The 288,358-nt window shown below is 41.1% G+C and overlaps 1 protein-coding gene and 1 non-coding gene across 2 annotated transcripts; one reads left to right on the top strand and one right to left on the bottom strand.

Moving 5' to 3' along the window:
• Nucleotides 1–28,503: 28,503 nt before the first annotated feature.
• LOC114116265 (U6 spliceosomal RNA) lies at nucleotides 28,504–28,611 on the top strand. Its single transcript, XR_003590253.1, has one exon. It is a non-coding gene; the product is annotated as a U6 spliceosomal RNA (small nuclear RNA).
• Nucleotides 28,612–122,133: 93,522 nt separating this feature from the next.
• Nucleotides 122,134–261,933, bottom strand: CD109 (CD109 molecule). The gene is made up of 33 exons (XM_012182386.4): nucleotides 261,816–261,933; nucleotides 260,337–260,509; nucleotides 239,817–239,845; nucleotides 231,531–231,761; nucleotides 225,505–225,630; nucleotides 203,790–203,829; nucleotides 200,737–200,821; nucleotides 191,112–191,208; nucleotides 190,702–190,843; nucleotides 189,920–190,029; nucleotides 187,006–187,230; nucleotides 186,105–186,206; nucleotides 185,955–186,017; nucleotides 183,835–184,011; nucleotides 179,406–179,558; nucleotides 174,446–174,520; nucleotides 173,861–173,921; nucleotides 169,442–169,583; nucleotides 168,270–168,387; nucleotides 166,306–166,419; nucleotides 164,266–164,484; nucleotides 163,098–163,242; nucleotides 159,287–159,463; nucleotides 149,147–149,228; nucleotides 146,934–147,162; nucleotides 145,529–145,694; nucleotides 143,505–143,695; nucleotides 142,150–142,305; nucleotides 139,101–139,166; nucleotides 136,710–136,852; nucleotides 131,577–131,724; nucleotides 129,505–129,607; nucleotides 122,134–127,120 (listed from the first exon to the last, which is right to left on the bottom strand). The coding sequence occupies exons 1-33, from the start codon at nucleotides 261,887–261,889 to the stop codon at nucleotides 126,942–126,944; spliced, it is 4,341 nt and encodes a 1,446-aa protein (XP_012037776.3). The 5' UTR covers nucleotides 261,890–261,933; the 3' UTR covers nucleotides 122,134–126,941.
• Nucleotides 261,934–288,358: the final 26,425 nt, after the last annotated feature.

The raw sequence follows: 288,358 nt of genomic DNA, 5'->3' as shown, positions 1-288,358 counted from the left end.
TGTAAGACAAATGCTAAGAAGTATGAAAGGGGAAATTAACAATAACACAATAATAGTGGGAGACTTTAATACCCCACTCACACCTATGGATAGATCAACTAAACAGAAAACTAACAAAGAAACACAAACTTTACATGATACAATAGACCAGTTAGATCTAATTGATATCTATAGGACATTTCACCCCAAAACAATGAATTTCACCTTTTTCTCAAGTGCACATGGAACCTTCTCCAGGATAGATCACACCCTGGGCCATAAATCTAGCCTTGGTAAATTCAAAAAATTGAAATCATTCCAAGAAACTTTTCAGACCATAATGCAGTAAGATTAGATCTCAATTACAGAAGAAATACTATTAAAAATCCCAACATATGGAGGCTAAACAACAGACTTCTGAATAACCAACAAATCACAGAAGAAATCAAAAAAGAAATCAAAATATGCATAGAAACTAATGAAAATGAAAACACAACAACCCAAAACCTGTGGGACACTGTAAAAGCAGTGCTTAGGGGAAAGTTCATAGCAATACAGGCATACCTCAAGTAACCAGAAAACAGTCAAATAAATTACCTAACTCTACACCTAAAGCAACTAGAAAAGGAAGAGTTGGAGAACCCCAGAGTTAGTAGAAGGAAAGAAATCTTAAAAATTAGGGCAGAAATAAATGCAAAAGAAACAAAAGAGACCATAGCAAAAATCAACAAAGCCAAAAGCTGGTTCTTTGAAAGGATAAATAAAATTGACAAACCATTAGCCAGACTCATCAGGAAACACAGGGAGAAAAATCAAATCAATAAAATTAGAAATGAAAATGGAGAGATCACAAGAGACAACACAGAAATACAGAGGATCATAAGAGACTAGTATCAGCAATTATATGCCAGTAAAATGGACAACGTGGAAGAAATGGACAAATTCTTAGAAAAGTACAACTTTCTAAAACTGAACCAGGAAGAAACAGAAAATCATAACAGACCCATCACAAGCACGGAAATTGAAACTGTAATTAGAAACCTTCCAGCAAACAAAAGCCCAGGTCCAGATGGCTTCACAGCTGAATTCTACCAAAAATTTAGAGAAGAGCTAACACCTATCCCACTCAAACTCTTCCAGAAATTGCAGAGGAAGGTAAACTTCCAAACTCATTCTATGAGGCCACCATCACCCTAATACCAAAACCTGACAATGATGCCACAATGAAAGAAAACTACAGGCCAATATCACTGATGAACATAGATGCAAAAATCCTTAACAAAATTCTAGCACCCAGAATCCAACAACACATTAAAAAGATCATACACCATGACCAAGTGGGCTTTATCCCAGGGATGCAAGGATTCTTCAATATCCACAAATCAATCAATGTAATACAACACATTAACAAATTGAAAACTAAAAGCCATATGATTATCTCAATAGACACAGAGAAAGCCTTTGACAAAATTCAACATCCATTTATGATAAAAACTCTCCAGAAAGCAGGAATAGAAGGAATATACCTCAACATAATAAAAGCTATATATGACAAACCCACAGCAAACGTTATCCTCAATGGTGAAAAATTGAAAGCATTTTCCCTAAAGTCAGGAACAAAACAAGGGTGCCAACTTTCACCACTACTATTCAACATAGTTCTGGAAGCTTTGGCCACAGCAATCAGAGCAGAAAAAGAAGTAAAAGGAATCCAAAATGAAAAAGAAGAAGTAAAACTCTCACTGTTTGCAGATGACATGATCCTCTACATAGAAAACCCTAAAGACTCCACCAGAAAATTACTAGACCTAATCAATGAATATAGTAAAGTTTCAGGATATAAAATCAACACACAGAAATCTCTTGCATTCCTATACACTAATAATGAGAAAATAGAGAGAGAAATTCAGGAAACAATTCCATTCACCATTGCAATGAAAAGAACAAAATACTTAGGAATATAACAACCTAAAGAAACTAAAGACCTATATATAGAAAACTATAAAACACTAATGAAAGAAATCAAAGAGGACACTAATAGATGGAGAAATATACCATGTTCATGGATCGGAAGAATCAATATAGTGAAAATGAGTATACTACCCAAAGCAATCTATAGATTTAACGCAATCCCTATCAGGCTACCAGTGGTATTTTTCACAGAGCTAGAACAAATAATTTCACACTTTGTATGGAAATACAAAAAACCTCAAGTAGTCAAAGCAATCTTGAGGAAAAAGAATGGAACTGAAGGAATCAACCTACCTGACTTCAGGCTCTACTACAAAGCCATAGTCATCAAGACAGTATGGTACTGGCACAAAGACAGAAATATAGATCAATGGAACAAAATAGAAAGCCCAGAAATAAATCCACACACCTATGGACACCTTCGGAGAAGGCAATGGCACCCCACTCCAGTACTCTTGCCTGGAAAATCCCATGGACAGAGGAGCCTGGTGGGCTGCAGTCCATCGGGTCAGTAAGTGTCAGACACGACTGAACGACTTCACCTTCACTTTTCACTTTCATACTTTGGATAAGGAAATGGCAACCCACTCCAGTGTTCTTGCCTAGAGAATCCCAGGGATGAGGGAGCCTGCTGGGCTGCCATCTATGGGGTCACATAGAGTCGGACACGACTGAAGTGACTTAGCAGCAGCAGTATGGATACCTTATCTTTGACAAAGGAGGCAAGAATATACAATGGAGTAAAGACAATCTCTTTAACAAGTGGTGCTGGGAAAATTGGTCAACCACTTGTAAAAGAATGAAACTAGATCACTTTCTAACACCATACACAAAAATAAACTCAAAATGGATTAAAGATCTAAATGTAAGACCAGAAACTACAAAACTCCTAGAGGAGAACATAGGCAAAACACTCTCCGACATAAATCACAGCAGGATCCTCTATGACCCACCTCCCAGAATACTGGAAATAAAAGCAAAAATAAACAAATGGGATCTAATTAAAATTAAAAGCTTCTGCACAACAAAGGAAACTATAAGCAAGGTGAAAAGACAGCCTTCAGAATGGGAGAAAATAATAGCAAATGAAGCAATTGACAAAGAATTAACCTCAAAAATATATAAGCAACTCCTACAGCTCAATTCTAGAAAAATGTACGACCCAATCAAAACATGGGCCAAAGAACTAAACTGACATTTCTCCAAAGAAGACATACAGATGGCTAACAGACACATGAAAAGATGCTCAACATCACTTATTATCAGAGAAATGCAAATCAAGACCACAATGAGGTACCATTTCATGCCAGTCAGAATGGCTGCTATCCAAAAGTCTACAAGCAATAAATGCTGGAGACGGTGTGGAGAAAAGGGAACCCTCTTATACTGTTGGTGGGAATGCAAACTAGTACAACCACTATGGAGAACAGTGTGGAGATCCCTTAAAAAATTGCAAATAGAACTGCCTTATGACCCAGCACTCCCACTGCTGGGCATACTCACCGAGGAAACCAGAATTGAAAGAGACACGTGTACCCCAATATTCATCACAGCACTGTTTATAATAGCCAGGACATGGAAGCAACCTAGATGTCCATCAGCAGATGAATGGATAAGAAAGCTGTAGTACATATACACAATGGAGTATTACTCAGCCATTAAAAAGAATACATTTGAATCAGTTCTAATGAGGTGGATGAAACTGGAGCCTATTATCCAGAGTGAAGTAAGCCAGAAAGAAAAACACCAATACAGTATACTAACACATATATATGGAATTTAGAAAGATGGTAATGATAACCCTGTATATAAGACAGCAAAAGAGACACAGATGTATACAACAGTTTTTTGGATTCTGTGGGAGAGAGAGAAGGGGGGATGATTTGGGAGAATGGCATTGAAACATGTATAATATCATATAAGAAATGAATCGCCAGTCTAAATTCGATGCAGGATACAGGATGCTTGGGGCTGGTGCACTGGGATGACCTGGAGGGATGCGGGGCGGGGGGGAGGTGGGAGGGGGTTCAGGATTGGGAACATATGTACACCCGTGGTGGATTCATGTTGATGTGTGGCAAAACCAATACAACAGTATAAAGTAAAAAATTAATAATATTTAAAAAAAAAAGAAAAAGAAAGTCATGAGAAACTTTATAAAGAAGGGGGCAAGGGGCTTCCCTGGTGGCACAGTGGTAAAGAATCCACCTGCCAGTGTGGAAGTCATGAGTTTGGACCCTAATCCAGGAAGATCCCACAGGTGGCAGAGCAACTAAGCCCCTGTGCCACATCTATTGAGTCTGTGCTCTAGAGCCTGGGAGCCCCAACCACTGAGCACATGTGCCTCAACTACTGAAGCCCACGTGCCCTAGATCCCATGTGCCCCAGAGCCCGTGCTCTGCAACAAGAGAAGTCCCTGCAAAAAGAAGCTGGTTCACCACCTTCACTCATCACCACTGGAGAAAGCCTGTGCAGCAACAAAGACCCAGCACAGCCAAAAATAAATAAATAAAATAACTTTAAGAAAAGAAGAAAGGAAGAAGAAACATGCCTCATTTTGTTTGGTTTATCATTTCCTAAATGAATTTGACCTCAGAAGTCTTTCTACCTTTTCATGGTCCACGCAACAGACATTGAGAAACATTGCTCAACACATTAGCAAATATGTTGGTGGTAGAAAATTATTCTCAAAAGAGTGGAACTGTTAGAATTTGGAAGGAGATAGACATTTCTAGATAAATAAATGGAAAATAAATGTAAATAAATGGGGAAAGATCTAGCATTCTGTGACCTGAAGTCAGTGCTAATCAACTCAAAGGATCCCCAGTGGATACTTTGATGAACTATTAAACTGTTAACTGGGATTACATACAACTGAAACTGGAAGGACTGACTGGGAGGGGAAGGACAGTTCCAGCAGATAACTTGGCCACCTTCCACTCTGCAGTTAACAGCTAGCCAAGCTCTGTGGTGACTGACCTCCTGCACATAATACTTTCAGAGCATATGCAAGTGAGTCAGACTTTCTAAACTCAGTAAAAGCCTTAGCAGATATTAGTTTCCTAGGGTTACTGCAACAAAATGCCACAAACTGGGTGAATTAAAACAACAGAAATTTATTGTCATAATTTTGCATGCTAGAAATCTAAAGTCAAGGTGTCGGTAGGGCCATGCTCCCTCTGAAACCAGAGTGTGCATGCAAGGGTGCTCAGTTGCTCAGTCATGTCTGACTCTTCACAACCCCGTGGACTGTAGATCACCAGGCTCCTCTGTTTGTGTAATTTTCCAGGCAAGAATACCGGAGTGGGTTGCCATTTCCTACTCCAGGGGATCTTCCCAATGCAGGGATCAAACGCACAACACTTGCGTCTCCTGCATTAGCAAGCAGATTCTTTACCTTAAATTCCTCTCCCTAGCTTCTGGTGGTTTGACCACAACCTCTGAGGTTTTCTGGCTTGTGGTTCTATCACTCCATCTTCACATGGTGCTCTCTGTGTGCCTCTCCCTTCACGTGGCTATAATACAACATTCAGATTGAATTAGGGACCCATCCTGCTCCCATATGACCTCATCTTTGTATTTACAACAATTCTATTTCCAAATGGGTTCACATTCTAAGATCTAGGAGTTAGAACTTCAACATATCTTTTGGGGAGAACACAATTCAATATATAAGAAGACTCTAGAATTTGCTAGATCTATGATCTTTAAGAAGATCATAAAGATCTTCTTACAGAAGGCTTTCTCAAGATTTCTAGTCTTCTTGTGGTATTTATTGACTTCTCAGCCTATTTATATATAATTATTTTGCAGGTTATTGACTTTAAACTCTCATCTAGAGTGTGATATATCTTAAATTTAACTGATTGTGAGAGCAACTAAGTATATCACCTTTTTGTTCACTAAACATAAAGCACCTTGGATTTTCTATATTGACTTTCTCCATCAAGAAATCATGAAGAGGCATGAAGGGAATAACAAGAAAGAGTGTTGAATGTTTTTGCTCTTGCTGTGCTTCTAAATAATCATCTTTTAATTCTATTAAACTGGAAACATTCAGGTGAGGGGTTAAGTATGTACTGCAAAACCTCATTAAGGAAACTAAGAAAAGAGAGAACTCCAAAAAGCCTTCTAAATCTGTGATGCTTAGTCACAGAATGTAGACATCTAGCCTACAATAGCCAACATTACCGAAATGAACCATGTGAACACAGAGCATCAAGATACCATTGTTTTTCTTTAGTCACTAAGTTGTATCTGACTCTTTGCAACTCCATGGACTATAGCCCGTGGAATTTCCCAGGCAAGAATACTGGAGTGGATTGCTATTTCCTTCTCCAGGGCATCTTCCTCACCCAGAGATCGAATTTACATCTTGCGTCTCCTGCATTGGCAGATGGATTCTTTACCAGGGAAGCCCACAGGTACAATCACCACAGATCAAATGCAGAACTGTCATCATCTTCTTTCTCTGAATGCCCTTTTCCCATTTGCATTTGCTTTCTCTTTCTGCATAACAAATCATAACAAATTTATCAGCTAAAAGCAACACGAATGTCTCATCTCACAGTTTCTGTTGGTCACGAATCCAGGAATGGCATATAGCTGTATTCTTTGCTCAGGGTCTCACTAGGGTGAAATCACAGTGTCAACCAGGGCTTCAGTTCTCACCTACAGAACAGGATCCTCTTCTAGACTCATTAGTTGTTGACAGAATTCATTTCCTTAAGGTTGTAGGACTGAGGTCCCTCATTTCCTGATCGCTGTTAGCTAGGGACCATTCCCAACTCCTCGTGAGGCCACCCCTGTTCCTCACCACGTGACCACCATTGGCACTTCACAACATAGATGCTTACTTTCTTCAAAGCCATTCACAGCATTTCTCTCTGACTCCTTACTCTTTATTTATTTATTTATTTTTTGGACTTAATCAAGGTTTTCATTAGAGCCTATTTTTAATGAAATGCAGCTTATTCCAGGACTAGAACACACTATAAACTAAAAATATGCCTACTCTTTAGCCAAAGAAAACACTCTGCTTTCACTAGGGGCACATGATTAGGTCAGGCTCATTCAGGATAGTCTTCCTTTTGCCATATAACATGACATAATCACAAGTGTGATATCCTATAACACAGGTTCTACCCACATTCAGAGGGGAGGGGGCTATCCAGGCATGTTTCTTTTAATTGTATTTTGTTTCTCAGATACTTTTTTTTTTTTCAACAAATTGAAGATTTGTGGCCATCCTGAGTTGACCAAGTCTATGGGCACCATTTTTCCAACAGCATTTGCTCACTTTTGTCTCTGTCACATTCTGGTAATTCTCACAGTATTTCAAACCATTGCATTATTATTTTATTTGCTATGGTATCTGTGGTCAGTGATCTCCAATTTTATTATCATCATAGTTTGGGGGCACCGCGAACCACACTCATTTAATATGGCAAACTTAATTGATAAATGTATGTTCTGATGGCTTCACTGACTGGATATTCCTTCATCTCTCTCCCTCTCCTCAGGCCTGTCTCTTCCCAAAGACACAGTAAAATTGAAATGAAGTTAATAAATGACACTGCAATAGCCTCTATGTGCTCAAGTAAAAAAAAAAAAAAAAAGTCCCACATCTTCAGTTCAGTTCAGTTCAGTTCAGTCGCTCAGTCGTGTCTAATTCTTTGTGACTCCATGAATCGCAGCACACCAGGCCTCCCTGTCCATCACCAACTCCCAGAGTTCACCCAAACTCACGTGCATTGAGTCGATGATGTCATGCAGCCATCTCATCCTCTGTCGTCCCCTTCTCCTCCAACCCCCAATCCCTCCCAGCATCAGGGTCTTTTCCAATGAGTCAACTCTTCACATGAGGTGGCCAAAGTATTGGAGTTTCAGCCTCAGCGTTCAGTCCTTCCAATGAACACCCAGGACTGGTCTCCTTTAGGATGGACTGGTTGGATCTCCTTACAGTCCAAAGGACTCACATCTTTTACTTTAAATCAAAAGCTAGTTCCTCAACATAACAGTGCCCTTTTAATGGAGGTGGAATTTGGAGGTGGTGTGGAGCTTCTGTTCCAGGGTATGAAGAAACATCAAGTCACCTAGCCTGGACAGGAGGAACCCTGGAACATCCAGAACCTCTTTATCTGGGTCAAGAAGAATTTGCTAAAAGAGAGGCCAGAGTTGTTCATTGCAGGAGACAGCCTGCAGCCAGGAATTCTAGTGGCTGATTAACAATATCAACTGGGAACCGCTGGGTGAACTGGACTACCAGCTTCAGGATCAAGACAGCGCCCTCTTCAAAACAAAGTGGGGAGCAGGTGCCCCTCAGCTTGTCAGGAGTGTCTGTCTGTGCGGCCAGATGACCCAGCAGCTTTCCACTCTTTATGTCTCAGTCTAGATACTGAGTGCTGACAAGGCACTCCTGCTCCCAAGGCACTCCTGCTGCTCCCAGACCACACTGTCTTTCTAGGGAAGATGAATAAACTTCGATAGCTGATGGCAGGCTCCTCCCTTATGAAAGGTAGGAGGTATCTCCACCTCAGTTTCCCCAGCAGAGGACTCTTCCATCTCCCCAGTGATATCATTATGGAACCTCAGTTGGGGTTCCCTATTCAGTGCTGGCATGCACCTCCCAACACACACACACATAGGAGCTACTCTTCCAACCACACCCCTCCTTCTGTTTCCCCATCCAAGCCCTTGACCTGACCTGCCTCTCCTCACACAGGCCACCAGATGGACTCCTGAGACCCTCCCCACCTCCAGCAAAAGGGTGCCTACACGCAGTTCATTCTGCTGGGATAGAGGGAAGGAGGGTATAGGCTAGACGTTGGTCTGGCAGAGACCTGAGTGCTGGTGAGGCGTCACTATACCTCAGTTTCCTCTGCAACAACTAACTTTTAAAATTTTATTAATTTTAACTGGAGGATAATTATTTACAACATTGTGGTGGTTTTGCCATACATCAACATGAATCAGCCACAGGTGCACATGTGTCCCCCCATTCTGAACCCCCTCCCACCTCCTTCCCCATCCCAGCCCTCTGGGTTCTCCCAAGTTCTGGATTTGAGTGCCCTGCTTCATGCATTGAACTTGCACTGGTCATCTATTTCACACATGGCACTATATCAGCTTCAATGCTATTGTCCCAAATCATCCCATCCTCTCATTCTCCCACAGAATCCTTTATATCTGTGTTCCTTTTTCTGCCTTGCATATAGGATCATTGTTACCATTTTTCTAAATTCCATCAGTTCAGTTCAGTTCAGTCACTCACTCATGTCCAACTCTTCCTGACCCCATGAACCACATCACACCAGGCCTCCCTGTCCATCACCAGTTTCCGCAGTCCACACAAACCCATGTCCATTGAGTCAGTGATGCCATCCACCATCTCATCCTCTGTCGTCCCCTTCTCCTCCTGCTGCCAATCCCTCCCAGCATCAGGGTCTTTTCAAATGAGTCAATTCTTCCCATCAGGTGGCCAAATTATTGGAATTTCAGCTTCAGCATCAGTACTATCAACGAACACCCAGGACTGATCTCCTTTAGGATGGACTGCTTGGATCTCCTTGCAGTCCAAAGGACTCTCAAGAGTCTTCTCCAACACCATAATTCAAAAGCATTAATTCTCCAGTGCTCAGCTTTCTTTAGATTCCAACTCTCACATCCATACATGACTAATGGAAAAACCATAACCTTGACTAGATGGATCTTTGTTGGCAAAGTAATGTCTCTGCTTTTTAATATGCTATCTAGGCTGATCATAACTTTTCTTCCAAAGAGTAAGTATTTTTTAATTTCATGGCTACAATCACCATCTGTGGTGATATTTGGAGCTCCCCCAGAATAGACTCTGTCACTGTTTCCACAGTTTCCCCATCTTTTTGCCATGAATTGATGGGACCAGATGCCATGATCTTAGTTTTCTGAATGTTGAGTTTTAAGCCACCTTTTTCACTCTCCTCTTTCACTTTCATCAAGAGGCTCTTTAGCTCTTCTTCACTTTCTGCCATAAGGGTGGTGTCATCTGCTTATCTGAGGTTATTGATATTTCTCCTGGCAATCTTGATTCCAGCTTGTGCTTCTTCCAGTCCAGCGTTTCTCATGATGTACTCTGCATATAAATTAAAGATGCAGGGTGACAATATACAGCCTTGACGTACTCCTTTTCCTATTGGAACCAGTCTGTTGTTCCATGTCCAACTCTAACTATTGTTTCCTGACGTGCATACAGATTTCTCAGGAGACAGGTAGGTGGTCTGGTAGTGCCATCTCTTTCAGAATTTTCCACAGTTTACTGTGATCTACACAGTCAAAGGCTTTGGCAGAAAGTGATGTTTTTCTGGAACTCTCTTGCTTTTCCATGATCCAGCAGATGTTGGTAATTTGATCTCTGGTTCCTCTGCCTTTTCTAAAACCAGCTTGAACATCTGGAAGTTCACGGTTCACATATTGCTGAAGCCTGGCTTGGAGAATTTTAAGCATTACTTTACTAGCATGTGAGATGAGTGCAATTGTGCAGTAATTTGAGCATTCTTTAGCATTGCCTTTCTTTGGGATTGGAATGAAAACTGACCTTTTCCAGTCCTGTGGCCACTGCTGAGTTTTCTAAACTTGCTGGCATATTGAGTGCAGCACTTTCACAGCATCATCTTTCAGGATTTGAAATAGCTCAACTGGAATCCCATCACCTCCACTAGCTTTGTTCATAGTGATGCTTCCTAAGGCCCCCTTGACTTCACATTCCAAGATGTCTTGCTCTAGGTGAGTGATCACACCATCATGATTATCTGGGTTGCGAAGATCTTTTTTTGTACAGTTCTTCTGTGTATTCTTGCCACCTCTTCTTAATATCTTCTGCTTCCGTTAGGTCCCTACCATTTCTATTCTTCATTGAGCACATCTTTGCATGAAATGTTCCCTTGGTATCTCTAATTTTCTTGAAGAGATCTCTAGTCTTTCCCATTCTGTTGTTTTCCTCTATTTCTTTGCATTGATCATTGAAGAAGGCTTTCTTATGTCTCCTTTCTAGTCTTTGGAACTCTGCATTCAAATGGGTATATCTTTCCTTTTCTCCTTTGCTTTTCACTTCTCTTCTTTTCACAGCTATTTGTAAGGCCTCCTGAGACAGCCATTTTGCTTTTTTGCATTTATTTTTCTTGGGATGGTCTTGATTCCTGTCTCCTGTACAATGTCACGAACCTCCATCCATAGTTCATCAGGCACTCTGTATCTCAGAACTAGTCCCTTAAATCTATTTTTCACTTCCACTGTATATTCATAAGGGAATTGATTTAGGTCATATATGAATGGTCTAGTGGTTTTCTCCACTTTCTTCAATTTAAATCTGAATTAGGCAATAAGGAGTTCATGATCTGAGCCACAGTCAGCTCCTGGTCTTGTTTTTGTTGACTGTATAGAGCTTCTCCATCTTTGGCTGCAAAGAATATAATCAGTATGATTTTGGTGTTGACCATCTGGTGATGTCCATATGTAGAGCCTTCTCTTGTGTTGTTGGAAGAAAGTGTTTGCTATGACCAGTGCATTCTCTTGGCAGAACTCTATTATCCTTTGTCCTGCTTCATTCTGTACTCCAAGCCCAAACTTGCCTGTTACTCCAGGTAGCTCTTGACTTCCTACTTTTGCATTCCAGTCCCCTGTAATGAAAAGGACATCCTTTTGGGGTGTTAGTTCTAGAAGGTCTTGTAGGTCTTCATAGAACCATTCAGCATCAGTTTCTTCAGTGTTACTGGTCAGGGCATAGACTTGGATTACTGTGATATTGAATGGTTTGCCTTGAAACAAACAGAGATCATTCTGTCATTTTTGAGATTACATCCAAGTACTGCATTTTGGACTCTTTTGTTGACTGTGATGGCGACTCCATTCTTCTGAGGGATTCCTGCCCACAGTAGTAGATACAATGGTCATCTGAGTTAAATTCACCCATTCCAGTCCATCTTAGTTCACTGATTCCTAGAATGTCGATGTTCACTCTTGTCATCTCCAATTTGCCTTGATTTATGGACCTAACATTCCAGGTTCCTATGCAGTATTGCTCTTTACAGCATCAACCTTGCTTATATCACCAGTCCCATCCACAACTGGGTGTTGTTTTGCTTTGGCTGAATCCCTTCGTTCTTTCTGTAGTTATTTCTCCACTGATCTCCATTAGCGTATCGGGCACCAACTGACCCGGGGAGTTCATCTTTCAGTGTCCTATCTTTTTGCCTTTTCATACTGTTCATGGGGTTCAAGGCAAGAATACTGAAGTGGTTTTCCATTCCCTTCTTTTTTTTAATTTTTTTTGGGGGTAGTGTCAATGCCTTTATTGGTGACTTTGGGCAATAAATGGGTACACCCACCTACGCACACACCAATACTCACATGCCCTCTCTTGTGCCCTTTCCTTTTTCATATATATACTTTAAATTTTTACTTTTACTTTATTTTACTTTACAACACTGTATTGGTTTTGCCATACATTGACATGAATCCACCACTGGTGTACATGCAATCCCAAACATGAACCCCCCTCCCACCTCCCTCCCCACAACATCCCTCTGGGTCATCCCCGTGCACCAGCCCCAAGCATGCTGTATCCTGCATCAGACATAGACTGGTGATTCGATTCTTACATGATAGTATACATGTTTCAATGCCATTCTCCCAAATCATCCCACCCTCTCCCTCTCCCTCTGAGTCCAAAAGTCCGCTATACACATCTGCGTGTTTTTTGCTGTCTTGCATACAGGGTCGTCATTGCCACCTTTCTAAATTCCATATATATGTGTTAGTATACTGTATTGGTGTTTTTCTTTCTGGCTTACTTCACTCTGGATAATCGGCTCCAGTTTCATCCATCTCAACAGAACGGACTCAAATGTATTCTTTTTAACGGCTGAGTAATACTCCATAGTGTATATGTACCACAGCTTTCTTATCCATTCATCTGCTGATGGACATCTTGGTTATTTCCATGTCCTGGCTATTATAAACAGTGCTGTGATGAACATTGGGGTACATGTATCTCTTTCAATTCTGGTTTCCTTGGTGTGTATGCCCAGCAGTGGGATTGCTGGGTCATATGGCAGTTCTATTTGCAATTTTTTAAGGAATCTCCACACTGTTTTCCATAGTGGTTGTACTAGTTTGCATTCCCACCAACAGTGTAGGAGGGTTCCCTTTTCTCCACACCCTCTCTAGCATTTATTGTTTGCAGATTTTTGAATCTCAGACTTTCTGATTGGTGTGAAGTGGTACCTCATAGTGGTTTTGATTTGCATTTCTCTGATAATGAGTGATGCTGAGCATCTTTTCATGTGTTTGTTAGCCATCTCTATGTCTCCTTTGGAGAAATGTCTATTTAGTTCTTTGGCCCATTTTTTGATTGGGTCGTTTATTTTTCTGGAATTGAGTTGCATAAGTTGCTTGTATATTTTTGAGATTAGTTGTTAGTCAGTTGTTTCATTTGCTATTATTTTCTCCCATTCAGAAGGCTGTCTTTTCACCTTGCTTATAGTTTTCCTTTGTTGTGCAGAAGCTTTTAATTTTCATTAGATCCCATTTGTTTATTTTTGCTTTTGTTTCCAGAATTCTGGGAGGTGGATCATAGAGGATCCTGCTGTGATTTATGTCAGAGAGTGTTTTGCCTATGTTCTCCTCTAGGAGTTTTATAGTTTCTGGTCTTACATTTAGATCTTTAATCCATTTTGAGTTTATTTTTGTGTATGGTGTTAGAAAGTGATCTAGTGTCATTCTTTTACAAGTGGTTGACCAGTTTTCCCAGCACCACTTGTTAAAGAGATTGTCTTTTTTCCATTGTATATTCTTGTCTCCTTTGTCAAAGATAAGCTGTCCATATGTGTGTGGATTTATCTCTGGGCTTTCTATTTTGTTCCATTGATCTATATTTCTGTCTTTGTGCCAGTACCATACTGCCTTGATGACTGCGGCTTTGTAATAGAGCCTGAAGTCAGGCGAGTTGATTCCTCCAGTTCCATTCTTCTTTCTCAAGATTGCTTTGGCTATTCGAGGTTTTTTGTATTTCCATAAGTAAAGTTGCAGGATATAAAATCAACACACAGAAATCCCTTGCATTCCTATACACTAATAGTGAGAAAGTAGAAAAAGAAATTAAGGAAACAATTCCATTCACCATTGCAACGAAAAGAATAAAATACTTAGGAATATATCTACCTAAAGAAACTAAAGACCTATATATAGAAAACTACAAAACACTGATGAAAGAAATCAAAGAGGACACTAATAGATGGAGAAATATACCATGTTCATGGATCGGAAGTATCAATATAGTGAAAATGAGTATACTACCCAAAGCAATTTACAAATTCAATGCAATCCCTATCAAGCTACCAGCGATATTTTTCACAGAACTAGAACAAATAATTTCCATTCCCTTCTCCGGTGAACCACATTCTCTCAGACCTCTCCACCATGACCCGTCCATCTTGGGTGGCCCCGCATGGCATGGCTTAGTTTCACTGAGTTAGAAAAGGCTGTTGTCCATGTGATCAGATTGGCCTGTTGTCTGTGATTTTGGTTTCTGTCTGTTGCCCTCTGATGCCCTCTCTCAGTGCCTACTGTCTTACTGGGGTTTCTCTTACCTTGGACGTGGGGTATCTCTTCACGGCTCCTCCAGCAAAGCAGCCACCGATTCTGACCTTGGACGTGGGGTAGCTCCTCTTGGCCACATTTCTGTGCTGTCTCAGCCACCACACTGAATTCCATATATATGCATTAATATTTTGTATTGGTGTTTCTCTCTCTGGCTTACTTCACTCAGTATAATAGGCTCCAGTTTCATCCACCTCATTAGAACTGACTCAAAAGCATTCATTTTTATAGCTTAGTAATATTCCATTGTGTATATGTACCACAACTTCCTTATCCATTCATCTTCCAATGAACATTTAGGTTGCTTCCATGTCCTGGGTATTGTAAACAGTGCTGCAATAAACATTAGGGTACATGTGTCTCTTTCAGTTCTGTTTTCCTTAGTGTATATGCCCAGTAGTGGGATTTCTGGGTCATATGGCAGTTCTATTTCCAGTTTTTTAAAGAATTTCAACACTGTTCTCCACAGTGGCTTTATCAGTTTGCATTCCCACCAACAGTATAAGAGGGTTCCCTTTTCTCCACATCCTCTCCAGTATTTATTAATAGACATTTTGATGGCAGCCATTCTGACTGGTGTGAGATGATACCTTATTGTGTTTTTGATTTGCATTTCTCTGATAATGGATGATGTTGAGCATCTTTTCATGTTTTTATTAGCCATCTGTATGTCTTCTTTGGAGAAATTTCTGCTTAGTTCTTTGGCCCACTTTTTGATTAGGTTGTTCATTTTTCTAGTATTGAGCTGCATGAGCTTCTCATATATTTTAGAGATTCTTTGTCAATTGTTTCATTTTATGTATGATGTTAGAAAGTGTTCTAGTTTCATTCTTTTACATGTGGTTGACCAGTTTCCCCAGCACCATTTGTTAAAGAGATTGTCTTTTCTCCATTGTATATTTTTGCCTCCCCTGTCAAAGATAAGGTATCCATAGATGCATGGATTTATCTCTAGGGTTTCTATTTTGTTCCAATGATTTCTATTTCTGTCTTTGTGCCAATACCATACTGTCTTGGTGACTATAGCTTTGTAGTATAGTCTGAAGTCAGGAAGGTTGATTGCTCCAGTTCCATTCTTTTTTCTCGAGATTTCTTTGGCTATTCAAGGATTTTTGTGTTTCCATACAAATTGTGAACTTATTTGTTCTAGTTCTGTGAAAAATACCATTGGTAGCATGACAGGGATTGCAATGAATTTATAGATTATTTTAGGTAGTATACTCATTTTTACTATATTTATTTTTCTAATCCACAAACATGGTATATATATCCATCTATTTGTTTGATCTTTGATTTCTTTCAGCAGTGTTTTATAGTTTTCTATACAGAGGTCTTTTCAACAACTAAATTTTTATAGCATCTGAAAACTGGGGAGACTGTTTTTAACAATGGTAAAAGATGTTTATCAATTTTCACAAACAATACTCAGACAAAAAAGATAATTATAATTGCAAGTCATAATGGAAACATTATTAACCTAACAATATATAATAATTACATACAATTTGGGAGGTCAAGCAGAGTAATGTGGTAAGTGGAAGTGCATACATGCATGTTTTCATCCGCCCAGCCAGTTTGTGTTTTGGTTCGTGCATTTAATTCATTTACATTTAAGGTAATTATTGATGTGTATGATCCTACTACCATTTTCTTAATTGTTTTGGGTTTATTTTCTGTAGGTCTTTTCCTTAAAACTGGGGAGATTCTTGATGGCAAAAATGTATACTTTATCTCCTCTCCCACCTGCTGCAGGAAGAAGGTTGAGGGTAGGCAGCACCTGGTAGGCAGGATGGCTTGGCCCTCCTCCCTTCATCCTTTCTGGAAGTCTTGGGCCCCAGTCAAGAGCTGGCCTTGGGAAACTAAAAGACTTGGTTATTTATTGGCAAAAAAAAAAAAAATCAAAAGCTAGAAAAGATTAAGCTTACTGAGGAAAGCATATCAAAAGCTGAGACAGGTGGCAAGCTAGGCTTCTCATGCCAAACAGCCAACTTGTGAAGGCAAAGGAACAGTTAGTTCTTGAAGGAAATTAAAAGTTTTACTCGAGTGAACTCATGAATGATAAGAAAGCAAAATAGCCTTCTGCTAATATGGAAAAAGTTTCAGAAGCCTGGATAGATCAAACCAGACACAACATTCCCTTAAGCTAAAGCTGAAACTAGTTCAAGCTCAAATTCTCTCTCCAGACTGAGAGAGGTTCAGAAATTGCAGAAGAAAACTCTGAAGCAAACAGGTTGATTCATGGGATTTAAGGAAGGAATCTGTCTCCATAACACAAAAGTGCAGGGTGAAGCAGCAAATGCTGATGTAGAAACTGCAGCAAGTTATCCAGATCTAGCTAAGATAATTCATGAAAGTGGCTATACTAAACAACAGATTTTCGATGCAAATGAAATAGCCTTCTATTGGAAGAAGATGCCATCTAGGACTTTCATAGTTAGAGAGGAGAAGTCAATGCTTGACTTCAAAGCTTCAAAAAGACAATCTGACTCCCTGATTAGAGGTTAATGCAGCTCATGACTTTGAGCTGAAGCCAATGCTCATTTACCATTTCAAAAATCCTAGGGCCCTTAACAATTGTGCTAAATCTACTCTGCCTGTGCTCTATAAATGAACAAGACTGGATGACAGCACATCTGTTTACAACATGGTTTACTGAATATTTTAAGCCCACTGTTGAAACCTACTTCTCAGAAAAAAAGAAAAGATTCCTTTAAAAATATTACTGTTCATTGACAATGCACTTGGCCCCAAGAACTCTAATGGAGATATACAGTGAGATTAATGTTGTTGTTAACACAGCACCCATTCTACAGCCCATAAATCAAGAAGTAATTTCCATGTACAAGTCTCATTATTTAAGAAATATATTTCATAAGACTATAGCTGCCAAAGACAGTGATTCCTCTGATGGATCTGAGCCAAGTCAACTGGAAACCTTCTGGAAATATTCACCACTGTAGATGCCATTAAAACAGTCATGATTCATGAGAAAAGGTGAAAATATCAATATCAACTAGGAGTTTGGAAGAAATCGATTTCTCATATACTATTTTGATTCAAGATTTCATTGGAGGAAGTAACTATATGTGGTGAAAATAGCAAGAGAACTGGAATTAGGAGTGACTGAAGATGTGTTCAATCTCAGCATTAAACTTTAGTGGGTGAGGAGTTGCTTCCTTTAGACAAATGAAGGAAGTAGTTTCTTGAGATGAAATCTATTTCTGGTGAAGATGCTATGAAGATTATTGAAATGACAATGAAGGATTTAGACTATGACATAAACTTAGTTTGTTGATAAAGTGGCACAAGGGTTTGAGAGGATTGACTCCAACTTTGAAAGAATCTCTTCTATGGGTAAAATGCTTATTAAATAGCACTGCATGCTACAGAGAAGTCATTCATGAAAGAAAGGATCAATCAATGCAGAAAATTTCATTGTTTTCTTATTTTAAGATATCATTTTGAATCATTTTGTTGTGTGAGTGAAACTAATATAATATGGTAAATAAACTATACTTCAACTTTATAAAAAACAGAAATTATCACAGCACCCCTCCCAACCTTCAGCTTACCACCACCCTGATCAGTCAGCAACCATTAACACTGAGGCAAGACTCTCCACCAGCAAAAAGATTATAACTCACTGAAGTTTCAGAAGATGGTAGCACTGCTAAGCAATAAAGCATTAATATTTTGTATTAAGGTATGTACATTGCATTTTAAACATAATGCTATTTCACACCTAACAGACCAAAGTATAGGGCTTCCCAGATGGCGCAGTGGTATAGATTCTGCCTGCCAATGCACGAGGCACAGGAGACATGGGTTCAATTCCTGGGTCAGGAAGATCCCCTGGAGTAGGAAATGGCAACCCACTCCGACATTTTTGCCTAGAAAATTCCATGGATGGAGGAGTCAGGCAGGCTACAGTCCATGGAGTCACAAAGAGTCAGACAAGAGTGAGTGACTGAGCATGCATGCATTGCTCTTTCTAGGATCTTTTTTCAAGATGAAAGTATAATATATACATAACCCTTGCACAGAAAAATCAAAAAAATCATGTGACTCACTTTATTGCAGTAGTTACCTTATTATGGTGGTCTGGCTCTGAACCTGCAATACCTCGAGGGTAGACCTGTACCAAAGAAATTATCTTACTGTCAAGAAAGTTCTATTACACACAACAGATTTCCCAACCTGGAGATCTAGGAAAGGGACTAAGAACCCCCAGAGAATTTAACTTTGGAGGGCAGTGGGATTTGATTGCAGAACTTGCACAGGACTGGGGAAACAGACTGTCACAGGGCACAATCAAAACCTTGTGTGCACCAGGACCTAAGAGAAAGGAGCAGTGACCCCACAAGAGACTGACTCGGACTTGCCTATGAGTGTCCAGCAGTCTCCAGTGGAGGCATAGGTCGGTAGTGCTCTGCTGCAGGATCGGGGCACTGAGTGCAGCTGCATGGACAGGAACTTTTGAAGGACATTTCCAATATCTTCATTACCTCCACCATAATTTGGTCTCAGGTCAAATAATAGGGAGGGAACACAGCCCTACCCATCAACAGAAAATTGGATTAAAGATTTACTGAGCATGGCCCTGCCCATCAGAATAAGACCCAGTTTCCCATTCAGTCAGTCTCTCCCATCAGGAATCTTCCATAAGCCTATTATCCTTATCCATCAGAGCGCAAGCAAGCCAGCAATCACTCACTCATGTCAGACTCTTTGTGATCCCGTTGACTGTAGTCTACCAGGCTTCTCTGTCCGTGGAATTTTTCAGGCAAGAGTACTGGAGTGGGTTGCCATTTCCTTCTCCAGAGGATCTTCCTGACCTAGGGATTGAACCCAGGTCTCCTACATTGCAGGCAGATGCTTTAGCCTCTGAGCCACCAGGAAAGCAGATAGGATGAAAACCACAATCACAGAAAACTAACCAAACTGATCACAAGGACCACAGCCTTGTTTGATTCAATGAAACTATTAGCCATGTCATGTAGGGCCACCCAAGATGGATGGGGCATGGTGGAGAGTTCTGACAAAATGTGGTCCACTGGAGAAGGGAATGGCAAACCACTTCAGTATTCTTGCCTTGAGAACCCCATGAACAGTACGAAAAGCCAAAAAGATATGACACTAAAAGATGAATTCCCCAGGTAGGTAGGTGCCCAATATGCTACTGGAAAAAAAGTGGAAAGATAACTCCAGAAAGAATGAAGAGATGGAGCCAAAGCAAAAATAACACCCAGTTGTGGGTGTGACTGGTGATGGAAGTAAAGTCCAATGAGTAAAGAGCAATACTGCGTATGAATCTAGAATGTTAGGTCCATGAATCAAGGCAAATTAGAAGTGGTCAGACAGGAGATGGCAAGAGTGAACGTCAACATTTTAGCAATCAGTGAACTAAAATGGACTGGAATGGGTGAGTTTAGGTCAGATGATCATTATATCTGCTACTGTGGGCAAGAATCCCTTAGAAGAAATGGAGTACCCCTCAGAGTCAACAAAAGAGTCTGAAATGAAGTACTTGGGTGCAATCTCAAAAACAATAGAATGATCTCTGTTGTTTCCAAGGCAAACCATTCAATACCACAGTAATCCAAGTCTATGCCCCAACCAGTAACACTGAAGAAGCTGAAGTTGAATAGTTCTATGAAGACCTACAAGACCTTCTAGAACTAACACCCAAAAAAGATGTCCTTATCATCATAGGGGACTGGAACACAAAAGTCCTGGAATTCAAGAGATATCTGAAAAAACAGGCAAGTTTGGGCTTGGAGTACAGAATGAAGCGGGACAAAGGCTAATGGCGTTCTGCCAAGAGAATGCACTGGTCATAGCAAACACCCTCTCCCAACAACACAAGAGAAGACTCTACACGTGGACATCAGATGGTCAATACCGATATCAGAATGATATATTCTTTGCAGCCAAAGATGGAGAAGCTCTATACAGTCAGCAAAAACAAGACTGGGAGCTGACTGTGGCTCAGATCATAAACTCCTTATTGCCAGATTCAGACTTCAGTTGAAGAAAGTATGGAAAACCACTAGACCATTCATATATGACCTAAATCAAATCCCTTATGATTATACAGTAGAACTGAGAAATAGATTCAAGGGATTAGATCTGATAGACAGAGTGCCTGAAGCACTATGGACAGAAGTTTGTGACACTGTACAGGAGGCAGGATTAAGACCATTGCCAGGAAAAAGAAATGTGAAAAGGCAAAATGGTTATCTGACGAGGACTTATAAATAGCTGTGAAAAGAAGAGACATGAAAGGCAAAAGAGAAAAGGAAAGATAAACCCATTTGAATGCAGAGTTCCAAAGAATAACAACACCTTCCTCAGTGATCAATGCAAAGAAATAGAGGAAAACAATAGAATGGGAAAGACTAGAGATCTCTTCAAGAAAATTAGAGATACCAAGGGAACATTTCATGCAAAGATGGACACAATAAAGGACAGAAATGGTATGGACCTAACAGACGCAGATGTTAAGAAGACCTGGCAAGAATACACAGAACTTTACAAAAACTATCTTCACGACCCAGATAACCACAATAGTGTGATCACTCACCTACAGCCAGACATCCTGGAATGTGAAGTCAAGTGTGCCTTAGGAAGCATGACTATGAACAAAGCTAGTGGAGGTGATGGAATTCCAGTTGAGCTATTTCAAATCCTAAAAGATGATACTGCGAACGTGCTGCACTCAATATGCCAGCAAATTTGGAGAACTCAGCAGTGGCCAGAGGACTGGAAAAAGTCAGTTTTTATTCCAATCCCAAAGAATGGCAATGCCAAAGAATGTTCAAACTCTCCCACAACTGCACTCACCTGACATGCTAGCAAAGCAATGCTAAAAATTCTCCAAGCCAGGCTTCAACATTATGTGAGCTGTGAACTTCCAGATGTTAAAACTGAATTTAGAAAAGTCAGAGGAACCAGAGATCAAATTGCCAACATCCTTTGGAACATAGAAAAGGCAAGAATTCCAAGAAAACTTCTACTTCTGCTTTATTGATTACACCAAAGCTTTTTACTGTATAGATCCCAACAAACTGTGGAAAATTCTCCAAGAGATGGGAATACCAGACCACCTTACCTGTCTGCTGAGAAATCTGCATGCAGGTCAAGAAGCAACAGTTAGAACCAGAATGGAACAACAGACTGGTTCCATATTGGGAAAGGAGTACGTCAAGGTTATATTGTCACCCTAATTATTTAACTTATATGCAGAGTACATCATGCAAAATGCCAAGCGGGATGAAACACAAGCTGAAATCAAGACTCCCAGGAGAAATATCAATAACCTCAGATACACAGATGACACCACCTTAAGGCAGAAAGTGAAGAAGAACTGAAGAGCCTCTTGATGAAAGTGAAAGAGAATGGAAAAGTTGGCTCAAAACTCAACATTCAGAAAACTAAGATCATGGCATCCAGTCCCAGCACTTCATGGCAAACAGATGGGGAAACAGTGGACACAGTGGCTGACTTTATTTTTCTGGGCTCCAAAATCACTGCAGATGGTGACTGTAGCCAGGAAATTAAAAGATACTTGCTCCTTGAAAGAAAAACGATGGCAAACCTAGACAGCATATTAAAAAGCTGAGACATTACTTTGCCTACAAAGGTCTATCTAGTCAAAGCTACGGTTTTTCCAGTAGTCATGTATGGATGTGAGAGTTGGACTATAAAGAAAGCTGAGCACAAAACAATTGATGCTTTTGAACTGTGATATTGGAGAAGACTCTTGAGAGTCCCTTGGATTGCAAGGAGATCTAACCTGTGAATCCTAAAGAAAATCAATCCTGAATATTCACTGGAAGGACTTTTGCTTGAGCTGAAACTCTAATATTTTAGTCACCTGATGCAAAGAACTGACTCATTGGAAAAGACCCTGATGCTGGGAAAGATTGAAGATGGGAGGAGAAGGGGACAACAGAGGATGAGATGGTTGGATGGCATCACAGTTTTGATGGACATGAGTTTGAGGAAGCTCCAGAAGTTGGTGATGAACAGGGAAGCCTGGCGTGCTACAGTCCATGGGATCACAAAGAGTCAGACATGACCAGGCAACTGAATTGAACTGAACTGATGCCTGTACAAGAGTAAGGGGCGTCATGGCGGGGGACAGGGCGGGGTGGTCATCTTAGAATTCTGCTTACCATGTCACTCAGGGCTTCCTGAGTGGAAGCCCTGGTGGCTCAGATGGTAAAAAAAAAAAAAAAAAGTCCACCAACAATGCTGCAGACATGGGTTCAGTCCCTGGGTTGGGAAGATCTCCTGGAGGAGAGCATGGCAACCTAGTCCAGTATTCTTGCCTGGAGAATCCCCATGGACAGAGGAGCCTGGTGGGCTACAGTCCATGGGGTTTCAAAGAGTCAGATAGGACTGAGCAACTAAACACTGCGCATAGTGTGTCACTCAAGGTTTCTTTCTGGTGTATCTTGGACAGTTTTATGGCGTTAGTGGTACTTTATTTTAGATATATAAACAATGAAGAAAAGGTATCAGAAGCCATAAATTCACCAAAGAAGTGTGCAAAATGTTTCTAAAAACTAACATGTTTCAGTTGTTCAAACTTATCTAGAAATCTATCATTAAGCTGGTATTCTGATGGTTTTTGTCTAAAACATAACTTGGAGAGGGAATATTTTCAGAGAAATAAGTTATATTAAGTTACAAAACCCAGGAAAAATAAGAGTATGAGACCAGGGGGAATGTTGTTGTTGTTGTTGTTGTTGTTGTTGAGGAAAAAACCTGAGATATAACTTTTGCATAAATTTAAATAGACGACGAAGTCAATCATCATGAGACTAAGAACATCTAGAGTAACTTAAAAAGAGTTTACTATGACAGGAAACAATCTCTTATGAATTCATACATTATCTATGATAAGTTTCTTATATATGCCAATAAATATTTGTTATTCACAGTGAGTTTCTATACAATCTCTTGATCCATGAAGTCCCACATCAAAGTTCTCAATTAAACAGTCTTTTCCTCCTGCTGGTTCAAAATTCCATCTTCCAGATTCTAGACCTCTTCTTCCCACCCAAGGCCCCAACATACTCAGAATTCAAAAGTAGAGGTTTAGCTGTCTTGGGGTTCAAAACCAATAAGTACAAGCCCTGTAATTTAAATTTTGAAACAAGCATCTTACATCAGAGTGAGAAAAAGTATAAGGTGCTGCAAATGACAAATGTTGGCAAAGATGTGGAGGAAAGGGAACCCTTTGTACACTGTTGGTGGGAATGTAAATTGGCAAAACCACTGAGGAAAATAGTACAGAGGTTTCTTTAAACACTAAAAATAGGACTATTATTGTTGTCATTGTTTGGTCACTAATTCTTTTCTGATCCTTTGTGACCCCACAAACTGTAGCAGTCCAGACTTCCCCATCCTTCACTGTCTCCCGCAGTTTGCTCAAACTCATGTCCATTGAGTCCATGATGCCATACAACCTAGAACTACAATATGACCTAGCAATTCCACTCCTAGGTATTTATCTAGAAAAAAAACCCACTCAAAGTTAATTCCAAAGGGTACATGCACTCCAGCATTCATGGCAGCATGATTATAATACACAAGATACAAAAGCAATCTAGTGGTCCACTGACATGTGAATGAATAAAGAAAATGTGGTATATATAAGAAGAGAATATTACTCAGTCATAAAAAAGATGAAATTTTGCCATTTGCAACAACATGAATGGACTTGGAGGGCATTACACTAAGTGAAATAAGTCATGTAGACAAAGACATACAATGTATGATATCGTTTATATATGAAATCTAAAATATATAACAAACTAGTGAATGTAACAAAAAAGAAACAGACACACAGATATGCTGAAAACAAATTCACCTTTACCAGTGAAGAGAGGAAATGGAGGAGGGTCAAGATGTGGGAGGGAACTAAGAGGTATAAGCAATTATGTATAAAATAAATGAGCTACAAAGATATATAGTGCAACACAGGGAATATATTCAATATTTTTTACCAACTGTTAAAGGAATATAACCTTTAAAACTTCGAATCACTCTATTGTATCCCGGAAAGTTATACAATATTAAAATCAACCAGACCCCAGTGAAGAAAAGCATTAGATGCTTCATACCAACTTCTGAAAACATGTCAGAGGAAAATACAATTCCTCTTATTAATAAAGATAATGATACAAATAAATATGTTTTATGATGTATTTTACCATTTTTTTTAATGTCAGCAATTTCAGTGTGATTAAAATAAGGTTTTGGAACACCATTCTGACTTGCATTGTTCTGAGACAGAAGTTCTAGAATATTGCCCAAAATATTTCCCCACAAAACCAGTCCTGCCTACAGCAAAATGGAGTATCCAAAGGAAAAATGAAAATATCGCGAAAAGGTAAAAGTTCATGTATTTGGACTTGTGATGACCAGCTGACATTTTATTTGTGATAAAACTTACTAAGCATACTAAATCAAGATGGGGATTGAAGGAAACATGCTTTAATTTACTTATTAAATAGACTTGGTTCCATTAGGAATCTATCTGACTGCAGTTAATAGAATACACAGTTGATGGTGTCTTAAACTGTAAGAATGGGTTTGGGTGGACTCCGGGAGTTGGTGATGGACAGGGAGGCCAGGCATGCTGCGATTCATGGGGTCACAGAGTCAGACACAACTGAGTGACTGAACTGAACTGAATCCTACACTTCATTGACTAAAAGTGGATCTCGTCACAACAGAGCTGCTTAACTTTCATCCTTTTTTTTTAATTTTATTTTATTTTTTAATTTTTATTTTTACTTTATTTTACTTTTACAATACTGTATTGGTTTTGCCATACATTGACATGAATCCACCACATATTTCCCAGATGTCTTTTTGGAAAATTTTAAAAGGATGGAGGTTTTCCTACTAAATGCCGCTGTCAAATTGAGGTCCCTGGTCCCTACTAAGAGAATGAACAGGATTTACCAGCTGCCTGAATGATTTGCTTTTCACAGAATGAACACAGATTGGCTTCTTGAATTTGCTCCTAAACATTTGCCTCCTCTCTGAACAGCTTTTAATGGAGGCAGGGCTATGGCAGAAGAAATAGCAAGACAGACCTGGTCCCTGTCAAGAATTAATATAGGACAAGCTGCTGGCTCCATCCTCCAAAATCAGCCCTAGAAAAACTACAGATGCTTGAGGAGAACACAGATTGCATGAATCAATAACATAAAAAAACATAATATAAACTCAGAGTCTGATGTCCACCATAAACAGACTTGAGTGAGAGTTGGGTAGCTGAAGCCCAGGAATGAGAAGTGAGAGAATACATACATTAGTTGCTAAGTCCTGTCCGATTCTTTGCAATCCCATGAAACGTAGCCCAACAGACTTCTCTGCCCATGGAATTCTCCAGTCAGGATAATTTGATTTACTTGATTTACTGGAGTGGGTTGCCATTCCCTTCTCCAGAGGATCTTCCCAACCCAGGGATCAAACCCAGGTCTCCTGCACTGCAGGTGGATTCTTTACCATCTGAGCCACCTGGGATGTATTGAGAATAGGCTGTAGGAAAGCCTTTTAAATTCTGTTTTTGCCTCAGCTCAAGTTGTCTTTAGAGACTCTTTTCTTGACTGTATATCACAGTTATCAGTAGCAATCATTGAGGCCATTTGTGATCACCAAGAGGAAATGTCAGAGCGTGTACGAACCCAGCTAGGGTAGAGAAATTTGGAAAAGAGATAGCACCACCCATCCTCAACTCTTCAAAGCACAGGTCTGTGGATTATAATCCTGGAGGCTGTCTTACAAGGGATTCAAGATAGTGGATAACAGGGTGAAGCATGAACTTCCAGATGTTCAGTCCAGATTTAGAAAAGGCAAAGGAACCAGATCAAATTGTCAACATCCGCTGGATCATAGAAAAAGAAAGAGAGTTCCACAAAAACATCTATTTCCACTTTATCGACTATGCCAAAGCTTTTGACTGTGTGGATCAAAACAAACTGTGGAAAATTCGTAAAGAGATGGGAATACCAGACCACCTGACCTGCCTTCTGAGGAATCTGTATGCAGGTCAAGAACTGGACATGGAAAAAGACTGGTTCCAAATTGGGAATGGAATACGTCAAGATTGTATATTGTCACCCTGCTTACTTCATTTATATGCAGAGTACATCATGAGAAACGCTGGGCTGGAGGAAGCACAAGCTGGAATCAAGATTGTCAGGAGAAATATCAGTAACTTCAGATATGCAGATGACACTACCCTTATGGAGGAAAATGAAGAAGAACTAAAGAGTCTCTTAATGAAAGTGAAAGTAGAAAGTGAAAAAGTTGGCTTAAAACTCAACATTCAGGAAACTGAGATCATGGCATCTGGTCCCATCACTTCATGGCAAATAGATGGGGAAACAATGGAAACAGTGACAGACTTTATTTTGGGGGGCTCCAAAATCACTGCAGATGGTGACTGCAACTATGAAATTAAAAGATGCTTGCTCCTTGAAAAAAAAGCTATGATCAACCTAGACATATTAAAAAACTGAGACATTACTTTGCCAACAGAGGTCCGTCTAATCAAAGCTATGGTTTTTCCAGTAATCATGTATGGATGTGAGAGTTGGCCAATAAAGAAAGCTGAGAACCAAAGAATCAATGCTTTTGAACCGTGGTGTTGTAGAAGACTGTTGAGAATCCCTTGGACTTCAAGGAGATCCAACCAGTCAATCCTAACGGAAATCAGTCCTGAATATTCTTTTGAAGGACTGATGCTGAAGCTGAAACTCCAATACTTTGGCCACCTGCTGGGAAGAACTGACTCAGTTGAAAAGACCCTGATGCTGGGAAAGATTGAAGGCAGGAGGAGAAGGGGATGCCAGAGCATGAGATGGCTGGATGGCATCACTGACTCAACGGACAAGAGTGTGAGTAAGCTCTGGGAGTTGGCGATAGACAGGGAGGCATGGCTTACTGCAGTCCATGTAGTTGCAAAGACTCGGACACGACTGAGCTACTGAACTGAACTGACTGAAACCACCCACCTTGGCCAGGCAAGATAATAACCCCTTGCATAAGATGTTTCAAAACAGAAAGTGTATGGAAGCATCAGTCGCTCAGTGTCCTACTCTTTGTGACCCTGTGGACTGTAGCCCACCAGGCTCCTCTGTCCTTGGATCTCTCCAGGCAAGAATACTAGAGTGGGTTGCCATTCCCTTCTCCGGGGGATCTCCCAGATTTGAACCCAGGTCTCCTGCACTGCAGGCAGATTCTTTACCATCTCAGCCACCAAGGCAGTCCCAGAGGATGGAGCAAACAGAAATTATTGGTAAGGGCTCTATGGTTCCTGGGCTTCTCCCCTTTCCCTTTCCTAGTCTGCTGCTACTGGCACTGACCAGGGACTTGCCTTCATCCCCTCTCCAATGTTCATTACCATAAAGAACAGCTGGTAACCCCAGAGGAGCAAGAACACACAAGCTCAAAGTGATAAACAAGGCATCTGAGGAGTATAACATCTGTGGGGTTTTTTTTTTAAGTGAACAAACTGGAAAACATACACCATTTGAAGAATTATTATTGGAACAACTAAAATATTTTAAATTAGGCATGATAGATATTCTTTAGGAGATAGGGAACAAAATGAAATAAGAACAGAAAAAAATTTTAAATAACCCAATGGAAATATTAGACATGAAGATAAAGCAGTGAAAATAAAAAATATGTTGGATCAGGGTAGTAACAGGCAGATACTTTCAAGATGAATTGCAAGAAAACTAAGATAAGGCAATTCCCCAAAAGGCAGCAAAAAGGATAAAATGTGAAAAGCCTAGAGCTATGAAGACTGAAGTAGAATTAGTAATATCCACATAAGGAGTCTTGAAAGGAGAGGTAGGAAAAGCTTTAGACAATAGTCAACACCCAGGGCTGGCTCTGGCAGCACATATAGTAAAATTGAAATGAAACAGAGAAGATTAGCATGGCCCCACGTGCAAGGATGCCATGCACTTTTGTGAAGCATTCCATATTAAAACAAAAAAAATTCAACACCCCTTTATGAAAAAAGCTTTCCAAAAAGTGGGCATAGAGGGAACATACCTCAACATAATAAAGGTCGTATATAACAAACCCACAGCAAACATTATTCTCAGTGGTGAAAACTGAAAACATTTCCTCTAAGATCAGGAACAAGAAAAGGGTGACCATTCTCACCACTATTTGATATACTTTTGAAAGTCCTAGTCATGGAAATGAGAGAAGAAAAAGAAGTAAAAAGAACCTAGATTGGAAAAGAAAAGAAACTTTCACTGTTTGCAGATGACATGATACTATACATTATCATTACTTTGCTAACGTGAGAGATGAGTGCAATTGTGCAATCGTTTGAGCATTCTTTGGCATTGTCTTTCTTTGAAATTGGAATGAAAACTGACCTTTTCCAGTCCTGTGCCCACTGCTGAGTTTTCTAAATTTGCTGGCATATTGAGTGCAGCACTTTCACAGCATCATCTTTTAGGATTTGAAATAGCTCAACTGGAATTCCATCACCTCCACTAGCTTTGTTCATAGTCATGCTTCCTAAGGCCCACTTGACTTCACATTCCAAGATGTCTGGCTCTAGGTGAGTGATCACACCATCATGATTATCTGGGTCATGAAGATCTTTGCACAGTTCTGTGTATTCTTGCCACCGCTTCTTAATATCTTCTGCTTCTGTTAGGTCCATGCCATTTCTGTCCTTTATTGTGCCCATCTTTGCATGAAATGTTCCCTTGGTATCTCTAATTTTCTTGAAGAGATCTCTAGTCTTTCCCATTCTGTTGTTTTCCTCTATTTTTTTTAATTGATCACTGAGGGAAGGCTTTCTTATCTCTTCTTGCTATTCTTTGGAACTCTACATTGAAATGGAAATATCTTTCCTTTTCTCCTTTGCTTTTTGCTTCTCTTCTTTTCACAGCTATTTGTAAGGCCTCCTCAGACAGCCATTTTGTTTTTTCACATTTCTTTTTCTTGGAGATGGTCTTGATCCCTGTCTCTTGTACAATGTCACGAACCTCCATCCATAGTTCATCAGGCACTCTATCAGATCTAGTCCCTCAAATCTATTTCTCACTTCCACTGTATGGAAGAAAGTATGGTACTGCACAAAAACAGAAATATAGATCAATGGAAAAAAATATAAACCCCAGAGATAAATACATGCACCTATAGGCATCTCATCTTTGACAAAGCAGGCAAGAACATACAATAGAGCAAAGACAGCCTCTTCAATAAATGGTACTGGAAAACCAGACAGTGACATGCAAAAAATAAAATAAAATAAAATTACTGCACTTTCTAACACCATACACACAAATAAATTCAAAATGCATTAAAAACCTAAATGTAAGGCCAGGAACAATAAGACTCTTGGAGGGAAACATAGGCAGATTACTCTTTGACATGAATCGAAGCAAGATTCTTTTTGACCCACCTCCTAAAGTAATGGAAATAGAAACAAAAATAAATAAATGGGACCTAATTAAACTTAAAAGCCTTTGCACAGCAAAGGAAACTATAAACAAGATGAAAGACAACCCTCAGAATGGGAGAAAATAATTGTAAATGAAGCACTATATACAAGAAGTCCATGCAGCTCAATATCAGATAAACAAACAACCTGATTAAAAACAATGAGTGGAAAACCTAAACAGACATTTCTCCAAAGAAGACTTACAGATGGCCAACAAACGTATGAAAACATACTCAACATCTCTCACTATTAGAGAAATGCAAATCAAAATTACAATGAGGTATTACCTCACACCAGTCAGAATGGCCATCACTTAAAAATCTACAAACAATAAATACTGGAGGGGATGTGGAGAAAAGGGAACCCTCTGCACTCTTCATAGGGATGGAAACCGAGACAGCCACTACGGAAAACAGTATGGAGATACCTTAAAAAACCAGGAATAGATCTACCATATGACCCAGCAAATCCACTACTGGGCCTATACCCTGAGGAAACCATAATTCAAAAAGGTACATGTACTCCAGTGTTCACTGTAGCACTATTTGCAATGGCCAGAACACAGAAGCAAGCTAGATGTCCACTGACAGATGAATGGATAAAGAAGTTGTAGTATTAATATATACATGCAATGGAATATTAGCCATAACTGATATGAATTTGAGTCAGTTGTAGTGAGGTGGATGAACCTAGAGCCTGTTATACAGAGCAGAGTAAGTCAGAAAGAGAAAAACATATCATATATAGACGAATACATGCATACTAATGAACCTATTTGCAGGGCAGGAATAGAGACACAGACCTAGGGAACAGACTTGTGGGGAACTGATGGGGCTGCACCTCTGCAGAAAAATAACAAATGCTGAGGGCTATGCTCAGCAGTTGGAAGGGGCTGCTGACTCGCTTCTTTCTTCAGGTGGGTGGGAGCATAGAATGGGCTCCACAGCCAGTATGGCTCGTTGTCTGGGAGATAAAAATGGGCACAACTGCTGATCAAGCTCCATGGACAGACAGGGCCACCATCTCAGCTCTACAGATGGACAGAGCCACTGACAGTGAGCGATGCTCAGGCATCACTGCCAGCAGGAATGTAATTAACCACAATTTATAGGCTGATTGCTAGAGGCCCCTCCTTGCTGTTTTTTTTCTTTGTAGGAGTCCAGCCCCACCAGTTCCCCGGTGGTCCCTATGAGGCCAGACCAAAATGGGTTTCCTAGGAAGCACAGGGGAAACTGGATGTCCACTTTAGTATCCTTGTAGCCCCAGAGAAACCATGGGCCCAAGGGGGGCAGGGGGTGGGGCTTCTCCATGTGGAGCTGTGCCATCCTGCAGGAGGAAAATGTGGTCAAGGTGAAAAATGTTTCTACTGCTCTTCTAATGCAGGCCTTTGTTTCTGTGGTCCATCATACTCAAGTCTCATCCCTGGGCTGTGAGATTTTCACAAAAGATTCTTGTCCATAGACTGTTGCTAGTTCATCTTTCTATGAAGGCAACTCAAGTTGAAGATCACCTATTCTACCCTTTTGCTGATGGTCTATGTTTCATTAAGAATATCATAAAATTATTGAAAATACCAACAGCCATTCTTACCTGTAGGCATTCATACAGCTATACTGTTTTAATTTGATGGGTATTTTAATTGCTTTATATAAAAACTAGCTCTTCAACACAGTCAGCAAAAACAAGACCAGGAGCTGACTGTGGCTCAGATTATGAACTCCTTATTGCAAAATAAAGACTTAAATTGAAGAAAGTGGGGAAAACCAGTAGACTATTCAGGTACAACCTAAATCAAATACTTTATGATTTTACAGTGGAACTGAGAAATAGATTCAAAGGACTAGATCTGCTAGACAGAGTGCCTGATGAACTATGGACAAAGGTTCATAACATTATACAGGAGACAGGGAGCAATACCATCTCCAAGAAAAAGAAATGTCAAAAAGCAAAATGGCTGTCTGGGGAGGCCTTACAAATAGCTGTGAAAAGAAGAGAAGCAAAAAACAAAGGAGAAAAGGAGAGATACACCCATTTGAATGCAGAGTTCCAAAGAATAGCAAGGAGAGATAAGAAAGCCTTCCTCAGTAATCAGTGCAAAGAAATAGGGAAAACAATAGAATGGGAAAGACTCGAGATCTCTTCAAGAAAATTAGAGCTACCAAGGGAACATTTCATGCAAAGATGGGCACAATAAAGGACAGAAATGGTAGGGACCTAACAGAAGCAGAAGATATAAGAAGAGGTGGCAGGAATACACAGAGAACTATGCAAAAAAATCTTCATGACCCAGATAATCACAATGGTGTGCTCACTCACCTAGAGCCAGACATCTTGGAATGTGAAGTCAAGTGGGCCTTAGGAAGCATGACTATGAACAAAGCTAGTGGAGGTGATGGAATTCCAGTTGAGCTATTTCAAATCCTAAAAGTTGATGCTGTGATAGTGCTGCACTCAATAGGCCAGCAAATTTAGAAAACTCAGCAGTGGGCACAGGACTGGAAAAGGTCCGTTTTCATTCCAATTCCAAAGAAAGGCAATGCCAAAGAGTGCTCAAACTATCACATAATTGCACTCATCTCTCACATTAGCAAAGTAATGCTCAAAATTCTCCAAGCCAGGCTTCAGCAATATGTGAACCATGAACTTCCAGATGTTCAAACTAGATTTAGAAAAGGCAGAGGAACCAGAGATCAAATTGCCAAAATCTTCTGGAACATCAAAAAAGCAAGAGAGTTCAAGAAAAACATCTATTTTTGTTTTATTGACTTAGACAAAGCCTTTGACTGTGTGGACCACAATAAACTGTGGAAAATTCTGAAAGAGATGGCAATACCAGATCACCTGACCTGCCTCTTGAGAAATCTGTATGCAGGTCAGGAAGCAACAGACTGGACATGGAACAACAGACTGGTTCCAAATAGGAAAATGAGTGTGTCAAGGCTGTATACTGTCACCCTGCTTATTTAACTTATATGCAGAGAACATCATGAGAAACGCTGGGCTGGGTGAAGCACAAGTTGGAATCAAGATTTCCAGGAGAAACATCAATAACCTTAGATACACAGATAACACCACCCTATGGCAGAAAGGGAAGAAGAACTAAAGAGCCTCTTGATGAAGATGAAAGAGGAGAGTGAAAAGCTGGCTTAAAGCTCTACATTCAGAAAACTAAGATCATGGCATCTGGTCCCATCACTTCATGGAAAATAGGGGGGGGAAACAGTGGAAACAATGAGAGACTTTATTTTGGGGGGACTCAAAAATCACTGCAGATGGTGATTGAAGCCATGAAATTAAAAGACACTTACACCTTGGAAGAAAAGTTATGACCAACCTAGATAGCATATTAAAAAGCAGAGACATTCCATCAGCAGATGAATGGATAAGAAAGATGTGGTACATATATACAATGGAGTATTACTCAGCCATTAAAAAGAGTACATTTGAATCAGTGCTAATGATGTGGATGAAACTGGAACCAATTACACAGAGTGAAGTAAGTCAGAAAGAAAAACACTAATACAGTATACTAATGCATATATATATGGAATTTAGAAAGATGGTAACAATAACCCTGTATGTGACACAGCAAAAGAAACACAGATGTAGAGAACAGTCTTTTGGACTCTGTGGAGATGAAGAGGGTGGGATGATTTGGGAGAATGGCATTGAAACATGTATAATATCATACAAGAAATGAATCGCCAGTCTAGGTTCGATGCAGGATACAAGTTGCTTGGGGCTGGTGCACTGGGATGACCCAGAGGGATGGTATGGGGAGGGAAGTGGGAGGGGAGTTCAGGATTGGGAACACGTGTACACTCGTGGCGGATTCATGTTGATGTACAGCAAAACCAATACAATATTGTAAAGCAATTAGCCTCCAATTAAAATAAAAAATTTAAATTAAAAAAAAATTTTTTTTTAAAGCAGAGACATTACTTTGCCAACAAAGGTCCATCTAGTCAAGGCTATGGTTTTGCCATTAGTCATGTATGGATGTGAGAGTTAGACTGTAAAGAAAGCTGAGTGCCGATGAGTGCTTTTGAACTGTGGTGTTGGAGAAGACTCTTGAGAGTCCCTTGGACTGCAAGGAGATCCAACCAGTTAATCCTAAAGGAGATCAGTCTTGGGTGTTCATTGGAAGGACTGATGTTGAAGCTGAAACTCCAATACTTTGGCCACCTGATGGGAAGAACTGACTCATTTGAAAAGACCCTGATGCTGGGAAAGATTGAGGGCAGGAGGAGAAGGAGATGACAGAGGATGAGATTCTTGGATGGTATCACTGACTCAATGAACATTTGTTTGGGTAAACTCCAGAAGTTGGTGATGGACAGGGAGGCCTGGCATGCTAAGTCCATGGATTCACAAAGAGTAGGACACAACTGAGTAACTGAACTGATCTCTTCAACAACTGTGCAATTCTTCTTCAGTCACTCACTCATGTCCAATTCTTTGTGACCCCATGGACCAGGACTGCCACGCTCCCCTATCCTTCACCATCTACCAGAGCTTGCTCAAACTCATATCCATTAAGTCAGCAATGCCATCCAACCACCTCATCCTCTGTTGTCCCTTTCTGTTCCTGCCGTCAACCTTTCCCAGCATCAGGGTCTTTCCCAATGAGTCTGCTGTTTGCATCAGGTGACCAAAGTATTGGAGCTTCAGCATCAGTCCTTCCAATGAATATTCAGGATTGATTTCCTTTAATATTGACTGGTTTCATCTCCTTGCAGTCCAAGGACTCTCAAGAGTTTTCCTCAGCACCACAGTTCAAAATCATCAGTTCTTCAGCACTCAGCCTTCTCTATGGTCCAACCTCTCACATCCATACATGACTACTGGAAAAAACATAGCTTTGACTATACGGACCTTTGTCGGCAAAGTAATGTCTCTGCTTTTTAATATACTGCCTAGGTTTGTCACTGGAGAAGGCAATGGCAACCCACTCCAGTGTTCTTGCCCAGAGAATCATAGGGAGGGGGAGCCTGGTGGGCTGCCATCTATGGGGTCGCACAGAGTCGGACACGACTGAAGCGACACAGCAGCAGGTTTGTCAGAGCTTTTCTTCCAAGGAGCTAGCGTCTTTTAATTTCATGGCTGCAGTCACCATCTGCAGTGATTTTGGAGCCCAAGAAAATAAAGTCTGTCACTGTTTGCATCGTTTCTCCATCTATTTGCCATCTAAGGGATGTGTAATTCCAGGTAAGTGCAATTACTAACTTTAGACATTTTATTATATAGAAGGGTAGCATACAGCTAACATAGATAACTGAAAACATTGGCTTGTTATGCTCATTCTACTTATTCCAACTCCACCTGCTTTCCATAGGGTAAGATCCAAGGACATGAAATATGGAAGGGCAATTGAGAGGTGCAGCCTTTGTTTCCAGGCTGAATGTTATAGAGAGGTCAGCAGTCCTGACTAGGTCCCTGGAGTGACTATCCTGCTCACTCTGCTGTGGACTGACCCTGCTCACATTCCAAAAATATTAATCTACTAAAACGCATTCATCACCTTCTACCAAATTGGCTGTGGGAAGCCAAGAAGTGTATAATGTCTGGATTTTTTTCTTTTTATCCTGGTAATTTGGTTTCTAAGTAAAAGAGAAGGCAGTTTGCTAAGAAGTCATTCTCTAACAAAGAAGCTTTATAAGTCCATTCACTCTACCCAGAAAAAAAGTGGAGCCTGTACTTAGATTAAATATCAGACCACATCCTGTGTCACATGGATGGAGTAATGCTTGATCACTGGCACCAAATGATAACTCTTTGGAAAAGAGTCATTCATTTATCCGTTTAGGGGGAGTAATTAAAAAACCTAATGAAGCTAATTCTTCAAGAAAAAAGGCCCAAACCAATATATCCTGCCAGGCATACAAAGATGAATTCCTGATCCACCCTCTACCCACCCTCTACAGACACACACCCACATACACAAACACATATACACACACACCAGTCCATTAAGAAGGCTGTACCAGAACATGCTCCTGGCACAGTCCCCAAGCCACACATCACAGAGCCCAGAAGGCACCAGGGTTTGGGAATGCCAAACCCCATCCCAGGATTTTCTAGTTTATGCTCGTTTCTTTCTGCCTTTCAGTTGGAGGCCAAAAGAAGAGCACTATTTAGCTGGATGATGTTTCTCACTATCAGTACCTGGACAAATCAACTCTATCCCTCACCTGGGTGAGAAAAAAAATACATTTTTCCCTACAGCTTATAGGGAGTTTGTGCCCCCTTGTAAAAAAGATGAGGCAAAAATTAGGAAATCCTACTGAGTCAATGGCAATCTTAAGAGCAACTTCATTCTTATCTCCTCAAATTTGTTTTACAAAAATCAATACAATTTTAACATAAATCTTAAAACCCATACATTTATTTGGCAGGAAGAAATCCAAATCAGGAAATTTTACAGATAAGAAGTTCCCATTTTGAGGGACATGGCCAGGACTTGAACCCACATGTTCTGACTACCAGTCAAAAATTTTTTCCACTCTACTATGTTGCTTTTCTAATAATGACGCATACAAATATTTTGAAGACAATTTTTAAAGAAAATCTCATTAAAATCATGTTTTAATTCACAACCAAATAATTTTGCTGAGCAATTATTTAATAGAACACATCTGTGTTTCCCTGTAAAACCATCAGTGGTATTTACAGCTTTACTTAAATAAACACTGCAGGAATAAATGAAATTAACTAATCAGAATTTCCTGCCTTGGATTTGTACTGTATAAGTCAATTGTTTCCATGTATTTAGAAAAGAATAGTTTAATGCTTATTAACAATGAGAAGCTAAAAAAGGTGAAAATTTATTTTCTTAAATATTGAAGGTATATGTTATAGAGAAAATAGAAAAGACCTGTTATCTAATAAACATAATTACCTATGTCCAGAGACCCTCCATCTGAATTAGACATCATATCCCATCTTAACTTGTCATGCTGCTATCACAATTCACACTGATGCCACTGTAAATGTTTTGACAGCAACTTTGTTGACTAAGCATTGTCATTGCTCTATTTATTCATTGTAGTGGTTTTATTTATTTTTTTTGAAAGAATAAAACCCTTTATTGTCATGAAATCATGCCTATTATTAATTTTTTGTTTTAATTTTTATTTTTACTTTATTTTACAATACTGTATTGGTTTTGCCATACATTGACATGAATCCACCACGGGTGTACATGTGATCCTAAACATGAACCCCCTCCCACCTCCCTCCCCACAACATCCCTCTGGGTCATCTCCGTGCACCAGCCCCAAGCATGCTGTATCCTGCATCGGACATAGACTGGTGATTCGAATCTTACATGATAGTATACATGTTTCAATGCCATTCTCCCAAATCATCCCACCCTCTCCCTCTCCCTCTGAGTCCAAAAGTCCACTCTACACATCTGTGTCTCTTTTGCTGTCTTGCATACAGGGTCATCATTGCCATCTTTCTAAATTCCATATATATGTGTTAGTATACTGTATTGGTGTTTTTCTTTCTGGCTTACTTCACTCTGTATAATCGGCTCCGGTTTCATCCATCTCATCAGAACTGATTCAAATGTATTCTTTTTAATGGCTGAGTAATACTCCATTGTGTATATGTACCACAGCTTTCTTATCCATTCATCTGCTGATGGACATCTAGGTTGCTTCCATGTCCTGGCTATTATAAACAGTGCTGTGATGAACATTAGGGTACATGTGTCTCTTTCAATTCTGTGGTGGTTTTAAAAAAGAGAAGGAAGGTTAAACTGACCGCATCTGCAAATGAAGCATTAGCCTTCCACTATCTTCTACTGCAAATTCTTCTGTGAGCACACTTACCAAACCTAGTGTCTGTGCCAAGAAAATAAACAGATAAGAAGGAAAACAATGGCCTGCAGCTGGGAAGAAGAGCAGAATCAATGTCTTATTTGACTTAGAAACATGAGTTCTGATTAAAACAAATGATTAAAGAAATCTTCAAGTTTGGCCACAAATTTCCCAGTATGCTTAGATTTGCCAACTTATGTCATCAATGAGGGTCTAAATTGAAGGAAAATTCCTGTTTGACTAGACAGCTGTCTTTTCAATAATGGAGGCTGTTGGAAATTATCTCCTATCTCATATTCCCTGTAAGCTTTTCCTATAAATGACTGAGCCATAATCAGCTCATCAATTGGCATGCTTCACAATGGCTTAAAAGGATGTCCTAATGTCTAAAGAAATGTTTTAACATGTATGTTTACATGCACATACTATATTCTCTCTGTTCTTTCTTGTTTCCTCTTACAAAGAGCTCACAGAATTACATAGGCCCCTTGAGACCATCAGTCATCCAATTATGCCACTTGACTGTTAAGAAAACTGAGATAGAGTCTTACACTTGGTCCATTTTTTGTTTCCCAACATTATATTGCTGTTGCCCATTCTCATTACTAACCACAATAAGTTGTGGTCATCCAGCAGTAATGTAATAGGTACCATAATAAAAACAGCTCAAGTTTCATTACCCTACAAGAAATTATACTTAAGCAGTTCCAGCTCTTAACCAAATGGTCCAGTGCTAAAGAAATATTTAATAACAAAATTTTAACTCAACAAAATATTTGACTGTCTCCTTACAGCTAATTGCGATTGCATGTAATTCATTTGTTTATTTATTCAACTCACCACTTTTTGAGTACCAGGTAGTGTTCTAGGAACTGGAAACCTTACCAGGAACAAGAAAGGAGATCACTGAGATAAGTAAGTTAATAGAGGAATTTGTGTCTTTTCAGCTAATGGCAAAGACCACCTAAGCAACAATGCAACAGAAAGTGGTCGCTTCAGAGATGTGGAGGATGGGACAACTTTAGGTTGAATGGACAGGGAAAGTCTTTCAGAGAAATTACCTTGAGCCTAGGCCTGAATGACAAAATGCAGGCAGGATGAACATTCCAGCAAAGGAAACAAAGTGCAGTGACCTATGAGATGGTACACGTGCCCTTCTTTCTATGTAGCTCTTCTCCAAACAGCTGGATGTGAAGCAAACTCTCTGCCTCCAGGCCTGCTTCTGGGCAAAATTGGATGTAGGCAAAATTTGTCATTGGAGTCTAATGTCCTTCTACCCACCCTTCTGAATTCCTTCTACCTACACTTTATTGCACACTAGCAAAGACGCTTACTCCTTGGAAGGAAAGTTATGACCAACCTAGATAGCATATTCAAAAGTAGAGACATTACTTTGCCAACAAAGGTCTGTCTAGTCAAGGCTATGGTTTTCCAGTAGTCATTTATGGATGTGAGAGTTGGACTGTGAAGAAAGCTGAGCGCCGAAGAATTGATGCTTTTGAACTGTGATATTGGAGAATACTCTTGAGAGCCCCTTGGACTGCAAGGAGATCCAAGCAGTCCATTCTAAAGATCAGTCCTGGGTGTTCTTTGGAAGGAATGATGCTAAAGCTGAAACTGCAATACTTTGGCCACCTCATGCGAAGAGTTAACTCATTGGAAAAGACTCTGATGCTTGGAGGGATTGGGGGCAGGAGGAGAAGGGAACGACCGAGGATGAGATGGCTGGATGGCATCACCGACTCAGTGGACATGAGTCTGAGTGAACTCTGGGAGTTAGTGATGGACAGGGAGGCCTGGTGTGCTGCAATTCATGGGGTCGGACACGACTGAGTGACTGAACTGAACTGAACTGAGATGTAATGCTTAAGTGATGTGATGCCTAAAATTCTCCAAGCCAGGCTTCAGCAATACATGTACCATGAACTTCCAGATGTTCAAGCTGGTTTTAGAAAAGGCAGAGGAACCAGAGATCAAATTGCCAACATCTGCTGGATTATCAAAAAGCAAGAGAGTTCCAAGAAAACATCAATTTGTGCTTTATTGACTATGCCAAAGCCTTTGACTGTGTGGATTACAATAAACTGTGGAAAATTCTGAAAGAGATAGCAATAGCAGACCACCTGACCTGCCTCTTGAGAAACCTGTATGCAGTTCAGGAAGCAACACTTAGAACTGGACATGGTACAATAGACTGGTTCGAAATAGGAAAAGCAGTATGTCAAGACTGTACATTGTCACCCTGCTTATTTAACTTGTATGCAGAGCACATCATGAGAAAAGCTGGGCTGGAGGAACCACAAGCTGGAATCAAGAATGCCGGGAGAAATATCAATAACCTCAGAAATGCAGATGACACCACCCTTATGGCAGAAAGTGAAGAACTAAAGAGCCTCCTGATGAAAGTGAAAGAGGAGGGTGAAAAAGTTGGCTTAAAGCTCAACATTCAGAAAACTAAGATCATGGCATCTGGTCCTATCTCTTCATGGCAAATAGATGGGGAAACAGTGGAAACAGTGTCAGACTTTATTTTTCTGGGCTCCAAAATCACTGCAGATGGTGACTGCAGCCATGAAATTAAAAGACGCTTACTCCTTGGAAGGAAAGTTATGACCAACCTAGACAGCATATTAAAAAGCAAAGCCATTACTTTGCCAACAAAAGTCCATCTAGTCAAGGCTATGGTTTTTCAAGTGGTCATGTATGGATGTGAGAGTTGGACTATAAAGAAAGCCAAGTGCCAAAGAATTGATGCTTTTGAACTGTGGTGTTGGAAAAGACTCTTGAGTGTCCCTTGGACTGCAAGGAGATCCAAGCAGTCCATCCTAAAGGAGATCAGTCCTGGGTGTTCCTTGGAAGGACTGATGTTGAAGCTGAAACACCAATACTTTGGCCACCTCATGCGAAGAGCTGACTCATTGGAAAAGACCCTGATGCTGGGAAAGATTGAGGGCAGGAAGAGAAGGAGATGACAGACGATGAGATGCTTGGATGGCATCACCAACTCAATGGACATGGGTTTGGGTGGACTCCAGGAGTTGGTGATGGACAGGGAGGCCTGGCGTGCTACATTTCATGGGGTCACAGAGAGCCAGACATGACTGAGCAACTGAACTGAACTAAACCCTTTATTGATACCTAAGGCTGTATCCCCAAATCACTCCTCATCACCTTTCTCTTCCCACCAACCAGCAAGTCCTGTAGGTAAAGTTACACTGAAATGCAGGGCTTTTCAAACTCCTCCAGTGAAAACCCCACTGCTGAGTGGCATGAACCCACACACAGGGCTCAGCACATGCCTGGTCTGTGCCATGTCCTTCAAGGCTCTCCAAAAATGTAGAATCTAACCAGAAAGCCTCTATGTACAGACAACCATCAGAGAATCTCAGGATGATATACCTTAACCATGTGATAGTGACCCACACCATGGTTAAGTCACATTAATAGGAGCTCCTTAAAAAGGAAGCATCATCACAGGTAGATAGTGGCTGTATTAACTCAGACATATTATTTTGATCATGTATTTTTAGTTTTGCCTTCCTTCCTCAAAGATTAGAATCACATCTAATATTTCTCTATAATTTTAAACTCCTCTTACCATGTTAAACATCCTGGCAGCTATTTCTTATCTCATTATCATTATATCATTTTTATTAATTTTTAGTTCCCCATAACATCTAATTCATGCTGCATCAGACATAGACTTTTCAGATAATTGTTAGAATGTCAAAAGAACCGTTATACATTGTGTATATGTACCACAGCTTTTCTTATCCATTCATCTGCTGATCATCTAGATGTCCTGGCTATTATAAACAGATGAACATTGACCTCTTTCAATTCAGTATAGGAATTTAGAAGAAATGCAAGACCACAGATGATGGACTTACTAGAGCCAGATACTATGGATTTTTTTCTTGTCTTTGCTTTTTTACTGTGATTAAGCAGGACTGTTTGCAATTTATTTTTCTAGGTATAATATATGCAATGTTGGCATAACATCAGATAACCTTAGAAAACAGTTGTTAAGGGTGAGTAGGGACAAATGCTTTATAAGATATAACAAAGGAGAATTAGAATGAGACTTCAAAGGCAGAGAGTCAGAGCTATGAAGACTGGCAGACAGAATACACAGTTTATAACATAATCTGACGAGGCCGATTTTATGATTTTCCAACTTATTTTCAAGCATCATTGTAATTATCACCCATAAACTGAAAGACTACCAAACATGGCTAAAACAGGTAGTGTAACCACTAGCAAGACACTTAACTACCTCCAAAGCTTCGTTATAGGATGTGTGAGATGGACTGTCTGATCGATTAATTCAATTCTAGCTCCATAACTGTGTGGTCAGTCAGTTTAGCACAACTGAGTGCAACAAAGTTCCATTGAAAAGAAAAGTAGAGGGGCTTCCCTGAGGGTTCTGTGGTAAAGAAACTGCCTGCCAATGCAGGAGACCCTGGTTCGAGCCCAAGTCGGATTACTGGTCCAGGAGGATCCCACATGCAACTGAGCCCACATGCCCAAACTGCTGAGTCCTCACTTTAGAATCCACAAGCCACAACTCCTGAAGCCCGTACACTCTAGACCCTGTGCTCTAGGCCCTGTGCAAGATGGGCCTTGGAAACGAGAAGCCTGCGCAGCAACAAAGACCCAACACAGCCAAAAATAAATAAAAGTATAAGAAAAGAAAGGTCTACAATAAATGGGAACTGTGGTTTTCAAATGCATTAAATGTACCAGAAGTCAATACACCAATAAGTGAGCCATAAATACTTTAGATGCTAGGAGTATGCATGATCTACTTTTCCTTCTCCTTATTCTTTCTCTTCGTAATTTTATTTTCTATGTTTTAATAACAGCCACATTACTTTTATAATACAAACATGTTTTTTAAAAAGAAAGACTTAATTGATGAGAACTTGTGACGATAATAAGATCCCCAAGTTCAGCTGAGACTCATGAAAGCCCAGAATCAAGGGAGGTGCCCTTTTTTACCAGGAAGGCTGTTTGTCTCAAGTCCATGTCCACTCTGGCCTTTAAGACAAGCTATTTGCTCAAAGCTATCCAAGATATTTTGGTAATATATATATACATATATATTGGAAAATGAAACAATTAATAAACTGGTATATGTTTGCTAAGTCACTTCAGTCATGCCCAACTCTTTGCAACCCTTTGGACTGCAGCCCACCAGGCTCCTCTGTCCCTGGGTTCTCCGGGCAAGAACACTGGAGTGACTTGCCATGCCCTCCTCCAGGGGATCTTCCCAACCCAGGGATCGAACTTGAGTCTCTTATGTCTCCTGCGTTGGCAGGCAGGTTCTTTACCACTAGCGCCATCTGGTAAGTCCAATAAACTGGTTATAAACTGTTCACGTGGAGAGCATTAACTGAAACTATTGAATCTGGCTGTTTGGGGAAGAGGCTGAGGAGGAAGAGGCGCTGATGATGTAGCCACTTTCCCTGCAAGAGGTCAAGGACTCTAAACAGCCCAAGGTGAACCATGTGAACCACGCACTCCGAGCAGAGAATTGAAACTTGTTTACAAGTGCCTAGTAAGGAACTGGACTTTGCAAGAGCCTTTGATGAAACTTGGCTTGACTTTCTCAGGTCTGAGAGCATGGCATCTGGGGTTTGTTTACACAGATTGGGATAAGGAGCAATTTACATCTCAAATACATATTTGCTTTCAAAAGAATCAACTTCAGATGGTTTGGAGGTTTTATTTCAAGCCCCTGACAAGGAAGCATCCTCATCCTTCAGTTCTGTCACAAGGCAGTGGTGTTTCCATAGGTGTTCCAGGGTCCTAGTATCCCAGGGTCACACAAGGAGCCAAATATCATGCAGGGGATAGTTGCACACAACCAAGAATTGCTCTGCCCCAAATGCCAATGTCCTGAGTAAAATAAACCAGCCACAAAAAGACAAACACTTATGAGTCCACTTACATGAGATGCCGAGAGTAGTTAAACCCATGGCAACAGAAAGCAGAATGGTGGTTGCCAGGGAATAACAATACAGGAGAATAAGGAGTTAGTAGTGAAAAGTACAGGGTTTCAGTTTTGCAGAATGAAGAGTTCGGGAGGTGGGCAGTGGCGACAGGTGCACCCACCTGTGAGTGTATTTACTGCCACTGAGCTGTAAACTTGTAAACAATTAACAGTAAATTTATGCTACTTATATTTCACTGCAACTAAAAATAATTGTTAAAAATGCAGTGGCATCTCCAGCTAAGACACATTAAATCTCAGCCTACTCCAGAATCTCTCCAATTGAACCTCAGAGCCAAAGAACAGGCTCCATTGTCTCGGTCACTCAGCACTGACCAGGGGTATAGTTCTAGCAGCTCGTCCCATGCAGGGCCCAGGGCCAAAGAGGTTAGCATCTCATGAAATATAAACAATAACAATCTGTTGCAGCTCACATTCTTGTGAGATATATGAAGAGACTTCATTCCTTTTGGCTTAAGAACTCAGAGAACACCTCATTTGGTTCCAAATATGATAGTCTGTATAATCTTTCAAAATTGTAAAACAATATATAAATAAGTTATTGTACTTCTTACTCAATACAGACTCTCCATCCAATTCCTGGCAATTAATACATTCTACCATGACCCTGAGGAGCCACCCCAAGCCCGAGGCCAGGGGCGGCAGCTGGGAGGAGCAACCCGAGGAGCGGTGGCTGCGCAGGCACAGGAGGGCCTAGAGGAGCTATCCCACGTTGAAGGTCAGGAAGGGCAGCAATAAGGAGATACCCCTCATCCAAGGTAAGGAGCAGTGGCTGTGCCTTGCTAGAGCAGCCATGAAGAGATACCCCACGCCCAAGGTAAGAGAAACCCAAGTAAGATAGTAGGTGCAGAAAGAGGGCATCAGAGGGCAGGCACACTAAAACCATACTCACAGAAAACTAGTCAATCTAATCACACTAGGACCACAGCCTTGTCTAACTCAATGAAACCAAGCCATGCCTGTGGGGCCACCCAAGACGGGCGGGTCATGGTGGAGAGGTCTGACAGAATGTGGTCCACTGGAGATGGGAATGGCAAGCCACTTCAGTATTCTTGCCTTGAAAACCCCATGAACAGTATGAGAAGGCAAAATGATAGGATGCCGAAAGAGGAACTCCCCATGTCATTAGGTGCCCAATATGCTACTGGAGATCAGTGGAGAAATAACTCCAGAAAGAATGAAGGGATGGAGCCAAAGCAAAAACAATACCCAGTTGTGGATGTGACTGGTGATAGAAGCAAGATCCAATGCTGTAAAGAGCAATATTGCATAGGAACCTGGAATGTCAGGTCCATGAATCAAGGTAAATTGGAAGTGGTCAAACAAGAGATGGCAAGGGTGAATGTCGACATTCTAGGAATCAGTGAACTAAAATGGATTGGAATGGGTGAATTTAACTCAGATGACCATTATATCTACTGCTGCGGGCAGGAATCCCTCAGAAGAAATGGAGTAGCCATCATGGTCAACAAAAGAGTCCAAAATGCAGTACTTGGATGCAATCTCAAAACGACAGAATGATCTCTGTTCGTCTCAAGGCAAACCATTCAATATCACAGTTATCCAAGTCTATGCCCCAACCAGTAAGGCTGAAGAAACTGATGTTGAATGGTTTTATGAAGACCTACAAGACCTTTTAGAACTAACACCCAAAAAAGATGTCCTTTTCATTATAGGGGACTGGAATGCAAAAGTAGGAAGCCAAGAAACACCTGGAGTAACAGGCAAATTTGGCCTTGGAATGCGGAATGAAGCAGGGAAAAGACTAATAGAGTTTTGCCAAGAAAATGCACTGGTCATAGCAAACACCCTCCTCCAACAACACAAGAGAAGACTCTGCACATGGACATCACTGCCGGGGTCCAGCCCCGGTGGATCCAGGGTGATTCGAAGGTGGGGGGACGGAGTCGGCGTCTTTGGAAAAATACATATTTAATCACAGATATAGAGAGATTAGAAATGGATAGTGTAGTAGGAAGATTAGTGGAGAAAAGGAGGCTGAATAACTTGGATTACGTGGAATAGCATCCATGCTCCAGATGGGAATTCAGCCAGAAAAACGGGAGCAAGAAAGAAGCGACATGGGGGAATCAGTCTTTCCGGAAACTGATCCGATTTCTTTATTTTGGGGTTTGCTTATATACCTTTTGTTACACATAGGGATGAATACAGAGTCACGTGGGGGTCAGCAGTCCTGACCTTTATCAAAATCAGGTGCTTCACATAAATGTATAAAAAAAAAGGTCTTAGGGATATTACATCATCTTCTGGCCATGAGTGAGACCTGCTTACATTTTATGATCCTTTCTTTCTGATAACCAAAAACTTATTTCTTCCAAGGGTGTTTTTTCTTAAACCAGGTACCACCCTCCAAATAAAATTGCATTCCTATAGGGTGAGGGTGTAGTGAGTTACAATCAAGAGAGGAATTTATTTAACCCAAGGTTAACATGATTAGTCTTAAAGGTTAACACTTATTTCTCCTATATGCTTAAAAGTTAATACTTATTTCTCCTATATGTTAGTTATATTCATTATAAGAGTAGGGAATATGGAGATTTAGCAGCAAACATCAGCCCAACAAATGAAAATCCTTTCACCAATGCTCCCCTTAAGATCTATTTAGTCTTAAGATATGATAAAGTTACATTCTTACATAGCAAGGACACAGTGATTTATAACAAAGTACAGTGATCTATTACAAAAGAGAAAATCCATTAACTCAAAAAGTCTAGTATTGCTAACATCAAAAACTACTATATTTCCTTTGCTATATTCCAAATACATTGATTAATATATTCCCAGGTGTCCAAGGATATGGAGGCCTGGCGGCGATCATTGACTCAACAAGAAGAAAAAGTCCTATGCTAATTAAGACTCTCAAAATACTCCAAAACTCTCTGTGCTTTTTATGGTTGAGAGGTAGTAAACAATCATGTGCCTAGTGGCAGCAGTAAGGATAATCCTATCACACAAGCTAGTCTGTCAGCAGAGAGGTTTGACCTGAGACATCCTTGTCCCACCCAGAGCAGGGAATTAGCAGCAATTATTGACACAACAAATGAAGAGACCCTTCACCAATATAATTCCTAACCAACTATACTAATAATTTCTAACTCCCCAAAAGAATTTGCCTTTAGTAAGTCTAAAACATCTCGTGCCTCTCAGGTTGGGAGGCTGTAAGCAATCACATGTGGCCGGACAAACCTATACAGGTGGGCTAGATAACCTTCAGAGGAGTCCGTAAGCTGAAACACTCTTGTCACGCCCAAGAATTTTTATCGCCTTGGAGCTGCACGTTTACTCCTTCTCCGAGAGAAACGGTTATGGAAGAGAGCCCCCCGTAAAGTCAGAGGTGTAGGTGAGAGCATAAAACAGACTCTGGCTTTGGGGTTAGATGCTCGGGAACAGGGGGTTTCCTGAGGCTTGATCACGCCTTTGCGTATGACAAGCCTCGTTCCTCATGACCTTTGCCATGGGCGGAATTCCTCACGCTGGCGCCCGGCACATCACCAGATGATCAACACCGAAATCAGATTGATTATATTCTTTGCAGCCAAAGATGGAGAAGCTCTATACAGTCAACAAAAATGAGACCAGGAGCTGACTGTGGCTCAGATCATGAACTGTTTATTACCAGATTCAGACTCAAATTGAAGAAAATATGGAAAACTGCTAGACCATTCAGGTATTACCTAAATCAAATCCCTTATGATTATACAGTGGAAGTGAGAAATAGATTTAAGGGCCTAGATCTGATAGATAGAATGCCTGATGAACTATGGAATGAGGTTCGTGACATTGTACAGGAGACAGGGATCAAGACCATCCCCATGGAAAAGAAATGCAAAAAAGCAAAATGGCTGTCTCGGGAGGCCTTACAAATAGCTGTGAAAAGAAGAGAGGTGAAAAGCAAAGGAGAAAAGGAAAGATATAAGCATCTGAATGCAGAGTTCCAGAGAATAGCAAGAAGAGATAAGAAAGCCTTCTTCAGTGATCAATGCAAAGAAATAGAGGAAAACAACAGAATGGGAAAGACTAGAGATCTCTTCAAGAAAATTAGAGATACCAAGGGAATATTTCATGCAAAGATGGGCTTGATAAAGGACAGAAATGGTCTGGACCTAAGAGAAGCAGAAGATATTAAGAAGAGGTGGCAAGAATACACGTAAGAACTGTACAAAAAAGATCTGCATGACCCAGATAATCATGATGATGTGATCACTAATCTAGAGCCAGACATCTTGGAATGTGAAGTGGGCCTTAGAAAGCATCACTACAAACAAAGATCATAGAGGTGATGGAATTCCAGGTGAGCTGTTTCAAATCCTGAAAGATGATGCTGTGAAAGTGCTGCACTCAATATGCCAGCAGATTTGGAAAACTCAGCATTGGCCACAGGACTAGAAAAGGTCCGTTTTCATTCCAATCCCAAAGAAAGGCAATGCCAAAGAATGCTCAAACTACCGCACAATTGCACTCATCTCACATGCTAGTAAAGTAATGCTCAAAATTCTCCAAGCCAGGCTCCAGCAATACGTGAACCGTGAACTTCCTGATGTTCAAGCTGGTTTTAGAAAAGGCAGAGGAACCAGAAATCAAATTGCCAACATCCACTGGATCATGGAAAAAGCAAGAGAGTTCCAGAAAAACATCTATTTCTGCTTTATTAACTATGCCAAAGCCTTTGACTGTGTGGATCACAATAAACTGTGGAAAATTCTGAAAGAGGTGGGAATACCAGACCACCTAACCTGCCTCTTGAGAAATCTGTATGCAGGTCAGGAAGCAACAGTTAGAATTGGACATGGAACAATAGACTGGTTCCAAATAGGAAAAGGAGTTCGTCAAGTCTGTATATTGTCGCCCTGCATATTTAACTTATATGCAGAGTACATCATGAGAAACGCTGGGCTGGAAGAAGCACAAGCTGAAATCAAGATTGCCGGGAGAAATATCAATCACCTCAGATATGCAGATGACACCACCCTTATGGCAGAAAGTGAAGAGGAACTAAAAAGCCTCTTGATGAAAGTGAAAGAGGAGAGCGATAAAGTTGGCCTAAAGCTCAACATTCAGAAAACGAAGATCATGGCATCTGTTCCCATCACTTCATGGGAAATAGATGGAGAACCAGTGGAAACAGTGTCAGACTTCATCTTTTGGGGCTCCAAAATCACTGCAGATGGTGACTGCAGCCATGAAATTCAAAGACGCTTACTGCTTGTAAGAAAAGTTATGTCCAACCTAGATAGTATATTCAAAAGCAGAGACGTTACTTTGCCGACTAAGGTCCATCTAATCAAGGCTATGGTTTTTCCTGTGGTCATGTATGGATGTGAGAGTTGGACTGAGAAGAAGGCTGAGCGCCAAATAATTGATGCGTTTGAACTGAGCTGTTGGAGAAGACTCTTGAGAGTCCCTTGGACTGCAAGGAGATCCAACCAGTCCATTCTGAAGGAGATCAACCCTGGGATTCCTTTGGAAGGAATGATGCTAAAGCTGAAGCTCCAGTACTTCGGCCACCTCATGCGAAGAGCCGACTCATTGGAAAAGACTCTGATGCTGGGAGGGATTGGGGGCAGGAGGAGAAGGAGATGACCAAGGATGAGATGGCTGGATGGCATCACGGACTCGATGGACATGAGTCTGAGTGAACTCTGGGTGTTGGTGATGGACAGGGAGGCCTGGCATGCTGCGATTCATGGGGTCGCAAAGAGTCGGACACAGCTGAGCGACTGAACTGAACTGAACCGTGACCAGAATTGGAAGGGCTTTATCTGGCAGGGCCTAATTTTCTAAGGACACAGTAGTTTTTATACATTAAGGAGGAAGACACATTCACTTTGCATGATGGCATGCACTATCAAAAATGTAGACTTTTACACATCATGAGGGAAAATATGATGCCTATAGGAAAATGGGAAGATACTCAAACAGCAATTTCTAAAGAAATACAACTGGGCAGAAAAATGTATGAGAATGTGTTCAACTTCATTAGCAATCCAAAAAATACTAATTAAATAATTAAGATATTTAGGTTCACTGACAAGATTAGAAATGATGTCACTGGATTAGTAGCCCTCTTCTTCCCTTTTGTTGACCAACAAAAGTCTTTGTTGAAACTGTTATCTCACAGATTGCCTTGGTATTTGCAAAGAAAGAAGCAGAAAAGAGCATGTACTTTCCTATTCCTTCATCCCCCTAAAGTATATTGATCTGGAATAAAAATTGAACAGGAATAAAAATAATTCTTTCCTGCACACAAAGACAAAATAGCCTGCGTATTCTAAGACAAAATAATAATAATAATAATAATAACAATAATTTTGTTTTCTTTAGAAGTTTAGACTATCCAATACCCAAGAATTAAAACTTAACCTTGGGAGATTCCTGACTACTTGCTGGATTTCACAGGAGTAATGGGAACAAAAATCAACCCACTGCCTATCCATTACCTATCACAAAGGACATAAAGCTAGAAAAGGGGGCTCCCCACTCACTCTGAGCTGACTGAGAGAGACTCATGCTCCAAAACATCAGGGGAAGAAGACCTTAACTTCTTTCTAACTACCTGCCCTTTAAACTCCAAGAAAATCAGATCGTAAAGAATCCACCTACAATGCAGGAGACCCAGATATCGCTTGGAGAAGGAAATGGCAATCCACTCCAGTATTCTTGCCTAGGGAATTCCATGGACAGAGGAGTCTGGCGAGCTACAGTTCATGGGGTCACAAAGAGTCGGACACAACTGAGCAGCTACACTTTCACTTTCACTAAGTACATTATTCAGTCTCCCCCTTCCTTTGTTTAATTCCCTTTTTCATATTGCCTGGGCCCATTAATAGGTCGCAGAAAGCTAGTTTCATGGGTCTTGGGGAGACTGAGGCACAGGATATACGGAAAGGGTCTCCACTGAAGTCTGAGGGGGTAGGTATGCGGGTAGGCAGCCAGTCGAGGGGATCGCATCCTAAAGTTCCAGCCAATGGCAAGTACCAGCGATTCTACAAATCTCCTTCAAGCATGAACTAGGTCCTATTCATGCCTATATTGTGTTCAGCATTAGACCCAATGCCTTATCTGTAAGCACGGCTCAGATCCACTTTCGTGATAACTATCAAGTGACATTGTCCTTTATTTTTTTTTTAATTTTTATTTTTACTTTATTTTACTTTACAATACTGTATTGGTTTCGACATACATTGACATGAATCCACCACGGGTGTACATGTGATCCCAACATGAACCCCCCTCCCACCTCCTATGTCTGATGCAGGACACTGTCCTTTAAATTATGTAAAAATTGACTCTTGTTTTCCTCCAGATATTCCCCTTCTAATGAGGAACTTAGTAAATCATGATATTAACTAAAATACTCAGTGATGGGTTACAAACGGCCCTGGGGACAGAAGTGGGAAAATCTGAGACAAAAACATCCCATCCCCACTTCTCCTGGAGCGAACTACGCACAGCCCAGTTTTAGTCGAGATACTTCACATCGCTTATGGATTGTAAGGCTGCATTTCATTAAGAGATGGCTTAGAATTTATGTCAATCTGGATTCTGGTCAGGTACTCAAAGCCAAGTGCTGACAGTGGGTGAAACACTTCATGCCCAGCTCTCCTGGAATGAAAGAAAACAGCCTGAGTCTGTAGAAAACAGGTGGACATCATTAACATGAGAGCCAAATATTCATTGGATAAAAAGTAACTTCTCTCCCTTCACAGGAGGCAGAAGATGAGCCTGTCAGGAAATGCCCTTTAAATCAGGGCTTAGAAAGTTGGAGAAGTTGCAAAATTCTCTTCAGTACTATCACCTCCCTGGAGTCCACAAAACCATTTAACAATGACACAGCTAGTGACTTTGGTGCCATTTGGTTTTGAGAAATAAGTGGAATCCCCTGATGTAATATTTTCCTTTATTTAAAACATTAGCTATTTGTCAAGAGTGCTGTCGTAGCACCAGATGTCTAGAACTACCTTCGGGATGGATCAGATCTCAGGCCAGAAGGGCATCTTTCAACTACCGAGAGGGAAAAACAGACATGCATTCCAGTGCTCTGTGTCAGAACAGCTCAGGCATGCTAACAATCTTCCACGAAATCTGCTATAACCACTCCACTGGCACCTAATAAATGTTTGTCCTTTGACCCCACAGGCGACGTGCCCTCTCCCATCAGCAACCATAAAAGAGGAGAGGAGATGAAGAGTATTCCTACGTCTACAATCACAAATTAGAATGGATAGACAGCAGGGTCAGCGGGATGCAAAAATCCCGCAATGCATTTGTGATTGTGTGTGTATGCTAAGTGGCTTCAGTTGTGTCCAACTCTGTGCGACCCTATGGACGATAGCCCACCAGGTTCCTCTGTCCACAGGATTCTCCAGGCCAGAAAACTGGAGTGGATTCCCATCCCCTTCTCCAGGGGATCTTTCCAATGCAGGTATCGAAACTGTGTCTTACCTCTACTGCTCTGTGGGATTTTTGCATGCCACTGACCTTAGCACCTATTAATTTTAATTACTGGAAATGTCTCAAAAACATGTTCTTTGTCCTGCTACCTCCTTGGCCAGGATTATTGGAAGAGCCTCCCAAAAGTTCTATATCCACTCCAAATCAACTCACATACCACTTGTACCTTTATCTATAAAAAGAAAAAAGTTTACACAGTTTACTTCAACACTCTTCAGCTCAATAATAAATAAGGTATTAACTAACTAAATAGACAGCAACAATATAAACACTACCTGTAAAGTCCGAATGCCTCACCACAATGCCCAGTCAAGCCCCACCCTGTCTCCAAATGCCTGCCCACAAGATGCTGTGAATGGCACAGAACTCATCTTGATGCAGCTGAACTCAGACACAGTGGGATTGGGATTGGGTCTTTTTAGGCAAATGGGACTGCCTGGACCACCTGAAGTGGGATTGGGTCTCTTTAGGCATTGATGGGCTATTGCCTCAGCGAAGGTGAGGGTCTTAAGGAAAATGAGAGGCAAATAGGGAGCAGCCTGAGTAAGGCCATGAGCTGTCCAGGCAGGAATGTGGGGCTTCCACTTTGAATTAAAGGATGAATGAGATATAGGGATGGGCTGAGCCAAACAAGAGGCCTCAAGGCACAGAGACAGCCTCAAGGCACAGCTGCAGAGCTGAACCTTAAACGTGCCCATCTGAGGGAAGTTGCAGCGGAAAGAGGCGGTTGGTGCTCCAGCAGAAGCTCCTGAGCCTCCAAGGCAGAATGGGGTGGGGAGTCAGTCGTAGGTTCGAACAGATTCTCACACACTCCTTTAGCCTGCTCTGTCTCAGCCAGGTCTGCAGGGCAGCAGAGTTCTAGAGTGCTGCTGAGAATTCTCAAGTTCTAGATCTAATTCTTTAGTGCCAGAACTAGGTAAGCAGCACGGGACAGGCTGCACAGAAAGTCATTATGCGATTCAAAGAAGGGAGCTAAGGCAAAACCAACCAGTCTGTCAATGTGCCTGCAGTCACCCACTAGCAAGGGCTGGCAGGCGGATTTTAAATGTAATCAATCACACATGAGAGTTTTTCCTGGTGCCTCAGCGGTAAAGGAATCCACCTGCAATGCCGGAGACATGGATTTGATCCCTGGGTTGGGAAGATTCCCTGGAGGAGGGCATGGCAACCCACTCCAGTATTCTTGCCCAGTATTCAACCCACTTCAGTATTCAACCCACTCACATGAAGAGAGCAGCCTAGCAGGCTATAGTCCATAGGGTCGCAAAGAGTCAGACACAACTGAAGCCACTGAGCACACACACACACGGGAGAGAAGCCTTCCCCAGGAGGGGGATTTTACAGGTCTAAGCAATTCCACATGAAGAGGTAGGGAAATAGCCACTGGGGCACAGGACCAAAACGTCTGCACACAAGAGAGAGTGGAAGGGCTGCCATCACTGCAAATTTCTAAACTTTGCAAGAAGACAGAAATATCTCAGGTACCACTTTCTACGAGTAGAAACAAGGTGGATTTTTCCTCCAAACAACATGGGTGAGCAATTTCTACCAGTTGACCTTAAGTTCATTCATTGCTGTTTCTGGACAACTGGTATTAATGGTATCCTGGAGAAACTAAAACCAAGTTTTTGTTACTGTGTTTTGGTTGGTTGGTTAGCTGGTATTGTTTTGTTCCATCTAGTCTCCTTGCGTCAGATACTACTGGGTTTCTTCCATATTAGGAGCAGCGCTATGGGGCTCTATTGACCTGTTGGACTTGTTTCTAAAAGGAGGTTTGTCAGAGAGTTGGCATCAGAGTTTCTGAAGCTTGAACCAATTGTACTCATTCATGTGAGTGACACATAGGTCTAGGTGTCTACACAGGGGCCAAGAACTTCTGAGACGGAGTCAAATGAGAAATGGGAAGGGCTGTAGTTTCTTTATACTTTTAACTCACAAAGCCAGCATAATCTAATTTGGGACCTTAATATCGTGCAATATGGGTCTTTAATTTCAGGGAATTTTATAATTGCATGAAGTTAAATTCAGATTTTGGGCATCTCTATATTGTTATAGAAAGAACAAAATTAAGACCTGCTTTAGAAGCAAAGGATCTCTGCTGGGGTTTATTATTGGATTTATTTAAAAGTCCTATTTAGTTTCTCTGAAACATCAATAGATGATGATGACACACAGCTGGATAAAAGTTAGAATAGGAGTAAGAGAAAATGATTTTCACTCTTGGACACAAAGTTTCTTTTTATTTAGTTAATATATTTTTTAACCAACTTCTGTATCTTCTGGGTCCCATTTCCATATTGCCCACCACTGGTCCCAGAATAAAGCCTTAAAGAGCAGCAGTAGGTTGTAAGGGGTGGCTATGTGAAAGTGGGTTGAGGACTGTCCTGAAAGAGAGCAGATAGTCTCAGTTAAGGGGGATAGCTATGCCCCCAGTGGACCCTGAGCCTAACGGTTACACCTACTGATCAGGGGAACATAAAGAAGAGGAATATTAGAAGGAATATTTCTCCATACTCTTGCTTCCTCCTAAATGAAGGGAGCACCACTGGGCTGGCACTTCTGACCCTCTGCTGCCCCTTCCCTCTCTCCGTAAGGGAGATGCAGTGACCATGCCCACTTCAGTCCTTTCCTCTTCCTAAAAGTTAAGCCACCTGTGGACATCAACCACTGTGCTACTCCTACAGGAATATGTTAGCGGAGCTTTAGGCTCTCACACTGAGACAGAAGCTCGGATCCAGTCATTACTGGAAATGAAGATGATGCTTTGGTTTCTCCTCTGTTACTCCTTTGTTTATTTCCATTTGTTCAGCACTAAGAGGGGGTGGTGGCACTGTTTGCCAAGACCTCACAACTGCTCTAACGTACCCTGTCTGCTAAAGTCAGGCCTGGTGTTGAGTCCCCTCTCATTCTTCAGTTCAAGACTCAGCAACTCCACAGATCCCTTCCTAAACATCCCTACCCCCAGCACCACCCGCCAATGGCCACTCCAGCAGTCCTATTAATGCAGACCTATTTCACGTGGCTTTATTTTATTTTTGCAGGATGTCTAGTTCCTGAGCAACAGAAATCCTGCTTATATTTATTTGTAATTCCTCCATCTTTGTGGCACCCAACATAATGTATGCATGTTGGAAGCACTTGATAAATTATTTTTTGATAGATTATTTTTTGATAGATGAGTACTTTCTCTGCAATTCTCTGACATCTATAAAAGGCTGAGAGGTTTCCTTTCTGTTTTAACAGAATGCAATCATTCCAGAAATCTGAATGTTTGGGCTGCTGCTGCTGCTGCTAAGTCACTTCAGTCGTGTCCAACTCTGTGTAACACCATGGACGGCAGCCCACCAGGCTATGAAAGGCAAAATTGCTTAAGAGTATATTGCTCTTTGTACTAGGTATAAATTGTGTGTGGACAATCCAATTATATATTTCTACAAACTGAACCTCAGGAAAATTTTGGTGTTCATTTAGTACTTGTCAACTGAGCACCTACTAAGTACCTATCCCTGAGTAGAGGGGATACAAAGAAGAAAATTAGAGCCTGGCCCGCTTCTCGGACTTTTGGCTAAGATCAAGTGGTGGCTCAGACGGAAAGCGTCTGTCTACAATGTGGGAGACCTGGGTTCGATCCCTGGGTTGAGAAGTTCTCTGGAGAAGGAAATGGCAACCCACCCCAGTACTCTTGCCTAGAAAATCCCATGGACAGAGGAGCCTGGTGTCCATGGGGTCACAAAGAGTTGGACACGACTGAGTGACTTCACTTATTTTCACTTTCTCAGGGAGATCATCTTTGAGATGAGATCTCACAGTGTAGCCTAAAGGAGTCTCATCAGAATCCTCTGCTGGGACTTCCCTGGTGCCCAGTGCTAAGATTTTGAGCTTCCAAGGCAAGCGAAATGGGTTCAAACCCCTGGTCAGGAAACCAATTCCACATGCAGTAACTAAGAGTTCAAAGTCATAACTAAACCTCCCGCATGTTGCAACTAAGACCCAGCATAGCCAAATAAATAAATTTTTTTTTAATCCCTGTTGTAAAACACTCAGACTCCCAGGTATCAGGCTTTGCTGGATCAGGATTTCCTGGAGTGGGCCCAGTAACCTCTTTCTGAGCTCCCCAGATGTTCTCAGGCACCCTGAGAACCACTGCCAAAGAGCAAGATGGAGATTAGTAAGCCCTGTGATGGGGTTATGAACCCAGGACTGATCTAGACTGCTTTTCAGGAGAAGCAGAGAGTCTTCTGGAGTAAAGTCCTATCTGAGAAGAGGTTGATAATGCCCAGTGAGTTAATTGAATGACAAAAGGGGGAAAGTAGTTCTAGCAATCAATGGACATTTTTTTTCTTTCTATTTTTTAATCTGCAGTGGTTCTTATTTGGAAGAAAAAAAATCACCTAATAGGATGTTGTTGCTGGGGTTGCTGTGGTTGTTTTTAATACCTATTATGAACACATCTTTCCATTTAATTCTCACAACAGCCCCTCAAAACAAGCAGAGCTAACATTTTTATACCTATTTTACAGAGAAAGAAACAGAAGTGAATAGTTGGTCTAGTATCACACATCTGAAAATGCCAAAACTGGGATGAGAACTGAAGTACTGATCCCAATACTTGTGACTTGTATGGCATGCTATCCCTTAAAGAATCTATGCCAACTTCAAAAACCATATTACCATCCAATCTCCTCTTCTCATTAAGGATTCAAAGGGATTTATACATGCTGGATTATCTCTGATGTCCACCCAAGCACTAAAATTCCCCAGATCTGTGAAAAACTTTAACCCTGTTAAAGTAAGAGTTAAGGTCACCAGTAATAGATTCATTCATGAGACACTGCCCTTAGTTTTCAAGCATGTGTTTATTTTCAGGCAAAAGCCATGGTCAAATTAGGAAACACCGGCTGGAAAAAAAAAAAACCATCAAAAATTAATGTTAGATTCGAATAAGAATGCAGAAATAAAAGGAAAAGGCCACCATGACTGAATATTGTGACATGACATGATGTCATATAAATATTATTCAAATACTAGTAAATTTTTAAAAGGAAACTCATAGAATTAGTTCTGGTTTTGAATCATTGGTTGGAGTTAAGACATCTTTTATTATTTTGACCTATTTCAATCTGACAAATGAATACTGTAGAAGACACAACCAGCTTTGTCTTTCAAAGAGCATTGGTATTTGCCTCAGGTGTGAATATTTTAAATTTGTGTTCATTTTTAATTTTTAATAATTTTATTTTTTTCAATAAGGTGGTCTTAAGATTGGGGGGTGGGAGGAAGAAAGCAGGATAAGGCTTTCAATATGTCTTTTGTATCATTCAATGTGCTTTCAACTTAACTAAAAACTTTGGCTTAGTTGATTTAATCAATAAGGAATTTATTATCTCACATAGTAAAAAGTCAAAATACAAAACAGTTCCAGGACTGATTGATTTAGCAGCTCACTGGCACCATAAAGATTCAGGCTCCTTCCCCTTTTTTGTTCAGCTTCCTTCAGCAGATTCACTTCAGCCACAAGCAAATGGAAACCAGTTTCTAGGTGCTATATTTTTATCACAATTGCCAGACTTAGACTAGAAACTGTTTCTTCTCTTTTTATCAATGTGTTAAACTTTTCCCAGAAGCACTTCTGCAGATTCCCTCTCATCTCATTGGCCAGAATTGCATCCGATCCCCTGCCTTCTGCCATCACTAGCAAGAGGAAAGAGGCCACTGGGATTGCACTCAACTGATGGTTGTCACATGAGACTACCAATACCCATCTCGTCATCACACCCTCTTACATATCTCTCCTCCACCCCCTGCTCACAAAGGGCATCTAGAAATATTTGGGAGCATTTTTATTCATCATGGTGATGGGAGGTGATTTAGACAATGAAGATCAGGGATGTTAAATGCCTTGCAATGCATGAAATAGTCCCACAAAATAAAGAATTAACCTACCAAAAATGCCTAATACATCCGCCACCCACCTTTGAAGATCACCAACACTGGACCCTGAGCTGGATATGGGTTCTGCCTTTTTCGACGTGCATAATCCTGTGGTGGATGGATCCTTCAAGGACATCAGTGTTCTGCTGCGTGAGAAGCACCTTTAGTTCCTGCTTTTCAGTGAAAGCAAGTGAGATCATTAAGAGAAGAATACTGGAAGGAAATTCTAGGTATTCTTTCTTGATGGGCTCTTACACATCATGTCTTACAGAGATTTCACATGACTTTATATCAATCAGCACTTCAAACATGATACATGTTAGGAAAATCAATGTTCCAATCACACAAAAGGGTAGAAGGAGAATACTTACGGCATTTTTGGTAGGTTAATAATTTTGTGGCACTTTCATGCGTTCCTGGCCGTTTAACATCCCTGGTCTTCATTGTCTAAAATCCAGAGCATCTCTCATCACCATGACAGCTTGAAAATGCTCCTTCACACTTAGTCCCTCCTGTTTGGTCAAGAATGATAATTTCCAGTGCCCTGCTTAATTGTGAAATGGTATGTTATGCTCATCCCTGAATTGCCACATGGAAAGTATATATTTTATTTATCCCTGAGTGCCAACTTTATCCCATTAAAAGCAACAAAGCACTGTGAGAGGTTAGCTGTGGAATTTGGAATAGATCTGCCCTGGGCTGACTGATGATAGGGGCTGGGCTGCATGGGAGCAGTAGGGTGGGGACTAACCACACCTGGCTGGCACAACCATCACGCCCTGTTCTGACTCACAGCGGGAGAGAACAGATCCTAAATTCTGCCAGTTCCCTTTGTTTTCCTTTTCTACAACTGCTGTGTCCTTTGAGCTAAGCTCTGGGTAACAATGATGAAAGATTCCAGTTGATGGAAATGAAGTCATGTTGTCTTTAAATATTTAAAATCTGGTCATGATTAAAGACATGAATTGGACCAGGATAAAGGTGTGAAAACTATAAGGAGGTCATTTTCTAGCAGTCAAGAGCTTTCTAAAGATGGAAAGATAAGCCTTAAGTAAGGATGAGCACATACGTTTGGCAATCTTTGTAAGACAGAGGTAAAGAATTTGGGGCTAGATGATCTTTAAAGTGCCAGAAGCCTTGTAGCCTAGTGATTAAGTGGCTTAATGGAAAACTTATTGCAGGGAACCAGTTCCCACTCCCCACTACCTGGTCTCATACTTCACAGTGGGTTTCATCAGAGTTCTTCAGTCCAAATCCAAAAGACAATGCTAATTTATACCACCTTAAAAACCAGTACAAATACAGAAATAGACCCACAGACAGAGACCATAACCTCTTATGGTTACCAAAGAAGAAAGGGGAGGATAAATTAGGAGTTTGGGATTAACACATACACACTATTATATATAAAATAGACAATCAATGAGGACTTACTGTATAGCACAGTGAACTGTACTCAATATATCACAATAACCTATAAGAGAAAAGAATCAGAAAAAGAATGTATATATATATATATATAACTGAATCACCATGCTATAACCTCAAACTAACATGACATTATAAATCAGCTATACTTTAATAAAATAAAGAACTTGTACATTGTGGTAGAACTGAAAGTTTTAGCTATATAAAGAGAAAGGGGATGCTTAGAACATCTTGCTCATATTAAACCAGTGTTCAAGCAACTTTCACTATTACGTGATAAATACATAACTGAATAATATGTTAAGAAAACTTTTCACAAATCAAATCCAAATTTGTTCAAACACTGTGCCTAGTGTAGACTTTGGGAATTCATCAAAAAACCTTCTGAATCACATGCACTTCCAAACTGTCTGTCTTTTATAGTCTTCAATAATTTTTGGCATCTCTGGTCAATTATTAAAAGCATCACTTCATATATTTGGAACACTCCCTTAAAAAGTTACATATTTCACACCTCTACATAGCTATGCAGATAAATGTGATGTTTCTTTTAAAATGACTTTTAAAGTGACTTTTTAGAGCTCCAGTTAGAAAAATATGACATGAAAGTCATGCTTATCTGGGATAGTTTTACCAACTACTTACAAATCCATTTATCATTTTCTGTTTTAACAGATAGATTTTAAATAATATTCTCTTTCCTAAGTACTATACATTCATAAGTGTATTTAGGAAAAGTAGATGAGATTCATTAATTACCAAGGCCAAGTATTTATTACTCAGTGAAACTGACAACTATTTTTAGATACCAATTACTTGATCAACACTTCACTATAAAAAATATATCTGAAAGTTTCATCTATTTCTAAATGACATTTGTTTAAAAAGTTTGAACTTTAGTAAAAGTCCATTACATAATGCTTCAAAAAAAACTCATACTGAATTCATGATTTAAAAAGAAATCTAAATTAAAATAAGCCAGTCACTAAAAAAAAAAGATCTTATGATTCCACTTACATGAGGTACAAAGAGCAGTCATATTCACAGAAAAAGACTAGAATGGTGGTTTCCAGGCACTAGATGAACAGAGGAATGGGGAGTCCTTATTTAATGGATACTTGTATTCTCACAAAATGAAAGAGTTCTGGAGATTGCTTGCACAAAAACATGAATATGCTCAATACTTGAAAATAGTTAAAATGATAAATATCATGTGTATTTGACCACAATTAATAATTTATACATAAAAAAAGATAGAAATACATTTCTAACCTTGGCTACTGAAAAGATATAGAAGCAAAGTCACCCCAAAAGCAGTGGGCACACCTGACACCCAGATCTTATTTTCCAAATGCCATTTCTAATTAAAAGGAGAGGCTGATTCCAGGGAAAGTGTAACTTGAATCTGAAAAATGTTATTGTGTCAGCAAGCAAAGTAGGCCTCAAAAACTGATCAGTTAGTCAGCCAGTTCAGTCGCTCAGTCGTGTCCAACTCTTTGCGACCCAATGGACTATAGCACGCCAGGATTCCCTGTCCATCACCAACTCCCAGAGACTGCTCAAGCTCATGTCCATCGAGTCAGCGATGCCACCCAACCATCTCATCCTCTGTTGTCCCCTTCTCCTCCTGTTCTCAATCTTTCCCAGCATCAGGGTCTTTTCAAATGAGTCAGCTCTTCGCATGAGGTAGCCAAAGTATTGGAGTTTCAGCTTCAACATCAGTCCTTCCAATAAATATTAAGGACTAATTTCCTATAGAATGGACTGGTTGGATCTCCTTGCAGTCCAAGGGACTCTCAAGAGTCTTCTGAAACACCAGAGCTCAAAAGCATCAGTTCTTTGGTACTCAGCTTTCTTTATAGTCCAACTCTCACATCCACAGATGACTAATGGAAAAATAATAGCTTTGACTAGATGACCTTTGTTGGCAAAGTAATGTCTCTGCTTTTTAATATGCTGTCTAGGTTGGTCATAGCTTTACTTCCAAGGTGCAAGCGTCTTTTAATTTCATGGCTGCAGTCACCATCTGCAGTGATTTTGGAGCCCCCCCAAAAAAGTCTCTCACTGTTTCCATCTATTTGCCATGAAGTGATGGGACTGGATGCCATGATCTTAGTGACGGGACTGGTCGCCATGATCTTAGTTTTTTAGTTTTGAGCCAACTTTTTCACTCTCCTCTTTCATTTTCATCAAGAGGCTCTTTAGTTCTTCTTCACTTTCTGCCATAAGGGTGGGGTCATCTGCATATCTAAGGTTATTGATATTTCTGCATATCTAAGGTTATTGATATTTCTCCCGGCAATCTTGATTCCAGCTTGTGCTTCCTCCAGCCCAGCGTTTCTCATGATGTACTCTGCATATAAGTTAAATAAGCAGGGTGACAATATACAGCCTTGATGTACTCCTTTCACAATTTGGAACCAGCCTGCTGTTCCACATCTGATTCTAACATTGCTTCTTCATCTGCATACAGATTTCTCAGGAGGCAGGTAAGGTGGTCTGGTATTCTCATTTCTTGAATTTTCCACAGTTTGTTGTGACCTCCACAGTCAAAAGCTTTGGCATAAAAATAAAATTTTTAAAAAAGGCTTTGACGTAGGCAATGAAGCAGAAGTCGATGTTTTTCTGGAACTCTCTTGCTTTATCAATGATCCAGCAGATGTTGGCAATTTGATCTCTGGTTCCTCTGCCTTTTCTAAAACCAGTCTGAACCTCTGGAAGTTCACAGTTCATGTGCTGTTGAAGCCTGGCTTGGAGAATTTTGAGCATTACTTTGCTAGCGTGTGAGATGAGTGCAAGTGTGCAGTAGTTTGAGCATTCTTTGGCATTGCCTTTCTTTGGGACTGGAATGAAAAATGACTTTTTCCAGTCCTGTGGCCACTGCTGAGTTTTCCAAATTTGTGGGAATATTGAGTGCAGCAAAATAGCTCAACTCAAATTCTATCACCTCCACTAACCTTGTCCATAGTGATGCTTTGTCGGATCCACTTTACTTCGGACTCCAGGATGTCTGGCTCTAGGTGAGTGATCACACCATTGTGGTTATCTGAGTCATGAAGAATTTTTTTGTATAGTTCTGTGTATTCTTACCACCTCTTCTTAATATCTCCTGCTTCTGTTAGGTCCATACCATTTCTATCCTTTATTGTGCCCATCTTTGCATAAAATGTTCCCTTGGTATCTCTAATTTTCTTGAAGAGATACCTAGTCTTTCTCAGTATGAAAAGGCAAAAATATATGACACTGAAAGATGAACTCCCCACGTCAGTAGGTGCCCAATATGCTAGTGGAGAAGAAAGAATGAAGAGATGGAGCCAAAGTGAAAACAACAGTCAGTGTGGATGTGACTGGTAAAGTCCAATGCTGTAAAGAACACTATTGCATAGGAATCTAGAGTGTTAGGTGCACGAATCAAGGTAAACTGGAAATGGTCAAATAGGAGATGGCAAGTGTGAACATTGGCATTTTAGGAATCAGTGAACTAAAATGGATGGGAATGGGTGAATTTAATTCAGATGAGTATTATATCTACTACTGTGGGCAAGAATCCGTTAGAAGAAATGGAGTAGCCATCATAGTCAACAAAAGAGTCTGAAATGCTGTACTTGGATGGAATCTCAAAAACAATAGAATGATCTCTGTTCATTTCCAAGGCAAACCATTCAATATCAGAGTAACCCAAGTCTATGCCTCAACCAGTAACACTGAAGAAGCTGAAGTGGAATGGTTCTATGAAGACCTACAAGACCTTCTAGAACTAACACCCGAAAAAGATGTCCTTTTCATTACAGGGGACTGGAGTGCAAAAGTAGGAAGTCAAGAGATACCTGGAAAAACAGGCAAATTTGGCTTTGGAGTGCAAAATGAAGAGCAAAGCCTAAGAGAGTTTTGCCAAGAGAACACACTGGTCATAGCAAACACCCTCTTCTAACAACACAAGAGAAGACTTTACACGTGGATATCACCAGATGGTCAATACCAAAAATCAGACTGATTATATTCTTTGCAGCCAAAGATGGAGAAGCTCTATATAGTCAGCAAAAACAAGAGCAGGAGCTGACTGTGGCTCAGATCATAAACTCCTTATTGCAAAATTCAGACTTAAATTGAAGAAATTAGGGAAAAAAAACTCTAGACCATTCGGGTATGACCTAAATCAAATCCCTTCCAATTGTACAGTGGAAATGACAAATTGATTCAAGGGATTAGATCTGATAGACAGAGTACCTGAAGAACTATGGACAGAGGTTCATGACATTGTATAGGAGGCAGTGATCAAGACCATCCTCAAGAAAAAGAAATGCAAAAACTGATGAGCACTTTTAAAAAGGACACAGCAGCCTACCTACCAGTGCTCCCAGTGCCCAAACTTGTGGTGACTGTAGCACCAACATGAACCTTGAAAACTATAGATTATTGCACAGTGAGTACAAATAATGCATGACCTCATACTTCTACCAATATAAGCAACAAATTAATTAGAAGAAAATGTTCTTTAAAATAGAAAGTCAACTAATAAATGTACAGGGAATTTAGAGCTAGAACGTTACTGTTTTCAATCTTTATACCAACAATTGTTTCAAGCAAGAACCATCACTGGATGCTGGATGCTATTTATTGATTGCAAAAGATGCAATGAAGAAATCTGGAGGAAACCACCCTGGCTTAGTCAAATATCATTAATAATAAAACATGATGGAAAATAATATGAAAAATAAAATATATTTATATATAACTGAATCTCTTTGCTGTATACCAGAAGCTAACACATTTTAAATCAATTATACTTCCAAAAATTAAATTAATTAATTTAATTAGTTCTAAATTTTATTACTTTTAATTAAAATTAATTAATTTTTGAATGATTTAATATGTAAAATAATAATATGACAAGCTGACACTAGGTACTTCCTGTATAATTAAGTGAGGACCCAGTAACACTTATATAGTACTAACGCTGCCAAAGATGTGTAACCTGAACAAAAATGCAGATCAGGCAAATCCATATTGGAGGGTATTCTGCAAAATAACTGGTCTGTGTTCTCCTGAAATGTCAGTCATAAATGACCCCCATAAAACAGAAAATATTCCAGATTAAAGATTTGAGAGATATCAATTCAGTTCAGTTCAGTTGCTCAGTCATGTCCAACTCTATGACCCCATGAATCGCAGCACACCAGGCCTCCCTGTACATCACCAACTGCTGGAGTTCACTCAGACTCACATCCAGTGATGCCATCCAGCCATCTCATCCTCTGTCGTCCCCTTCTCCTGCCACCAATCCCTCCCAGTATCAGAGTCTGTCCAATGAGTCAACTCTTCGCATGAGGTGGCCAAAGTACAGGAGTTTCAGCTTTAGCATCATTCCTTCCAAAGAAATCCCAGGGCTGATCTCCTTCAGAATGGACTGGTTGGATCTCCTTATAGCATGCTATAAATGTTAATGCTGGCATAGCTTTGAATAAGGGCTATATTAGGTAATATGATGATTTTAACTCTTCTCAATTTGATTATACTTATTTTTAGAAACTATTGACTTTAGGAGGAAGTACAGAATAAAGCCTGTAGAGCTTTATGCAAATGATTATATGCAAATATATATTGTGTAATAATTACATTATCAAGATAATTAACATATCCCTCACCTCACACGGTTAGCTTGATTTTCTTTGGTGACAACACTTGAGATATACTATCTCTTAGCAAATTTCAAGTCTATATAATATATTCTGTTTTGAAATTTTTAATTAGAATATTTAACAGAAAAATAAAAACAAGAAAATAACAGAATCAACAAACACTTGTTTTCCTTTCTTCTTTTCTTTATTACTTTTCTTTTAGTCAATCTACGCCATTGGTTCTCATATGGTGACTAAGGTTATGTAAAGAATTCCATGTTCTGGGAATTCTCTGATGGCCCAATAGTGAGGGCTCCAAGTTCCAACTGCCAGCGGCCAGGGATCAATCGCTGGTCAGGAAACTAAGATTCTGTGAGCTGCACGGAGTGACCAAGTATATATATGTATCTTGTTTTTAGGAGCAAAGAAAAGAAGCAAACATAAAACATGTAGATGCATACATACTGAGAGAAGACAGAAAGAAAATGGGTGAAGTGTTACAAAATGATGAATTTAGGTGAACAGTTTGCATGAATTCATTTTTCTACTCTTGCAATTTTTCAGATTTTTTCAAAATAACCTGGCCCCGAACACTGGAATTTGGGGGTAACAGACTGACAGTTTTGTTGTTTGCACAATTATAATCTGCATCGTACACACAAAGGATATGGCTACCTTTTGTTAAATCTCTACTTTCTAAATATAAAAAAAAAAAGGCAGGGTGGAATTAGGGTATAAGTCAATTTTTGTCTAGTCTGTTTGAAACATGTATTCTATTTGCTTAAAATTAGGGCTTTACCCCTTTTTCTGTAAGTCTTTTGTGAGTCTGTGTAGAAACAGTTCTCTTTAAACCCCAGTGAAGTCCATTCTCTGGTACTAACTACAAATTTGGTTTCATATTCTACCTAGCAATTTAAATAAATTGAAATACCTCTAAAACAGAAAAAAAAATGTTTTTATATAAAATCTAACAACAATGTCACAAATCTTAATGCAAGACCAAGCTTCTCATTTCTAAAATATGATTTCAAAACTGGTACATCTTGAGATGGACTTTCTAATAGCGGGATTCATTCATGGCTTAGAAGGTAAAGAGCCTGCCCTCAATGCTGGAGGCCTGAGTTTGATCCCTGGGTCCTGAAGATCCCCTGGAGAAGGAAATGGCAACCCACTCCAGTATTCTTGCCTGGAAAATCCCATGGACTGAGGAGCTTGGGGGCTACATGCAGTCAATAGGATCACAAAGAGTTGGACACGACTGAGCAACTACACTTTCTAACAGCATTTTAAGAATATGATCACCACTTGTTGTTTCTTTTTTATTGAAATATGATTGATTTACAATGTTGTGCCAATCTCAGCTGTACTGCAAAGTGACTCAGTTATACACGTATATACATTCTTTTTAAAATTCTTTTCCGTTATGATTCATCACAGGATGTTCAATATGGTTCCCTGTGTTATACATTAGGACCTTGTTTATCCATTCTAAATGTAATAGTTGGCATCTACCAACCCCAAACTCCTCATCCACCCCTCTCCCTCCCCCAACCTTGGCAGCCACAAGTCTGTTCCCTATGCCTATGAATCTGTTTCCGTTTTGCAGATAGGTTCATTTGTGCTATATTTTAAACTCTATATATAAGTGATATCATACGATATTTGTCTTTCCCTTTCCAACTTACTTCGTAGGATAATCTCTAGTTGCACTCATGTTGATGCAAATGGACTTATTTTATTCTTTGATGGCTGAATAGTATTCCATTATATATTTGAACCAGACCTTCTTTATGCCAATGAACATTTAGGTCATTTCCAAGTTTTGGCAATTGTGAACAGTACTGCTATGAGCATAGGGCTACATTATCATTTTTAATTACAGTTTTATCTGGGTATATTCTCAAGAGTGGGATTGCTGGATCATATGGTAATTCTATTTTTAGTTGTCTGAGGAAACTCCATACTGTTTTCCATAGTGACCCTACCAACTTAAATTCGCACCAAAAACATAGGAGGGTTCCGTTTTCTCCACATCCTCTCCAGCATTTGTTATTTATAGGCTTTTTAATGAAGGCCATTCTGAACAATGTGAGGTGGCCCCTCATTATAGTTTTGATTTGCATTTCTCTAATAATTAGTGATGTTGAGCATCTCTTCATGTGCCTACTGGCTATCTTTATATCTTTTTTCGAAGAAATGTCTATTAAGGTCTTCTGCCCATTTTTCAACTAAGTTATTTGTTGTTGTTGTTGTTGTTGTTTTCTTGAGTTGTATGAATTTTTTGTATATTTTGGAGATTAATCCTTTATCTGTCACATCATTTGCAAATATTTTCTCCCATTCTGTAGGTTTTCTTTTTGCCTTTTTTTAATGGTTTCCTTTGCTATACAAAAGCTTGTGAGTTTTCTTAGGTTCCATTTTTTTTATTTTTGTTTTTATTTCTATTGTCTTGAGATACTGATCTAAAAAAAACTTTGGTGTGATTTATCCTTTGTCTGAAAAGTGATGACTTTGCTTTTGAATATGCTGCCTAGGTCTGTCATAGCTTTCCTTCCAAGGAGCAAGTGTCTTTTAATTTCATGGCTGCAGTCACCATCTACAGTGATTTTCAAGCCCAAGAAAAGAAAAGTTGTCACTGCTTCCACTTTTTCCCTTTCCATTTGCCGTGAAGTAATGGGACCAGATGCCATGATCTTTGTTTTTTGAATGTTGAGTTTTAAGCCAGCTTTTTCACTTTCCTCTTTCACCTTCATCAAGAGGTTCTTTAGTTCCTCTTCACTTTCTGCCATAAGGGTGGTGTCATCTGCATATCTGAGGTTATTGATATTTCTCCCAGCAACATTGATTTCAGCTTGTGATTCATCCAGCCCAGTATTTCACATGATGTACTCTGTATATAAGTTAAATAAGCAGAGTGACAATATACAGCCTTGATGAACTCTTTTCCCAATTTGGAACCAGTGCATTGTTCCACATCCGGTTCTCACTGTTGCTTCTTGACCTGCATATAAATTTCTCAGGAGGCAGGAAAGTGGTCTGGTATTCCCTTCTCTTTAAGAATTTTCCACAGTTTATTGTGATCCACAGAGTTAAAAACTTTGGCATAGTCAGTGAAGCAGAAGTAGATGTTTTTTCTGGAATTTCCTTGCTTTTTCTATGATCCAACAGATGTTGGCTATTTGATCTCTGCTCCCTCTGCCTTATCTCAGTCCATCTTGTACTTCCAAAATCTCTCAGTTCATGTACTGTTGAAGCCTAGCTTGAAGGATTTTGAGCATTCCTTTACTAGCATGTGAAATGGATGCAAGTGTGTGGTAGTTTGAACACTCTTTGACATTGCCTTTCTTTGGGATTGGAATGAAACTGACCTCTCCAGTCTTATGAACACTCCTGAGTTTTCCAAATTTGCTGGCATATTGAATGCAGTACTTTAATAGCATCATCTTTTAGGATTTGAAATAGCTCAGTGGGAATTCCATCACCTCCTCTAGCCTTGTTCATGGTAATGCTTCCTAAGGCTCACTTGGCTTCGGACCCCAAAATGTCAGCCTCTAGGTGAGTGACCACACCATGATGGTTATCTGGGTCATTAAGATATTTTTTGTATAATTCTTCATGTATTCTTGCCACCTCTTTTTAACCTCTTCTGTTTCTGTTAGTTCCTTAACTTTTTGTCCTTTATTGTGCCCATCCTTGCATGATATTATTTCATATAAACTTTTAGATTATTTATTCTAGTTCTGTGAAAAATATCATGGGTAATTTGATAGAGATCACATTAAACCTGTAGATTACTTTCAATAGTATTGCTATTTTAATAATGTTAACTCTTCCAATCCAAGAGTATTTCTTTAATCCTCTTTTATTTATTGATTGATATTTTATTGTTCTCAGCATATAAGTCCTTGGTCAGTTTTATTCCTATTTTGTTTTTCTTGCTATTTTAAAAGGTTTTTTTTTTTTACATTCCTTTTCTGATAATTCATTGCTAGTATAAAGGAATGCAACCAATTTCTGAATATTAACCTTGTATCCTGCTACTTTGCTGAATTCATTTACTAGATCTAGTAGTTTTTGAATGGAGTCCTTAGAGTTTTTCCATATAGTGCCATATCATCTACATATAGTGACAATTTTACCTCTTCCTTTCCAATTTTTATTTCTTTTTCTTGTCTGATTGCTGTGGCTAAAACTTCCAATATTATTTTGAAGTGAAGTGATGAGAGTGGGCATCTTTATACTATTCCAGATTTTAGTGGAAAGGTTTTCAACTTTTCCTTATTGAGTATTATATTGGTTGTGGGTTTGTTGTAAATAGCTTTTTTTATATTGAGATATGTTTCCTCTATTCCCATTTTGGTAAAAGTTTTTATCATGAATGAATGTTGACTTTTTTCAAATGCTTTTTTTGCATCTATTGAGATGATCTTTTTTTTTTTACTTTTCTTGTTGTTAATGTAGTGTATTACATTGATTGATTTGCATATGTTGAACCATCCTTGTGAACTTGGGATGAATCCCATTTGTTTGTGGTATATCATCTTTTTTATGTGTTGTTGGATTTGGTTTGCTAATGTTTCGTTGAGAATTTTTGCATCTATATTCATCAAAAAACTGGCTTGTAATATTCTATGTTGGTGGTATCTTTGTCTGATTTGGTATCAGGGTGAGGTGGGTTCATAGAATTTTTTTGAGAGTGTTCCCGCCTCTTCAGTCTTTTGAATAGTTTGAGAAGAATCTGTGTAAGATCTTTGTATTTTGGGTAGAATTTGTGATGCCATCTGATCCCAGACCTTTGCTTGTATGAAGTTTTTTATTACAGATTCTATTTCACTTCCAGTGATCAGTCTATTCAAATTATCTGTTTTTTCTTGATTTAGTTTTGGTGATCTATATGTTTCTAGAAAGTTGTCCATTTCTGCTAGGTTGGCAAATTTGTTGGCATATAATTGTTCATGGTATTCTCTTATGGCTTTTTGTTGCTGTACTATCAGCTGGGATTTCTCATTTTTCATTTCTTATTTGTATTTATTTGGATCTTCTCTCTTATCTTCCTGGTGAGCCTGGCCAGAGGTTTATCAATTTTGTTTACCTTTCCTCACTCAGTTCAGTTCAGTCGCTCAGTCATATCTGACTCTTTGCAACCCCAGGGACTGCAGCATGCCAGGCTTCCCTATCCATAACCAACTCCCAGAGCTTGCTCAAACTCATGTCCATTGAGTTGGTGATGCCATCCGACCATCTCATCCTCTGTCATCTCCTTCTCCTCCTGACTTCAATCTTTCCCAGCATCAGGGTGTTTTGCAAGGAGTCAGTTCTTTGCATTAGGTTTAAAAGTTTACCTTGAAGAAACACTATTTTATTATAAAATTATAATATAAAAATAATATAAAATATAATATTAAAATATTTAAAATAAAATTATAATATTATTGTTTAGAGCAAATACCATATAATCTTTAGGATTTTCTTCCAAAACTCAAAATTTATAGCTCTGGTTTTGTAGGATCCTGGTTATCCTTGTGATATGAGCTAATTAACAAATGGTTCTCCAGTATACTCAGGAATTATGACAAAAACAAAAGTATATCTAGATAAAGATAAAGACAAAAGGATTTTTAAAAAAGTATATCTAGATAAAGATAAAGACAAAAGGATTTTTTAAAGTATATCTAGATAAAGATAAAGAGATACTTCTGATACCATAATATAATGAAAATTTAACATCAAAGGGAATTCTATATAATAACTTCATGAGATGTTATAGGTGGCAAAAGAAAATTCAAATAATCATTCAAGTCTTTCAAACAGACTGAGGACTGGGAGTCACAAACTTAGTTCATGGATTTGCCCAGGATATACCCTCCACATGTGCACATGAGGGCTTCTCCACCTCAGCACTGTGGATGTTTGGGGCCAGAAAATTCTTTACTATAGAGGACTGTCCGATCTGTTATAGGATGCTTAGCAGCATCCCTGGCCTCTCCCTACTAGATGTCAGTAGCACATCTCTCCACCTTTCCCTAGTCACGACAACCAAAAATGTCTCCAGACACTGTCAAGTGTCCTCTGGAAAGAAAGGCAAAAATCATCCCATTTGAGAACCGATGGTATTAGATTGACTGACAAAAAAGAAAAGAGAGACATGTGTTTGCTAATTCTACAATGTTCATTGTTTTATCTATTAAAGATCCTAATTTTTCATTTCAAAATAAAACATACAATAAAATATTACTCAACCAAAAAAATGGACAAAGTTGGGTCATTTGCAGAGACTTAGAGTCTGGACATACTTACTGCTTCTGAGGTAAGCCAGAAAGAGAAAAACAAATATTGTATATTAACACATATACGTAGAATCTAGAAAAATGATAAAGATGAAGCTATTTGCAGGGTAGGAAAGAGATCAAATTGCCAACATCCACTGGATCATCAAAAAAGCAAGAGCATTCCAGAAAAAATATCTATTTCTGCTTTATTGACTATGCCAAAGCCTTTGACTGTGGAAAATTCTGAAAGAGGTGGCAATACCAGACCACCTGACCTGCCTCTTGAGAAACCTATATGCAGGTCAGGAAGCAACAGTTAGAACCAGACATGGAACAACAGACTGGTTCCAAATAGGAAAAGGAGTACGTCAAGGCTGTATATTGTCACCCTGCTTATTTAACTTATATGCAGAGTACATCATGAGAAACGCTGGGCTGGAAGAAATGCTGGGCTGGAATCAAGATTGCCTGAAGAAATATAAATAACCTCAGATATGCAGATGACACCACCCTTATGGCAGAACGTGAAGAGGAACTAAAAAGCCTCTTGATGAAAGTGAAAGAGGAGAGTGAAACAGTTGGCTTAAAGCTCAACATTCAGAAAACAAAGATCATGGCATCTGGTCCCATCACTTCATGGGAATTAGATGGGGAAACAGTGGAAATAGTGTCCGATTTTGTTTTTTGGGCTCCAAAATCACTGCAGATGGTGATTGCAGCCATGAAATTAATAGATGCTTACTCCTTGGAAGAAAAGTTATGACCAACCTAGATAGCATATTCAAAAGCAGAGACATTACTTTGCCGACTAAGGTCCATCTAGTCAAGGCTATGGTTTTTCCAGTGGTCATGTATGGATGTGAGAGTTGGACTATAAAGAAAGTCGGAAGAATTGATGCTTTGGAACTGTGGTGTTGGAGAAGACTCTTGAGAGTCCCTTGGACTGCAAGGAGGTCCAACCAGTCCATCCTAAAGGAGATCAGTCCTAGGTGTTCATTGGAAGGACTGAGGCTAAAGCTGAAACTCCAATACTTCGGCCACCTCATGCTAAGAGTTGACTCATTTGAGAAGATCCTGATGCTGGGAGGGATTGGGGGCAGGAGGAGAAAGGGACGACAGAGGATGAGATGGCTGGATGGCATCACTGACTCGATGGACATGAGTCTGAGTGAACTCTGGGACTTGGTGATGGACAGGGAAGCCTGGCATGCTGCGATTCATGGGGTCGCAAAGAGTCGGACATGACTGAGCGACTGAACTGAACTGAACTGAACTGAAAGAGATGCGGACACAGAGAGTGGACACATGGACATGGCGGGAGTGGAAGGGAGGGCTGGATGAGTTGGGAGATTGGAATTTACATATATATACTGCCATGTATAATATAAATAACTAGTGGGAACTTGCTGTATAGCACAAGGAGCTCAGCTCAGGGCTCTGTGATGACTTAGATGGGTGAGATAGAGAAATAGGAGGAGACCCAAGAGGGAGGAGATTATATGTATACGTGCAGCTGTATGTATGTTGTACATCAGAAACTAACATGACATTATAAAGCAACTATACCCCCAATTAATAAAAAAATAAAAAATAAATTGTAAAGAGATTTTTAAAAAACCACAATGTAGTGCAGACTTGAAATTTGCCAAGAGAGTATATCTCAAGTGTTCTCACCACAAAAAATAGCTGTGTGAGGTGATAGTATATTAATGAGCTTGACTGTGTAATCATTTTATAATGTATATGCATATCAAAACATCACCTTGAAAATATAGCATTCAGTTCAGTTCAGTTCAGTTCAGTCACTCAGCCGTGTCCGACTCTGCAACCCCATGAATCACAGCACGCCAGGCCTCCCTGCCCATCACCAACTCCCGAAGTTTACCCAAACTTAGTCCATCAAGTTGGTGATGCCATCCAGCCATCTCATCCTCTGTCGTCCCCTTCTCCTCCTGCCCCCAATCCCTCCCAGCATCAGGATCTTCTCAAATGAGTCAACTCTTAGCATGAGGTGGCCAAAGTCTTGGCGTTTCAGCTTCAACATCAGTCCTTCCAATGAACACTCAGGACTGATCCCCTTTAGGATGGACTGGTTGGACCTCCTTGCAGTCCAAGGGACTCTCAAGAGCCTTCTCCAACACCACAGTTCCAAAGCATCAATTCTTCGGCACTCAGCTTTCTTTATAGTCCAACTCTCACATCCATACATGACCACTGGAAAAACCATAGCTTTGACTAGGCAGACCTTTGTTGGCAAAGTAATTTCTCCGCTATCTAGGTTGGTTATAACTTTTCTTTCAAGGAGTAAGCATCCTTTAATTTCATGGCTGCAATCACCATCTGCAGTGATTTTCGAGCCCAAAAACAAAATCTGACACTATTTCCACTGTTTCCCCATCTAATTCCCATGAAGTGATGGGACCAGATGCCATGATCTTCGTTTTCTGAATGTTGAGCTTTAAGCCATTGTACACCTTTTTATCACCTTTTTATACACATTTATCACTTCAAATGTGTATATATATTTATCACAGTTTTTGTTTATCAAGAAGCCCTCAATAAAACTGGGAGAAATTTTTCAGAACAGAAGTGAAATCTCTCCAAATATTTAAAGTAGAATTTGTACACTGAAGCAAATGAAAACAATTTGAAGCTTTAGAATCTTCCTAAAGCACAACCCTCATTCCATACTGCCCATAATTTAAAAAGCAATAGTTTCTAACAAAATAAGTTTAAAATCCTAGCCTTCCATTTGAGGCTCCACACAATATCACACCAACCTATCTTTCTAGGCTTATTCTTAAAAGCACCTGCTTGATCAACTCATCCTAGAAGGGGCACTCAGGTATCATATTCAATTCCAAATCCCCAAAACTTTGCAGCCTAAAGTGGCTCTTATTTCTTCTGGGTTGTGTAGGAAGTGCTGCAATGCCAGCAAGGGATAAAAAAATTACAGAGATGATCAAGAAATTAACCAGTCACATGATATTAATTTGAAGGGGTGGATTAAGTTCTGGTGTTCGTAAGTTTTGCAATCACTGTATTACTTGATGTATATTTCATTTTAAAAGATTCTTTAAAATACCACACATGACCTGATATAACAAGAATGTGAATTTTTTCTATTTTTATTGGAATATAATTGCTTTGCAATGTTGTGCTAGCTTTTGCTGTACAACGTTGTGAATCAGCCTTATGTATACATCTATGCCCTGCTTCCTAAGCCTTCCTCCCACACTCCCATTCCATCCCTCCATGTCATCACAGAGCACCGAACTCCCTGTTAGCTAATTAGCTAATTAGCTCCCTGTGCTAATACATCAGCTTCCTGCTAGCTAGCTATCTTACACATGGTAGTGTATATATGTGGAGAAGGCGATGGCACCCCACTCCAGTACTCTTGCCTGGAAAATCCCATGGACAGAGGAGCCTGGTGGGCTGCAGTCCATCGGGTCGCTAAGAGTCAGACACGACTGAGCAACTTCCCTTTCACTTTTCACTTTCATACATTGGAGAAGGAAATGGCAACCCACTCCAGTGTTCTTGCCTGGAGAAACCCCGGGACAGGGGAGCCTGGTGGGCTTCCATCTATGGGGTCGCACAGAGTCGGACATGACTGAAGCGACTTAGCAGCAGCAGCAGCAGCAGCAGCAGCAGTGTATATGTCAATGCTACTCTCTCAATTTGTCTCCTCCTTTCCTTCCCCCACTGTGTCCACAAGTCCATTCTCAGCATCTGCATCTCATATCTATTCCTGCCCTCCAAATATGTTCACCCACACCATTTTTCTAAATTCCATACCTATGTGTTAATACATGATTTTGTTTTTCTCTTTCTGACTTCACTCCATATAATAGACTTTAGGTGAAATTTTTAAGCTTGCTTTACAATATTTATTAGACATTTATAAACCTACTGCTATAAATTCATATTTATATGATAGATTGTGCTTTTTAAGGGCTTCCTCGGTGGCTCAGAGGGTAAAGCATCTGCCTGCAGTGTGGAAGACCCAGGTTTGATCCCTGGGTCGGGAAGATCCCCTGGACAAGGAAATGGCAACCCACTCCAGTATTCTTTCCTGGAGAATCCCATGGACAGAGGAGCCTGGTAGGCCACAGTCCACAGGGTCTCAAAGAATCAGACACAACTGAGCAACTTCATTCACTCACTCACTCACTATAACATGCATATAAAAGGGAACTTTTACAACTTCAAATTTTTCTGATTACATAATGCTTAACAATACTTAACAATAAATAGATTCATCTTGTTATATTCACTTCTCCTATATGTCACAGTCCAGACTGTCAGTATTAACAGTTAAGTTACAAATGCTTAATGAAAATGCCAGCTTTACCAGAACTGCATCTGGTCAATCTTAAAAGTTAATGGGTGAGGTGGCCCCAAGATGGTGGAGGAATAGGACAGGAAGACCACTTTCTCTCCCACAGATTCATCAAAAGATCATTTGAATGTTGAGCAATTTCCACAAAACAACTTCTGAATGCTGGCAGAGGACACCAGTCACCCAGAAAGGCTTCCCATTCTCCTCAAAAGGAGGTAGGACAAAATATGAGAGATGAAAACAGAGACAAAAGAGTCAGGGGTGGAGACCCATCCTGGGGAGGACGTCTAGAAGGGGGAGGAGTTCCCACACAGTAGGAACCCTCTCACAGGCGGCTCTGTGGGGAGTTTTGGAATCTCAGAGGGCAACATAACCAAGAAAGAAAAAAAAAAAAAACACAGAATACACATCTAACTGCAACTGCCAGTGGAAAAGTAGCCCAGAGGCTAGTGTCCGTCACCAGCAAGCGGGGGCTAGGCAAGGAGGCGTAGGCTGCACCATTGGTCCTTAGGGTAAGGACCAGGCCTGAATGCCCTGAGAAACAATCTGAGGGAACTAACGTGAGACAGCCACCCAAACCGTGGGATCACTAGAGAAACCAAAAAAAAAAAGATCTTTCCCACGAAAGGCTCTAATGTGCAGCCCAGCGTGCTCACAGAACAAAGGATTGAGCAAATACTAAAGGAGAGCTAGTTGGATACATATAGCCCCCCACCTCACCCCAGAGGCAGAGAGGCAGGACTTGGACAGCCAGAGCCGAAAGGCAAGGGCTTCTGCAATCTTGGCCACAGAGACGGCACATCCACCAAACTGTGAGCAGACTCCCAGTTGCTAACTACATCTCCTGGGATCCTGGATGGCTGACACCGACCAGGAATGTCACAGCCAGAGATCAGCTCCCCAGAGGAGAGCTGATCACACACAGCATGCCTGAGACGATGCTCTCAAGGCACACCCGTGAAACTGAGCAGCCGGGACTGGGGATTAAGATGCACAGCCCACCTGGGATAGTGCATTTGCCAAGCACCCGGTCACCTGAGCTGCTTGGACCTGGGAAGGGCACAAAACACACAGCCCAACCAGGTCTGTGCCCTTGCAGAGTACCCGAGAACCTGAATGGTTTAGTGCACAAAATGCTGGGTCCACTTGGGACAGTGGCCCTTGAGAGCATGCAAGAGCCTAACCAGTGTAGACCCGGGAAGCACACCCCACCTTAGACTGTGGCAAACCCAGCGCGGGCCATACACTGTGAGCGTTCCCCACACAGGACAGCGAGATTTGTTTGCAGTGTCCCTCCCTCCCACAACACAACTAAACAAGTGACCCTAAATAAGTGACCACCTTTGCCCCCTTGTGTCAGGGCAGAAATTAGACACTAAAGAGACTTGCAAACAGAGAAAGCCAAAATAAACAAAGAAGAGGGAACTGCTCTGGAAGTGACAAGCACAACAGATTAAAACCTTGCAGTTAATATTGACTGTGCAGTGGAGGGGGCCTATAGACCTTGAGAACAAGTACAAGCTGAAACAAGGAACTATTGGAAACTGAACTGACCCTGCAATGCCCACAACAGCTCCAAAGAAATTCCTAGATATATTTTTATTATCACTTTTTAATTTTTTTAAAAAAATTTAAGTTCTTTATTACTCCTTTAGTTTGCATTTTTATAACCTACTATTACCTTGCAAAAAAAGACCCTATTTTTAAAACAAATTTCATATTTTTTTAATTTTGTGATTGATTTTGTTTTGTATTTTTTATATTGTATTTTTGAGGGTCAAACTTATATTCTAGATTTTTAATCTTTGCATTTTGGTATTTCTTCCCCCTTCTCTTCTCTGCTTAACTCTGTGAATCTCCCTGGGTGTTCTGGGCTGTACAGAACAATTAGGGAACTGATTACTGGCTAGATTGCTCTATCCCCTTTTGACTCCCCCTCTTCTCCTCCTGGTCACCTATATCTCCCTCATCCCTATTCTCTTCTCTATGTAACTCTGTGAATCTCTCAGGATGTTCTGGGCTAAGGAGAGCACTTAGAGTATTGATTACTGGCTAGATTGCTCTCTCCCTTTTTTATTCCCCCTCTTCTCCTCCTAGTCACCTCTATCTCTCTCTTCTCTCTTCTCTTCGTAACTCTGTGAATCTCTCTGGGTGTCCCTCATTGTGGAGAATTGTTTCACCATTAACCTAGATGTTTTATTATCTGTGCTGTATGAATGGAGAAGTCTTAAGGCCACTCTAAGAGAAGGACTGAAAGCCAGAGGCAGGAGGCTTAACTCTAAATCTTGAGAACATCATAGAACTCCTGATTCCAGGGAACGTTAATAGACAAGAGCTCACCCAAAAGTCTTCATATCTACACTGAAACCAAGCTTCACCCAAGAGCCAACAAGTTCCAGTGCAAGACCAACAATTTGGTAATTCTCCAGCAAAGCAGGAACACAACACTGAGCATTAAAAGACAGGCTTCCCAAAGCCATGTCAAACCCATAGACACCCCAAAACTCACTAATGGGCACTTCATTGCACTCCAGAAAGAAGAGATCTAGCTCCACCCACCAGAACACAGACACAAGCTCCCCCAACCAGGAAACCTTGACAAACCTTGACAACCTAGTCCAACCCCACCCACAGGGAGCAGACTCCACAATAAAGAGGAACCATGGACTTCCAGCCTACAGAAAGGGCACTCAAAACACAGCAATGTAAACAAAATGCAAAGGCAGAGAAATATTCAGCATGTAAGGGAACATGGTAAACACCCAGCACACCAAACAAAAGAGGAGATAGGGAGTCTACCTGGAAAAGAATTCCGAATAATGATAGTAAAGATGGTCTAAAACCTTGAAAACAAAATGGAGTTACAGATAAATAGACCAGAGACAAGGATTGAGAAGTTGCAAGAAATGTCTAACAAGGACCTAGAAGAAATAAAGAAGAGTCAATCAATAATGAATAATGTAATAACTGAGATTAAAAGCACTCTGGAGGGAACCAACAGGAGAATAGGAGTCCCAGAAGAAGAAAAAAAGAAAGGGCATGAGAAAATACATCAGGAGATAATAGTTGAAAACTTCCCTAAAACGGGGAAGGAAATAACCACCCAAGTCCAAGAAACCCAGAGAGTCTCAAACAGGATAAACCCAAGGTGAAACACCCCAAGACACATATTAATCAAACTAATGATGATTTAACACAAAGGGCAAATATTAAAAGCACCAAGAGAAAAGCAACAAATAACACACAAGGGGATCCCCATAAGAATAACAGCTGATCTTTCAATAGAAACTCTTCAGGCCAGAAAGGAATGGCAGGACATACTTAAAGTGATGAAAGAGAAAAACCTACAACTCAGATTAGTATAACCAGCAAGCATCTCATTCAGAAATGTAGGAGAAATCAAAAGTTTTACAGACAAGCAAAAGCTGAGAGAATATAGCACCACCAAACCAGCTCTTCAACAAATGCTAAAGGATCTTCTCTAGACAGGAAACAGAAAAAGTTTATAAAATTAAGCCCAAAACAACAAAGTAAATGGCAACAGGATCATACTTATCTATAGTTACCTTAAATGTAAATGGGCTGAATGCCCCAGCCAAAAGACAAAGATTGGGTGAATGGATACAAAAACAAGACCCCTATATATGCTGTCTACAAGGGACCCACCTCAAATCAAGGGACACATACAGACTGAAAGTGAAAGACTGGAAAAAGATATTTCATGCAAATGGAGACCAAAAGAAAGCAGGAGTAACAATACTCATGTCATATAAAATAGACTTTGAAATAAAGACCATGAAAAGAGACAAAGAAGGACACTACATAGATATAACAATTATAAATATATAGGCACCCAACATAGGAGCACCTCAATGTGTAAGGCAAATGCTAACAAGTATGAAAGCAGAAATGAACAGTAACACAAAAATAGTGTGAAACTTTAATACTCCACTCACACCTATGGATGGATCAACCAAACAGAAAATAAGCTAGGAAACACAAGCTTTAAATGATACAATGGACCAGATGGACCTAACTGATATCTATAGAGCATTTCACCACAAAACAATGAATTTCACCTTTTTCTCAAGTGCACACAGAACATTCTCCTGGATAGATCACATCCTGGGCCATAAATCTAGCCTTGGTAAATTTTTTAAAATTGAGTTCATTTAAAGCATCTTTTTCTGATCACAAAGCAGTTAGATAGAAGTCAACCACAGGAAAAAAAAAACTATTAAAAATACAAACATATGGAGACTAAACAATATTATTCTGACTAATCAAAAAATCATGGAAGAAATAAAAAAGGAAATCAAAATGTGCATAGTAACAAATGAAAATGAAAACATGGCAACTCAAAATCTATGGGATTCAGTAAAAGCAGTATAAGAGGAAGGTTTATAGAATACAAGCTTACCTCAAGAAACAAGAGTAATATCAAATAAATAATTTAACTTTACACCTAAAGCAACTAGAAAAAAGAAGAAAGGAAGAACCCCAAAGTTAGTAGAAGGAAAGAAATCATAAAAATCAGAGCATTAATAAATGGAAAAGAAACACAGGAGACTATAGCAAAAAAATCAACAAAACTAAAAGCTAGTTATTTGAGAAGATAAATAGACAAACCATTAGCTAGACTCATCAAGGAAAAAAGGGAGAAGAATCAAATCAATAAATTAGAGATTAAAATGGAGAAATCACAACAGACAACACAGAAATATAAAGAATCATAAGAGACTACTATCAGCAACTATGTGCCAATAAGATGGACAACTTGGAAGAAATGGATGAACTCTTAGAAAAGTATAACCTTTCAAAACTGAACCAGGAAGAAATAGAAAATCTTAACAGGCCCATCACAAGGACAGAAATCGAAACTGTAATCAAAAATCTTCCAACAAACAAAAGCCCAGGATCAGATGTCTTCACAGGTGAATTCTACGAAAAATTTAGAGAAGTGCTAACACCTATCCTACTCAAACTCTTCCAGAATATTGTAGAGGAAGGTAAACTCCCAAACTCAATTCTATGAGACCACCATCACCCTAATACCAAAACTGGACAAAGATGCAACACAAAAAAAGAAAACTACAGGCCAATCACTAATGAACGTAGATGTAAAATTTTTCAACAAAGTTCTAGCAAACAGAAATCCAACAACATATTCCAAAGATCATCCATCATGACCAAGTGGGCTTTATCCCAGGGATGCAAAGATTCCTCAGTATTCGCAGATCAATCAATGTGCTATATCACATTAACAAACTAAAGAATAAAAACCATATGATCATTTCAATAGATGCAGAGAAAGCCTTTGACAACATTCAACATCCATTTATGATAAAAACCCTCCAGAAAAGGCATTGAAGGAATATACCTCAACATAATAAAAGTCATATATGATAAACCCACAGCAAACATTATCCTCAATGGTGAAAAAATGAAAACATTTCCTGTAGTGTCAAGAACAAGACAAGGGTATCCACTCTCACCACTACCATTCAGCATAGTTTTGCAAGTTTTAGCCACAGCAATCAGAGAAGAAAAAGAGATGAAAAGAATCCAGATTGGAAAAGAAGTAAAACTCTCACAGTTTGAAGATGACATGATCCTACGTAGAAAACCTTAAAGACACCACCAGAAAATTACTAGAGGTAATCAATGAATATAGTAAAGTTTCAGGATATAAAAGTAATATACAGAAATCCCTTGCATCCTTATACACTAACAATGAGAAAACAGAAAGAGAAATTAAAGAAACAGTCCCACTAGTCATTGCAATAAAAAGAATGAAATACTTAGGAATAAATTTACCTAAAGAAACAAAAGACCTATATATAGAAATCTATAAAACACTGATGAAAGAAATCAAAGGTGACACAAATAGATGGAGAAATATATATTATTTTCATGGATCAGAAGAATCAATATAGTGAAAATGAATATACTACCCAGAGCAATCTATAGATTCAATGCAATCCTTATCAAGCTACCAACGGTATTTTTCACAAAACTAGAACAAATAATTTCACAATTTGTATGGAAACACAAAAAACCTCGAATAGCCAAAGCAATCTTGAGAAAGAAGAATGGAACTGGAGGAATCAACCTGCCTGACTTCGTATTATACTACAAAGCTACAGTCATCAAGACAGTATGGTACTGGCACAAAGACAGAAATATAGATCAATGGAACAAAATGGAAAGCCCAGAGGTGAATTCACACACCTATGGACACCTTATCTTTGACAAAGGAGGCAAAAATATACAATGGGGAAAAGACAATCTCTTAAACAAGTGCTGGGAAAGCTGGTCGACCACCTGTAAAAGAATGAAACTAGAACACTTTCTAACACCATACACAAAAATAAACTCAAAATGGATTAATGATCTAAATGTAAGACCAGAAACTATAAAACTCCTAGAGGAAAACATAGGCAGAACAGTCTCTGACATAAATCAGAACAAGATGCTCTATGACCCCCTCCCAGAGTAATGGAAATAAAAGCAAAAATAAACAAATAGAACCTAATTAAATTTAAATGCTTTTGCACAATGAAAGATACTATAAGCAAGGTGAAAAAACAATCTTCAGAATGGGAGACAATAGCAGCAAATGAAACAACTGAGAAAGAATTAATCTCCAATATAAACAAGCAGCTCATGCAGCACAACACCAGAAAAACAAACCATCCAATCAAAAAAATGGGCCAAAGAACTAAACAGGCATTTCTCCAAAGAAGACATACAGATGGCTAATAAACACATGAAAAGATGCTCAACATCATTCATTATCAGAGAAATGCAAATCAAAACCACAATGAGTTACCATCTCACGCTGGTCAGAATGACTGTCATCAAAAAGTCTACAAACAATAAGTGCTGGAGAGGGTGTGGAAAAAAGGGAACCCTCTTACACTGTTGGTGGGAATGCAAACTAGTACAGCCACTATGGAGAACAGTGTGGAGATTCCTTAAAAAACAAAACAGAGCTGCCAGACGACAACCCAGCAATCCCACTACTGGGCATACACACTGAGGAAACCAGAATTGAAAGAGACACGTGTACCCCAAAGTTCATCACTGCACTGTTTACAATAGCCAGGACATGGAAGCAACCCAGATGTCCATCAGCAGACGAATGGGTAAGAAAGCTGTGGTACATATACAGAATTGAATATTACTCAGCTATTGAAAAGAACACATTTGAGTCAATTCTAATGAGGTTGATGAAACTGGAGCCTATTATACAGAGTGAAGTCAGAAAGAAAAACACCAATACGGTATGTTAGCGCATATGTATGGAATATAGAAAGATGGTAACAATGACCCAATATGGAAGACAGCAAAAGACACAGATGTAAAGAACAGACTTTTGGACTCTGTGGGAGAAGGCAAGGGTGGGATGATTTGAGAGAATAGCATTGAAACATACATATTACCATATGTGAAACATGACCAGTCCAAGTGCAATGCATGAAACAGAGCAATCAAGTCGGTGCACTGGGACAACCCAGAGGGATGGGATGGGGAGGGTGGTGGGAGGAGGGTTCGGGACGGGAGGACGCTTGTACACCAGTGGCTGATTCATGTCAATGTATGGCAAAGACCACCACAACATTGTAATCAGCCTTCAATTAAAATTAATTCATTTTTAAAAACAAACCAAAAATAGATATACAGATCTATTGCTTGCACTAATAAAATTAAATGTGCATTTATTTTCCAAGTTTAGGGTATCAAATACAAATAACTACAAGACTGCTTCAGTACAGTCCTAATAGCATCTGGAAGACAAAGAGCCTTATACATCCTGACTACCAAAAATTCATTATCAAGCACCCATTATTTGAAAACAATAATAATAATAAGATGTTGTGGAACAAATAGGTCAAGCATTTGAAAGAAATTTAAGGCTGTGACTCTAATACTCTTTCTTCTTTTCATATTATTATATTAATAAATGACTAGTATTTGTTTAAAAAAAAGTTAATGGGCATCATTTCCTAGAGATGTAGCAAAAACCACTTTATGTAAGGCAGATGATTTCTCCAAAGCTATTTGCCAAGTTTAGCACTCAATCAGAATTCACAGTTTTTATTTTTGTAACTAAGCTTAATTCTTTGATGTTATAGACCAAATTTAGGACTTCCTAACTTCTGAATCAAACCCCAAAATGGCCAAATTTAATCAGGAAGAAGTCCATCATTCTTGGATCAAATAGCTTGGAAAAAAATAATGTTTCAGGACCCCTGCCAACTCTAAGATTCTATGTTATGAGAAGGAAAAATAAAGGCATTATGTTTTCCTTTTAGGAGGAAGAGAACTTGATTAGAACTCTGAATTTCATCTCACCTTGAACATTTGAAAAGTTGAACTAATCCTCTAAAATCTGGGTCCATCATCCAACTATTCTAGCATGTGCTATTTAGAAAAGAATAACTCATTTGGGAAATGGGACTGAAAGATTCCCTTTTCTATATAACAAAGATGGAAATAATTGTTCTAAAGTGGAAGACATTCTTTAATTTTGGCTTATACTACTATAGAGTTTCTCATAATTGAAATGTGTATAGCAATTCTATTTCTTACTTTTTCCACATAAAAAGTAGAGAAACTTCATAAAGTAGATGGGTAATAAAATTAGAATTAATGCACTCCAGGCAAAAACAATTATTTTACTTGCATTGGAGGACAAATTTCATTTCCAAAGTTCCAAGTATTTAGAATAATTCGCAATATTTCCCATTCTGATATCATTTGCAAGCTCTGGGGATTAAAGAAGCCAAATATAAATTTGACAAAGAATTTTTCCTGGAACTTGAAAAAACATACATTCTGTACAATAAAATGAGACATAGTCAGAGAAGAATGAGATCAATTCAAGAGATACAGCATGTGAGAGAATTTAAATAAGTTTTAAAGAATGTGATACTATATTATTTCATTTAAAAAATATGTATATGATTTCTCCCTTACTTATTCTGATATAACTGATATTATCCTTTAGAGGGAAAGAACTTGATTAGAACTTTTGATTTTATCTCAAACATTTTAAAAATTGAACTCATTTGAAAACTATATAATGGTCAGTATGCTAATGGACAATGACTTGCATATTACAGAAATCTTCTTCATGAAAAAATTTAAAGCATTGAAAATAGAATTTGAAAAATATGCACCTGATAATGTTTGTCTTGATAACAACTTATGTACCTTTTTTCTCCTTAATACATGGAACTATGAGGCACATTATTTGTCTCTAGAAGTAACATCTAGATGCAGTATGCTTTAACATAATTACTATAGGATTGTAACCATGCTTTAAAAGGTAAGTACTCCTCCAGTTTTCGCAGCACCACTCATTGAAGAGGCTGTCTTTTCTGCATTGTGTATTCTTGCCTCCTTTGTTGAAGATAATGTGTCTGTCAATGTGTAGGTTTATATCTGGGCTTTCTATCTTGTTCCATTGATGCGTATTTCTGTTTTTGTGCCAGTACCATAGTGTCTTGATGACTGTAGCATTGTAGTATAATCTGAAGCCAGCTCTGTTTTTCTTTCTCAAGATTGCTTTTCCTATCCAGGGTCTTTTGTGTTTCCATACAAAGTGTGAAATTTTTTGTTCTATTCCTGTGAAAAATACCATTGGTAGTTTGATAGAAATTGCATTTAATCTGTAGATTGCTTTGGGTAGTATAATTATTTTCACAATATTGACTCTTCCAGTTCAAGAACATGGTAGATCTCTTCATTTGTTTTGTGTTGTCTTTGATTTCTTTCATTGATATCTTATTGCTTTCTGCATACAGGTCTTTCACCTCTTTAGATAGGTTTATTCCTAGGCAATTTATTCTTTTTGTTGCAATGGTGAATGGGGTTGTTTCCTTAATTTCTCTTTCTTATTTTTTGTTGTTAGTATATAGGAATGCAAGGGATTTATAAGTATTAATTTTATATCCTGCAACTTTACTATATTCATGGATTAATGCCAGTAACTTTCTGGTGGCATCTTTAGGTTTTCTATATATGGTATCATGTCATCTGCAAATACTGAGAATTACTTGTTCTTTCCCATCTGGATTATTTTTATTTCTTTTTCTTCTCTGATTGCTGTGGCTAGGACTTCCAAAACTATGTTGAATAATAGTGGTGAGAATGGGCACCCTTGTCTTGTTCCTGATCTTAGAGGAAATGCTTTCAGCAATTTTTCACCCTTGAAAATAATGTTTGCTGTTGGTTTGTCATATACGGCCTTCATTATGTTGAGGTCAGTTCAGTTCAGTCGCTCAGTTGTGTCTGACCTTTTGCGACCCCATGAACAGCAGCACACCAGACCTCCCTGTCCATCACCAACTTCTGGAGTTTATTCAAACTCATGTCCATTGAGTCTGTGATGCCATCCAGTCATCTCATCTTCTGTCATCCCTTTCTCCTCCCGCCTTCAGTCTTTCCCAGCATCAGGAAATCTTTCTCAGCATCAATCTTTCCCACCAACATATGTTGAGGTATGACCCTTCTATACCTACTTTTTGGAGAGTTTTTACATAAATGGCTATTGAAGAATCCTTGCATTCCTGGGATAAAACCCACTTGATCATGATATATGATCCTTTTTGTGTGTTGTTGGATTCTGTTTATTGGCATTTTGTTGAGGGTTTTTGCATCTGTGTTCATGAGTGATACTGGCCTATAATTTTCTTTTTTGTATGGCTTTGGTATCAGGGTGATGGTGGCCTTGTAGAATGAGTTTGGGAGTTTTCCTTCCTCTGCAGTTTTCAAGAGGAGTTTGAGCAGTATAGGTGTTAGCTCTTCTCTAAACTTGGTAGAATTCACCTGTGAAACCATCTGACCTTGAGCTTTTGTTTGTTGGAAGAGTTTTTTATTAAAGTTTTGCTTTCTGTGCTTGTGATTGGTCTGTTCATATTTTCTATTTCTTCCTGGTTCGGTTCTGGAAGGTAATACTTTTATAAGAATCTGTCCATTTCTTTGAAAGTTGTCCATTTTATTGGCATATAGTTGTTTGTAGTAGTCTCATGATCCTTTGTATTTATACATTGTCTGTTGTAACTTATTTTTCATTTCTAATTTTATTGACTTGAATCTTCTCCTTTTTTTTCTTGATGAGTCTGGCTAATGATTTGTCCATTTTGTTTATCTTCTCAAAGAACCAGCTTTTAGTTTTATTGATCTTTGCTATTGTCTCCTTTGTTTCTTTTTCATTTACTTCTGCTCTGATCTTTATGATTTATTTTCTTCTACTAACTTTTTAATGGATAGAAAGTTGTGGTACATATATACAATGGAATATTGCTCATCCATAGAAGGGAACTCATTTGAGTCCATTCTAATGAGGTAAATAAATCTAGAGCCTATTATATAAAGTGAACTAAGTCAGAAAGAGAAAATAAATATCATATATTAATGCATATATATGGATCTAGAAAGATGAACCTATTTGCAGAATAGCAATAGAAACGCAGACATAGAGAACAAACTTGTGGACAAAGTGGGGGAAGGAGAGGGAGGGACCAGTTGAAGGAGCAACATTGAAACATATTATGTTACCGTATATAAAATAGCAAATTCCCACTGGCTGTATGACACAGGAAGCTCAAGCCCAGTGCTCTGTGACAACCTAGAGGATAGGATGGGGTGGGAGGCGGGAGGCAGGTTCAAGAGGGAGGGGACATATGTTCATCTGTGGCTGATTCACATTGATATGTGGTAGAAACTAGTACTTTGGCCACTTCATGTGAAGAGTTGACTCATTGGAAAAGACCCTGGTGCTGGGAGGGATTGGGGGCAGGAAGAGAAGGGGACGACAGAGGATGAGATGGCTGGATGGCATCACTGACTCAATGGACGTGAATCTGAGTGAACTCCAGGAGTTGGTGATGGACAGGGAGGCCTGGCGTGCTGTGATTCATGGGGTCACAAAGAGTCGGACATGACTGAGCAACTGATCTGATGAACACAATATTGTAAAGCAACTATCTTCCAATTTAATATTTGAAAACAAGGTGTATTCTATTTCCAGTATTTCAAGAGCTAATTTTATGACCATGGTTGAATAGTTCTATATGCTGTTATAATATTAGGGCATCTACATGATATAATAAGGGTAATCTCTGCATGTCTGAACTGACTATTCTCTTCAGTCATCTACTCTATCTCACAATCCTATACAAGGCAAAATGAATACTTAGGGAAAACTAGAAGGAAAAATGAAAAACAAGGAGAAGCATGAGAGAAGGGCAGAGTTGGAAAAGGAAAGGGGAATTCCCACACCCATGTTTTCTGGATTATTTTATGACAACATCTATAAAAATCCACTGCTCCACTGAATCTCTGCCCAACCACTCCCCTCCCCCACCACTCCACTGTACTACTACTCATTAACGTGCTTTACTGAGCACTTTGTCCTAGATAATTTTCCTACAGGTGCCTACTATAAAGGAAACAGACCCTCATCTAAGCTTCTCTGTCATACAACCTCCCTTAGAATATCTCTCTTTGATGGGCTAACCACTGTTATTATCTAAACATTTCCAATCTGATGTGGAATTCATAACCTCCCTTATTCATACTTGATTCCAGCTTCTGCTCATATCCTGAATGTAAGGTAGATTTCCCATATCTGCTTCATAATTGCAGCTTATAGAAAATGGAAATGAAGACTAAACTATCTATTTCCCTGTCACATTCATATTACCTTGAAAACATAGAAACTCACCCAATCTGCTAAGCAGAAACTAGTTGATTGGTGGTAGGTAGAAGGAGAAAGCAATGGCAACCCACTCCAGTACTCTCGTCTGGAAAATCCCATGGATGGAGAAGCCTGGTAGGCTGCAGTCCACGGGGTCGCTAAGAGTCAGACATGACTGAGCGACTTCACTTTTACTTTTCCTTTCATGCACTGGAGAAGGAAATGGCAACCCACTCCAGTGTTCTTGCCTGGAGAATCCCAGGGATGGGGGAGCCTGGTGGGCTGCCATCTTTGGGGTCACACAGAGTTGGACACGACTGAAGTGACTTAGCAGTAGCAGCACCAGAAGGATAAAAGGAGAGTACAGTCAATGGAGTCAATGGATTGAAAGGAACAATATGGAAAGCATTTAAGCCAGGAATTATAGACTTGGAAACACCAAATGACAATACTAGATTGGGGAAAAAAATCAGAAATAGGCATAAGCCTAGAGCAGAGATCTACAGAGAATCCTAAAGTTGACTCTGAAGGCCAATGACAGCTAATGCACACCAGTTCTGCATTCCACGTGCTGTCATTCATGCAGATCTCACAGGTGTCTTCACTTAACTAGAGTTTATCTTAAAGAAATTGTTTGCTATTCTGATATTACCCATTCTCCTCACATTTCTTGCTCATGAAAGTCAACCTTCTATGATTGTTGTTTCAACAAGCTGAAGTTTTGCCTTACAGATTCACTGATGGAAAATATAAGGCTAGTCTCTCCTTCAGGAAATCAGCACCCCCCCCCAAAAAAAAAAAAAAAGAAAAACAGCCTAGGAAAATGAGTAACAGAGAGTTAAGTTCCACATTTAATAAAATTCAGGGGCTTTTATACTTCCAAAACACAGTACGTGAGAATGGGCTGCCGAATACATTGGAAGTCTAACAGAGGTATGGCAAGACACCCAGCAAGGATGACAAAGCTGTCAGAGCACAGGTCTCCAGGGCCAGTGGGACCACCTGAGAGGGTGTGAAACCTGGGTCAAGGAGGAGAAGGGAAGGTAGGGTAAAGGAGGAACTACTCAGATTTTTAGGAAGTTTTCAAAGGAAGGACAGAGTAGAATATATTATGGATAACGACGTGGTTGACAATCTCAAGTAGCTGGGAGAAAAGAAAACCTCAAAGAATTTACCCACAGAACCCTGTATCATAAAGAACTTGTAGTGCAAAATTTCTACAAGCTTGAACCTTCTATAATATGTGGCGCAGAAACTACTCATTTAAGGTTGAATAAAGAAGTAGGGTTTCCCAGGTGGTATGAGTGGTAATGAACCCACTGCCAATGCAGGAAACATAAGAGATGTGGGTTCAGTATTTGGGTTGGGAAGATCCCCTGGAGGAGGGCATGGCAATCCACTCCAGTATTCTCACCTGGAGAATCCCATGGACAGAGGAGCCTCTCAGGCTATAGTCCATAGTTGCAAAGAGTCAAATACAACTGAAGCAACTTAGCACACAAGCATGCAAAGAAGAAATAAAAAGGAATCATTGAATAAATGTCACCAAAATACAACCAAAATGTTTGTGGGCTGGGGAGGAAGGAGAGACTGGGGAAACAAATGGCAAAGAATACTCATGGAATAAGTAAAAGCAAATTTTAAAACTTAACAAGCTAATTACTTCTGTAAAATAGAAGCTCAAGGCAAAGATGCAAGAGTTCAAGCAGGACAGTCCTTACTAAAATTTCAAAAATGTGTTTTGCAGAAACTTAGAAATCCATCCTAAAATTTATATGGGCTCGCAAGGGACCCTGAATAGCCAAAACCATCTTGAAACTGAAGAACAAAGCTAGAAGTCCACAGTTTCTGATTTCAAACTTCAAAACTATGATACTAGCATAAACACAGACATTTAGATCAGTGGAATAAAACATGGAGCCCAGAAATAAACCCTTACATATATGGTCAAATAATTTTCTACCATTGTGTGAAGATCACTCAATGACGAAAGGAGTCTTCAACAAATGATGTTGAATAAGCTGAGTATCCACATGCAAAGGAATGACCCTGGACTCTTACCTTACATCAAACACAAAAACTATCTCAAAATGGACCAAAGATTTCAATATAAAAGCTAAAACTATTAGAAAAAAAAAAACACAAGGAAGAAAGCTTCATGATGCTGGATTTGGCAATGATTTCTTGACTATGATGCCAAAAGCACATTAACAGAAGCAAAAGAAGATAATATAGACTACATCAAAATTTTAAAATTTTTTGTATCAAAGGACACTGTCAATAGTGCGAAAAGGCAGCACATAGAATGGGATAAAATATTTGCAGATCACATATCTGATAAAGGGTTGATATCCAGAATATACGAAGGACTCGATGAGAGCAACAACAACCATTTTTAAACAAATAATTGAATAAGCATTTCTCCAAAGAAGATATACTGTATGACAATAAACTCATGAAAATATGCTTAACATCACAAATCACTAAGGATCTATAAATCAAAACCCAATGTGATTCTACTTCATATTCATTTGGATGGCTTTTGTAAAAATAACATAAAACAGTAAGTGTTGGCAAAGATGTGAAGTAATTGGAGCCCTTGCGTATTTCTGGTGGGAATGTAAAATGTTGAAGTTGCTGTGGAAAAACAATATGGCAGTTTCTCAAAAAACTAAACCTAGAATTCTCATATGATCTGGCAATTCTACTTCTGGGTATATACCAAAAGAATCAAAAGCAGGGATGCAAAAAGATATTTGTACAGTCATGTTTATAGCAGCATTATACACAACAGCCAATACGTGGAAGCAGTTCAAGGGTCCTTCAATGGATGAATAAATAAACCAAATGTGGTATATGCAATCAAGGAAATATTGCTCAGCCTTAAAAAGAAAGGAAACCTTGACACATGCTACAATGTGGATGAATTTTGAAGACATTATGCTAAGGGAAATAAGCCAATCACAAAAGGACAAACACTGTTGGTTTCACTTACATCAGGTACATAGAGTCATCATATTCATAAAGACAGAAAGTGGAATAGTGGTTGCCAGGGGTTGGGGGCAGAGGAGAATGGGGAGCTGTTTAACAGGTACAGTGTTTCTGTTTAGGAAGATGAAAAAAGTCCTGGAGATGGATGCTGGCAATGATTACACAACAATGTGAATGAGCTTAATGGCATTGACTGAACCCATTAAAAATGGTTAAAATGGTAAACTTTATGTTATATATATTGACCACATAAAAAAAGTGACCAGTTATAAATGATAAGAAGTTCAATCAATTAAGCAAAAAAGCAAAGGACCAATGCCAAGGGCAGAGTTACAAATGGTCCTATGAAATGGATTAGACCAAATCGCGACTAGAGCACTCGAGAGAACCAAGATTCCCATCTCTAGGGTCTCCCTCATTCTTCCTCTTCAGTGAAGTCCTGATTTATATCTCCTCTGTTTGGGAGAACAACCAACTGTCTAGAATCTCCCGGGCTCAGAGATTTGAGAAGGAACATATTGGCCCATATTTGCCCAATCAGCTGTGAAAGCAAAGACATGTAGTGTAAACTTGGCTATTCCCACTATCACTTGGGCTGGGATGTTGGCGGGGAGACTGGGGGAGGGGTGAAAGTTCATCAAAAAAGAACTGTGAGTGGAGCTTGGGGATGTGCCCCGCAAGTCCACATAAAGATGTAACTTCTTTCTTCTTCTCAACTTCCTCTTCTTCTCTCGGCATCCCTTGCTCCTGCTGCAACCCACTTTCTTCAAGACTCTCAGACCTGCCATGCTCTCTGATTCACAAACATGCCTTAAGCAAAGCACTCTGCCCTGGGATGAACTTACCTGCCTCAGACCTCTTTTACCAAGGGTCCTGCCTCAGCCTCTGCAACTTGGAGCAACTTGTTTGGCTGTTATAACCCTGTAAGTCACTACATGGTCCTTCAGGGATGGCTTTGTTTCAGAGGCATTTCTGGATATAATATTTTATTTCTCTGGATATAATAATTTATTTCTCTACGCTATCAACAAGTATATAAGACAGACACTTTTCTATACCCCTCAAATCGTGCCATGTGGAAAAACTGACATTGGCAAGGGAGTTCGACAAACAATTCACAAAGATACTTGTAGGGCCCAAAAATTTTTTATAAATTTAAAATTATATATGTATAAATAATTCTTACTGAAACCATCTACCATAGTCCTATATAAATTATGTTATTATAGTGAAAGAATAAGACTTCAAAATAGTAAAACATCTATTATTAAATTAAGTACCCAAAAAATGGTTTCCATAGAAAAAGAAACCAAAACAATACAAATTGCATAGAGGAAAGAGTTTGAGCAAATCAAAGCCAGATGATGAAAGCTAAATACTAAAGAGAGAAAGAATGGTACACAGATGGTTCAAGAGCAGAACAGAATCAGCAAAACAAAATTCAGGAACACAGAGACCAAATTTATCCTGCTCCCAAGTTTTCAGGAAAGCTAACTAATTGGAAAGATGTCCATTCTGAACTACAAACCAGCCAACAAGGGCACTGATATAACTCAGTGGCTAAGAATGTGGGCACTGGAGATAGTGTTGCCTTTGAAGAAGCTGTATAACATTGAGAAATTACTCAATAAGTCTAAATTCATCTTTAAACTCAGGAAACTAATACTACATTCATTTGATTGCTGGATGGATAAAGAGGTGATATATGTAAAGGACTTTTTACATTTAGTTAAGCACTAAATAATATCTCAATAATCATTAGCTTCATTATTTGAAAATAGTATTAATGAGTCAAATTTAGGAAGTGACACCCATGGTCACATTATTCTTGAGTATGTATCAGAGTGATCTTTTTTTCATCCTCAGTTCTTACCGTATGGTTGCTCTCCCCAAACCAGTCACTTACGTGTATGTGATCACACAAGAACCTAAGGGATTGTGAATAAAATTTGCATGATTTAATCTAAGTCCATAGGGCTCTGTGGAAGTCAGGTGGATGCCAGTAGGGGAAAGAGCTGTGGAGGGGTTAGGAGCCTGCACTCTGGAACCAGGCTGCTAGGACGTGAGTCAGGCTCTCTACCTCCTAGTGTGTAATGCACACATAACCTCATCAGCATCTGCATCTGTAGATTGCACCTATCTTACAAGGCATATGGAAGGTTTACCTGCCATGAAACATGTGAAGAATCTAAAGTGATGCTGACACATTGTAGGCAGTGATCGATGTCAGCTGCAGCTCAGGGACACAGGCTGCCCCAGGGGGCTCCCTGCTGGAGCAAGTCTGGGAGCACAGACAGTACCACACAATGGTTTTCCTTTTCACAGAAACACATGGTGTCAATAATCTGTGATCATTAAGTAATGGTCGTCACGTCTTGGTGTTTCTTTCCCAGGAGATAGGATACACCAAGGAGGAGGAACAGAGAGCATTTTGCCCTTCAGTGTACTGTCCCGAGAGAGGATAAGGATTTGATGCCCCCAGCCCACCATTTCTTGGTGGCAATGAAAGAACTCTCTCTCTCTCTCTCTCTCTCTCTCTCTCTCTCTCTCTCTCTCTCTCTCTCTCTCACACACACACACACACACACACACACACTCCCTCTAAAGCATTCACTTTGTCAGACCCCCAGGCTTGACTGTGGGGCCAGCAGGAAAATCTATGTCAATCCCTTCAACCAATGACCCACACAGCTCAGGGTACCCAAGTCCTTGAAAGAATTCCTCTTTCCACACAGGGCTGCAGACCACAATTAATGTCTAATATTGTTTAGCATTATCCTGAGTAGAAATAAAGAGCTGGTGCATGCGTGCGTGCATGCCAAGTCCCTTTAGCCATGCCCAACTCTTTGTGACCCCATGGACTGTAGCCCACCGGCTCCTCTGTTCATAGGATTCTGCAGGTAAGAATACTGGAGTGGGGTATCATGCTCTCCTCCAGGGGATGTTCCTGACTCACAGATCGAACACATTGGCAGGTGGATTCTTTATGAGTAGTGCCACCTGCTGCTGCTGCTGCTGCTGCTAAGTCGCCTCAGTCCTGCCCGACTCTGTGCAACCCCATAGACGGAAGCCCACCAGGCTCCCCGGTCCCTGGGGTTCTCCAGGCAAGAACACCCGGAAAGCCCAAATAGCTGTTGACTGTATCCTGCAAATTCTGTCTCACGGCAGAGGAACACTTGGCCAAGAAAGCAGAAACCTCCCTACCATGGCAGTGTCAGAACAAATTGGAGCCTGGAACCCTGAGCTTTAGCCCCACCCTGACTTCAATCCTGTGACTTTAGGGGCATCACTTGATCTCTCAGAACCAGTTTTTGGTTTCCTCACCTATTTGGATGAGGGAGTCAATTTTGAGTTAATAATAATTAAATATAAATCACCTACATGATCTCCTCATCCTAATACCTGAGATTTGAAAGAACTTTTTCAAGGAAGAAGCTTTGAGGGGAGCTCTCTGCAGCATTTTGTGTGGGAAGGAAACATCAGCACCCCTCTTTCCACATGTCCTGTCCTGAGTATCCGAGAGGGCTCAATCAGCCTTCACGGCGGCAACGAACAAGGACTCTGGTAGAGACAGAGGGCTAGACCTGTGACCCTGACATGCAAATTCCTGCTCTAAGTGTCTTGTATGTGAAAGTTATCACTTCCAAACTGCTTCACAAGGAGGCATTGTTCTCATCTGGAAGTTTAACTCTTCCTTAAATTCCCTTCGACTGAATTAAGGCCAAAGCATTTATAAACCACAAACATGTAAGGGAGAACAGGAGGAGAATAAATGGCCAACTAAGCACTCACTCCAGCGTATATGGTGTGATTCCCTCATCTTCAGCCTCCTCCCTGCATCCCAGCCTTCCCTTCCAATCTGGGAGTACCGTCAAGTATGGCCAAACACCCCTAAGAGACCAGCCCCAAGAGACCACCACCGAAAGAAAGTCAGGAGCTCCCACCTCCTGATTTCTATCTTCCTGTCTGAGGACCCACAACTTGCCCCCAGGGGATGAAGGCCACCTTTGAAGAGACGCAACCCCTGGCTTCCCTGGCGGCTTAGTCATAAAGAATCTACCTGCCAATGCAGGAGACATGGGTTCCATCCCTGAGTCAGGAAGAGATTCCCTGGAGAAGAAATGGCAATCCACTCCAGGATCCTTGCCTGGAAAATCCCATGGACAGAGGAGACTAGAGGGCTACAGTCCACAGGGTCGCAAAGAGTCGGACACAACGAAGTGACTCAGTAACAACCCCTGTCTGGAACTGTGCTCACCAGGAAAACTGCATTGCAGACAAGCATTCACTTTAGAAAAAGGAAGAAGAATTGGGATCCATGGAGGGAGTGTCTCTCCATTACAATGTCAAACTTTCCTATTAGACAATCCTCCTAAATGAGAGGGGTTTCCTGGATTCTTATAAAACATTCTTATACAAATAAGCTGGTCCAGGATGAAGAAGGGCGGGACAGGGTAGGGCTGGGGTCGGGTGGGGGGTGGTGGGCCTGATGAAGTAAGCAAAGACAGGCTTTGAGAAGCTCACAGGGCAACCAGACCTCCACTGATCAGTCCATTTGCCTATATTTTCAGTTACAGTTGTTTTTATCCAGTTGTTGATTACAAAAGAAGAAACATTAAGAGGAAAAAATATACTTCAAGCACAAAGCAAAAGTCGGTGGGAAAATATAGTAATTAATATATGTTAGAAGATTAATAGAGACTCTTTGATTCCATTAGAAAATTAAAATTCCACAAATTCTGGGTCAAACTTGACTTGCTGTAACTTATTCTGTAATCAAAACAAGCTGGGAGAATGATAATAGAATATGGTAACAGTATTTTTTTCTAAGCTGTCTGAAGGTTAATCAGCGCTCAGGTTTGGAAAATCAGGATTTATGTTTATAAAATCAAACAGCAGCTCCCAGCTTGGATATATCTTTCACTCTAAAAACAAAAAAATATATATTATTTATAACTTATGTACATTGAAAAATAAGCTTTGTTCTATGGTAATAAATACAAAGAATATTTTAATAACTTTATTATCTGTTTGCACAGAAAGGAGAAGAAAGATTCTCAGATCTCATTTCATTTATGTACACATTTTTTAATTAGGCAACAATTGGGAGGTTTCCCTTTCCTCTGATCCTCTTCTGCCCTCTAGTGGCAATACATTTTATGTATTTTTGTTCCAGCTTTATTGAGGCACTGATAGATAAAAACTGCATGTATCAATATTTAACACATGCAATCTGATGATTTATGTAAACATTGTGAAGTAATTACCAAAGTCAACTTAATATGGTGACCTTGTTTACGGTGTGATGGGAACACAAATTTACCCTTGAGAGTATACAGTATACAATATGATGTATACTTTGTATATAATATAAAGTGTATTTTGTTTGTATACAATACACACAAACTTCAAGTATACAGTTCAGTGTTAACTATAGTCACCTTTCTGTATATTAGACTCCCAGAAACTATTTATCTTACAAACTGAAAGCTTGTGCCCTTAGACCAACATCTCCCCGTTTTCTCACCCCCATCCCCTGGAAACCACTGTTATACTCTCTGGTGCTATGAGCTGTATTTTTCGAGGTTTGCGGGGAAGAGGCTTGCCTTTGAGATATTTCACTGTTATATTTCCACCACCAGAGTAGGGTCGCTCTGTTTCATGTAGCTCTGTAGCGTTAGCTCCGGAGAAGGCAGTGGCAGCCCACTCCAGTGCTCTTGCCTGGAAAATCCCATGGACGGAGGAGCCTGGTAGGCTGCAGTCCATGGGGTCGCTAGGAGTCGGACACGACTGAGTGACTTCACTTTCACTTTTCACTTTCTTGCATTGGATAAGGACATGGCAACCCACTCCAGTATTCTTGCCTGGATAATCCCAGGGACGGGGGAGCCTGCTGGGCTGCCGTCTATGGGGTCGCACTGAGTCGGACACGACTGAAGCGACTTAGCAGCAGCAGTAGAGTTAGCTCGGTATTTTGTGCCTATTATAAATCTTAAAATCAACTTGATAAACACATTTGACTGTGTAATAAACTGCATGATCATTTTAGAATTTAAATATTGTGTATTAACGTACAACACCTCTACCACAAATACTTTCCCAGGAAAACTCCCAGAGAGAAATATTCTAGGAAAAGGACATTAATGTGCTGGTCTAAAGGTCTGGAAAGCAGAGAATATCATGTCCTCTTCTAGAATTCTAAATAGGTGTCATCACGTTAAAGACCAGTCCCGCCGCAGTGAAGTTTTTGTGATTTCCTAGACTTGGGCATTAAACACTCTTTTTATGTTAGACTTGCTGGTAAACTCACCTTGGGAAATGTCAGCATGTACATTTTGTTTCCAGCCCATTGTTTTCTCCTGAGAATGTCTAAGAATTTCCTTCCCTGTTATTCTTTTTCCTTTATCACACTGATTATTCCCCCACTGTATTAACTTCAGTTGTTTCATTTGAATACTTGATATCAGGTTGCCAAGCTGATGCACACTCCATACCTAGGACTGCAGCAGGCTCTCAAGATCAAATCTTGGAACACCAACCAGCAGTAAGAGGGATCAAACATACACAGAACAACATAGATGGTCTTAAGGGCATTATACTGAATGGGGGGTGGGGAGGCCACATTCTGTATGATTCCATTTGCCTTACATTCTCAAAATGACACTTATAGAGATGAAGACAGATAACTGGTCGCCAGAGATGAAGGGAGGAGAGCTTCCCAGGTGGCGCTAATGATAAAGAATCCACCTTCCAGTGCAGGAGACATAGGAGATGCAGGTTCGATCCCTGGGTTGGGGAGATCCCTAGAGATGGAAATGGCAACCCCCTCCAGTATTCTTGCCTGGAGAATCCCATGGACAGGAGCCTGGGGAATTATAGTCCATGGAGTTGCGAAATGTCAGACACAACTGAAGTGACTTAGCACAAGGGAGGAGACAAAAGCTGTGGCAATAAAACAGGGGGAGGAGTGCCTTCGTGGTGATAAAAAGGACTTGTATTTTGCTTGTAATAGTAGTTATTCAGATCTGCATGTATTAGTCCATTTGGGCTGCTCTAACAAAACACCACTGACAGAGTGGCTTATAAACAGCAAATATTTATTTTTCATAGTTCTGGAGGCTAGAAGGCCCAAGATCAAGGCACCAGAAGATCTGGTGGTTGGTAATGATCTCCAGGCTTCCCAGGTGGCTCAGTGGTAAAGAATCTGCCTGTCAATGCAGGAGATGCTGGTTTGATTCCTGGATTAGGAAGATCTGTTTGAGTAGGAAATGGCAACCCGCTTCAGAATTCTTGCCTGGAAAATTCCATGGACAGAGGAGCCTGGCAGACTACAGTCCATGGGGTCGCAAAGAGTCAAACACGACTGAGCATATACACCACAGCAAAGAAATCTTCCACAAAGTCGGGCACATTGGACGCACACAGTGATCTTGGCTGGCCTTGGCCTGCAGCAGCTTGAAGTGGGGCTTTAGTTCCCCACCAGAGATTGAACCCAGGTTGCAGAGGTGAGAGCACCAAATCCTAACCACTAGACCAGTGGTCAGTGCCAAGTCCCTGGCCATTTGGCTTTGCAGAAAAGAAATCCCCATAAAGACAGAAAGTAGTGAAACGTAGTGTTTATTAGCAGGGAAAAGAGTACAGTATGTGTGGATAGACACGTGAGCAAACTCAGAGGGAGAGTCCCTGAGTTGCACACTCATGGCAGTTTGAATCACTTACATGGGCATTTCTTCCAGGTTTCCTTTGACCGATAACTTTGGTTTGCCGGGTTCACAGTCCATACTTGGTATATCTCAGGATCCTCCCATATGTGGGCACGCATCTCTTAGGCAAGATAGATTCCACCGCAGAGGCCTATGGGCAGAGCGTCTCTTGACATCACTACCCTTTGACCTCCAAAGAGACTTTCTGCACTTTCAAAGAGGTCTCCTGACTTTGAGAATGAGAAATATGTGGTCTGGGTATAGCCAAACTTAACCTCTTAATTGTCCTACTGTTCTCTTCTAGGAGGTTTTGTACACAAGGAATAAATCTACTATTGCTTTATCCTGGTGGCAGGCCACCTACCCCCTGCCTCAGTTAGAGCCTGCTTCCTGGTTCACAGATGGCAGGTTTTTCTCTGTGACTTCAAGGGGGATGAGGGTATGGGAATCTCTTGGACCTCTGTGACAGGGCACTCATCCCTTATGAGTAATAGCCTCCCCCAGGCCCTACTTCCAAATATCTTAGGGGTTAGGTTTCATAATAAGAATTCTGTAGGGACTCATTTAGACCATGTACATGTGATAAAGCATCCTAGAATTATACACAAAGACATAAGGAAATGAATGCATGTGAAAAGATCATGAAAACACAACCTGTGTCTAGTGAATTATGCTGTGCCATCCTGGCTTCCACAGTGCACTGCAGTCACTGAGGAAGCCAGCAGAGAGACACAGAAGACCTCTGTGTACGATTTCACAACTTCTTGTGGGCCTGTAATTATTTCAAAATAAAAAGTTTTTTAATCAAAGTCCACACCAAGGATTTTGCTGTATGAATTCTATAAGAGAATAGAATTTGACACCCCAAAATGTGTCTCTTTAGCACATTATTTTCAGTTGTTTATTTTCTAAGAAACAGTAAACATGGACAGACCCTGATAACAAAGAATAAGTTACATTTTTCTAAGAAACATTTGCATTTATAAGAGAAATCTTTATCTGGTACCTCTGTACCAGAAAGAGGAAGATGGCCAAGTCTCCAGAACACTTGCCAATGGAGAAGGAAACTGACTCGAATCTGCACCACAAACTTATCCTTGCTTACTGCGCTTTTCCAGGTCACCTCCTATAACTGCCCCCATCCTCAACATCCTCTTTTGTCTTTAGCTGAGGGTGGTATTTAAGGTGAGGGCTTCAGCCATTTTGTTGAGTTACTGAACTTTCCTGGGTCTTGCCTATGTATACATGCCATTAAACCTTTGTTTCACTTTCTCCTGTTAATCTGTTTCATGTCAGTATAATTCTTAGACCACACAGAAGAATCTAGAATGATAGAGGAAATTTCCTTTCTCCCCACTTCGAGTTTTCTAAGTTCCTTTAGATTACCAAAAACAAACAAACAAGAATAGAGCACTGTACAGTAATAATTCAGTTCAGTTCAGTCGATCAGTCGTGTCCAACTCTTTGCAACCCCATGAACTGCAGCACGCGAGGCCTCCCTGTCCATCACCAACTCCAGGAGTTCACTGAGACTCACGTCCATCGAGTCCGTGATGCCATCCAGCCATCTCATCCTCTGTCGTCCCCTTCTCCTCCTGCCCCCAATCCCTCCCAGCATCAGAGTCTTTTCCAATGAGTCAACTCTTCGCATGAGGTGACCAAAGTACTGGGGTTTCAGCTTTAGCATCATTCCTTCCAAAGAAATCCCGGGGTTGATCTCCTTCAGAATGGACTGGTTGGATCTCCTTGGAGTCCAAGGGACTCTCAAGAGTCTTCTCCAACACCACAGTTCAAAAGCATCAATTCTTTGGTGCTCAGCTTTCTTCACAGTCCAACTCTCACATCCATACATGACTACTGGAAAAATCATAGCCTTGACTAGACAGATACTTGTTGGCAAAGTAATGTCTCTGCTTTTGAATATGCTATCTAGGTTGGTCATAACTTGCCTTCCAAAGAGTAAGCATCTTTTAATTTCAGGGCTGCAATCACCATCTGCAGTGATTTTGGAGCCCAAAAAAATAAAGTCTGACACTGTTTCCACTGTTTCCCTATCTATTTCCCATGAAGTGATGGGACCAGATGCTATGATCTTTGTTTTCTGAATGTTGAGCTTTAAGCCAACTTTTTCACTCTCCTCTTTCACTTTCATCAAGAGGCTTTTTAGTTCCTCTTCACTTTCTGCCATAAGGGTGGTGTCATCTGCATATCTGAGGTTATTGATATTTCTCCCAGCAATCTTGATTCCAGCTTGTGTTTCTTCCAGCCCAGCGTTTCTCATGATGTACTCTGCATATAAGTTAAATAAGCAGGGTGACAATATACAGCCTTGATGTACTTCTTTTCCTATTTGGAACCAGTCTGTTGTTCCATGTCCAGTTCTAACTGTTGCTTCCTGACCTGCATATAGGTTTCTCAAGAGGCAAGTTAGGTGGTCTGGTATTCCCATCTCTCTCAGAATTTTCCACAGTTTATTGTGATCCACACAGTCAAAGGCTCTGGCATAGTCAATAAAGCAGAAATAGATGTTTTTCTGGAACTCTCTTGCTTTTTGCATGATCCAGCAGATGTTGGCAATTTGATCCCTGGTTCCTCCGCCTTTTCTAAAGCCAGCTTGAACATCAGGAAGCTCACAGTTCACGTATTGCTGAAGCCTGGCTTGGAGAATTTTGAGCATTACTTTACTAGCATGTGAGATGAGTGCAATTGTGCGGTGGTTTGAGCATTCTTTGGCATTGCCTTTCTTTGGGGTTGGAATGAAATCGGACCTTTTCCAGTCCTGTGGGCACTGCTGAGTTTTCCAAATCTGCTGGCATATTGAGTGCAGCACTTTCACAGCATCATCTTTCAGGATTTGAAACAGCTCAAGTGGAATTCCATCACCTCCACTAGCTTTGTTCGTAGTGATGCTTTCTAAGGCCCACTTGACTTCACATTCCAAGATGTCTTGCTCTAGATTAGTGATCACATCATCATGATTATCTGGGTCGTGAAGATCTTTTTTGTACAGTTCTTACGTGTATTCTTGCCACCTCTTCTTAATATCTTCTGCTTCTGTTAGGTCCATACCATTTCTGTCCTTTATCGAGCCCATCCTTGCATGAAATGTTCCCTTGGTATCTGTAATTTTCTTGAAGAGATCTCTAGTCTTTCCCATTCTGTTGTTTTCCTCTATTTCTTTGCATTGATCACTGAAGAAGGCTTTCTTATCTCTTCTTGCTATTCTCTGGAACTCTGCATTCAGATGCTTATATCTTTCCTTTTCTCCTTTGCTTTTCACTTCTCTTCTTTTCACAGCTATTTGTAAGGCCTCCCCAGACAGCCATTTTGCTTTTTTGCATTTCTTTTCTATGGGGATGGTCTTGATCCCTGTCTCCTGTACAATGTCATGAACCTCATTCCATAATTCATCAGGCACTCTACCTATCAGATCTAGGCCCTTAAATCTATTTCTCACTTCCACTGTATAATCATAAGGGATTTGATTTAGGTACTGAAGTATAGTTTATTTATAATACTTCAGGTGTACAGCAAAGTGATTCATATATATAGAGAGAGACCCCTATATATATATTTTATATATAGATATATATAATATATATATATATATATAGAGAGAGAGAGAGAGAGGGAGAGAGACCTATAAATATTACAAGATATTGAAAATAGTTCCTGTGCTATACAGCAGGTCCTTGTTGTTTATCTATTTTATATATAGTTGTGTGTATATGTTAATTCCAAACTCCTAACTTCTCTCCTCCCACCCTAGTTTTTGACCCCTCTTTTCCTCACTTCCTACAGCCAGTCTATTCTGAAGTCTTCCTGATAGTACTCCCAAAATACCTCATCTGAATTTTTTAAATATAGAATGGGAAATAAGATTTCAAAGAGACCGAGACAATGCATCTGATAGGTAGAAGAAAAATCAAGGGAGTGTGCAGACACAGAAGTTCAGATAGGACAGTGGTCCACAGTATCAAATGCTGTTAAGATATCAGGAAGAGAGGACGGAGACAGTCCTCTAGACTCAGAGGAAAAAGAAAGGAGCTGACCACTTTATTCAGAGTGGTCTTGATAGAGTAAGTCCAGTCTTCAGTGGTTTGAAGAACGAATAAGAAGTGAGGAACGATAGATAATAAATACAGAAAATTCTACCAAAAAGTTTGAAGGAAGAAGAGATAGTAATGGCTGCCTGGGACACAAAGTTTTTAATATGTGCAAGCCTCAAGATTTTTTAAAATTCTCCCAGTAAAGACTCATAATTACTTTTTTTCACAATAGCTTTTGCTTTATAATTATTTTAATACTCCAAAATGTACTTAGTAATTCATAACTCTGAAAGTGTCAGTTGAAAGTAAACAGGACTTTCCAAGATGGTGGAGGAGTAGGAGGATGTGGAGCTTGTCCGTCTCCACAAACACATCAGGAAAACATCTACAAATGGAACATGTCTCACAGAGCACTGCTGAACACTAGCAGATGTTCAGACACCTTAAAGAACAAGATCCCCACATAACAGCTAGAACAAAAGAAAGAAGAGAGGAAGCTGGATGAGACCTGTGCACTCAGCAGGGAGCTCTAGGTGAGAAGAGGTTCCTGCGTCTGGGGAAGCCCCCTCACAAGCAGGGATGTTAGATGGCACAGAAGGGGAGATTTGGGTGTGAGGAAAATGCAGCAGAGAATGCAGAGGAGAATGCAGCAGGACAGAGTGAGGCCTACACAAATGGTCCCTGCAACAGCCCTGTGTGCCCCAGCCTAAGATGGGTGTCCACCAGTGCAGATTTGGGGGGATTGGGGGGATGGGAGGGGCTGGGTGCTGGAATGTGGGGTTTGCAGAGCAGCCCAGGGAAGGGGACTGCTGTTGACCATGAGGAGACGAGAGTGAGGAGCCCCACAACCAGAAGTGCTCATGGGGGAAGCCTGGACTCCGCAGAAGCAAAGTGCCATTAGTGAGTGACATGCAAATGGCAGGGCTCTCCTCATGCACCGGCCCTTGCCTCCATGGGCACGTGGGAGGGCTCCCACTGGAGCTGACCTGTGGTCCCCCTCCATCGCTTCCTCCACCCTGTCCCTACTCACTCTGATCCCCAACTGATAGGCTTTGGAGTTCCAGTTGCTACCCCAGCCACCTCCCACCTGGGCACCCCTCCCGCCCCAATTGTCAACTTGGTTCCTTCCTGCCCAATGGGCTTCTGTACTCCAGCAAACCTCTAGGGCAGAGTCTGGGGGATGGTCCACAGTCAGAGGTGGGGCTGCAATCACAGCTGAGGCCCAGGGGCCATGTAACTGAAAAAGAAGAGCTGAAACTCTCCTCACAGCTGTGTCAACTGTGGAGCTACACCTCCACTGAAGGCTTTCTAAATTTAGTGCCTGTGAAACATCTGAAAGGACAACAAGTGCTCCTGCAGCTGGGAAAGGCCTGACTCTAGCAGCTGTGGGCTTTCTCGGCACGTACACAGCGGGGGATGGGCAGGGTAGAGTCTGAGCTGCCTCCACAGCTCCCATAGCAGATCCAGGCGCATGACTGCAGCAGTCCTGGGACCTGACTCAGTGACTCTGCACTGGCGGGCTGGTGAAAAAATGCCTGAGAGTCACCAGGGTCAATTGCCAGCATTCCTATGGTGAAGGTGAGACCAGGAGCAGTGCCAGGAACAGTGTACTTAGTGAACCCACACAACAGGCCAGAGGGGACACAACAGAGCACATTCACAGGGGAACAGCTCCACAGGAGGAATACTCAGTGGCTTCTCTCCCAGTGGGAGCACTCCAACCCCACCTGCCTCACACCACAGATCAGAAACACATCTAACAAACACATCTGGGGATGTCTGCTCCAACAACTAGGGAGCAGATCCCACCTCTGACAGAACAATGAGAACCACAGAGCAAAAGAAGGCCCCACTCAACATCCAGGGCAGGCTCTGGTCACAACACCAGTCAACGCCCCCTACCAAGGGAATAATGGCACAAGCCTCTGGACCAAATTTACCCACCAGGGAGGAGACACCAGAAGTAAGAGGAACTATGATCCTGCAGCCTGCAGAAAGGAGACCACAAATACAGTAGCTAGACAAAATGAGACAACAAGTTGTTGCAGAGGAAGGAGCAAGGTAAAGATCTACAAAGGACAAGTAAATGAAGAGGAGATAGGCAATCCACCTGAAAAAGAATTCAGAGTAACGATAGTAAAGATGATCCAAGATGTCTAAAAAAGAATAGAGGCATGGATCGAGAGGATATAAGAAATGTTTAACAATGACCTAGGAGAACTAAAGAACAAAAAAAGACATGAACTATACAATAACTGAAATGAAAAATATACCAGAAGGAATAAATAGCAGAATAATTGAGGCAGAAGTGCAGATAAGTAAGCTGGGTAGAGTCTGAGCTGCCTCCACAGATTGCTAGAAATCACTGACACAGAATAAAGAAAGAAGAATGAAAAGAAAGGACAGTCTAAGAGACCTCAGGGACAACATTAAATGCGCCAACATTCCAATTATAGGGGTCTCAGGACCCGACTGAGCGACTTCACTTTCACTTTCACTTTCACTTTCTTCATGCATTGGAGCAGGAAATGGCAGTCCACTCCAGTGTTCTTGCCTGGAAAATCCCAGGGACAGGGGAGCCTGGTGGGCTGCCGTCTGTGGGGTTGCACAGAGTCGGACATGACTGAAGCAACTTAGCAGCAGCAGCAGCAGGAGAAGAAGAAAAAGAGGCAGGGCCTCACAAAATAGTTGAGGAGATGATAGTCATAAACTCCCCTAGATTGGGCAAGGAAATAGTCACTCAAGTCCAGGAAATGCAGAGTCCCATACAGGACAAACCCAAGCAGGAATACATTGAGACATATAGTCATCAAACTAACAAAAATTAAATACAAAGAAAAATATTTAAAAACAAGAAGAAAAAAAAGCAATTAAAAATATATGGGGGATTCCCCATAAGGTTATCAGCTGATTTTTTAGCAGAAATTCTGCAGGCCAGAAGGAAGTGGTATATTATATTTAAACTGATGAAAGGGAAAAACAGACAACCAAGAATATTCTACCCAGCAAGGCTCTCATTCAGATTTGACAGAGAAATCAGAAGCTTTATAGATGAGCAAAAGCTAAGAAAATTTAGCACATCAGACCAGCTTTGCAATGGATGCTAAAGGAACTTCTCTAGGCAGCAGGGAGAAAAAGAAGCCAAAACTAGAAACAAGAAATAACAAATGGGAAAACTCACTGGCAAAGGCAAACATACAGCAAAGCAGGAAATCACACATACAAATATGATATAAAAACCAGCAACCATGAAAACACACTACAATTGCAGGGAGTGGAATTGAAATTAAGACATCAGTGACTTAAAACAAACACACACACACACACACACACACACACACACACACATATACATATATATATATAACTTTATCAGAATCTCATGGGAATATTTGTTGATAAATAATTTCTTTGGTTTTGTATAAATATATTTCTGGAAGTATGTTTTCTTCACTGTTTTAGTTTGACTAAACCAAAAAAGGAGGCAGTTTTAAATCTTTTGATTGAGGTTCCCTATATTGTTAAACAAAATTTTAAAAATCCACTTACTGTGAGTATTGAAGGATATATTTTTTAATGGAGTATAATTGCTTCACAATGCTGTTAGTTTCTGCTGAAAAACAAAGTGAATCAGTTATATGTGCACAGCTCAAGGGGTCCCTCTTGAGCTTCCCTCCCACATACCCCCATCCCACCACTCTAGGGCATCGCAAAACACAGAACTGAACTTCCTGTACTTTATAACAGGCTCCCAATTGTTGTTGTTCAGCCACTCAATCATGTCTGTCTCCTTGCAACCATGGACTGCAGCATGCCAGGCTTCACTGTCCTTCACTATTTCCTAAAGTTTGCTCAAACTCACATCCATTGAATCAGTGATGCCATCCAACAATCTCAACCTCTGTCTCCTCCTTCTCCTCTTGCCCTCAATCTTTCCTAGCATAGGGGTCTTTTCCAATAAGTTGGTACAGGTGGCCAAAGTATTGGAGCTTCAGCTTCAGCATCAGTCCTTCCAATGAATACTCAGGATTGGTTTTCTTTAGGACTGACTTGTTTGATCTCATTGCAGTTCAAGGGACTCTCAAGAGTCTTCTCCAGCACCACAGTTCGAAAACATCAATTCTTCAGCCAATTCTTCAGCTCAGCCTTCTTTATGGTCTAACTCTCACATCCATACATGACTACTGGAAAAACCATAGCTTCAACCATATGGACCTTTGTTGGCAAAGTGATGTCTCTGCTTTTGAATGTGCTGTTTAGATTTGTCATAGCTTTTCTTCCAAGGAGCAAGCATCTTTTAATTTCATGGCTGCAGTCACCATCCACAGTATTTCTGGAGTCCAGGAAAATTGTCTGTCACTGTTTCTATTGTTTCCCCACTTATTTGCCATGAGATGATGGAACTGGACGACATGATTTAGTTTTTGAATGTTGAGTTTTAAAGTTCCCACTAGCCATCTATTTCATATTTGATAGTGTATACATGTGAATCCTAGATTATTGTTTCTTTACATCATTGTGAAAAATGAGGGCATTGTAATTCCAAGACAATGTGCTTGTAATTGATCCCAGTGGTCATTAGATGGCTATTATTATAGAATTCAGCCTACAGAGGTCAAAAGTTAAAGGATTACACACATAATTTGACATATTGGTTTCCATTTTGTTTTCACATAAAGTGCTCCATTTTCATTGAGACTTTTAGTCATCAGTTACCATGATGTAAATAAAACACAGTGAATCTTACAAAATTTCACCATAAAGGGACTCAGTCTAGGTTCACATAATCTTTTTATGATGCCATGTACTATATTGTGTTTTTTAAAATGTACATTATATAAAGAATATAAAACTCAAAGGCAAAGACTATAAATTTTTAGTAAAGTACTTCAATGTCACACTGTCTATGCTCAATACATTTTAAATAGCAAGTAAAAAAAAAATCTCATGGGAAATACAAACCAAAAACCTACAATAGATACAAACATAAAAAAGAAAAAGCAATTTAAACACAACACTAAAGATGGCAATCAAATCACAAGAGAAGAAAACAAAGAGGAAGGAAAGAATAACCACCACAATATTGTAAAGTAATTAGCCTCCAATTAAAAGAAAAAAAACCTGTCAGATCAAAAAAAAAAAAAAAGACCTACAGAAATAAACCCAAAACATTTAAGAAAAATGGCAATAGGAACATACGTATGAATAATTACCCTAAATGTAAGTGGATTAAATGCTCCAGTGAAAAAGACAGACTGGCTGAATGAATACAGAAACAAAACCCATACATATGCTGTCTATAAAAAATCACTTTAGACCTAGGGACACATAGAGACTGAGAGTGAAGGGATGGAAAAAGATATTCCATGCAACTTGAAATCAAAAGAAAGCTGGATAGCAATACTCATATCACATAGGGAGGGAGGTAGGAGGGGGGTTCAGGATTGGGAACATGTATACACTCATGGTGGATTCATGTTGATGTATGGCAAAATCAATACAATATTGTAAAGTAATTAGCCTCCAATTAAAATAAATAAATTTAAATTTTTAAAAAATAGACTTTAAAATGAAGACTGTTACAAGAGACAAGGAAGGACACTGCATAATGATCAAGAGATCAATCGAAGAAGATATAACAATTATAAATATATATGCCTCTCAATATTGGACCACCTCAACATATAAGGCAAATGCTAACAGTCCAAAGGGAGAAATCAACAGTGACACAATAATACGGGGGATCCTTAAACACCCCACTTACACCAATGAACAGGTCACCCAGACAGAAAATCAGTAAGGAAACACAAGCCCTAAATGACATATTAGACCAGTTAGACTTAATTGCTATTTATAGAGCATTCCATCCAAAAGCAGCAGAATGCACTTTCTTCTCAGTTGAACACAGAATATTCTCCAAGATATACTGCAAGTCAAGATTTGATAAATTTAAGAATATTGGAATCATATCATCTTTTCCAACAACAACACGATGAGATTAGATATCAATGACAGAAAAAAAACATAAAAAACACAAACACATGGAGGCTAAACAGTACATTACTAAATAACCAAGGGGTCACTGAAGAAATCAAAGAGGAAATCATAAAATACCTAGACGCAACAGACCAAAAACACGAAACAGCAAAACCTATGGGACATGGCAAAAACAGTTCTAAGATGGAAGTTTATAGCAATACAGTCTTCCCTCAAGAAACAAAATAAATCTCAAATAAACAAATGAACCTTATACCTGGGCTTCCCAGGTGGCAATATTGGTAAAAACCTGCCTATCAATGTTGGAGACGTAAGAGGCGCAGGTTCGACTCCTTGGTCGAGAAGATCCCCCAGAGGAGGGCACAACAACTTGCTCCAGTATTTTTGCCTAGAGAATCCCGTGCACAGAGGATCCTGATGGGCTATGGTCCATAGGGTCGCAAAGAGACAGACATGACTGAAGCGGCTTAGCATGCACACACACACAACCTAACACCTAAAGCAACTAGAGAAAGAACAAAACAATGTCAGAGTTAGTAAAAGGAAAGAAATCATAAAGATCAGACCAGAAATAAATGAAACAAAGAAAAAACAGCAAAAATGAATGAAACTAAAAGCTAGTTCTTTGAGAAAATAAACAAAGCTGATAAACCTTTAGAAAGAGTCACCAAGAAAAAGGGGAGAGAACTCAAATCAATAAAATCAGCAATGAAAAATGAGAAGTTACAACTGTCACCACAGAAATGTATCATGAGACTACTACAATTTTACACCAATTTTACACCAATGAAATGGACAAACTTAGATGAAATGGAGAAATTCTTAGAAAGATACCAGCTTTCAAGACTGAGCTAGGGAGAAATACTAAGAACAGACACAAGTACTGAAGTTGAAAATGTGATTAAGAAACTTCTAGCAGGGATTTCCTGGTGGTCCAGGGGCTAAGACTCTGTGCTCCCAAAGCAGAGGGCCCAGATCTGATCCCTGCAGAAGGAACAAGATCACACAGGCCACAAATAAGACCCAGCACAGTTAAGTGAGTGAATGAATGAATAACTAAATTTTTTTAAAAAAAAAGAAATTTCCAACAAACAAAAGTCAAGAGCCAGATGGCTAAACAGGTGAAGTCTATCAAATGCTTAAAGAATAATTAACACCTATCATTGTGAATCCCTTCCAAAATTTGAAGAGAAATGAACACTCTCAAGTTCAATCTACAAGGCCACCATCACCCTAATACTAAAACCAGGTAAAGATAATACAAAAAAAGAAAATTACAGGCCAACATCACTGGTGAACACAGAAGCAAAACTCCTCAACAGAATACTAGCAAACTGAATCCAACAATGTAGTAAAAGGATCATATGCCATAATCAAGTGGGATTTATCCTAGATGCAAAGATTCTTCAAAATATGCAAACCAATCAATGTGATACATCATATTAACAAACTAAAGAATAAAAATCATATGATCATCTCAATAGATGCAGAGAGAGCTTTCAGAAAGATTCAGCACACATTTATGATGAAAAGTCTCCAGAAGTAGGCACAGAGGGAACCTACGTCAACATAACAAAGGCCATATGTAACAAACCCACAGCAAATATTCTTTTCAGTGGTAGGGACTGACAGCATTTCCTCTAAGGTCAGGAATAAGAAAAGGATGTCCACTCTTACCACTGTTATCCAACACAGTTTTGGAATTCCTAACCACAGCAATCAAAGAAGAAGAAAGAAAGAAAAGGAATCCAAATTGGAAGAAGTAAAACTGTCACTGCTTGCAAGTAACATGAGCCTATACATAGAAAACCCTGAAGATGCTACCAGAAAACGTCCAGAGCTCATCAGTGAATTTTGTAAAGTTGCAAGATAGAAAATTAATATACAGAAATGTCTTGCATTCTTATATGCTAACAACAAAAGATCAGAAAGAGAAATCAAGGAAACAATTCCATTTACCATGGCATCAAAAAGAATAAAATACCTATGAATAAACCTACCTTAGAAGGGAAAGACCTATACTCAGAAAAGTATAAGATACTGATGAAAGGAATCAAAGATGACACAAATAGATGGAAAGACAGAGCATTTTCTTGGTTTGGAAGAATCAATATTGTGAAAATTACTATACTACCCAAAGCAATCTACAGATTCAATGCAAATTGCCAATTGCATTTTTCACAAAATTAGAACAAAACATTTTACAATTTGTATGGAGACACAAAAGACCCCAAATAGCCAAAGGAATCTTCAGTTCTAGAAAAAGTGAAGTTGATGGAATCAGGCTCCCTGACTTAAGACTATACTACAAAGCTACAATCATCAAAATAGTATGGTACTGGCACAAAAACAGAAGTATAGATTAGTGGAAAAGGACAGGAAGTCCAGAATAAACCCACACACCTATGGTCACCTAGTCTATGACAAAGGAGGCAAGACAATACAATAGAGAAAAGACAGTCTCTTCAGTAAGTGATGCCGGAAAAACTGGACAGCTACATGTAAACAAGTGAAATTAGAATAATTCTTAATACCGTACACATAAATAAGCTCAAAATGGATTAAAGACCTAAATGAAAGGCCAGCTCCTATAAAACTCTTAAGAGGAAAACATACGCAGAACACTCTTTTACATAAATCACAGCAAAATTGTTTTTGATCCACCTCCTAGAGTAATGAAAGTAAAAATAAAAATAAACAAATGGGACCTAATTAAACTTAAAATCTTTTGCACAGCAAAGGAAACCATAAACAAAACAAAAAGACAACCCCTCAGAATGGGAGAAAGTATTTGCAAATGAAGTAACAATTAAGGGCTTTATCTCCAAAATAAACAAAGAGTTCATTCAGCTCAATATCAAAAAATCAAACTGAATCAAAAAAGCAAAATGGGCAGAAGCCCTAAATAGACATTTCCCCAAGGAAGATACACAGATGACTAAAAAGCACATGAAAACAAGCTTATCATCACTAATTATTAGAGAAATACAAAACAAAGCTACTACAAGGTATCACCTCACACTGGTCAGAATGGCCATCGCCAAAAATCTATAAACAATAAATTGTGGAGAGGATGTGGAGAAAAGGAAACCATCCTATGATGTTGGTAGGAATGTAAATTTGTACAGGCACTATGGAGATCAGTATGGAGTTTCCTTAAAAATTAAAACTAGAGCTACAATATGGTCCAGGAATCTCAGTCCTGGGCATAGCCAGAGAAAACCATGAATCAAAAAGATACACACACCTCAGTTTTGATTGCAGCACTATTTATAATAGCCAGGACAACCTAAATGTCCTAAACAACCTAAATGTACATCAGCAGAGGAATGGATGAAGAAGATGTGGTGCATAGAATATTACTATATGGAATACTCCATATAGTAATTCCATAAGTAATATGGAATATTACTTAACCTTAAAAAAGAATGAAATAACACCATTTGCAGAAACATGGGTAGACCCAGATATTTTCTTTCCGAGTGAAGTAAGTTATATAGATAAAGATAAATATCATATTATATTGCCTATATGTGGAAGATAAAAGAAAAGGTACAAAACAGGATTAAAGTTACAGATGTAGAAAACAAATTTATGGTTCCAATGGGGTTGGGGACAGATAAATTTGGAGATGGGATGGACATATATGTGTTACTATATATAAAATAGATAACTAATAGAGACCTAAATCAAATCCCTTATGATCATACAGTGGAAGTGAGAAAAGATTTAAGGGACTAGATCTGATAGACAGAGTGCCTGGTGAACTATGGACGGAGGTTCATGACATTGTACAGGAGACAGGAATCAAGACTATCCCCAAGAAAAAGAACTGCAAAAAAGCAAAATGGCTGTCTGGGGAGGCCTTACAAATAGCTGTGAAAAGAAGGGAAGCAAAAAGCAAAGGAGAAAATGAAAGATATACCCATTTGAATGCAGAGTTCCAAAGACTAAAAAGGAGACATAAGAAAGCCTTCCTCAGCGATCAATGCAAAGAAATAGAGGAAAACAACAGAATGGGAAGACTAGAGACCTCTTCAAGAAAATTAGAGATACCAAGGGAACATTTCATGCAAAGATGGGCTCAATAAAGGACAGAAATGGAATGGACATAATAGAAGCAGAAGATATTAAGAAGAGGTGGCAAGAATACACAGAAAAACTGTACAAAAAAGATCTTCATGTCCCAGATAATCATGATGGTGTGATCACTCACCTAGACCCAGATATCAGCCCTGGGATTTCTTTGAAAGGAATGATGCTAAAGCTGAAACTCCAGTACTTTGGCCACTTCATGCGAAGAGTTGACTCATTGGAAAAGACTCTGATGCTGGGAGGGATTGGGGGCAGGAGGAGAAGGGGACGACAGAGGATGAGATGGCTGGATGGCATCACGGACTCGATGGACGTGAGTCTGAGTGAACTCCGGGAGTTGGTGATGGACAGGGAGGCCTGGCGTGCTGCGATTCATGGGGTCGCAAAGAGTCGGACACGACTGAGCGACTGAACTGAACTGAACTGAGACCCAGATATCCTGGAATGTGAAGTCAAGTGGGCCTTAGGAAGCATCATACAAACAAAGCTAGTGGAATTCCAGTTGAGCTATTTCAAATCCTGAAAGATGATGCTGTGAAAGTGCTGCACTCAGTGTGCCAGCAAATTTGGAAAACTCAGCATTGGCCACAGGACTAGAAAAAGTCAGTTTTCATTCCAATCAAAAAGAAAAAAGGCAATGCCAAAATATGCTCAAACTCCCGCACAATTGCACTCATCTCACACGCTAGTAAAGTAATGCTCAAAATTCTCCAAGCCAGGCTTCAGAAATACGTGAACCGTGAACTTCCAGATGTTCAAGCTGGTTTTAGAAAAGACAGAGGAACCAGAGATCAAATTGCCAACATCCGCTGGATCATCGAAAAATCAAGAAAGTTCCAGGAAAACATCTATTTCTGCTTTATTGACTATGCCAAAGCCTTTGACTGTGTGGATCACAATAAACTGTGGAAAATTCTGAAAGAGATGGAATACCAGACCACCTGACCTGCCTCCCGAGAAATCTGTATACAGGTCAGGAAGCACCAGTTAGAACTGGACAGGGAACAACAGACTGGTTCCAAATAGGAAAATGAGTACATCAAGGCTGTATATTGTCACCCTGCTTATTTAACTTATATGCAGAGAACATCATGAGAAACGCTGAGCTGGAAGAAGCACAAGCTGGAATTAAGAATGCCAGGAGAAATATCAATAACCTCAGATATGCAGATGACACCACCCTTATGGCAGAAAGTGAAGAGGAACTAAAAAGCCTCTTGATGAAAGTGAAAGAGGAGCATGAAAAAGTTGGCTTAAAGCTCAATATTCAGAAAACTAAGATCATGGCATCCAGTCCCATCACTTCATGGGAAATAGATGGGGAAACAGTAGCTGATTTTATTTTTTTGGGCTCCGAAAATCACTGCACATGGTGATTGCAGCCATGAAATTAAAAGATGCTTGCTCCTTGGAAGGAAAGTTATGACCAACCTAGACAGCATATTAAAAAGCAGAGACATTATTTTGCCAACAAAGGTCAGTCTAGTCAAGGGTATGGTTTTTCCAGTGGTCATGTATGGATGTGAGAGTTGGGCTATAAAGCAAGCTGAGTGCAGAAGAATTGATGCTTTTGAACTGTGGTGTTGGAGAAGACTCTTGAGAGCCCTTGGATTGCAAGGAGATCCAATCAGTCCATCCTAAAGGAGACCAGTCCTGGGTGTTCATTGGAAGGACTGATGTGAAGCTGAGGCTCCAATACTTTGGGCACTTGATACAAAGAGCTGACTCATTGGAAAAGACCCTGATGCTGGGAAAGATTGAGGGCAGGAGGAGAAGGGGACGACAGAGGATGAGATGGTTGGATGGCATCACTGATTCAATGGACATGCAATTGGGCAAATTCCTGGAGATGGTGAGGGACAGGTAAGCCTGGTATGCTGCAGTCCATGGGACTGGGAGGAGTTGGACATGACTTGGTGACTGAACAACAAACATGTATATATACATGTATATGTATTAAACTATATTAAAAAAATTTTTTTAAGAAAAAAGAAAGTAAAATGAACAACAGAAGAGCTGTAAGTTGGATCTGTATTCAGGACCTTATTTACCTCTAAAAGCCTGAAAAATAACCCCTCAGTTGCTCTGAGGGAACTGCTCTGAAGAGGCAGGGAGAGAAACCAGTGTATAGGTGATCTTTGGATAGGGAATACATGAAGTCAAGCACACATCTCACTAAAATACCACTAGTCACCAGGAACAGATATTTCAGTTAATGATTTTAGTGCTTTTCTATGTGTGGAAAGATGCAAGAATCTGGGTTCATTAAAATTCTCCCTAAGATATACATAACACTATCTAATGGGCCTGTTCTTCCAAAACACAGAGTACTTCATCCTATTTTCACCCTGAATTCCTTTCAGGGCACACTATCAATCCATGACTGAAACGCTAAAGACTTAGACCTTCTAGAACCGGATGGTAGGCAATATTCTTTGTTTTACAATATTCTTTACTTAGTTAAAGCTAAGAAGAATCGAAATCTTCTTGTTCCTGCAGACTTGGGCAAGGGCAATAAGAAGTTAGACAATGCAATAACACATAGAGACACATTTGCTCATAACTTTGTAAATTAAGGTGAACTTTTCATTTAGCACTTAAAACACATCTTAAATATCTATTGTGGGGGTTCCCTGGTGGTCCAGTGGTTAAGAATCCACCTTGTCACACAAGGAAAACTGGTTCAGTCCTTGGTCCAGTAAGATCCCACATACCTCGAAGCAATTAAGCCCATGTGCCACAACTGCTGAGCCAGCGCTCCGGAGCCCTCGAGCTGCAACTACTGAAGCCCGAACACCTAGAGCCTGTGCTCCACAACAACAGAAGCCACCTCAATAAGAAACCCGCACACCACAACGATGAGTAGCCCCAGCTCGCTGCAACTAGAGAAAGCCCGCGCACAGCAGTAAAGAGCCACCGCAGCCAAAGAACCGAATGACTAAATAACCTCAGTGTGAAGTGTGAAGCCGCTCATCGTGTCCGACTCTGTGCGCCCCGTGGACGGCAGCCCACCAGGCTCCTCCGTCCATGGGATTCTCCAGGCGAGAACACTGGAGTGGGCTGCCATTTCCGTCTCCAGGGGATCTTCCCAACCCAGGGATCGAAGCCAGGTCTCCCGCATTGCAGGCAGACGCTTTAACCTCTGAGCCACCAGGGAAGCCCTAAGGTTTATATATATATATTTTTTTAAAAAATAAACCTTAAAATATATATATATATATATGTTTATATATATATATATATATATATATATATATATATATATAGTGGGAATCAGCTGAAATTCTCCAAATACTATAACTGAAATTTAATAAGGCACATAATGGTTATGCTCAGAACTAGTCCATATTTCTCCATCTTGTGCATTTCTTTCTTTCTACCCTTTCCCCCTTACTTCCTGTAACTCCAGTCCTATAGCTTATTTATTCCTGTGGATACGTTCTTAATTGCAGTTACTTCAAATTCTATCAATTAGTTAAACATTTCTCAATATCTAGTGAGTTAGAGGTAGTGTTAGGGGCTGTAACAGATGAAACATGAGTGCGATAAGAGAGAAATTAGTATCTGCAATATTGTGGTTTAGAAGCATGCCAGGGCCTTTAGTACATATCTTTATTATTATTATTTTCTTATTATTTATAAGTCTACAGTTCAGAACCTACAGAATACTCTGGGTACATGAATCAGATAGCATTTACCATAAATATGGAAACAGAGAGAGAAAGTCTGTGGTATAGAATGAGAGCATTGGCTCAAAATGTGGTATGTGAACCAAGACTGCAAGCTATGTTACTTCAGTCATGTCCAACTCTTTGAGACCGCATGGACTGCAGCCCACCAGGCTCCTCTGTCCATGGGATTCTCCAGAGAAGAATACGGGAGTAGGTTGCCACACCCTCCTCCAGGGGATCTTCCCAACCCAGGGATCAAACCCACCTCTCTTAGGTCTCCTGCATTGGCAGGCAGGTTCTTTACCACTAGTACCACCTGGGAAGCCACTAACACCAATAAAAACAATTAGTTCAAGTCCAAGGCAATATATTAATATTTAAATGCTAAATTGTACACTGAGACCCTAAATCTGGCATGGTAAATTCCCAGCTCAGGTACCACTACCGGGCCCTGCCTCCCCTGCACAAACATTCACAGCTGACTCTGGCTCTTATGCTCAAGAGGTTCTAACTCTTATCAGTGGGTCCCAGTTGTGTGCACACTCAGTAGCATCCAACTCATTGTGACCCCATGGACCTTAGCCCACCAGGCTTCTCTTTCCATGGAATTTTTCTAGGCAAGAATACTGGAGTGGGTTGCCATTTCCTCCTCCAAGGGATCTTCCCAACCCAGGGATCAAACCTGCATCTCCTGCACTGGCAGGCAGATTCTTTACTATAAGCACCACCTGGATAGTGGCCTCAAAATCCCTGGCAGAACCCCTCCAGACCGTCATTATCAAATGACTACAGCAAGTATTCAGCAGAGCTCTATTTGCCATCACTATCTCGAATGGAGAGCAGTTCCAGTCCTTCTACCTGGGAGGGAACGGGTGGAGGCAGGGATGCAGAGCAAAGGATAATGTGGGTGCTTAGCCATCAGTGCTTGGTCAACTGCTGTTACTGAACGCCTGGTACTTGCCAGGCGGAAGTTCCGATTTTCCTCTTAAATTGCTAAAACAAAAAAAAAGAAGTTGTAAAACTTGTACCCAGCACTCTCTGCTGCTGCTGCTGCTGCTAAGTCGCTTCAGTCGTGTCCAACTCTGTGCGACCACATAGATGGCAGCCCACCAGGCTCCCCTGTCCCTGGGATTCTCCAGGCAAGAACACTGGAGTGGGTTGCCATTTCCTTCTCCAATGCATGAAAGGGAAAAGTGAAAGTGAAGTCGCTCAGTCGTGTCTGACTGTTAGTGACCCCATGGACTGCAGCCTACCAGGCTCCTTCATCCATGGGATTTTCCAGACAAGAATAACCTCTCTAAGAAGCTGTATTAGTTTCTTAGGACTGCAATATCAAAGTACCACAAACTGGGTAGCTTAAAATCACAGTATTGTCTCACAGTTCTGAAGCTGGGAGTCTGAATCCAAAGTGTTAAAAAGACCTTGCTCCTGAAAAGGAGCATCCTGAAACCTGCAAACGGATGCTTCCTTGCTTCTCTCCAACTTCTAGTCTTTGGGCGCTCTTTGGCATTTCTAGGCTTGCAGCCCCATAACTCAAATATCTTCCTTTGTCGTTATGTGGCATTCTCCCTCTGGCTCTCTGTCTTCACTCAGCTATCCTCTTTTATAATGCAACTATCCTATTTCCAAATAAGGTCACATTCTATAGTACCAAGGGTTAGGACTTCCACATGGCTTTTGGAGAACATGATTCAATCTGTAACCAGAGCTCAACCAGAAAACCTCTTCATCCCTACCATTTTAAATGATACCAAAAAAAAAAAAGAGCAATGGATAAGATACCAATTTAAAAAGCATCAGCCCCCAGTGATCATGAGCCTCTGCTTAAAAACTCTAGGGACCATGTAGTTACAGTACTTGAAATTAATCCCCCCTGATATCATGCCCAAATCGGCCCACCGGTAACAATTCAGCAATGTGAGCCTGCAGGTGGCAGCCTCTGGGATATTTGAAGTGTCCAAGTCCACGTGGTTTCTTTCACCAGCTTAGTGTCCCCACATCCCTTCATCTTTCATCCTGACACCTTTATGGCTGCTCTGTCCCATGTGGGCTCCAGTTGGTCTTCCTTCTTAAACTGTAATATTAGTCACCAGGCAAAACACCCTGAAACATACTGAAATGATTCATGTCCCTTGTTGAGAAACTGGAGGCATTTGCTGTCTTGTCACTGACTTGGAAAAAAGCCATCTGGTCTTCTTCTGAGTGCTCTGCCAGTTGATGTCCCCCTCATCCTGAATGCACACAGTTCTCCAAACTTCGAGAAAATCAAAGAGACTAAGGCAGAGTACATCATGAGAAACGCTGGACTGGAAGAAACACAAGCTGGAATCAAGATTGCCTGGAGAAATATCAATAACCTCAGATATGCAGATGACACCACCCTTATGGCAGAAAGTGAAGGTGAAGGTGAAGGTGAAGTCGCTCAGTCGTGTCCGACTCTTTGCAACCCCGTGGACTGTAACCTACTAGGCTTCTCCATCCATAGGATTCTCCAGGCAAGAATACTGGAGTGGATTGCCATTTCCTTCTCCAGGGGATCTTCCCAACCCAGGGATCGAACCCAGGTCTCCCGCATTGGAGGCAGACACTTTAACCTCTGAGCCACCAAAAGCCTCTTGATGAAAGTGAAAGTGGAGAGTGAAAAAGTTGGCCTAAAGCTCAACATTCAGAAAACGAAGATCATGGCATCCGGTCCCATCACTTCATGGAAATATATGTGGAAACAGTGTCAAGACTTTATTTTGGGGGGCTCCAAAATCACTGCAGATGGTGACTGCAGCCATGAAATTAAAAGATGCTTACTCCTTGGAAGAAAAGTTATGATCAACCTAGACAGTATATTCAAAAGCAGAGACATTACTTTGCTGACTAAGGTCCGTCTAGTCAAGGCTATGGTTTTTCCTGTGGTCATGTATGGATGTGAGAGTTGGACTGTGAAGAAGGCTGAGCGCCGAAGAATTGATGCTTTTGAACTGTGGTGTTGGAGAAGACTCTTGGGAGTCTCTTGGACTGCAAGGAGATCCAACCAGTCCATTTTGAAGGAGATCAGCCCTGGGATTTCTTTGGAAGGAATGATGCTAAAGCTGAAACTCCAGTACTTTGGCCACCTCATGCGAAGAGTTGACTCATTGGAAAAGACTCTGATGCTGGAAGGGATTGGGAGCAGGAGGAGAAGGGGATGAAGAGGATGAGATGGCTGGATGGCATCACTGACTCTACGGACATGAGTGTGAGTGAACTCCAGGAGTTGGTGATGGACAGGGAGGCCTGGCGTGCTGCGATTCATGAGGTCGCAAAGAGTTGGACACAACTGAGCAACTGAACCGAACCGAACTGAGACATTAAATTAACTACAAGTCATTAAATTGACTCAGTGATCTAGAAGTTCCCAGCATCATTTAGCTAAGGAGTTTCTCAACCATAGAACTATTGATATTTGCCTCTCTTGATATTTTCCCTTTGTTGTGGGGTTGGGCACTGCAGGATATCTAACAGCATCCTTGATCTCCACCCATTAGATGACAGTGGCACTATCTTCAGTTGTGACCAAAAAAAAAAAAAAAAAAAAACCATCTCCAGTCATTGCCAAGTGTCACCCAGGGTCAAAACCATCCCCAGTTGAGAACCACTATATTATCTGGTCCCATCACTTCATGGAAATAGATGGGAAACAGTGGAAACAGTGTCAGACTTTATTTTCCAGTGGTCATGTATGGATGCGAGAGTTGGACTGTGAAGAGCACCAAAGAACTGATGCTTTTGACCTGTGGTGTTGGAGAAGACTCTTGAGAATAAGCTGAAACTCCAATACTTTGGCCACCTCATGCAAAGAGTTGACTCATTGGGAAAGACCCTGGGAGGGATTGGGGACAGGGGGAGAAGGGGACGACAGAAGATTAGATGGCTGGATGGCATCACTGACTCAATGGACATGAGTTTGAGTGAACTCCGGGAGTTGGTGATGGACAGAGAGGCCTGGCGTGCTGTGATTCATGGGGTCGCAAATAGTCAGACATGATTGAGCGACTGAACTGAAATGAACTGATACAGTCTTTAGGGGGCTTCCCAGGTGGCTCAGTGATAAAGAACCTGCCTGCCAGTGCAGGAGATGCAGATGTGGGTTTAATCCCTGGGTAAGGAAAAGCCCCTAGAGTAGGAAATACCAGCTGGCTCCAGTATTCTTACTTGGAAAATCTCATGGACAGAAGAGCCTGGAGGGCCACAGCCCACAGGGTCCCAAAGAGTCGGACTGTGCAGGCATGCATACTATCTTTAACATTTCACGGAAGCCTAGCAATTTTTGGCAAGAAAACTGTTAACACCAAGGAGAAATCCAGAAAATATACCTGAAACGTTTGTGGATGCAAGAGTCCATGCCTCCATCTTCCTGGGTATACAAACTGTGCATTCTATGTGCTCAGTCACTCAGTCGTGTTCGAGTCTGTGGCCCCATGGACTGCAGCCCACCAGGCTCCTCTGTCCACGGGATTTTCCAGGCAAGAACACTGAAGCCGGTTGCCATTTACTACTCCAGAAGATCTTCCCAACCCAAAGGTTGAAACTGCATCTCTCACGTCTCCTGCATTAGTAGGCAGATTCTTTACCACTAGCATCATCTGGGAAGCCCATGCATTCTGTATTTCTGCATAATTTCCAGAAGCTAAGTGAGTCCTCACCTCACATCTTTCATCTGTGTATCACTTACCTCTCCACACATCCCACTCCAACAACAAGTGCAAAGAATGAGGAGGGAGCTGAAGGCAGCTGGTGGCCAAGTTTCTCTCCTTTCATTATGTCAAAATCTAACAATAATCACCCCTCAAATCTACCCTCAGACATCCCATTCCTCACCATTAAATAGGTTTAGGTAAAAGAGATGTGCTATACACATGACATAAAATAAAAACAGCACTGGTAATAAATCGATGGAAATTTTCATTTTTATTGATAAAGCATGATTTCCTATTGAATACATAATCAAGTATAATTAACAACATAACAATACTCTAACATTTAAAATTTAAGCTTTCAGAATCACCCTGGTTCAATATATAAAGCTTTAGTTTCTCTGAATATGTTTCATTTCAATAGTATCCTTCTTATATGCAAACAAGGTCTTAAAATAGATTTATGAATAAAATTTTATAAAGCCTACTGTGTACAGAAGAAATTGACTCTACCACATCAACTGCACCTCAGTAAAAATCCAAAACATAAAGGTGTGAAGGACCAGAACAGAGCCACATTCTATTAAATCTATCAAAGATAAATCTTAAAGGTCTGTAAGTAGAACATGGAACTATCCTCTACCACTGATTCAATACCCTGACAGAAGAGTGGTAAATCATGGCCTCATGACATGGAATTTTTCTTGAATATGTACCAATATCATCTTTATTACAAAGACACACATACCAATGTGTAAGTGTCCTGTGAAGGGAGAAACTCAGAAATCACGCAGGAAATATCTATTTTCCTGTGTTATAACTCCTGAAATGAAACAGCAACATTTTATGGAATGATGCATGCGGCACTGTCTTATGATGAGGCACATGAAAACACAACTCAATGGCTAGAAATAGTTTTGAAACAAGCCTACACACAACTGATATATTCTTCATTTAAAATGTATATTTATTGCTTAGTTTCCTGAAGAAAGTAGTGATAAAAATAACTGCACCTCAAATTACTCCCAATACAACTTAAGATATTTAATATTAACATGAATATCAATTGAGTAGATGACAGGAAATTTTTAACTTCTTAAATGTGCTATGCTTTACTGGAATTTGAAAACAAACAAAAAATAGATTATTCTTCTAATGGAAGCCTCTTAGGGTATATAAGGGTATATATATATTTATTTATTTATTTATTTAGGGTATATAAGGTTCTGAAGCTTCTCCAAGAGTCAGTCCACCAACTGTCTCAAATTTACAAAATGCAAAAAAATGATGCACCCACAAATAAGTAATGGCACCTGGACTCATGGGAGCTACTTAATGAGCTCCAAGTAAGTACTGTCTTTATGATAAAGAACCTTGTCAGGGAGGTATTTACAACATATTTTTATAAAAATCAGTATTAAACTTCAATAAAGCAAATTAGAAGTGAGGTTGTTACAAAAAAACCTCCAGATTACATGCTGGAAGACTAATAAAATGGCTCCTTTAAAGAATGATAAAGAAAAATCATAACTCCAATTTTTAAAACTGGATGGTCAGAAATGATATCAGAATGAATGATATCAAAATAATTGAACTGGATCAAAAGAATCAAAATAAAGATTACTAGTATTCTATTGCCAGAATATTTGTAACTAAATTTAACATAAAAAGAAATTATGGTTAAATATAACCTTTTTTAAAAAAATTATTACACTCAGGCTCAAAAAATGGAAGCAAGGAGAATTATGCTATGTACAATTCTGAAAATTCCCACATGTAGAATATGGCATTGCATATGTAAGTAACAAACTGTTAGGCAATAAGCATATATCTGGATTTTAACACAATGTTCCACAAATTACAATGTAACCAAAATACCAAAGTTATTGTTAGAGCATTTTTAAAAACATAAAGTATAATAGGACAATACAATAAGAGGAATTTTTTCATTGACCCAACATATTTTAATGTGTTTTAATTACTTTTTTAGAATTATAACTGAAGGCAGTAACATGTTGAAACCAAATATAATAGCGTTGATCTGTCCTTGAATTTATGCGGCTACTAGTTATTCCCAACATTCCATGTCTGGAACCCCTGGCCAGTCAAAACTGGAAGCAACATATGCTGGTGTCTTAGTAATGAGGTTCCCACTCAGCAGGAAAGAAGGAGAGACTTCAGATTTATACCAGTAAATGAAATTGAGGGCACTGGAGAAGTTTCACCATCAGGAAAGTATGAGGCAAAAAACATGGTTTTTAGTATTGTTACCCATACTAAGTGTAGAAAAGAGTTAATAATGTCAATTCCTGCTACTACTGCTCTCCTTTAACCCAGATGCCTGTGGCTTTTTTGGACCCTTTTCATCCCAGCCCATGGCTGTCACAGACCCTGCCTCCAAGAGGCATCCCCACTGCCCGCACACCTCCAACCACGGACAGCCCTCTCCCCATTCCGTCCGCTCCTGCTTTTCCTCCTCAATCCCATCCTCCTCCTCTCTTTCAATACATTTTAATACATCTGTAATGTATTTTTAATACATTAAAATATTAGTTACAAGGTGAGTGTTTAACCTGAACTCCAAAATAATTCACAAAAAAAAAATCAGACCTCTAGTTTTTAAATGAGGAAATACAGTTTTAAAAAGCTACACCGTCTTCCAATGGCTTTCCATTCTTGTGTTCCCTAAGATTCTATACTTGAAGTCTGGTATGAACAGTATATAAGCTACAGAATCGAAAGCTATTGATGGGCAGTCTGAGTTTCTCTGGGCAGCGGGGCTGGGAAGCAGGATCCTTTGCCAACACCCTCCTCCAAGTTCATTTTAAGATACTTTCACCAAAGAAGTCCTAACATATAAAAGCCAAAAATCCCACACAGGAAGGCCCAAACCCAAGTGTCTTTTTCAGATCAGACTGTTTCAGAGGGGTAACACAAAGTAAAAACGTTTCCCCACTTGAAAGTATATACAAGAGAATTATACATTTGTTATTTAACTGCTCTCTCTCCATAGACTACCCTCTAAGAATCTCTTTTCTAAATTCAGATTTCAAGCTTTAAAAACCTGAATATTAGTAATTCCTACCTTTGTGTCCAAAATATCCATAAGCAATCCATGAATATCCACTCCACTATAATTTCTTTAAATTCACTAAAATAAAAACATTCTTTTCAAAATTCACTTTAAAATATATTATTTGTATATTTTAATTTTGGATTTATTTTTAAACAGCTGAAAATACTATAATGCAGCTTCTTTGCAGCCCATAACAATTACATTTCTACATCCCCTTGAGACAAATCCTGGGTTTAGGAGTAAAATTAAACTACTTTTTAGATTTAATAAAAGATCTTAAAATATTTCAATGTTTTTCAAATGGAAAGAAGAAAGAAAGAAGGGAAGGAAAGGAAGAATGAAAAAAGAGGTGAGAAAAGAGGACAAACAGGAAAGGGAGGAGAAAGGAATCTTTCTTTAAAACTTCACTCACATAAATGAGTATTATCCTTCTGAATACCAGGTAACCAACGAGCCAGATGCTCAAAATTCAAGAATCTTCTGTAAGGTTCGGAGCATGCATTAGATGTCAGTGGACAGCTGGTGGTCTGATGCTCACACACCTGAATCTAGAAGGTTCCACAGGACCCTGGCCAACAATGTACAGCACTTCACATCTCTCTGACCCCCATCAAACCCCAGCTTCTTTCCCAGACCACAGGGAGGTCAGTCTGCTGAAACTCATACAGGATTTGGTTGTGTCCCCCTGGTGGCTCAGATGGTAAAGAATCTACCTGCAATGCAGGAGACCTGGGTTCAAGCCCTCGGTTGGGAAAATCCCCAGGAGAAGAGAATGGCTACCCACTCCAGCATTCTTGGGGAGAATTCCATGGACAGAGGAGCCTGGTGAGCCACAGTCCATGGGGTCGTAAAGAGTCAGACACAACTGAGTGGCTAACACTTTCACTTTCCAACTGAGCATTCCCCATGATTCACATGTGTCTCCTGGTCTAGGATCTTCCTGTCCAAGTCCCATAAGGCACGTGTGGCAATGCTCTCTGACTCTCAGCCTGAACAAAGCCTGCGTGTGGGGCTGGAAGCTGGGTACACAGAGAAGATCACCCAGGGCTCCTCTGATCACTTCCCAGTGACCTCAACCTCTGAGCCACGGGCAGGACAGTAAAGCCCAGTCTCTCTGCTTCCCTCCAGAGGGAAAACAGGCAAAAAGCAAGGGATGGGGTATGTGACTACATCTGAAGTGGAACAACATCATTAGCCTTTAAAAAAGAAAAATCACCACCTCCATCCTAAAGAAAAACACTACATCTGATCAAGAAAGATATACTGAGACCATGGGCTTCCCAGGAGGCACTAGTGGGAAAGAACCTGTCTGCCAATTCAGGAGACATGGGTTCGATCCCTGGGTGGGGAAGATCCTCTGGAGGAGGGCATGGCAACCCACTCCAGTATTCTTGCCTAGAGAATCCCATGGACAGAGGAGCCTGGCGGCTTCATAGGATCAAAACGAGTCGCACAGGACTGAAGCGACTTAGCACAGCAGAGCACAGCACTGGGACCGCTGGGGTGGGTGGGGGTGGGCAGGGGTTTGGGTTGGATACAGAAGGCACAGAACAAGCTCTTCCCTTGGGCTTGTTTCACCCTTACTACTAAAGCAGAGACTGACATATAGCAGTGCTTAAGAATCCAGGCTCACTTACTTCTTCTAGAAAATGAAAAGAATCATCTAAAATAATGCATTTATTCTGGAGAAAACAACACCTCCAAAAAAAATCCTAAAAGATTTTAAGAAGGGGAAATAAAAGAATACAGCTGCAATAATCCTTATTTTTGTTCCACACAGAAGTCAGGGGGAAAAAAACATCTATGCAGCTACACATACAAGGACCTGTTGTTATTAATACATTTCCCCCACTTCTACCCTCCTCCCAACTCATAAAAAGAAAAACATTGATTTTTCCAAACAGAGGTAATATCTGATTATGAAGACAAGACAGTCGCATGTGGCTTTTGGAAATGCAAGTGTTTCATGCAGTCTTTAGGAATCAAATCACGGCCAACGCTGCAAGGAGAACAGAAGCGCGAGGCAGAGCAGGAGGAGGTGGGCGGCCAGGCGCGGGAGGCGGGCCGAGGCCGCGCGGTCGCAGGGGCCGCAGGCGAGCGCATCCCCGCAGAGGTCACAGGAGGTCAGCTGCGCTCTGGAGTTGTAGCTTCTCACGGCTCGCCGCCCTGTTCAAAGAGGCAGACGTCGCTTTAGATGCCTCCTGAGTTTAGAAACAGGTACTCTGCCAAAACTTAAGTGCCTTTGGATACACTTTTCTGAGTTTTCCGTTCTTCACATAATTTTAGTTTTCTTTACAAGAAAAACAGCAAAACTGCTCACAAGGAGCCCAAACTGCAAAGCAAGTCCAGGAGAGAAACAGTGTTTTCAAGTCCCGTTTCTGTACCACCGGCAGCTGGCCGGCATTAAAAGAGAAAAAAACAGACCCTAGCTGCACAGCTCAGGTCAAGCGCAACCTGAAACCCTTCCTGGAAAAGGAAAGGCTGTACCTTGAGGATGTTTTAATCTCCTTGAGACTTCATTTTTGGATGACATTTTCTATGTCTTCAAGTACTAATCATTAGAACTACTGAAGAGAAATATATTTACTTGGACTTTATTTTAAAATCCAAAAATATGAAAAGAACTCTGTGTCATGCCTCATTTCAGTGTCTTAAAATGTTAAGCACATAGTCTCTAAAACTACTGAACTTGAGTAAATTTTATAGTACAACCTAATATTTTTAAAAATTAGATAAAGCACCAATAGCATTATAATAAACTTACTATAAAGCATAAATTATTTTTATTTTTACAGTTTTTAAGAAACTTTCTATTTCCAAATTCCTTCATGGTTTTACATTGTTTTAAACTTTATAAATATGCTTTCTGACTCTAGGGTTTTTCAGAATGGGTTTTATTATCCTGATCTTACCCATATTTTCATTTTAAATGCCCCCCAATACATAAGTCATTTTCCACAAAAAAAACTTTACAGAGACTGAATCTTTTTTGCTTCTTATATGTTTAAAATGTTCTCCATACACCTGAGAAATATCAATTGGAGAATCTTTCAACTAGGTTATTAAATTAAACATTTGGATAAATTCATTATTTTGTCACTGAGTCTCTAGCTGAGTCTTTCATCCTTTCACCAAAAAAAAAAAAAATGTTTCATATTTGTCCCCAAAATGTCCCACAGGAACTGGGTGAATGCTCTATCCCAACTCCAATAGGAAGCAAAAGATGAGAGGAACTGGCTTGTTGACTTAGGAGGAGAGCAAGGTGGTGCTACCTCTTGAATACCCTGTGAAGACTCCCAACCATACGGACAGGTTCCTGAAACTGGAGTCGATTATACAGAGTGAAGTAAGCCAGAAAGAAAAACACCAATACAGTATACATTACATATATATGGAATTTAGAAAGATGGTAATGATAACCCTGTATGCGAGACAGCAAGAGACGCAGATGTATAGAATGGACTTTTGGACTCTGAGGGAGAGGGAGAGGGTGGGATGATTTGGGAGAATGGCACTGAAACATGTATACTATCATGTAAGAAATGAATTGCCAGTCTGTTCGATACAGGATACAGGATGCTTGGGGCTGGTGCATGGGGATGATCCAGAGAGATGATATAGGGTGGGAGGTGGGAGGGGGATTCAGGATTGGGAACTCATGTACACCCGCGGCGGATTCATGTCAATGTATGGCAAAACCAATACAGTATTGTAAAGTAAAATAAAGTAAAAATAAAAAAATTTAAGAAATAAATACAATGTAATTATCTACAACTGCCTGGGACATGAAAATGTTCACGATTCTCATGCATTCTGATGATTCTGAGCCACTAGGAGTGCTTATTCAGGACGAATGTGATTACAAGCAGAAACATCAGCCTGCAGGTCTCACACTGACAAAAAGTCACTCCCTGACTGATCGGAGATTTGTCCTGATCAGCTTAGATGATCTCCAAACTAGATCTCTACTTTCACATTCTAAATTTCTAATACTTTATAAAGTAAAAGTTACCAGTAAAATCAAAGAAGCTCAAGTCATTTTTCAGACTCTATTTTTCTTGAAATGATAAAAAAATCTGTTATAATAAATACATTTTACCAAAACAATCTCCCTCAGTGAAGAAACAGCTAAACCCCACTGAGGTTTGCCAACACGGATGGTGTTCACATTCTCTCCTGAAGAAGTCTTGTTTTAAAACCAGAACCAGATGGAGTGGGTGCTTGAACAAGAAAAGAACCTCGGAAACTGAACAGAACTGGACTCCCTGTGTCAGTTTTGCTGCTGTTGTTTTTTTACTTTTAACTGTAAGTTGAAAACCTAAAATATTATGAGCAAAAACATCATTTTAATACATGCAAAGTGCTATCTTGTGATTATATTTTGTAAGTTATCCATTGTTTTCATTTAAATGGAAAGCTCACCTCCTGCTACACCACTACCCCAACTACACCCTCCCCCACAAAGCTCATTCAATAGATGGCCACTCAGAATGAATGAGTGAATGCCTGGCTTAAGTCCTGAAGTACTGGGAACTCCAGAACACACTTACTTGGTTCGTAGTAGTCCACTATGGACACTGAAGCATCTTGTGTATTTGACACTCTAAAGCTTCTCACAGCAGGAATATCAACACAAAACTGGGTTTCATTTACCTTGAAAAATACAGAAGACTTTTAAAGAGGTGGCAGACTGTGTTCATGATAAAAGACATTTCTTTCTCTTATCATTTATCAAACAGTTATAGAAACTAACATTTAGGGAGCATTTCTACACACCCAGTACTATGGTAAACACTTTACATAAATCACATCATTTGTTTTGTAAAACAATCTTTGCATGATCAGTATGGTTCTTACTTCCATTTTACTGAAACAGATACTGAGAATTAGAGTGGTTAAGGATGCAGGAGCCCAAGGTGCATGCCCCTGGCCTTAGTCCTTCACCAAAAACCGTCTTTCAGCCTTGCACCCCATCCTGGTTGCTGCTACTGACTCACCCCAGTCCCCTTCTCTGGAGAATCACCCTCAGCTCATAGAAGCCACCTCATCCACTAAGTGAAGTAACCTCAGAGTCAGGGGGGCACAGCCCCCAACCAGTAAGGTACAAAAGGCCAGCCTCTTTGCCTCCAGGAAAGATACTTAATGCCAATCTAGCAAAAAATACTAGTTAAGGAATCTGAAATTAATACATTCCTTCAAACATTTCATTACATACCAGTTAGCAGGAAGTGAAAAGTCAATCAGTCAAAATGTAATGGACACGAAAACTAGCCATTAACAACAATATTACAGACACAGGACAAACTCCAAACCTAATTACATTATTAAATATATAAATAGTAAATGCATTTTTCAAACCTTAAATTAGGCCCATGACTGTCAAGCAGTATTTAATATATGGAAATTACTGAATAGCAAAGAGACTTTGAATTCGTTTTAACAGCTTTATAACCAAAATGGTTTTTGAAGTCTTAAAACAAGGGGAATATTTAGGAACTAGCTTTTTAAAAGCAGAGTCACTGCTAAAGCAATATAATTCTGATTCACACTTTGCAAAACTGGAATAAGAAACATACGTATTCCCCTCTCATAACATGAAATCCTAAGAACACTTAAAACTCAATTTCAACTCCACATATAAATTTCATGTAGATGTCAGAAGAATAAACTTACATGCCAGCAGTTTCGAGACATAACAAGTAGAGTCTTGAATTCCACACTAATCTTTCTCACAATATTTTAGGCACCTTATTCCTGAATCAGTAATTTTCATACAGCAATGGGAAGAGTACATGAAAATAATATAATTATATTATATAATGATTTTCTGTAAAGACCAAACCTCTGAGAATATTCTGTGATTCAAGCAGCTAACTTTTCAGTGCAGGAATGCTAACCCTTTGCGATGTAGTAAACGCCTTTTCTCTCATGAAAGCACCGTGCACTGGGTCTTCACTGCTGCTGCGGGCTTTCTCTAGCCGTGGCGAGCAGGGGCTCCTCTCCAGCTGCGGCGTGCACTTCTTGTTGCAGTGGCTTCTCTCATTGCGGAGCACCAACTCTGGGTGCTCAGGCTTCTCTCCGGTTGCGGCTTGTGGGCTCTAGAACGTGGGCTCAGCAACTGTGGCACATATTGCCCCGTGGCATGTGGGATCCTAGTTCCAGACCAAGGATGGAACCCAGGTCCCTTGCATTGGCACGATTCTTAACCACTGAACCACGAGGCAAGTCCTTCATGAGCATTTTAAAACATGTAATTAAAGCTTTCACCATCACCAGCATTTAAATAAATAAGTTCAGCAATTCCCTGAAGCACAGGAGTTCTCTATTTGAGATCTGGACTATATTTTGGAAAACATATCACAACAATTTCTGTGTTGAACATCTGGTATGAAATAATTTCATTATCAAGACTTTCATTAGGCTCATCATTAACAGTAATTCTCTTTAATTTTATAATAATGTCTTGTAATGTTGACAATAGATGGTTGCCATGTGAAAGTCACTCAGGGACACCAAAAACCAAAATAATGACATAAAGAAAACGTATAAAGGTGCTTCTGAACACAGTAAAGAGTGGTGCTGTCAGCGGTTACCGAGGTGAAACTTAGGTTTCATTACTTACAGAGTCTAAGTAGAGGTTGAGTTTCCCATGGCCATGTTCTACTTTTTTCACAGTATCACTCAGGGGAATGGCATCTGAGGACACAGTAAAACCACTGAGCAGGGTGACTTCCATAAGGGCCATGCCGCTTCTGGCCGGGCCCAGAAACCTAAATCAAGGATGACAGGAGGGACAAAAACCCTTTAGGAAAAACCTACAGCTGCTGGCAAACTATCTTCATATAGAAACTAAAACTGCCAAGTGTTATTCCAAATATGTATTGTTTCATTGAAATAAGTTACTGTAGAAAACTGTAAAAAGGTAACCCTTTCTTTACAGGTCTGAAATTCCTGTAAGTTTCAACCACGTGAGGAAGAGAACAGTGGGTCCACCTGTCAGCCAGCATGAAATGCCTACAACGCAGCTGGCTTAGGCCCTGGGCTATAATGAGGGCAACCTTTGCCCCTTCAGCAGGCAACTCTGTTTTCCAGTGGTTGATTCCAAACCACATTGCATTTTTCATTTTCTCCAAAGTTGACTGCACTAAGCTCCCCGGCTCAAGGCTAGGAACTGAAAAAGAAGCATCACTTGACCAGCTAGCAGGAGATGGCGGCCAAGTCTTCAACAACCTTTTCTTCATCCGGTTTTAGAAAAAGAAGATCCAGTAGGGAAGGTCCTTCCCTTTCTTCTCCCACATACTTGGTGGAAATTTTGTATTTTCTTCGGTCACCTTGGGAGAATGACAAGCCTGGGAAAGTTTTATTACACTGCTTGTTTTCTAACCCTGCTCTACACATTGTAAGCATCAAAGCATCTGGGCACCAACAACATTTTGTCTCCTTTAAAATAAGTATTTTCTAAAAAAGACTAGGTGACAAGAGCTTTTACTTTGGATCTGAAGGAGCCCAGTGTCGTTATGGAAAGCAGTTTGTCTCCAAGGTGGAAGTCTCAGCATCATTCAGTTAAGTTCCTGTTGTCCTTTAAATGGCAAAAGCAAGAAGGGCCAGTACAAAATCTTGCTTTTCAAAGCAGCAAACTGATGCCTGCCAAACATGACTGATTGAAAAGCCATACAGTACAAGTGCTGACTGTGGCTGGCTGGCAACCCCAGGCAGTCAAAACCATCTGCTGGTAATGTGCTCAAGAAGAGATGCTGCGGAAAACCAATATGGGCATTAAAATTGGAAGGGTTTTAGAGACGAGAAAAACAGCCAACCTGCCTAGATTCGATGACTGCAGTGTATCATCAGAAGTGCCTTAGCTGACCTGGTCTTTCCACCAGCCAGGGGCAGAATTTGTTAAACTGCCATGCCACAGAGAAACCCTGTCTGAGGTGAGTAAGAGCTTGGACCTTACTGACGAGAATAAAGTGTCTGAAACACCAGTTTTTCTTTTTATAAAGTGTCACTGAAAGAATTCATTTAGAATGCTATTTGTATTTCATAGCAGATTTTTCTCAGAAAACTAGCTGCAGCATCTAAATCCTTTTTATAAAGCCCCCAACCCTGATTAAAACACTTACCTTCTCCAGATCCTCCACACACACACACACACACACACACACACACCCACACACACACACACACACACACAAAAGATATAGATGTCCTCTACATAGCAAAGTTTGTTGCCCATCTGACTCCTGATGCTAGAATAAGATTTGGCATCCTGCATTTTTACCTGAGCCCCTTATAGTGAAGCCCCATCAGGGTCTGAATCTCAGTTTCACTTCTGTGTCTTCACCTGAGCTCCCAATTTGCCCTTTTCAAAACTAGAATTTTATTGACTTGCTCTAAGTAGCTCTTTGCAGGAAACCACCCTCCTCAGGAAAGCTCTTTTCTTGTCATTTTAGCAAAGCTGTATTGTAACTAACCTTAAACCAGGCACCCCCATGTTCTGCTCACCTCTGGCCCAAGCACACTTCTCAAATCTTTTGATCACACAGTATCTTGCCTAACCTGTTGGTTCTTTCCATAGATCAAAGAAGTACAAATGAAGAATAAATAATTAACAGATGGTCAGATCTCTTCCCTAGCTTCTTTAGTAATCTCATGAACAAAATGTGTGAACAAGACAGCACCTAGAGGAAGATCATAAGAAGTCGACAAGCTTGCATGCAGGGCAAGGTGGTGATGGCTCTGACTCCCATCTCAATGACTGACTGAGACTGTTTTCCCAGTTTCCCTCTAAAAACCATTACTACTGAGCAGAATCCTCAGGGCTGGTCTCAGGACATGAGTGCACCTTCTCCCCAGACTGCCAGTTTTTCTTATTAAAGTGTCTTTCCTTTTGACCAGCAACTGTCTCTTGGATATTGATTTCTAAACAGCCAGCAGCCAGATCAGTAACATTGTTTTCAGGAATCATTTTTATTAATTTTTGTCTCCTCTTTCAAATGCAAAGCTATATCTTTTTGGCTAACCTTAATATTCCAAATCCTGACACTATATAGTGGAAACTCAGCTAATATTTACTGAGGGAATGAATGACTAAAGGAGTGAATGAGAAAAGCAGGGATAATAATGGCACCAACTTTATAGAATAACTCTAAGGAAAGTTTGTGATAAATGCAGATACTGGGCTGTGGTTAGTCACTCAGTTGTGTCTGACTCTTTGCGACACCATGGACACTAGCCCGCCAGGCTCCTCTGTCCATGGGGATTCTCCAGGCAAGAATACTGGAGTGGGTTGCCATGCCCTCCTGCAGGGGATCTTCCCAACCCAGGGATCGAACCCAGGTCTCCCGCATTGCAGGTGGATTCTTTACTGTCTGAGCTACTAGGGAAGCCCAAATGTGGGTGGGTGTTGTTTAAATAACAATAATAATAAGTTGATGTTGTTATTCTGGAACAGAGCCCAGTTTCAATCTTAGTGAAGTATAATGGGAGTCCTATTTTCTCAGCTAAAAAGGAAGCCACTGCAGAGATTCTGATATCCCCATGCTGCTGGTTCAAAATGCCCAAATAGGTGAGGAAGGGGGCAAACACATGTGGCAATTTATACTAAAATCAGGAACAAGGAGACCCAAGATAGTAGGAATGGTAGCAGTAATGATGAAAACTGGGTTCAGGCAATGGCTAAGCAGACTGACCACCTGGAGGAACACCTAGAGATGACCTTAGGAAGACCTGCAGGTTCAGTATCACATCAGTGACATCCAGCCCACCAAGAGTCCAAGGTCAATCAGATGCTATAGTAAGTAAGTGTTCGCCCTTCAGTCATGTCTGACTCTTTGCAACCCCATGGACAACTCCGCCAGGCTCCTCTGTCCATGTAATTCTCCAGGCAAGGGTACTGAAGTCAGTAACCAATTCCTTCTCCAGGGGATCTTCCTGACCCAGTGATGAAACCTGGGTCTCCTGCATTGCAGGCAGATTCTTTACTGTCCGAGCCACCAGGAAAGCCCAATCAGACACTATGGGATATTTAAAAAGGACAGGCAGCAGCTCGTCAAGATCAGTGCATAACAGAGTAACACCCAGCTTAACCACAGTAGATTGACAAAGAAGAAACTATAAAGTCTCTTGATTCAAGAACTTTCTGAAGGAGTTGCTCTCAAACTGCTGTATGCATCAGAATAAGCAAGAAGGCTGAAGGTGGCTTCACAGACCCTGAATCTGTGAAGTCAGTAGTCTTGAAGTGGATACTTTTTGCTTAACAAAATCCTCAGATGCTCTGGCAGAGAAGGAAATGGCAACCCACTCCAGTATTCTTGCCTGGAGAATCCCGGGGACTGGGGAGCCTGGTGGGCCGCCGTCTGTGGGGTCGCACAGAGTCGGACACAACTGAAGGGACTTAGTAGCAGCAGCAGCAGATGCTCTGGACACAGACCAAATTTAATAGTCACTTTATTAAATGCTCCCAGAAGCTGTAAGTGCCTAAATATCCAATGCAAAGATCTTCTAAATTGGAATTATTTCACTGTGTCTAAAAAAACTAGGCTCTTCGTTGAACTTGCACACTTTTATGAAGTTCTGACTTAAGCGCATAAAACAAAAAGTTAAATGTGAACCTGGAATAAGTGCTTAATGGAAAAATGACCAACAAAAAGAAATAATCTATTTTGGAGTATTAATCATGATTCATTAAAGTTTTTGAATGGAAATAGTGGCAGACTTTATTTTCTTAGGCTCCAAAATCACTGCAGATGGTGACTGTAGCCACAAAATTAAAAAACGCTTGCTCCTTGGAAGAAAAGCTATGACAAATCTAAGTAGCATATTAAAGCAGCAATATCACTTTGCCAACAAAGATCCATATAGTCAAAGCTATGGTTTTTCCAGTAGTCATGTACAGATGTGATAATTGGACCATAAAGAAGGCTGAGTGCCGAAGACCTGATGCTTTTGAACTATGGTGCTGGAGAAGACTCTTGAGAGTCCCTTGGACAGCAAGACGATCAAACCAGTCAATCCTAAAGGAAGTCAACCTAAATATTCATTGGAAGAACTGATGCTGAAGCTGAAGCTCCAATACTTTGGCTACCTGATGCAAAGATCCAACTCCCTGGAAAAGACCCTGATGCTAGGAAGAACTGAAGGCAGGAAGAGAAGGGGATGACAGATGATGAGATGGTTGGACAATATCACCAATTCAATGGGCATGAGTTTGAGCAAACTCCAGGAGCTGGTGATGGACAGGGAAGCCTAGTGTGCTGCAGTTCATGGGGTCGCAATGAATCAGACATGATTGAGAGACTAAACGACAATTAAAGTTTTTATAAATTAAACCTGACTTTTATTAAACTTTTCTATTAAAGCTTATTATAAATACAATAAAAAATTGCAAATATTGATAATTTTGGCATGTGGAGAAAGGCTTAAATACAATTAGCATTCTAGTTTGTAATCAGAAGTGTACTGTGTAACTGAAATCTTTGCTAAATATAACTCCTTATAGTGATACAGTTAGATAACTATATAGTTATATAATTAAATATATAAATAGTCATATGCTACTGCTGCATCACTTCAGTCGTGTCTGACTCTTTATGACCCCATGGACTGTAGCCCACCAGGCTCCTCTGTCCATGGAATTTTCCAAGCAAGAACACTGGAGTGGGTTGCCATTTCCTTCTCCATAAATAGTCATATATATTTAATTAAATATTCAAATTATTTTTTAAGGAGAAAGAAGGAAGACTTAGACACCCACCTTGTGCACACATTCAAATCCAAGTGATTGACATCATCTTTATTATCTTTTACAGCAACATCTAGGTCAAATGATTCCTGATCTTGGATAGATCTTCGGCTTATAGAAGATCTGGAATTTTTCACATTATAAATAACATTAAGCTGCAATAAGTAACAAAGAAGCATAAGTAAAAATTAGCAATAAACTGGTTTAATTATATATTCTAAAAATTAAGTAATGATTCTCTGGGATAAACTCAACTAAATTTGTAATTTTCAATCTAAAAAAATCTTAGTTTTACTAGCTGGCAAAGTATCATTATTTACAAATATAATTATAAAAGTTAATAAACAATGATTTTTAAAATCAAGAAAAATTGTTTGGAATATTCAAAATTTCATAGATCATTGTGGACAATATTCACAGATATTGTTTTTTTCAAATACTATAAAACATTCCCATAAGGGAACAAGCTAAACTATTGCCACTAATTTCTAAACTCTGTTGCCCAGCTGGAGTCATTTTTCACAAACTGGAACTATTGGTAAGATAAATCAAAATATCTTTATCCAAAAGCCCTGGTGGAAGAGAAACCTATTCAACTGCTAAGGCTTCTTTTTGAGCATATAATGTTTTTCAAAGATGATAAAATAAATGATGGATTTCAAGTCAAGTGGGTCTTTATATCCAAGAAATCTGGCAGCTTGTTTCCAAAATACAGCTTTGCTTTTCATCACTCAAAAGGGGTCAACATTACTGCAAACCTGAGTCTTCCTTGCCCTCCTTTTTCCAGAGCACTTTCAAAAACGTTAACTAAAGGAAATGTCAATACCTATTTCTGGGTAAGCAGCTTTTTTGCAATTTTCTTCTCCATTACAAGAAGTACCCATTGGTCCCTACCTTTTGTTTTCTTCATGACCAGTAGGTACCAAATTTACTGCTGTGTCCTCAGACCTCATATAAAATCATTTGACTTTATCTATACAGTAATTTAGCTATATTTTGTTTATCAAGAATGTATTCAAACCAATTTGGTGGTTTAAGTACATATAATTTTTCAAGCTTATCTAAAATATCCTGTGTATTTACTTTTGGATTTATTATTCACATCAAAAGATAGATTGAGAATGAGTATTTTCACATGGTCTTTGTTGGTAAAGACCAATACAAATTATTCACTCTTTCCTCTTTCTATCCTTTTCACTGAATACTGTTCCTTTTAATTGTGATTTTTCCCCTGATTAAAAGAAAACATTTACTGCATTTTGAGTATTATACAAAATAATCTTCACATTATTTTTAAGTTTCCAAATTATATCTGACCATGTGCCCTAAGCATTGTGTCTTGGCAAAAGCATCTGTTCTTTCAACCAGGATAGTTGTGCTGGTTTTTGAAAAAGTATCTTTACTCTATAACAGTCTTTTTAAAAAACTTTCTCAGGGCTTCCCTGGTGGCTAAATGGTAAAGAATCCACCTGCCAATGCAGGAGACATGGGTTCAATCCCTGGATTGGGAAGATCCCCTGGAGAAGGAAATGGCAATCCACTCCAGTGTCCCTGGGAAATCCCACATGGACAGAGCAGCCTGGCGGACTACAGTCCATGGGGGTCGTAAAAGAGTCAGACACGACTTAGTGACTAAACAACTTTCTCAGTAAAGCTGTCAGGGTTTGTTTGGTGTGTTTTTTCTAACCAAGTACATAATACATGAAAATCATGGGGATTTAAAACCATGTTATTGGGATACAAAATGGATTTTAAGTCCCCATGATTTTCATGTATTATTAAGTAAAATAATTTCCATTCAGTATTTAATATACTACCTCCATTTAACTGTATTCCAGTTACACCATAAAGGGTAGATTTCTTTGAATTTTCTTCCTATAGTAGAGCACTGAACATATTATGCTCTAATTGTTTTATTTACAATAATATAAAAATTTACATCAAAGGGACACATTTCCTATCTTCAAGTCAATTACTTATAATAGCATGTTGACCTTCATCCTGTTACATGTATACTAAGAAATGGTAAGTAAAATGCTACATATTTATCAAGTCACAATAGAAACTCTACCCAGCATTAGGTCTGAGCTATATTTTGACAAAAAAAAGGTGAGAGTTCCCAACAATTGACATGACTCATACTGGAGGATTTTAACCCTCACCTCAAAAAGTATTTAATACTCAAGAAATATTCTTCTGACACATTAAGTCATATAGTTGCTAGTCTACTCACTAGGCAGTAATAGCTCTAACACTTTTTTTTAAAGATAGTGATTTATTTTACTGTGATGGAAATAAACCTTTAATAATTTTGTCATCTAAGTTAAAGATTTATCAGTGCCTCAAACCAAAGAATTATTATAGCAAGTCATATTTAACAAAACAAAAAACATTATTACATACCTGACAAATAGCATATCCAAAACCATTTGCAGAAATATTAACTGCAGTTGGCTGTACTACAGCAAGCTGAATAAAAATGAGAAAAAAGTAAATAAGGCTAAGTATCCATATCCAGGTCCTCCCAACCAGCACAGACCACTGTTTTCCCTCATCAGGAGTGTGAGCTGTCTGCACGCTAAAGCTCTAACAACTTCACATGGAAAATACACAGCTAGTGTATTTTCTGAGCTGCTGTACAGCACACGGAGCCCAGCTAGGTCTGGGATAACCTAGAGGAGTGAGACTGTTGCAGGGAGAAGCTCAAGAGGGAGGGGATATATGCACACATGCAGCTAATTCACTTTGTTGTACAGTAGAAACTAACACAGCATTGTAACGCAATTATACTCCAATAACAAAGTCCTTAAACAATTTAATTTAAAAAAAGGACTTCTTTTACACAGGTCACTTTGAAAGTCAATTTTGAAAAAATTAATACCTTATATATGTTTTGACAATTAAAAATACTCTTCTGCAAATAATTTCATTGGTATGTAAATATACAGAATTATGGTCAGTGTCTTTAAAAATGTCACTAATTTCTGTTCATGGTTTAAATTACCTTCAGACATATGAAAATTAGATAAACAAGAATCCATAAAATAATAATGATTATTAGCAAGTTGTAAACAAAATGTTATGATCACACACTTCTTTTTTTTTTAATTGAAGAGAACTGATTATTTCATAAAAAAGAATAGATTGCAGCTTGCCTATTTCTTTGTCTAGACAAATCACTTAAATACACATGTGCTGGTTTTAATTAGCATCATGGAAATTAAGCATTCTGTAGCCTGAAATGTTATCGTTCAACAAATAAAAAATACCTATTTAATAAAAAAATACAGTTCAAACAATTACTCTCCATAATGCCGAAATAGACTCTGTGTTTTTTCCTCTACCCTACTTAATCAAAAACGCACATGAATCAAATTGCTGCTTCATCTTGTGTGTAATAGAAGGCTTCACACAATTATTTTTCAAGTCAATAAAATCCTCCTTCCTTCCCCACTCACCTTACTTCCTCCCACAAATGTTAAACAGTAAATAAGTATTTTCTTTAGACCTGGATCAGGCATGGTAGGAGATTAAAAGCAAAAGGTTGAAAATACAGTCCAGTACTGATACAAGATTAATAAAGGGTATTTTGGGGTATAATTTTTTTTTTAAAAAAAGAACTTTACACAGCCCCACAAGTCAAAAGTTATGGGTAAAGCAGATACGAGGGGTGAAGGCAGAGGAAGTGCACATTAGTGCTATGGAAGCCCCTCTGTAGGGACTAAACAAGAAAGATAAGAAACAGAAGTCACCCCTTCCGCCTCAAGCCTCCCTTAGCATCCAAGTCCCTGGCCTTTCTGAGAACACAGCAACGCGCCGTCACTGACCTGGGCCATCACTATCCCTTCCTTTTCCTTTGCTATCACCTCTTCTCCCTCAGGTTCTAGTCTTGAAGTCACTGCTTTCCTCCATTACCCTCAACTTCCTGCAAGGTTAGTCAAGGGAATAAAGTTAGGGTCTAGTACAGTCCTTAATCCCATTTTTAAGGAAAAAATTCTACTACTGGTTCTATCAACTCCTAAGGGGAATGTGGTACAACCAAAAGGAACATGGTCTTTGAAACAACGGGTTCAAATTTTAGCTCGTTACCAGCAACATGATTGTGGGCAAGTTACTTAAACTCCCTTAGCCTCGGTTTTATAATATGTACAGTGGGATAAAAGTACTTGCTTCTGTCCATATGTGTGTGGATTTATCTCTGGGCTTTCTATTTTGTTCCATTGATCTATATGTCTGTCTTTGTGCCAGTACCATACTGTCTTGATGACTGTAGCTTTGTAGTAGAGCCTGAAGTCAGGCAAGTTGATTCCTCCAGTTCCATTCTTCTTTCTCAAGATTGCTTTGGCTATTCGAGGTTTTTTGTATTTCCATACAAATCTTGAAATTATTTGTTCTAGTTCGTGAAAAATGTGCCTGGTAGCTTGATAGGGATTGCATTGAATTTGTAAATTGCTTTGGGTAGTATACTCATTTTCACTATATTGATTCTTCCAATCCATGAACATGGTATATTTCTCCATCTATTAGTGTCCTCTTTGATTTCTTTCATCAGTGTTTTATAGTTTTCTATATATAGGTCTTTAGTTTCTTTAGGTAGATATATTCCTAAGTATTTTATTCTTTTCGTTGCAATGGTGAATGGAATTGTTTCCTTAATTTCTTTTTCTACTTTCTCATTATTCGTGTATAGGAATGCAAGGGATTTCTGTGTGTTGATTTTATATCACTGGAGCCGATTATACAGAGTGAAGTAAGCCAGAAAGAAAAACACCAATACAGTATACTAACACATATATATGGAATTTAGGAAGATGGCAATGACGACCCTGTATGCAAGACAGGGAAAGAGACACAGATGTATATAACGGACTTTTGGACTCAGAGGGAGAGGGAGAGGGTGGGATGATTTGGGAGAATGACATTCTAACATGTATACTATCATGTGAATTGAATCGCCAGTCTATGTCTGACGCAGGATGCAGCCTGCTTGGGGCTGGTGCATGGGGATGACCCAGAAAGATGTTATGGGGAGGGAGGTGGGAGGGGGGTTCATGTTTGGGAATGCATGTAAGAATTAAAGATTTTAAAATTTAAAAAATAAAAAACTAAAAAAAAAAAAAAAGTACTTGCTTCTTAGTCTTGGTTTGAAAAGTAAATACAATTTAACACACATAAAGAAATTTGGCACAGAGTCTGCAAACAGTAGGAGCTCAAAGGGTATTCATTCATCTCCCAATACCACAGGACCTATGTTTTAGCCTTTTCTAAATCTTTGCAAAGTTCTCATCCCCTTCTCCCTTCCCCCGCTCAGCAAATTCAGCCACAGGAGGGTACTCCTTCCTGTCAGGACAGGGCTCTGGGAACAAGTTTTTGTTGAAGTCAACAGAAAGGAAATCATCAGCAGAAGGGATCGTCTACACAGATATTCAGATAACCACCCCCTTGTCCACACCTCTGCCATCTGGAGGAGAAAGCGGTTCTGTGTGTCAATCACAAACTTCACAGGACTCAGTGAACTGGGCCCCTCCACCGTCACTTGGATATTTGTCTCTTCTACATTCATTAAAGCTGCAAATTCAGATAGGGCCTTCAAGGCCACAATGGTGTCCTGTTGTGGGGAAAAGAAGGTTTGTGCACATAAGCATATATTAAGGCTTCCAAAGAGTACATTTCAGTAATGTTTAGGATACCACCTTTCTTGGGTGGGGAGCTCGCCTAGGTCCACCTTTGAATTTGGTTCACCTGGATACAGCAAAGACTCAGAAAACAGCTGCTGACTAGAGCTGAAATCCTACTGTACCAGATACCACAGGTAGAAAATGGCTACTAAGACAGGGAACTAATTTATCCTATATGAGTATCAGATATGATGTCTGTATCAAAGATAGAAAAAAAATAAAATTAATAACTTAAGCCTTTAAAGTTACTAAACTTTTAAACTGCCATGTAATTTTATGAAGTCATGAAAAAAAGGAACCACATATTATAAACATATATTATATATACCACACACACACACACATACACACACACACACACACACACACACACATATATATATATATAACCAGTCAATCCTAAAGGAAATCAACCCTGAACACTCATTGGAAAGACTAATGCTGACACTGAAGCTCCAGCACTCTGGCCAACTGATGTGAAGAGTCAATTCACTGGGAAAGACCCTGATGATGGGAAAGATTGAAGGCAAAAGGAAAAGAGGGCGGCAGAGGGTGAGATGGTTGGATGGCATCACCTATTCAATGGACATGAACTTGGGCAAACTTCAGGAGATAGTGAGGGACAGGCAGGCCTAGCATGCTGCAGTCCATGGGGTCACAAATGAGTCAGACACGACTGAGCAACTGAACAACAATATATACATTTAATTTTGTATATAATTAGTTTGGGGCTTCCCTGGTAGCTCAGCAAGTGAAGAATCCGCCTACAATGCAGGAGACCCTGGTTCAATTCTAGGGTCAGGAAAGTTCCCCTAGAGAAGGGATAGGCTACCCACTCCAGTATTTTTGGACTTTCCTTGTGGCTCAGATGGTAAAGAATCTGCCTGCAATGTGGGAGACCTGGGTTCAATCCCTGGGTTGGGAAGATCCCCTGGAGGAGGGCATGATAACCCACTCCAGCATTCTTGCCTGGAGAATCCCCATGGCTAGAGGAGCTTGGCAGGCTACAGTCCATGGGGTTGCAAAGGGTCAGGCATGACTAAGCACAGCAGAGCAGAGTTAGTTTTACATATATATAGTTATTTATATAAATAAATAGCTAAAGAAATTGAAAGTGATCATCACTCACCTGGGTAGATGCAAAACCTCCCCAGCTATTTCTCTGCCTGCTCAGCCACCTCATAATCGGAATTCCCTCAGGAACCTGATGCTGCAAGAAATGTGAGAGCAGGGCATAGGCTGCGACTTCAATATCCAGGGAGCTCGGCTGCCAGGATTCAGACAGTCTGGATACCGATGACACCCAGAATTGCAGGCCTCCTGCAGGAGAAATGTGGTAACAGTCTGGCCAATTACAGAAAAATTACACTTGATATCACTGAACATTCCTACACTGGTCCAAGTTCTCCTTGACTAGCATAAAAATACACATATTTCTATACATGTGTATATTTCTGCCAAGCAAATATATGTATAATCACACACACATACAAACAAACATGTCTCTTCTTAAACTTATTAAAATTTATAAATTTTCATCCTTTTCCTATTACTTATATTTGAGGACATTTTGATGAAAATATTTTCCCAAGAGAAGTTCCATATGTCTGGCTCAAGACTAAACAGCTATAAATTTTTTGAAAAAACCCTAGTATATTCCAGACCATCCCCAAATATTTTCAGACACATTGGAAAGAAACTTATTCTGGGAATCTGCCATTAAGCAGCTCTAACATTCTGAGAAACACTCCTTTTTCCATTATCTGAAAGTTAGTGTTATAAGTTCAAAACCGAAGAAAAAAATGAGAGACCGTGGCCAGCTCAACAATCTTCTTAGAGATAGTCCTACTAGCCCCCGGGAGAAACATCCTACTTAGTACCCACTCCCCCTTCTCTCATATTACCGTTTAGATGATGATTACATTTGAGTGGAAGGTAACACAACTACCACTTAGCCAAGCAGAGAAGCAGAAATGTCAAGGACTACTTCAGCCACCATGCAATAAATCTTCTAGCCCCCAGCACTGCAAGAGGCAATAAGGATTTAACATAAGATATTGCGAACAACTTGGGTTCAGTCCCTGGGTTGGGAAGATCCCCTGGAGGCGGAAACGGCAACCTGCTCCAGTATTCTTGCTCGGGAAATCCCATGGACAGAAGAGGCTGGGAGGGCTACAGTCCATGGGGTCACCAAGAGTCAGACACGACTGAGGACACACGCACCGCTAATAATAACACAATAGTTTTTAAAAGTCTCAGAAGCCTTTAAAGCACTTTCCATAATTAGCCTGTTTTGAATTCAAAGAGATTCAAAATCAGTCGACATCACCTAAAATTATTTTTGCCCATCCCATCCCCTTCCACCACACACACACACACACACACACACACACACACACACACACACGCACACACACACACCCCTGGATCCCTGGCTATAGAGGCCATTTGGGAAGTAATAACATGTGTACTTTTTGTCCTATTGTAGCACACAAGCAGTGCTCATTCCAAAACTAACCCTAACCCTAACCCTAACCCTAAACCCTAACCCTAATTGAGACTGGATGGTGGATGTTAAAAAATGTTATGTGTTTGTTAAAAAATGTTATGATGTTAAAAAATGTTTATGTTTAAAAAATCATACACACAGCTTGCTAATGGCATTTCTGATATTTGCATTTTTATTAGCATTTTAATTCACATTTTTGAACACTTGCTACGTGGTAAGCCCTGCACATTATCTCATTTAATCCTCACACCAGTCCTAAAAGAGGTGTTATTCCCCTCTGACAGATAGGGAAACTGAAGCTCAGAAAGGTAACAGAACCAGAATTTGAGCCCAGGTCTTTCCAAAAACCATAGCCTTAGTGATCACTCAAGGCCACAAAACCAGACATGGCATCAGACAACTGGAAGGGTAACAGCCACAAGGCAGAACATATCTAAAAGAAGGAAACACCCAAGGCACGAAACTCTCTAGAAAACACCTCGGGGAGAGCAGCCGCAGGGTGACCATGTCAACCCACCGTGATTTTACCCGCATCGCATTTTCATCCTATTCAGATGTTAAGTGCAATCACCCTCATATCTGGTGTATAAAACTTTCTCATATCAAGCACACATTTCACAATGCACAGGGGTTACACGCTTTACCTTCCTGTTCCGCTCTCCAAGTCAGCATATCCAAAGCTTCCTTGGCTTTAGGGCTCCTCCCAGATGACAGTGCGTAAGTTACAAGTGCCAGGGTGTAATTGTCGGAAATTCCCCTATCGAATTCAGACTCCAAAAACTGGATAGACTCCTGCACATCAATGTTAGGCTGGAAAGAAAAGAACACACATTTTACTATTCACCATAACCTGTCACCACATACATATTTATATAAAAAGTATTTTCAAACATTCATTCAAAAACAATTTCAGTGTCTATTAAGCATCTGACTTTGTCCCAGACAGTGGAAATCACCCCTGATCACTGACAATTAAAGATCTGCCATGTATTTTGAAAAAATACCACTTATCAGGTTTTACAAGCAAATAGGCACCATTCTGTAGAGGGAATAAAACATAAGAAGTGGTGCTTTTGCCAGTGTTTCTCCCATTGACTATCATGAACTAAGACAAGGACAGAAAATGTATCCTGAGAAAGACACTTCACATATATGATCTAAGGTGCTGAAGCTCTAAACTGAGAGGAAAGGTTATATTCTACATGCCTAGTACTAGGCTAGGAAAACTGCAGGAGCTTAATATTGAGAATGGCTGCTTTTGATTATTTGCGGTCGGCAACAAGCAGTAAAAGGCATCAATCGCTGAGACAGCTCTGGAGCAAAATTAAGCTCATTCGCATAACTTTCTGGGCACACCCATCCTCACCCAGACATCCATGCCCACTTAACATGCTTTTTAGAGTGTGGGTGTACTTTTTACTGGGGCTTCCCAGGTGGCACTAGTAGTAAAGAACCCGTCTGCCAATACAGGAGACTAAGACAAGCAGATTCAATCCCTGGGTGGGGAGATCCCCTGGAGGTGGGCATGGCAACCCACTCCAGTATTCTTGTCTGGAGAGGTTATAATCCACTGGGTCACAAAGAGCCAGACATGACTGAAGCCACTTAGTACACAGGCCTGTACTTTTTACTAAATTAGTAGACATTATAGTTGCTTCAGGGTAATTTAGAAATTTAAAAAAAAAAATCCTTTACAATCTAAGTTTGCTAGAACACATTCCCAAATTCTGAAGACTTTTCTGTCCTCTAAAAAATTAATTATCATTATCCAATGATAAAATATGTGTTGACTTATCTTACCAATGACAAGAACACTTAATGTTACAAAGCATTTTTAGAATTCTCTTAGCTTACTCAAAAGAGTGAGCTGATATTTTCATTCTCAGCTGTTGGAATGTATCCACAAATGCAAAGCAAAAGAGTACTCCAATTCAAGACTTCAAATGTGATGGACTATTGCAAAATTCTTTGTTTCCAGATATGTATTTGACCCATCAAGACCTACCTTTCTTGTGATTTCCCACCCATTATTTATTAAAGATTAAATACCTGATACTTTTTATATCCCAGGAGAGAAGTCACAATATAAGCTGTAAGAGTTACAGGACTTTTATTGCCACCTTGAAGCTCACTGTGGATCACTCTTCCCGGCTCCCAAAATTCACCGTTGGATTTCTGATGTCCTTTAAGCCAAGTATATGTTCTGTGTAACACATTCTGATCAATGTCTATGTAAGGATCAGCTTCAAGGAAACATCTTAAAACAAAAGCTGACAACCTTGGTGAAAAGGGGGAAAAATTGCATAAAATACACTTTATAAAGTCCTCCAAATTACACCAAGCAAGAAAACACCAACAATAACACTTTTCCCCCATCAAAAGATTTCCAAAGGGCCAGTCACTGAAGAAGGAGCAGATGGACAGAAAACAACCAAGAGACAAAAAGTAAACAGCTCAGCCAGGCAGCGGGAATAGTTTCCCGTAAGTGTGGTGGGGAAATTCCAGGTCAACTCACAAAACAGCAGAGTTGGCAAAAGAACCTGGAAATCATCTCATCCCACCTCATTATTTTATAGGCTGAGAATCTGAAACTCAGAGAGAGTTAAATAAATTGTCCAAGGTTATTCACCTGTGGACTGTTCTGGGTATTTACCTAGGAAGATCTCATTGCACGTTTGGTTCAGTCCTAAAGCAATGGATGAAGTATGTTTAATCCACAATCAAACTGTAGTACTTTTAAGTAGAGCAAATGGATATTTCTATCCTACAGGACAGGAATCGGCAAATTACAGTCTGTGGGCCAATACTGTCTGGGCCAAATACAGCCCACCATCTCCTTATATGTACCTCTTCCCACCCTTACCCTCCACCTAGAACAGTTTTTGTTGTTGTCGTTGTTGTTGTTGTTTTAAGGAGAAAGGAAGATAGGGTGAAGGGAAGAAGAAAAAACATGCAACTGAGGTTCTATGTAGCTGACAGTGCCTCGCATATTTACTGTCTGATCCTTTAAAGAAAAAGTATGCCAATCTCTGCTACAGAACACTAAATATTGAGGTGAAAAGAACATCAAGCAATAAAACACTGAAACCTTTCTATTAATGGATCTATATGCTGACTCATGCCAAAAGAAAGTCTGAAGCAGATCTGATTCATCCTATAAAAGATTTAGTGTGGTAAATATTACTAAGATTCAATATGATGCAGTTCTCTTTAACTTTGGGTTTGCAGAAGAATTCACTTCCAGGTCCCTCTGAAGTTAGGCATGGCCACTGGACCAGCTCTGATCACGATAAAGTGATAAGAAATCTTACACATAGCCTGAAGCTTTTAATTGCCAGTGCTGGATATCCCAGCCTTCTGTCCCCAGACTGCAGCAAGCCTGGAGGGTCTGGGTGAGACAGGGAGACAGTGGCTGAAACAAAGATGCAGAGCCCCCTGGTGACCCACAGTGGAAATGCAGCATGCGCATAATGTTTGCCAATCAACTACTGCGTTTAGAAGGCTTTCACCACAGCACACTTTAACTAACTCTACTGATATAATTAGCCTGTCTTTTTCTGAATGTAAACAAAGTTGAAGATAGTTCAAGAAGAGAGTAATCATTCAATTCAAAATCAGCCACACAGAGCTTTCATTCTGGAGGAAACTGAATGTTCATTATTTGACCCCCTCAGTGTTTTTTCACAAAAAAATAACCTTAAAGAAACGACATTGACTGTATTACCACAAAATTCATGTTGAATTGTCTCTGATTAAAAAAAAAAACCTGGACTCCCCACGTGGTCCAGTGGTTAAAACTCTGAGCATCCACTGCACAGAGTATGGGTTCAATCTCTGGTCGGGGAAATAAGATCCCACATTCTGTGCAGTGAGGCCAATAAATAACTAAAACATTTTTTAAAGTGATCTTTAAAAAAATCTTAAAAGAACTATGTCCCAATACCCTGTATTTCTAACCAATTTTTCTTGCCAGCTGCACCATCATCATAAAGTATTTTATTGCTGCTTTTCCCACCAAAAAAAAAAAAAAAAGAGAGAGAGAGAGAGAGAAAGAGAATTTATGGCTTATCTTTTCTAAATAAAGGCGTCTGATTTATTAGTCTTTTAAAGCCATATTTGAAGGGGAGAATCTCTTTTAAATTCAGTCTCTGGGAAATGAGGCTCCAAGCAGACACAGAGATGCATCTGTCCATTTCACGGCCATCACGGCCTAGTAAGAGTCCATTCTGTGGCACGGACTCATTCCACTAGCAGAAACTTACCAAGTGCTTCCAGAAGGGTCATCATTCCCGAAAGCACTGAAAGAGCCATCTTCCCTCTGATAGAGCAGTTCTCTCTGGTAACCTGCAGACAACAAAACAGATCATCAATGTGATCAAGTTGCAATGAATGGAAGTTTCTAATCATGACTTCATATTGAGGAGACATGGGCAGAAAATGGGAAAGAGGACATGAAATCAAATAACACTGAATATTTTCCATATCACATACTGTGGGAGATTAAGAACATCAGGGCTTTCCAAGTAGAATGCACAAATTAAGAACTGAGATAGCCCCAAACTGGAATAAAGTCAGAATACTGTTACACAGCCAACATTTCTAGCCATTTGAAAGCAGGTAAATCAGGGACTCTCCTGGCGCTCCATCAGCTAAGACTCAGCACTCCCAGTGCAGAGGGCCCAGGTTCATTTCCTGGTCAGGGAACTAGATCCCACATGCCGCAACTAGGACTTGGTACAGTCAAATAAATAAATAAAAAATAAAGCAAGTAAGTTAAAAAGTGGAGTATTTAAGTCTGGCATTAACTACAATGGTTTCAACGCTTGTATGCTAAGTTGCTTCTGTCATGTCCAGTTCTTTGCGACCCCATGGACTGCAGCCCACCAGGCTCCTCTGTCCATGGGATTCTCCAGGCCAGAATACTGGAGTGGGTTTCCATTCCCTTCTCCAGGGGATCTTCCCAAACCAGGGATCAAACTCAGGTCTCCCGCATTGCAGGCAGATTCTTTACTGTCTGAGACATGAGGGAAGCCCAATTTAATACGAAATATTATGATAAGTAAGTTATCCAACACTGACTGTGTGTCCGGAACTGGTCAAAGCCCTTTACAGGTATAACTCTGATACTCCCACAACTCTATGATAATCCCATTTTTTAGAGATGAGGAGACAGGAACTCAGAATACGTCATGTGCAAGGTCACACACTGGTAGGCATTGAAGTTAGGCACTAGCCAAGGTCAATCTGTTTCCAAAGCTGCTGCTTCCTACTAATCCACTGAGCTTTTTCAATAATTAATATATGAAAAGTCCTTTCCCACCACCCCTCCCCCCAGGGGCCATAAATTCGTTCTCTGTAAGTCTGTTCCTGCTTTGTAAATAAGTTCGTTTGTATCATTTCTTTTTAGATTCTACATATAAGGGATGTCATATGCTATTTCTCTTTCTCTGTCTGACTTACTTCACCCAGTATAACAACCAACAAGACCTACTGCACAGCGCAGGCAACTCTGCTCAGTGTTACATGGCAGCCTGGATGGGAGGGGAGTCCAGGGAGAATGGATACATGTATAGGTATGGCTGAGTCTCTTCCCTGTTTGCCTGAAACTATCACAACATTATTAATCAGCTATACTCTAGTAGAAAATTAAAAATTGTTATATATATTAAAAGTCCTTTGCACAGTACCTTTTACATGCTCTCAAAAAACAATAGACATTGCTCTCTAACATGGGTGTAGAAAAGGACTTTCTAACCATCCAAATTTAAGGGAAAAAAATTGATAATAGCAACAAAATTGTTTTAAACTTTCCCATGGCAAAATGCTAGAGGCAAAGTTGAAAGGCAGACAACAAACTACAGGGAGGAGAGGAAGGGAAGGGGAGAAAAGGCAAGGGATGCTCCAGGTCCCTCCAGCGCTAGAGGAGGTGCTTCTGTGGAAGATGGACCAACCTGAGGGGAGGACCAAGTGCCTCGCCTGAGTCACATCAGCGGCAGTTCCCAGGATGGGTCCCTGTGAAACCTTCAGAGAGATGAGATCAGCACGTAGGGAAATTACCCCTCAGCTGGCTGACCTCCAACCATCGCCATTAATATCAACAACTGGCACAGTTCTTTCTCCGGGAGCAGCCAGCCCCGAGGAGGGGGATGACTCGCAGATAGTCTCCAGGCACGGAGTACATTTCCTGAGCTGGTTTAGGTGAAACTGAGACTCCAAACCTCCAGCTCTGCTCCCTGGGCAAAAGAGGAGGGAACCAGAACCAAGAGGATCTCCGGTGAGGCGTCCTCCCCTGTCTGAAGCCACCCATGTATCATGAGAGAACCCGTGGCTACTTGTCCTCCAAGCCATCCAATTCCATAAGAGAAACAGACAGCTTGCTTGGCTGTAAGCTTTATTGTTAGTATAGTAATTCAGTGTTCCAGGGTAGTCACCTAAATTGGAGACTTTTCATCTCCAGATGAGAAAGGCAAAAACATGGTTTTCTCCAAAAGTTTATGAGGAAATAAGAGTACTGCCTTTAAGTCCATAGTTTCATGAAGAGCTCTTGCATTAGAAAGTAATATATAATCAGAATTAACAGACACTTCTAAAATTTAAAATAATGACACATGAACTGTTGTTTATAAAGGGTCGGACAAGATATATACATTGTGGGTCATGAATTTTCTTTGGAATAGTCATGAATGTAAAATATGTACAATTTATCATAATAAAGAGGAAAGTACCACTCATAGAAGCACATAGAAAAGCAAAGTTCTCAACATGATTTGTCTTAGTTTATCACAAGTGTCACAACTGCATGCAAATAAGAGAAGTAAAATCAGCTGTTTGTGGCTGTATCTTTCTCTGGCAAAAAAAAAAACTGATTAAAATATTCTCTATACTAAAAGTAAAGTATTCATTATTAACTTCCTTACTCTTTCTGATATGAAATGGACAGTGAGAAATTCACCAACACTTTTTTTAGCATCTTCACTATTGCCTCTAGCCATTCTTGTGAAGGCCAAATGCAGCATCAGAGTTCTGAAACCTGCTGTTCCTTGTCTTTCTTTCAACAGAGAAAGTATAATGTGTTTTCAACTAAGTTTGGTCTTACTTGAAAAACTGAGCTGCAGGAACTACAATTTAAATATTTGAACAAGTTTTCATTTTATGACTCTCTTTTCTTTTTGACAGTAAAAGATACTTCATTCAATGATGTAACTGTTGTTTCGATAAAAAAATAATAATAATACAGGGTTAGGTCACAGGGCTCCTGGGCCAAGCATGATTTAAGGAAAACCATGCGCTGTTCACAAATGTATTTAATAATATAATCATGACTTGTGTCAAAGCCACTTTAATCCCTTAAAAAATTTAAAACAACTATGGTATATTTTTTAAAACTTTGGCAAACGTGATAGCAAAAGGAAAAACAGAGTCCCTGAAATGAGGCACTGATCTCATAATGAAAATCATGACACAGAGAAGTTTTTGTCTACTACTTTATAACTAATATGATTTAGTTCATCATGTGAAAAGATGCATTTTTGAGGAGCTCACTGGAGAAGACTCTAGAGAGTCCCTTGGACTGCAAGGAGATCTAACCAGCCCATCCTAAAGGGTGTTCATTGGAAGTCCTGGGTGTTCACTGGAAGGACTGATGCTGAAGCTGAACCTCCAATACTTTGGCCACCTCATGCAAAGAACTGACTCATTTGAAAAGACCCTGATGCTGGGAAAGAATGAAGGCAGGAGGAGAAGGGGACAACAGAAGATGGTTGGATGACATCATCAATTCAGTGGACATGAGTTTGAGCAGACTCCAGGGGACAGTGAAGGACAGGGAGGCCTGGCGCGCTGCACTCCATGGGGTCACAAAGAGTTGCACACGACTGAGCAAATGAACAACAACAGCTGGACTGATTCCCATCAGCCATTTCGCCAGCTCAAAAGGTAACAGGTTCAAATCTCTAGTCACATTTCCTAGTTCATAAAAACCTGCCAGAGCCAGGTAGACACTGTGGTGTTTAGAAATAACCATGCATCGTGGAAACACCTGAGAGATCTTCTAGACTCAAGCTCCACATTAGTATGATCAACCTAAAGCCCAACGAAGTTAACGCTGATACGAATATCCTCACCCATTCTTCACGTACTGAGAGGCCCAAATGGTCACCCTGTGGAGAAGAGATTCAAGCAGTTCCCACTGTCAGGGAGCTTACCTTCTAGGGCAGGAGACAGATAATGGAAAAACAAGAACATTTTAAATAATGTCAAGTATGATGAAGAATATACTAAGTGGCATAATTTAAGAATATTAAATGGCATAATTTAAGTCAGAGCTACTAACAGGCCAGAGAAGGCCACTTTGAGGAAAACACCACTTAGATGACCAGAAAGAGCCAGCCTTGGAAAGATGCGGAGGGAGAGCACCCCAGGAGAAGGCAGGACGGGTGGGAAGACCCTGCGCACCGCGGCCCTGGGAGCGCACCAGACAGCAGGACAGAGCCCTGAGGGGGTAGTTGCAGGACATGTGAAAGAAGGGTCCCGCGTTCGCTCAGGGCCTGCAAGCCCCAGCCAGGAATCCGCAGGAGAACTTACGAAAGTCTCATGATCTTGACATTATCCAAAGATCCTTTCTATTATAAAATATGCAGAAACTGAATTAAAGGAAGGTGAGCATGTTGACAAAGAGTGTTATTCAGGAAGCCACTGGAGTAGCTGGGGAGCAACCACGCGTCAGAATAAAGCCATCGGGCTGGGATGGGGAGAGTGGAGGGACTCACACTTGTTCTTAGAGGCGGAACAGGCAGCACTGACTTGCTGACCTGAGGTCCTATCTCCTAGTTTAGATGCAACTAAGTATATGACAGCTGGTAGTTCCTGGGCATTTACTCTACGTGAAAATACTTCATTCAGTCTTCAAAACAGCCCTGAGAAGTGGGTGCTCATTTACCCATATCTTACAGGTGGAGAAACGAGGCTGGGAAACCAGCCCAGAGCAGGAGGCACGGTTCAGAGCCCAGGGCTGACAGCCCCCACCGAAGCCAGAACCATGGCTCCACCCCACGCGGTAGGGGGCTCGCCCACCTCCCAGCTCCAGGGCTCTTCATTCTGCCCACACAGCCTCTACTGCCCTCTGGCGGCTCTGCGCCCTCTAGCAACCAGCAAATGCAATGCACGGCTGCTTTGAAACTGCAGTTTGGCACATACCTTGCTGCGACAGGCCTGGAGGACCAGCACTCCTTTCAGAACAACAACAACACACAAAAAAAAACCCGGATACTGAGGATTTGGAGTGTTCATTTTTTAGGGCATCTGTGAATACTAACCCACAGCAAAGTGGCTAGGACAAAAACTCAAATTCTTAAGGGGTAAATTATTATTCCTTAATGGGCTTCCCTTGTGGCTCAGCTGGTAAAGAATCTGCCTGCAATGAGGGAGACCTGGGTTCAATCCCTGGGTTGGGAAGATTCCCTGGAGAAGGGAAAGGCTACCCACTCCAGTATTTTGGCCTGGAGAATCCCATGGACTGTATAGTCCAGGGGGTCGCAAAGAGTCGGATACGACTGAGTGACTTTCACTCCAAATGGTTCATGCTAGAAAACTTATTCTGTCTCTTTAAAGCATTGATATTTGATTGGCCAACATTCTGGAAATATATAAAATATTCCATCAGTGGCATTTTCTAAAATATTTCACTTTATTTTATTTGTTGTTGTTCAGTCACTAAGTCGTGTCCTACTCTTTGTGACCCTATGGACTGCAGCATGCCAGGCTTCTCTGTTCTCTATACTCTCTCAAAGAATGTAATATATCAAAGAATATCTCAAAGAATGTAATATATCAAGTTATAAAGCACCAGTCTAGTGCCTACATACTCTCTACTTGACCAGCCAAATCTTGTCTGTAAAAGATGCAGTTATGAAAAATAGTTTTTACTCATCTCCTTAACTATAACTATTATGGCTCTATACCAACATCTCACCTGATTTTAGTGTGGCATACACTATGCCAAAGCCTTTGACTGTGTGGATCACAATAAACTGTGGAAAATTGTTCAAGAGATGGGAATACCAGACCACCTGACCTGCCTCTTGAGAAACCTATATGCAGGTCAGGAAGCAACAGTTAGAACTGGACATGGAACAACAGACTGGTTCCAAATAGGAAAAGGAGTATGTCAAGGCTGTATATTGTCACTCTGCTTATTTAACTTATATGCAGAGTACATCGTGAGAAACGCTGGGCTGGAAGAAGCGCAAGCTGGAACCAAGATTGCCGGGAGAAATATCAATAACCTCAAATATGCAGATGACACCACCTTTATGGCAGAACTTGAGGAAGAACTAAAAAGCCTCTTGATGAAAGTGAAAGAGGAGCGTGAAAAAGTTGGCTTAAAGCTCAACATTCAGAAAACTAAGAACATGGCATCCAGTCCCATCACTTCATGGCAAACAGATGGGGAAACAGTGGAAACAGTGGCAGACTTTATTTTTCTGGGCTCCAAAATCACGGCAGATGGTGACTGCAGCCATGAAATTAAAAGATGCTTACTCCTTGGAAGGAAAGTTATGACCAACCTAGGCAGCATGTTAAAAAGCAGAGACATTACTTTGCCAACAAAGGTCTGTCTAGTCAAGGCTATGGTTTTTCCGGTGGTCACGTATGGTTGTGAGAGTAGGACTATAAAGAAAGCTGAGTGCCGAAGAATTGATGCTTTTGAACCTGTGGTGTTGGAGACTCTTGAGAGTCCCTTGGACTGCAAGGAGACCCAACCAGTCCATCCTAAAGCAGATCAGTCCTGGATGTTCATTGGAAGGACTGATGTTGAAGCTGAAACTTAGTACTTTGGCCACCTGATGTGAAGAGCTGGCTCACTGGAAAAGACCCTGATGCTGGGAGGGATAGGGGCAGGAGGAGAAGGGACAACCGAGGATGAGATGGCTGGATGGCATCACTGACTCGATGGACATGCGTTTGGATGGACTCTGGGAGTTGGTGATGGACAGGGAGGCCTGGCGTGCTGCGGTTCATGGGGTCGCAAAGAGTCAGACATGACTGAGCGACTGAACTGAACACTATACCAAGAATCCCTGGTACCACTGCTTAAACTTAATCAAGTTCAAGGCAAGCTTGTTAGTGATTTGGCTAACTTTTCCACAGTTAAGAATTAGAAAACTCAGTAAAGACATTATTTTAATGTGAGCTTTTCCTCCAGGTTCCCTCATTAGGAAGGGACACGTTTATCCTAAACTAACTAATGTGTAATAATGATAATAACTTACCCTGTTACCCTGTTTCCAATAAGCTTGCCTCTTGGAAAAAAAGCAGCTCCTGTATTTATATATTTAAAATATGACTGAATCACTTTTAAAATCAGTGGATTTTATCAAGCAAACATAGTTCATAGATCATGAAGGCCATTCCAGGTAGAGGACATGCAAAGATGCATTACATGAAGATCATAAGTACTTGGAAATCACAGAGGAAATGTCTTAGTATATAAGTACCATTTTTCTTGAAACATTAATAACATGTGTTTTCTGCATATATGATAGAACATTTGATATTTTTACCATTGGTTTTAAATAAGTTAATAGCTAAACTGAAAAAAACATGGCTGATTCACAAACATATGCAGAAAGGAGAATAATTTTTAAGGGGCAGCTCAGTACCTCCCTGGTGGCTCAGATGGTAAAGCATCTATCTACAATGCGGGAGACCCGGGTTCAATCCCTGGGTTGGGAAGATCCCCTGGAGAAGGAAATGGCAATCCACTCCAGTATTATTGCCTGGAAAATCGCATGGAGAGAGGAGCCTGGTAGGCTACAGTCCATGGGGTCGCAAAGAGTCGGACAGGACTGAGCGACTTCACTTTCACTTTCTTTCAGTACAGAAAGCACCAATTGCTACATCTTTGAGAATTTCCTAGAGGACCTAAGGACCTGGGCATGAGATGTCATAAATTCCTGCAAAGTATCAGTCACTCCGTCGTGTCCAGCTCTTTGTGACCTCAGGGATTATGGCCCACCAGGCTCTTCTGTCCACAGAATTTTCTAGGCAAGAATACTGGAATGGGTTGTCATTTCCTTCTCCAGGGGATCTTTCCGACCCAGGGATCGGAACTTCTCCTACATTGCAGATTCTTTACCATCTGAGCCACCAGGGAAACCTAAATGCCTGAAACACCTGGCTCTAATTTGATGGAAACTCTACCACTATCTCCTTCACTGCAGAAGTCAGGTCACATCCAGCCCTGATCCCAGTCCCCAGCCTCCCTTAAGTCTGTCCTCCCACGCAGCCCCAGACTTGCACTCAGCCCGTGTTTGCCCACCTAGCCCAAGGGGCACTCAGGAAACTGACTGCAGCTCAGCTTCCTGGATCTAACATCTCACAACTCACTCTGGTCTGACCTGACACCCGAGATTCTAACCTCTGGCCTCTTTTTCCCTACAGGGGCCATGGGCCTCCCTTCCTATTTTTTCAGAACTCCCATTGAGACCTCTTGCATGTTGGTCATACTGAAGAGTCTTGGCCCAATTCCTGGCCAATTCCTCCATCCTCTCCTATTGCTTCCAACAACCTAAGAATGTTGCAAAGTAATGCTATCTCTTGGCATTCTGACCATGGACTTGGGAGGCAGACCATCCAGTGGAACCATGGGGAAGTTATTTAGCCTCCCATACCTCAGTTTTCTCATCAGCAAAATGGAAGCAATAACAGTCTCCTATCTCCAAGGGCTTTTGTGAAAATTAAATTAAAATATGTGTAAAACAGGGTAAGTTATTATCATTATTACACAGCAGTTAGTTTAGGATAAACATGCCCCTTCATAATGAGGGAACCTGGAAGAAAAGCTCACATTAAAATGACGTCTATACTGAGTTTTCTCATTCTTAGCTGTGGAAAAGTTAGCCAAATCACTAACAAGCTTGCGTCTATTGGCATTTAACCCATTCATTGTTTTAAAAAAGGTAGGATGGAAAGTGTCCATTCAATTTATAGATTATATTGAACAAGCAGTTTCCTATAATTCTGACCAATTTCCTCATCAGTTTGATGGACAGCAGGTACCCCAAACTGTGCAGAATGATAAACTCAGCCACACAGAGATGTTACTTCTTCTTGTTTAGTCACTAAATCATGCCCAGTTGTTCTGTGACCCCACGGACTGTAGCTCACCAGGCTCTTCTGTGCATGTGATTTCCTAGGCAAGTATACTGGAGTGGGTTGCCATTTCCTTCTCCAGGGCATCTTTCTGACCCAGGGATTAAACCAGCATCTCCTGTATTGGCAGGCGGATTCTCTACCCCTGAGCCATCTAGATCTTGCTAGAGGTCCCCTAATGGAAGCGCAAAGCTGAAACTGTGACTCTGGGTGGCTAGCTTTTAGAGTATTGGGAAAAAATCAAGTTTACATTGTTAAAAATGCCTCACAACTTTCCATTTTCTCCTAAGTACGGACATTAAGAGTATGGATTCTGGGGCCAGACAGTGAGTTCAGACCCCAGGTCTGCCACTCACCTGCTAAGTGACCTAACAAGTTAGGGAATTTTTCTGTGTTTACAGACTTTCATCTGTAAAAAGAGGAGGACAATAACCATACTGACTGTGACCAGTAAGTAAAATACTATGTAAGGTGCTTAGAACACTGCCTGCCACATTTGTAAGCATCAACCAATGTTAATTATTAGTAGTAGTAACTTGTAGACACAGAGCATCTGTGTGTCTGCAAACAGCATCAGCCTCCCCAGGGCGCCAGGGCAGAGTTATCATGTTTTCCATGTGGCCAGGAGGGGCCCCCATACTCACTCTTCCCTCCTAGCCCCCAGCTACTTCGAATGTTAAAAGCCCCCTGCACGTGATGCCACACGTGTTCATTACATACAGACTTTCTCCACTGAACACGGACTTCCCTGGGAGGAAAGGCCTGACTTCCTGCTGCCTCAGCATGGGAACTGACCCTGGCTCCTAAGAGATATTCCAGACATGTGGAATGACTCAATGAATACTCATTTCTTCAGATTTTTGATGTTGTTCAGTCACTAAGTCGTGTCCACCTCTTTGCGACCCCATGAACTGCAGCACACCAGCCTTGCCTGTCCTTCACCATCAGATTTTTAAGTGACATTAAATTTCCAATCCCTTATGAAAATATAAGCCCCTCCAGGATCAAACTCCTTTTTAACAAACATCTTAGCAGCAGTCAGTGAGCCTGGAGCTGAGGACAAGTAGTGACAGCTGTTAACACTTTTAGCACATTCCACACCATCCCATGTCACAATCACACAGCAAAGACAAAATCCGTCCATTTTGAAATACAGTCTAGAGTCAACTCTGACCAAAAACAAACCAAAAACAGAAGCAAATGCATTTTTACCAAAAAAAAAAAAAAAAGTATATTTCTAAAATGCTTACCTTGCCTCATAAAAGAAAGGGCTTTTTCTTTTAAATTCTCAGTCAATTGTTTCTTTTTAGTCAGATAATCCAAAACATAAATATTTGGAGCAAAATTTATCATGTTCTGTTCACCACAGCCATAAGGCATCCGAATCAGGGAGTCCAAGCCATTGATGGAAGAACCAAGAATATCTCCTGAAAGCACAGGATACTTATCAAGGTCAGCAAATCCCCAATAACTATACCTCCTAGTGGCAAAGAGAGCAGAAGGCGCCCAACACTGAAGCACTCTGACTGTCTCACTGCCAGGAACACAGCAGAAACTTTACATCAGGCTTTTAGGAAGATTGGTCAAATAAATGATTATACAATGGTACTGAACTTGTAGATTATGCAGCAATTAGGAGACTTTTAGCTCAAAGATACAGCACATATAAGCAAACTGTAAGTTTTTTTTTTTTTAATTTCTAACCAAAATGTCAGGATTTGCATTAGGAAATCATCATTCTTATACAGGGAAGTAAAGTTTTACTATTAGTATTCTTCACATAAATAGAACTTTATTTTGACTTCCTTACTAATACACTATACAATCTTGAGAAATGACGTCCTAAGGGCAGGGCTTGTGGTATTTTTCAATGTGCTTTATTTTCAACAACAAAGTAGAACTAACTGGTATATACGTTTCAGTGAGTCTCAGGATCAAAACGGTTAAAAGTACTTTTCAAAGTTAATAATGTAAAGTTAAACAAAACACACTCTTACCCACATTCCTCTACCTACATTCTAACACCATGACTCTAGAAAATAAGTAAAAATTTAGAAATGTAAAGGCTGAGTTCTAATTTTGACCTCACTATGGTTGAACTGTGTAGAGAAGAACATTCGTCAGTGTGGTTTACTTTAAAAATGTCACCATTCCAAGTCCAAATACCTATTAAAAACTTGCTCCTAGAAAAATGAATCCAAATAAGAGAGGAAGACTTTCACGTGGGTAGGCTGCAGTCATGCGAGAGTACCACGTCTCAAACTTTAGATGTTAACTCAGAGAAGTAAACACCAGGGCAGGTTTTGTTTCTTATTATTACCACTACTGCATATTATGCTTTTAATATTCGAAGTGAACATAAACTTGGACTTTTAATATTCAAAGAAGCAAGCCAATATTCACCAAGGAAAACACAAATAGGTTTTTTAATAGAAAATAAAAAACCAAACAGGTTTTTAAAAATAAATACTATATAAAAATAAAACTTGAAAAAAACATTACTTTAAATCAAACTTTAAAATTAAACTTCAGAATAGTCAACAATCACAGGCAGATTCATTCCAACATAAGGAAAGATGGTACACACTCAAACTTCAAGGCTCTTGGGGGGAAGGGATAGTTAGGGAGTTTGGGGATGAACATATGTGAAAGTGAAATTGCTCAGTCGTGTCCGACTCTTTGCGACCCCATGGACTGTAGCCTACCAGGCTCCTCCCTCCATGGGATCCTCCAGGCAAGAGTACTGGAGTGGGTTGCCATTGCCTTCTCCAGATATATACACTGCTTTATTATAAGTGGATAACCAACAGGGACCTACTGTATAGCACATGGAACTCTGCTCAATGTTATGTGGCAGCCGGGATGGGATGGGAGTTTGGGGGAGAATGGATGCATGTATACGTGTGGCTGCGTACCTTCACTGTTCACCCGAAACTACCACACTGTTAACTGGCTATGAAAGACAGTGACAGCCGCTCACAAGAGAAACAGTTCCTAGGCAGGCTGGTAAGAAGGCCAGGGTCCCCGAGGAGGAGAAAGGGGTCTGGGGCTCTCAAGGAGGAGACAGGGGTCTGAAATTCTCAAGGAGGAAAGGACAAACGTTTTCTCCTACATTCCTTAGTAAGGATTATATAACAATAATATACCCTGCTTGAGGACATGTTTCTCCTTCCTGAAAATCTTCTAAATCTTCTGTTATCTTAAAATGTATATTATGGGAGTGAGTCTAGTAAGATGTTTACAACCTTGAGACATTCTTTTGATTTACTGTAATAACCAATTTAAAAAGTATTTAACTCCCTTGCTAACACTAGCAAGGGGGGCATTCTCCGTTCCCCTTCCGATGTCTATGTCAGAAGCTTTCCCTGTTCCTTTTCACTTTAATAAAACTCGGCTACACAAAAGCTCCTGAGTGATCAAGCCTGGTCCCTGGTCCCGAAGTTAAATCTTCTTTGGAGATGACAAATCCGACACCGTTCACCATAAGCTATCACTCAGTCGTATCTGACTCTTTCCGACACCATGGACTGTACGGTCTATGGAATTCTCCAGGCCAGAATACTGGAGTGGGTAGCCTTTACCCCAATACAAAATAAAAAGCTTAAAAAGAAAAAACTTCGAGCTCTTCCCTCTGTATGGGTGCACACACGCCATACCATCTCCCAGCACCCCACCACTGCGGGGCGTGCTGAAGCAGGATGCGTTCTCCTTAACAGAGAGTTTGTTTATTTCTTCTTAAGAATTACATCTAAGCTCCCCAAAAAGCCCTCTCTAGAGGGACTGATGGTTTGGAGTAATAATAAAAAGCACCACACCTGCAGGTGAGATTCAAAAGAACCTCCGAAAAAGTGCCTTAGGTCTTGAAACCTCAAAGACCTAACAAATTATTTAGATGTCAGTAATCGAAACATTTCCAGTACCTGGGCTACCTGATGCAAAGAGCCGACTCATTGGAAAAGACCCTGATGGTGGGAAAGATTAAGGGCAGGAGGAGAAGGGGGCGACAGAGGATGAGATGGTTGGATGGCATCATCAACCCAAGTTTGAGCAAACTCCAGGAGATAGTGAAGGACAAGGAAGTCTGGCGTGCTGCAGTCCACAGGGTCACAAAGTCGGACACGACTGAGCGACTGAACAACAACAAAATCTAAACATTTCTTTCAGTTATTTGTAAAGCACAACTATACAAATAAGCCATTTCTGTGGAAGTTCTAATGGTTGAAAGTCCTTTGGGGTTACCAAGGCAACTAGGAGAAGGAGACTAAGTCAGTGGGTACTAAGTCAGTACAGGGTACTTGTGTTCTGCACAGAGAACTGCCCGAGGCAGTGGTCCTCAGCTTCTGGTTGTCAGAAGCACTAGCAGAACCTTTCCAAAACATGCATGCCCTAGCCATAGCCCAAGGGAGTCTCACCGAGCAGACTGGGAGTGGAACCCGGACATTTGCGTATTTTCAAAGCGCCACAGAAGGCTGTGATATTCACCAGTGACTGAGAGCCACAAAGGCAGAACAACTCCTCCCTCCAGCCACACAATACCGTGGCCTGGCTACTCAAACAGTGGACTGCTCGCCAGAAACATCAGCAACACCTGGGAACCTGTTAGAAACGCAGAACGCCTACTGAGCCAGAATCCACCTTCACACAGAGTCCCCAGAAGATCCATGCGCGCCTTGAAGACTGAGAAGAACTGGTCCAGACACACATCTTACCTGCCTTTCTACTGTAATCAGTGGTTGGCAGCAACTAAAACTTTTTACAACTCCTTCTTATTTAATTAGGATTAAATAAGAAAATATACCTAAAAAGGACCTACTGTGTATTACAGGCAACTATATTGAATTTCTTGTAATAAACTATAATGGAACAGGATCTGAAAAAAATATATATATATATACATATGTATAACTGAATCACTTTACTGTTTCCCCAAAACATGGTCAATCAACTGTACTTCAATTTAAATAATTTATTAAAAAAGAAAATGCATGGACAAATAAATGAGAAATGTGTATTACCATATACAAATAAACCAGTAGTGAGGGTGATATACTCTGTTCTTACCAATTGCAGTGATCTGAACCCTCTCACTGCCACTCACTGTATGAGGAGGAAAGGAGAAACTCAGTGTTTTCAGGGTAGTTTGTAGCGTGCTGTCAGTCAAATCTAGCAAGATGGATTGTGAATACGATTTTTCTATTCCTTCAGCCTGTTGATAAAAAGTAACATAATTAACATGGTCTCTATTCCTCTGTTTAGAAAAAACTATAGGCAGATAACAGAGAAGGCGATGGCACCCCACTCCAGTACTCTTGCCTGGAAAATCCCATGGACAGAGGAGCCTGGTGGGCTGCAGTCCATGGGGTCGCTAGGAGTCGGGCACCACTGAGCAACTTCACTTTCACTTTTCACTTTCATGCATTGGTAAAGGAAATGGCAACCCACTCCAGTGTTCTTGCCTGGAGAATCTTAGGGACAGGGGAGCCTGGTGGGCTGCCGTGTATGGCGTTGCACAGAGTCGGACACGACTGAAGCAACTTAGCAGCAGCAGCAGCAGCATAGGCAGATAATGAGTTAATCCTCTGGCCTGTGTATGGTTAGATAAGTACCTACAAGGTCTTGATTCTTGGTTCAAACTCATTAATAAATGTTTACTTTCTCTTTAAATTAGAGAAAATAGTTCACAGAATGGCAATGGAAATGATAAAGGAGAAGATAAAAAGGGGATGAGAAACCCTCTGAAATAGGTCCTTTTATAATTCAAAGATAGAGATTAAATACCTTGTCCAAAGGCACCCTTGACAGAGCTCGGATGAAACCCAGGGCTGCCTCCCTCCAGAACACAAGTGCTTATCCACTATGCTGAGTTGCCTATTTGTGCATCCTGTCTTCTCTGAAAAAAACGTACAAAACCTATTCTACATGTACTGAGGAATTCCAAAATTCAAAATCTATATATCAACTTGACACAATTTAACAGGATTCCAATGTCACACAGAGTGTAAATATAACCTGCTTTAAAATCATACTATAAATTTGAATAAGATGTTGGAAATTACCTCCAATTGCATGATATATTTTTACATTTAGATGAGAAAAACAGTAGGCATTCCTGGAGGGTGGAGAAGATGTCCTACTAGGTTTTGAAAACAAATTTAACCATGAGAAAAACCATCTTCTGCTTCCTTTTCAATTATGTATTTCCATTTCATTTTAGACTTCAAGTATTTACCTTCACTAAAATCCTCTGGGTGACGGCATCAGAAGCAGCAGGTGAAACAGCTGTGACCGTGATGGGCACTTCCCCCAGACGTGTTGGCCTGACCGGGAAAAGAACAGTTGCCCCATCCTCACTGGGAACCAGAATGGTCTGTTGGTGTCCCGTGGCATTTATTTCATTCGAAGCCATTAAAATATCAAATGCGTCACTTTTCTCAATGATTACCTTAACCTGAAAGAAAAAAAAAGTCATCAAAGATTCTGTATAATAAATTGCTCCTCAGTAAAATGCTGCTTTGTGCATACATGCTAAGTCACTTCAGTCGACTCTCTGCGATCCTATGGACTGCAGCCCACCAGGCTCCTCTGTCCATGGGACTCTGCAGGCAAGAATGCTGGAGTGGGTTGCCATACCCTTTTAAGTGCAGTTAAATCTGTGAGGCCCAAGACTAGAGAAAAATGAGACAGAAAGGTTCAGCCAAGAAGAGCGTGTAGAGGTAACAGGAAAAACCTAGTGCTTTCACGCTTTTTCCACCTACCTCAAGACAAGTGCGGAAATGGCCTTCCTCAAGTCTAACATTAAACTCCCACTAACATTAAATTCTCTCATTTTCTGAGAGCTGGGTTATTTCATGTCGTGGTACTACCACCAGCCTGACTCAGCTGTGTCATCCTGGGACACTAGTCCCATTAGAAAAACCTGAGGCAAACAGGATGAAATGTTATTACACTCATTGAGAATCTCTGCTAAAATTATTCCAAGAAGAGTATGACTCAGACACTAGTCCTGAAGCACATGTTGGCTGTAAACTTTCGTAGAGTACATCAAAGTTGCCAGGCTCATCAAGAAGATCATTTCTCTGGATCTTAGACTTTACTAATTGTTTTTCCCACTTATTTTCTCATCTGTTTCTCAAAATATTTCTTTTTGTTAATTTTTATTTTTACTTTATTTTACTTTACAATACTGTATTGGTTTTGGCATACATTGACATGAATCCGCCATGGGTGTACATGAGCTCCCAAACATGAACCTCCCTCCCACCTCCCACAGATGAGTAAACTGCAATTAAGTTACTTGTCATTAAGTGGGCAAGCTGGATACCGAATCTGGGAGTTCTGACTCCAGATCTTTTGCTCTTTACACTATAAAGAGAAAATTAAAAAGTAAAACTAGAAAATAAGAACCAGCTTATTCTCTAGACATAGTGCTTAAAGAGATGATGGTAGTGAGGTGAATTACAATCCCTAGTCTGGGGGTGGGGGTGGTGTGGGAATCATTTCATTAGCACCACCATGGGCACAATACGAACAGTGGGCCTACCCCTGCCGTACAGGGAACCGATTGGCTGAGGGGACACCAGACCATGACTCAAAATCAAAGCCTTGGAAACAGAACACATTAACACAGGGAGCTCAACCCAGCGCCCTGTGATAACCTAGAGGGGTGGGATGGCGGGGGGTGGGGAGGGCCCAAGAGAGAGGGGACACATGCACACCCGTGGCTGATCCATGCTGCTGCACGGCAGACACCAACACAACATTGGAAAGCAACTATCCTCCATTTAAAAATAGATTTAAAGAAACATAAAATGTTGTACAAATATGGGGACCGCAAGCCTAACAGCCTGAGTGAGATTCCTCAAAGAAGACACCTTAGTTCCAAACCAGTCCTTGAAAGGAATAAATTCTCGCCAGTTGCAGTGGGCACTCAATGGCAGTGTGAAGTGGCAAGACATTCTCCGTGTGGGAGTACAGCAGGGGGGAAATGTGGGGAGAAAGGGCAGGAAAGAGGAAGAGATGTCAAGAAATGAAGTCGTGGGACTAAAGCAAAGAACCCGCACTAGAAATTAAGGGGAAAACACCCAGACATGCCAGCAATATCCTCCAACATTAATAAGCTGAAGAAATGGTGGGCAAAGTACAGCTATTTTCAATATTCCAGAAATGCATACAATTTGTAGATGCCCAAACACTACATAACCCAATGCCAGCACGTTTTCTTCATTTTTTCCTGACATGTAAACGATGAACAAACCTTTTAGCACATTACCTCAGTGGCATCTTTCAAATAATTGAATATGGTTACTTCCAAAGCAAATTCTTCACCTCTGATGACAGAGTATGGAAGATTCAAAAAAATGAAAAATGGTTGGAAGGCTTGGAGCTGGAAAGAACACAATGAATACAGATTTTATTTAAGTCCAGAGCTTCACACTCTACACACTTAAATCTCACAAAACCTATGACACTTATTAGTAGCTTCACATAGAAATGTCCTCTTGCCTACCAACAGAAAATAGCAACCTATCCTAAATAAACAGGGGCATACTGCTGTGATTTATAACACAGTAATCACTATATTTTATGAAACTCCTTCTAGGAACCAGGGACTTTATACAAATTATTTCATCACACCTATGCAGGCAGGTGTTATGGTCATATTTTACAGGAAAAAAACCTGAAGCTCAGCCGCCTCTGTAACTGGTATAAGAGCACACTGCTGGAAAGTGCAAGAGCCAGAACTGGACCCCGCCGTATCTGAGGCCATAGCCAAGCTCCTCTTCCACTACTCTGCCATGCCGATGCCATCATTCTGCTTTTAAAGCCTCTGCCCAAATGAAACAGCATCTGTTTTAGGCTCCTATGAAAAGTAAATGATCTTTTGCCTACTACCCTATGGACTGTAGCCCGCCAGGCTCCTCTGTCCATGGAATTCTCCAGGCAAGAATACGGGAGTGGGCAGCAATTCCCTTCTCCAGATCTTCCCGACTCAGGGATCTAACTGGGGTCTCCTGGAGTGCAGGCAGATTCTTTACTGTCTGCGCTACCAGGGAAGCCCAGCATATGAACACATACATATATGTTGGTCACCGAAACTCTGATAGTGTTGGCCAAGCTTCTCACTGGCAGCAGTGAATTCTTTCTTAGAAGTTTATTTGGAAATCTGTGGCAGTCTCAGATTGTCACAATGAGTGCTCTTGGCACTTAGCAGGGAAGGCCTGCATGCTCTGGACGGTCCCAGACAATGAAGAATTGTCCTGTGTTCCTCATGATTCTTAAATGTCCTTTCATGTAGATAAAGCACCTGGTTATAATAACCTAGACTTACAACCTAAGTACAACACATATATAAACCCAAAGCATCTATCAATAAACAACTATTTTGTAAATCAAGAGGAAACTGCCCTTTGTTTTGTAACTTTACCAAAACTTCTTCACTATTTAAAAACTTTACATCACCACAGGCAGCACCACTCAAGGTTTTCGCATTGCTAAATCAATACATGTATATCAAATTGTATTTTGCAGCTGTTGCACACAAGGTGATTCTATGTACCACATAAATATTCAAATATGTTACTAGGCCTTCTTGTGCAACTATGTCTGGCCACTTACATACTAAAAAGTATATTATTTTATTATACATTACTTTCCTTTTATTTCTCCTTGGTACTTCACTTAGGACATCTTACTGATTATTTTACTTGAATATGAAGGTATATTAAATTTTCTATGCATTTCATTTGCATAGATGGTTGAGGGACAAAACAAAATATCTGTTTTTAAAAACCAGCTTCAGATATGGCAGCGCTGAAAACTACTGGTCTAAGACCAATCACAGTCATTATATTCCTCTTGTCAGTGACGGTTTAGGAAGTGACATGGGATATAATTTGACCAAAGAGTTGTGAAGGAATGTTTCCTAGGGGACATTCTGAGTTCTGCTCGTCTTTAAAGAGGGCATTCTCTCTCTTCTGGCCTTTGGAAGTGACTGGACTCAGTCAATAATAAACTTACTATTCAAATCTCAATACAGAGCTAGCACAGTTGACAGTTTAATACAGTTCACACTTGAAAGTGTAAAACGGATAAAAAACAAAAAGGAAACACCAAGAAATCTCCAGACTATGATCAACATCACAAGCAATCACTTTTTTAAAATCCATTGAGGAGCTGACACTCTCTTCGCTTCGTGGCATTGTACCATCTCTAAGCAGCTCTTTCGTACACTACCTCCACTGGAGCAGTTGTTAGTCCAAGACCTAAATCCTCAGAGATCACAAAAGCAGTTGCAACCCAAGAAGTGATAGAATCAGGCACAGTAACTTCGAAGTCTTGGTAAATCCTGGAACTGAAGTCAAGGTAAACATAAAAGTCACAAAACCAAGAACAGACACACTTCAAAACAGGCCAACATAACCTAAACCATGTTTTGGAAGAATTTTCATGTTTTGGGAAATTTTAATTTTCCAAATAATATACATATCTAGATTTTTTTTTAACGATTTAAGCATAAAATAATACATTCCAAGTTCTCAAGGAACAGGTCATAATAAGGTCATAACACTGCACACTGATCCATATTCCAATAAAAATCTTTCTACAATATCTTTAAGATAAGCATCATTTTCAAAAATTTTATATAGATAATAAATACCCTTTTCCAAATTTAACTCCCATTTGTCTCTCTCAATATGCATAAAAGTTTCCCTCTGTATTCTTGCCAATGCTGTTATTTGTTTTTGGAGGTGTGACTCGTGTCTTATTTCAAGTTCCCATAAATAGCTGACTCACAATATACGCAGATTTCATGATTTACTTGTTGAGTCATCATGCCATTGGCACAGAGTTTGTTAGCTAAACTGAATTCTGTTCAATACCCACACCTCTTCTGCCTGTGGCTCACAGGGATGTTTAATGGGGCACCACAAGGCAGAAGAACAATCGTGAGCGCTTCCCACCCCAAGCAACAAAGGAACTCCCAGCAGTCTTCCCCCAGTGAGCACCATGCGACTTCAGGAAATTAAAATCACTCTTCTTCAGAAAAGGCCTGTCTTCTCCTTGAGGATACTCTTACCATCACAATTCGCATACAGCTTTATTAAACACTATGCATGTGTGTGTTCAGTTGCTCAGCCATGTTCAACTCTCTGTGACCCCACAGACTATAGCCCACCAGGCTCCTCCCTCCAAAGGATTTTCCAGGCAAGAATAGTGGAGTGCGTTGCCATTTCCTTCTCCAATTAAATACTATATTTAGATACAATTAATATCATTCTTTAAAAACCCTTGGTCTATTTAGTTCTTTATCACACTATGTTTATACTGAAACATTAGAAAGAGGGCAAAACTTACTTAAAACTAAGACCAAACAAAATATATTCAGACAAAACTTTAATCCATACCCCATGTTGGTGTCTAGCCAAATCCAAGTTTCTGGAAAATGCTTTCGCACACGTGGACTGCTACCCAGAGAAAAGTCATGAAGATCTACCAAGTAGCCTTCATTTTCATCCACAAACCTCTCAGCCAACTCTACGCTGTCATCTACAAGTAAGCATTGACAACTGTTAGGGGAAAGTCACAGTAGATAATGTTCATAAACCTAGTCCACAGAATTACAGCATCTCTCAGCTGACCAGGCCCTTACAGTTTATCTTCTCCAGTCCTTCTCATTTGACACCCGAGACCCACAGAAGTCATGTGACTTACCCCAAGCCACATGGTCAATTATGGTAGAGCTGGGAAAAAAAGTTCTCTGGCCCTACAACCAATACCTAAAACACTACTTGCAGTTCAGCTGCAAAAAAAAATACGTTAAACCCCATTTTTAAATGTTACCTCCAATTCTGCTATTCTCTTCTTCTTAGATTCCTAGTGCTGAATGCCTTAGGCTGTACCTGCCACAAGATGCTACAAAAATCCAGCTTATTAGCTTTTTTCCTTACAAAACAGTCACACTGACACACAGATACTGGATCACATAACCCTATTCTTTCAACTTTTCTATAAGCCTAAAACTATTTCAAAACAAAATGTTAAAAAATAAAATTTTACTGAAGAAGTTACCAAAGATTCAAAGATGAATGCAGTGAGCTCCACCCACTGTCTATGGAGAAGGCAAACAAATACATGAGTGACAGTCCACTCAGGCGAAATGTCTACCATGCAGAGAACAGCTGATTTCACATAGAAACTGAATAATGCAGAGGGTGCAGCTAGAAAAAAAATCCATCTTGTGTTGTTTATTGCATTGCATTTTCCTTACATCTTCAGATTAAGAGTATCCCATACGAGAAGGGTGAAAAAAAGTAAGCTAAGTACAAAGGCATGTCAAGAACATGACAGTGCTTATTAGGGAAGACTGGCATAAAGAGAAGAGAAAGAATGCCTGGGTCCAGATTTTTAAATATCAGTTATCCCATGCTGAAGGATTTGGGCTTGATCCTTTAAGCAGTGATGATCTACTGAAGGTTTTAAAATAAATTAGAAACGTGATCTATTCCATGTTTTATAATGGAAACTCTGGTCTCAGTGAGAACAGTGGTTTAGAGATGAGTGGTTTAGAGATGGTAGGAGAAGCAGAAGGTTCTCGCACTGCCCAGGAGCTGGGACCCAGCAGAGAGGAAGGACAGCCTTGAGACAACTCTGCTTGGCCTCCCAGTTAGATGAGCTCTGTGCATCCCCACCGCACTCTCCCTCCCCATCACACCCCTCAGCACACTCTTCTACCTGTGTGTTGGTTTGCCCTACTAGACCAAGCTTGAACTTCCATTGCCTCCTACATGCCAGGCAAATATGAGTATCATCTCCTGATAATAGGTAATTGCAGATTTCTGAGTACCAAACAAGTGCAAGGCACTTTGCATGCTTCTGGATTTAAACTCCTAACAGCCCTGTAATAGAGGCAATATTACTACTGCTTATAATTCAAGGAGAAACCTGAGGTTTAGGGAGCTTAATGAATTTCCTCAGAGTCATAAAGCCAGGGTTGAAAGTCAGAAGTATTTCTCGGTAAACTCCTTTCTTAGTCACTGTGCTGTTCTGCATCTGGCAGAGAGGAAAGAAGGCTGAGTTTTGGGTTTCTGATGCGAACATGCGGGTAGATGATGATTTCATTAACAGATATATGGAATTGTATCAACACAAGGGCTCATGTATCAGTCAAATCATATTAGGGAAGAGCAATGGTTTGTGACACCTAGAATTTAAGGTATTTGTGGGGCATCAGGGTACAGAATCAGGAGGGGTAAGAAAAACAATCAAGTTGTTCCAGAGTTGAATTTAATGGGGAAGATGTCATGGAAGGACCAGGGATTAGGGAAGAATTCTACCAAACCGACCAACCACGTGGTCCAGGTTGTTGCTGTTGTGTTGTTGTTTAGTCGTGTTCCAGCTCTTTGGCAACCCCGTGGACCGTAGCCCACCAGGCTCCTCTCTCCATGGGATTTCCCAGGCCAGAATACTGGAATGGGCTGCCACTTCCTTCTCCAGGGTATCTTCCCTATCCAGGGATCAAACCTGCATCCCCTGCATTGGCAGGCAGTTTCTTTACCACTGAGCCACCTGGGAAGCCCATGGTCCAGGTACTAAGGGCAAATATGGGCAGAAGGAGTCAGTGACCAAAAATAACCAGGAGAGGTCAAAACCAAAGAAGACACTTAACAGAATTAGGGGAGTGAGGGCACATGCAAAGTAGAGGACAGGCATTTGAAATGTTAGGGGTAGATCTACGGTAGGTGGTGACGTGACCTTATGACTACTGTTGCCATGGTGATAGTCACGTGACAGTGCACAGTAGACGGGCCACCCACACACTCAAATCCCCCAAGAAGACAAAGCAGTCAGACTCTGACTCTTCTGTGAGAGTCATTAACATAGAGAGAGGGAAAGGGAAAGCAGGTGACTGAATGTTGATTAGAGGATATGTGATGGAAATTTTTGAGTTTCAAATGATAAGGAGCTTTTAACTGAGGACTGCTGAACAGCAGTCTTGAAGTAGTCAAGAACATACTGAACACTATACACCTACTGGGGGTGGGGGGCTTCCCTGGTGGCTCAATGGTAAAGAATTTGCCTGCCAATGCAGGAGATGGATGTGGGTTCGATCCTTGGGTCAGGAATATCCCCTGGAGAAGGAAATGGCAACCCATTCCAGTCTTCTTGCCTGGGAAATTCCATGCACACAAGAGCCTGGCAGGCTACAGTCCATAGGGTCCCAAAAAGAGTCAGACACGCCTTAGCGACTAAACAACAACATGCACCTTCAGATCATGAACCAGAAGAGAGGCAGAAAAATTAATGTCAATTACCTGAAGGTTTCCAGAAACATAATATACCAGTAAAAGTATCAGGTTTCTTCTGTTACAGTGAAAACGTAGAAGGTTCTCAGAAAAGGTAAAGATTACAATGAGTGTTACTAACAATAGAATGAGTATGATAGTGAGCACCAGGATTTGATAAGTAAACATAAACAAAGATGGGTAAAAGCTGAGACCAACAGAGAAAGCATGCATAATCAGATTGGCTGGAAGGCTGCCTAGGATAAATGATTATATGAAGAAAGCTAAAAGTGCCACGTGTCTTTAATACACACAGAGATCATAATGACTTCATAAAATCTTTAAGACTATAAAATTGTTCTTAAAACTTCAGGACAGAGGCTCAGGTGTCCTACGGCGTCAAGAACCAACCCCAAAACGGAGAGTCTGGAGTTTAGTAGGGGAACATGGGGTAGAAAGTCATGGATAGCAACTATGATAGTTCTGTAGTCTTTCAAGATGATTTTGTATCATTTTACCTGAAAGAAGTGAGAACAGCCTCCAGAATTAATCATTCTCATTTATACATTTCCTTCAGTCAAAACATTTTATGGGGACCTCCCTGGTGGTCCAGTGGCTAAGAATCCACCTTGCTATGCAGGGGACAAGAGTTCGATCCCTGGTCCAGGAACTAAGATCCCACATGCTTTGAAGCAACTACCAAGTTGCTACCCCCACATCACAACTACCGAGTCTACGCGCCACAACTAGAGAGTTCTTGCACCACATAAATGACCCCACATGTCGTGACGAAGACCCCGCGTAGTGCAACTAAGACCCGACACAGTCTCATCAATCAGCTAATTTTTTAGAAGAAGTTAAAATGAACAATTCAAGTAAAACACTTTATGAATTTTTCTTAAAGCACATCCTTTAATTAGTTGGGTGGTCAACTCTACTTAGCAATCCAGGGAACGGGGATGTGCGATGTGATCCTGCCTGGGAAGAATGCAGACTGAGGAGATGTGTGTGTATGTGTGTGTGAGAGAGAGAGAGAGAGTGTGTGAGTGTGTGTGAGTGTGTGTGTATGTGTTTGAGTGTGTGTGTGTGTGTGTGTGTGTGTGTGTGTGAGTGTGGACAGCATACTTCGTGGTATCTGGGCTATTTTCTAGGTGAACGATAAAAAGCTACAGAACAGAAATGTTTCAAAAATACGTTGCCTCCTTTTGACTAATTCCAAAGTAACATCACAGTTTACAATACAAATTGGAGGCATAAGATCTTTCAATATGTCCAGAAATATAGCCATGTCAAAAAGTTACAGAGAGAAAATGGAAAGTAATCATTAGAAAGATCTATACAGGAGCTGAAGACCACTCCATGTCATGGCCCAGATGTACTTCCAAATACATTAAACTCCAAACACTATAGGATAAGAGAACAGAAAATGAAAATTACAATATCCATATTCAACCAGAATGTATTCATACTTACATAAGTAACTATAAATACCTGAGATGAAAGACTTAATGACTTAAAAAGCACTTTGCCAGATTCACTTACAGACGCCATCAATGTAGTCCTTCACAAGGTTTGCATCCGTCAATACCCAGAGGCCACACTCCTAGAAAGAACCATTTTAAATTTCTTTTAAAATAAAAGTTTAAGTGCCCTCTAAATCATCAGTTGCCTACATCCCTAATTCACTCTTGCTGTTTTGTTTTTGTGTCGCATGTGAAAATATCTCCCTTTGCTTTTTTAACTCTTGCTCATTTTTGAGAATTTAAATACATACGTGAGGATACAGCCTCTCACAACAAGACACACAGACACACACACAAGCACACAAACACACACTCTCACATGCAGAAAGAGCTATTTCAAAGTCAAGGAAAGTGATATAAAAGAAAGAAATTACTTGTTTAATGGTAATTCCATTATTTCTCTAATGATGAATTTACTCATTTGCTTCTAAGACTACAAGGATGACCATCTTTCAATTTCAAATCACACTTATATAACACACTGTACTTCAGCAACACATTTAAGAGGTTAGCATTTCATAATTCAGATCATTAATTCTGAAATCAGTTTTACAGCAGTAAATATTTTAATATCTTTTCAAATTATATAGCAAACTAAACATACCTGAAAGACTGCAAAAGAATTCATGAACATGCCTAAATAATATCCTGTGTTATAAAGTTCCAATTCATGCACCACCTAAGAAGACAAAGCACATAGAATGACAGCGCTCATGTCAGCGTGCTCCGCCCTCTCAACGCTTCTGATGTGCGCCGTGAATGACAGACAGGTACACATGCCTATCAAACGTGCCACATCAAACAGACCACATGTGTATCACATTTGAAAATGACACAAGAGGAGGAATAATGAATATGTCAATGCCATGTTCATAATTCAAAAATACACTTCTTCTTTACACTTATTTTTATTCTGTTCAATAATCAAGAGTTCCTAAGAAGTATGGGCTTGTTGACAAAGCCAACACGTAGAGATCAGCATTTAAAATGACTCACACTTTTGACAAAGATAAATAGGGTCAATGCGATGGTTAACAAAGACCTTAAAAAATATCAGTTAAGAATCTGAGTCAGTTCTGGTGAGGTGGATGAACCTAGAGCCAGTTATACAGAGTGAAGTTAAGTCAGAAAGAAAAAAATGTATTAATGTGTATTTATGAAATCTAGAAAAATGCTACTGATGAACCCGTTTGCAGAGCAAGAATAGAGATGCAGACACAGAAAACAGATTTGTAGACACAGTGGGAAAAGGTGAGCGTGAGATAAATTCAAAGAGTAGCTTTGAAACATATACATAACCATGTTAAAGCAGATAGCTAACGGAAGTTGCTGTATAACACAGGGAGCTTAACCAAGCGCTCTGTGATGACCTAGAGGGGTGGGTGGGGGCATGCGGTGGGGGGGAGGTTCAAGAGGGAGGGAGCACATGTACACTTATGGCTGATTCACGTTGCTGTACAGCAGAAGCCAACACAACGTTATAAAACAATTATCCTTCAACTGAAAACAAATTCAAAAAACACTTTGCTAAGTGAAATAAAGCAGACACAAAAGGACAAATATTTCATGATTCCACTCGTGAAATATCTAGAATAAGCAAATTCATAAGATCAGAATTTGCTTAGAGGTTACCCGTGTCGCAAAGGGAAGGAGGTAATGAAGAGTTATTGCTTCATGCTCACAGAGTCTCTATTTAGCACGATGAAAATCTTGGAAACAAACAGTGATGATGGTTGTACAATATTGTTAATAATTAATGCCACTGAACTATACTTTTAAAAATGGTTAAAATGGAAATTTTCATGTTATATATATTTTACTATGGTTAAAAAAAAAGTTAGGATATTATAACCTTTTAGTTAGTATTTTGATACATCTACCTCAATTATATTAGCACTAAGATTGGGAAGTTAAGACAGGAAAAGGAATTATGGAAGATTCTAAGTTTAAAAACATATCAAGTTTAACATTAAACACCCAAACCACTGCTTCTGCTTTACTAACAAGAGCATTGCCACACCCATGGTAAGGAAACATGATGCTAGAATAGGCATCAAGAAGAAAGCAACAGAATGAGAAAACAGAAAATTCCAAAATATCTCAACAAGCTGGCCAATACAGTTTGCCCAACTATAGACAATGAAGCCAGAGCCAGACAGGATGGAGAGGAAAGTTTTTCATTCCATAACTCAAACTCTGCACAGAAGACCTATATGTGCAATGCAGGTGTCAATCAATGGAATTTTCTAGGAAGAAGCATCTCTTGCACGAGGAAGAGAAATGCTCTTTTTCTCACTGGTTCAGTGAGAAAGCTGCAGCAAGGGAAGTCTGCTATCTGCAGATTAGTCCTGGAAGACCTAAGACACTTAAATTATTCCAAGGCATTCGCAAGTCTCTGGACAGCATATATAAATTAAACAAAAATGAAAGAAAGGAAAATGGTCCATTATCATAGGCTCCTGACTCCTTCCTCTAGAGCCAACACTAGAGAGATATGAAAAGCAAGCAAGAAACTTATATGAGTAGAACAAGAAAACCCTCAGAAGAGCAAAGGGTATCTCCAGTTGGGGTGTTGGAGGAAGGAGATGGCAGAAAGCTGATACACGCAGCCGGCTGGAAGAGGCTTTTAAATGCTACCTGTGCTTCTCTTCAGGAGGTAGCCTTAGGACAATCATTCCTGGCAATTCACTGCCAAAACCAGCAGGCAGCAGGCAGGCAGTCCGCTAATGATGCCAGGATAATTATGGCCAGGATAATACCAAGTCAGCACCTCTGCCCTTCCGGTGTGAAAGAGCCAGGAAACATTTAGACAGACCCCTGGCCTTCAAGCATTCAGTTTTCCTCCCCTCCTCCTCCCACTCCTCCGAGCTGCTGGGTCATCAGCTCAGGAGACTACCTCTTCCTGGGCTGCGTTTCCCGAGGAGCTTAAAAATGAACCGTCAGTGGGAGGGGGCGGCACACAGGGAGAATCAAGAGTAGTTCTCGTCCCTGAAGCTCAGCCCGTCCCCTCTCTTTAAACTGACAAGAGTTCCATGGGTGGGAGCCTGGTGTTCAGCTTCCCCAATAGACAGAACAGCTGCCAAATCAACTAGATATCCAACTAGATATGCAAACTATATCCAACAAGTATAGTTTCCATAAAAGACATCCAACTGGACCACATACAGCATGTGAGCTGAATACTGAAAAGTCAGCTCAAGAATTTAAAATAAACACAGTAAATACAGACAAGAGAAAATATTAGCAATATAAAACAAGGAAAAAAACAAGTGAAAATAATAATTAACAATATAATAGCTGATATAAAAGTAGGATATCTACCAACTGAAAGAGTCAACTGAGGAACTCACCCAAAGAAATACAGACAAGACAGATGAAAAAGACAAAAAAAGCATAAGAAATATGGAGGGAAAAAAGTAGAAGTGCTAATATCTGCCAATCTCTGAAAAGGAGAAGAAGTGGACAGAAGAGGAACTATAGGAAGAAATAATTTCCAGAATAAAAAAATTAAGGGACAGCATAGACTGAACAGGCAATTCATTATGACAAAGAACTAAAATTCTATACAACAGCAACATGATCTGGCCAGGGCTGGGGAAGGAGATGGGGACAGGGAGAGACAAAAAGGATGTGTAAGAATATGAGGGCACACCAAAATGCTTGACTTGTCAGATAAAGATATAAAAGAAAATCAATAAGGGTAAAAAAATATGAGCACAATTCATGAGATAAGGACATCTATCCTGGGAACAAAAATAGAATGTGCAACTTCCAAAACCATGGAAAGAAGAATGAAAAGAAACGAAAAGGAAGTAGTCTAAATTATCAAATAAAAAAGCAGAAATAAGTCCTAATTAGAACAAGGACTAATTTGCAAATGGGTTAAAAAAGTTTATTAAGATACTGTCAGATTAGATTTTTTTAAAAAAGCAAAATACAATAATATACTGTCTACAAGATATACTTAAAACCTTACAGAAGGTTGAAAATTGAAAGATAGAAAAACATACTAGTCAAGTGTGAAACAAAAGAAAGCTGGGATAGCAATCTTATATATGACAGGATTTAATGTAAATGCACAGTGAGATATAGAGACAGAGACTCAGGGAGAGCACATGTCTGTGTGTTTCTGTGTGTCCACATATATATGGAAGAAAAAATGAAATAATGTATTTATTAAGCTATTTAGCAAGTTGTAAAATGAAAGATACTATCATCAGTTAAATCAAGTGCAAAATACTATAGATTTTTTAGAATAAATGAATTTAAGTAAAGTCAAGAGAAAAAAAGTGACATGGGTTTTAAAGGTGTTTTTACTTTTAAAGACACAATGGAGTATTACTCAGCCATTAAAAAGAATACATTTGAATCAGTTCTAATGAGGTGGATGAAACTGGAGCCGATTATACAGAGTGAAGTAAGCCAGAAAGAAAAACACCAATACAGTATACTAACACAAATATATGGAATTTAGAGAGAGGGTAACGATAACCCTGTATGCGAGACAGCAAAAGAGACACAGATGTAGAGAACAGTCTTTTGGACTCTGTAGGAGAGGGAGAAGGTGGGATGATTTGGGAGAATGGCATTGAAACATGTATAATATCATATAAGAAATGAATCACCAGTCTAGGTTTGATGCAGGATACAGGATACTTGGGGCTGGTGCACTGGGATGACCCAGAGAGATGGTATGGGGAGGGAGGTGGGAGGGGGGTTCAGGATTGGGAACACGTGCACACCCATGGCAGATTCATGTTGATATATGGCAAAACCAATATAGTATTGTAAAGTAAAATTAAGTTTAAAAAAATTTTAATAAAAAAATAAAAATTTTAAAAAATGAGAAAAATTTGCTGGATAGGCTGAAGAAAAATACATAATTTTTCTCAAATGGACTGATTTACAACAATATGTCCAAACTAGCCTATACACATATATCTTTCTTCCTGAAGTGCTGTTAATTGCTGTAGTTAATCAATCAATGGATATAGTTCATGCAGTCTACATTTCTACTGCCAAGGATATACAAGGGACTTACAAATAAAAATTAAATGACTGATGAATAGGGGATTAGCTGATGTAACACTAGATGTTCATATATTTCTTGACTTGTATGTTTTCTGAAGATTAACATGATTTCACTCCCTCAACATACTATAAATTCCTGATTCAGTGAGGACTGTAATTATTTATAACCATCATGTATAACCAAAATAGAAAGTATTTTACGATTACCTAAAGCTCTCTCCAGTGTCATTCATAAATGTGCAAGTCCAATTCCTAGTACTTTCTCAAGTGTCTTCAGTTAAAATATAGTTTGAAAATGAGGGGAAACTTTAGGTGACAATTTTCATGTAAGACGGCAAAGACAGTTGACCACAATAGACTCTTTCCAACATGACAATTGGAATGCAGATCCCTTTCATTCAGAAGCTTTACTATTACTGACTTATACTTGAAAAATGAAATTTCCTTTAAAACTTGGAAGTAACACAGTAAAGTTTCTTTTTTTTTTCTCTTTCAATGTGTATTTTTGTAATGAAAAAAATGGCTAAACTCACATTTTCCATTGTAATATCATTTGAGACATTCATCAGATTCACACTCTTGTCGACAGCTACAATACCAACTATTGAGTCTGGCCGTGTCACAGAGATCCTGAGAGAGACTTTCTCAGATGGTTCAGCCTTGGCTTTACTCCAAAACAGCTGTATCTAAAAAAAGTGAAAAAGCAGTATTGATATAATACACTTTTTTAAAGCACTTCATGTCTTATCAATAGCAGATCAATGACAAAATCTAGCGAAGTCTACACTTGTGTTGGCTCAGGGACATTCCAAAACCATACACAAGTCTTCTCCAGGGAAAGGAGTGAAAACAAACTTTACCTCCACAGTGTTCTCAAGTCATGGAACCTCTCACTGGGGTACATATCAAAGGTTTCCTTCACTTCTCTACCCTTCTTCTTCCCTCTCTCCATCTCCCACCCCACAGCTGCTAGCCGGTACTGAAGAGAAGACAGTGTCTGCCATACGCGAGGAGGGTCCGCATCCATGAGCGAGTTCAGAACGTGCCTGCACGTTGGCCACCTGGACTCAGAAGTGAGCGCCTGCAAGTAAGAGCCCCTGGGGACACACAGAACTGCCTGCGCTGGGCGGGGGTGCCTTTCCCCAGGAGGAGGCCCTCCGACCAACACCAGTCAGGCCTGCTGCTCTGTGCCTCGATGGCTGCCTCAGCTTGCTGTCATTAACCCTCAGCAAAGCACAGTCCTACTGGTACTTCTTAAAGAGCACCAATCCTCTCACCCAGCGCTGGACCTCACGGCTTTGTCAGAAGGCTTCTTCCTCCTGGGAATGATCATCTTGCCCAGATCTACTCCAACAATCCCATGCCCCAGTGGCTGTACCACCTGATTAAGATGGCCTTAATGAACCCCTCAGCTTACCTGAGCATTAGACAGGTTCTACCTGACATTAACCACCTGCTTTCCCTTTCCTTAGAATTTCTGCAATTGTAAATGTATTCTCTGCTCCTTTGAGATATAAACCTTTTCCCAGCTTCCTGCTAGTTTTACCAGCAGAAATGTCTTTCTCAAAGATCTGGGATTCATCCTTTTGAAGTGTTATCATTCAGTCGCTCAGTCATGTCCGACCCTTTGCAAGCCCATGGACTGCAGCACGCCAGGCTTCCCTGTCCTACACAATCTCCCTGAGTTTACTCAAACTCATGCCCATTGGGTCAGTGATGCCATCCAACCATTTCATCCTCTGTTTTCCTCTTCTCCTCCTGCCTTCAATCCTTCCCAGCATCATGATCTTTTCCAATAAGTTAGCTCTTTGCATCAAGTGGTCAAAGTATTGGAGCTTCAGCTTCAGCATCAGTCCTTCCAATGAATATTCAGGGTTGATTTCCCTTAGGATTGGCTGGTTTGATCTCCTTGCAGTGCAAGGGACTTTCAAGAGTCTTCTCCAACACCACAGTTTGAAAGCATAAATCCTTTGGTGCTCAGAATTTTTTATGGTCCAACTCTCACATCCATTGGACCATATATCAACTTCCCAGGTGGCTCAGACAGTAAAGAATCCACCTGCAATGCGGGAGACCTGGGTTTGATGCCTCAGTTGGGAAGATTCCCTGAAAGACATGGCAACCCAATCTAGTATTCTTGCCTGGAGAATCCCATGGACAGAGGAGCCTGGTGGGCTACAGTCCATAGGGTCACAAAGAGTCAGACACGACTGAGCAACTAACACTCTCACATCCATACATGACTACTGGGAAAACCATAACTTTTACACTAAATGGACCTTTATTAGCAAAGAAATGTCTCTGCTTTTTAATATGCTACTGAGGTTTGTCATAGCTTTTCTTCCAGTGAACAAGCGTCTTTAAATCTCATGGCTGCAGTCACCACCTGCAGTGATTTTGGAGCCCAAGAAAATCAGTCTGTTGCTGTTTCCATTGTTTCCCCATCTATTTGCCGTGAAGTGATGGGACTGGTTGCCATGATCTTAGTTTTCTGAATACTGAGTTTTAAGCCAGCTTTTTTTCACTTTGAAGTGTTAATCATCAAGAAAGAGCCTAGATTGATTTCCCACTCTCTGTGGGTGAATAGGAGCCTAACTTACAAACACAGATGGCCTGCTCATATTGACCAATCCCTCCCCGAGTGTCCTCCAGTACTTTTCCACTAACTCACCCCAGTATTTAAAAACCTCCCTGCCTTCTGTTTCAGTGGAGTTGAGTTCAGGCTCTCTCCCCTATTGCAATGGTCTTAAATGAAGTCTTCCTTGCCTGTTTAACAATCTTTTTTTCACATGCCTCTTGAGCCACTGGGTCAGGTTTACTCTTCTCCCCTCACACCTTCAGTTCAGTTCAGTTCAGTCGCTCAGTCGTGTCCGACTCTTTGTGACTCCATGAATCGCAGCATGCCAGGCCTCCCTGTCCATCACCATCTCCCAGAGTTCACTCAGGGAGATGGTGCCGTCCAGCCATCTCATCCTGGGTCGTCCCCTTCTCCTCCTGCCCCCAATCTCTCCCAGCATCAGAGTCTTTTCCAATGAGTCAACTCGTTGTGTGAGGTGTCCAAAGTACTAGAGCTTCAGCTTTATCATCATTCCTTCCAAAGAAATCCCAGGGTTGATCTCCTTCAGAATGGACTGGTTGGATCTCCTTGCAGTCCAAGGGACCCTCAAGAGTCTTCCCCAACACCATAAATAAGGTGAAAGGGGAACTTATAATATGCAAACTTTGCACTTCTCACTCTTTACTCTGCACCTCAGTGACTCCATAGCTCCAAACTGCACTTCTGTGCAGACAGTTTCTAAAACTACATCTCTTGCCCCCTACATCCCACTCATTTATTCCACAGTCATTACTGAACACCCACAAGGATTCATTAATTTTCATGTGTTTAAACATATTTTATTTCCAAATATATAATTTCTTTTGGAGTAAATATGGTAAACATTATCATATAAAAATTGAACAATTATCTTTGCAAAGATAGTTTGATTTCAGTATAAAATGGGCAGCTTAATATCTAAGAAGTTTCTTGGAAGTATGCTATTTATATACTCTGTCTCCTCAAAGCTTCTTACACAGTAACATTTTTTAGAATCTGCTCTCACCTTCAGAGATGCATGCCTCCAAGTTTAAGTCTTACTCCTACTTTAAAATTTGCCTTTCTCAGATTAATGGAGTCACTTGAAGTCTAAAATTGTGCTCTGAAACTAACAGAATACAACACTGTTTTTTTTTAATTCTTTTCATAAGACAGAAAATAAGTTTGTTTTATATTTTGACAATAAAAATTAGAGTCAATAGTTCTCAATAAAAAAGGCATGGATCACGACTTCTACTTCTCAAAATTTTTAAAAAATTAAGGGAGAAGATGCTACCAGAAAAAGTGTACTCTACAAATCATTACTTTAAAATAATGATTATTTAAATATGCATGAGATAACTGAACTCCACCTGTCAATCTTACAATTAGGTTACTTCTCAGAGTTGGGGCCCAGGGGGGTTTCCAACACAAGCTATACACCTGAGGTTATTAAAAAATCACTGCTGCTGCTGCTAAGTCGCTTCAGTCTTGTCCAACTCTGTGCAACCCCATAAACAGCAGCCCACCAAGCCAGCGTTCTCCAGGCAAGAACACTGGAGTGTGTTGCCATTTCCTTCTCCAATGCATGAAAGTAAAAAGTGAAAGTGAAGTCGCTCAGTCGTGCCCGACTCTTAGTGACCCCATGGACTGCAGGCTACCAGGCTCCTCTGTCCATGGGATTTTCCAGCAAGAGTACTGGAGTGGGTTGCCATTGCCTTCTCCAATGCATGCATGCATGCTAAATTGCTTCTGCTGTGTGCCTGATATATCTAAGACTAATTAGAGTTCTTGAAGGTGAGATGAGAATGGAGGAATAGAGAAATATTTTAAAATATCATTTTGGGGAGTTGGAAAAAAAAACTCACTGATGTGTTTGAAGACCAAGCTCCACAGAGATCTCCACACGCAAAGTAGCCACGCTTATTGCAAATTTGTCCTGGGTTAGTCTCCAGGCTGGTGAAATGGATAAACCAAAGCCCAGCTCTGCTTCCCCACAATACTGCAGATGGCCACACTCCCTCCTGAAGCCCTCACTTCACTGCCACACCAGTATGAACAGCACACAACTGTGATGGCCACACAACTCTGTGCCAGAGCAATACTGACTCCACCATTTGGAAAATTCTGAGAGGGCTTTATGGATTTGAATTAAAGTCTTAAAGCCAAGAATAATAATATACACAGAAGACCCACGTTGTCCAATCATTCCACATGTGAAAATAGATATATAGTAATTAAACATGAAGAGTTTTATCCATAGTTCTAGAAAAAAATATAAATTTCTAACCAATTGTTTTAATGATCCTTTTCTAAAGAAATATTACATTTTGCAGACTTTATGAATATGAAGTTTTGTTTTTAAACATTATTATCTTAAATCTTACCTTATTTTTAAAAACGAGCTGAACAGGAATTTTCAAAACATCATTTATAATTTCCCCATCATCTTCAATATAATACACAATGATACAGGCTTTGGGGGCCCAAGAATTTTCTGGTATTAAAGAAAAGGTTGTTGAATTTTGCTTGCCTACAGCCACCAACTGTCCCCTGGACACTACCTGAAAAGAAGAGTACACAAGTTTCATTTTATGCTAAAGATAATGAGAATCTCAATATCAGCTATGTTTTCATAATTTTAAGCATACATACAAATTCTCGACTTAAGCCAATGTCAAGTTCTTTTTGAATACACACACCACAAATAAACTTTCCTGACTAACGCAGGGAGTATAAGCTGGTCATTAGAAAAGGATAAGATAAAGTAACCATAATTGAGGCAACAGCAACTTGACAGACAAGAATCCATTCCTGAGTGTAAGGAATGCAGAGCACCACTGAGAGCGCTGGACTAGCAAAATTACAAGGCTATGAGGAGCAATTTTTACTTGTTTTTTTCCTTACATTTTATAATTTTCTATAATGAACACAGGGCTTCCTTGTGGCTCAGACAGTAAAGGATCTACTTGCAATGCAGGAGACCCAGGTTCAATCCCTGGGTCAGGAAGATCCCCTGGAGGAGGGAATGGCTACCCACTCCAGTATTCTTACCTGGAGAATTCCATGAACAAAGGAGCCTGGCTCTGGGGTACAGTCCATGGGGTCACAAAGAGTCAGACATGAGTGAGCAACTAACACTCACACACATAATGAACATATATGGCTTACCTCATAAAAAATATAAATTTTTAACATAATGCAAGGCGGTATCATTATTCATCTTAAGTTGGAAACACAAATATAGGTAAAGAAAGAAAAAAGATAGTTTGATTTCAGTATAAAATGGGCAGCTTAAAAAGGAATAAGACTGATTTACAGCAACATAGAGACACCCAGCATGATAAGCGAAATAAGTCAAAAAGAGAAAGACAAGAACCATACGATAAGTGAAATAAGTCAAAAAAAACCATGTGATCTCTCTTCTATGTGGAATTCAAAATATGACACAAAAGACTACCCTGCTGGTCCAGAGTTAAGAATCTGCCTTCTGATGCAAGGGATGCAGGTTTGATCCCTGGTCTGGGAAGATTCCACATGCCAAGGAGCAACTAGGCCTGAGCTGCAGCTACTGAGCCCACGCGCCTCGAGCCGGGGCTCTGCAACAAGGGAAGCCTCCATCATGAAAAGCCCAAGAACTGCAGGAACAGTAGCCCCCTCTCACCAGAACTACAGAAAGCCCGCAAACAGCAACGAGGACCCAGCATAGCCAAAAATAAATACACAACTTTTAAAAATTTAAAAAGAAATAGAAACAGACTCGCAGACATAGAGAAGGGCCTTGCGGTTGCCAAGGGGGAGGGAGGGCAGAAGGGGGGTGGGCTGGGAGGCTGGGCTGCAAACTACCATGTGTAAGATGATGAACAACAAGGACCTACACTATAGCACAGGGGGCTATATTCAACATACCATGATACTCCATGATGCAAAAGGAATAAAACGTAAAGTTTTGTAAATTTATACACAACTTAGACATAGAAAACTCTGTAAGAACATATATAAACATTACATCCTGCACATGTATAATATGTATTAAGGTATGTTTTTTGAAGTGTGAGGCTGAATTTTAAAAATCAGTAAGTTCAGTTTAAACATAAGATAGACACTATTTCAGATGATTCTACAATGGGTCATAAATTTAGAGACTGTGTAAGAGATTACCAGGGCTTCCCTGGAGGCTCAGTAGTAAAGAATCTACCTGCTAATGCAGGAAACATGGGTTCAATCCCTCGTCGGGGAACATTCTGCATCCTATGGAGCAACTAAGCCTGTGAACCACAACTACTTAGCCTGTGCTCCAGAATCTGGGAGCCACAACTACTGAGCCCAGGTGCTGCAACTACTAAAGTCCGTGCGCCCTAGAGCCTGTGCTGAGCAACAAGAGAAGCCGCCACAATAAGAAGCCCCTGCTCTCTGCAACTAAAGAAAGGCCCTCACAGCAACGAAGACCCAGCATACTCAAAAATTAATTTAAAAATAAAGGAAATTATTTTTAAAAAGAGATTACCATGTAACTTAACTCCTTCAATTGCTTGTTGCCAATAACCACCAATTCAAATGGTGATCCCACCTAGAAAAAAAATTTTAATTAATATATACATATCAATGTCAAGACAGTTCAATTATATTATAATTAACAAATGATTGCAAGCATTACCTTTATATTTTCATCTTTTACTTTTAGCTGGATGTAGGTTTTACTAGGAGACTTAAACATACCATGAACTGCCATGTTACTCACACTATCGAGAAAAGAGGCCTATAACAAAAGAAAGGGAGACATAAAGTTTCATCTTTATAAGCCTCGGGATAAGGAATGTGACCTGGCTGGACAATCAGTGAAAGGCAAATTCACTTTCACTTTTCTTCACACAGCAAGCAATATATTCCCCAGACATTGGATCTTCATCATTTTGTAGCTTACACTGTAAAGAAACTGATAGCTGTAAAGCATGTTAGATGGTCTTCACCATCATCATCTAAGAGGAAAAAGCACAGTCCTAACTTATTTCCAGAACAAAGGTGTGTTCTCAGGAAACACTGTGAGAGGAGAGAAGGAAATGGAAAAGAAATCCTTTCTTCTCCTCACAACACAGCAAGCAACCGAATCAGCTCACTCAGTCCACCACTGGGGAGAGGAAAACTCAGAGAGGCCACACTGTAGCAGGGCTGAGCAACCCAGAGAGAGGGAGGGGGAATGGCTGAGGAGTCTCAGTTTAGCAACAAGGGGTAAATGTAAAAATATATATATTCCCCTTTCATTTTCAGCCCCTGCCAAAATACAATTCCAAATGATTGAAAAGTACCTAGCCTGGGAGTTGGGGATGCTTCTCCATCACTATTTTACTGTCCTCTTCAAAATGAATTTACAAGGAAGCATTCAGTCTAACTCAGCCACAGCTATTAAATCCCTTGTAATCCTTTCTCCTGCTCTTTTAAATAAAAATATGTGTCCACTTTCTGTGCACTTTAACCTCCCAACAAGTTGAGTGCCCACCACCAGACTGCAATTTTAATGTTGCTGTTGCAGTAACATAATGATGGGAAACAAATGGCACCTTCACTTGTAGCTCGCTGGAATCATCCAGGATGGGGAATTCAATCTTGAAGATTCCATTTGCGGGGACAGTATGATTTATGATCTGGACAGCCCCTACTTCCTGATTTTGAGTGTCCCATCTGCTCCAGTACTCAGTATAGTTTCTCTGAGTCACCATTAAGACTACATTATTTCTTCTTTCTTCAGGAGTCAGCTGATGACCATCAGAATGGGTTATCTTCACCTAATTGTCAAAAGAAAACACTGAAATCAGGTAAACAACAGAAGCAAGGGTTTAAGTTTAATTGAATTCAGTTTCCATCTGTGCTGTTTCCATGAACCTGAACTCACAAAAGTCATCAGCAGTCCCCTAACTTCCAGGTTCGGAGGTCTCTCCAGGCAGCCTCCACTCCACTTCTTTGGCCTTCCATGGCTCCACAATAACCTCCTTCACTCCACATCCGTTTCTTCATCGTATCAGTGTCCTTTTTTGTTCCCCTTCCCTCTCTCGAATTGTGGGAATTTGTCAAAGCCTCATTATCATTTACCCTCAAAGGTCTCAGCACTCCTGCTGGCCATCCTGACCTGGCTCTAGAACTCAAACTCAGCACCTCCAAGCCCTCAAGGAAATTTCTACCTGCACATCCCTGTCGTCTCAAGTTCAACACATCTAAAACTGGGAAACCAACCTGCCTTTCCCGTTTATACTAATAACACAGTTCTCCCTTACTTAACATCTGTGCATTGCCCCTCCCTCTCCCCACCTTCCAAATCTGATGCCTACCAAGTCCTAAACATCTTTTAAAAGCTGTGCACCCATATCTACCACCACGGGGCTCCTGATGGCCTCATGCCAGGGCTACTGCCCTCCTCCCACACACAGACCCCACCAGTCACCCTGGAACCCAGCTTTTGCCATATCCCTCCCACATTCATGAGGCTCCAAGCTCTTCACTGTGTAGAGCACGTGGGATGTGGAGGACCCTCAGGAATCCCCGTGGAGCACGTGTGATGTGGAGGACCCTCTGCAATCGCCGTAGAGCACGTGGAACATGGAGGACCCTCAGCAATCCCAGTGGAGCAAATAGGACGTGGAGGACCCTCTGCAATCGCCGTGGAGCATGTGGGACATGGAGGACCCTCAGCAATCCCCGTGCAGCATGTGGGACGCAGAGGACCCTCAGCAATCCCCAGGGAGCATGTGGGACACGGACGACCCTCAGCAATCCTCGTGGAGCACGTGGGATGTGGAGGACCCTCAGCAATCCCCGTGGAGCACGTGTGTCACAGAGGACCCTCAGCAATCCCCAGGGAGCATGTGGGACACAGAGGACCCTCAGCAATCCCCAGGGAGCATGTGGGACATGGAGGACCCTCAGCAATCCTCGTGGAGCACGTGGGACGCGGAGGACCCTCTCCATACCCCAAGCTTCACCTCTTATTTCCTCTCTGTCAGCTCCCAGACATGAGCTCTCTGCGGCCACTGCCTAGGTCCAGTCACTGACACCTGACTGCACCCTGACTTGCCACCCAAAGCTCTCGCCTTACGTGTCTCAGCTCATATTGTTCCCCGCTCCCCACCCACACACCCAAACACTGAAAATGCTGCTGATCTTGTAACCAAGAGCCTAAATCTTCTCCTTCCAATGACCCCCACTCCATCCCACAGCCAGCTCTTCTTCCCTGAACTCTCTGTGCCTCTGTTCATTTGGATGTTACCATGTGCAGATTCTTGGGTGACAATTTCTGCAGATTCCTTTTTAACTATCCTTTCAAACGGTCTGAATTATAAGATTGTTAAAGTTAAGAGCTATCTAAAACTTTTTTTTTCTCACTAGATCACCAGTTTATTGTAAAAGGATACTGAGCAAAATGAAAAGGATCGATGTTCAGGGCAAGGTGCCAGGAAAGGACCCTCTCTGAGCAAATCTCCACAGTCACCAACCTGCAAACTCTAAAACTTGTCTTGATCTGCTCAACAAGAACTGACCCTTTGCTCTTTAAACCAGGGGCTAGCAAACTGTGGCAGGCAGGAAGACCAAATCCAGTCTCTCTCAAGGTTTTACTGGAACATGGCCATCTCCCTTGGTTACCAAGGGGCTCTGGCTACTATCCTGTTACAATGTCAGAGTTGCACAGATGTGACTGAAGCCACATGGCCCTCAAAGCTAAAAATACTATCTCGCCCTTTGCAGAAAACAGTTGCCAATTTTAAATCCCTGTAGAAATGTGTTCATGACACATTTATCCTGCCTTGAATGACAGCTCTGTGTGCATTATCTTGCCATCACAAATACTGGGACTCCAGGACTGGGACTAGGGTCTTCTTCGGTCAGTGAGCCCCACCCAGGAGCATGCCTTGCAGACTGTCAGAATTCACTTGGCCAGTAAATATTAACGCAATATTCTCTCAAAAAACTGAGACAGACTGGATCATTTTTTAACTTTTGTGGGCAGCCTGCAGCATGGGGAACCTTAGTTCCCCAGTCAGGGATTGAACCCATGCCCCTGCACTGGAAGGCAGAGTTTTAACCACTGGGCTACTGGAGAAGTCCCAGACTAGATGAGCATCTTCAATGCTACATCTTAGACTAGAATTAGTCATAAAAATCAAATTGAAATTTTGAAATTGAAATTTTTGGACTAGCATCTAAACCCTTCAACTAATTTCTAAATATCTAACATATTACTTATTAAATATACTTTGAAGAAAATATATTCTGGAAACTACTTTTTAAAAATAAATTAGATAAAGGTCGCTTGGAAACAATTCTGTGTGCCTCATATATCTAAAGGGGAAAAGTAATTTATCTATTTTGGGCTTAAATTTCTTAAAAAGTACTAAAAGTACTATCACTAAAAGTACTCTCTCCCATCCTGTTTCACTAAACTGAACTTACTGCTTTAGACCATTATTAAACATGCCAACTTACAGTGGCTGTGAAGTTGAGAGATGGCTTCAAGACAGTAGCATAGTCAAAGAATTCAATGATATAATCGTGTTGCTTGAAAAATACATTGGAGCTTGCATTTCTCGAGATACCTGTTTTGGAAATCGCACCATTTAGACAGCAAAAGTAATATATAACCATCAGCTTCAATCCACCATGTCTCTCCATCTGAGCTACTTCCCAAAGGGTTAGGATATCAGAGCACAGAAGCCTCTTTGGCTTGGCCACAAAAAGGAACATCACTTCTATTATGTCCTCTGTGGATCCCTCCTGAGCGCCTTCAGAGCCCCCCATCAGTGACATGTGCACCCAAGGTCAGGCCACTGACAGAATAGTCTTTTTGTATTTCTGGGGATTGATGAAAGCCATTAAAATAGCAACGGAAAGATCCAAGTAATTAACCTTTATTTTATTATTAACAGAGAAAATGGTCTAGGAGCAGGTGAGATTTCAGAGGATATTATTTAAAAAAATAAAAATAAAAGGAGGGTGGTTAGTTAGTTGAAAAGATAGCCCTTTCCATGTAGTCTTCAGGTTGAAAAAAAGAGTAGAGATGGAAAAAATTATGAATACCTATCACAGGTGGTTGAAGCACAGTTGTTCAAGGAAAATAAGATTCCCCTTCATTATGAAAGTATTCTGCAAGTCAGACTAATATTCATGACAATTTCAGCATTAAATAGCATCTTTAGGCAACAATGCCCTCAAATGAACATGCTAAGTATAATAAAAGATGATAGAGCAGCACATCAAAGTCTACAAACCTGTAAGTGATTCTGTCACTGTGGCTATAATTTCTACCGGCCCAGGAGAAGACAGGTACATGTGTTCAGAAGGTCCATCCGAAAAATCCATTACCTTTTTCATCTCTTCATCATTAAAAGAGAAGTTTGCAGATCCATTTATCTGTTTTGTTAAAAAATGTTCAATTTCATTCTTCACTTTAGCACTTCAAGTTTTAGAAATAAAATTCAAACTAAGTCACAACAATACAAAGGTTCTATTTTCACTTTAATTATTTTAATAAGTAGGCAAATTCTCATTTGTCCAATGACAAAAAGCTCTTGATTTTCTCATGCTCAACTTTTTGTTAATTCGGTATAAAATCTTATCACAGGGGAATGTACACATAGTTTTTCCCCATTACAAGTTAAAAGATATCTGCAAAAGTTACCTTCAATATTTTTGTAATATTTTTCTTCACACCCCAGAAGGATAAAGGTAAAAATGTAAGTGTTAGGTCTCCTTTCACAGGCTTCCCATATGTATACCTGAAAAATAATAAACAGGACCTAACTTAAAAGAATTATATTTAAAAACATGCTCTTACTGAAAATTTTTAAAACCAAAACATAGGAATGTGCTTAATAAATGGTGATCCTTGATACTAAGTCTCCAAAATGGGAAGATTTTTTATTACAATACCTCAAAACAGTTCACCTCACACATACTTTACCCAGCCTTCTGGAGAAAATCTGATCATAACTAGAAGTGATAGTTTCCTGTTGAAAGATTTCTTAAAAGATTATGAAAATCTTTTATTCTTAGAAATCTGGACTGGCCCATTAACTGCATGCCCAGGAGACTCTATAACTTTTGAACATTTTAAAATGTTAGCTGAAATTGCATTTCACTGTGGCCCATTCCTACATGTTTCAATATTAACCATCAGGGTTTATTAGACCAACACAGGGCACCAAATGCGCTCATAGCTATTGAAAATTCACTTTTTGAAAGGAAATTTAAAATAAGAACAATTTTTTTATCCATATGACCAAAATTATCTTCTTGAGTCAAGAAAATATCTCTCTTGCTGATTTGCATTCTACTTTTTAACTGTATCCTCTCTCATGATGGGAAAGTCTCTCCATGTAAAGGAGAGGCAGTCTTTGGTAAATCATTTTATTGTCAGAAAGCCTTCCATAAATGCATTTCCTGGGTTCCTTCCATTTCTATTATGAAATGCTCAGCCAAACATGAAAGCTAATTTTATTTTGCACTCTAAAAACGTGACTGTTAACTCCTGCTTCCTGAATCCTTCATCTGGATCACAGAAAACATCCCCTTGTCTGGATCAACTCAACTCAAAAACTGGTAATAAAATATACCATATTCCAAAATTTAAAAAAATAAAGCAGTCCATCTTCAAATGTACCACCCTTCCAAACAAAAACAATAAAGTTAGTGGAAACCCCCAGATAGCAATGTCAGCATCAACTTCATACATTTAAGACAGTTTGTAAAACCTGACTCTGCGTGTATCTTGTTAAAAATTAAATAAATGCGTGACTAGAACACCAGAACATCATATTTTAAAAGTTATATCACACGATAGTACAGGGAGCTGAGAATTCATTCATTATTTAAAGTATCCTCAGACACAAATACTTTTAATTTTTATTTAAATGTGACATGGATTTAGCTTTTCAAGGCCCGAGCTGATTTATTGTGCTAAACAGAATCTAGATACTTTGGGGAACAAACTAATCATTAAAAACGTAACAGTTCAACAACTTTTAAAAAGTAAGTTCAAGATATTCTATGATATCATTAACCAAACAAGGATTTTTTTTTCCAGAAAACAACCATAGCACAATAGGTTTACAAAATAATACCTAAAAAAAGTGAACCTATGATTACAATTCATATTTCTCCCCACCATTTTTTCCATGTCATTTCCAGGATACAAATATCTCAACTTATCAAATAATAATTACATTTTAATAAGCCTTAGATTATAAAAATAATATTTTTTAAGTTCTACTGTCCACAAGGATTATGGAAGCAACTAGATGTATGCCATGTTATTTTCTTTACAATCCTCTTAAACCTACTATGATGAGGAGAAAGAACCTATTATTTATTTTAATGAAGTAGGAATAGTGAGCAGATGTTCACATCAAAGCTAATAAACAAATGCAGGTTTTTATTCATCTCAGCTAAAAATTTTTAAACTAAAAGAGAGTGTTAACCTTCTTCTCCAAGAAATTTCCAGTAACCCTCTGCACATCAACTATACTTTGATGGGACAGATGGCTACTAGCAAAAGTAACCAAAATTGTTATCGTCCACTCATAGAGATGACTATAAGCTAATATGAAATATTTAAAATCACATCTATAACTTAATAACAACTCTCCAAGTGGTAAGACAACAGAACTCATCTTTCAAAGTACACACAAGAGACAACTGGATTTTAAGTCCTACTCTTTACTCCCTAATTCGGTGACAAAACCAAAATTATTGCCCATACACCTTAATTTAGTTCACTCAAAAAAAGAGGCTTTTGGTTAGGTCTAGAGGCCTCTGCTGGGCTACACACAGCTTGAAACTGAAATCTCAGGAGTCACATTGTTTTATCTGTTTATTCTTTCAGTAGGCATTTACTGGAAGTCCACTCCATGACTGGCACTGCGCAGTAGTAACCGCGACACAGACCCACCCTCAAAGAGGTGATCTAGCTACGGGACCCAAGGATAGATGCTTAGGAGCAAAAGCCACACACTGAAATTGCCTATGTAAAGGCATCTTGGTCAGAAAAAGCACTGTGCATTCTTAGACACACAGGTAAAATTTGGGAGGAGACTTTGGGAGGGGAGATGAGGGGCTGGGTGAGATGTTTCAAAACACTTGAAACTAGAAAAGAATTCAGTAGGAAACACTAGAAGAGAGTGAAAAAGTTGGCTTAAAGCTCAACATTCAGAAAACTAAGATCATGGCATCCGGTCCCATCACTTCATGGCAAATAGATGGGGAAACAGTGGAAACAGTGGCTGACTTTATTTTGGGGGAGCTCCAAAATCACTACAGATGGTGACTGCAACCATGAAATTAAAAGACGCTTACTCCTTGGAAGGAAAGTTATGACCAACCTAGACAGCATATTAAAAAGCAGAGACATTACTTTGCCAACAAAGGTCTGTCTAGTCAAGGCTATGGTTTTTCCAGTAGTCATGTATGGATGTGAGAGGTGGACTATAAAGAAAGCTGAGCGCCGAAGAATTGTTGCTTTTGAACTGTGGTGTTGGAGAAGACCCTTGAGAGTCCTTTGGACTGCAAGGAGATCCAACCAGTCCATCCTAAAGGAGATGGGTCCTGGGTGTTCACGGAAGGACTGATGTTGAAGCTGAAACTCCAATACTTTGGCCACCTGATGTGAAGAGCTAACTCAATGGAAAAGACCCTGATGCTGGGGAAGACTGAGGGCAGGAGGAGAAGGGGACGATGGAGGATGAGATGGTTGGATGGAATCACCAACTCAATGGACATGAGTTTGGGTAAACTCCAGGAGTTGATGATGGACAGGGAGGCCTGGCGTGCTGCAGTTCATGGCGTTGCAGAGAGTCGGACACAACTGAGTGACTGAACTGAACTGAACTGCAAGGAACATTAAAAATTCTGAACTTCACCCTCAAGGCAGTGGTCTGAAAACTTTCATGCAAAAGGTCAATAGAATTAGCTTTGTCTTGTTAGTCAAAAAAGAACGCAGAAGAGGTAGGGATTGTGGGGGAGAAGAGGAGGAAAAGAAAGAGAGAAGGAAAAGAAGAGGAAATAAGCCTGGATGCAAAGTAGAGAAAACTAAATGTCGCAAAAAATGGAGACAGGAAACACTTTTAAACTGGAGCCGATTATACAGAGTGAAGTAAGCCAGAAAGAAAAACACCAATACAGTATACTAACACATATATATGGAATTTAGGAAGATGGCAATGACGACCCTGTATGCAAGACAGGGAAAGAGACACAGATGTGTATAACGGACCTTTGGACTCAGAGGGAGAGGGAGAGGGTGGGATGATTTGGGAGAATGACATTCTAACATGTATACTATCATGTAAGAATTGAATCGCCAGTCTATGTCTGACGCAGGATGCAGCATGCTTGGGGCTGGTGCATGGGGATGACCCAGAGAGATGTTATGGTGAGGGAGGTGGGAGGGGGGTTCATGTTTGGGAACGCATGTAAGAATTAAAGATATTAAAATTTTAAAAATAAAAAGCTAAAAAAAACAAAAAAAACAAAAAAAAAAAAAGAAACTATAACAGTAGTTTTAGAAAGAAAGATGACATTAGCCTGAATGAAGGAAGTGCCAGTGGAAAAAAGGGGATGGATTATTTGAGAGATACTAAGGAGAGAGAGGGCTTCCCCTGTGGCTCAGCTGGTAAAGAATCTGCCTGCAATGCAGGAGACCTGGGTTTGATCTCTGGGTTGGGAAGATCCCCTGGAGAAGGGAAAGTCTACCCACTCCAGTGCTCTGGCCTGGAGAATTCCATGGACTGTATAGTCCATGGGGTCGCAAAGAGTCGGACGTGACCGAGAAACTTTCACAAGGAGACAGAACCACCAGCACTGGATGCTGACTAGCTGTGGGAACTGAGGGAGTCGGTTGACTGACCTGGGCAGCTAGAGAGAGGGAGATGCAGTCCACCAAGGGAAGGATGCAGAGAACCAGGGCTGGGGAAGACAACCTGTTTCAAGTATCTGTGGGACATCCAGTGGACAATGTCCAGAGAGCAGCGAGACATAAGGATCTGACTGTCAAGCTGGAAAGGTAGGCTGGAGAGACGGATTTTATTGTCATTGTTGTTGTTGTTGTTTACTCATGTTGGACTCTGGGATCCCATGGACTGGAGCCCGCCAGGCTCCCCTGTCCATGGGATTTCCCAGGCAAGAATACTGGAGTGAGTTGCCATTTCCTTCTCCAGGGGTTCTTCCTGACTTGGGTATCAAACCTGCATCTCCTGCATTAGCAGGCATATTCTTTACCACTGAGCTACCAGGGAAGCCCAGTATGGATTCAGGTTTCATCAAATTATAAACAGTAGCAGAAGCTCTGGCCATGGAGAAGAAAACTCTGATTAAATGCGTGAAAAAAGAAAAGAGAGCCAAAGATAGAGCTCTAAGGAATAAGAATTTTACAATGTGGATATTGTCTGCAAGGAGCCTCAAAGGAGTAACCAAAGCAAAAGGAGAAAAGCCAGAAAGGAAACGAGAGGACAGCAATGCCCAGTGCTGCAAGGGGGGGCAAAAATTTGTAATCGCCTAAGAAAGCAGCCACAAGGTAAGGCAAGAAGGAGGGCTTTGTGCCGTAGTGAAAGCGGTTTTAATCCATGGTCAAAGAGAAAAGCAGAAGGCAGGGGACTGAAGAAAAAGCCGCATGTGAAGAAGCAGAAACAGGCAGCTGGAACTCTACAAAGAGGTGAGAGATGGGAGCTAGGAGAAGGCAGGATAATCAGGGAGGGTTTGTTTCCCTCTATGACAGAAATGTTTAAACACAGAGTGAAGATGCCACCAAACAGCAGAAGGTTAAAGATATCAAATGGAAGAATTCAGACACAGGTGAGAAGGGGAGTGGGCCAGGGCTCTCCCAACAGAGACCCAATCCAAGGCAAACTGGAAGGATGAGCCTGAAGGAAGGAGAGATGGGTTCTCAATTGACACGGGATGATGGTTACTGCACCGTCATCACCTCCATCTCCTTTAGGACACAGTATTTATAGATTAGGTCTATGCCAATTTTGAGAGACTGGTAAAAGACCTTGCTAGTCAAAAGATTTCCTGAATCTGTTGCGAAGTTGCAAATTATATACACAATCTGAGTAACAACAGACCCTCCTGAAACACACCGGTAGCCTGAGAACTCATGAACGCTAGGGTAGAAAAGGACCATTTATCCACAGACCTCAGGCAAAGGGCCTCCTCAGCCATCTTAGGAGCCACCCATTTGAATTCACACGTAAGATCTGAGCTGCCCTGGGGCAGACTGCCTTCTTTGGCCCCCACTATGGATACCTCTAGGCAACTGAAGCCTGAAGGAAGGAGGGGTAATAGGAAGCAAATCCTTGGAATGGACTACAGGCAGACCTCATTTTATTGTGCTTTGCTTACTGTGAAGTGCACAGATACTGTTTTTTACTAATCAAAGTTTAGTGACAATCTCGCAATAAGCGAGGGCTTCCCTGGTGGCCCAGATGGTAAAGAATGTGCCTGTGATGCAGGAGACCTGAGTTCAACCCCTGGGTCAGGAAGATCCCCTGGAAAAGGGAATGGCTACCCACTCTTCTCGCCTGAAAAATTCCATAGACAGAGGAGTCTGGTGGGCTACAGTCCATGGGGTCACAAAGAGTTGGATATGACTGAGCAACTAACACTTTCTCTTTCAAGCTTTTTCATCACTATTATATTTGTTGCGGTGATCTGTGATCAGAGATCAATTTCACTACTGCAAACACATTACAATTCACCCAAGGCTCGGATGATGGTTAGTCTTCTTTAAGAATAAAGCACTTTTTAATCAGGGTAGGTACATTGTTTTTTTAGACAGAATGCAATTGAAACCAAACGGGACCCTGTGGGGCTCCTGGGCACAAAAACCTTTCTGTGTCCCTTTTCCTGACTTCCAAAGGACAGGATCAAGCAGCTGTTAATCAGGGAAGGGAGAGGGTACAGAGACAAGGGAGGTGCAGTCAGGAAACAATAGTGCAGCCTCGGGCAGGGTCCTGGTTCTGCCTCAGGGGATACACAGAGCAGTGTCTTTGAGCTCTTCTGTAGAACTAAAACCCCCACCAAACGAAAGATGTTAACTACTTGATGACGCACTCTTCATTCCAGGTAAGGTCACAATCCGCCCATCATCACCTGACATCAGAAGATCCCTGCACTGAAGGAGCATGCTGCCAAAATCTTGGCTCTCTGTGCACGAGTGTCAAACAGAAATATGGAGACAGAGTACGGAGGAAAAGGAAAGAGTGGCTTTACTTCTTTGCCAGACAAAAGGGGAACACAGTAGGCTAGCGCCTCAAGAAAGCACCCCCCTCTCCCTGGTGAATAGGAAGCAGTTATACAGTCAGGCTTCCCTGGTGGCTCAGATGGTAAATTCCCACCTGCCCTTGTATTTATTTATTTTCGGCTGCCCTGGGTCTCTGTAGTTCCACCCAGGCTTTCTAGTTGCTCTGTGTGGGGACTAATCTCTGGATGCAGGGTGCAGGTTTCTTGCTTGGGTGGCTTCTCTTGGCACAGAGTACAGGCTCTGGAGCACAAGGGCTTCAGCACTTGCAGCTCACAGGCTCTCAGTAGCTGTGGGGACTGAGCTTAGTTGCCCGTGGCATGTGGAATCTTCCCAGACCAGGAATCAAACCCATGTCCCCTATATTAGCAGGCAGCTTCTCAACCACTGGACCACCAGGGAAGTCCCCCAAAGTCTGCCCTCTGGAACTCAGGAAAGGTCATGGAGGCTGGAATCTTGTCCACAAGAAACAGGGGACAGAAAGGCCTCTGTGCCGGGAGCTCCCCAAGGCTTTGCTCGGCACGAGGTAGAGGCTGTCAGTGTTGTGGCTTCAAGAGATTCAGCCTCCCTGAAAAGTGTATAATAAATTTTCTAGACAGTTACCAGAGTTTAAGAACCACTGTTTTAACTAGTTGTGCTTAAATCCCTGGCACATGCCTGAAAACTAAAAACAGAAAAAAAGAAGATATCCACTTTCCACTTCATCCATGTGCACACAGATGGTTTGTGCAGATTTGCAGTCACTACTTTTTATATGTGTTAGTCAAAGAATTCCAAATAAAACCCAGACAGAATGCTTGACCTGCAGCTAAGATCAAGAGCAGGATAATAATATGAAAAAGCAGGCATTTATGTGTTTTCTAAACCATAAATCCAGCCACAGTACCCTCATTCACATTGGAAGCTACCTCTTAGTTGAACTGGCTTAGTATACAAATCGTAGACACATTTTTGCCTTTTTGTCACATGAATTCACATGATTTGTTTGCAAGAAGAATCTAAAACAGGAGTCCTCAGACGTTTTGGCATGTGAACTCACTGCCCACGCTTGCCACTGCCACGGACCCCCAACAAGAGAGGAATATTATGAGGAAACAGTGGTGACATGGGGTATAGTTGTTGCCAGCTATTACAAATAAATTCTGAAACTAAATAAATTTCACAAACCTGAGTACAGACACTACACATCAAAAATAAATGCTAGGACTTCCCTGGTGGTCTGGTGGATAAGAATCTGCCTGTCAATGCAGGGAACACAGGTTCGATCCCCAGTGCGGGAAGATCCCACAGGCAAAAGTGTACCACAACTACTGAGCCGTGCGCTGCAAGTACTGAAGCCCACATGCCTAGAGCCTGTGCTCGGTAACGAAAGGCCACCACAGTGAGAAGCCCACGTACCGCAATGAAGAGTAGCCCCTGCTCGCCACAACTAGAGAAAGGCCCCTTGTAGCAACAAAGACTCAACACAATCAAAAATGAAATAAATAAAGGTAAACCCTGGTGGCTCAGAGGGTATAGAATCTGACTCCAATCCAGGAGCCCAAGGTTCGATCCCTGGGTCAGGAAGATCCCCTGAATATGGGAATAGCAACCCAGTCCACTATTACTGCCTGGAGAATTCCATGGACAGAGGGGCCTAGCAGACCACAGTGCATGGGGTCACAAAGAGTCAGACATGACTGAGCAACTAACACACACACACAAAATAAATGCTGCACGGCACAGCCTTCCTTGGGAAGGAAAAGCAAGTACTGCTCCAAAAGAGCTGCAGAGGTCACCAGGAGTCTGCTGAGGTTTACTGGGACCGCCCTCTGGTCTGGGAGAGGAGATGCAAGTGACACAGAGGAGGGACAACTGAACAGGAAAGGGTACTGCAATGCTCCATCAGGTCCCAGGTCCTCGGAGGATTAGGTGGGACCCCAGCCCACAGGCTGTGCTCCCGAGGAGGCCTTAGCCACCCAGGGCAACTCCAGCCCACTGACAGGTAGCCAAGGAGGGACCCATGTCACAGGTGTCACCCCAGCCAAGTCCTTGAAACCCTGGGAAATGGGGAGGGACAAAAAAATTTTTAACTAAATTTTTTTTAAATTTTAAAAATTAAAATTTTTAAATGCTACAAGTAATCAGTGTTGGATTTGCTTGAGGGCAAGTTCACCCTATACTTTCAAGAGTCACTGGTTTGGAAAACCGAGTATGTTTTTTGCCTCAGCAAAACAAAATGCTGTGCTCTTCAAGCCAGTGGATCAAAACTATGAAATCATGAAAGCCACAGAAGTTACCCAGTGGGGGGTTGGAAGTCTCTGTGTACACATGCTGAAATGGATGATGAATGCGAACTACTGATTCATCTGCCAATTGCAATAAGGGAACCAAGTGAAAACAACAGAAGTGTTAGTCGCTCAGTCACGGCTGACTCTTTGAGACTGCATGGACTGTAGCCCGCTAGGTTCCTCTGTCCATGGAATTCTCTAGGCAAGAAACTGGAGTCAGTAACCATTCCCTTCTCCAGGGGATCTTCCTGACCCAGGGATCAAACCCAGGTCTTCCACATTGCAGGCAAATTCTTTACCATCTGAGACACCAGGGAAGCCCCAAGGGAACCAAACCCCTCCCCAAAGTCTCAACATCCATTATGGACAGAGAAAATAATTAGCATTTAAAAGAGTAAGCTGCCTTAACCCATGTAGGCTGAATGAGGAATAAATAAAGATAAAGCTTTTTTTTTTTTTACAATCCTGCAGAATCTATAAGGTAAAGCTCTTGACTAGTCTTGGAAAGACACTAGCCTATGGGGAATATTTTATGATTGGATCAGCTTAGAAGCAGAGAAATGGCTGCAAAGACCTATGCAGACATGTTCCATGCCTAATAATTTATTATAGACACTTGCTTCCTGTCCATTGAGGTATTTTAACAAGCAACATGTTGCGCTCATGTTCTGGGGTATATAATGAGCTCTCTGTCATGCAGTTTCACAACAGCTTACAGTCAGAAAAAGCAATATGATACTTACTTTGCTGTGACGGTACCATTTAAACTCTTAGAATTTAAAGAACAATATAATGGTGTCTGCAAAGCAACTTCAAACTTTGGTAATACTGGAAAAGAAAAGCAAGAATATTTTAAACAGTCTGTTTTCCTCTCATTTTACAGTTTAACAAACTAGAGAATAGAACTGTCCTAAAGGAGTTGGTATTATTTAAACTTAAATTCGTTGGCCTCCAAATACACATTAACACACAGATGAAAGTACTTCACTCCACTCAAAATGTGAAACCCCGTAAGGCTGGTGACGAGACACCGAAAGGGCAGGGCTGCTGCGGACACTCATGTCTGTGAAGCCTCCCACCGGCAGAATCTAAGCTGTATCCAGATAACTAACAGGGACACACTGCACAGCACAGCAAACTCTTCTCAATGTTATGTGGAAGCCTGGGTAGGAAGGACTTTGGGGGAGAACGGATCCATGTGCATGCATGGCTGAGTCCCTTCCCTGTTCACCTGAAACTATCACAAGATTGTTCATCAACTGTACTCGAATACAAAATAAAAAGTTTAATAGAAAAAGTTAGACTAAAAATAAATAAACTGCATCCAGAACCCTAGAGGCAAAGCCATCTGAGTGCTAGCAGGCCCGGCTTTTTCATTCAACTCTCACCCATTAGTGTGCACTTCCTACTTCTTCAAATACTTCCATATTATGTGATAAATAGCTACTTCTGAGGACTTTGTTCCAATTTGGTTTCTAAAAGCACATCCTGAGGCCCTAAGACTCTCCTTCTGCATGCTGACGTACATGCATTCACAGAGAATCTGCACCATTTGAGACCATCAAAGGCAAATGTGGTGACAGTCTAACCCAATGGAATGCCATGAAGAGAAAGTCATATACTAGGATTTCTAGTTAATCACTAAGACATGACTACAAGTGATGATGCTTTTCTTGTGCAACAGGTATTGGTTCCTGAAGGTAATCCCCAAATAAGAAACTTTTGGCTGGCTTTATATAATTGAGCTATGAAATATTTTATAAACAGTAATATTATTTAATGCAATCTGGTTGGATGGCATCACCAACTCAATGAACATGAGTTTGAGCAAACTCTAGGAGATTGTAAAGGATAGGGAAGCCTGGTGTGCCGCAGTTCACGGGGTCACAGAGTTGGACATGACTTAGTGACTGAACAACAACAACAACAAATATAATTAAGCTGTGAAATATTTCATAAATAGTAATATTGGGGAGGCCTGGCATGCTGCGATTCATGGGGTCGCAGAGTCGGACACGACTGAGCGACTGAACTGAACTGAACTGAATATTATTTAATACAAAGCACTTCACTGGAGTTAAAAGAAAATATTTCCTACCAACCTAAACAAATCTATAGAAATAATTCTCTTCTTTAACTTCACTGACCAATGAAATAGATTCATCTCATAACAATTAGTAAAAGAGACGAAACAAGACAACTGAGGAATCAGCAGAGCAGGAGAGCCTCCAGCTCCAGGTGAAAGACCCTGGAGGGCCCGGACACTCCAAGACCAAGACCAGTCCAGGACTCTGCACCAGCACAAAAGTCGGGGCCACTCAGGGGTGGAATTTCCTCAGAACAAGGAAATCAGAATGCCCCTCCTCAGATATCACAGGTTGGCGATCAATTCTGCCTCCACAACATACTTCCTTCAACAACATACAACCACCCAGCACCACTCCTACGTGACCTATGAACAGCCTATGAGAGTCACAGCCACCTCTGACTTATTCCTCGAGATCAGGGCTGTCCAAAAGAAACAAAATGTGAGCCACGTGGTGTCATTTCATATGTTCAGCAGCCACATTTAAAAAGGGGAAAAAAAAATCAGGTGAAATTAATTTTTGCAACATTTTATATAACTTCATCTATCCAAAATATCATTGCAACATGTAATCAATATAAATAATTTAATTATTAATGAGCTATTTTTCTTTATTTATACCATCTTCAAAATTGGGTATTTTGCATGCTGAGAGCACATCTCCATATGGATCAGCCACATTTCAAGTATTTAATGTGCTGAGTGAACCCTGAACTGGACAAAACAGTTCCAGATCAGAGGTCAGTAAGCAAAGACCAGCAAGAGGTAAGAATGGTTTGTGTGTTTCTAATTGGTTGGGGAAAAAAATCATAAGAAATCATAAAAAATCATAAGAAATACAAACCATGTATTTCATAACGTGTGAAATCATGTGAAATCAAAATTTCCAAGTCCATAAATATAATTGTACTGGATCACAGCCACTTTCACTTACATATTGTCTACAGCTGCTGTGTGCTGCGATGGCAAAGTTGAGTAGTTAAGACGGAGCCATGAGAGCCACAGAACATCAAGTTTTCCTATCTGGCCATCTATAGGAAAAAGCTTTGTGCTCCCTGTTCCAGCTGGTCATGAAACTGAGCTGTGACAATGGACTGCAGCCACAAACGTGCACGTAGGTGACTTTCCGGAGCTACCAATGCCCAAATGAGACACTCTCTCAAAAAACAACACAAACCAGACAGAAGAGCTTGTGTACAACCTCAGAATAGTTGTTCAAAGTATAACTAATACTGGGATCCTACGCATTCACTCTCAGCCTTCCTTCCTCTCCACGCACCAACAAAAAACCAGTGGGTCCCACATGGTTTACAGTGACTTCCAACTACGATATTACAAAAGTGGCACCTGCAGGAAGAGGATTTACCCAAGTTAAACCCAGTCTTTACTAGTGTTGACCAAGTGAAAAATGGGAAAATTAGGAAATCACTGAGGTTATGCTTTAATGTGTTATGATCAGAGCAAAATATAAAAACAGAATAACTGTGCATAAGAAAGAGAGTAAAATCATGGGACTACAGGCAACCTCATTCCCACTTCACTCTTTGTAATGATCTTTTACAGAGAAAAAATGTTCAGACCTATAGAAATACCAGGGTTTTACCTCCATTGGGGTTTTTACTTTAAATAATACACCTCTTAGAAATTTCTCTTTTCCCTGTGGAAAGGAACAAATGTGTATTCCTTCAAAATAAGTTAAAGAATTCTTACCATATTCTGAAACCTGAAATGATTGATAATATGTCTGGTCCTATTGGGAGAAAGAAAAAAAAGACAAGAAAATAAATGAGTTTCTATTTAATTACTTCATCTGTTTACTCACCTCACAAAAATATTTAGAAAAAACTTTAAATAACATTTATAATTATTTGAGGAACAAAACAATTTATTTCAACTTTACAAAATTTTATTTTTGATCAGCTGCAACATGAAGTCTGTGAATTTCATGAGTTTTTCTTAACAATTCGCTAATATGAAAAGGTGACCTGCCTCTTTAATTCACTGCAGGTCATTGAAACAAACTGCTTAACCTGACTTCCCTCATTTGTGAAATTAGAACAAAATTAAATCAGATAATTTGTGAATTTATGAAGCATGGCAAACTAACAAATAACTACTTCAAATTTGGTTTGTATATCCCTATCAAAGCTAACCAACGAAGAAAATAAAATTATACATATTCAAATATGTAAAACAGTCGAGGATACAAAATCATCATGGACCAACACCCTTTATCTTCCTAATTGCTTGAAGTATTGTCTACTATAATCCTTAAGTCAATATATTCTACCCTATTTTAACAGATATCATTTCTTTTTCCAAGATCAATAAGAAAACATGTGACCTGTCATAGAAGGAGAAATATCATGTAACATCCCCTTGTTTGTGGAATCTATAAAGACATGATACAAAAGAACTTATTTACAAAACAGAAACAGACTCACAGACTTAGATGAGGAACTTCTCGTTGCAGGGTTCGGGGGATGGGCAGAAGGCATAGTTAGGGAGTTTAGGGCAGCCATGCACACACCACTACATTTAAAATGGATAACAAGGACCTACTGTACAGCACTTAGAACTCTGCTCAATCCTATGCGGCAGCCTGGATGGGAGTGGAATTGGGGGGAGAATGGATACCCTTTCCTGTCCACCTGAAACTATCACAACATTGTTAATCAGCTATACCCCAACACAAAGTGAAAGTTTAAAAAAAAACTTTTTTTTTAAACAGAGAGAGCTTTCCCCAAAGTAAACAATAATAACAAAAAAGAAAACGTGTGGCCTAGAAATATCCTTTTTTCCCAACTCCTCATGTCTCTATCTGTCCATTCCTAATCATCAGCTCAGTTCAGTCGCTCAGTCGTGTCCGACTCTTTGCGACCCCATGAATCGCAACACGCCAGGCCTCCCTATCCATCACCAACTCCAGGAGTTCACCCACACTCACATCCATCGAGTCAGTGATGCCATCAAGCCATCTCATCCTCTGTCGTCCGCTTCTCCTCCTGCCCTCAATCCCTCCCAGCATCAGAGTCTTTTCCAATGAGCCAACTCTTCCCATGAGGTGACCAAAGTACTGGAGTTTCAGCTTCAGCATCATTCCTTCCAAAAGAAATCCCAGGGCTGATCTCCTTCAGAATGGACTGGTTGGATCTCCTTGCAGTCCAAGGGACTCCCAAGAGTCTTCTCCAACACCACAGTTCAAAAACATCAATTCTTCGGCACTCAGCCTTCTTCACAGTCCAACTCTCACATCCATACATGACCACAGGAAAACCATAGCCTTGACTAGATGGACCTTAGTTGGCAAAGTAATGTCTCTGCTTTTCAATATGCTATCTAGGTTGGTCATAACTTTTCTTCCAAGGAGTAAGTGTCTTTTAATTTCATGGCTGCAGTCACCATCTGCAGTGATTTTGGAGCCCAGAAAAATAAAGTCTGACACTGTTTCCACTGTTTCCCCATCTATTTCCCATGAACTGATGGGACCGGATGCCATGATCTTCATTTTTTGAATGTTGAGCTTTAAGCCAACTTTTTCACTCTCCTCTTTCACTTTCATCAAGAGGCTTTTTAGTTCCTCTTCACTTTCTGCCATAAGGGTGGTGTCATCTGCATATATGAGATTATTGATATTTCTCCCGGCAATCTTGATTCCAGCTTGTGTTTCTTCCAGCCCAGCGTTTCTCATGATGTACTCTGCATATAAGTTAAATAAGCAGGGTGACAATATACAGCCTTGACATACTCCTTTTCCTATTTGGAACCAGTCTGTTGTTCCATGTCCAGTTCTATCTGTTGCTTCCTGACCTGCACACAGATTTCTCAAGAGGCAGGTCTATAGTTAACACAGTAAACAGAACCACTTCAAAATAGCTAAGAAATTCCATTAAAGAAATGTGTATTACAATTCTGATTCCCTAAATTTATCAAAACAAATAAATAACATTTTTAAAAAATCATTATTTGTTTAATCTACAGTAACTCTACACCTCCTAAACTAATATAGTATAAATCAACTATACCTCAATAAAAAATAAAATTTTAATAAATAAAGTACACACCAGCGATTATTTTTTAATCCTGAAAGGATACAGTTCATTTCAAAGTATAAGACAAATGTAACTAGTTACACATCAACAAAATAATTGTCTAAAGCTTGGCTTCAATGTTGTCATTTAAAGTAGATCCCAAAGAACTGTGTAGATCAGTCTTTAAGAATCTCACATTTGTCCCTTCTATCTTAAAGTGTTTTCATGTCACATATAGGAATGGTATAAATCACATGTTTTTGATTCACTTATAAGTTCTGATTTGCTAGCCTCAAAAATCAAATCAAGAAGGTAATCTGCCTGTAATACCTGTTTCACTGATAATGTGAGAATTCTAGTCTTTAAATTGCTTATTGCTTTACGACTGGTAAGGCTGTGAACAAGCAATTTAACAATGATAGATGTCTGCTGATCGAGTTAAGTTCATATAGCAAACGCAAATGAGTATCACACGTAAAACACGGCATGAAGCTCTGTAAAGGTAGACTACAGCCCTCAGCATCAGAAGGTCCGTCTCAGGAGGGAGCAGACACAGTCCAGAGAAGTTCTGCAAGTCAGACAGTACCCCAGACTTTCATGCTCTGTGCTTCTGCTCTCAGCTCCCTATGCTTGACTTACACACACTTCTACTTCTAATCTCCCGCCAGGACCTAGACCAAATAGTACGTGCTTCCCTGGATCCCCAGTCTAAAAGTGATCTCTTTAATACTGTATGACATCCCTTATATGTGGAATCTAAAAAGAAATGATATAAACTAACTTACTTACAAAACAGAAGGAGACTCACAGACTTAGAAAACAAACTCATGGTTGCTGGGAGAAAGGATAGTTAGTTTGGGAAGGTCATGTACACACTGCTATATTCAAAATGGATAACCAACAAAGACCTATTGTATAGCACATGGAACTCTACTCAATGTTATGTGCCAGCCTGGATGGTAGGAGAGTCTAGGGGAGAATGAACACATGGGCTTCCCAGGTGGCGCTAGTGGTAAAGAACCCGCCTACCAATGCAGGTTACGGATAAAAGACGTGGGCTCAATCCCTGGGTCAGGAAGATCCCCTGGAGGAGGATGTGTCAACCCACTCCAGTATTCTTGCCTGGAGAATCCCATGGACAGAGGAGCCTGGGAAGCCGCAAGTCCATGGGGTAGCACACAGCTGGAAATGACTGAAGTGACTCAACACACACACAGATACCTACGTGTGTGTGGCTGAATCCCTTCACTGTGCACGTGAAACTACCAGCACATTGTGAACCGCCTACACCCCTGTAACAGGAGGAAAAGGGCCCGGCACAACTTTTGAAAGAATGACACAGCCCAAGGACACGACATAAACCCGTTAAAATCAAATGAGTCCAAGATGGCAGACAAGTCGACTTTGATTAGACCTTGACCCTCAATCAGCAAGCTAAATGACACTACCAGAGGCACTATGACAGTTCCAAGGTGCTGTCAAAAGACCAAGGAGTGGCGGCGACCCAGTCCCTGGAAATTTCCACCCCTTCCCAAAACTAGTTGGAATAATCCTCCCACTCATTAGTATATGAAATCACTCATCCTATAAAAACTAGCCTCCCCACATTTCACAGCCAGCACTCACCATCTGTGACGGCCCACACTCTGTCCGTGGAGTGCGCTTCTCTCTGAATCTAAATAAAACCACTTCTTACCTATCACTTTGTCTCTCACTGAATTCTTTCTGTGATGAGACATCAAGAACCTGAGCTTCATTAGGTCCTGAAACCAGTCACCGAGGGTTTTGGCTGGGTTCAAGTCCCAGCCACGTGGGTTCAGGTCCCAACCTGAGGTAAATGGTTTCACCCCAATACAATAAATAAATAAAGAGTTCAAAGTTTGAAAATGAAACAAAAAAAATTAAACTAAAGTAAAAGTAATCTCTCCGGCTCCTTGTGCGTCAGCCCTGCTTCATCGCCTCTCGCCCCGCATCCTGAATGTTCAGGTCCACGCTTTCCCTCGCTGCAAGATCCCTCATGGCCAGCTCCTTGCCGGATCATGGTTGTGCCCTTCACAGTTTATCCCTTGACACGTCAACGTAAAAGAGTGTCTGATACAAAAAAGTTCTCAAAATAACATGCTTTATATTGAATGAAAGTGCTAGCTTTGACAAATGTAGAAAATTAACTAATTTATTTGGGCCTCCTTTAAACAGCCTTGAAACCAACACTTAGGCAATTATCTAACCCAAGTGGTTACATTCGATTACATCTGAAATGAAGTCTCCCTTCCTGCCTCCTACATTACCAATCATCCCTGACAATACCTGGATTTTCCATCTCTCTGTTTACTGTCTCCTCCCCTTCATTCTGTCTATAGACGTTGTTACATCTTCTGTTCTCCTGGTACTCTTGAGTATGTTTCTGAATCGTTCTTTGTTTCCTTCATGGTCTTTTCTGATCTTGAAACGTTGGTCCCTCCTATCCTGAGCCCCGTGCTCTTCCCATAAGTTAGTTCATCAACTCCCATGGTGTTAACTGCCATCTCTACAGTAAACATTTCTAAACCTTTATCTCAAGCTGGAGATTTAGACTCAAATGCATCTTCTGGACACTTCCACCTGAATGTTCTAGAGAACGTTCTGGACTTCTGGGTTTCCTTGGTGGTTCAGTGGTTGAGAATCCACCTGCCAATGCAGGGGCTCAGTTCAGTTCACTCACTCAGTCATGTCCCACTCTTTGCGATCCCATAGACTGTAGCACACCAGGCTTCCCTGTCCTTCACCAACTCCCAAGCCTTGTTCAGATTCATGTCCATCAAGTCATTGATGCCATCCAACCATCTCATCCTTTCTCATCCCCTTCTCCTCCCGCCTTCAATCTTTTCCAATGAGTCAGTTCTTCACATCAGGTGGCCAAAGTATTGGAGTTTCAGCTTCAACATCAGTCCTTCCAATGAAGGACTGATTTCCTTAACCATTGACTGGTTTGATCTTGCAGTCCAAGGAACTCTCAAGAGTCTCCTCCAACACCACAGTTCAAAAGCATCAATTCTTTGGCGCTCAGCTTTCTTTATAGTCTAAATCTCACATCCACACATGACTACTGGAAAAACCACAGCTTTGACTAGACAGATCTTTGTCAGCAAAGTAATATCTCCGTTTTTAATATACTGTCTAGGTTGGTCATAGCTTTTCTCCCAAGAAGCAAGCATCTTTTAATTTCAAGGCTGCAGTCACCATCTGCAGTGATTTTGGAGCCCCCAAAAGTAAAGTCTCTCACTGTTTCCATTGTTTCCCTATTTATTTGCCATGAAGTGATGGGACCGGATGCCATGATTTTAGTTTTTTGAATGTTGAGCTTGTTGAGCTTTAAGCCAGGTTTTTCGCTCTGCTCTTTCACCTTCATCAAGAGACTCTTTAGTTCTTCTTCGCTTTCTGCCATAAGGTGGTATCATCTGCATATCTGAGGTTATTGATGTTTCTCCTTGCAATCTTGATTCCAGCATATGCTTCATCCAACCTGGCATTTCGCATGATGTATCCTGCATATAAGTTAAATAAGCAGGGTGACAATATACAGCCTTGACATACTCCTTTGCCAATGTTGAACCAGTCCATTGTTCCATGTCCAGTTCTAACTGTTGCTTCTTGATCTGCATACAGATTTCTCAGGAGGCAGGTAACTTGGTCTGATAATGCAGGGGACACTGGTTCAATCCCTGATCCAGGAAGATTCCATATGCCTCGGGGCAACTAAGCCCATATGCTACAAAAAGTGAGGCCCATGTGCCCTAGGGCCCATGCTTCCCAACAAGGGAAGCCACTGAAATAAGAAGCCCACTCACCCCAAGTACAGAGTAGCCCCTGCTGCCCAAAACTAGAGAAAGCCCGTGTTCAGCAATGAAGACTCAGTGTAGCCAAAAATAAAATAAATAATTTTTTTAATGTCCTGGGCTCCTATATCTGGAGTTAGTCTCCACCAGGGAGCTTTTCTTGATCGCCTCTCCCCATGTTGGATTAGATGCCCTTCTTTCTCAAATATCCTGTGTATAACTCAGTCACTTTACTCAATATACTATAACCATCTGCTTTGTGTTAATAACCTGGAACAGACTATGAAGCCTTTGTGGGTACTGCACTTAATCAGCATCCTTTCAAGGTCTGTTGAATGAATGTACATATTAATAAATGAACACATTGATTTTTGTCCCCAAGCTGGTTCTTATGGGGGGCTCATCAGATTAGACTCAGTTATCTCACAGCATCTCCTGCAAGAAATTCAGAACCTTCAGACTACATTGAGGAGGCACAGCCATCAGCCAAGTGACCCATGAAGTAACTTAACTCTCTGCACTGCATTTGGAAGAAATATGAATGTCTGGGAGTGGAAGAAAACAGTCATTACAGAAAACTGAAGAAAATGTGGGAGAAAAAGGCTTCTTTCCATTGTCATTTAAATTGTTCCAACAAATCAATAAATCATCTAGTAACTGAGTGGTGATAGTGTGCTTTGTACCAGATGAGGTTTTCCCAGGATGTTTATAAGATGTGACATGCAAATCTAGAAGGAAATTATTTTACTGTTCCAGGGGTTTAAAAAGCAGAAATAAGTTTTGGCATTCTCAACATGTGGTCATTAGCAATCGGGCCATACCAATTTTCACAAGTTTAGTATTTTTTTATAAAACATTTTTATAAAATATACAATCAAGAATATAGAAGATGCTGATATACTTTAAATGAATAATAATTCTGAGAATCAGTAGCCATTTATGCTATAGATAACAAAGATGCCAACAGGAACACTTTCATTAGTCCAGAAAATGTTTTTGCAAACTTTTTCTATAAAAGGCAAAGCAGTAAATATTTTAGCCTTTGCAAGCCATATGGTCCCTCTTACAACTTCTCAACCCTACTGGTGCAATGCAAAACAGCCAGAGGCAACACAAACAAAAGAGACTGGCTGTGTGCCAACAAAACTTTATTTACAGAAACAGGTGTTGGGCTGCTGACCTCTGGTCTAAAAACTAAAGTTTATTTCCATTTTGTTCTGTTATTTCTAGCTGAACTCAACTAAATTTGACTAAATCAAACTAAAAACATGAAGCAAAAAACAATCCTAGACCTTTTGTAGGAGGTAAAATTCCATTTACTTAACTCTCCTTCACTTTCAAAGCAGTTGTGTCCAACTCTTTGTGACCCCGTGGACTGTAGCCCACCAGGCTTTTCTGTCCATGGGATTCTTCAGGCAACAATACTGGACTAGACTGCCGTGCCCTCTTCCAGGGGATGTTCCCAACCCAGGGATCGAACTCGCATCTCTCATGTCTCCAGCATTGGCAGGTGGGTTCTTTACCATGAGCACCACCTGAGAATCCCTTCAAAGCAACAATCTGCTTCAAAATAAGTTTTTAATATTTATTCTAGTTCGTGAAACAGCTTGTGCTCATTCACTCTACCAGCAACCAGAGAGACAAGCTGATCTGAAGGCTTAAATACTTGGGCAGCATATCTTCTAAGCAGACACCTTTCCAGGAAAAATAAGAAAAAAATAGAACTCATTGAGGTCTTCGGAGCTCTGCTTTCCTTAATACGGTCACTGTTTCCAGGGAGAAAGCACTCCCTTAGGAAACCCGCTCTTCAGCACACATGTTCATCTGTATTACATGTGAGCCCATCTCAGTTTGATTTCTAAACAATTTCTAAAACAGAATGGAAAAGAAGAACCCGGAGGTACTCTCAAGTAATCTCTGGAATTCTTTATCCCTTTATCCCTACATCAATAGTTCACGGTGATGGTGTATATTATGGAAATCAATCAAATGAAAGGGGAAAGACAGAAAACAGACTATTTTTACTACCTTCCTAAAAAATCTGCTATGACTACAGAGCAAATTGGAGACACATGAATTACTAAGACCTGCTATTCCAGTTACTGATTTCCCTTCTCTAACCATGAAGCCATCCAACTGCTATAAGAGGGTTTTTATTTTTTAACAAACCTCAAAAAATATGGCACACTACCTGACTGCTTAAAGATGTATATTTTTAAAAACTGCGGGTCAGCTTCTTTCAACTCACTGCTGGAATAAAAAGAAATGCCAGAAACAGAATTAAAGGGTTGGATGGACTCCTTTTTGTTGCACACTTATGTTCATTTATGAACATGTTAACCTTGCAAAAATCTGCTTTAGCATTGATCTCCAGTGTCTGGATTTAATTTTTATTTAAAGATTAAAAAGGCACTAAAAGCTTTTACATCCACATAAAACAGGTTGCTAAAATGGAACTATTTCAGACTCAGTTTTGGCTCTGCCCCCCAAGATGGCAGAGGCCAAATATAGCCACATTCCCAAGCCCAGGAATGTGTAAGACTAGCAGGCAGGACTTGCAAAGAAGGGCTCCAAAAACTGGTTTTGCAGCTCTTCACCAAAAGAAAATCAACTCAAAAGGAATTTTAAGAGAAAGTTTCTGATGTGCTAGGAGTCTCACACACCCTACCCCCAGGGATCAGGTGGGAATTGCTCGCCCCTCACTTCAAGCCTAAGGAAAAGGGCTTCATTTGGACAATCCAGAGAGCTGGATGCCTGCCCCTGGGAGCGACCTCAAGCCGCAGCGGTCAGGCACTTGACATGCCCAAAAATCCTAGAAAGAAAAATACTGCACTGACCCGCTGCACAGAAGGCTGAGCTGGAAGAGGGTGCTATGCTGAGTTTCAGGGAGCAAAGAAAACAGGAGCTTTTCCCCTCAACTGAACTGACTCGTTTGAAAAGACCCTGATGCTGGGAAAGATTGAAGGTGGGAGGAGAAGGGGACGACAGAGGATGAGATGGTTGGATGGCATCACTGACTCAATAGACATGAGTTTGAGCAAGCTCCGGGAGTTGTTGATAGACAGGGAGGCCTGGCATGAGGCAGTCCATGGGGTCACAAAGAGTCGGACACAACTGAGCAACCGAACTGAACTGAATGTGCAAAAAAAGGAGAGCAGCATGAGGCTGCTTCTATCCTGATCAAAACCAGCCTCCAGAGGCCTAAAGGCAACCCCAGGAGATGCAGCCAGAGGTGTACCGCAGACAGCCAGGAGCTGAAGATGTAGCTGTTAGGACAGAGCCAGCTGGAGGAGATAGTCAAAAGCACGGAAGACAGTTTGGATGAGAGACCTCCCAGCAATGGTAGGGGGGTAATGCTCCAAAGAACCCACAAAAGAGCGCTAGGAAGAAAAGGTGTTCGTTTTAAATGCCTGCCAAGCCCAGAAAGCTCTGATACCAGCTGACCACACTAGTACTTTAAAACCATATTAAACTTTTTATAGAATAAATATTGGGCTGCCCAGGTGATGCTAGTGATGAAGAACCCACCTGCCAATGCAGGAGGTCTAAGAGACTCAGGTTCGATCCTTGGGTCGGGAAGATCCCCTGGAGGAGGGCATGGCAACCCACTCCAGTATTCTTGCCTGGAGAATCCCATGGACAGAAGAGCCTAGTGGGCTACAGTCCATGGGGTCACAAAGAGTCAGACAGGACTAAAGTGACTAAGAAGCACACGCACACAGAATGAACGTTAGCAAATTCATATGTCTCACCCTTACACATATGAGTTTTTTATCCCTCACCTCTCTTCCCTCCACCTGATTTAATCCTGCAGGAGTGCAATGTATCCTCATGAATGAGAGACAGGAGGCCAGAGCAGACAAGACCCGAGGTGAGAAAAGAGGGCTGGATATATTAATTACTGAATGCAGAATTTTGTGTGCATACATGAAACCAAAAATGACAGGACCTCTTATTACCAAAGAATAACCAGGAAAGTGGAGGGATTTCCCCCCATTTCAGGCAATGTGCGTATCTGTCATTTCTCTAAGAAAGACAATATACATCTCTTGATGCTTTTGTGATTTACTAGCTTTTTAAGTTCTTTGCTAATTATATGATAAAAATCAAAGAGGGGGCAAGAAAAGATATTACATGACTACTGTTCTGTAGGTAATTAAGGCTAAGGTCTTCCCAGGTGGCTCCAGTGGTAAAGAACGTGCCTGCCAATGCAGGAGACATAAGAGACATGGGTTTGATCTCTGGGTCAGGATGATCCCCTGGAGAAGGGCATGGCAACCCACTCCAGTACTCTTGCCTGGAGAATTCCATGGACAGAGGAGCCTGGCGGGCTACAGTCCATGGGGTTGCAAAAAGTCGGACATGACTGAAGCAACTTAGCAAGATCATCATCATTAGGAATATTAGTAGGGATCTGAATAAAGCTAAAAATAGAGAAATTTCCTGTTGTATATATTAGGTGGGGAAAAACACAAGTCAGTAAACATCTAAACTTGATAAGACACAGTTCCTACTTTCAGATAGGGTCAGGGAAGTTTAGTCAAGGAAAGCTTCATTTAAGATTGCAAAGAGCTCAGGCTTCCCTGGTGGTCTAGTGGTTAAGAATCCGCCTGCCAACCCAGAGAACACAGGTTCAATCCCTGATCCTGGAAGATCCCACATGCCACAGAGCAACGGAGCCCGTGCACCACAGCTACTGAGCCCGCATGCCCTAGAGCCTGTGCCTTGCCACAGGAGAAGCCAGGCAATGAGACGCCCAGCCACCGCAGCCTGAGAGAAGCCCCTCCCCCTGCAATTAGGGAGAGCCCGTGGGCAGCAATGAAGACCCAGCGTAGTCAATAAACAAATAAACCTTTTTCAAAAAAGAATAAATGCAAAAAACTCTAGACTGAGGAGTCATGAGACTGTGGCCAAGTCATTCTAACTATCAATTCCAGTTCCCTCAGCTATAAAGTAGAGGATTTTGATCAGAGAACTTGCAAGCCTCTTCACACCTTAAAATTCCACGTGTCAACTGGATGGAGGTGGAGTGACTGCAGGGCAGAGAGGGGGCCAGTGGGGTGGATGGGGGTGGAGCAAGGATGAGAGCTAGGGGACAGGCTGCAAAGCTGGCAGCAGGCCCTGTGGGGCAGGAGCCTTGCGGGTGTGAGACCCAGTCCTGCAAGAAGTGAGCTCCCTTACTGAGTTTATGACTAATCCCTCTATCCAAAACTTATACCCTTTCTTGTCCCCTCTGACCTCAAGCCTGTGCTAGCTGAAGGCTAATCAACCAGAGTCAGATGACTAAAATCATGGTGGTTGTTGATAACATCATTGCTGTACTAAAACTGATGTTGTGGACATCGTCATTAACACACAAACTCAGGCTATTTCTCTGGGGCAAAATGAGCTCACAGATGCCTGAACCATGGATCATGGGGCCAGAGAACTGTAAACCAGAGACATCCTGACCCTCAAAACTGCAAATAAAGAAACGTCACAAGATGACCATTAATCTTAGCCTCTTTGTTCTCTTCCTTAAGAAATGCCCCAATTCACAGACCCAGCTGGAGTGGCTTAGAGCCCTGCAATAAACTTTTCTGCAAACACCATCCACAGCAACGAAAGATCCCACAGGAAGCAATGAAGATCTTGTGAGCAACAACGAAGAACCAATGCAGCCTAATTAATTAATTAATTAATCTTCTGATAGATTCACAGACGTAGAAAGCAAACTTACGGCTACCAAATGGGAAGGAGGCAGTGGAAAAATTAGGAGTTCAGAGTTAACAGATATACACTACTATACATATGATAGATAAGCAACAGGGACCTACTGCACAGCACAGGGAACTATATTCAATATATTGTAATAACCTATAATAAAAGAATCTGAAAAAGAATAGATACAGGTGTGTATAACTGAATCGCCGTGCTAACACCTGACATTAACACAGCATTGTAAATCAGCTCTATTTCCATCTTTTAAAAAAGAGATGCAATTCTAAAAAAAAAAGAAATTAACAGCAAGAACTAAAAAAAAAAATTAATCTTATGGCTTATAACATCAAGTTTATACAGTCTGCTAGGTGACAGCAAGCTAATCCTCAATCAATACACTAATGGATATTACATAGGCCCTACCAGGCAACCTATATGCTGTAACATGAGTCTCCTGGACCCAAACCCTCAATCCAAAGCACAAAGCCCTGCCTGCAGTGGTCGGAATCTGAGATCTTTTGGAAACAACCCAACTTCTGAGGAAGTGACACGTGTGACTCAAAAATCATGTGAGACAGGTGGGCATCCACCCCACCACTGCATCCAGCCAGCCCTGGTTTTTTAAATACTTATTTTTTATTTATCTATTTGGCTTCTCCAGGTCTTAGCTGCAGAACATGGGATCTAGTTCCCTGACCAGGAATCAAACCCAGGTCCCCTATATCGGGAGCACGGAGTCTTAGCCACAGCGGAACACCAGGGAAGTCCCAGCCATTCCCATTGGCATCTGCATTCAAACAAAAAGGCAACCATCTCAAAACAGCAATCACTGCACATATTAAACAGTTCACTGTTATAGAGCTGAAAGTATCAGGAAACCTCGCTTCCAGTCCTGACCCTACCATAATACCACCTGAGTTCAAACAAGTCACTTAGATTCTTTTTCCATCAAAAGAGGAGATGGATCTAAGTAAGAGTTTCACTAAGATCCTCTGCAGCACTAAAGCCCTGTGAGATGTGCTGACGGGCTTCTCAGACCCCATTTCACTGAGGATCAGGACATGCTAAAATCTGATCCCAAAGTTTTCTGACTGAAGAGAGTGGTCGCTAAGAGACCATGTGAGAGGACGGGCATCCCGGGAGTAGCTTCTAAAGAAAGAACAAAACAAGGAACTCCTCACATCAATAGCCTGGAGCCAGAATTTAATAGAATGCACACCCCTGAGGACTGACAACAGCAGATCAAACGACCCAATAAAGTCACAGGAATAAAACAGCACAGAACTTGTGTGTGTGCATCTTGAATTTCACATGAGACTGGGATATTCAGCTCTCAACTGAAATCTTTTTTAGTCTTCAAATCAGAAAGTGCAGAATATTAATCTAAAAGGTCTGTTTCCTACTGGTCTGTTCAGTTCAGTTCAGTCGCTCAGTCGTGTCCGACTCTTTGGGACCCCATGAATCGCTGCACGCCAGGCCTCCCTGTCCATCACCAACTCCCAGAGTTCACTCAGACTCACGTCCATCGAGTCAGTGATGCCATCCAGCCATCTCATCCTCTGTCGTCCCCTTCTCCTCCTGCCCCCAATCCCTCCCAGCATCAGAGTCTTTTCCAATGAGTCAACTCTTCGCATGAGGTGGCCAAAGTACTGGAGTTCCAGCTTCAGCATCATTCCTTCCAAAGAAATCCCAGGGCTGATCTCCTTCAGAATGGACTGGTTGGATCTCCTTGCAGTCCAAGGGACTCTCAAGAGTCTTCTCCAACACCACAGTTCAAAAGCATCAATTTTTCGGTGCTCAGCTTTCTTCACAGTCCAACTCTCACATCCATACATGATCAATGGAAAAACCATAGCCTTGACTAGACGGACCTTGGTAAAGTAATGTCTCTGCTTTTTAATATGCTGTCTAGGTTGGTCATAACTTTCCTTCCAAGGAGTAAGCATCTTTGGTGCATCAAATACAGCAACTATGTACATACCCTCAAAATGAACATACATGAACATATCTCTACTAAGTTGTAGTCTCATGTAGAAGAGTGGAACTATAAGTCAAAGAACTTCACAAAGGATAATGACCAGTAGCAACAGTCCAGGAGAAACTGTTCATTCACTCCATTCATTCATCCATTCTGTCATCCTACAAGCATAAATGAGCTACTACAACAGGACAGAATAAAAGTGAAAATTAATCATATGGAAATCCTGTCTAATGGAAGCAACCCAAGTACCCATTACCAGACGATTGGCTTAGGAAGATATGAGATAGATAGATATATGTGTGTTTATATACATATATATATATATATATATATATAATGGAATATTACTTGGCCATAAAAAAAGAATGAATTGCTACCATTTCCAATAACATGAACAAATGTAGGGAATTTTACATTAGTTAAATAGGTCAGAGAAAGATAAATACTATGATATACTGTATGTGGAATCAATAATAATACAAATTAATCTATATACAAAACAGAAACACATTCATAAACAGAAAACAAACGTATTATTACCAAAGGAGAGAGGGATGGGGTAAGAGACAAATTAGGAATATGGGGTTAACAGATACAAACTATCAATACTATACATAAAACAGAGAAGCTGCAAGGATTTATAACACAGGAAATTTTACCCAATATCTTGTAATAACCTGTAATGGAATATAATCTGAAAAAAGACAAATCACTATGCTATATACATATGAAATTAACATAATACTGTAAATCAACTATACTTCAATTAAAGAAAAGAACTTGAGTCTTCAAGGAGCTCACAGTTACTAAATTGTGACTCACAGTCTATTAAATAAAGCAGTCATATTTTGTAAAACTACACTGATCAAAGTTTGGAAAGATGAAACAAATTCTGGAAATTGATGGTGGTATTTTTACAACGATGTGAATGTACTTGATGCTTGATGCTACTGAACTATACACTTAAAATGGCTAAAACAGCAGATTTTATGTTATCAACACCTTACACAAGAAAAAAAAGAGAGAGAGGAAAAAAAAAAACTACATGAGTAAATGCTAAATGCTGCAGTATAAATATTGTGTAAAGCACCCAGGGAAGAATGGAGAATGAAGTGCTTGCCTTCGCCAGTTGATACTCTAAAATATCAAAATTCTAAAACTGACTCCTCCTTCCTTTTTTCACTGCACATGCAAGCAAGAACTTAAGATCTTCTGCCCATCAAAAGCAGCCTTCCTTCAAGCAGAGCTGGCAAAAGGATTTTGGAAGCCACACCCACAATCCAGAGAGAATATACTATTAGGTGACCTGTCACAGGGGGTCCATGCCTTGTTCATTTGTCATCACCAGCCAGAGGGGATCACCAGATGCTACTTGTAGAGTGTTTCAAATTCAACAAGTGTCAAACAAAGATGTGCTTTCTTGCAAACGACAATGGCTCTAAAAACATCTTGAGAGCAGTAGCAAACTCACCAGAGAACAGTTGAGCAGAAAGATAAGCAGAGGTAGAAAGAGAAGGAGAACCTGAAAGGCTGTAAGAAGCCAGGCGGTGCCCCGTTACCTGACCTTCCAGAGCAACCAGCTCAGGAGAAAGGAGGTATCATTGTTACCAACAAAGGAACGCTTCTGTGCAGGCTGCTTTTGAATTACACAACAACTTTACACCCACAGACTAGCACACAGGGCTCAAAAAACAGTGATCCCAGGCCTTGGGGCTACCGTGCTTTCTGCCTTTTGCTTCTTATCTGCTAGCCCAGCGCTGGCCGAAGATCAAAACAAGGGCTGAGAAACTGCAGCCAGCTACAGACCAAAGAGATTACGAGGTCATCTGGCTCAGGGGTTCCAGTGCCAGCTGTGCCTCCAAATCTCCAGGGAGGCTGTTGAAGAAACCCAGTGTGCCCCCTCAGACCTGCGTTAGAAGTCTAGGCTGCCAGAGGGCTGTGCAGAGCTACTCGCCGGCTTGGGGAGGTAAGCAGCCCAGTCTCACCACCAGGGCACTCAAAGAAGAAGTCAGGGGCTGGCCTTCCCCAGGACCTGATACTGCCTCCCGTTGGAAGACAGAAACTGAAGAGGCTGAGCTGCGGGCGTGGAGCAGCACTTCTCAAACCACAGCCCTGAAAACAGACAGGATTTCCTAGAGTGCTAATGCTGCTGCTGCTTAGCCACTCAGTCGTGTCTGACTCTTTGCAACCCCATGGACTGTAGCCCACCAGGCTCCTCTGTCCATGGGATTTCCCAGGCAAGAATACTGGAGTGGACTGCCGTGCCCTCCTCCAGGGGATCTTCCTGACTCAGAGATTGAACCCAGGTCTAAAATGCAGATCCCTAGATCCCTGCCAGCAGTGCGGACTAGCGATCTAGAGGTGGGGTCTGGGCTGTATAACCTGAACAAGAGCTGCTGTCAGCAGATGCTTAGGCACGCGAGCACTTGGGAACCACTGCTAAGTTTCAGCAGCGGGAACCACACCAACCTCTCTGGGAGGGAAGACAGGTTGTCTCCCCCTTCCCCTGAGGAAAGAGGGCACAGAGCTATGACATCCAGTAGCGGGGCTCTCTCCGAGACTCTGCCCTTCCTCCGGGTCCTCAGAGGACTGTCACCGATACCTGGAACTCTGGGCCAGTACAGGAACTCTACGCTGAGTACAGGGAGAAGGCCGTTTGGCGAGATCCCTCCTACCTCCTAAAAGCCTGGTGTTCAGACACCAACACCAGCCTCCAGAACCTCTAATACTGCCTTATGGGGGACTTCCCTGATGATCCATGCGCCCAATGCAGGGGGCCGGGTTCAACCCTAGGTCAGGGAACTAGACCCCACATGCCACAACGAAGACCTGGCATAGCCAAATCAATAATTTTTCTTTTTAAAGCAGAGGCGGCATCTCCTGGTCTCTCAAATGTATTAAAAAAAGAAGAGGAGAAAGCTCTAAAACTGCCTTCTAGTAACCTGGAATAACAATTTACAATCACAGATGTCAGAAAATTGGCATCTAAATCTGGAATATACATACAACAGAAGGTTATTCATCATTAAAAAGGAAATTCTGACACACACGGTAACACGGATGAACTGTGAAGACATTGAATTAAGCGGGTTAAAGTCACAAAAGGACAAATACTGCCGGAGTCCACTTATAAGAGGTACTTAGAGGAGTCAAAACTATAGAGACAGGAAGAGGAACGGTGGGTACCTGGGGCTGAGAGGGGGGAAATGGGCAGTTACTGGTTAATACGCACTGACTTTCAGTTTTGCAAGATGAGTAAACTTCTGGAGATGGACGGTGGTGACAGTTACACAACACTGTGAATGTATTTAATACCACTGAACTGTACACTTCAAAACACTTAAGACAGTAAATCTCCTGTTAATGTATTTTACTAATACACACACACACAAATAGGGAGCAAATAAAAAATTTTGCAACTACTTGGGAGAACTAAGGATACCAGTCAAAAGATAAAGCAGTTGGAGAAATACCACAAAATATTCAAGCACAAGCAATTCCTAACTTTCAGAACAAATTATCTTCCCAGGATAGTTAGGAAGTTTGGGATAGACATATATATGCCACTATATTTAAAAAGTAGGACCCATAAGGTCCTACTGTACAGGACAGCGAACTCTGGTCAATGTTACATGGCAGCCTGGATGGGAGGGGAATCTGGGGGAGAATGGATACATGTATATGTCACCTGGGAGGGGTATTACACCTGGGAGGAGCACCTCTGAGGGGAGAGCCTGGTGCTCCAGGAAATTAAGGAAAACCTGATGGAAAAGGCCGGGAGAGGGGGAAGGGAGCAAAGTGTGGGACAGCTGGGCGGGACGGGGATTGTTCTCAGGAGCAGCACAGTCCCCAGTGCAGCCAAGAACTACTCTCATCCAATGCAACTATGCAAATTAAGTATACGCATAAATATCAGGCAACAAAATCAGCTTTCTAACTAAATCTTACTAATTTTAAGAGGGTTTAAAAATAATAATCGTCAAGACTTGCTTTACAATACTGCCACTCTGATTATCTGCACATCACTACAAATCAAAGCTCTGGGAAGTCCTGTATTTTTAATACATGTCCTTCACTAGTAATACTAAGATCATGCCATATTTTTTCTAGAGACAAAAACGGAGTTTCAAAACACTCTCCCGAAACTAGGTATTTTCTCCTCCCAAAGATTTATACCAAGAATGGTCATTGCCTTGAAAAAATTTTGTTTAAATAATAAATATATTTACTCTATAATCATTATTCACAGCTAAAAGGAAAAGAATTTAATAATAAGCAACAGAGTCTTTGAATGCTGTGCAGGAGTCAAGGAAAGATAAAAAACCAGAGACCAAAGCTTGGGTTGGGTTGCTTCCCCTAACATTTCTTTGACTATACTGACCTCTGGTGGCCATTGGAGGGTCTTTTTTTTTTTTTTTTTGGACTGGACTGAGTGACTTTTTTTTAATAACTGAGTCTATTTTCCCTTGGGTTTCCCTGGTAGTTCAGTGGTAAAGAATTCGCCTGCCAATGCAGGAGACACGGGTTGGATTCCTGGGTCGGAAAGATCCCCTGGAGAAGCAAATCGCAACCCACTCTAGTATTCTTACCTGGGAAATCCCACGGAGGATTTGGTGAGCTTGGCAGGCTACACTTCATAGGGTTGCAAAAGAGTGGGTCATGACTTAGTGACTAAACACTTTGTGTGCCTTAACATTGTTATCACCTAGGGGAATCCTTTCACAATGTCTATGCATATTAAATCATCACGCTGTACACTAAATATTCTATAATTTTGTTTGCCAATTATATCTCAATAAAGCTAGAAGGAAAACACATCTTAACACCAATAACAAGTTCCTAATGAATATGCCTGTCTTCAGAAGGATAAAGATGTTTACAGAATGTGGAAAGGGGGCATTACATTTAGTAATGTCTTGAACATTATTAGCTCAAGACCAATGACTGTCATATAGTTTTCATGCATCCACATAACAAGCACACACTGACTTCCATCTTGTGCAAAAGCACTGTGCTGTGTCTCAAAGATACAGGGAAACAAGCCTCTGCCTGTCAGGTCCTGCCAACCGAGTGCCAGGAACGGACCAGGAGACACACAGCATGCTACGCAAACGTCCCCAGGGGCCAGGCCATCACAGACGATGCCTGAGGATAAATGCCAGGAGCCAGAAAAACAGCAGCAAAGTGGCTTTCCAGCCAGAGGGAGCAGGAAGGCTCTGGGACAGAACAGACTGGCCAGTTTAGGAAACTTAGGGGATAATACAGCTAAAGCATAGTATTCAAGAGTGAGAGCAGCCCTTAACAAGGCCAAAGAGGTAGGCAAGGACAAGATTTTGTGAATGTTTTCTAATTTTTCAAGCACTTAAATTTCCTTAAGAACATTTACCTTTTTTTTTTTTTTTGCTAGTAAATCAATAACACAGGTCAAGTCCCCCCCCCCCAAAAAAAGAAACTGCTGCATGAGAAACCCAACTGGGGTGACAGAGAATAAAGTCCTAACGCTCTAAAACTCACCCTGTGCTTCCTAACCGGCAGCTCCGTCCTCCTGCACCTGCTCGAGCCCCTGTGCTCTCCCCCAGCCCCCAGGCCCCAGCGCTCTCCTCCACCCTCCCACCCGCTACGTGAAACCTCCACATGAGAACCCAGGTCTCACGAAACGCCCTGTCCTCCTCTACAAGTTCGGCGTCTGTGCCACCCGGAGCTCTCCGCCCCGCTCTCCGCCCCTAACTCCCTGCGTGCTTTCTCGTTTCCTCTGCAGCACAGCCTCGCCACCAGCTGAGCGTGCACGTCATCCCCACGCAGACGCTCCAAAACCATGTGCTGACTAAGGGGACTTAGTTCTGCTTTTCAGACGTGGCCCCCCAAAAAAAATTCTAACTAAAGGAAATCTGTTTTCATTTTTTATCCATTAAGTACTTGGTATTTTTCCCTCAGCTCACATGCTAATGAATGATTATTCCTTCTAATAAGGTGGTTCTCGGATGGAGAATGTGTGTGTTAGTAACTCAGTCATGTCTGACTCTTCTGTGACCCCATGGACTTTAGCCTGCCAGGCTCCTCTGTCCATGGAATTCTCCAGGCAAGAAGACTGGAGTGGGCAGCCTTTCCCTTCTCCAGGGAATCTTTCCAATTCAGGGACTGAACCCAGGTCTCCTGCATTGCAGGCAGATTCTTTACCATCTGAGCCACCAGGGAAGCCCTCTCCAAAGGAGAAGAGAGAGGGTATTTTTCAAAGGAGACACTTGTCCGTAGACATCTCTGTTTGTCACGACCTGGAGTGGGGAGAAGCTACTGGCAGTTAGCGGGTAGAGATCAGAGATGCTGCTAAACGTCCAACAGTGCACAAGCCACCTCCGCAACAAGGAATTTTTTACTGTAATGTCAAAAGTGAAAAACTCTGTTCTAATAGGATTATTTTTTAAAGCTCCTATTTGTCAATTTATATATATTTTAATAAACTCCAAAAACAAACCAGAAAATATTCAATGACTTTTCAAACACCACAGAGTGATGCTCCAGAGAAAACCTGAGGCAGAGACACGGACGGCGTTCCAGTGCCCCTGTGCCTCAGATCTCAGAGCAGGGGAGCTGGCAGGAAACACAGGAAGTTGATGGAAGAGCCGGCAGAAAGAAGGCTGGGGAAAGACCGATGTGGCTGTCTAAGGTCACTGGAGACTTTTTTTTTTTTTTTGCATTGGGGTATAGCTATGACAAACCTAGACAATGTATTAAAAAGCAGAAACATCACTTTGCCAACAAAGGTCCATATAGTCAAAACTATATTCTTTCCAGTAGTTATGTACAGATGTGAGAGTTGGACCATAAAGAAGGCTGAACACCAAAGAACTGATGCTTTCAAACTGTGGTGCTGGAGAAGACTCTTGAGAGTCCCTTGGGCAGCAAGGAGATCCAACCAGTCCATCCTAAAGGAAATCAATCCTAAATATTCATTGGAAGGACTGATGCTGAAGCTGAAGCTCCAGTACTTTGCCACCTGATGAGAAGGGTCGACTCACTGGAAAAGACTCTGATGCTGGGAAAGATTGAAGGCGGGAGGAGAAGGGGACGGCAGAGGATAAGATGGTTGGATGGCATCACCGACTCGATGGACATGAACTTGGGAAAACCCCGGGAGATAGTGAAGGACAAGAAAGCCTGGGGTGCTGCAGTCCATGGGGTCGCAGAGTTAGACACGACTTAGCAAATGAACAACAACACTAGTTGATTAAAAATGTTGTGATAGCTTCAAGTGAACAGTGAAGGGACTCAGCCATGCATGCATCTGTATCCATTCTCCCTCAAATTCCCCTCCCACCCAGGCTGCCACATGACACTGAGCAGAGTTCCCTGTGCTATCCAGTAGGTCCTTATTGGTTATCCATTTTAAATACAGCAGTGTACATGTCCATCCCAAACTCCCTAACTATCCCTTCCCCCCATCCTTCCCCGCTCCAGCAACCACAAGTTCATTCTCTAAGTCTCAGGTCAATACCATTTTTAAAACAAAGATAAAGTAGATTAGACAAATCTCTCATCAGGAGTCATCATTCTGACATAAGATTTGCCAAATCATAGCTACGTACTCATTACTTAGTTTTAAAATACTCGATGCATGCAATAACTAAGTACAATAAACAACATTTAATCAGCTTTATACTAAAATGTGAAATGTTTTAACCTTCAAATGTTACATAAAAAGAACATGATTAAAACTCCAATATGTTACACGACAGGCTAACCCACTGATAACAGCAAATTAAAAATAAATCACTTAAATTATCTAGATACCCATACTAATATTTTTTCTGTTCACTGAAATAAATGACTTTAGAGATCTTTTCCCCACCAGATTTATTTTTTTTTCCCTTCCCCCACCTACAAAATGTATGCATACTCACATTCACTTGAACTTGGATGGACCAGTCACCAAGTATTGGATGGGAAGATAACTGGAAAGTTTTGGAAACGACTCCGAGATCACTTTTTTCTGACAACCACTGTTGGATCAAATTTGACTTGGGATCCTACAATGAAAAACCATGCATGTTAACTATATACAACCCGCCATGGACATGTGGATCCTACCTGGTTAGGAATAAGGGCCCCCAGTACCCCCAGGCACATGCAGAGTAGGGGAGCTCTTGGAAATGCCAGCTCTATATTGGGCAAACTCCGGGAGATGGTGAGGGACAGGGAAGCCTGACGTGCTATAGTCCCTGGGGTTGCAAAGACTCGGCCACAACTTGGCAACTGAACAACAAAAATACTACCAAAAAGGCAAATAAAAGTTAATTATTTCATCATAGTCTCCTGAGAATATTTTTATTCTGCTCTACCTTTTAATTCTTGGTGCCGTATTTCCTTCCACATGAAACACTATAACACATCCATCTCCAAACCCATGCTGCTGCTCTTGCTGTAGAAGAAAATCTCATTGTGGGGATAAGAGGCCCCATGTGTCTGGCACTCAGCCTTCTTACAACTACTCACACATCATTCAATCACTATGATTCTCCTCCAGAGTAGGATTACCCTCACATGATAGCTGAGAAAAGTAGCCCCCAGAGAGGTTAGATAAGCCCTCAACTGCAAACAGCTGGTCTGATATCAAGGCACCAACACATGATGAAATTGAGGCTTCGAACCGATGTGTCCTTTGATTCAACAAAAGTATGTCATGAAAGTGCTTAACCAGGAGGATGCATGAAAAGCATCCTGAGTCTTCCCAGGCTCTTCCAGACCACGCCCCCGTGCACAACATCCATCCAATCCAACCCCAGCCCTGTCCCTTTAACATCTCTGCGATTTGTCTCCCTTCCATCCTCACGTTCACCCACCATTTTCTACCTATTGCAGCTCATCTCTCTCCCCCAGTCTTGCCCCTCCAATGCATCTTCCCCACTGCCAAACACAAACCTGAGGCTGAGGCACAGTGGCTGAAACACCCGGCACAGTTCCTGGCATGCAACAGTGAATAAACACCGCCTATGATCATAATACTAGACCACCAAGGAACGACGGCTTCTATTTGCCTACACAGTGAGAGCTACACTCCTTGCATAGTTTGTTATTGTGTAGCCGCTAACTCACGTCCAGCTGTTCTGTAACCTCATGGACCGTAGCCCACCAGGCTCCTCCGTCCACAGGATTTCCCAGCCAAGAATATTGGAGCAGGTTGCTATTTCCTCCTCCAGGGGATCTTTCTGACCCAGGGACTGAATATGAACCTACTGCTTGGCAGGCTGATCCACCAGGGAAGCCCCTGCACAGTTTACAGGGCTCAGTAAGCTGACCCCATCTACTGTTCAAGGCACATCTTCCTCCCAACACACAGATTTGATTGTAATTTGCTCCAAATGCCAGTGTACCTAAGCCTCTACAAATTGCTGCATGGAAGGCCCTCACTTCTTGTCCAGCTGCTGAAATGAGCTCCAAATTCTCTTCCTTCTCCACAGGCCTCCAACAGGCAGAAGCCACCACTTCCTGGAGAAACCTCAGGATGTCTGGAGTTCACCCCTCTTGACACGTTATTAGTGCTCAAAGCTCTCATTCATTATCTAGGTTTTTTGGTGCTTTTGTCATTGTTAGTTTGGGTTTGGTATTTCTTTGTTCCCTGGACTATGAACTCCTGGCAGTAGGGATCAAATATTTCTCCATTCTTAATTTCTATCCTCTAACTCAAGGTGGTGTTTCGGTCAGAAGAAATCTCTCTCCTCCAGCAGGAACGAGTGTGAAAGTCGGGGTGAAAACAATGCTGACCACTGAGTAAGCAGTCTAGTAAGGCAGAAACCAACTGTTAAAAGCAGAGACCACAAGCAGGTCAAGAATCAGAAGGTCACCATGCTTGGCAAACCCTGGAGCAGGCACTGCAATCAGAGCTGGCTCTCCCACCCACTGCCACGGCATGACACCCAGAGCTCAAAGGATCAAAAATGAAAAGCTAATAAATACATGCTGTCGAATAATTAAGGAAATGCAAGTGAAAACAATGAAAGGCCATTTTTCTTCTGTCACACTGACAAAAAGAAAAAATAATTCACAGGGTTGCATAAAATGTAGGCAAAGAAACGCATACAGTCCACTGATGTATTACTTTGGCGAAGGTACCCATTTTTCCCACAGCCCTATAAACAAAGGAAACCCACACTGAAGGCTTTGATGACCTAGAGGACTGAGGGGGTTGGGTGTGAATGAGACAAATCCCTCTCATTTCCCAGGCCGGTCTAAGTCCTGGGCATGTCACCAACCAGGAAGACACGGAGAACGGAGAAAGGCCAGAGGTCCTTCCAGGGCACACGAGGATCTGAACAGGCGCACCACAGCAGAGCATTTGCACATGGTCACCTCCTGTTGGGACACACACAGCACAGCGCAGTGTGATGTGAGCAGTGCCCCTGCCGCAGACGGAACAGTCATGTGGCTGGAGACAGAGGGAAACTGGTCCCCCACACTCTCTGAGTCGCCTCCGCACAGTTCGGGCTGTCCGTCAGCTTCCTCTGCACAGCACAGTGCCTGCTGCCTGTGCCACACCCTCTCAAGCAATAAACTAACCCTGGCTAGAGAAGGCAAGGATCTCTGCCACTCTCTGGAGTCCCAGATTACGCACAAGGTGGCTCAGTGGCGAAGGATCCGCCTACCAGTGAAGGAGACAAAGGTTTGATCCCTGGGCTGGGAAGATCCCCTGGAGAAGGAAATGGCAGCCCAACCCACTACAGAATTCTTGCCTGGAAAACTCCATGGACAGAAGAGCCTGGCAGACTACAGTGCCTGGGGTCGCAAAGAGTCGGATGTGACTGAGCACAGCACACACACGTTAAGCATCTGGCATGTAGAATTACAGACGGCAAGTCACTGAAATGTGGCGGCCCCTCCTCTAGCCAAGGATGAGGTTCTGGGTTTGCCACCACTGCTCCAGGCCAGAGCGTCAGAGCACAGCCACAGATGGGATGGACCCCAGGCCAGCCGCCGTGCCCACAAGACCATCCACCTGTACCAGAAGCAACAAGCTCATGAAGAAGGGCAGCAGGGTAGAAAACACCGAGCCAGTGACCACCACACTGTCGTGCTCAGTCACCTCAGTCGTGTCTGACTCTTTACGACCCCATGGACTGCAGCCCTCCAGGCTCAGAGTTCTGTCCACGGAGTTCTCCAGGCAAGAGTACTGGAGTGGGTAGCCATTCCCTTCCCTGGCGGATTTTACCGACCCAGGGATCAAACCCACGTCTCCTGTATTGCAGGCGGATTCTTTACCCATTGAGCCACCTGGGAAGCCCCCAGTCACTGTTGAAACACTTATATTTCCATTGTGTAAGGACAAACTGGCTGCAGGCGGCCAGAATTAGGAGAAAGCAGCTTATATTACCATAAACAGGCCCCTGAAGCCCCTTTGCTTCCTGAGAAAGCCAGTCATTAGATCAGGGGAAATAACCAATGATCCCAGAAAAACACCGAAGTGCCTGAATATGCTATGATGGTCAGTATTTTAGGTACATCCTACAGTGAGTCGTTCTCGGCTGGGCAACACGGGCCCCCAACAGTTGTAGATCCAAGATGCATTCTCCACACTCGCCTGCAGGGAGTGCTGTGCTAGCAAGTACAACTTGGTTCACATCAGGGGCTCTCACTACACTAAAGACCTACTTTTTTCTGGGAAATTTCTCCAAGAAAGATGTAGGAAATATCACAGTCTGATGAACTGGGCCCAAAGGACGGTTTTCAGAAGGAGGAGGGCAGGGTCCCAAACGCCGTGGGTTCCTGGTAGAATTTCAGTCTAAATTTTCCTCCCCAAAGCTTCCCTTGTGGCTCAGCCGGTTAAGAATCTTCCTGCAATACGGAAGACCTGGGTTCGATCCCTGGGTTGAGAAGACCCCCTGGAGGAGGGAAAGGCTACCCACTCCAGTATTCTGGCCTGGAGAATCCCATGGACTATACAGTCCATGGGGTCGCAAAGAGTTGGACACAACTGAGCGACTTTCACTTCACTTGACCGAGGGAGCCACCCATCAGCCAGGCCGGCAGGATCCCTCAGAACCAGAAGCAGCAAGAAGAAGGTCTCTCCATGCATTTCTGGGAAAGACTAATGTGTCAGGTCAAGTCCAAACTCTGAGAGAGGGGCCAAACGAATCCACAAAACAGCATCAGCAGGGTTCCTTCTGAGTTAACGCCTAGAACAGACCATTTATCCAGGGCTGACTTTTACTCAATTGAGACAGTAAACACGCAGATCTAATGCAAACAGCCAGACACAGGCAGACACTCGCTTCCGACTCCTCCTTTTACACGGAGCATTCGGTATTTGTGGGCAAAGGAAGATGGACAGTATGAATGGCATCCATAAACACCATTCAGAGAGTTATATGCATTTAGACATGCTGTTCACTATGGTGACCTGCTTTACTCCAACACAGCAAAGGCAGAAATTCACAGAGCTGCAAATTCTGAAATAATACCAGTGCCACTCAAGAAATACTCATTGAACATGCCAACCCCTGTGGTATTTGCTACAAACATATCTTGGCTTCAAGCTATATGTACACATGTTTGTTTGCTAGATTTCTGTGTTTCTTTAATTTATAACAACAACAACTACTAAGAAGAATAGGAAGATACGGAAATAGAAAGCCTAAATTTACCTTCCAGTCTGTTATTAGTCAGAACATTTAGGGTAACCGATGTCCTGGGACTGAGGGGATTTTTCAAAAGAAAGTCCCAGCAAACTGGGATGAGTTGCTCACCCTATTTCTATGCCATTGATCAAATGTCTAATATTCTCCTCGGCTTACATGTAGATAACCAGGTCCCCCTGGATCTCGGCCATCTTCAGCTTGGTTCTCACCAGAAAGCACTCGGTCTGCTAACCACACTGCTTTCAGAGCTTGCTGTGTTCCAGCAGCAGAGGCCAGAGACTTCTTGCCAGAAGGGGCTCCTACAGCTAATTTTAGTGAGCATGTTCTATGTGCTGGACACAGTTCTAAATGCTCTACTTGAACTCCCTCACATAATCCTCACAAAGGTCTTATTATTTTTACGCATTTTACAAATAAGGAAACCAAGGCTCAGAGATGTTGATTCATTTCCTCAAGCTCACAGAGCTAGCACCTCTAAGCACTTCTTAGAGCATAGAGTGATCCTTCTAAAATCTTAAGTCAAATCATATCATGCCTCTCCTTAGAATTCTCCAGTGAATTTTCATTTCCCTCACAGTAAAATCCAAGGTGCATATCATAGCCAAGAAAATCCCGTATAGCCCCTCCTCCAGTCAACCTACTTGTACCTGACTTATATTGTCCTAATATTGTCCACTCACTTTCTGGGCAAAGTGCTCTGCTAGTTTCCTCCCCCACTGGCCCGAACAAGTTCCTATGCCATCCCTCTGTTGGCAGAGTCAACCCTATTGAGAACAGCAAACACAAGCTCTTTCCCTCTCTTTCACACATACATAACTTATTCTTTTATATATAGAGATTTGTATGTTAATTTATTATTTGTCCACTACCCACCCGGATACAACATCAATGTGAGCAAGGAATATGCATTAAACATGCCAACCCATGTGGTATTTGCTACAAACGTATCTTGGCTTGAAGTTACATGTACACGTTTGTTTGCTAGATTTCTGTGTTTGTTTAATTTATAACAACAATAACTACTAAGAAGAATATTGAGGACAAAGAGGTTTAACATGTTTGACAAATGAATTAATCAATAATGAAGCCGGGACCAAAACCCAAGCAGGCTGACTCTGGAGCCTGAGCTCTTAACCTATGCTCTACCATCCCCTTCCTAGGGAAACCATCCCACGTCAGGAAGGGAGCTTAGCCACGTAAATCCCAAGACGTCGCAGGACCAACAATGTCAGCAGAACTTTCAAGAGAGCTCCATGAGCTGGCTTGAAGCCCCAGTGTCATTTCCACCTGGCACTCACCTTAATTAGAATGTTTAAAAAGGTTTTAAAAGGCTTAAAATCAGAGAAGAGTGTAACAACACGAAACTTCACTTCCTGCTTTGGTTTATAGAGGGGCTTGTCTGTTTGAATGAAGACAGTCATTCTCTTGGTCTCAAATGATAAGCGCGTACTATTTGAGAATAAAATCTCATCCTGGGCACGTCCAGTGACACGGAGCTCATACATCTCATCGGCACTGTTCAGAGGTAGCTGGGGGGGAAAAAAAGAAGACATCAGATGTATCAAGGTCTCATCGTTTTACCTCAAAAATGTTTTTAATTGTAAGTTAGAATTGAAGTTTTAAATATACAGTATTATCAGAAGTAATTGCAACGTTGAAAAATGTGCTACTCTTAGGCACCACAATTAAAAATTTTGTTTTCCCTCTTTCCACACCCTGGTGTTTGCTCTCTAGTTAAATCTCAAGGTTCCCAGACTGCAGGAGCCTCGCCCCACAGCCCTGTCAGCAGTCACCTTGTCACTTCCTATTCCAAGTACAAACTCTTCTGCATGTACAGTCACTGTGAGTCAGAACACCCTTCAGCATTCGCTTCCGAGCCTTACCCTGCCTGAGGCAGCCCAAAGGCACATTTGCACAAGACTGGTTTTCTTGCCCTTCTCTCTCCAGGATCTCTTACCTGTGCCAAGATGCACTCTCTTGCCCAACCTTGTGCATCGTGTCATAGTCCTGGTAGGTCTGATGGCACCAATACTGTTACTGTGTCTGTCACTAGTGGAAATCCTACCTTCTAGCATTGACAGACCAGAAGCCACACTTGGCAACTTACACACGCCGCGTCGTTCCACCTCACAACAATCCTTCAGGGGGATGCTCTAACAAATGCCAGGTTACAAACCAGGAACCTGGGGGGCTTGGAAGAGTGAAAGAAGTTGCGCCAGGTCACTAGCTGAGATTCAGACCCGGGATGAGCTATATACTCTAAGGAGAGCCTTCATGTGGTGGTTTTAAAATATGTCCACACTGCTATATTTAACACAGATACCCAAAAGGGACCTACTACTGTCCAGCACATGGAACTCTGCTCAATGCTATGGGACAGCCTGGTTGGGAGGGGAGTTTGGGGGAGAAATCCATTCACGTATCCAACATGTGCATGTATGGCTGAGTCCCTTTCCTGTTCATCTGAAACTATCACAAGGCTGTTAATCAGCTATAGCCCAACACAAAATAAAAAGCTTTTTTAAACAAAACATGTCCAAATATTTTTTGACCCTTCTCCTTGCAAAAGGGAAAGCCTAAATCTCCAGTGACCTGCTCCTCGGGAGTAGAATGAGGCTGTGTCGTTAACCAGATACCTTCTGCCTGGTTCTCTCTTTCTCAGATCCGAGGCTCTGGGGGAAGTCAGCTGCCATGCAATGAGGACACTCAAGAGGCCCGTGAGAGTCCATATGGGGAGGGACAGAGGCCAACAGCCACAGCCCACCTGCCAGCCGCGTGAATAGCGACCTTCCCGGGGACCCCCAGGCTCGGGGTCGCCTGCAGAGGTCAGCAGCTCGGACACAGGAAGCGCCGTCTCCTGAGACCCCACGTCAGACCTGCTCAGCTACACAGCCCCCAGCTTCCCGACCCACAGAAAGTGTGCAAAGTAATAAAATTCTCTGACTGTTTTACACCAGCATTTGGGGACCATAGGTTACACAGCAGGAGATAACTAATACACTTGAGTTTTAGTTCATTTTCATATTCCTAACCCCGAGATTCTGAAATGATGGTCTGCCTCCTTTGGAAAAATAAGATTTGCCCACAGAGGGCTCTGAGGAAATTTTCCAGCAATAGCAGCCACCAAAAAGCCAGCAATACGGATAAGAATATGAAAGAGACATGATGAACCGCGAACACAACAGGGAGAAAAGTACTGATGTTCCCAATTTACTCAGAAAAGCATTTTAAAAATAAGATGACTTCATGGATGGAGAAATGAGTAGACAGATTAAATATGTGATAAAGCTAGTACAGTAAAACATTAACAGTAGATTCGAAGTGGTAGCTATAAGCCTGTTCACTACGAAACTCTTTCAGATTTTTTTGATATTTAATATTTTCATAATAAACTGTTAGGAGAAACAGTCATATCTCCTTCAAATGACCTCTAGTACTGATTTTTGCTTTCCTTTAACAAACATTCCCTGAGCACCTTCAAGCTTGGAATTCAACGTGAACCAAAGATGTACACCCTAGAGGGCTGAGAACCTAGCCCAGCACTTGCATCCTTCTATTCTGTTCTCTCAAACGATGCTTCAGTCCTCAGATTCTTTTAAACGGAGTGTTCAATACTGTAAGCATGTTCACAAGAGTACACGTGAAAGTCGCTCAGTCGTGTCCGACTCTTTGTGACCCCCTGGACTACACAGTCCATGAAATTCTCCAGGCCAGAATACCAGAGTGGGTAGCCTTTCCTTCTCCAGGGGATCTTCCCAACCCAGTGATCGAACCCAGGTCTCCTGCACTGCAGGCGGATTCTTTACCAGCTGAGCCACAAGGGAAGGTAAGCAGGAAAATATATATGCCAGGAACCAGTATATCATTTGCTTGTATATGCCACAGATTAGTGGCACAGAGGCCCCAGAACAGACAGTAGATTAAAGTAGTATTAGTCGCTCAGTCGTGTCCAACTCTTGGCTACCTCATGGACTATAGCTCACCAGGCTTCTCTGTCCATGGAATTCTCCAGATAAGAATACTGGAATGGGTTGCCATTCCCTTCTCCAGGGTATCTTCCCAAACCAGGGATCGAACCCAGGTCTCTGCATTGCAGGCAGATTCTTTGCCATTTGAGCCACCAGGAAAGCCCCAGTAGATTAAAGACTTAAACCAAATTAATGATGCAGAGGCCTGCAACCAAAGACTTATTAACCACGAAAAGTCAGTTAGAGAATTAGAAGCGACACAAAGGTGTCCAAGGACTCCTCCTGCCTCCTGCTCCATCCTCCTTCAGGGAGTTGATACCAAGAGGGGACAGTGCTGCCTCTCTGCTCCTTTCAGTTACCATAATTCTCTTGTTCAACCCTCCCCTGGTAGAAACCCCACCTCCTCACAGGCAAAATGTGGGCGGTTTAGGACCCTCAAAGTCTTGGGGACGATCCGAGGGCTGGAAAGTCAGAGGTAACAATATGGACTTTCAGAGTGGACCTTGGATGTCCCCCTGAATCGGGGGGCACCCCTGCACGGCTCAGGGTGTCACCATCACCGTGGGTGTCAGTACAGACCCTGGCCCTCCACTGGTAACAGTGGAGGGCATAGTGAGAAGGAGGCTGGAGAAAATACTGGGGATGTTAAGCGATCCCCATGAAAGAGTCTCCCTGTGCCGGACCCACAGAGTTGTAACCTGCTCCCGACGGTGGTGAGGATCAAAGGTAGCAAACCTCCCGAATCTCTGATGGTAAACTGCCTCCCACCTTCTCCCACAATTACTGAAAAGAGTTCCCTGAACTGGTAATAGAGGGGCTCCTTACCTCGTATACCAGAACCAATTATTTATGTGCAGAGATTTTGGATCCTATGTGTTCAGCTGAAGTCGCAGGGCGGGGGAAAGATGTGGTTCCCAGAGACAGACACTGTCTGAGAGCAGGACAAGAGGCCGGGGGTGCTCAGTCCCCAGGACTTAGATCAACAAGATATCAACCAGCACCTGAGCTGAGCGCTGCTGATTCTCAGTTATGCTAAGAATGTTCTGGGTATCCATAAACACAAACCCTCCAGGTGGATGACAGCTCTCCACCCAGAGTACATGACAGAGGGTTGCTCGGGAAAGTCCCTAATGGACAATAAATCCCAAAGTGACAACAGATTCCTGATTCTAATCTGGCCCATCTAAAACCATCTCACCTTCTCTGAAAGATTAACTGTCTTAAGGAAACTGAGACAACACAAGAGTATTTAATACTACTTTATTTCACTAATAACTCCAGTTACCAAAAGTAATGGCAATTTCAAATAACTTTCTAAATAAAACTGAGAAACTTAAGATGATAGTTTCTATTTTAAAATATATTAGTAATTAAACATTAAAGGCATTCTAATTTTATTAGGAGGTTGGGATTAACATATACATACTATTATATGCAAGATGGGGCTTCCTGAGTGGCTCAGTTGGTATAGAAGCTTCCTGCAATGCAGGAGACCTGAGTTCGATCCCTGGGTTGGGAAGATGCCCTAGAGAAGGAAATGGCAGCCCACTCCAGTATTCATGCACGGAGAATTCCATGGACAGAGGCTACAGGCCACAGTCCATGAGATCACAAAGATTCAGACACAGCTGTGCGACTTTCACTTTCATATGTAAGACAGATATTCCACAAGGACCTACTGTATAACACAGGGAACTATACTCAATATTCTGTAATAATTTATATGGGAAAAGATCCAAAACAGAATAGATGTATGTATATGCATACATGATTCACTTTGCTGTATACCTGAAACTAACACAACATTGTATCAACTATCCTCCAATATAAAATTTTAAAAATTTTAAGCATTTTAATTTTAAAAGCCACTCCCTCATTTTACATTTTATTTACAAAGAGAATAACAGAAACTTTTTGTAGCATATTTTATATAAAAAACAACCTTTATGTTAAGCATAAATTGCTTTTTTAATTTACTTCTTACTGAAGGCTGACTTCACTATATCAGAAGCAGAAAAAATGAGCCAGTCAGATATTAAAAACACACTTGTTTTAACGCAGCCAAAATATTCACATTTTATAGCAAAAATTCATGAGTACCTTAAAAACTAATTTTAAATATTATATTTGCAAACATCAGAATGCAAGTACTCTTTTAAAGATGGGTCTATTTTCATTGAACACTCATAAAAATGCAGAACCTTCTATTTTTGCCAAGCATTATCAAATTTTCCCAGACACTTTATGACTAAGTCTTTAAAGTTCTGTTTTACTAAAAAAGGATCTAGTCCTAAGCATAAGCTCTAGTAAAGTTTTCAACACGTAACTGCTGTATCTATATACAACAGAAATAATGTTAAAGACAAACAGGAGATACTGGGTTAAGTATTTCATACAGTTAAGACTTTTAAGAATAATAGTAGGGCTTCCCTGGTGGTCTAGTGATTAAAAAACCACCTGCCAATGCGGGGGACATGGGTTTGATCCCTGGTCCAGGAAGATCCCACATGCCTGTGTGCAACTAAGCCTCTGTGCCGCAGCTACTGAGCCTACGCGCTAGAGCCCGTGCTCCCCAACAGAGAAGCCACTGCAATGAGACGCCCGCGAACCCTGTCTAGAGAGCAGCCCTTGCTTGCTGCAACGAGAAAAAGCCCACGTGCAGCAACAAACACCCAGTGTGGCCAAAAATAAATTTAATTTTTTTTTAATTTAAAGAGTAACAGGAGTGAAATTTGCAGCTAATGATAAATGGGATGAGTACAGTTTAGAGGAGGCTTACTGGAATCCCAGCCCAAGTGCTCCGGTCCCACCCACACGCCTGCTCCTTCCAGTCTCACTACCCTCCAGCCAGCGCAGCTGTGGACTTCTTTGAGGAAAGCAGTTACTGTGCTTCAAGCTGTTCTTCCTGAACTTAAATCTCACCCTCTTCCGCTATCAGACAATTAAGTCACACAGGATTTATTTTAATCTTCTCATTGTAATACTCTTTCAACAGAGTTAAGGACACAGACATGGGGAGCCAGCACCTAATGTCTGAAGTCGTATTAACGCAGTCTAATATCTTATTGTCATTAAGTTTGGGGTTTTTTTAACCCCACTTTGCCTACTTATGCCTACACTTGCCCTGCCCCTACTTTCTATTTTACAGCAGTATATTTCTTAGTAAGGTAAGTACAAACATAATAGGCAAGAAATATAATAGTTATGAGAGGAGTATGTCAAGGCTGTATGTTGTCACACTGCTTATTTAACTTATACACAGAGTACATGGTGTGAAATGCCAAGCTGGAATCAAGATTGTCGGGAAAAATATTGGCAATCTCAGATACGCAGATGAAACCACTCTAATGGCAGAAAGCAAACAGAAACTAAAGAGCCTCTTGATGAGGGTGAAAGAATAGAGTGAAAAAGCTGGCTTAAAACTCAACATTCAAAAAACTAAGCTCATGGTCCCATCACTTCATGGCAAATAAAAGGGGAAAAATGGAAACAGTGGCAGATTTTATTTTTAGGGGCTCCAAAATCACTGCAGCCATGATTTTAACAGTGACTGCAGCCATGAAATTAAAAGACATTCACTCCTTGGAAGAAAAGCTATGACAAATCTAGAAAGTATATTAAAAAGCAGAGACATCACCCTGATGACAAAGGTCTGTATAGACAAAGCTATGGTTTTTCCTATAGTCAAGTACAGATGACTTGTACAGAGAGTTGAACCATAAAAAAGGCTGAGCACTGAAGAACTGATGCTTTCAAACTGTGGTGCTGGAGATTCTAAGAGTCCCTTGAATTGCAAAGAGATCAAACCAGTCAATCCTAAAGGAAATCAACCTGAATAATTGAAAGGATTGATGCTAAAGCTGAAGCTCCAACACTTAGCCTACCTGATGCAAAGAGCCGACTCACTGGAAAAGACCCTGACTCTGGGAAAAATTAAAAGAGGAAGGGGGTGTCAGAGGATGAGATGATTAAATAGCAATACTGACTCAGTGGACATGAATTTAAGCAAACTCCAGAGACAGTGAAGGACAGGGAAGCCTGGCATGTTGCAGGCCATGGGGTGGCAAAGAGACAGATACAACTTAGAGACTGAACAAAACCAAGGACTTTTTATAACGGATTGTTTGTGCTCACCCAGCCGCGTCTGACTCTGTGCAACTCCATGAACTGTAGCCCACCAGACACCTCTGTCCACGGAATTTTCCAGGCAAGAATACTGAAGCAGGCTGCCATTTCCTCCTCCAGGGGGAGGAGCTGTTTGGGAGCACTATATATTCTCCAAGAGCGTGAAAAGTGGAAAAGTGTTCGTCACTCAGTAATGCCCAACTCTTTGTGATCCCACTGACTGTAGTCCCCCTACCCCCAACAAGGCTCCTCTGTCCAAGGAATTCTCCAGACAAGAATAGCAAAGTGGGTAGCCATTCCCTTCTCCAGGGGATCTTCCCGACCCAGGGACTGAACCAAGGTCTCCAGCACTGCAGGCAGATTCTTTATCACCGACCCACCAGGGAAGCCCATTCCCTAAGAACTCCCCCTCAAAATGAATGTGGTTTCTGAATGTGCTTAATAAGCAAACTTCAAGAGGTAATAGGGAACCTGGCTTATTGGGAGATGCTGACCCTACATAAGTGTGTAATGTGTCAAGGTCAAAGTCATTACTCATCTAGTCCCAGAAAAGTACACCAAATTGTCCTCTTGGTGGATGCTGTGTTTAACTGTACATTAAATGTGTGAAGCTCCAAAAGAAAACAGTTACAGACTTCCAAATTAAAGCTATGAGAAGTAGGACTAGTTAAGCAACATTGAATAACGAGGTTTCCTTTTTTTTAAGATATAAACTTATTTACTATAATTGGAGGTTAATTACTTTACAATATTGTATTGGTTTTGCCACACACCAACACGAATCCGCTAACTCCTCCCACTTCTACAGCAGATGCCACAGCATGTTCACATCTCATTTCACCTCCAGGGTAGCCTCTGTGAAACAGACTACACTTTTATCCCCTTCTCCAGGGCTGGGACCACGGTGAGGTGAGCCAGGCACTTGCCTCAAGTGCAAAATTTAAGAGGGTGCCAAAAAACTCAATAATCCAGTAACTCAATAATAATAGCAAAAAACTCAATAATAAATAGCAAAAGCAATACAGAATTATGAAACAAAAAAAATCAAAATTTTAATCAAAGATAGGATCAGTATCAATTACTGATTTTTATTTGTTTGTTTGGCTTCAAGCAGCAATTCTGCTCAACAAGGCACTGCCCTTTTCCAGGACAAACAAACTGGGAGGGAGCAACAATGACACGCCCAAGGCTGCTGCGCTCATTAGGGCAGAAGCAGGACCAAACCCACCCAGGTCCCTGTGCGGAGAGTCCAAGCCAGTTCCCCTCAGGAAGTTCTCTATTTTACAAAAGGAAAATCTCCACTATGCATCTGAAGAGGCTAATAACCAATCTCCCTGGAGTAATATCATTCTTAAATAATCTGAAGGTGGAACTGAACTCAAGCCAAACTCACAAGGCACGTAAATCAATATGAAAGTCAAAAACATCGGAAATTCATTTCACTGACACGATGCACAATTATGAAACCAAATTTTTAAAATAAATACTTACTGATGGAAGAATAAGTGTCTTGAAAGAGCCTAAAAAGGAAAACAGGGAAGAAAACAGTCATAATTTGAATATGATGATATAACATAAAACTCATTAAGACTCTCCTAATAGTCTTTCAAATATACAGGGTATCATAAACTTACTAAATCACAAATTTCTTTAGCCAAGCCAAAACAACTTTATTAAAGCCCAGAACACAAGTGGGCAAACCTCTCCCCAAAAACCGGGCTCTGCTTCTCTTTTCCACGTTCATTTCTGGTGTCAGTGTTGCTACTGCTTCTCTCGCTGTTTTAAGATTAAACATGTTTGAGGGACACTTCATACCGTGAACAGAAGGAAGCTGAGGTTCACTTCTAATGAACATTTCTCATATACTCATGACAGACAGAAAAAAGGAAGGCATTAGTCACATCAGGGGTGAGCTGGGACTCCTAACTGACCCACTAGTATTAAAACGATGCAGACTTTTTTCATGTAAGTTACTAAACAAAGACTGCTAATTTAACTCATGTCAACTTCTCATCAAATCTATTTACTGCTAGGGAAAAATGTTCCAAGTTAAAAATAAAACAGTACTTATTCGAAGTTCCCATTTAAGTGACATGAATTTATAGGTGGTAACAGGCCCTCAGTTTCTTCATTCATTTAAGAAACACTTATTAAGGGTAACCCAGTAAATAAGACAGACACAGCCCTTCTCCTCCTGGAGGCCATGGGCGTCTACCCCGTGGGAACAGACAGGCATAGCATGCAGCAGGGGTCAGGCCGGTGGCTTCTGCAATCAGACCACTAGTCCTGTCCTTGACATGTTACCTAATTCTCCAGGTTCAATTTTTTTATCCACAGAGCTTCCCTGCTAGTCCAGTGGCTGAGTCGGCCTTGCAACACAGGGAATGCAGGATGAATCCCTGGTCGGGAGCTAAGGCCCCACATGCTGCAGGGAAAGCCATCACGCTGCAACTAGGACCCAATGCGGCCAAATTTTAAAAATAAATACTTTTTTAAAAAATCTTTGAAATCAAAGAGCTAAATAAATGGAGAGACGCTCAATGTTCATAAATAGAACAACTCAATTATCAAGACATCAGTTCTTCCCAACTTGATCTTTCGAGTCAACGCAATCCTAATCAAAATCCCAGCAAGTGATTTTATGGATTTCAACAAACTGATTCTAAAGTTTACACGGAAAAGCAAAAGATGCAGACTAGCTAACCGTACTGAAGAATAAAGGTGGAGGAATGATGCTGCCTGACTTCAAGACTTACTATAAAGCCACAGTAATCAAGACCATGTGATTCCAGCAAAAGGATAGGCAGATCAATGGGACAGAATAGACAGCCTAGAAATAGACTCCATAAGTACAGCCAACCAATTTTTCTTATTACTTGTTACTGAAGTATAGTTGCTCTACAATCTTGTGTTCGTTTCTGCTGTATGGCAAAGCAAACCAGTTAAACCTGCATATACATCTACCCTTTTTTAGATTTCCTTCCCATTTAGGCCACCATAGAGCGCTGAGTCTAGAGGAGGGCAACCCACTCCACTACTCTTGCCTGGAGAATCCCATGGACAGAGGTGTCTGCTGGGCTACATTCCATAGGGTGGCAAAGAGTCGGGCACAACTGAATCGATTTAGCGCACACAGCACTGAGCAGCGCTTCCTGTGCTACACGGTAGGTTCTCATTAGTTACTCTTTCACACACAACAGTGTACGTGTCAGTCCCAGTCTCCCAGTTCATACCATTCCCCCTCCCCTGAGTAACCATAAGCTTGTTCACTGTATCTGTGACTCTATTTCTGCTTTGCAAATAAGCTCATCTGTACCATTTTTCTAGATTCCGCCTATAGGCAGTTTTAGGAGACAACTGTTTTTCTCTTTGACTTCACTCTGTATGACCATCTCCAGGTCCATCCACGTCTCTGCAATGGCACTATTTCATTCCTTTTTACAGTCCAGCAATATTCTACTGTACATCTGTACCACATCTTTATCCATACCTCTGCTGATGGGCACTGAGGTTGCTTCCATGTCCTGGCTATTGTAAATAGTGCTGCAATGAACTTCAGGGTGCATATATCTTTCTGAACTATGGTTTTCTCTGGATATATGCTCAGGAGTGGGATTGCCTGGATCATATGGTAGCTCTACTTTTAGGTTTTTGAGGAACCTCCATACTGTTCTCCATAGCGGCGGTAACCAATTTACATCCCCACCAACAGCATAGGAGGGTTCTCCTTTCAGGACACCTTCTCTAGCATTTATTATTTGTAGATTTTGGATGATGGCCATTCTGACTGATGTAAAGTGACACCTCACTGTAATTTTGATTTGCATTTCTCTAATAATTAATGATGTTGAATATATTTTCATCTGTTTGTGGGCCATCTGAATGTCTTCTTTGGAATGTCTATTTAGATTTTCTGCCCATTTTTTGATTGGGTTGTTTTTTTTATATTGAGCTGCATGGGCTGTTTGTATATCTTAAAGATTAATCCCTTGTCAGTTGGTTTATTTTAAAATATTTTCTCCAATTCTGAGGGTTGTCTTTTCTTTAGTTTATTCTTTCCTTTGCTATGCAAAAGCTTTTAAATAAATTAGGTCCCATTTGTTTATTTTTGCTTCTACTTTCATTATTCTAGGTAGTCAACTTATCTTTGACAGGAAAAAAAAAAGATTTTAGGGCAGTAAAAATACTTTGTATGACATTATAATGATGAACAAATTGTCACTATACATTCAACAAAACCCACAGAATTTACACCACCAAGAGTGAATCTTAATGTAAACATGTAACCTATGAAGTTTGGGAGATTATGAAATAACAACACAGGTTCATCCTTGGTAAGAAAAATAATGTACCATTCTTATGAGCAATACTGATAATAGGGAAAGCTAGGCATGCATGATGTAAGGAATAATATGGGAAATCTATAAAAATAATTTTTCATTTATGTGAATGTTCAGATTGAATATTATGATGATAATGGCCAGATAACTGGAACATTCAAATGAATACTGGAGTATAACCTACAGAATAAAATAAGAGTCTATGAATTTGTGCTGGTATATTATTTAAATGAGGGAGAAGAAAAAGTTACTCTTTTTTTTTACTATTTTTAATTAATTTTATTGAAGGATAGTTGATTTACAATGTTAATTTCTCCTGTAGAGCAAAGAGATTCTGTTATACATACACATTCTGAAAAAGTTATTCTTTACCATAGAATTCCAATTAATAAATGTAGAAGGAATCATGGAATTAGAAAATTTCACAACAATTATGATAATAACTGATTAAGACAAATTACCAATCTTGTATGTATATGTGGAAGGACTAAGTCTCGTGAGAAATAATAAACTATAGTTGTTTGAAGCTCCTAAGTGTTGAGTGTTTCATTCACAGCAATAGATAACTGGAACACATTTGAAATAAAAAAGATTCTCTAGCAATTTTAAGTATTAGTATCCTTATTTTACAAATGAGAACCTGAATCACAGTGACCTTAAGTGAGTTCCCCAAAGTCACATAAAAAAGAAGTAACAGAGCCGAGATTCTAAGCCACTGCCTCTGTTTCTACCAGCAACTGTACTTTTGTTCTTGTATTCTACCCACCTTTGATTACATAAAAGCTGCACATCCTGGGAAGCCTCTTTGTGTATGCTCCTGACTCATCAGTCAGACAGGTTCAAAATCACAGACTTTTGGACTCCCTTCTCCCCTCGACTCTACGTTAATCATCACCAGGAACCCAGATACTCTTCCATGATGTTTCTCCCCACCCTTAGAGGAGCTGCAGTGGTGGAGCTCATTAAAAAATTTGTGTAATACAAGAACCTTCCGAAAAGGAAATACAAACTGGACAATTTCTCAGCTCTTTTTATCACTTCTTCACACTACACAGTCTTGACACATTTGAAGCTAACTTCAAGATCGGAAAGGGGCTTCCCTGGTGGTGCAGAGGTTAAAGCGTCTGCCTGCAATGTGGGAGACCTGGGTTCGTTCCCTGGGTCGGGAAGATCCCCTGGAGAAGGAAATGGCAACCCACTCCAGTATTCTTGCCTGGAGAATCCCATGGACGGAGGAGCTTGGTGGGCTACAGTCCACGGGTCGCAGAGTCAGACACAACTGAGCGACTTCACTTTCACTTTCACTTTCAAGATCGGAAAAACTCACCTTCAAAGGAAACAACCACACGTGTCTAAGGTTGGTTCCCTGGGAAGCTAATTCTGAGATGGTGATGAAAAAGCAGGGCGTGCGCCTGGGACCAGCCCTGGAGAAGACTTGTGGAGGCAGGACTGGGGAGGAAGAGGGAAGAAGCTGCAACGCAGGCTCCAGACACATCCATCGGGAGCCCTCAGAAGCCAGTCCGACCCCTAGCTGCCCTGAGTAGGGTTGGCAGGGAAGCTGGGCCTCCCCCAAGGAGGGCGCGGGGCAAATCTCCCTAGTGGGCGCAGTCCCCGAGGAGTCAGCTCAGAAGGCAGTGGGCTGCAACATCCCCCAGTGACTTCAGAGAATAAGTCTTCATCCCTGATGCGCTGGTTCTGGGAGGGAGGCCATGGCACCCCACCACAGTGTCCCACAGTGGAATAAAATCAAAAATATTAAACTGCAAGGAGCTCTTCCCCCAACAAACCAGCATGCATGATTATAGAGAGTCACTGATTTTTCACATCTTTAACATAAACCATCAAGGCTGCCTGTTTTGTCAGCCCCATGACTGGAGGAAACAATGTGCTTCCTTTCTGCCAGGGCCCGACCAGAGAGTTACCTCCCATCACTGGCAAACTCACAAAGACTAGACTGCCAGTGTGTGCGTGTGTGCGTGTGTGTGTGCGTGTGTGCTGTGTTGGGGGCAGGAGACGGGGAGTAATTTATTTTTATCTACATGACACTAAGCAAGGAGAAAATTAAAAAGCAGCTTCGAGTCTACAATCCAAATAAATCCAGTAGGTTGATTAATAGGAGGTCAAGCATTGCAGCAATTCAAAGCCAGCTACCCAGATTTGAAGTGCAGGAAATCCCATTCATAGAAACTTTTCCTAATTTTTAAGTTTATTTATGTTTTAATTGAAGATAATTGCTTTACAGAATTTTGTTGTTTTCTGTAAATCGATATAAATCAGCTGAAGGTATACATGTACCCCCTGCCTCTTGAACCTCCCTCCCCATCCCACCCCTCTAGGTTGATATAGAGCCCCTGTTTGAGTTTCCTGAGTCACACAGCAAATTTTAATGCAGCTCTTCATAGAGTCAAAGTTTTGAGGAATTTTCTCATCAGAGAGAAACTGGAAGAGGGGGTGGACTGCAAGCCCGGGTCTCACTGCTCAGACAGGTGACCATGTCCACCATAGACCCAAGAAACACACAGCTGCCCCCAAAAGCTGGGGTGCAGAAGGAGAGAGGTCTGTCTACCCCTAAATCTGGCTGGACTCAGGAAGTGACTTGAAGAATGTGCAAAGAGATCCAACTTAAAGCCCCCTCACTTGTTCCATGTGTCCTTATTAAAAGGTCGACTTGAAGTACTTGACATTTTTTTTTAACTTGCTGTCTTCCCTCTAAATTTACAAGGGCAGCTTGGAATCTCCCAGGCACTGGGTAAGTCTTATTTGAAAGTCCTAACATTCTAGCAATAATTTACAGCAGCAAAATATAAAATTCAGAGCAGCGTGGTAGGAGTGCCAATGAGAAATAGTCATCTCTTTCTCTGGGGCTTCTAGGTTGAAGATGAAATAGATGGCATCTGCAAATTGTTGTGAGCATTTTTTCTCCCTTTTTCTGGGGCCTTTTGCTGAGACTCAGACACAGGAAATAGTAACCACCTCCCAAAAAGCTGCATGTCATTCTTAATCACTGACTAAACATACATTCTGTTCTGTGAAGCCCTTCTCAATGTTATTGCAGATAACTCTGTAAAACTCAGATCATTTTTGTGTTACTACCACAGAAAGTCGATCTTAACATCCTCCAGTGCTTTGGCCTTCCCAGAGCCACCAAAACCACTCAAAAGAAACCTTGTTTTAAAGCTTCACACTTGGCACAGGCCTGAGAGCTGGCCGTCATTTGATTTACAAATAGAGTCAAAGTTATTTTTAAATCGTGTAATAAGCATACTCGAAAACTAACCTTTCTTTAACTTTTTAAACACACTCCATTATGCCATAGGCTGCCTCTTCTGACATCTGTGCTCACCAAAAAGCTCTGCAGAAAATCGCTAAAGGAAAGGAGAGTGTGTAATTGGAAATCCAACTGGGTCCAGAAATATTCTCTATAGGAAAAAAAGGGTTTTCTATCATGTATGTGCCTGACTTAGTGTTTACTGGTGAATTACTTTTGACAGCTCTCTGCTGTTCAGTAATATACAATAAAGAACTTAAGGAAATCACCTTTTCAGCTAAAAAATTTGACCTCTTTACCAAATTAAATATTCTCTCAACAATACCCTCATTATTCAGCATTTTCTTTGATTACAAACGGACAAAGTGGTAAATGGGGTTTCCACCACAAATTTATGGAAGGCAAAACCTTAAAATATGATCCTGCTTCACGATTTAATGTCATTTTTAAGCCAAGGAACTCTTCGGTGAACTAACTCATTCTAGACAGAAAACAGAAGTGCTTTAAGCAAAACAAAACAAAAAAATGTCCTTCGGTCCCTTACATACTTCTTTACTTTTTTCTCTCTCCTGCCTCTCCTTGCTTACCTCCTTTACTTTTTTCTCTCTCCTGCCTCTCCTTGCTTACAAATCTCTTTTCTTTTTAAAGAATTTTACGGTTCTAGTTAGTTAGTCATTCACTGGCTACACTGGGGCTTTGCCGCTGCGCGCTTCTCTAGCTGTGGCGAGGGGGCCTACTCTCCAGCTGTGGCACGCGGCTTCTGGTTGCAGCGGCTTCTCTTTCTGCAAAGTAACCAGCTCCAGGGCACAGGGGCTTCAGGCTGCGGCTCCTGGCCCCAGAGCACAGGTGCAATGGTCGTGGCCCACAGGCTCAGCTGCCCCGAAGCATGTGGGATCTCCCTGGATCAGGGATCGAACCTGTATGTCCTGCCTTGGCAGGTGGATTCTTTACCACTGAGCCGCCACGGAGCCTCTACAAACTTCTTAATAAGAGTTTCATATACAATGTTTTGTTCCATTTAGACTGATGAAGTGTAAAATAGGTCAAATGAAAGCCCACTAAAAATAAAATAAATAAAATGGTACAATATAAACTAATTGTTAGGTGCTATACAAATGAAAAGCCATTTAAGCCAAGCTCTGGGCTGCTAAATATACAGGCCATTCATCATGTCAAGGTCAGCAATCTATAGCCCACAGGCCAAGTCTGGCCTATGCCCATTTTTATACAGTTCATGAACTAAAAATAGTTTGCATTTTAAATAGCTGGGGAAAATTTTAAAAAGAACAACGTTTTGTGACACATGGAAATTATACGAACTCCAAATTCAAGGTCCACAGATAAATTTCTGTCAGCACACGAGCACACTCCTTTGTTTCACACCACCTATGGCTGCTTGCACGCTACAGTGGCCAAGTAGCTGCAACCAAGACCACAGGCCAGCAAAACCTACTGCGCTGACCGTCCAGCCCTTTACAGAAAAAAAAAGTTCACTGACCCCTATGGTATGGTGTTCTTTTTAGAAAGATATATATTCTCCTTCCTCAAGGGGTGAGGAATAAGGCTGAAGGCCCACTCGAGTCAGAATCAAAGAGCCATCAACAGAGACCTGGCAATAAAAAACAAAAATACAGACACACCTTGCCTCACGCCACAGGCTTGCGCTCACAAGGGAGGCACCAGGGCAGTGTGCATGCTGGGAGAAGCTCAGTACAACATAGCTGAGATTCCCAAGTGTTTACTCTGTGCCAGGCACCGCGGTGAACGTCCTAAAGCAGGACACCACAAAAAAAGGGAAAAGAACAAAAATTTTTAAACAAACCAAAAAAAGGAAAACAAATAGGGTGAAATTAATTTTAATAACATTTTATTCACTCAGTCGTGTTCAACTCTTTGCGACCCATGGATTGTAATCCACAGGCTCCTCTGTCCACGGAATTCTCCAGGCAAGAATACTGGAGTGGGTTGCCATTCCTTCTCCAGTGGATCTTCCTGACCCAGGGACCAAACCCAGGTCTCCCGCAGCGTGGGCAGATTCTTTACCATGTGAGCTACTGGGAAGGCCCATATAACCAAAATATTACCAATAAATGTGCAATCAATATTTTTAAAATGAGTTTTTTAATTCATTTTTTACTTGGAGGATAACTGCTTTAGAGAATTTTGTTGTTTTCTGTCAAACCTCAACATGACTCAGCCATAGGTATACATATATCCCCTCCCTTTTGAACCTCCCTCTCATCTCCCTCCCCATCCCACCCCTCTAGGTTGATACAGAGCCCCTGTTTGAGTTTCCTGGGCCATACAGCAAATTCCCATTGACTGTCTATTTTACATATGGTAATGGAGGTTTCCATGTTACTCTCTCCATACATCTTACCCTCTCATCCCCTCTCCCCATGTCTATAAGTCTATTCTCTATGTCTGTTTCTCCACTGCTGCCCTGTAAATAAATTCTTCAGAACCGTTTTTCTAGATTCTGTATATGCGCGTTAGAATATGATACTTATCTTTCTCTTTCTGACTCACTTCACTCCGTATAATAGGTTCTAGGTTCACCCACCTCATCAGAACTGACTCAAATGCGTTCCTTTTTAGGGCTGAGTAATATTCCACTGTGTATATGTACAATAACTTCTTTATCCATTCATCTGTTGATGGACATCTAGGTTGCTTCCATGTTCTAGCTATTGTAAATAGTGCTGTAATGAACAATGGGATACATGTGTCTCTTTCAATTTTGGTTTCCTCAGGGTATATGCCTAGGAGAGGGGTTGCTGGGTCATATGGTGGCTTTATTCCTAGTTTTTTAAGGACGGTATGGTTTTATCTCCATACCATCTTTCATAGTGGCTGTTAACAATTTATATTCCCACCAAATTACTGAAATAATTATTATCCCATCATTCCCAAAACAAATTATTGAGTTTTGCTCCACTTTTTGGCACTAAAAGTATTCAAACTCCAGTGTGTATTTTATACTCACAGCTCATCTTTATATGCACGAATCACATTTCAAGCTCAAAAACCACATGTGGCTCGTGGCTACCAAAATGGACAGGGCAGCTCTAAGGCACTGCCTCCTTTAAATCTCACAACAGAGTCTGAGGTAGGTACTATTACTGTTGCCTTTATGCACATGAAGAAAGAGACTAGATGAGCTGAATGACCTTCCCAAGGCCACATAGGTAGTGAGAAGCAGTGTAAGGGCCCAGTTCCAATGTGTCTAGTGAAAAAGTGCAAGTCACTCAGTCGTGTCCAACTCTTTGCAACCTCATGGACTATACAGTCCATGGAATTGTCCAGGCCAGAACACTGGAGTCGGTAGCCTTTCCCTTCTCCAGGGGATCTTCCCAACCCAGGCATCGAACCCAGGTCTCCCACACTGCAGGCGGATTCTTTACCAACTGAGCTATCAGGGAAGTGCAAGGTGTCTAGGGAGTCCCCATTCGGACCCACTGTGTCTCCCGAACTGCACAGAACAGCCCCAGCTGTCTAAAATTGCATAGGACAGCCCCAGCTTCTAAAATATCAGTCCAAAAAGCCTCATACTCCTCCCCTGTCACGCCTCTGTGGCTTACTGCACTCTCAAGCTAGTATCTTGACACACCCACTCTTCCATACTTTCTCTTATCCACGTGTTTTCGGGTCGAGTCCCTGTGTAGCCCTCCAGATGACCATCCAACAGGCTGGTCAACAGGCTCGCTTGCAACACTCACACCACATTCCTGGTTCCCTTGCATGGCAGACCCAGTTAACCCACCTGGTCCCTACTTCAGCAAGCCCACACTTTACCTGAGAACAGCAGCGTGGCGGCACTCCCAGGGGCCTCTGCCGCCAACCAGGTCGGCACGAGACGGGAAACCCGCCTGGCGTCCCTGCGAGGAGCCTGAGAGAACAGGAACTTTGCGCGGCACCAAACATTACGCCACCAATTTTGGGCGGTTCACAATTTGGTGCCTAATGAATGAATGGAGTTCGCAAAATAGTAAATGCCCTGTCTTAACTATATTCCTGAGGAGGTTTAAAACATTATTTCAGCAAATGTTAAATTAATCATACTAAACCATTTCTCCCTGTTACATCTTCATAAACGTGAACTCCTAACATCATCCTGCCAAAAGAAGCTACCAGGCGCTCTTAAAACACTTCCCTCCTTGTTTGTTTCCAAGCACTTAACCTCTCTGGTTTTCATATTTCGATTCATGAATCATTTCTTCAGAACTGAAGACCCACAGACCTGCCCACCAGCTCCCTACTCCTCCACCTCCACCAAATCCTTTTTGATCAGTTTCTTCGATCCCACTCTTGCAAAGGAAGCGAGTCAACTCATGGATTCTCCTAAGGGGAATGAGGGCAGAGGAGACCCAGCAGGTCGAGGACCCACTGTCATTTCCTCTCTTCCAGTTCTATCGCTGCAGCTTTGGTACGAGGTCCTCTTAGCCCAGACCAGGATGTGAGGAGCCACAAGTCCACTTCTTCTCACACTTCCAACCACACTGAAAGCAAAATGCCCTACCGCATCCCCTCAAGCTTCAAATGAGGCATGTGTGTGAGTGCTAAGTCACTTCAGTCGTGTCCGACTCTTTGCGACCCTATGGACTGTAGCCCGCCAGGCTCCCCGGCCCATGGGATTCTCCAGGCAAGAATACTGGGGTGGGTTGCTATGCTCTCCTCCAGGGGATCTTCCCGACCCAGGGACTGAACCCATGTCTCCTGCATTGGCAGGTGGGTCCTTTACCTCTAGTGTCACCTGGGAAGCCCCCAGTGAGGCATACTTCCACACAAACAGCTCCCCTCTCTTCTCTGTTCTCCTGTGCACCCTCCCCTGATGCCAGTACTGGTATCCACCTTTCTTGCGTCCCACTTGCTCACAGTCCAGCAGGGACCCAGGTTAGGGCAGCACCAGGGAATACCTCCAGTTCTTTCTCTCCTCAGGGAGCCTCTACTTTTAACGTTTATCCCCACTTTCTACAAAGAGATGACAGATCCGCACAATTTAGAGGTAACTATGGCAAGGTTTCCTAAAACCATATTTCAGTTTTATTCATCTCAAGCTGACACTTCAAAACATTTCTCTCTTCTGTTTCTTACTTATATCAAAGGGAAAAGTACCCTTTTAACTATAATCCACTCACCCGTGCTCCTGACCATGACCCCACTTCTCAGGCTAAATTATCTACCCCTGGCCTTTATGTCAGTACTGTGGGGGGTCTTTTTAGTAGTTATTTTGGCTGTGCTAGGTCTCTGAGGCTGAGTGCAGGTTGCCTCTAGCTGTGGTTGCTAGGGGCTCTCTGTAACGAGCATGGCTCCAGGGCTCGAAGACCTCAGCAGCTGTGGCGCACGGGCTCACTTGCACTAGGGTTTCCCTGGTGGCTAGTTGGTAAGGCATCTGCCTGCAATGCAGGAGACCCGGGTTCAATCCCCAGGTCGGGAAGATCCCCTGGAGAAGGAAATGGCAACCCACTCCAGTATTCTTGCTTGGAGAATTCCACGGACAGAGGAGCTGGGCAGGCCACAGTCCCGTGGGATCACAAAGAGTCAGACACCACTGTGCGATCTTCACTTTCACTTTTCATGTGGGATCTTCCCAGACCAGGGATCAACCCAGTGTCCCCTGCATTGCAAGGTGCATTCTTAACCACTGGAGCACCAGCGAAGCACCTCTACTGTGTTTTTAAAGAGACGATCCACCTCTCTCCTTTCAACCATCAAACTTCTACAGAGTGACACTTGGTCTTCACAGTGGTGAATTACAAAGGTGATATTTGAATCAAAACCTGAAGCAGCTGAGTCATGAAGACATCTGGCAGAGTGCATCACAGGGAAAGAGATGAGTAAGTGCAAGGCCCTGAGGTGGGGACACTCTTGCTGTGTTGCAGGACCTGCATGAAGGCCTGAGAGGCTGCAGAGTGAGGTTGGGGGGTACGTGAAGTGAGATCAGACAGACCGTGTAGGGTTTGCAGGCCATGGGGAGGCTAGATGCATGCTAATGCAAGACAGGGAGTGACAAAATCCCGCGTGCTTCCCAGCCAGTGGGTTGAGAACAGACTATAGAGCCGTATGTGTGGGTGCTCAGTCATGTCCGACTCTGTGACCCCCTGGACTGTAAGCCCACCAGGTTCCTCTGTTCAAAGAATTTTCCAGGCGAGAACACTGGAGCGGGTTGCCACTTTCTGCTCCAAGAGATCTTCCCAACCCAGGAATCGAACCTGAGTCTCCTGAGTCTCCTGCATTGGCAGGCGAATTCTTTACCACACTGAGCCACCTGGGAAGCCCCATAGAGCCATCAGTGGGGGCAGCGGGGAGCAGGGGGAAACAATCAAGGAGGCTACTGCAATCACTTTTTTGAAAGAAGAGTGCTTCTACATTTTCTGATTATATTTCCCCACCACCCGTTTATCACTAAAAACTTGCTTTTACTCCCAACAATCAACTTAGAAGTATTCATTCACTGCAGGCTCACCAATGCCCTTCTCTCTGTCCTTTTCTTCCCTGACTTTCTAGGACACTTCAGAGTTAATAAAAGGAAGTTAATAAAAACTTCCTTCTCAGTACTGTTTCTTCCCTTGCCATCTGAGCCATCTCAGCACCTCCAACCCATCCCTGTCTTGGCTGCTCACTGTCCAGCCATTTCACTGACTTCTCTTCCGCCTCCCAAGCTCCAGTCATCAGGCTGGTTCTTTCCATTAGCGTTATCTCTTGGGCATGCTGCACCTTCCCACCAACACTTGAAATATGGTCTGCCTCTATGAAAACAACGCCTTCAACTCTCTCCCTACGCCTTCAACTCTCTCCCTAGTTACAATTTCAAAACTATCTGCTGGGCCTCTCCGCCAGGGTGTTTCCCCACACTCACCTAAAGCAGAGAGTAGCATCTTTTCAGAAAACATACACACAAAGCTCTGTCTCCTCAGTCCTGCCACTCCCAGCCCCGGGCGCTTTCCTCTGGCACACCCTTCCCTCCTCTCATCTGTGAAGTAACTGTTCCCACAAAATGCCAAATATATCAGCAGAGGTGGAATGCTCATGAATGGACATCTGTATAGTTCTGCATGTAAAATGTAACAGAACCAGACAGAGGGTCACACACAAGAAGCACTACTTACCAACCACACTGAACTTTCTAAACAAACAAGAATAAAAACTCACCCTCTGCACTTTTAATATTATACTTTTGCTTCTGCCACCTCTGAAACTTCCTTCCTTCTGCCCTGCCCACCCCATTTATTCACGTTTCTCATACAGCAAATAATCCATGTGTTAGTCACTCAGTCGTGTCCAACTCTTTGCGACCCCATGGACTGTAGCCTGTCAGGGTCTTCTGTCCATAGAATTCTCCATGCAAGAATACTGGAGTGGGTTACTATTTCCTTCTCCAGGGGATCTTCCAAACCCAGAGATCGAATGCAGGTCTCCCATGCAATAAGTAATAAATTAGCAGGGGGAAATATTACTAGGAAAACAAGGAGTTCCAACATTGTAAAGTCTTAACAGCATAATGGATCAAATAGCAACCCCGCCCAAATTCTTACAGGATCTGATTTCTGTTTCCACCACAAGCCCTCAGTGACTCATTCTGCGTCAGAAGAAGAGCAGAACGTGTTTAACTTGGAGTTTAAAGAATCAGTCTGTTCACTTTCAACTTCACTCCATCACTGATTCATAATCAAATGCCAAGACATGTTTCTCCATTGCATTAAATTAACACCAAGGTTGAGGGCTGGAGGCTGCCTGAAAGGCACACAGGGAAACCTGGGCGGGGCCTTCAGCTGCCTTGAATCATCACAGACTTGCAAAGGCTTGCCTCTCACTCTCAGGCTTTCCAGTACTTGGTTGGTAACAATCCGTGAGAATCGTCTTAACTGAAGTGCAGTTGTTCTCATTTTAGCACAGCTGAGACTCACTTGTGGTGGCTGCTCAAAATAAAGTTTAGACTCCCAGACATTACCCATGTCTTGAGAAGATGACCATGAATCTGTATTTCAATAAGCATGACTCACATTTTGAGAATCACAGCAATAGAATTTCTAAAACTAACCTGGCCCCCAACCCACGCAGAACCATTAGTCCATAAAGAGCAACTCCACCTTCAGCTGAAACTAGCGCAAAAATGCAGGTAAGCATTTTTCAACTTCTTAGTTAGCTATGTTTTGTTTGTATCAGACAAAGCAACATTTGCAAATACATCCTAAGTCACACACAGTTCCCCATATGTCAGGAGAGTTTCCTAGAGTATAATGGAAAAAGCACTGGATTGTAAATTTGGGGGCCTGTGATCTGTTTCCAGTTTCTGCCACCAACAGGCATTTCACCTTGAGCAAGTCACTAGACACCACCCCTCAGTCTCCTCAGCCATGAACTAGGCGATTGACTTGGCTCATTGCCCCCAAATTCTACGAAGCTCAGACTAAATCGGGAGGAGAGCTGGCACTGCAGCTTGCAACTCTTAGATCCAGATTACATTTCATGAGATCCAACTCTGAACTACCACAAGCAAACGAGAAAAATGCTTTTTACAGAAGACTGATACCACATTGCGTCACTATTCCAAAGTGGAACAAGCAAAAATTCTTCCATGTTCTTCCAGGCAGTGGAAAACCTTCAAATTCAGAACCAACAGAACCATCAGAACCAACTTCACATTCAGGCGATATATACCATTTACTGTGTTAATCCAGGAAAATTATTCTCTCTCAGCCTCAGTCTTCTCATCTCTAAAATGAAGATAATAGGGCCTTCCTCCTAGGGTTATTGAAGTTAAGACTGTGCATTAATCTCCACACTAGAAGGAAACTCAGTACTTAATATGTTACATCCCTTCCCACCCCCTCCTAGTGAGTGTCTTTTATAGAGTTCCCAGTTCAAGATTGTCCCAACATGTGACCAAGAATTGCCTCTGACATGATTGCTGCCATCATCTTCCAATAACAGTAGGTACCAGCTCCTTGAATAGGTCTGCTGTGTTTAAGTGCTCTAAACATGTTTACCTCGTTTCATCCTCACAATAACTGGGTAACTGTACAAAGCAGAAACCACTGCTCTTCAGATGATAAAACCGAAGCCCAGTGAAAAGGTGACAGCCCACAGACACACAGTCATCGATGGGAGGGCATCAGGTAGCCTGGCTGCAGAGCTCAAGCTCATTGTGACCACACTCTGGTCCTGCACTGTGTATACACATTACACACAATACCAAAGACATGTGAATGAAGAATCCACACCCTTTATAAATAATTCTCACGTCGCTACAAGTTCAAACTGAGCTCTACTGGCACACTGCCTGTGAAAACCTTCCCTAGGAGACCTGCCCGCATAGCACACTAATTCATCTATGCTCATAAAAACCATGGCACTGATTGTGATCTACAAGCCATGAAATGTATGTTCGGGAGCTTTGTTTCCACCAGAAAGCCATCCAAACTGAATTGAATGATTTTTTAAGTTCTTCAGCTAACATCTCAAATTTTAAAATATTGCTTTTCCATCCCAGTGGATCAAGACAGAAAACAAAAAGGCCCATAGTCGATGGGAGAAGACAAAGAAGAATGTTTCATCCTTAAAAAATAGGAGATAAACATCCCATTAACTCTCCAAGATTTTAGGGCAAAAAGAAAAGGCAAGTTATTAAAGGATACAGACATAGACACAGAGTCCACCTCACCCGAACCCTTCCGTGGGAAGATGGAAGCAGACTGGGTGTAATTAAATACACAGCGCCTCCAGGCCAGGAGCGGAGAAGGCGGTGGCACCCACTCCAGCGCTCTCGCCTGGAAAATCCCACGGACGGAGGAGCCTGGCGGGCTGCAGTCCACGGGGTCGCGAAGAGTCGGACCCGACTGAGCGACTTCACTTTCACTTTTCACGCATTGGAGAAGGAAATAGCAACCCACTCCAGTGTTCTTGCATGGAGAATCCCAGGGACGGGGAGCCTGGTGGGCTGCCGTCTATGGGGTCGCACAGAGTCGGACACGACTGAAGCGACTTAGCAGCAGCAGCAGCCAGGCCAGGAGATGCCCTCCTGAGCACTCAAGTTAACAGTCAAGATTTTCTGTTTAGTAGTTTTTTTTTTCTTTTCTTTCCTCTTTTTTTGGGAGAAGAGGGACAGAAAAGAAATTGTATTAACTCATTTTTTATTTTATTTCATATTGAAGTATCACCGACAAACAATGTTGTGTTAGTTTCAGGCGTGCAGCAAAGTGATTTGGTTATATATACATATACAGGTATAAGGAAATGGCAGCCCACTCCGGTGTTCTTGCCTGGAGAATCCCAGGGACGGGGGAGCCTGGTGGGCTGCCGTCTATGGAGTCGCACAGAGTCGGACACGACTGAAGTGACTTAGCAGCAGCAGCATACAGGTATCTATTCTTTTTCAAATTCTTTTCCCATTTAGGTTATTGCAGAATACTGAGCAGAGTTCCCTGTGCTATTAAAAAGTCTACAGACAATAAATGCTGGAGATGGTGTGGAGGAAATAGAGCTCTCCTACACTGCTGGTGGGAATGTTAATTGGAGCAGCCACTGGTGGAAAACAGTATGGAGATTCCTTCGGTTTTTTTTTTAATCTTTTTTTCAGGGGTATGTGAGACCAGTGACAATTCATTAGTGGAGGAAAAGGGTATATTCTTCATTATTTGAGGTAAATCTCATTCAGGAAAAACAATGAAAGTTTACAAATGAACATTTCAAACTGTAAAAAGAGAATGGGAAATAAAACAGAAATTACAGTTTTAAGGACATCAAAAATAATTCAATTACTTTACATGCTTTAAGAGTTGGTTCTCATTTACGACCTGTGAATTCAAATGTTCTTAACATTTTTTTTCTTAATTTGGTGTGGAACTCCCGGGCAACAACACAATAAAGGAAGAAGTGAAAGACCAGAAGGTAAGAAATCAGGGGACAGACTCGCCCTCCAACAGACAGACAGTCTGATTCGATTTCAAATCTCCATAGCTGCTCCATCTTCTCTCCTCTGGCAACTACTTCCCACCGAATTTTACCAATTATATTTACTCAACTAGTTGTTTTCTACCATTCACCATAGAAATGATGATGATGGTGGTGGTGATGATGGTGGTGGTGGTTATAATCACAAGTACACGCCATGTCTGTACTCTTAGAACTCCTCAATGTTTATTAGAAACACTTTTTTCTCAAGGGCTATTGTTCACCAAAAAATAAATACATAAAAATAATTGATCCCCTATAAATACAGTTGATATATTTACAAATGAATAAACTAACTGTAATGTAGTCCATGCCACTGGCCTCAAGGATGGAAACGTAAACAAAATTCTCCCCATATCTACCAAACAAATAAATGAGATTTTCCTTGAGAACAAGCCATACTTTTTTATTTTATTAAGGTTTGTGCTGTGCTTAGTCACTTAGTTGTGTCTGACTCTTTATGACCCCATGGACTGTAGCCCGCCAGGCTCCTCTGTCCATGGGATTCTCCAGGCAAGAATAATGGAGTGGGTTACCATGCCCTCCTCCTGCAGGGGATCTTCCCAACCCAGGGATCAAATCGGAGTTTCTTTACATTTCCCGCACGGGCAGGCAGGTTCTTTACCACTAGTGCCACCTAGGAAGCCTATTAACATATATGCTGCAATTTAAATGCATTCTGGTTATGGTGAAACACTGCCCTACCAAGAAATTTCTAAGAACAGCCCAGCTGCTAGAAACAGCCACTCACAAACAGTCTCCCTCCTTACCCATCTCTGCTAGAAGGTGAAAGTGAAAGTGTTAGTCACTCAGTCGTGTCCAACTCTTTGGGACCCCATGAGGACTGCAACCCCCCAGGCTCCTCTGTCCATGGGATTCTCCAGGCATGAATGCTGGAGAGGGTAGCCATTCCCTTCTCCAAGGTTATCTTTCCGACTCAGGGATCAAACCCGGGGTCTCCTGCACTGTAGGCAGATTCTTTACCATCTGAGCCACCAGGGAAGCTGTCTTTTTCTTAGCAGTAACCTCTTGGAGGCCTCCATGAGAAAATGATGAAATAATCAGACCTAAAATGTATTTAATTTCTTGTGTTTAGATGGCAAGAAATAAAATGAATCCTAGGGAGATCCAGGCCCCATTAATTTACAAAGTCCTTCTTGATCTACATATTGTTACAACTGGAAAAATCAGATAAAGCAAAGGATGTGAAGACAGAAAGGGAGAAATGTCTTGATCCTTAAGTCCTAACCTTACAGGAAGCATCTGTTCTGAGAGCAATGACTCACAACCCCTGATAACAAAGTTAACATTTTCCTTTGAAAGAGGGAGCATGCTTGCAATGGTATTTTCAATGAAACAGCCCCTGAAAATGGTGCATTTTCTCTCTTTCTTTTTCAAACATCCATTAAGCTCCCAGGATAGTGCCATCCGCCCCTCTTGAGCCTTGTGTTGTCTGCTGTGACTTGGTATTTCAGTATTTTCTTTAGCCATTATCCTAAGGCCAAGATTTCATCCATTTTCAGAATAAATACTTCAATAATGAAAGTAGAGATTGGCCCCCATGTAAATAGGAAATGATGCTTCCGGCATCTTCTTCTTCACAATATTCACAGCTGTTGTTTATTGAGGGTCTAACAGGTACTAGATACTGATTTTAACTTTACACTATCCCCATTTTATACATGAGGACACTGAGGCTCAGAGCATTTAAGTAACCTGCCTAAGATCACACAGCTAGTGAGAAGACTCAGTCTCAGATCTTAAGCACTCACATTTCCTCTCCAGGGACAAGGCCTCCCACTTTCCTGTCTTTCCCACTACAAAACATAAAGTGGCCTGGCTCTTGCACGCATCACCTCTTCCAGCTCCAAATTTACCTACCCAGTCAGTCAACTTCCCAATACAGAAAGAATCTCAAATGCAGATATACTTTGATTTTATCTTATTTCATGATGGTATTAACTTCTCTATGCTGGTAAAGGGTAAACATTTATATAATGAGCTACTGTGGAATTTCATCCACCCTTCATTCTGTGCCCTTAAATTATTCTCTTAAAAGATAACTCTCAACATTATAGGAATTTATGCCTCAGTTTCTGGCCTATGACTAAACCTGTAATCATGCTTCTAGTTAACAGTATTTATAAGTGGGTGGTAGGATTACAGGTGATTTTGGTTTATTTTCTTTACTTACAGTGTTTTACAGGTTACCAGCACTGAGTATATATTACTCTCTCAATTAGAAAAAATTAAGTGTTCGTTTCATTGTGAAAAAATGAGTCTATATATTTAACTATTTACCCCTCAAAATTATTTTGCCCTTAGTACTGAAAAAGAAGATATTCATTGACCCAGTTTAATCCTGGGCCTAGTTAGAACCCAAATTTAAAATAAGAGACGTGGGTTCTTTTACAAATAGCTCCCACTTTTTACATTATTTTTCTTTTTTTTTTTTCTTGTCACTTAAAAAATTAAAACATATTCTATAAAACTAGATTTTAACTACAGTTATTTCTTTACTTCCCATGGGCCTACTTAGTAAAATCCTCTGCACCCAATAAAGACATATGGTTACACATGGTTTATATAAACCATATGCAAACATGGTCTTGTGTCAGGCTTTTAACCATGCCCATTCCCTCTTCTGGGCACACACTGTCCTACACCCCCAGACTCCTGTGATGCTCAGCGCGGTCATGAGAGGAGGGGTGATATGAGCCATGTCCAGGCCTGGCCCACAAGGACCTCCCACAGGAAGAACTCCACGTTCCTGCCCTGCAGGCTTGGAAGCCACATACTGATGATGACAGAGCCACAAAGAGGAAGGGACCTGGGCCTCAGAACCTCTCCCTAGAAGAGCATCCCAGGAACATCACTTTGGACTCTACATGAGTAAAAAACAAAAGTGTATTGTGTAAGCCACTGAAAATGTGGGGCTTCTTCATGACCCTACCTAGCACATGGCTTTATTAGCACACTCCAATTATTAATGCAGATGTACAGATGTGAGATTTGGACCATAAAGAATGCCAAATGTCAAAGAATTGATGCTTTTAACTGTGGTGCTGGAGAAGACTCTTGAGAGTCCCTTTGACAGCAAGGAGATCAAACCAGTCAATCCTAAAGGAAATTAACCCTGATACTCATTGGAAGGACTGCTGCTGAAGCTGAAGCTCCAATACTTTGACCACCTGATGCGAAGAGCTGACTCAATGGAAAAGACCCTTATGCTGGGAAAGATTGAAGACAGGAGGAGAAGGGGATGACAAAGGATGAGATGGTTGGATGGCATCACTGATTCAATGGACATGAGTTTGAGCAAACTCAGGGAGATAGCGAAGGGCAGGGAAGCCCGGCATGCTGCAGTCCATGGGGTCACAAAGAGCTGGGCATCACTGAGCAACTGAACAACAATTATTATCGCAGAAGGAGCTCTGCTGTGTGTCTTACCTTTTTCAAAGACCCCTTCTGCTTCCAGGACAGAGACCGTGCGGTTGGCTGCCATCTTCATCAGTTCCGCCTTCACGGTGACCTGTGAGGGGCTGTGTTCCAGAAGCTCCACCCCAATGGTCACATTTCCTCCCGGCCTGATGATCCCAGGGACTGTCACCAGAAACCTGGGCCTAAAAAGTTCCCAACAGCAAGAGGAAAATGAAGTTGCTTATCCTTACATCTTCATTCTTTTGAGATTCTCAAATTTCATAGATGGTGAGATAGATTCCCTATACAGTGTCAACTGTAACTGTTTCAATTAATGTGGCCCCACTGCTCCATTTAGCAACTGCATTTAAAGGCTGTTGAAAAAAACAATCATTCCCCTAAATCAATTTTTCTCCTGTTTTATTGAGATAAAACTGACATACAGCATTGTACAAGTTTAAGGTGTACAGACAACGATTTGACTTACACACATTATGAGACGATTATCACAATAAATTTAGTGAACATTCATCATCTCACATAGGAACGAAATTAAAGAAATAGAGAAAATACTTATTTTTTTCCTTGTGATCAGAACTCTAAGGATTTACTCTCTTCATAACATTCATTTATAACATACAGCAGTGTTAATTATATGTATCATGTTGTACATTCCCATAAATCAATGTTAATGCAGTAATGAATGCGCTGCTAGAGGATCGCCTGTGTTAGTATTTCCATTTTACAAACCACAAATCGCACAGGATAGCTTACACTGAGACATGCAGAAGTTATTGGCAAAGTACAAGCCTCTAAACTTCTTTATAGAAGACATCATCCCAGGGTAATTTTTTTTTCTTGGTTTAAACACACAAACACACACAGAGACACACACACATGGATTTTGCTTGTTTCTTCTTCAAACCTTTATATGTTTGGGCATCTACCCAAGAAAACATCATCTAATCAACATCACTGATTAAAATATACCATCTGAAATTAAACTATCTGTGACATTTCCAGGTGAAGCAGAGCACAAAAAATTGCTAAAAGAGCACTTTCTCTGCCCAAACCAAGAATTAGGGCTCCAGGGCAAAACCCTCTGAGGGGGAAGGAAGTGCATTCCATTACTTAAGTGTCTCCCTGGTTATCTTCCTACAAAGTCTGCACCTGAACCCATACTTAACCACCTCGGCCACACCTTATCATTGCTAAAGTTGAGACATCTTGTTTAGAAAAAATATGCATGCATGTCTTTAAAAGAAGGCACATTACTGTAGCGGGGGCGAGGGGCGCAAAAAGTCGAAACAAACTCAGAGGGAGTGTGGACTAAAGCTAAAAAGTCTTCAGAAAGCAGTCCTGGCCGGAGACGCTTAACAACCTCGTGGGTGGAGAAAGTTAACTGTCCCCGGGAGGACCGAGCTGAAGCGATGCAGGCTCCAATCTCCAGGCCGAGGTCCGGCTGGGGACCCCCGCTCCCCGCCCGCCCCGCGCGCCCCGCGCTCCTACCCGGGGACGGCGGCCAGCGCCGCGCTCCACACGCAGAAGAGGCAGGCGGCGGTCAGGAGCCTGAGGCCCCGCATCTCGGCGCTGTGTGCGCGGCGGCCGCGGGCTCCCGAGGAAATACGCGGGCCGCGCGGGGTGTGGCCTCTCACCGCCTCCCGGCTTCGCCCAGACTCCCGGCTCAGCAGTGAGCGCTGGGCGCGCCCGCCGGCCGAGCGAGGGCTCCAGACCGAGCCGGGGCGCGGCGGCTCCACCCCTCCCGCCGCATCGCCGCGGCGCTCCTCGGCGCCCCGGCCGACACCGCAGACCCGGCGGGAGACGGCAGGCGCGCGGCCCGCCCGACCTGGCGCGGCCGCCCCGCTCCGTCCCCCGGGGCCCCCGGCTCCGCCGGCGAGGCCGGGGGGCGTAAACAGGCCCCTCGTTGTGCGGAGAAAAGTGCACGGCCGCTCTGGGAGGTGGGAAAAGATCAGTCATTGTCCTCCAGACTGTGAGTCAGAATCTGAGAGAAAATGGCAAACACACACCGAACAGGGGTGTATTTTCTGGTAGCCGTTGGATGTATATGAATCAATAAGCCCTGGAGAAAACTTTTTTTCCCCCCTTGAAACAAAAAGTCATGTATCTGTTTCCCTCTCCAGGAAAATGTGGGTTTCTCGGTTTAAAAAAAAAAGGAGGGGGAGAGAAAATTCTGGCACGTGTGAGTGTGAGGTGCTGCTCCTTGAAACTCTGAGAAGCAACTGTGTGGGGAGATGCTTCGTACTCGGCTGCCGCTGAACACTTCGGCTACAGAAGGTATTCATTAGCACCGTGAAGCTTGGAGCAATTTGTTTAAACACTGGTTAGGGCGGCTCTCCTGTCCCCAAGGAAGGCCAGTGGCCCAGGGTGGCCCGCAGTTCCTCAGCCCCAGCTCCTGGGTCCTGGCTTGGCTGCAGCTCCTTCCCCGACTCCTTGGCACTCTCACCATCTTCAGATGACTCAGGCTTCACCATGGCTACACCATAAAAGCGGGGAACTGCCAGAAACCGTTGGAAAACGGGCACATTCAGTCCTTGACAATTTCAAGTTTCTAATTCACGGAGAAAAGTTTCAGATGGTGACCGTTTAATACAGGGAAAAATGCAAAAGGAAAAGAGGTCATCGGAAGGTTGTCTCTTCACAAATCTATGTGCTAAATAAGGAGGAAAGTAGCACCTAGACAAACTGTGGTTTGGGAGTCCAGGAACTTGCTTTCCTCCCTTTCCTGTCCCACCCTTTTTCACCCTTCTTCAGCCCTGCTTCAGGGCTCCTCCGCGCTCCTGTCTTTAGTGGCTTGCTTCCTGTGCAGGCAGGGCTTGGGTAAAGTGAAAAGGGCTGAAGTGGATCATTGGGTGCACTCTCTGTCCCTGACATGGCTATTACTGCCTGTCTGGTCTCCTCACCCCTGTAGTACAGGGTTGAGTGTGGGCTTCTGTCCCAATCTACATCAGTGCTTCTCAAGCTCTAATGCGTATGAGAATCACAGTAAAATGCAAATCCTGATTCAGCAGGTCTGGCATAGGGACTGAAATTCTACTTCATTTCAGCATACTGTGGGCCACAGAGGGTCTACAGGTAGACTCTGTCTTTGATGAGAAAAGGAAATCGGGAAACTGAAGAAAATTCTTTCCAAGCTTGACTTCAGAAGATGGATCAATCAATTCAGGTTCATTCTAGAGGCAGGCAGATATAAGAAGGACTCCAAAAAATTAGTTGATAACGTTGCATCCCCAGAAGATGTCTAGAAAAGTTTAGAACCACCTTGCTGTTTTATAAAATGAAGTCTATTAATATTTTAAATTGATGTGACCTCCCTGCTCATGCCTTTCTTCTCACAATACACACAAGAAGCTTAACCATGCAGAAATTTGGCCATGTGGATTTGCAGAAATGAGGCACAGACTGGGCTTCCCGGGTGGTGCTAGTGGTAAAGAACCCATCTGCCAATACAGGAGACATAAGAGACAAAGGTTCAATCCCTGGATTGGGAAGATCCCCTGGAGGGAGGCACAGCAACCCACTCCAGTATCCTTGCCTGGAGAATCCCACAAACAGAGGAACCTGGAGGGCTACAGTCTATGGGGTTGCAAAGAGTCAGACAGGACTAAAGCAACTTAGCGTGTACGCACACATACATTATATATATATATGCACTGAAGAAAGATTTGAAGGATATTCATCAAAATGTTATCCGTATCCAGGCAATTACGTGGACCTGCCAAAGTGTCTACATATATAAATATATATAACTTTTAAAAATAAAACAAAAATGATATTGTTTTAGTAAGTAGTCTTTTTGGAGCATCTTAGAAACTCTTTGGAATAAAATTAATGAATCTTGATACAAAAAACCTATGTATGTTTCTCCCATGAAAACTGAATGGCCTTTGGCATAAGAACCTCACACTGTTCCCATGTCCCCCCTGACATGTCTTTAGCATGTGGTTCATTGAGAAAAGCAGAATCAATAGGAGACAAATCCTAGGCAATTATGGGAGCTTGTGGAGCAGCTGTTGATTGTGCATCTAGTGTTGAGCTGAAGTCACTGTAAGTAAGCCAGGGGAATAAAGCTGCATATGAACCACAACAAGGAAACATGAGGGTGAACTGGAACGCGTGTGTCTATTAACACCTCCAACTCTGATGTCATGGATAACCTACAGGAGAAGACAGCTAGTATGTACTTGGCCCAGAATTCAGAAAAGCTTAAGGAGAAGACCCCCTGAGAAGCGGAGGACCTTGGGCCCCACTGCTGCCCTACACCCGCCAAGTCAGCTAGCACAGCAGTAACAATCTGGGCTGGTAGCCAATGCCTAGCGCCTTGCATCGACCTTCAGAGTGAAAAATATGACTTCTGCTTCAAGCTGGCTTCCAAATTCACATAAAGTGTCTCTTGTGGCCAACACCAACTCAAAACCATACAGGGAGGGGAATTCTGAGAAATTTAGCTTCATCTTGGATAATCTGGCACAGTACGAAGCTACCAAAGTCCATGCCTCATCTTGGCTTCTGAATATACCTGTTTTAACCATACTTAACTTCAACAAGAGACAGAAAATTCATGCTTTCCCCCAACATGATGCAAATATCCCTCACAGAACCAAAAACAACCCTCTCTCCAAAAGAGTACACAAAGTCCTTCAACTGTTTTTGGACATTATCGGTGCCTTTTCTAGCTGAATCACATTCTCCCTTTGAGAGCCTGTAACTTTAAACCTAAGGTTTAAGATTAACTGCTATTAATATATATTAGATGGTAGAAAATTGAGAAGGGGAAGAAATATATTAGTTTATATATACAATATTAATTATAGGATATTAAAGGTAATACTTATATAATTTATATATTAATAATTAACGTGGTATTATTAATGATTAGTATTAATGTAATAATACAGTGATGGTATATTCATACCATATTATTGTTGATATATTGATATAATAGTAATATTTATTTTATTATATAATCTATTACTATATTAATAATGTTATAATACTATATGTTATTATAAATGCTAATGATAATAAAAACATTCTATATATTATATTTATATTATAATTTTACATGGTCAGTTGCTAAGTACTGTCCGACCCTTTGCAACCCAATGGACTGCAGCCCACAAGGTTCCTCTGTCCATGGAGTTTCCCAGGCAAGAATATTGGAGTGGGTTGCTATTTCTTTTTCCGGGGATCTTCCTGACACAGGAATTGAACCCACATCTCCTGCTTAGCAGGTAGATTCTTTACCACTGAGCCACTTGGTAATTTTAATAAATAGTAATATATATTATATATAAATATAAGATATATAAATATTGGTAAATATTGTATATTAACCAGTATTTTTCCTTCCCCCTCTCATTTCTCTACCATCTAATGTGTGTTAATAACAGTTAATCTCATACCTCAGGAATGAAGTGTGTGTGTGTGTGTATATATATAATACATACATACATATATATGAAAGTGAAAGTGACTCAGTTGTGTCCACCTCTTTATGATCCCATACACTAAACAGTCCGTGGAATTCTCCAGGCCAGAATTCTGAAGTGCGTAGCATTTCTCTTTTCCAGGGGATCTTCCTAACCCAGGTATCCAACCCAAGGTCTGCCACACCGCAGGTGGATTCTTTACCAGCTGAACCACAAGGAAAATATGTATATATATATACTTGGATATATATTAGAATACATACCCGTATATCAAAACAAGAAGGAACTGCAGGTAGCTATTACAGTCTTTATTTCCGCTACTCTTCACAAGCTTGTATTTACAACTACCTTCTTCCACTACCTCTCTGCTCTCAGTAATCACCGAGGCTGGCACGGCTCTCTGCATGGTGGAGTGACCTAGATCTTCACTCCTGAAGGGTCTGAGCCATTATCAGTCCTCTGCATAATATATTGCTGTTTTCTATTGATTTTTAACCACAGGACCTGGGGAGACTGAGAGATGCCCCAGTGTATCTTCTACATTGCAGAAATACTCCTTGACAAGCAAGAGCATTCAGTCACTCCAGCCAGTAAATCAGCCACTTCTGTGGCCACTGTTACTGGCACGAGGAGCCGCAAGTGGCCAGGCTCAGCTTCCAGTTTAACCGACCTGCTGCAGTGTCACCCAGTGGAAACATTCCTCTCTTGGGGACTCAGAACTCTAAACCGGCAGAGTCTGATGTGGAAATAAGAAGCAAAAAATTCAGCAGTGGTCACTAGGGGTAATAGAGGAGCCACTCTCATTTCCACCCTCTGTTCTCACACCAGTGAGGCCGGTTTCAGAAGAAACATTGAAAGAAACATTAGTTACTGATTTACAGCATAGTGTGCATCCTCAGTCTGTTGTTGGCTTTTACACGTTCAAATTGTATAAAATTTAAGAAATATTATGTATGAAATGAAAGTTTACTTACATTTATCATCTATTTGAGAACTATTTAGATAGAATTCTGCACAGAATACCAGAATCTTTCTAACTCAAAGCAGAAGAGGAAATTCTTGTCCACTGGAAGACAAGGGATGATACTGAAATTAACTAGCAATAATAATAATGAGGCTTGTTCTTAACTTTCTTTGGGAGATCTCAAAATTTAAAATTAGAATTTTGTGTCCCACCAAATTATCAAACAAGAGTGGAGAAAGAATGAAAACATTTTCAGAAATGGAATGGCTTAGGAACTTTGCTTCAACAAACTCTTTTTAGGAAGTTACTTTAGGAGGACATATTTAGCAAACCAATGATAGAAGCCAAGAAAAAGGAAGACATGAGATTCAGGAAAAAGTATATATAACCCCAGAGAGCAATGACGAGAGAAGTTCCAACAGGAAGAAGAATTCCAGGAATAAGGCCTCAAGGGTAAAAGGGACCTGAATAGAATAGATAGATGTGATGGGAAACTGGGGGAGAAAATTGAGGCTATGATAATGTAAAATTGTGTAACGATGGGAAGGAAATTCAGAAACTCTAGGGAAAATTTAAAAAAAAAAAACTAGATAAAAAAGGAAGTATAACCATAATTCATTAGTTGGGTCTGTAGTGAACAAGAATTATATAAAGTTATGTATGGTTTACTTATTTATAGCTTAGAATCAATCCTAAGGGGAAGTATTAAACTCAATCCTGCTTTTCCTACATGAACTGTATCACTGGTATCCAGATAGGAGACACGGGAAAATTTCTGGTTTCACAAGTTTTCCAGCCAGTAAAATGTAAAATGTATGTTAGAATTAGCACCATATCACAGCCTTGGTGAATTAGTAGATTTAGACCAGTGCTATACAATAGAATCTTCAGTGAGGATGGAAATGTTCCATATCTACCTCAGTACTGTAGCCATGAGCAACATGAGGCTACTGAGCACTGGACATGTGGTTGGCATACCCAAGACACTGAGATTTTTATTTCATTTGAATTAATTTAAATTTAAAGAGCAAGCAACATGTGACTACTCTATTGGATCATGCAGGCCTAAACAATAATGATAAAGGGCTGCTATAGGAAATATCCAGATACCCTGTCTCCTTATAGAAGAACCCAGAACCACCTAAGTGGTCTTGTCAAAAGACTGAACCTGAATCTGATTCCAATTTGCAAAGAAATGTAGGGGAATATATTAAATACCTCAAGGTGGTTGTTATTTAGTCACCAAGTCCTATCTGGCTCTTTGTGACCCCATAGGCTGCAGCAGGCCAGCCTTCCCTGTCCTTCACTACTTCCCAGAGTTTGCTCAGAATCATGTCCATTGAGTCAGTGTTTTCCAATGAGTCGGCTCTTCACTTCAGGTGGCCAAAGTACTGGAGCTTCAGCTTCAGCGTTAGTCCTTCCAATGAATATTCAGGGTTGATTTCCTTTATGATTAACTAGTTTGATCTCCTTGCTGTCCAAGAGGTTCTCAAGAGTCTTCTCCAAAACCACAGTTTGAAAGCATCAGTTATTTGACACTAAGCTTTCTTTATAAGTCAACTCTCTCACATCCATACATGACTACTGGAAAAACCGTAGCTTTGACTAGACAGACCTTCACTGGCAAAGTGATGTCCCTGTTTTCTAATATGCTGTCTAAGTTTGTCATAGCTTTCCTTTAAAGGAGCAAGTGTCTTTTAATTTCAAGTCTGCAGTCACTGTCCGCAGTGATTTTGGAGCCAAAGAAAAGAAAATCTGTCACTGCTTCCAAAATTTCCCCTTCTATTCTCCATGAAGTGATGGGGCTGGATGCCATGATCTCAGTTTTTTGAATGCTGAGTTTTAAGCCAGCTTTTTCACTCTCCTCTTCCACACTCTTCAAGAGGCTTTTTAGTTCCTCTTCACTTTTTCCTATTAGAGTGTTATCATCTGCATATTTGAGGTTGTTGATATTTCTCCTGGCAATCTTGATTCCACCTTGTGATTCATCCAGTTGGGGATTTCGCATGATGTACTCTGCATATAAGTTAAATAAGCAGAGTGACAATACACAGCCTTGATTTACTCCTTTCCCAATTTTGAACTGTCCTTGTTCCGTGTTCAGTTCTGTTATTTCTTGACTTGCATACAGGTTTCTTGGGAGACAGGTAAGGTGGTCTGATATTCTCATCTCTTTAAGAATTTTCCACAGTTTGCTGTGATCCACACAGTCAAAGGCTTTAGCATAGTCAATGAAGCAGATGCTTTTTCTGGAATTTTCTTGCTTTTTCTATGATCCAACAGATACTGGGATTTTGATCTCTTGTTCCTCTGCCTTTTCTAAATTCAACTTGAACATGTGGAAGTTCTTAATTCATGTATCACTGAAGCCTAACTTGAAGTATTCTGAGCAGAACCTTGTTAGCATGCGAAATGAGTACAACTGCGTGGTAGTTTGAACGTCCTTTGGCATTGCTTTTCTTTAGGATTGAAATGAAAAATGGCCTTTTCCAGTCCTGTGCCCACTGCCAAGTTTTCCAAAATTGCTGACATATTGAGTGCAATACTTTAACAGCATCATCTTTTAGGATTTTAAATAGCTCAGCTGAAATTCCATCACCTCCACTAGCTTTGTTCATGGTAATGCTTCCTAAGGCCCACTTGACTTCACATTCCAGGATGTCTGGCTCTAGGTGAGTGACCACACCACTGTGGTTATCCAGGTCATTAAGACATTTTTTTGTACAGTTCTTATGTGTAGTCTTGCCATCTCTTCTTAATCTCTTCTGCTTCTGTTAGGTCCTTACCTTTTCTGTCCTTTATTGTACCTATCTTTGCAGAAATGTTCCCTTGCTATCCTCAATTTTCTTGAAGAGATCTCTTGTCTTTCCCATTCTATTGTTCTCCTCTATTTCTTTGTATCATTCACTTAAGAAGGTTATCTTATCTCTCCTTGCTATTCTCTGGAACCCCGCATGCAGTTGGGCGCATCTTTCCCTTTCTCCCTTGCCATTTGCTTCTCTTCTTTCCTTAGCTATCTATAAAGCCTCCTCAGACAACCACTTCACCTTCTTACATTTCTTTTTATTTGGGATGGTTTTGGTCACAAGGCTGTGATCCATGAAGAGGAAAATACCTCAGGGATGTATTAGCAAAATCTAGGCTGTGTGATGTTTTATCAAACAATCAAATTTTTTCAACAAATAAATTGTAAGGAAAAATAAAGATAATTGAAAGAAAATGTAGGCTTAAAGAGACTTAAAAGACAACAATTAATGACAATGTACGAATATTATTTGGCTCCAGATCCAAACAGAACACTGGTAAAATAATTATTCCATTTTGAAACAGCTGAAATTTTGCATAGTGACTAGGTATTTGATGATATTAAAGAACTGTTATTCATTCTTCAGGCTGAAAATATAGTCTTAAGTAGAGCTCCAGAAAAACATCTACTTCTGCTTTATTGAGTACGCCAAAGCCTTTGACTGTGTGGACCACAAAAAACTGAAAAATTCTTAAAGAGATGGGAATACCAGACCACCTTACCTGCCTCCTGAGAAATCTGTATGCAGGTCAAGAAACAATAGTTGGAACTGGACATAGAACAACAGATGGTTCCAAATTGGGAAGGGCGTACGTCAAGGCTGTATATTGTCACCTTGCTTATTTAACTTATATACAGAGTACATCATGAGAAACACTGGGCTGGATGAAGCACAAGCTGGAATCAAGATTGCTGGGAGAAATATCAATAACCTCAGATATACAGATACACCACCCTTATGGCAGAAAGCGAAGAAGAACTAAAGAGCCTCTTGATGAAAGTGAAAGAGAAGAGTGAAAAAGTTGGCTTGAAACTCAACATTCAAAAAACTAAGATCATGGCATCCAGTCCCATCACATCATGGCAAATAGGTGGGGAAACAATGGAAACAGTGAGAGACTTTATTTTGTGGGGCTCCAAAATCACTGCAGATGGTGACTGCAGCCATGAAATTAAAAGATGCCTGCTCCTTGAAAGAAAAGCTATGACCAACCTAGACAGCATATTGAAAAGCATAGACATCACTTTGCCAACGAAGGTCCGTCTAATCAAAGTTACCGTTTTTCCAGTAGTCATGTACTGATGTGAGAGTTTGGACTATAAAGAAAGCTGAGTGCCAAAGAATTGATGCTTTTGAACTGTAGTGTTGGAGAAGAGTCTTGAGAGTCCCTTGGACTGCAAGATCATCAAACCAGTCAATGGTTAAGGAAATCAGTCCTGAATATTCACTGCAAGAACTGGTGCTGAAGCTGAAACTTCAATACTTTGGCCACCTGATGTGAAGAACTGACTCACTTGAAATGACCCTGATGCTGGGAAAAATTAAAGGCAGGAGGAGAAGGAGCCGACAGAGGATGAGATGGTTGGATGGTATCACTGACTTGATGGACATGAGTCTGATCAAGCTCTGGGTGTTGGTGATGGACAGGGAGGCCTGGTGTGCTGCAGTCCATGGGGTCGCAAAGAGTTGGATATGACTGAGCGACTGAACTGAACTGATAATTTTAAAAGTGTTTTTATCTTCTAGAAATACATACTGAAAAAAAGAACTAATTCTTGAAATAATTGTGGGTGAAATTTGTGATATCTGGGATTTGCTAGAGAAACAATACAGGAACCAATTCACACACATTAGGATGGCTATTAACGAATAAATAAATAAACCACAGAAAATAACAAGCATTGGAAAGGGTGTGGAGAAACTGAAATCCTCGTGCATTGCTGGTAGGTAACTTAAAGTGCAGCCATAGTGAAAAACTGCATGGCAATTCCTTAAAAAATTTAAACAGAATTACCATAAGATTCAGTAACTCCACTTTGGGGTATACATCCAAAAGAATTGAAAGCAGGAACTCAAAACATATATTTATACACACTTGTTCACAGAAGCACTGTTCACAATAGCCAGGGGGTGAACTCAACACAGGTGTTCCTTGATGAATTAACAGATTAAAAAATATGACTTATTCATACAATGGGATATTATTCAGAAAAGAAATTCCGGCACATGCTGCAACATGTTTGAACCTTGGTGGCATTATGATAAGTGAAATAAATAAGTCACGACAGGACTATTGCAAGATTTCATTCATATCCATAGACAGAGGAGTTGGCGGGCTACAGTCCATGGGGTTGTCAGACATGACTGAGTGAATGAACACATACCCCCAGAGTAGTCAAATTCATACATTCTATTGGTGGTTGCCAAGGGCTAGGGAGAGTGGGGCATGGAGAATTATTGCTTAATGGGTAGGGAGTTTCAGTTTAGGAAGGATAAAAAGTTATAGAGATATATGGTGGTAATGGTTACAAATCAGTGTGAAAGTATTTAATGCCACAGAACTGTAAACGTGGTTAAAGTGGCAAATTTTATGTTTTATATGAAAGTGAAAGTTGCTCAGTTGTGTCCAACTCTGTCTAAATAGTCCATGGAATTCTCCAGGCCAGAATACTGGAGTGGGTAGCCTTTCCCTTCTCCAGGGGATCTTCCCGATCCAGGAATCCAACCAGGGTCTCCAGCATTGCAGACAGATTCTTTACCAACTGCCCTATATGTTATATATATTTTACTATAAATAATAATAATACAAGGGGACAAGCAGGTTGGGCCAGGTGGAATTATATGGAATTACAGTTGAGGATTGTTGAGGTGAATGAGGGGTATGAGGGGATTCAATGCACTCTTCTTTCTACTTCCATATGTTGACACTTTCCATAATGAAAATATTTTTGCACCAAAAGAAGATTTGCACCAAAAAACAAGATTTTGCACCAAAACAAAGATACAAGAGAATTCAGTTTAAACCAAAAAGTAAAAACAGAAAAATGGCTAATAATTCTCACCAGAATAATGTAATAACAGAGAACATGAACATTATAACCAAAACTTTTGTCCCCAAAATTACTACAGCCTAAGAAACTATCTAGTTAAGATCTCAATGAAGATATGGAAAGCCAGCAGAAAAGATGGAAACTGAGCTAGAAATGCCATGAAGGAAAATTTCCCACTTAAAATGGCTTCCACTGGGTAATTCTCTTGCGGTTCAGTGTTCAGAGTGCCACAGTTTCACTGCTGAGGGTGTGGGTTCAATCCCTGATTGGGGAAGTAAGATCCTGTAAGCTGTGCTGCATGGCCAAAAAATCTAAAATAGCTTCTTCTGAATGGAGTATAACCTTTAAAAACTGTGAATTTCATACACCTACAACTTATGTAATATTGCACATCAAGTCCACTCAGTAGTATAGTAGTGAATAATAAACACTATAAAAAATAAATAATAATGTAAATAATGAAAACAAAACGGTTTCCTCTGGAAACAGACAACATAGGTAAAGGGGGCTGCTGGCTTTTCTTTTGTTTTTCCACTAAGTCTTGTAGAATTATTTTAGTCTTTAAACTTCATGCAAATGTGGTTTTTTAAACACTAAACTTAACTTTTATATTGTCTGTGTTTTTTAAAGGAGGCAGAGCCAATACACTGTGTCAGGATTTTTAAACCTGATCACCATTATACACACACCAAAAGTTAACTGTCACATCACTGATTTTTGCAAAAGGAAAATGTATAAAGGAAAAAGAAATTTTAAATTATATAAATATAATTACATAAATCTATGTGGTGGTGGTAGTGGCTTAGTTCAGTCGTGTCTGACTCTTGCAGCCCCATGGACTGTAGCTCAGCAGGTTCCTCTGTCCATGGGCTTTCCCAAGCAAGAATACTGGAGTGGGTTGCCATTTCCTTCTCCAGGGGATCTTCCCAACCCAGGGATCAAACCCACATCTCCTGCATTGCAAGTGAATTCTTTTGCTGCTGAGCCACCAGAGAATTCCACACGTAAATCTGTATCTAATAAATTTAGAATGTAAACCACTTAATCAGCATTCAAAAATAAAAATGACTTGAAATGGAAACAGACAAAGCAGAATCGACTCCACCGGTATCCCCGAGTTTGTGGTTCCCAGTTTTCCTCTGTGGTGACTGCCTCCTGATCTCAGACTCAGTTATGATATTTCATACACCTTGGTTTCGTTTGCCCCACCATGCAGTCCCCACCTCAAGGCTCACCCTGAGCCTGCGTTCATTCATGCACACGCACACTTGATCATTTTGGCTCCGCTCCCCTCCTGGGCTCAGCTCCCGCCCCAAAAGCCCCACAGTTGCTGTTCTCAGCTCCTGACTTTTACAGGCACCAGATACACACTTTGACTCCTAGATGACCCCACCACCGCCACTGCCAAACTGGCGTTGTGTGTGGGCTCTCCCAGAAGGACCATGATTTCATTTCAGATATGGAAAGAAATCAGATATTAATAAGGATTTCATTTCAGATGTTTCTTTCAATTACTGAAATAATTTGGCTCGGAAGGTAAATAATCTGCCTACAATGAGGGAGACTGGGGTTCAGTCCCTGGGTCAGGAAGATCTCCTGGAGAAGGGAATGGCTGCCTACTCCAGTATTCCTGCTTGGAGAATTCCATGGACAGACGAGCCTGACGGGCTACAGTCCACGGGATCCCAAAGAGTCAGACACGACTGAGCAACTAATACTTTAATTTCAGATGGCTCTTTCAATTACGGAAATAATTTATTTTTGCATACTGCCTTTTCCCCCCCTCCTTTAACCCTCTTTCCAAATAATTATCTAGGCACAACCCATGGTTCAGGGACCATCAGGTACTTTGTTAGAATTCCTGGGCTTTAGCCTGAAGGACAGACTGCCAAGGGAGAGAGAATAAATTGACTCAGGTATCCTGTACGTCCCCAGGAGTCAGAAAGCAGCAGAGGCTGACTGAAGTCGTCAGAGAAAAGGGCAGCTCTTCATTTGCAAGATTAGAGAATGAGCCGCAAACAGAACCAGAGCCACGGGGCTTCTGCACAAAAGATGGCCCACACTCCTCAGCCATGGCCCCAGGAAGGCCAGCACAAAAGCAGAGTGAAAGTGCAGTAACTCCAACACTCCCTTCTACCCTCTCTCCTGCAGACCTCAGCGGGCCCCACCCAAGAGTGTGCCCATGAAGCCAAGAAAAAACTGAGAAGCTCTGTGGCGTGGTTTTGTTCCTTATTTTTCTTGCTCTCTCTCTTTTTTTTTTAACTTAAAGGCTAGGAGTTATATAACAAATTAAACTCCCCTTTTGTTCCCTTCTCCAGTCCTATTCCTCTCCCTCACCAGATATTTGATCTGATCCATCCAGAATCAAGCATCACTGTAACTGAGAATGCATTCTTCCATTCAGTCCTCTTACTAGTGAGGCTGAATATATTTTCACATATTAATTGCCTTTCTATTTTGTTTTACTTTCTGGTAAGTAAGGAATTCTCTTTAGGACTTCTCTGATGGTCCAGTGGTTAAGTCTGCCTGCCAATGCAGGGGACACGGGTTCAATCTCTGGTCAGGGAAGATTCCACATGCCGCAGGGCAACTAAGCCTGCGCACACAACTCCCGAAGCCGCCTGCACACCCTAGGGCCTGTGCTCTGTGATAAGCGAAGCCACTACAGTGAGCAGCCCACACACCACAGCTAGAGTCACCTCAGCTCCCCGCAACTAGAGAAAGCCAGAGGGCAGCAACCAAGGCCCAGCACGGCCATGGATAAAGAAGTGAATCATTGTTTTCTTAAAGAAATTCTCTTTAACCTTTTTCTCAGTAGAAGGGTATTTGGTACAGTTAGGTGCATTCTGTTTTCATCTTCTGGAAACCGCCTCATGAAGTCCTTTGTCCAATTTGTATTAGGTTGCCTTTTTCTTACAGATTTATGAGTACTACATATAATCTGGATGCTAAAATGTTATCTTAGTATATAAGTTACAAACACCTTTCTTAGCCTCTCTTTTTGTTTTTTGTCTTTTGTGGTACAGAAGCTTCTCATTACAACGTGTGCAAACCTATCAGACATAATTAGTGGGTTGTGCTTTTCATATCTCCTGTTAAACAAATAATCTTTCTACTGCAACCATAAAGATAATCTTCTATATTTTCTTCAAGTACTCTTAACATTTTAATTTTCACATTTAGGTTTTTAATTCATCAAAACTTTTTTAAGTACAGTGTGAAGAAAGTATCAAAAATTCTACTTTTTCCCATGAATCTACTGTCTTGACACATATAATAAATAAGGAATCTTTCTTCCATTGATTTGTATTGCCACCTGTAGCAGGATTTAGCTGGAAACATAGGCAACCAGAATTTATGACATTTCCCAGCCTTACTTGCAGCTGGTGGGGCCGTGTCTTGGTCAATGAGTTGTTAGTGGAAGTAAAATGTGCAACCTTCTGGAAATGTCCTCAAATAGAGGAAGCATTCATTTTCCATTCCTTAACCTCTTTCCTGCTTATAGAATGCTGCTTGTAGACTTGCTGGTTGGAGCTGCAGAAGCCATCCTGAACCATTAGTTGAGTTTATAAAAGTAGGCCATGCACAGGGGTATAAAAAGATATAAGTCTAGGGGCTTCCGTGGTGGCTCAGTATAAAGAGCCCACCTGCCAGTGCAGGAGACACAGTTTGATCCTTGACCCAGGAGGATCCCACATGCCTCAAAGCAGCCAAGCCCGTGTGCCACAACCACTGAGCCTGTGCTCTAGAGCCAGGAGCCACAACTAGCAAGTCCGTGTGCCACGATTACTGAAGCCTGTGCACCCGAGAGCCTGTGCTCCAAAGAGAAGCTTCTGCAATGAGAAGCCCTCAAACCACAACTAGAGAGAAGCCCCACCCCTTCACAACTAGAGAAAAGCCCACACACCAGTGAAGACCCAGCAGAGTCAAACATAAATAAATAAAATTATTTTAAGAAAAGATAAAAACCTAGGTCCCTGACTTCCTCTGGACTAACAGGTAGGAGAGAAATAAACAATATCTTGTTTACGCCATTGCTATTTTGAGTTTTTGTCACTCACAGAAAGAAATTCTAACTAATACATCACATTTATATCAATGTCCCATAAATGCTTTAGTCATTTTTCTTAGCGATTATTTCTCTTCTATTGATCTGCTTGTCTATCATTGGGCCAGATACCACATGCTTTAATTAATAAAATTTTGTATTGAATTTTGGAATCTAACAAGTAAATTACCTCTCATAGTACCTTTTCAGAATTGTTTTTGGCTGTACTTTGACTATTATTCCTCCATATGAACTTTAGAATCATTCTAATTCCATGGGGAAAAGAGTGATAGCATTATTATTTGAATTTTTATTTAACATAGATTAACTTAGGAAAATGAACACCTTTATGAAATTGAAGGTTCCCATACTTGTGAGGTAGGAGGTATGTGGGGGCTTCTTTAGTGGCTCAAATGGTAAAGAATCCTGGGTTCAGTCCCTGGGTTGGGAAGATCCCCTGGAGAAGGAAATGTCAACCCACTCCAGTGTTCTTGCCTGGAGAATCCCATGGACAGAGGAGCCTGGCAGGCTACAGTCCATGGGGTCATAAAGAGTCGGGAAGGACTGAGCGACTAAACAACAACAACAGGAAATATGTGGGCCCCTCGGCTGAGCAGTTTGAGTTTGTCAAGTAGAGTAAATTGGAGCTTTGTTTTCCCTAAACACTCTAAGGATAAAGTTAATTGCAGAAGCTGGTTTCTGCCGCAATAAAGAGACAAGATGACCACTCCTGAGGTCAGGGAAACCTCCCTGACTGAACATGCACAGGAAGACTGGGGGTGTCAAAAAGGGAGGGGGACATCACCCCAAAATAAATGTGGTCAAACCTCCCACAGGCTTTTGTGCTGGAATCCATCTTGGTAAAAACATGAACAGGCATATTGTGGAGGACCCTAAAACAGGTCAGATGAGGGGAAGGAAGTGAGACACTTGGCCAGAAAAGAACAAAGACCTAGACGAACTGCCCTATATAAATGATTAAACTGCCTTTTTATTTCATTAGGTAAGACACTCATACCGTTTCTCTTTGGGTGTATATTTCTGCCTTCTCTCTCTCTCTCTGTGTCTCTCTGTCTCTCTCTGTGTGTGTGTGTGTGTGTGTGTGTGCTAAGTCCCATCAAACTCTTTGCGACGCCATCAACTGTAGCCCACCAGGCTCCTCTGTCCGTGGGATTTTCAGGCAAGAATACTGCGGTGGGTTGCCATTTCCTCCCCAAAGACGGAACCTGTATCTCTTGCCTCTCCTGCACTGGCAGGCGGATTCGTTACCACTGTGCCACCTGGGAAGCCTTGCTCCTGTCTTAAATAAATAAATTGCTTTTCTGTGTGCTCTCCCACATATTGTGCTCCATCTCTAATAACAAACTTTAAACCTGTTTTTATACTTTTTGCCTCCTTGAAACATCCATGCTTTCAAATGGGGGCAAAAGCAAGGGTAAATTTGCTTTTAGCCTCTAACCCCTGATAGACTAGTGGTTAGGATTCCTGTTTTTCATCCAGGCTGCAGCAGCTGCTGCTAAGTCGCTTCAGTCGTGTCCGACTCTGTGCAACCCCATAGACGGCAGCCTACCAGGCTCCTCCATCTATGGGATTTGCCAGGCAAGAGTACTGGAGTGGGTTGCCATTGCCTTCTACTCAGGTTTAATTCCTGGGCAGGGAAACAAGATTCTGCTTCAAGACTGCTCACTGTTGTCTCTCAGAGATCACATGGGCATGATATAACTCTGCATCTATGTTATTATTTTGCTACGATGACATTTTATACTTTTTCTCAATAAAGGTCTGCATATCATTTGTCAGATTTATAGTCCTTGATAATATTACAAATCATATTTTTAAACTGCATTACCTAAGGGATTGTATTTTAGTTGTTTAGTCGCTCAGTCATGTCCTACTCCTTCCGACCCCATGGACTGTAGCCCACCAGTCTCCTCTGTCCATGGGATTTCCCAGGCAAGAATACTGGAGAGGTTTGCCATTTCTTTCTCCAGGGGATGTTCCTGACTCAGGGACTGAGCCTGCGCTTCCTACATTGGTAAGCGGATTCTTTACCACTGAGCCACCAGAGAAGCCCCACCTATGGGGTTATTGATGGTATAAAAAATACAATTAATTTTTGCATGTTGATCTTGTAGTCACGATTCCTGCTGAACTCTTATTAGTTCCAAGAGTTTATCTGTATAATCTCTTGAATTTTCCATTAAAAGTTGGTCCTCCATACAGCTGAAACTAACACAACACTGTAAATCAAGTACATTTCAATTAAAATTTTTTTAAGTTGGCCCTCCATATCTGCAAGTTCTGTACCCACATATTTAACCAATGACAGATTGAAAATACTTGAAAAGAATTTTCCAGAAAGTTCCAAAGAGCAAAACATGAGTTTACCAGGAACTGGCAACTACTTACATAGGAATTATATTGGTACTTAGAACTATTTGGGGCTTCCCTGGTGGTTCAGACTGTAAGGAATGTGCCTGCAATTCAGGAGACCTGGGTTTAGTCCCTGGGTCAGGAAGATCCCCTGAAGAAGGGAATGGCTATCCTCTCCAGTATTCTTGCCTGGAGAATTCCATGAACACAGGAGCCTGATGGGCTCCAGTCCATGGGGTGGCGAAGAGTCAGACAGGCCTGAATGACTAACACTTCCAGTACGACTAGAGCCACCAGGGAAGCCCATTCACATAGTATATGCATAGTAATAGGCATTGTAAGTAGTCTAAAGGTGCTTTAACATATGTAAGGAAGGATACAGATTATATGCAAATATTGTGCCATCTTATATAAGGACATCCCTAGAGTTTTATATGGGGGCACCTGGAACCAATCCCTAGTGGACACTGAGGGACAAATATACATAGTTTCCATCAAGCAATACCAGGGACACGAAAAAGAGTTTAACTGACTTGATGGTGACAGCATCACAATCTTGAAACAGATTAAGAACAGGCAGGGAGTTTGAGTGGCAGTAGCAGAGCCTAATCGGTAACACGGTGATAGACCTAACAAGGAAGAGCTGGAATTCTGAACACAAGCTAGCGCTGGACCCGCAGACGGGGCCTGAAACACAGAGCTGGGGCGCAGGAGGGGAAGGCAGCCTAGGGTCAGGAGTAATTCAGGCGGCAGAGGCACCTCCACTCCCATGGAAGTCATTCAAGGCAGATGGGTTTGAACAAAAACTAGACTTTGTCCAATCTGAAGAAAAATGGGGACAAAGTGGCTCTGTTTTGATTGAGACACTGAATGCTGGTAGGCAATACCACTTCAGTGCAGAAAAAAAAAAAAAAATACAGTGAAAGAGAAAAGACCTGGCTCCCCACCAGCAGTGGACTCCTGGAAGCCAGTTTAGACTGAAACTTTTTGACTTCGCATAAACACTGAAAAAGGAGGTAATTTTGTGGAGTTATATTGTCTCTCTAAGGACGGTAGTTAATAAACCCTTCTTTTTATAAATTCCCATCACCCACTTCTGGGTTCTTTGGTGTTTTTTAAATTTTCATCACAAGATTCAGACTTTTAGAGTGTGACCCCTCTGAGTTCTAGGCATCTATATAAGGGGCCCCTTGGGTCACATTACAATAGTACGGAAATAACCCTATAACCTGGAATAGGATGCTTAGTCTTTTGTGTTTGAAGGTCTAAGAGAGGAAATAAGGAGGAATAGGTAACTGGGTGACAGGTCCATAAGGTGACAGACGGTTGAATTCGTCCAGCTTGCATTCTGAATCTTGGAAAAGCCTGCGTGCCCCTCTGACCAGAGAATAAGGCAGGCGCTGAACGCTGTCCGGTTTCCCAGGGCACCATCATCCTGCATCAGCCTGCCACCTAGTGGTCATAACAATCGATGCAACCGGTTACTGGTGTCTCCACATGCTCCAAACAGTATAACCTCACCTTTTCTGTGCCTAGGAAGAAATGCTTCCTGGGTCAAACCAAGGAGGAGAGAGAAGTAAACATTTCTGTAACAATATGACAATGACAAAATAATTACTGATAAAAACTCTTAGAAGAAAAAAAATTCTTAGAAGATAAGAAATATAATTCTTACATTTGTTCTCTAATTAGGAGTCTACCTAAGACAAGCGTTTTAACATCACCTGCTTCAACATTTAGGGAAACGGACCATCAACAGCCTCTGCTTACACCACAGTTAGTCACGTGAAATGTGAGGAAGCATAGGAGGACGAGACCACAGGGATTTTAGGATTTCCACCCAGATGGTGGATAGCCTTGTATTCATCACTATAGACAACACGATGGACAAAAGAATTTCAATTTCCCTAACTGAAAACTGGAGATGACCTCAGCTCAGTGCCAAAAATACCTTCCGCTTGAACTCCTGGAGAACAGACTCTCCAAGATCCAAAAGTAGGACTACGTCACTTAGTCTATGCAGTTTCCATAGTACTGAGAACTTTGCTGTGAAAAGAGGTTTCCATGGGTTCACACCACAATTCTCGGTGTAGACTTGAGTGATCTCCCAACGTTGGGTATCTCCAGAAGCAGCCAGCCACCAGGCAGACTCTGCAGTAGTGTTGAGTAACAATATCAGGCCCAGACTTTAAATCTGAAGTCTCATACATCAGGGATCCCCAACCTCTTGGATCTAATACCTGATGATCTGGGGTGGAGCTGATGTAATAATAATATGAGTAAAGTACACAATAAATGTAGTGCATTTACATCACCCCAAAACCACCCTCCCAACTCATCTGTGGGAAACTGTCTTCCATGAAACTGGTTCCTAGTGCTAAAAGGGTGGGGGACCGCTGTTGTACAGCAAAGCCATCTGTCACAGGGACCTCTCATGGCCAATTCACGGCTCCACCTCTAGCATATACGCAGTCAAAAGGCATCACCAACTCAAAACTCCACGACATGGACTTCCCTGGTGGTCCAGTGGTTAAGAATCCACTTGCCAGTGCAGGGGACATGGGTTCAATCCCTTGTCTGGGAGGATCCCACATGCCGTGGGGAAACTGGGCCTGTGCACCACAACTGCTGATCCTGCATGCTAGAGCCTGTGTTCTGCAAGGAGAGAAGCTACCGCAGTGAGTAGTCCGAGCACTGCAGCTAGAGATGAGCCCCTGTGCACTAGAGAAAAGCCCACACAGCCGCAAAGACCCAGCAGAACCCCAAACAAATAGATAAATTAGAAAAATTGAGGGACCCCTTCTGCGTAGGAATGGGTCTGAACTGCACCACCTGCAGGTCTGCCTAGACTGAAGGACAGTTTCCATATAAATACTAGACATCTCGATGAAAATTCATCAACCCCAAAAATATATATGACATGGGAGCTTTGGTGATACCAATATACATTATATTTTAAGCTCTTCACTGAAGGAAATCCTTATTTTTTTTAAGTAGTTTGTTGCTTCCAAACAGATAAGATGTGTATTTTTAAAAAAACTCCAGAAGTCTGCTTCTTGGGCTTCCCTGATGGCCCGGTGGTTGAGAATGTGCATCCAATGCAGGGGACACGAGTTTGATACCTGCTCCGGAACGACTGCAGATGCCACGGAGCAATTAAACCCATGCGTCATGACTGAAGCCCATGCACCTAGAGCCCGTGGTCCGCAACGAGAAGCCACCGCAATGAGAAGCTCACGCACAGCAACTAGAGAAAGCCCACATCCCCAGCAACAAAGACCGAGCACAGCCAAAAATAAATAAATAAATCTTTCAAAAAAAGAGTTCTGCTTAATAACTCAATTTTCAATCTGTCTGTGCATCAGTCCATAGATCACCAACAATACTTTCCACATTACCATTTAAAACGCAGAAATTAAAGAGTAATAAACTGTAGAGTAGTGGAGCCTTCATTTAGAAAAAACTGTTTGTCAAGAGAAATTATTGCTTCAAGGAACAGGAACTATCATGACCAAGATATCAACTGTAAACGAGAAAGTAACATGCTCTGACAGAACCCCCCCTGAACTGATTGTAAATCAGACATTTCCTTTGTGCTGTCATTATTCCTGAAGGGAGTTACAACACGGCTTCTCCAAAATGTATATTTAGCTTAAAGCAATTCTAGAAAGTTATATTTTCAACATCTTTTTTAATGTGCACTAAAAGTCTATTGAAAAGAACTAAAAAGACTTAACTCCACATTGGCCAGAGGTTTTTTAACCCTATCAGTTAATGTGAAATCAGACAAATTTACAAAAAAGAGAAACAAATCTATCATCTGAAATGTGTGAGGAATTCCAAAAGAACATTGTGCTTGTCTATCCCATGTAGGCAATATATTTAAAAATACTAAATTGAACTGTCAATAATATAAAATAGAGTATAATCTAGGCACAGTAGTAAAGAATCCACCTGCCAACACAGGAGATGCAAGAGACCCAGGTTTGATCCCTGGATCGGGGAGATCCCCTGGAGTAGGACATAGCAACCGGCTCCAGTATTCTTGCCTGGGAAATTCCATGGAAGTAGGAGCCTGGTGGGCCTCAGTCCATGGGGTTGCAAACACTCATACGCGACTGAGCAACTAAGCATAGTAGTATTTTAAGGTCTTTCCATCCAATAGGTTCTTACTTGTATGTTCTCTTTCAAACATGAAGATGATACTAAACTTCTGTCAAAAAGCACATACTTCACACATCATGAATCTGTCAGAATGTGAAAATTCTACAAAATAAATGGCCTGGTTTCTTTAACAGATAAATGGCATGGCAAAGGGAAGAGCAAGGTATAAAGCTATTACAGATTAAAAGAGACTTGGATACTATCATGTAAGAATTGAATCACCAGTTTATGTCTGACGCAGGATACAGCATGCTTGGGGCTGGTGCATGGGGATGACCCAGAGAGATGTTATGGGGAGGGAGGTGGGAGGGGGTTCATGTTTGGGAACGCATGTAAGAATTAAAGATTTTAAAATTAATAAAGTAAAAAACAAAAAAAAAAGAGAGACTTGGAATGCTCAACATCCTATGTGATTAAAGAGCTGCAAATCTAGACGAGACAGCACTACACACCTGTTCAGTTCAGTTCAGCTCAGTTCAGTTGCTCAGTCGTGTCCGACTCTTTGCAACCCCATGAGTCGCAGCATGCCAGGCTATTAGAACAGCTAAGCTCCAGGACCCTCTAGACACCACCAAACGCTGGGAAGGACGTGAAACCACTGGAGCTCTTGTTTAGTGCTGGTGAGGATGCAGAATGCCACAGCCATTTTAGAGGTTCTTCTGTTGTTTAGTGCTTTCTTACAAAACTAAATCACATCTTACCATGTGATCCAACAGTCATGCTCTGAGTTATTTACCCAAATGAGTGGATAACTTAAGTCCACACAAAAACCTGCATGTAATAATATATAGCAGCTTTATGCATAATTACCAAAACCTGGAAGCAAGATGTCCAAGATGTCCCTCAATAGGTAAATGGATAAACAAAGCCATACAATGCAATGGTATTCACCAATACAAAGAAATCCATTATCAAGTCATAAAAAGACATGAAGGAACCTTCAATATGTGAATGCTTATTGCTAAGTGAAAGTAGCCAGGATGAAGAGGCTGCATACTATATGATTCCAACTATATGAAAAAGGAAAAATTCTAGAAACAATAAAAAGACCATTGGTTACCAAGACTTGGGAGAGAGCAGGGAGGAAGAGATGTATAGAGCACAAGGGATTTTTAGGGCAGAGAAATTATTCTACATGATACTGTAATGATGGATATATGACATTATACATTTGGCAAAACCCATAGACCTGCACAGTAGTAAGAGTGAACCCTAAGGTAGACTATGAACTTTGCTAAGTTGCTTCAGTCATGTCCGACTCTGTGCAAACCCATAGACGGCTGCCCACCAGGCTTCCCCGTCCCTGGGATTCTCCAGGCAAGAACACTGGAGTGGGTTGCCATTTCCTTCTCCAATGCATTAAAATGAAAAGTGAAAGTGAAGTCACTCAGTCATGTCCTACTCCTAGCGACTCCATGGACTGCAGCCCACCAGGCCCCTCCGTCCATGGGATTTTCCAGGCAAGAGTATCGGAGTGGGTTGCCATTGCCTTCCCTGACTAGGAACTTTAGTTAATACTAATACATCATTATTGGCTCATCAATTATAACAAATGTACCACATCAATGCACCAGTACAAGATGTTAATAATAGGGGAAACTGGGCATGAGGGGAGGAAGTAAGGGAACTGTCTATGAATTCTGTTCAATTTTTCTGTAAACCTAAAAATGCTCTAAGAAATAAAATCTATTAACTTTTTTAATAAGAGAAACAACCAATTTTTATTTTTTAAGTTAATTAAATTTAATTTTTTTAAGTAAGTATAGTTGATTTACAATATGGTGTTAGTTTCAGGTATACAACATACTGATTCAATTTTTTTGTAAATATATTTCATTATAGGTTATCACAAAATATTGGGTTTAATTCCCTGTGCTACAAACAGTAAATCTTTGATGCTTATCTATTTTATGTATAGTAGCTTGTATCTATTAATCTCATCCTCCTAATTTATGCCTCCCCATCTCTCCATCCTAATCCTATTTGGTAGCTATAAGTTTGTTGGTAAAGCTGAAGCTCCAGTACTTTGGCCACCTCATGCGAAGAGTTGACTCATTGGAAAAGACTCTGATGCTGGGAGGGATTGGGGGCAGGAGGAGAAGGGGACAACAGAGGATGAGATGGCTGGATGGCATTACTGACTTGATGGACATGAGTCTGAGTGAACTCCAGGAGTTGGTGATGGACAGGGAGGCCTGGCATACTGCAGTTCATGGGGCTGCAAAGAGTTGGACACGACTGAGGACTGAACTGAACTGAAGTTTGTTCTTTGTCTATAGATTCATTTGTGTTATTTTTAATATGATTATTAAATAATATTTTGTATCACTTTTATATTCCACATATAATTCGTATCATACAGTATTTGTCTTTCTCTGACTTATTTCTCTAACTTATAAGCATAATGTTATCTGGGTTCATCTGTGTTGCCGCAAATGGAAATATTTCATTCCTTCTTTTGGCTAAATTGTATTCCATTTTATATATATTAAATGTTGATGAGCACTTGGGTTACTTCCATGTCTTGGCTATTGCAAATAGTGCTGCTCTGAACTCTGGGGTGCATGTATCTTTTCTAAATAGATTTTTTGTTTTCCAGATATATACCCAGGACTGGAAATGCTGGATCAGATGGTAGCTCTATTTTTAGCTTTTTAAGGAAATTCCATACTGTTTTCCATACTGTCTCCACAAATTACATTCCCACCAACAGTGTACAAGTATTCCCTTTTCTCCACACCCTCTCCAGCATTTATTATTTGTAGACTATTTTTTGTTGGCTGCACTGCATGGCTTGCAGGATCTTAATTCCCCAACCAAGGATTGTACTCGGGCCTTCAGTAGTGAAAACTTGGAGACCTAACCCCTGGACCACCAGGGAAGTTCCATTTTATTTACAGACTTTATTAAAATTAATTTTTATTAGAGTATAGTCGATTTTAAATGTGTTAATTTCTGCTGTATAGCAAAGTGAATAGTTACATATATACATATATGCTCTTTTTTTTAGATTCTATTCCCATGTAGGTCATTACAGAGTGTTGAGTAGAGTTCCGTGTGCTATACAGTAGGTTTTATTAGTTAACTATTTTACATATAATAGTGTGTGTGTATTAGTCCCAGTCTCCCAATTTATCCCTCCCCCGACATCCCCGCCTTGGTAACTATAAGCTTGTTTCCTACATCTGTGACTCTATTTCTGATTGCAAATAGGTTCATTTGTATCATTTTTTTTTAGGTTTCACGTATAAGCAATATCATAAGATAAATTTCTTTGTTTGACTTACTTCACTCAGTATGACAATCTTTAGGTCCATCCATGTTTCTGAAACAACATGGCATTGTTTCTCTTTTTTCTCCAATTTTCAAAAAAAAATTTAGTGTGGCTTACCGGATGTTAATTCCCAACCAGGGATTGAACTTGGGCCCAAGGCTCTGAAATCACAGAGTCCTAACCACTGGACCACCAGGGAAGTCTTATAGTATTTGTAGATTTTTTGATGATAGCCGTACTAATCAGTGTGGGGTGACTGATACCTCACTGCGGTTTTGATTTGCATTTCTCTAATAACTAATAATAATGAGCATATTTTAATGTGTCTAATAGCCATGTCTTCTTTGGGGCAAATGTATTTAGATCTTCTGCCTATTGTTCTGATCGAGTTGTATTTTGATACTGAGTTGTATGAGTTCTTTTATATTCTGGATCTTAACCCATTGTCTATTGTGTCGTCTGCAAATACTTTCCCCCATTCCATAGGTTATTTCATTTTGTTGGTTTCCTTTGCTACAAAAAGCCTTTTAACTTTGATTAGGGCCCATTTGTTTGTCTTTCCTTTTCTTTTTCTTTTTTTTTTTTTTTCCACCTTGGGAAACTCATTCAAAAAAATATTGCTACAATTTATGTCAAAGAGTATTCTGCCCAAGTTCTCTTCTAGGAATTTAATGGTGTCATGTCTTACATTTAGGTCTTTAAACAAGTTTGTGTTCATTTTTGTGTATGGTATGAAGTTGTGTTCTAATTTTATTGATTTCCATGTAGCTGTCCAGCTTTCCCAGTACCACTAATTAAAGAGGGTGTCTTTTCTCCATTGTATATTCTTGCCTCCTTTATCATAGATTAATTGACCATAGGTGTGTGGGTTTATTTCTGGGCTCTCTATTCCATTCCACTGATCTATGAATAAAACCAATTTTAATTGAACTTATTCAATAAAAAGACATCTTTGAGACAACTGGAGAATTTTAATATGAATAAGTATTCGATGAAATTATTATTGGAATATTATGCTTTGGGGCTTCCCAGGTGGCACTAATGGTAAAGAACTTGCCTGCCAATGCAGGAGACATAAGAGATGCAGGTTCAATCCCTGATTCAGAAAGATCCCCTGGAGGAGGGCATGGCAATCCACTCTAGTATTCTTGCCTGGAGAATCCCAAGGACAGAGGAACCTGGCGGGCTACAGTCCATAAGGTTGCAAAGAGTCAAACATGACTGAACCGACTTAGCATGCATGCATTGTGATTTTAGTGCAATAATGGCACCATCATTTTTAATCTTTTACCTGAAATGTAGGAAATGATTTCTGATAATTGGTTTTAAATAGTCTGGTGATGGCTATGGAGTAATGGGGGACAGGGAGATACAAGTTAGTTGAATGGGAGATAGATGAAACAAACTTGGCAAAATATTGATAATCATCAGAATCAAATTACTTGTCAATAGTAGTTTATTGGGAGAAGGCGATGGCACTCCAATCCAGTACTCTTGCCTGGAAAATCCCATGGATGGAGGAGCCTGGTAGGCTGCCATCTATGGGGTCGCACAGAGTCGGACACGACTGAAGCGACTTAGCAGCAGCAGCAGCAGTAGTTTATTATTCTATTCTCTCCACATTCACGCATTTTGAAATTTTTCATAATGGAAAGTTTTGGCTAAGGCACATATTTTGAAATGTCTTTTAAGGATTGTGCTGATCTGTTTCCCTCACGTTGTCATTCAGTCACTAAGTCATGACCAACTCCTTGCGACCCCATGGACTGAAGCATACCAGGTTCCCATGTCCTTCACTGTCTCCTAGAGTTTTGAGTCAGTGATACTATCTAACCATCTCATCCTCTGCCTCCATCTTCTCCTTCTGCCTCAACCTTTTCCAGCATGACTAAAGGGTATAACAAAGCAGATTAGAACATAGG

Source organism: Ovis aries, chromosome 8, assembly GCF_016772045.2.
Source record: "Ovis aries strain OAR_USU_Benz2616 breed Rambouillet chromosome 8, ARS-UI_Ramb_v3.0, whole genome shotgun sequence".
NCBI lineage: Eukaryota > Metazoa > Chordata > Mammalia > Artiodactyla > Bovidae > Ovis > Ovis aries.
The sequence above is the reverse complement of the archived record's forward strand: the minus strand, read 5'-3'. Positions and strand labels throughout refer to the sequence as shown.

Bases quoted from the DNA above. Each gene is read 5' to 3' on its own strand.
- CD109 (XM_012182386.4), bottom strand. From the start codon at position 261,889: ATGCGGGGCCTCAGGCTCCTGACCGCCGCCTGCCTCTTCTGCGTGTGG. The intron at 169,584-173,860 runs GTAAGTGAATCT...GCTTACTTGTAG, and splicing joins GGACTACATTGATGGCGTCT to ATGACAGCGTAGAGTTGGCT. The intron at 145,695-146,933 runs GTATTTAATCTT...TTTTCTTTCCAG, and splicing joins TGGGATATAAAAAGTATCAG to CCTAACATTGATGTGCAGGA.